General features: G+C 40.1%; 1 long non-coding RNA gene and 1 pseudogene across 5 annotated transcripts; one reads left to right on the top strand and one right to left on the bottom strand.

Moving 5' to 3' along the window:
• Nucleotides 1-74133: 74133 nt before the first annotated feature.
• LOC132253096 (uncharacterized) lies at nucleotides 74134-248774 on the bottom strand (annotated as a pseudogene).
• On the top strand, nucleotides 205663-212343 carry LOC104882633 (uncharacterized). 5 transcript variants are annotated; one of them, XR_009465082.1, is made up of 5 exons: nucleotides 205666-206058; nucleotides 206395-209276; nucleotides 209470-209521; nucleotides 209723-209823; nucleotides 212122-212343. It is a non-coding gene; the product is annotated as an uncharacterized LOC104882633 (long non-coding RNA). The 5 variants fall into 5 exon arrangements; XR_788341.3 differs by having other exon boundaries at nucleotides 205664-206058; nucleotides 206395-207228; nucleotides 207342-209823; XR_009465081.1 differs by having other exon boundaries at nucleotides 205664-206058; nucleotides 209470-209823.
• Nucleotides 248775-284515: the final 35741 nt, after the last annotated feature.

Raw genomic sequence — 284515 nt, 5'->3', positions numbered from 1 at the left:
TATTACTATTTAGTTTACTTTTTCTCTCCTTTATTGCTAAGGGACTAGCAATATGTCGGTTGGGGAGAGTGATTACTACTCAAAAAGTGTTATTTTGTAGCTTGTAATTAACTCTTTTAAACACTTTTGAGTAGTAGTTATTACCTTTTAACTCAATTAGCATATTAAGTACCTTTGCAATCGTTTCTAATCAAATTGTGTAAGTTTTGGTGCTTTTGATAGTAATTTGATCACCAAAGCAATCCAAGATTGAGGAGAGTTCTATGGAATCCATGGCAAAGCAATTGGAAGCTCACTAACATGAAGAACCAAAGCTTTGAAGCTTTATAATCCTTTGCCAAAAGCAAATCATGAATGCAAGGAGGGAAAGCAAAGAGAGAAATCTAACATGAAGAATTCAAGAGGACAGTAACTGTTGAACACTTTTGAAACACTTTCTAGAGCTCATTTCATGCATACTATATTTTGTTTCGAAGCTTGGGAAGTCAGTAATCCAATACTTCAAACGGTGAGCGATTCAGAGTTGAAATGAAGAAGTTAGAGCCATTGGAAGCCGATCACACCAAGCTGAAGCCCAATTTCACAGGCTGCGAAATCAGCCTTTGGCTGCGAAATGGGCTACGAAATGGTGTCCTTCAGCTTGCGAAATTTTGCAGCCATCTTACATGCCTGCGAAATTCTCCTGTGTGCTTCCAGATATTTGCAACCGACATTTTTAGATCTTTTTCTTCAGATATTTGATGTCTAAATCCCCATTTTCTCCTTGTAACCCACCAATCATAGGATTCCTTAGTTATTAAGCAAGAACAAAGGGTAAATAACCTTTTATATATTGTTTTATAATTTTCATTACACAGAGATATCTCAGGAGCTTGTTCTCGGAGACAACTTTTTATATAGTTTTGAAGGAAGTAAAAATACAGAGCTTTGCTCTGCCTTACCTACTCAATTTGATTGTATTGTATTTATTTTTTATTACTAGCCAAACAAGCTCTGAGGATGTTTCCTCAGAGAATGAGTGGCTAGGCTTTTAGTTCCTTGGAGCGAAGGTAGCTGGGTAAGGCCCCAAATGCAAGAATTGGTAGTTTTGTTGTTTCAGCTGTTAATGAAGAAAAAGTGTGACCTATTAATGATTTCTATGTTTTTAGTTAACTTAAAACGCCTTCAATTCACCTGGGCCAACACTTGGTAAGGCAAGTGATCTCCGTCCATTGAGATGCACTAGTTTACCTCTTGTGAGCTTTTGGGAGGTGACTTGAAGGTAGGATTTTCTAGAATTGCCAACACTTAGTAAGCTTTTAGACTCTAAGGAGACATCCATTAGTTATCTCTTGCGAGCTTGATAAGGGAAGTCCAAGGTTAATGATCACCTTGAATGGTAAATGCTAGGTGAGAGGCACGAGCCATTGCAAGTTGCATCAGTGAGAGGGAATTAGTGCTGAAATCCATTAAAGGGAAACATCTGTACAACACCGGTTAGAGAATTAACTATATGTTAATTCTCTAATGCGAGGAAAAGATTCAAGTGACCGGAGCTCTATTTTTGCATTAGGAGCCTGACCCCAGTGAACCTAAAACTCCAAGGAACGCTTTTCTTCATAAGTAATTCCCATTACTTTCTTTTTAGTTAGCTTAAAACAAATCAATTTTCAACCAAAGTTTATGTTTTCTTCTTAAGCTAACCTTGAAATGAAAAAACACCAATTCAGCTTTGAATTGGTATCAGTTGTAAGTTGAAAACCCTTCCCAGTGAACGATCCTAGAGCCACTATGCTATATTAGCTAAGGCTATCCTAGTGCATGGTGATATAGGTTATAAATTTTGTTGATTACTCCTGTCTGAGGACCAAACTCAAGGTACACCAATTGGGAACGAAATCAAGGATGGTAAAGGTAGTCTTGAAAGACTGGTAGCTTTCACCTTGTTAGACTACATACACTAGTTCATTGGGAGACTGAACACAATGGATACCAGGTCAGGGACCCGAGCACTTGGTGTGTATTTGTTATTTACATAGGATACTAAAGTTCAGTTGATTCTCTATAGTGGGATGTTGAATCAACTTTAGCATTGGATTCTAAAGGAGCCAGTATTCCTATAGGTCCTAGTGGTCCCTGCTTTGAGTTCATATACTTTGTTGGTGATTCATCCCCAATTGGTGATCTACTTGATTCAGTCCTCCAACGGGAGTTATCAACAAAATTTATAAACCTAATTCACCATACACTAGGGTAGCATAGCTAGCATAGTATAGTGTTTCTAGGATCATTCACAGGGATGGGTTTTCATATTACAAGTGATATTAGTTAAAGTACTGAAATGGTGTTTTTTCTTTTATGAGTTAGCTTTAAAAGAAAACATAATTTTTTGTTGAAAGGGGTTGGTTTTAAGTTAACCAAAAATAGTAACTCAGATTAATTACAAAGAAAAGGTTTCTTGGAGTTTTAGGTCATTAGGTTCAGGTTCCTTTCACAAAAGGGGGAGATTCCAGATCTTTTCCTCGCATTGGGGATAAAAACATAAAGAATGGTTATCTCCCGAACTGATGTGTATTTAGCAATCAAGTTTTGATCCCACTAGTCCATGAAAGATTGCATTTGCTTCCCATTAATGGTTTCAAACACTAAAGACCTCTCATTGTGAATCATCTTTCAATGGCTCATAAGAGATAACTAATAGACATCCACGGATTCCATGGAGCTCGAAAAGCTTACCAAGTATTGGCCATTCAAGGTGATCCTAACCTTGGATTACCCTTCAAAGGCTCATAAGAGATAACTAATGGATCTCCATATAGTCCGAAAAGCTTACCAAGTCTTGGCCATTCTAGGTAATCCTACCTTTAAACCACCTCCTAGAGGCTCGTAAGAGATAATTAATGGATGTCCAAGGATTCCGAAAAGCTTACCAAGTATTGGCCCAATTGATTTTAAGGGATTTTAAGTTAAACCTTAAAAATAAAAACCATTAACGGGTAACAACTCTCCTCTTTTAAATCAAGGAAAACTCCCACTTTTGTATTCGGATCCCTTACCTAGCTTCCTTCAATCCAAGAAACAAAAATCCTAGCCACTCATCCTCTGAGAAAACATCCTTAGAGGTTGTTTTGCTAGAAAAAAAATAAAAACAAAATGAGTAGGTAAGGCAGAGCAAAAGCTCTGTGTATTTCTTACTAAAAGAATTTACAAGTGTTCTCTGGAATTTCTTCCGTGATATTACAAAAGAGATATTTTAAGACATATATAGAGAGATATTTTTAACCCCTCATTTAGATATCCTAAATATCTAAAAATATCTTTAACTGATTACAAGGAGAAAATAGGTAATTATACAAAAATATCTCGAGATAAAAATCTAACGGAGTCGGTGCAAAAATATTTGAAAATTACACAAGAGGACTTTCGCAAAGCTTGCGAAATTTCGCACAGGGTGCGAAATTCATTTTCCTTAGTTTCGCAAGGCTTGCGAAGTTTCTCATAGGGTGTAAAATTCATTTTTCACAGTCTTGCTCTCTATCCTGCAGCTTGTCCTCCTTTTGGGCATTTTGCATTGCCATGCGAAATTGCTGGATGTTAGATTTCTTCTCTGATTCTCTTCCTTGCATACTTGATTGATTTGGAAAAGGCTACGAAGCTCTCTAAAACTTGGATTCTTCATGTGTTTGAGCTTCAACTTGATTTGCCATGGACTATACAAAATTCTCCCTCATTCTTGGCTCATTTTAATGATCAAAAAGCTATCAAAAACACTAAAACTTGCCAAAAACTGATTAGAAACATTTTCAATGGTCTTTAATGTGCCAATTGAGTTAAAAGGTAATAAAAACTAATCAAAAGTGTTTAAAAGAGTTTATAACAAGCTATAAAAGAGCACTTTTTGAGTAGTAATCAATTGGCATGGGTTATGAGAGTCGAATTAGCTTTAAGTTCACTTTTGTGCATAAAGGTGTTTTGGTAATTACATAAGGTTGCATAGGGGTAAGTGAACAAGGTCGCTGGATTGGATAAAGTGATTAATTAGTAGGCTCTATTGGGTTAATTAATCAATTATAACCCATTTTGGTTAGATTAAGTGACCCAAGCCCATATGGGCTCAATTAACTTAAGCCCACTAAGGAACCCTATAAATACCCCCTAAGGGTTAAGGTTTCCATAACTTTTGTCTTCCACCATCCAGAGAGGTAGAGAGCCATAGCCTCCACCCTCTTTTCCTCCCCACCGTAAGTTTGTCAAGATCAAGGCTCGACTCATCGAGTGGAAGCCTTCGGGTTTACCAGACTTTTACAATTTTGATCTTCATCTTCACATGTGGATTTGATTTAGGAACATTTGAATTCGAGGAATGATTTTTGCTAGCACTTTCTGAGTCCTTTTAAAGTATAAAAATTTTATTTTTCCACTATGCATAGAATTTAGAAAAAGCATAAGATAGTTATGCATATTCCTAACCTGATCCAAACTTTGGAAACAAAGAGATCTAGGTTTTTCCCATAAGTTAACTCAAGGCTTTGGATGTTATGAACAACTTAAGGTTGTGGATGATATGAACGACTTGGGATCTTGTAAGCTCAAGCCTCCAGATGACATTAACAACTCAAGAGTGTGGACGATATGAACGATTCTTGGTCGTGAGCCTAAGGCTTTAAATGTTATAAACAACTTAAGGTTATGGATTACATGAACGACTTAAGGTTGTGAGTTAAGGGCTCTAAATGCTATGAACAACTCAGAATTGTGGTTGACATGAATGACTCTGGGTTGTGATCTCAAGGCTCTGGATGTTATGAACAGTTCAAGGTTGTGGATGATATGTGCTACTGTGGGTCATGAACTCAAGGTTGTAGATGCTTTGAATAGCTCAACATTGTAGGTGATATGAATGAATCAGGATCCCATGAGCTTAGGCCTCTAGGTGATATGAATAGATCAGGGATGTATATGATATGAATGATTCTACATCACGAGCTTAAGGTTGTGCATGATATGAACGACTTCAAGTCATCAACTCACGAATCCAAATACTATGAACAACACATGGTTGTGGTTGACATGAACCACTTTGAGTCCTAAACTTTAGGTTCTAGAATTATGAAAAACTCAGAGTTGTGGATGATATGAATGACTTGAGATCCTGTGAGTTTAGGCCCCATGATGTTATGAACACCTCAAGGTTAAGGATGATATGAACAACTCAAGGTTGTAGTGAACATGAATGACTCTAGGTCATGAGCTCAAGGCTCTAGGTGTTATGAACAACTCAGGACTCTAGATGTTATTAACAACTTAGGGTTGTGGATGACATGAATGACTCTGGTTCGTGAGCTCCAGGCTCTAGATGCTATGAACAACTCAAGGTTCTAGATCATATGAGCAACTCTAGATCATGAGCTCAGACTATGGATTCTATGCAAAACTCAGCTTTGTTAATGATACGAACGACTTGGAATCCTGTGAGCTCAGGCCTATAAATGCTATAAATAGCTCAGGGTTGTGGATGATATGAATGATTCTTGGTTGTGAGCCTATTACTCTAAATGCTATGAACAACTTAGGTATGTGGATAACATGGAAGACTTCAAGTCATGAGCTCGGGGCTGTTGTTGACATGAATGGCTTTAGGTCGTGACCTCAGCACTCTAGATGCTATGAATGGCTCAAGGTTGTGGACGATATGAGCTACTCTAGGCCGTTAGCTCAGGGCTCTGGAAGCTATGACCAACTCAAGGTTGTGGATGATATGAACGACTTGGGATCCCTTGAGCTCAGGCCTCTAGATGGTATGAATAACTCAGAGGTGCAGATGATATAAATGATTCTTGGTCACGAGACAATGGCTCTAAAATGCTATGAATAGCAATGGCTTATCATTGACATGAACTACTCTAGGTCATGAGCTCAAGGCTCTAGATGCTATGAATAGCTCAAGGTTGTGGATAACATGAACGACTTCAAGTCAAGAGGATAGGGCTCAAGATGCTATGAACAACTCATGGTTATGGATGACATGAACAACTCCGGGTTGTGTGCCTAGGAATCTAGATACTATGAGCAACTCAGGGATGTGGTGGACATGAATATCTTCAAGTTGTGAGCTTAGGGCTGAAGATGCTATGAATAACTCATGACTTTGGATAACATGAACGACTTCGTGTCATGAGCTTAAGACTCTAGATGCTATGAATAGAACAAGACCGTGGATGACATGAATGGCTTTTCATCATGAGCTCAGGGCTCTAGATACTATGAATAACTAAGGGTTGTGGTTGACATGAATAACTCTCAGTCGTGAGCTTAGGGCTCTAGATGCAATAAACAAGTCAAGGCTTTGGATGATATGTGCTACTTTAAGTCGTGAGCTCAAGGTTGTGGATGCTTTGAACAACTCAACATTATGGATGATGTGAATGACTTGGGATCCGTGAGCTCAGGCCTCTAAATGCTATGAGTAGCTTGACGTTATGGATGATATGAATGATTTTGCATGATGAGCTGAGGGTCATGGATGGAATAAATGACTTTGGGCCATGAGCTAATGGTTGCAGATACTATGAACAACTCAAGGTTGTGGTTGACATGAATGACTCAAGGTTGTGAGCTCAAGACTCTAGATGCTATAAGCAGCTCAAAGCTGTGGATGATATGAACAACTCGGGATGTTGTGAGCTCAAGCCTCAAGATGCTCTGAACAACTCATGGCTGAGGATGGATGGCTTTAATTGCTATAAATAGCTCAGAGCTATAGATGACATGAACTACTCCAGGTCGTGAGCTTAAGGCTCAGGATGCTATGAACAACTCAGGGCTATGTATGACATGAACAACTTTGGGTCGTGGGCTTATGGCTCTAGATGCTATGAATATCTCAGACTTGTTGATGACATGAATGACTCAAGGTCATCTGGTCAGGGCTCTAAATGTTATGAACAGATCAAGGATGTGGTGGACATCAACGACTTCAGGTCATGAGATCAAGGCTCTAAATGGTATGAATAACTCAAGGTTGTGGATTACATGAACGACTTCGAGTTTTGAGCTTTGGGCACTAGATGCTATGAACAACTCAGGGTTGTGAATGACATGAACTACTTCGGGTTGGGATTTTAGGGTTCTAGATGCTATGAATAGCTCAGGGCTATGGATGACATGAACAACTCTAAGTGGTGTGCTCTAGGCTCTAGATGCTATAACAACTTAGGGTTATGGTGGACATGAATGACTCCAGGTCATGAGCTTAAGGCTTCAAATGCTATGAAAAGTCAAGGTTAGGGATGACATGAATGACTTCGAGTCATGATCTCAAGGCTTTAGATTTTATGAAAAGCTTAGGGCTATAGATGACATGAAATATTTCAAGTCTTAGGCTTAGGGGTCTAAATGCTATGAATAACTTAGGGCTATTGGTGACATGAACAACTCTAGGTCATGTGCTTAGGGCTCTAGATGCTATGAACAACTCAAGGCTATGGATGATATGTGCCACTCCGGGTCATGAGGTTAAGGCTATGGATGCTTTGAACAACTAAGCATTGTGAATGATATGAATGACTTGATATTTCGTGAGCTAAGGCCTCTAGATGTTACGAGCAACTTAGGGTTGTGGATGATATGAATGATTCTGCATCATGAGTTAAGGGTGGAGGACAATATGAATGACTCTAAGTTGTGAGCTCAAGACTTAAGATACTATGAACAGCTCAAGGTTGTGGTTGACATGAATGACTTCAGCTCGTGAGCTCAAGGCTCTGGATGCTATGAGCAACTCAAAGTTGTAGATGATATGAACGACTTAGAATCCCGTGAGCTCAGGCCACAAGATACTATGAACAACTTAGAGCTATGGATAATATGAATGATTCTTGGTCGTGAGCTTATGGCTCTAATTTCTATGAATAGCTCAGGGTTGTGGATAACGTAATGATTCCAGGTTGTGAGCTCACAACTCTAGATGCTATGAATAGCCCAAGGCTTATGATGACATGAACAACTTTGGGTCGTGGGCTTAGGGGTCTAAATGCTATGAATAGCTCAAGGCTATTGATGACATAAACAACTTTGAGTCGTGTTCTTAGGGCTCCAGACGCTATGAACAGCTCAAGCCTATGGATGATATATGCCACTCCAAGTCATGAGCTCAAGGGTATGGATGCTTTGAACAACTCAACCTTGTGGATGATATGAACGACTAGGGATCCCGTCAGCTTAAGCCTCTAGATGCTATAAGCAACTCAAGTGTTATGGATGATATGAATGACTTTGTGTCTTAAGCTCAAGGTTGTGGATAACATGAACAACTCCGGGTCATTATCTTAGGGCTCTAAATGCTATGAGCAGCTTTGAGTTGTGGATGATATGAACAACTCAAGATCCCATGAGCTTAAGGTTTAAGATACTATGAATAGCTCAGGGCTATGGATGACATCAAAAACTCTGGGTCGTGAGATTCGGGCTCTGAATTCTATGAACAACTATGGGCTATGGTTGACATGAATGACTCCGGGTCGTGAGCTCAGGGCTTATGATACTATGAACAACTTAGAGCTATGGTTGACATGAATGACTCTAGGTAGAGAGCTCAGGGTTCTAGATTCTATGAGGAGCTCAAGGTTGTGGATGACTTGAGCTACTCTAGGTCATCAACTCAAGCTCTAAATTCTATGAACAACTTTCTATTGTGGTTGACATGAATGACTCGGGATCGTGATCACAGGGCTCTAGATGCTATGAATAGATCAGGGCTTTAGATGCAATGAACAACCGTAGGCTATGGTGGATATGAATGACTCTGGGTCGTGAGCTTATGGCTTTAGATACTATGTACAGCTCAGGGTTGTTGATGACATCAAAGACTTCGGGTCTTGAGGTAAGGGTTTTAGATGCTATGAACAACTTAGGATTGTGGATGATGTGAAAAACCCAAACTCGTGAGCTCAAAGATCTAGATACTATGAATAGCTTAGGGCTATGGTTGACATGAATGACATCGGGTCGTGAGCTCAGGGCTTTAGATGCTTTGAATAACTTAGAGTCATGGATGACATGAGCTACTGACTTTGGGTCATGAGCTCAAGGCTCTAGATGTTATTAACAACTCACAATTGTGGATGACATAAGCAACTATAGGTCTTGAGCTCAAGACTCTAGATGCTATGAACAACTTTAGACTTTGGTAGGCGTGAACGACTATCGATCATGAGCTTTAGCCTCTTGATGCTATGAATAGTTTAGGGTTGTCGATGACATGAAATACTACACGTCGTGAGCTCAAGGCTCTTGATTTTATGAACAACTAAAGGTTGTGGATGACATGATCTACATTGGGTTGTGAGCTTAGGGCTCTAGATGCTATGAATAGCTCAGGTCTATTGATCACATTAGCTACAATGGATCGTGAGCTCAAGACTCTAGATGTTATGAATAGCTCTAGGTTGTGGTTGACTTGAACGACTTTAGGTCGTGAGCTTAGGTGTCTAGATGCTATGAACTACTCTATGATGTGGATAACATGGGCTACTCTAGGTTGTGAGCTTAGGCCTCTAGTTGCTATGAACAACTTTGGGTTGTGGTTGACATGAACAACTATGGGTCATGAGCTTATGGCTTTGGATGCTATTAAAAGCTCACGATTGTGGATGACATGAGCTACTATGGGTCATGAGCTCAAGCCTCTAGATGCTATGAACAACTATAGGATTTGGTATATATGAACCACTCCCGATTGTGAGCTTAGGCCTTTTGATGCTATGAACAACTCAGGGTTGTCAATGACATGAAAGACTACAGTTCGTGAGCTCAGAGCTCTTGACGTTGTGAACAAATTAAGGCCATAGATGACATGATCTACTATAGGTCATGAGCTCAGGGCTCTAGATGCTATGAATAGCTTAGGGTTATGGATCACATTAGCTATTTTTGGTCATGAGCTTAAGGCTCTATATGCTATGAACAACTCTAGGCTGTGGTTGACTTGAACGACTCCAGATTGTGAGGTCCAGACTTTAGATGATATGAACAACTTCGGGTTGTCGAGGGCATGAAAGACTTTGGGTCATGAGCTTAAGGTTCTAGATTTTATGAACAACTTAAGGTTCTGGTTGACATGAATGACTCAAGGTCGTGAACAAAGGATTATAGATACTATGAACATCTCAGGGTTGTGGTTGACATGAACGATCCTGGGTCATGAGCTCAAAGCTTTAGATATTATGAACAGTTCAGGGTTGTCAATGACATGAACCTATCCGAGTCGTGACTTTAAGGATCTAGATGCTATGAACACCTCAAGGTGGCCGAAGACATGAAAGACTCTAGGTCATGAGCTCAAGCCACTAGATTCTATGATTATCTTAGGGTTGTGGAAAACATGAACAACCCTAGGTCTTGAGCTCAAGGGTTTATATGCTATGAACAACTTAGGGCTTCCTATGACATGAGCCACTCTAGGTCCCAAGATTAGGGCTTTAAATGCTATGAACAGCTCTAGGCTATCGATGATATCAAAGACTCTAGGTTGTGAGCTTAGGGCTCATGATTCTATGAAGAGCTTAGGACTGTGGATGACATGAATGACTTTGATTTGTGAGCTTAGAGCTCTAGATGCTATGAACAACTCTATGCTATGCCTGACATGAACAACTCCCAGTCGGGAAATCAGAGCTATAGATGATATTAACAGCTCAGAGTTATCGATGATATAAAATACTACAGGTCGTCAGCTAACGACTCTTTATGTTATGAACAACACAAGATCGTGGATGACATCAACTACTCTAAGTCAAGAACTAAGGGCTCTAGATGTTATGAATAGCTCCGGGTTATGGATTACATCAGCTACTCACGGTCGTGATATCAGGGCTTTAGATTCTATGAACATGTTTAAGCTATGTTTGACATGAATAACTCTAGGTCATGAGCTTAGAGCACTAGATGCTATGAACCACTATGGGTTGCAGACAACATGGACTACTCTGGGTGATGAGCTAAGGGCTTTTGATGTTATGAATAACTGCTTTGGGCTGTGGTTGACATGAACAACTTTAGGTCGTGAGCTCAAGGATCTAGATACTATTAACAGCTTACAAATGTGGATGACATGAGCTACTATAGGTCATGAGCTCAAGGCTTTAGATACTATGAACAACTGTTAGCTTCGGTTGACGTGAATGACTCTCGATCGTGAGCTCAAGCCTCTTGATGATATAAACAACTAAAGGTTGTCGATGACATGAAAGACTATGAGTCATGAGCTCAGGGCTCTTAATGCTATGAACAACTCATGGTTGTGGATTACATGATCTACTCTGGGTTGTAAGCTCAAGGCTCTAGATGCTACGAACAACTCTAGGCTATGGTTGACTTGAACAACTCCAGGTCTTGATCTTTAGGATTTAAATTCTAAGAACAAATTAAGGTTGTTGATGACACAAAAGACTCCGGGTCACGAGCTTAGGGCTCTAAATGTTATGAACACCTCAGGGTTGTGCATGACATGAATGACTCGAGGTTGTGAGCTAAGGGCTATAGATACTATGAGCATCTCAGGGTTGTGGTTGACAAGTATGAAACGGGGTCGTGACCTCAAGGCTCTAGATACTATGAATATCTTAGGATTGTGGTTGACATGAGTGACTCTAGGTCATGAGCACAGGGCTTTAGGTGCTATGAAGAGCTCAAGGTTGTTAATGGCATGAGCCACTCTAGGTCATGAGCTCAGGGCTTTAAATGTTATGAACAACTCTGGGTTGTTGTTTACATGAATGACTCTGAGTTGTGAGGTCAAGCCTCTAGATTTTATCAACATCTCAAGGATGTGGATGACAAGAACAACTCTAAATCTTGATCTAAAGGCTCTAGATACTATGAATTCTAGGCTATGGTTGAGATGAACAACACCAGGTCATGAGCTCAAGGCTTTAGATGTTATAAACAACTCAGGGCTTTCGATGAGATGAGCCACTCTGGGTTGTGAGATCAAGGCTTTCAATGCTTTGAATAGCTCTGGGTAGTCGATTATATGAAAGACTCTATCAAGGCTAATGATTCTATGAACAACTCAAGGTTATGGATGACATGAACGAATCTAAGTTAAGAGCTCGGGGCCCTAGATGCAATGAAAAAATTTAGGTTGTGGTTGACATGAAAGACTCAGGGTTGTGAGTTTAGGGCTTTATATACTATGAACAACTCAGGCCTGTCGATGACATGAGCCACTCTAAGTATTATGCTCAAGCGTTTAGAGGCTATAAACAACTCAAGGATGTGGTCGACATGCATGACATTGGGTTGTGAGCTCAAGTCTCTAGATGCTATGAATAGTTCAGAGCTGTCGATGACATGAAATACTCTAGGTCATTAGCTCAACGCACTAGATTTTATGAATAGGTCAAGATTGTGCATGACATGTACAACTTTATGTCATGAGCTCATGGCCCTAGATGCAATGAAGAACTCTGGGTTGTGGTTGGCATGAAAGATTCTAGGTTGTGAGCTCTAGGCTTTAGATGCTATGAATAGCTCAAGGATGTGGAATACATAAGCCACTTTGGGTCTTAAGCTCAGAACTATAGATGCTATGAATAGCTTAGGCTTATGGTTGACATGAACAACTTTAGGTTCTTAGCTCATAGCTTTAGATGCTTTAAACAACTCAAGGTCGTCGATGACATGAGCCACTCTTGGGCATGAGCTTAGGGTTTTAGATGCTACAAACGACTCTGGGTTATGGTTGAGATTAACGACTTTAGGTCATCAGCTTAGGGCTCTAGATGTTATGTGCAGCTAAGGGCTATCGATGACAAGAAACACTCCGGGTCATGAACTCAGGGCATTAGATGCTATGAATAGCTTTGGGTTGTGGTAGACATGAACAACTCTAGTTTATGAGCTCTGGGCTCTTAATGCTATGAACAACTCAGGGCTGTCGATGATAGGAAAGACTTCGGGTCGTGAGGTCAGGGCTCTTAATGCTATGAATAGCTGAACATTGTGGATGACATGAGCTCCTCTAGGTCATGATGTCAAGGCTCTAGATGCTATGAACAATTTTGGGATGTGCTTGACATGAATGATTCCGGGACATGAGCTCAAAGGTTTAGATGCTATGAACATCTCAAGGCTATGGATGACATGAATGACTCTGGTTCATCAACTCAAGGCCCTAGATGTAATGAAAAGTTCTAGGTTGTGGTTGACATATAAGACTCTGAGTCATGAACTTAGGGCTTCAAATGATATGAATAACTCTAGGTTGTGGTTAGCATGAACGACTTCGATTCATGAGCGTAGGGCTTGAGATTCTAAAAATAGCTTAGAGCTATCAATGACATAAGCGAATTTGGGTCATGAGCTCAGAGATTTAGATGCTCTTAACAACTCTAGGTTGTGGTTGACATAAACGACTCTAGGTCATGAGCTCATGGCTTTAGATTTTATGAATAGCTCAAGGCGAATGATGACATGAAAGACTCTAGGTTGTTAGCTTAGGGCTCTAGATTCTATGAACAACTTATTGTTGTGAATGATATCATTGACTGGATTGTGAGCACATAGCCCTAGATGCAATGACCAGCTCTGGGTTGCGCTTGACATGAAAAACACTAGGTCATTGGCTCAAAGCACTAGATGCTATGAACAACTCATGGTTATGGATGACATGAATCACTTTGGGTCTTGAGATCAAGGCTCTAGATGCCATGAACAACTCTATAGGCTATGGTTGACATGAATGACCCTGGGTTATGAGTTGAGGGATTCAGATGCTATGAACAACTTAGAGTTATCAATGACATGAGCCTCTCTGGGTCATAAGCCGAGGGCTTTAGATGTTATGAACTCCTTTGTGTTGTGGTTGACATGAACAACTCTAGATTATGAGCTTAGGGCTCTAGATGCTATGAAAAGCTCAGGGCTATCGATAACATAAAAGACTCCAAGTCGTTAGCTCAAGGCTCCAAATGTTATGAATAGCTCAGGGTTATTGATGACATGAAAGACTCTAGGTCGTGAGATCAGGGGTCTAGATTCTACAAACAACTTAGTGTTGTGGATGGTATGAATGACACTGGGTCATGACCTCAGGGCCCTAAATGTAATGAACAATGTTGGGTTGTGGTTGACATGAAAGACTCTGGGTCGTGAGCTCATAGCTCTAGATGCTATGAACAACTCTTCGCTGTGGTTGATATGAACTACTCTAGGTCATGAGATCAAGGATTTAGATGCTATGAACAACTCAGGGCTGTCAATGACATGAAAGACTTTAGGTCATGAGATTAGGACTCTAGATTCTATGAGCAAGTTGTGGATAACTTGAACAACTCTAATTCATGAGCTCAGGTACCTCGATGCGATGAACAACTCTAGGCAGTGGTTCACATGAAAGACCTTGGGTCGTCAGCTCTGAACTTTAGATGTTATGAACAACTCAGTCTTGTGGATAACATGAACCACTATATGTCTTGAGATTAAAGCTCTAGATACTATGAGCAGCTCTAAGCTATGATTAACATGATCGACTTTGAGTCATCAGCTCAAGACTCTACATGCTATTAACAACTTAGGTTGTTGATGACATGAGGTACACTATGTCATGACCTGAGAGCTCTAGATGCTATGAACAACTTTAGGCTGTGGTTGACATTAATGACTCTAGGTTGTGTGCTCAAGTCTCTTGATGCTATGAACAACTTAGGCCTATCGATGATATGAAAGACTACGGGTCGTGAGCTTAGAGCACTTAATGCTATGAATAGCTCAGTGTTGTGGATGACATGAGCCACTCTATGTATGAACAACTCAAGGCTCTAGATGCTATGAATGGCTCTAGGTTGTGGTTAACCTAGACAACTCCGAGTCATGAGCTTAGGGCTCTAGATACTATTAACAACTAAGGATTATGGATAGCATGAGCTACTCAAGGTCATGAGCTCAGGATTTATAACAACTCTAGGTTGTGGTTGACATAAAGGACTATGGGTTGTGTACTCAATGCTATTTATACTATGAACAACTCAAGGTTATTAATGATATGAAAGACTATGGATTGTGAGCTTAGGGTTCTTGATCCTCTGAACTGCTCAGGGTCATGGATGACAAGAGCTATTCTATGTCATGAGCATTTGTTTCTAAATGCTATGAACATCTAAGGTTTGTGGATGACATGAGCACCTCTCAATGGTGAGCTTAGGGCTTTAAATGTTATGAACAGCTCTGGGTTGTGTTTGACGAGAACGACTATGGGTTGTCAGCTTAAGGTTATAGATGCTATGAAAAAATCAGGGTTACGGATGACATGAGCTACTTTGGCTTGTGAACTCAGGCCTCTAGATGTGATGAACAACTCTAGGCAGTGGTTAACATGAACAACTCCAGGTCATGAGCTGAAGGCATTTGATGCTATGAGCATCTCAGGGCTATAAATGACATCAACAAATCTAGGTCATCAACTAAAGGCCCTAGATGCAATGAACAACTCTGGGTTGTGGTTGATATGAAAGACTTCGGGTCATGAGCTCACGACTCTAGATGCCATGAATAGCTTAAGGCTATAGATGACATGCGCTACTTTGGGTCTTAAGCTTAGGGCTCTAGATGCTATGAATAGTTGGGTTATGGCTGGCATGAACGACTCTGGGTTGTATGCTTTGGGCTTTAGATGCTATGAATAGCTCAGGGCTGTCAATGACATTACTCACTTTGGGTCGTGAGCCTTCTTTAAATGTTATGAACAACTTTGGGCTATGGTTGACATAACTGACTCCGGGTCATGAGCTCAAGGCTCTAGATGCCATGAACAACTCAAGGTTGTTGATAACATTGAAGGCTCTAAGTCGTGACCTAAGGGCTAAAGATTCAATGAACAACTCAAGGTTGTCGATCACATGAAAGAATTTGGGTCATGAGCTTAAGGCTTTAGATTCATTGAACATCTCGGGGCTGTGGATGATACGAATGACTCTTGATCATGAGTTTAAGCCCTAGATGCAATGAACAACTCTAGTTTGTGCTTGAAAGGAAATACTCTACGTCATGAGCTTAGAGTTGTAGATGCTATGAACAACTCAAGGTTGTGGATGACATGAGCCACTCTAGGTCTTGAGCTCAGGGCTTTAGATGGTATTAACTCCTCCAGGTTGGGGTTGACACGAACGACTCTAAGTCACTACCTCAGGCCTTTAGATGCTATGAACAACTCAGGGTCGTTGATGACATGAGTCACTCTCAATTGTGAGTTCATGGCTTTAGATATTATGCACAACTCTGGGTTATGGTTAACATGAAAAACTCCAGGTCATGAGCTGAGGGATCTAGATGCTATGAAGCGCTCAAGGTTGTCGATGACAAGAAAGGCTCCAGGTCGTGAGCTCAGGACCCTAGATTCTATGAACTACTCAAGGTTATGGATAACATGAATGAATTTAAGTCATGAGCTTAGGGCCAGGGATGTAATGAACAACTCTAAGATGGGGTTGACACAAAAGACTTTGAGTTGTGAGCTCACAGCTCTAGATGCTATGAACAACTTAAGGTTATGGATGACATCAGCCACTTTAGGTCTTGAGCTCAAGGCTTTAGATGTTATGAACAACTCTACCTTATGGTTGACATGAATGACTTTGGTTTGTGAGCTCAGGGCTCTAGACGCTATTAACAGCTTAGGTTTGTGGATGACATGAGCTCAAGACTCTAGATGCTATGAGCAACTGTAAGTTGTGGTTGGCATGAACAATTCTCGGTCGTGGGCTTATGGCTCTTGATGCCATGAATAACTCAGGGTTGTCGATGACATGAAAGAAAATGGGTCATGAGTTAAGGGTTCGTGATACTATGAACAACTCAGAGTTGTGTTTGACATGAACGACTCTTAGTTGTGAGCTCAGAGCACTAGTTGCTATGAATAGTTGAGGGTTATAGATACCATGGGTTACTTTGGATCGTGAGCTCAAGGCTCTAAATGCTATGAATTGCATTGGGTAATGGTTGACATGAATAACTCTGGCTCATGAGCTCAAGGCTTTAGATGTTATGAACAACTTTTTGTTATGGTTGACATGAATGACTCTGCGTCGTGAGCTCAGAGCTCAAGATTCTATGAATAGCTCAGAGTTGTGGATGACATGAATGACTCTGTTTCATGAGCTTAGGGCCCTAGATGTAAGGAACAACTCTAGGTTATGGTTGGCATGAAAGACTCTGATTTGTGAGCTCATAGCTCTAGATTCTATGAACAACTTAAGGCTATGGATGACATTAGCCACTTTAGGCCTTGAGCTCAGGGCTTTAAATGCTATGAACAACTCTGGGTTGTGGTTGTCATCAATGACTCTAAGTTGTGAGCTCTAGGCTCTAGATGCTCTTAATAGCTTAGGGTTGTGGAGGACATGAGGTACTTTAGGTAGTGAGCACAAGGCTTTAGATGCTATGAACAAATTTGGGTTATGGTTGACATGAATGGCTCTGGGTTCTTTATGCTATGAACAACTTAGAGCTATCAATGACATGAAAGACTACGGGTCATGGGCTTAGCATTATAGATATTATGAATAACTCAAGCTTATGATTAACATGAACGACTCTCGATCATGAGCTCAAGGCTTTAGTTGCTATGAATAGCTAAGAGCTGCGGATAACATGGGATACTTTGGGTTGTGAGCTCAGGGCTCTAAATGCTATGAATAACATTGGGCTGTGGTTGACATGAATGACTCCGTGTCGTGAGCTCATGGCTCTAGATGCTATGAACAAGTTAGGGTTATGGATGACATGAATGACTCTAAGTTGTGAGATCAGGGCTCTAGATTCTATAAACAACTATACACTATGGTTGAAATGAATGACTATGGGTCATGAACTTAGGGCTCTAAATGCTATGAACAATGTTGGGTTATGGTTGAAATGAACAAATCCAGGTTGTGAGCTTAGGGATTTAGATGCTATTAACAACTCAAGAATGTGGATGACATGAGTTGCTCTAGTTCGTGAACTCAAGGCACTAGATTATATGAACAACTTTGGGCAATGGTTGACATAAACGACTCCTCGTCCTGAGCTCAAGGCTTTAAATGCTATGAACAACTCAAGGTTGTCCATGATATGACCTGATTTGGGTCGTGAACTTTAGGCTTTAAATGCTATGAACAACTTTAGGTTATGGTTGACATGAATGACTCTAGGTCGTGAGCTCAGAGCTTTAGATGTTGTGAACAACTTAGGGCTATCAATGACATGAAAGACTCTGGGTCATGAGCTTAGGGATCTAGATGCTATGAACACTTAGGGCTGTTGATGACATTAGTCGTTCTGGGTCTTGTGCTCAAGCCTTTAGATGCTATGAATTACTCTGGGTTGTGGTTGACATGAATGACTCTAGGTCGTGAGCTCAGGGCTCTAGATGCTATTAACAGCTCAAGTTGTGGATGAAACGAGCTTCTCTTGCTTGTAAGCTTAAGGCTCAAGATGCTATGAACAACTCAAGGTTTTCGATGACATGAAAGAATATGGGTCATGAGCTCAAGGCTCTAGATACTATGAACAACTCAGAGTTGTGGATTACATGAATGACTTTGTGTCCTGAGCTCAAGGCCCTAGACGCAATGAACAACTCTAGGCTATGGTTGGCATGAAAGACTCCAAGTTGTGAGCTCATGGCTCTACATGCTATGAATAACTCAAGGCTATGGATGACATTAGCCACTCTAGGTCTTTAGCTTAAGGCTTTAAATTCTATGAACAACTCTAAGTTGTGGTTGACATGAACAAGTCCGAGTCATGAGCTCCAGGCTTTAAATGTTATTAATAGCTCAGAGTTATGGAAGACAAGAGATACTCTAGGTCATAAGCTCGGGGCTCTAGATGTTATGAACAACTTCGGGCTATGGTTGAGATGAACGACTCGGGGTAGTGAGCTTAGGGCTCTTGGTGCTATGAACAACTTAAAGCTGTTAATGACATGAAAGACTATGGGTCATGAGCTTAGTGTTGTAGATACTATGAAGAACTCAAGGTTATGGTTAACATGAACAACTCTCGATCATGAGCTCAAGGCTTTAGTTTCTATGCACAACTAAGGGTTGTGGATAACATGGGATACTCTTGGTTGTGAGCTTAGGGCTCTAAATTGTATGAATAACGTTGGGTTGTGGTTGACATAAATGACTCTATGTCGTGAGATCATGGCTCTAGATTCTATGAATAGTTCAAAGTTAGGGATGACATGAATGACTCTAGGTCGTGGGCTCTGGGCCCTAGATACAATGAATAGGTCTAGGTTATGGTTGGCATGAAAGACTCTGAGTTGTGAGCTCATGACTCTAGATACTATGAACAACTCAGGGCTATGGATGACATTAGCTAGTCTAAGTCTTGAGCTCAGGGCTCTAAATGTTATGAATAGTTCTCAGTTGTGGTTGACATGAACGACTCCGAGTCGTGAGCTCCAAGCTCTAGATGCTATTAATAGCTCAGGGTTATGGAAGACATGAGGTACTTTAGATCTTGAGCTCAGGGCTCTAGATGCTATGAACACTCAAGGCTATTGATGACATCGGTCGTTCTAGGTCTTGTGCTAAAGGCTTTAGATGCTATGAACAACTCTGGGTTTTGGTTGACATGAATGACAATTGATTCGCGCCTAGCTAGTGTACCTTGATTTTGGTCCTTAGACAGGAGTAATCAACAAAATTTATAACCTATATCACCATATGCTAGGATAGCATAGTGGCTCTAAGATCGTTCACTGGGAAGGGTTTTCAACTTACTATTGACATTAATTCAAAGTTGAATTGATGCTTTTTCATTTCAAGGCTAGCTTCAAAAGAAAACATAAACTTTGGTTTAAAAAGGATTAGTTTTAAGCTAACTAAAATAAGGTAATGGGAATTACTTATAAAGAAAAGCGTTTCTTGGAGTTTTAGGATCACTAGGGTCAGGCTCCTCATAAAAAAACAGAGCTCCGGGCACTTGAGTCTTTTTGTCGCATTAGAGAATTAACATAGAGTTAATTCTCTAACCGATGTGGTACAGATGCTTCCCTTTTTTGGATTCCAACATTAAATCCCTCTCACTAATTCATTTTGCAATGGCTCGTGCCTCTCACCTAGCATTTGCCATTCAAGGTGATCATTAAACTTGGATTTCCCTTCTCAAGCTCGCAAGAGATAACTAGTGGATGTCTCCTTGGAGTCCAAAAGCTTACCAAATGTTGGCAATTCTAGAAAATCCTACCTTAAAATCACCTCCTAAAGGCTCGCAAGAGATAAACTAGTGCATCTCAATGGACAGAGATCACTTGCCTTATCAAGTGTTAGCCCAGGTGATTTAAAGGCGTTTTAAGTTAACTAAAAACATAGAAACCATTAACGGGTCACACTTTCTCTTCATTAATAGTTGAAACAACAAAACTCTCAATTCTAACACTCGGCACCTTACCCAGCTACCTTAGCTCCAAGAGATAAAATGTCTAGCCACTCATTCTCTTAGGAAACATCCTTAGAGCTTGTTTGGCTAGTAAGAAAAATACAATCAAAGTGAGTAAGTAAGGCAGAGCAAAACTTTGTATATTACTTCCTTCAAAACTATACAAAAATTTGTCTTTGAGAACAAGCTCCCGAAAAAACTCTATGTAATAAAATTTACAAACAATATATATGAGGTTATTCACCCTTTGTTCTTGCCTATTAACTAAGGAATCCTATGATTGGTGGATTACAAGAAGAAAATGGGGATTTAAACAACAAATATCTGAAGAAAAAAATCTAAAAGTGTCAGTCGTAAATATCTGGAAACACTCAGGAGAATTTCACAGGCATGCAAGATGGCTGCGAAATTTCGCAAGCTGAAGGTCTCCATTTCGCAGCCAAAGGCTGATTTTGCAGCTGCGAAATTGGCCTTCAGCTTGGTGTGATTGGCTTCCAATGGCTCTAACTTCTTCATTTCAACTCTGATTCATGCACCATTTGAATCATTGGATTTTTGACTTCCCGAGCTTAGAAATGACATATAGTATATATGAAATGGCCTCTAGGAAGTACTCCAAAAGTGTCCAACAGTTGCCATCCTCTTGAATTCTTCATGTTAGATTTTTCTCTTTGCTTTCCCTCCTTGCATTCATGATTTGCTTTTGGTAAAGGACTTATAAAGCTTCAAAGCTTAGGTTCTTTATGTAAATGAGCTTCCAATCGCTTTGCCATGGATTCCATAGAACTCTCCTCAATCTTGGATTGCTTTGGTGATCAAAATACTATCAAAAATAGCAAAACTTAATACAATTTGATTAGAAACGATTGCAGAGGTACTTAATATGCTAATTGAGTTAAAAGGTAATAACTACTACTCAAAAGTGTTTATAAGAGTTAACTACAAGCTATAAAATAGTACTTTTTGAGTAGTAATCAATTATAGGTCGTGAGCTTAGGGCTTTAGATGCTATTAACAACTTAAGGTTGTGGATGAAATGAGCTTCTCTAGCTTATGATCTCAAGGCAGAAGATGATATGAGCAGTTCTAAGTTGTGGTTGACATGAACTACTCTAGGTCATGAGCTCAGGGCTCTTAATGCTATGAACAACTAAGGGTTATTGATAACGTGAAAGACTATGGCTCATGAGCTCAAGGCTCTAGATAATGTAAACAACTTAAAGTTGTGGTTTACATGAATCACTCTTGGTCGTGAGTTCAAGGGACTAGTTGCTATAAACAATTGAGGACTATGGATAATAAGGGCTACTCTCGGTCATGAGCTTAAGGCTCTATATGCAATGAATAGTGTGGGGTTGTGGTTGACATGAATGACTTTATGTCATGAGATCAAGGGTCTAAATGCTATGAACAACTCAGGGTTATTGATGACACGAAAGACTTTAGGTCGTGAGGTCAAGGCTCTAAATGATATAAACAACTCTGAGTTCTTGTTGACATGAACGACTCCAGGTCAAGAGATGAGGACTCTATATGCAAAGAATGGAATGGGAATGTGGATAACATTATCTACTTGGGTCGTGAGCTCAAGACTCAAAATTTTATGAATGACGCTTGGTTGTGGTTAACTTAAGCGACTCTAGGTTGTGATCTTAGGGTTCTAAATGCAATTAACAACTCAGGGTTGTTAATAAAATAAAAGACTATAGGTTATGAGCTTAAGGCTCTAGATACTATGAACAACTCAAGGTTGTGTTTGACATGAACAACTTTAGGTCATGAGCTCAAGTCTTTAGATGCTATGAATAGCTTAGGGCTGTGCATAACATGGGTTACTCTAGGTCATGAGCTCATGGCTTTAGATGTTATGAACAACATTGGGTTGTGGTTGACGTGAACAACTTTGTTTCATGAGTTCAGGGCCCTAGATGCTATAAATAACTCTAAGTGGTGGTTTACATGAATGACTCTAAGTCGTCAGATGAGGGCTCCATATGCTATTAGCAACTCTGGGCAATGGTTGACATGAATGAGTTCGGGTCGTGAGCTCTTGACTTTAGATGTTATGAATAGCTCAAGGTTGTTAATGATATGAAAGACTCCGAACCATGAGCTTAGGGTTGTCAATGACATGAATGACTCGGGATTTTGAGCTAAGGGCTACAAATACTATAACATCTTCAAGCTATGGTTGATGATTCATGCCCAGTTGGGTATTTTAATCAAAAATATTTATGAATCCTATGACCTTATACTGGCGTAGCAAAGCTACTATAGTATAGCAGCTCTAGGGTCGAACTCAGGGATGGGTTTTCACTCTACCAGTGATAGACTCAAGATTAGAAATTGAGTCTAATGATTTCCTTTGTCAAGAACTTAAAGTTTAAAAGAAAATAAAATTTGTTTTGAAAGTGGTGTTTGGAACTAAACTAATATAGAACTAGGTAGAAATGAAAGAAAGAAAGTCTCCCGGAGCTAGAGGTTGCTAGGATCAAGTTCAGAATGCAAAGTAGGAAATTCCGGATTTTTCTCCTCGTATTGGGGACAACAACATAAAGGATGGTTGTTTCCCGAACCGGTATAGGTTTACCAATGAAGATTTAATCCATAAAAACTCAATAGAAGTGGTAGTGAAGTTCCATTAATGGCTTTAGACACTATGGGTTTTCACCTTGAACCACTTTCCAATGGCCCATACATGATAACTAATGGTCTGATGTGGATCTAACAATAAGTATCCATAGAGACCTAAAGCTTACCATGTATTGGCCATTCAAAGTGATTCTAAGGGATTTAAAGCAAAACTTTAGATTTAAAAGCCATTTATGAACTCCAACTACCTGTATTTAATGCACGAGAGTTTTCCATTTTAGCATCTGGACTTTTCACCTAGCTTCCTTCACTCCAAGAAACCAAAAGTTTAGCCTCTCATCCTCTGGGAAAACATCCTCAGAGGTTGTTTGGCTTCCAAGAAAAAGAAAATAGTAGAGAAAAAAATAAAGCAAAAGAGATCTCTGTATTTCACTAAGTATCAATTATACATAAGTTGGTCTCCAGGAGAAATCTCCCCGAGAGTCCCCTTTTTTTAGTGTTTACAAGAGAGTTTATATAGGAAGGTAATTTACCCTTCCTTGGATACTTCCTAGCTAAGGAATTACATGAGTGGCTGAATACAAGGAGAAAATGGAAATTTAGACACAAAAATATCAAAAGAAAAAGAGTCGGTACAAATATCCCAGTTTCGCACGTTGTATGGTGACTTGCGAAAATTTCGCAAGTTGATTTCGCAACTTAGAATCCACTTTCGCAAATTGAAATCCACTTTCGCACGTTGAGATCCAAGTTCGCAATTTTCAAAATCAACTTCGAATGTTGGGCTTCATTGCGACTACACAGCTGCCATCCACTTTAAATTTCGCACGTTGAAGTTCCAATTTCGCAAGGTGCGAAATTGTCCCTCAGCTTGATGCAGTTGTCTTTCGAAAGCCATATATTCCTCATGTCAGCTCCAAATCGTACACGGTTTAGAGCGTTGGATTCTTAACTTCCTGAGATTTGAAATGGTATGTAGCATGTAGAAAATGGACTTCGGAAAGTGCTCCAAAAGTTTGAAAGAAGACTGCAGCTGTTGTCCTCTGTTTTCCTTACTCTGTTTTCCTCTCTCCATTGCTTTTTCCTTGCATACTTTGAACGACTAAGGCAAAGGACTATGAGGCTCCACAACTTGGTTTCTTCATGAATTTGAGCTTCCTAAATCTTTGCCATGAACTATAGATAGCTCTCCCTCATTCTTGGATTGCTTTGGTGTAGCTAAAAGCTATCAAAAACACTAAAACTTAACACAATTTAATTAGAAAAGATTGCAAGGGTCCCTAACATGCCAATTGAGTTAAAAGGTAATAATTACTACTTAAGGGTGTTTAAAAGAGCTAATTACAAGCTACAAAATAACATGTTTTGAGTAGTAATCAGTTGACATGAATGATTATAGATCATGCATTTAGGTCTTTTGATGCTATGAACAGCTCAAGGCTGTCAATGACATGATCCTCTTTGGGTCTTTAGCTTAAGGCTCTAGATGTTATGAATAACACTAGGTTGTGGTTGATATAATCGACTTCAGGTCATGAGCTCATGACTTTAGATGCTATTAAAAGCTTAGGGCTAAGGATGGCATGAGCTACTCTTGTTCGTGAGCTCAAGGTAGTAGATGTTATATACAACTCTTGGTTGTGGCTAATATGAATGACTTCAGGTCCTAAGCAGAGGGCTCTTGATGTTATGAATAGCTCAGGGTTGTCGATGACATAAAAGACTATAGGTTGCGAGCTTAGGGTTCTTGGTGCTATGAACAACTTAGGTCTATGGATGACATAAGCTACTGTAGGTCGTGAACTCAAGGCTCTAAATGCTATGAGCAACTCAGGCCTATGGATGACATGAGCTCCTCTTAGTCATGAGTTGAGGTCTTTAATTGTTATGAACAGGTCAGGATTATGGATGACATGAATGACCTTGGGTCATGCATTTAGGGCTTTAGATGCTATGAACAGCTCAAGGCTGTGAATGACAAGAGCCACTTTGGGTCTTGAGCTTATGGCTCTATATGCTATGAATAGCACTAGGTTATGGTGGATATCAACGACTCCAGGTCGTGAGCTCAGGGCTATGGATAACATGAACTACTCTTGTTCATGAGCTCAACGCACTAGATGTTATGAACAACTGTTGGTTGTAGCTGACATGAGCGACTCTGGGTTGTGAGCTGAGAAATCTTGATGCTATGAATAGCTCAGGGTTGTCGATGACATAAAATACTATAGGTCGTGAGCTCAGGGATCTTGGTGCTATGAACAACTTAGGGCTATGGAAGACATAAGCTACTCTAGGTCATGAACTCAAGGCTCTAAATGCTATGAACAACTCAGGCCTGTGGATGACATGAGCTCCTCTTGGTCATGAGTTGAGGTCTTTAAATGCTATGAATAGGTCAAGACTATGGATGACATGAATGACCTAGGGTCGTGGACTAAAGGTTTTATATATACTACAAACATCTCGGGGTTGTGGTTGACATGAATGACTCTGGGTCATGAGCTTAGGGCTTTAGATGCTATGAAAAACTCAAGGTTGTCGATGACATGTGCCACTTTGGGTCATGAGCTCAAGGCTTTAGTTTCTATGAACTGCTTTGGGATGTGGTTCACATGAATGACTCCAGGGGGTGAGCTTAAGGTTTTAGGTGCTATGAACAACTCAAGGTTTCTCATGACTTGAAAAGCTCCAGGTCGTGAGCTTAAGGCTCTAGATTTTATTAGCAACATATGGTTTTGGATGACATGAATGAATCTAGGTCGGGAGCTTAAGGCCCTAGATGTTATGAACAACATTGGGCTATTATTGACATGAATGACTTTGTCTCGTGAGTTCAAGGCCCGAGATGCTATGAACAGCTCCGGGCGGTGGTTTACATGAATGACTCTAAGTCGTCAGGTCAGGGCTCTATATGCTATTAGCAGCTCTAGTCAATGGTTGATATGAATGACTCTGGGTCATGAGCTCTAGACTTTAGATGTTATGAACTACTCAGGATTGTTAATGAAATGAAAGACTCCGAATCATGAGCTTAGGGTTGTGCATGACATGAATGACTCGAGGTTTTGAGCTAAAGGCTACAAATACTATAATACTATAACATCTTCAGGTTGTGGTTGACATGAATGACTTTAAGTCATGCATTCAGGGCTTTAGATGCTATGAACAGCTCAAGGTTGTGAATGACATAAGCCACTCTAGGTCATCATCTTAGTGCTTTAGATGTTATGAATAGCACTAGGTTGTGGTTGATATAAATGACTCCAGGTCATGAGCTCTCGACTTTGGATGCTATTAAAAGCTCAGGGCTATGGATGACATAAGTTACTCTTGTTTGTGAGGTCAAGGCACTAGATGCTATCGAAAGCTCTTGGTTGTGGCTGACATGAATTACTCTAGGTTGTGAACTAAGGGCTCTGGATGCCATGAATAACTCAGGGTTGTCGATGACATAAAAGACTATAAGTTATGAACTTAGGGCTCTTAGTGCTATAAACAACTTAGGGCTATGGATGACATGAGCTACTCTAGGTCGTGAACTCGAGGCTCTAAATGCTATGAACAACTTAGGCCTGTGGATGACATGAGCTCCTCTTGGTCATGTGTTGAGGTCTCTAAATGCTATTAATAGGTCAGGATTATTGATGACATGAATGACTTGGGGTCATGAACTAATATATATATATATATATATATATATATATACTATGAACATCTCAGGGTTATGGTTGACATGAGTGACTCCGGGTCATTAGCTTAGGGCTTTAGATGCTATGAACAACTTAGGGTTGTTGATGACATGTGCCACATTGGTCATGAGCTTAGGGTTTTAGGTGCTATGGACTACTCTAGGATGTGGTTAACATGAACGACTCTAGGTGGTGAGCTCAAGCTTCTAGGTGCTATGAACAACACAAGGTTCCTGATGACATGAATAACTCCATGTCGTGAGCTCAAGGCTCTATATTCTATTAGCACCATAGGGTTGTGGATGATGTGAATGGCTCTAAGTCTGGAGCTTAGGGCCCTATATGCTATGAACAACGTTGGGCTATGGTTGACATGAACGACTCTTTTTTGTGAGTTCAGGGCCTAAGATGCTATGAACAGCTCTGGGCGGTGGTTTACATGAATGACTCTCAATCGTCAGGTCAAGGCTCTATATGCTATTAGCAGCTTTGGGCAATGGTTGACATGAATGAGTCTGGGTCATGAGCTTTAGACTTTAGATTTTATGAACAACTCAGGATTGTTAATGACATGAAAGACTCTAAATCATGAGTTTAGGGTGGTACATGACATGAATGACTTAAGGTTTTGAGTTAAGGGCTACATATACTATAACATCTTAAGGTTGTGGTTGACATGAACGACTTTACGTCATGCATTCAGGGCTTTAGATGTTATGAAAAGCTCATGGTATGAATGACAAGAGCCACTCTAGGTCTTCTGATTAAAGCTCTAGATCTATGAATAACACTAGATTGTGGTTGATATAAATGATTCTAGGTCATGAGTTCACGACTTCGAATGCTATTAAAAGCTCAGGGTTATAGATGACAAGAGCTACTCTTGTTTGTGAGCTCAAGGCACTAGATGCTATCAATAGCCGTTGGTTGTGGTTGACATAAACGACTTTGGGTCGTGAGCTTACGACTCTTGATGTTATGAATAACTTAAGGTTGTTGATGATATAAAAGACTACAGGTCGTGAGCTCAGGGCTCTTGGTGCTGTGAACAACTTAGGGCTATGGATGACATGAGCTCCTCTTGGTCATGAGTTGAGGTCTCTAAATGCTATGAACGGGTCTGAATTATGGATGACATGAATGACTTGAGGTCATGAACTAAAGGCTATATATATACTACGAACGACTCTAAGTTGTCAAGTCAGGGCTCTATATGCTATTAGCAGCTCCGGGCAATGGTTGACATGAATGAGTCTGGGTCGTGAGCTCTTGAATTTAGATGTTATGAATAGCTCAGGTAAAGACTCTGAATCATTAGCTTAGGGTTTTTCATGACATGAATAACTCAGGGTTTTGGGCTAAGGGCTATAGATACTATGACATCTTCAGGCTATGGTTGACATGAATGACTTTACGTCATGCATTCAGGGCTTTAGATGCTAGGAATAGCTCAAGGTTGTGAATGACATGATCCACTTTGGGTCTTGAGCTTAAGGCTCTAGATGCTATGAATAACACTAGGTTATGGTTGATATAAACGACTCCAGGGCATGAGCTCATGACTCTAGATGCTATTAAAATCTTAGGGTTATGGATGGCATGAGCTACTCTTGTTCGTGAGCTCAAGGTAGTAGATGTTATATACAACTCTTGGTTGTGGTTGATATGAATGACTCCTGGTCATAAGCTTAGGGCTCTAGATGTTATTAACAGCTCAGGGTTGTGGATGACATGAGGTACTTTAGGTTGTGAGCTCAAGGCTTTAAATGTTATGAACTTTGGGTAGTGGTTGACATGAAGTACTCTAGGTCGTGAGCTCAAGGCTCTAGTTGCTATAAACAACTAAGGGTTGTGGATAACATGGGCTACTCTAGGTCATGAGCTTAGGGCTCTAGATGCTATGAACGACGTCATGTCGTGAGCTCAAAGCTCTAGATGCTATGAACAAGTCAGGGCTATGGATGACATGAATGACTTTAGGTTATGAGGTAAGGGCTCTAGATTCAATGAATAGCTCTAGGTTGTGGTTGAGATGAACGACTCCAGGTTTTGAGCTCAGGGTTTTATATGCTAAGAATGGCTCAAGGCTCTAGATGTTATGAACAATGTTGGGCTGTGGTTAGCATGAATGAATTTGGGTTATGAGCTTAAAGCTCTAGATGATATGAACAACTTAGGGTTGTCGATGACATGAAAGACTTTGAGTTGTCAGCTTAGGCTTTAGATTCTACGAATAGCTCAAGGGTGTTGAGGATATGTATGAGACTGGTTCATAAGCTCAAGGCTCTAGATGCAATGAACAACTCTAGGTTGTGGTTGAATGAAAGACTCTAGGTTGAGAGCTCAAGACTCTAAATCCTATGAACAAATCAGGGTTGTGGATGACATCAACCACTTTAGGCCTTGAGCTTAGGGCTCTAGATGCTATGAATAACTCTAGGTTGTGGTTGACATGAACAACTCCAGGTTGTGAGCTTAGGGCTTTATATGCTATTAATAGCTCAGGGCTATTGCTAATATGAGCTACTCTAGGTCGTGAGCTCAAGGTTCCTAATTCTCAGGACAAATCAAGGTTGTCAATGACATGAAAAAATATGGGCATGAGCTCAAGGCTCTAGATACTATGAACAACTTAAAGTTATGGTTGACATGAATAAATCTAGGTCGCGAGATTAGGACACTAGTTGCTATGAACAATGTTAGGTTTTGGTTCACATGAATGACTCTGTGTCATGAGCTTCGAGCTCTAGATGCTATGAATAACTCAGGGATATGGAATACATGAAAGACTTTAGGTTGTTAGGTCAGGGCTCTAGATACCATGAACAGATCTGGGTTGTGGTTGACATGAATGACTCCAGGTCATGAGCTGAGGACTCTAGATGCAAATAATGGCTTGAAGATGTGGATAACATAGGCTACTCTGGGTCGTGAGCTTAAGGCTTTAAATGCTATGAACAACACTAGGTTGTGGTTGACATGAACAACTCCAGGTTGTAAGCTTAGGGCTTTAGATGTTGTTAAGAGCTTAGGGTTGTAGATAACATGAAAGACTATGGGTTGTGAGCTTAGGGCTCCAGATACTATGAACAACTTAGGGCTATGGTTGACATGAATAACTCTTGGTCATGAGCTCAAGGCTCTAGATTCTATGAATAGCTCAAGGCTATGGATAACATGGGCTACTTTGGGTCATGACCTCAAGGCTTTAGATGCTATGAGTAGCTTTGGGTTGTGGTTGAAATGAATGAGTCTATGTCATGAGCTCAAGGTCCTAGATGCTATGAATAACTTTGGGTTATGGTTGACATGAATTAGTCTATGTCGTGAGCTCAAGGCCTTAGATGCTATGAACGACTCTAGGTCATGAGGTCAAGGCTCTAGATTTTATGAACAACTTTGGATTGTGGTTAACATGAATGACTTTGAGCCGTTAGCTCTGTACATTATATGCTTTGAACATCTCAGGGTTGTTAAAGACATGAAATACTCTAGGTCATGAGCTTAGGGTTGTGGATGTCATGAATGGCTCAGGGTTTTGAGCTAAGGGCTGTAAATACTATGAACATCTTAGGGTTGTGGTTGTCATGAATGACTCTGGGTCATGCGCTCAAGGCTTTAGATTCTATGAATAACTCAAGGTTGTCAATGACATGAGCCACTCTTGGTCTTAAGCCTAGGGCTCTAAATGCTATGAATAGCACTAGGTCGTGGTTGATATGAATGACTCTAGGTCATGAGCTTATGACTCTAGATGCTATTAACACTTCAGGGTTGTGGATGACATGAGCTACTCTTGTTCATGAGCTCAGGACACCATATTCTATGAACAACACTTGGTCGTGCTTGACATCAATGATTTTGAGTCATGAGCTGAGGGATCTTGATGCTATGAATAACTTAGGGCTGTCAAGGACATAAAATACTACAGGTTGTGAGCTGAGCACTCTTGATGACATTATGAGCAACTTAGAGTTGTGAATGACATGAGCTACTCTAAGTCATGAGCTTAAGTCTCTAGATATAATGAATAACTTAGCATTGTGGATGACATAAGCTCCTCTAGGTCATGAGCATAGGGCTCTAAATGGTTTGAACATGTCAGGGTTTGGGATGACATGAATGACTTGACGTCGTGAGATAAGGGTTATAGATACTATGAACATCTTAGGGTTTTTGTTGACATGAATGACTCTAAGTCATGAGCTCAAGGCTTTAGATGCTATGAACAACTTAGGGTTGTCGATGACATGTGCCACTTTGAGGCTTCAGCTCTAGGCTCTAGGTGCTAAAAACATCTTAAGGGTATCGATGACATGAAAGACTCTAGGTCATGAGCTTGAGGCTCTATATTCTATGAGCAACTCAGGGTTGTGGATGACATGGATGACTTTAGGTCATGAGGTCAGGGCCTTAGATACAATGAACAACTCTAGGTTATAGTTCACATGAAAGACTCTAGGTCGTGAGCTCAGTGCTCTAAATGCTATGAACAACTCTAGGTTGTAGTTGATGTGAATGACTCTAGGTCATAAGCTCAAGGCTCTAGATGCTATTAATAGCTCTAGGATGTGGTTGACATGAATGACTCGAAGTCATGAGCTCAAGGCTCTAGATGCTATTAACAGCTCAAGATTGTGGATGATATGAGTTACTTTGGTTCGTTACCTTAGGGCACTAGTTACTATGAACAACTTTGGGTTGTGGTTTACATGAACAACTTCAGGTTGTGAACTTAGGGTTCTTAATGCTGTGAATAGTTGAGGGCTATCAATGACATGAAAGATTATGGGTTAGGAGCTCAAGGCTATTGATGCTATAAATGGCTTAGGGTTATGGATGACATGAGCTACTCTGGGTCAGGAGCTCATGACTCTAAATGCTATGAACAGCTCAGGGTTGTGGATTACTTGAGCTTCTCTAGGTCATGAGCTTAACCCTCTATATGCTATAAATAGATCTGGGTTATAGTTGACATCAACGACTCTGGGTCGTGAGCTTAAGGCTCTAGATGCTATGAACAGCTCAAGGTTGTCAATGACATGAAAGTCTCAAATTCATGAGCTTAGGGTTTTAGATGCTTTGAACAGTTGAAAGGTTATGGATGACATGAACAACTATCAGCTATGAGCTCAAGGCTCCAGATGTCATAAATAACTCTAGATTGTAGTTCACATGAACGAATCCTAGTCTTGAGCCCAGGGATCTAGATGTTATGAATAACTTTAGGTTGGGGTTGACATGAATGACTCCGGGTGGTGAGCGCAAGGCTTTAGATGCTATTAGTAACTCAAGGCTATGAATGACATGAGTTACTTTTGTTTGTGAGCTCAGGACACTAGATTTTATGAATAGCTCTAGGGTGTGATTGACATGAACAACTCCGGGTCATGAGGTCAGGGATCTTAATGGTATTAACAACTCAAGGTTGTGGGTGACATGAGCTATTCTGAGTCATGAGCACAAGGCTCTAGATGCTATGAACAGCTCAGAGTTGTGTATGACATGAGCTCCTCTAAGTTGTGAGCTCATGGCACTAGATGTTATGAACAACTTCTGGCTATGGTTGACATAAATGACTTTGAGTTGTGAGCTCAAGGCCTTGGATGCTATGAACAGGCCATGCTTGTCAATGATGTGAAAGTCTCTGGGTCTTGAACTTAGGGCTCTAGATGCGATGAACCAATTAGGATTATGGATGACATGAACGATTCTGTACCATAAGCTCAAGCCTCTAAATGTTATAAACCGCTTAAGTATGTGAATGAGTTGAACGACACCAGGTTATGAGCTCAGTTCTTTAGATACTATGAACAAGTCTAGGTTGTGGTTGACATGAAAGACTTTAGGCTGTGAGCTTAAGCCTCTAAATATTATGAACAACTCCTAGCTCTGGATGACATGAACGACACCGGGTCGTGAGCTTAGGCATCTAGATACCATGAACAGCTCAAGGCTATAGTTATCATGAACACCTCCAGGTCGTAAGCTCAAGGCTCTAAATGCTATCAACCGCTTAGGGGTGTGGATTGGATGAGCTACTCTAGGTCGTGAGCTTTAGGCACTGGATGCCACGAAAAACTCAGTGTTCTAGATTCTATGAACACCTCAGGGTTGTGGATGACATACGCTACTTCAGGTCAGCTGCTCGGGTGTTTGGATGCTATGAATAACGTAGAGCTCTGAATGATATGAATGACTCATGATCCCATGATCTTAGGGCTCTAGATGTTATGAACAACTAAGAGTTGTGGATGATAAGAACAACTCAGGATCTCGTGAGCTTGGGCCTTTAGATTTTATGAATCCCTCAGGAGGTAGATGATATTCATGATTTTACATCATGAGCTTAAGCCTTTGTATGCTATGAACAACTCAAGGTTGTGGATGACATAAATGACTTTGGGAAGTGAGCTTAGGCCTCTAGATACTTTGAACACCTCAGGGTTGTGGTTGACATGAAAGACTCCAGGTTGTGAGCTCAAGACTTTAGAAGCTATGAATAGCTCAGAGTTGTACATGATATGAACGACTTAGGATCTCGTGAGCTCGGGCCTCTAGATGCTATGAACAGCTCTGGGATATAGATAATATGAGTGATTCTACATCATAAGCTCAAGCCACTAGTGTTATGAATAGCTTAGGGTCGTGGATGACATGAACGACTCTAGGTCATGAAGTCAAGGCTCTAGATAACCATATGAATGACTTCAGGTCATAAGCTTAGGGCTCTAGATTCTATGAACTGCTTAAGGGTGTGGATGTGACTAGCTACTACAGGTTGTGAGCTTAGGGCTTTGGATACTATGAACTGCCCAGAGCTCTGAATGTTATAAAAAGCTTAGGGTTGTGGATGACATGAATGACTCTGATAAGTGAGCTCAGGGTTCTAAATGTTATGAACAACTCTAGGTTGTGGTTGGCATGAATGGCTCCAGGTCGTGAGCATAGGGCTCTAGATGCTGTGAAAAACTCTAGGCTCTAGATGACATCAACAACATCGGGTCATGAGCTCAGGCATCTAGATACTATGAACATCTCAAGGCTATGATTGACTTGAAAGACTCCTCGTCGTGAGTTTAGTGCTCTATAAGCTATGAACACCTCAGATTTGTAGATGATATGAACGACTTAGGATCCCATGAGCTGAAGCCTCAAAATGCAATAAACCGTTTTGGGATGTGGGTGATATGAATGATTCTGTATCATGAGCTCAAGCCTCTAGATGCTATGAATAGGTCAAGGTTGTGGATGACATGAATGGCTTCCAGTCATGAGCTTAGGGCTCCAATAAATCACATGAACAACTCTAAATCATAAGCTCAGGGCTCTAGATGCTATGACCAGGTCAGGGGTGTGGATGAGATGAGCTAATATAGGTTACGAGCTTAGGGCTCTCAATGTTATGAACAACTCGGGGCTCTAGATGGTATGAATAACTTATGGTTTTAGATGACATGAGCTACTCCGAGTCGGAAGCTCAAGGCTCTGGATGTTATGAACAACCTAGAATTGTGAATAATATGAAAAACTCGAGATCCTATGAGCTCAGGTCTCTAAATTCTATGAACGGATTGAGGATTTGGTTGACATGAATGTCTACGAGTCATGAGCACAAGGCTCTAGATACTCTTAAACACTTAGAGTTGCAAATGATAAGAACAATTGAGGATCCCACAAGCTCAGACCTCTAAATGCTATGAATCGCTTAGAGTGGTGGATGATATTAATGATTCTGCATCATGAGCTCAAGCCTTTAGATGCTATGAATAGCTCAGGGTTGTGGATGACATTAACGACTCCGGGTCGTGAGCTCAGGGATTTAGATGTTATGAATAGCTCCAGGTTATGGTCGACATGAATGACTCTAGGTCTTGAGCCCATAGCTCTAAATGCTATGAACAACTCAGAGTTGTGGATGACATCAACGACTCTAGGTCATGAGCTCAGGGCACTGGACATGAAAGACATTGGGTTGTGAGTGCTATGCATAACTAAGGGCTATCGAATACATGAAAGACTCTAGGTCGTGAGCTCAGGGTTTTAAATGCTATAAGCAGCTCTAGGCTATGGTTGACATGAATAACTACTGGTCATGAGCATAGAGCTCCAAATGCTATGAACAGCTCAAAGCTACAGTTGACATGAACAACTTTAGGTCATCAGTTGAGGGCTTTAGATGTTATGAACAACTTAAAGTTATAGATGACATGAACGACTCTGACTCATAAGCTCAGGCCTCTACATACAATGAATATATCAAGGTTGATGTTAACTTGAAAGACTCTAGGTCATGAGTTTAAGGCTCTAAATGTTATGAGTAGCTCATGGTTGTGGTTGACATGAAGGACTCTCGATTGTGAGCTCAAGGCTCTAGATCCTATGAATAATTAAGGGTTGTAGATGGCATGAACGACTTCGGGTCATGAGCTAAAGCCTCTACATACTATGAAAAACTCAGGGTTGTGGTTGACATGAAAATCTCCAACCTATGATCTTAAGGCTCTAAATGCTATGAACGACTATGGATGACATGAACGCCTCCGGCTCTGGAGCTCAGGCCTTTAGATAACATGACTAGCTTAAGGCTGTTGTTGATTTGAAAGACTCTGGGTCATCAGCTCAAGTCTCTAGATGCTATGAATAGCTTAGGGGTGGGGGATGAAATGAACAACTTCGGGTTATGAGCTAAAGACTCTAGATCCTATGAAAAAGTTAGAGTTGTGGATGACATGAACGACTTCGGGTCATGAGCACAAGCCTTTAGTGACTACGAATAGCTTAAGCTTATGGTTGACATGGAACACTCTGGTCATGAGCTTAAGCCTTTAGATGCTATGTAGAGCTCAGGGCTACGATTGATATGACCGACTCTAGATCATGAACTCAAAGTTCTAGATGCTATGAGTAACTTTGGGATGTAGCTAACATGAACAACTACACGTCGTGAGCTTAAGGCTTTAGATACTATGAAGAACTCAAGGCTATGGTTGGCATGAACAACTCAGGGCTATGATTGACATTAACAACTCCCGGTCGTAAGCTCAAGGCTCTAAATGCTACAAACAACTCAAGCCTATGGATGACATGAATGACTCTGGCTCAAGAGCTCAGGCCTCTAAATACTATGAACAGCTCAAGGTTCTTATTGACTTGAAAGACTCTGAGTTGTGAGCTAATGGATCTAGATGATATGAACAACTTAAGGTTGACATTGAAATGAATGACTCGGGATAGTCAACCCATGGCTCTAAATCCTATTGTTAATTTAGGGATGTGGATATCATGAACTACTGCAGGACATGAGCTTAGGCCTCTAGATACTATGAACAGATTAGGGTTGTGATTGACATGAATGACACCAGGTGATGAGCCCAAGGCTTTAGATTCTATGAACAACTCTAGGTTATGGATGACATGAATGACTTTGGCTCATGAGCTCAAGCCTCAAGATACTATGTATAGCTTAGGGCTATTATTTACTTGAAAAAATCTAGGTCGTAAGCTCAAGGCTCTAAATGCTTTGAATAGATCAAGGCTATTGTTGACATGAACAATTCCGGGTCGTGAGCTTAAGAATCTTGATGGTGTGAATAATTCAGGGTTACGAATGACATGAATAACTCCGTTACATGAGCTCAGGCCTCTAAATACTACGAAGGGCTTAGGGTTGTGGTTAACATGAACAAATCCAAGTTGTGAGCTTAGAGCCCTAGATCCTATGAACAACTCTAGGTTGTGGTTGACATGAATGACTACAAGTCGTGAGCTAAAGGTTCTAGATGCTATGAACAACTCAGAGTTGTGGTTGAATGAATGGCTCCAGGTCATGAACTCAGGTCCCTAAATGGTATTAATAGCTTTGGGGTGCGGTTGACATGAACGACTACGACTTATGAGCTTAAGGCACTAGATGTTATGAACAATTGAGGGTTATAATTGACATGAAAAACTCCAGCCCCTAATTTCAAGGGTCTAGATGTTGCAAACAACTCAGGATTATGGATGACATGAATGACTTCGGCTCATGAGCTCAGGCCTTTAGATACTGTGACCAACTCAGGGTTGTTATTGACTTAAATGACTTTGGGTCATGAGCTCAAGGCTCTAAATTCTATGAACAAGTTAGGGTTGTAGTTGACATGAATGACTCCATGTTCTGAGCTCAGGGTTCTAGATGCTATGAGCAACTTTAGGTTGTGGTTGACATGAATGACCATAGGTCATGAGCTCAAGGCTCTAGATTATATGACCAACTCAGAGCTATGGTTGAACAACTCTATGTCATGAGCTTAGGGCTCTAGATGCTATGAATAACTCAAGGCTATGGACGACATGAATGACACTGGCTCAAGAGCTCTAGCCTTTACATACTATGAAATGCTCAAGGCCTTTATTGACTTGAAAGACTCTAAGTCATGATCTAGTGGCTCTAAATGAAATGAACAACTCAGTGTTGTCATTGAAATGAATGACTCGAGGTTGTGAGCTTGGGGCTTTAGGTCCTAAGATTAATTCAGGGAAGTTGATAACATGAACTACTCTAGGTCACGAGCTCGGGCCTATAGATACTATGAGCACCTCAGGATTGTGGTTGACAAGAATGATACCAATTCATGAGCTTAAGGCTCTAGATTCTATGAATAGTTTTAGGTTGTGGATGACATGAATGACTCTAGCTCATGAGTTAAGGCCTCTAGATACTATGAACAACTTAGTGCTATGGTTGACTTGGAAGACTCTGGGTCGTGAGCTCAAGGCTCTAGAGGCTTTGAATAGCTCAAGGTTGTGGTTGACATGAGCAGCTTCGGGTCGTGATCTCAAGGATCTTAATCCTATGAAAAATTCAGGGTTACGGATGACATGAATGACTCTGGGTCATGAGCTTAGGGTTGTGGTTGACATGAACGAATCCAGGTCATTAGCTTAGAGTTCTAGATATTAAGAACAACTCTTGGTTGTGGTTGGCATGAATGATTATAGGTCGTGAGCTAAGGGATCTAGATTAGTATGAACAACTTAAGACTATGAATGACATGAATGACTCTTACTCATGAGCTCAGACCTCTACATACTATGAATAGATCGAGTCTATTATTGACTTGAAAGACTCTGGGTCGTGAGCTCAAAGCTCTAGATGTTATGAGTAGCTAAAGGTTGTGGTTGACATAAATGACTATGGGTTGTGAGCTAAAGGTTGTAGATCCTATGAATAATTTAGGGTTGTGGATGACATGAACAACTCTAGGTCACGAGCTAAAGCCTTAAGATACTATGAACAACTCAAGGTTGTGGTTAACATAAATGACTTCAGGTCGTGAGCTCAAAGATCTAGATGTGATGAACAGCTCTCAATTCTAAATGACATGAACGACTATGGCTCATAAGCTTAGGCCACTAGATACTATGAACAAATCAGGGTTGTTATTGACTTGAGAGACTTCGGGTCATAAGCTCAAGGCTTTAAATGTAATGAACAACTTGGGGCTGTGGTTGACATGAACGACTTCGAGTCGTGATCTCAAGGCTCTAGATCCTAGGAATAATTTAGGCTTGTAGATGACTTGAATGACTCCAAGTCATGAGCTTAGACTGCTAGATACCAGGAAGAGCTTAGGGTTATGGTTGACAAGACGACTCCAGGTCTTGAGCTCAAAGCTTTAGAAGCTATGAACAACTTTAGGTATGGTTGACATGAACGACTATGGGTCATGAGCTCAGGGCTTTTGATGTTATCAACCACTAAGGGTTGTGGTTGACATGAATGACTATAGGTCATGAGCTCAAGGCTCTGGATGCTACAAACAACTTTAGGTTGTGATTGACATGAGCAATTATAGGTCATGAGCTTAGGGCTTTAGATGCTATGAACAACTAAGGGTTGTGGTTCACATGAATGACTCTAGGTAATGAGCTTAGGGTTATAAATGCTATGAATAGATCTAGGTTGTGCTTGACATGAAATGCTACTAGTCTTGAGCTCTGGGCTTAAGATACTATGCATAGCTCAAGGCTATAGTTCACATGAACAACTCCAAGTCATGAGGATAAGTCTGTAGATGCTATGAATAACTCTGGGCTGTGGTTGACATGAATGACTACGGCTCATGAGCATAGGGATCTAGATACTATGAAAAGCTCAGGGTTACAGTTGACATGAACAACTCCAACTTGTGATCTCAAGGCTCTAGATGTTGTGAACAACTTAGGGTTTTAGATGACATGAACGACTCTTGCTCCTGAGCTCAAGCCTCTAGATACTATGATCAGCTCTAAGTTGTCGTTGATTTCAAAGACTCTGGGTCTTGAGGTCAAGGCTCTAGATGCTATGAACAACTCAAGGTTAGGGTTGAAATGAATGACTCGAGGTTGTGAGCTACGGGCTCTAGATCCTATGAACAATTTAGGGCTATGGATGACATGAACGACTTCAAGTCATGAGATGAGGCCACTAGATACTCTAAATAGCTCAAGGATATTGTTGACTTGAAAGGCTACAGATTGGAACCTCTAGGCTCTACATGCTATGAACAGCTCAGGGTTGTGGTTAATACGAATGACTCCAGGTAATGAGCTTAGGGTTCTAGATGCTATGAATAACTTAGGGCTATGAATGACATTAACAACTTCGGGTCATGAGCTAAGGACTCTAGATGCTATGAATAGGGTAGTGGTCGACATGAAAGACTTCAGGTCTTAAGCTCAGTGCTTTAAAAGCAATGAACAACTAAGAGTTGTGGATGATATGAATGACTTAGGATCCTATGAGCTCATGCTTTAAGATGCTATGAACTGCTAAAGGCTGTGGATGATATGAACGATTCTTCGTCATGAGTTCAAGCCTTTAGATGCTATGAACAACTTAGGGCTATGGATGACATGAATGATTCCTGGTTGTGAGCCAAAGGTTCGAAATACTAGGAACAACTCAAGGTTGTGGTTGACATAAACTACTTTGAGTCGCGAGCTTAGGGCTTTTGAAGCTATGAACTGCTCAAGGTTGTGGATGAGTTGAGATATTCTAGGTTATGAGCATAGGGATTTGGATGCTACGAGCCACTTAGGGCAGTGGATGACATGAGCTACTCCGGATCATGATGTAAAGGTTATGGATGTTATGAACAACCTAGAGTTGTGAATGATATGAATGACTCATAATCTTGTGAGCTCGAGCCTATAGATGCTATGAATTGCTCAAGGCTTTGGTTGACATGAACGACTCCTGGTTGTGAGCTCAAGGCTTTAGATGCTATGAATAGCTTAGAGTTATGGATGATATGAAGGACTTTGGATTCTGTCAGCTCAGGCCTCTAGATACTCTGAACCGCTTAGGGTTGTGGATGATATGAATGATTCTACATTATTAGCTCAAGCATCTAAGTGCTATGAATAGCTTAGGGTTATGGATGACATGAATAACTCTTGGTCATGAGCTTCGGGCACTAGATGCAATGAACAACTCTTTGCTCTGGTTGAGTTGAACAACTCTGAGTTATGAGCTTAAGGCTCTAGATGTAAGAATAGCTTAGGGTTGTCATTGATAGCGTAGGGTTGTGAGCTCAGGGCTTTAGATGTAATGAACAACTCAGGCCTATGGTTGACATGAATGACTCCGGTTCGTGACCTTAGTGCTTTAAATGCTATGAACAACTCAAGGTTGTGGAAGACAAGAATGACTCCAGGTGATGAGCTCTAGCCTTTAGATATTATGAATAGCTTAGGGTTGTGGTTGACATGAAAGACTCTAGGACATGAGCTCAGGTTTGTAGATGCTATGCACAACTTAGGGTTTTCGATGACATGAAAGACTTCGATTCATGAGCTTAGAGCTTTAAATGCTATGCATAGCTTAGGTCTGTCGATGTCATGAAAGACTCTAGGTCATGAGCTCAGGGATCTAGATGTTATGCACAACTCAGGGTTGTGGATGGCATGAACGACTCTGGATTGGAAGCTTAGGGCTCTAGATACTATGAACAACCGAGTGTTGTGGTTGACATGACCGACTCCTAGTCGTGAGCTAAGGGCTCTAGATGTTATGAACAACTTAGGACTATGGATGATAAGAGCTACTCCAGGTAGTGAGCTCAAGGCTCTGATGCTATAAACAACTCAAAATTATGGATGATATGAATGACTTGGGATCCCGTGAGCTTAAGCCTCTAGACATTATGAACCACTCAAGGTTGTGGATTCTATGAAAGATTCTGCATCATGAGCTGCTCAAGCATCTAAATGATATGAATGGGGTAGGGTTATGAATGACATGAAAGACTTTGGGTTGTGAGCTCTAGGCTTTAGAAGTAATGAACAACTAAGAGTTATGAATCATATGAATGATTGTAGATCTTGTCAATTTAGGCCTCCAAATGTTGTGAACCACTTAGGGTTGTGGATGACATTAACAACTCTGAGTCGTGAGCTTAACGTTCTAGATACTATGGACACCTCAGGGTTGTGGTTGACATCAATGACTCTATGTCGTAAGCTTAGGGCTCTAGATGCTATGAAAAACTCAAGGGTGTGGATGAGATGAACTACTCTGAGTCGTGAGCTTAAGGCTTGTATGTTATGAACAACTCAGGGCTATGGATGACATGAGCTACTCCGGGTCGTAAGCTCAAGGCTTTAGATATTATGAACAACTTAGAGTTATGAATGATATGAACGACTCAGGATCCCATGAGTGCAAGTCTCTAGATGATATGAACCGCTCAAGGCTTTGGTTGAGGTGAACAACTCTAGGTTGTGAGTGTAGGGATCTAGATGATATGAATAGGTAAGAGTTATGGATGATATGAATGACTCGGGATCCCGTGAGCTCAGACCTCTAAATGCTTTGAGCCACTCAGGGCAATGGATAATATGAATGATTATGCGTCATTAGCTCAAGCCTCTAAATGTTATGAATGGATAAGGGTTGTGGATGAAATGAATGACTCCAAGTCGTGAGCTTAGAGCTCTAAATGCGATGAATAGATTTAGGATTGTGGTTAACATGAACGACTATGGGTCATAAGCTTTGGCCTCTAGATGGTGTGAAAAACTCAGGGTTGTGGATAACATTAATGACACCGGGTTATGAGCTCAAGGCTCTAGATACTATGAACAACATAGGGTTGTGGTTTACCTAAAAAACCCTGGGTCATCAGATCAGGGCTTTAGATGTTATGAACATGTAAGAGTTATGGATGACATGAACAATGTAGGATCCTGTGAGCTCAGGCCCTAGATACTATGAACCACTAAATGCTATGGATGATATGAACAATTCTGCATCATAAACTCAAGCTTCTAGATGCTATGAATAGCTTAGGGTTGTGGATGACTCTGGGTCATAAACTCAGGGCTCTAAATGCTATGAACAACTCAAGGGTGTGGATAAGATGAGCTACTTTGAGTCATGAGCTTAGGGCTCTAGATGCTATGAACAACTTGGGGCTATGGATAACATGACCTACTTAGGGTCATGAGCTCGGGACTCTGGATGTTACGAACAATCTAGAGTTATGAATGATATGAATGACTTGGGATCTTATGAGCAAAGTCTTCTAGAAGCTATGAACTACTCAAACCTTTTCACATGAACGACTCTAGGTCATGGGGTCAAGGCTCCAGATGCTATGACCAACTCAGAGGTGTGGATGAAATGAATGAGTTGTGATCTCGTGTGCTTAGGCCTTTAAATTCTATGAACAACTCAAGGTTGTAGATGACATGAACAACTCTGGGTTGCGAGCTCAGGCCTCAAGATGCTATGAAAAGCTTAGGGTTGTTGTTGACATGAATGACTCAGGGTCATGAGCTCAAGGCTCTAAATTCTATGAACAACTCTAGGTCGTTGATTACATGAGCTACTATGGGTCGTGATCCCAAGGCTCTAGATGCTATGAAAAATTCAAATTTGCGGATGATATGAATAACTCGGGATCCAATGAGCTCAAGTCTTTAGATGCTATGAACCGCTAAGGGTTATTGATGATATGAGTGATGCTATGTCATGAGCTCAAGCCTCTAGATGCTATAAACTTCTTAGGGTTATGGATGACATGAACAAATCTGGGTCATGAGCTTAAGGCTCTAGATGTTACTAACAACTCAAGCTTATGGAGGACATGAACGACTCTAGGTCATGAGCTCAAACCTTTAGATTCTATGAACAACTAAGGGTTGTGGTTGATATGAAAGACTCCAATTTGTGAACTCAAAGCTCTAGATGTTATGCACAACTTAAAGATATCAATGATATGAAAGACTCCATCTCATGAGCTCAGGGTTCTCGATGCTATTAACAACTCAAGGCTATGGATACATGAACAACTCTAGGTTATGAGCTGATTCGACTCATGGTAGCTTAGCTTTAAAGGCGTATCAACAAAATTTATACCTTAAATACTATTACTAAAGTAGCCAAGCTACTATAGCATAGTGGTTCTAGGATCGTTCACTGGGAAGGGTTTTCGCAAACACAAGTGATATTCAAATTAGGAAAATAGGTGATTTTCTTATGGATGTTAGCTTTAAAAGAGGATGTAAATGTTTTAGAAAGATTTAAACTAATCTAAGCTAACATTAAAGACTAAAATGAAAGGGTGTAAAAACAAGTTTCTCAAAGATAGGATAGCTATGCTCTGGCTCTTATGCAAATTGGAAATCTCAGGATAGGCTCCTCGCGTTGGGGTTGCAACTATGGTGATGCTTGCTTCCCGAACCGGTATGGATTTAGCAAATCAAGTTTTAATCCTTTAAAATGGCAAAACAGATGGTAGTGAATTTCATCAATGGTTATTCACCTTAGACTTCCTTTGAATGGCTCGTAAGAGATAACTAATGGTCTAAAGCCAAAAGCTTACCAAATATTGGCAACTCAAAGTCATTCCAGGTGATAAACTCACCTTTCAATGGCCATTGAAATTGGTTCTAACGGATTAATGCAAAACTTGGAATTGAAAACCTCACCTTCCAATAGCTTGTAGGAGATAACTAATGGATAGAAATCCAAAAGCTTATCAAGTATTGGCCGTTGGAAGTTGTCTAAAGGAAATAAAAACCAAACTTTGCATTAATGAACCTTTAATGAAAAATGACTACCTTACCTTCTAGGTGCGAGAAATTTCCATGGGATTGCATCCAAGCCATCACATAACATCCATACTTTGAGAAACTAAAAGTTTTAGCCAATCATCCTCTGAGGAAAAGCCCTCAGAGGTTGTTTGGCTACTAAGAAAATAGAAAATAGTAAAGAGAAAAGGGAAACGAGAGAGCTCTCTATATTTCCTAAGTGTAAAACATAACATATCATATATCTTCCAAGAGGTGATTTCCACCCCTTATATAGTCTTTACAAAAGCAAAAGCTTGTGATTGGTTAGTTATAAGGATAAGAAAGGAAATTACATCAAAAAATACATAAGAAAATATCTAAAGTGGAGTCGGCAAAAACAGAGGAAAATTCTCACCATGCATGGGCTGTGCGAATTTTGAAGGTGTTGTGCAAATTTCGCACAACACTCGCACAACACAAGGTGTTGTGCGAAAATTTCGCACAAGCCCAGAGCAATTGTCTTCCGAAGGCCATATCTTCCTCATTGCAGCTCCAAATCGTACACGGTTTGAAGCGTTGGATTTTTGACTTCCTGAGCTTTGAAATGGTATATAGCATGTAGAAAATGGACTTCGGGAAGTGCTCCAAAAGTGTGAAAGAAGACTGCAGCTGTTGTCCTCTTTGCTTCTCTTCACTTTGCTTGCTTTTCCTCTTTGCTTCTCTTTGCTTCTCTCCTTTGCTTGGCTTGTCTTAATGATCCAAAAAGCTGTCAAAACACTAAAAATAGCCACAAATATGATTAGAAGACATTGCTAGGTCCTTAACATGCCAATTGGACTAAAGATGGAGAACTACTACACAAAAGTGCTTAAAACATAATGAATTAAAGGTGTAAAATAACACTTTTTGGGTAGTAATCATGAGCTCAGGTCTTTAGATTCTATGAACAACTCAAGGTTGTTGTTGACATCAAAGACTCTAGGACATGAGTGCAATGCTCTACGTGCAACAAATAGCTCAGGGTTGTGATTAACATGAACGACTATGGGTCGTGAGCTCAGGACTTAATATGCTATTAACAACTCAAGGTTGTGGATGACATGAACAACTTTTGGTCATGAACTTAGGCCTCTAGATTCTATTAATAGCTAAGGGATGTGGTTGACATGAATAACTTCAATTTGTGACTGATTCGACTCATGGTAGCTTAGCTTTAAAGGTGTATCAACAAAATTTATACCTTAAATACTATTACTAAAGTAGCCAAGCTACTATAGCATAGTGGTTCTAGGATCGTTCACTGGGAAGGGTTTTCGCAAACACTAGTGATATTCAAATTATGAAAAGAGGTGATTTTCTTATGGATGTTAGCTTTAAAAGAAGATGTAAATGTTTTAGAAAGATTTAAACTAATCTAAGCTAACATTAAAGACTAAAATGAAATGGTGTAAAAACAAGTTTCTCAAAGATAGGATAGCTATGCTCTGGCTCTTATGCAAATTGGAAATCTCAGGATAGGCTCCTCGCGTTGGGGTTGCAACTATGGTGATGCTTGCTTCTCGAACCGGTATGGATTTAGCAAATCAAGTTTTAATCCTTTAAAATGGCAAAACAGATGGTAGTGAATTTCATCAATGGTTATTCACCTTAGACTTCCTTTGAATGGCTCGTAAGAGATAACTAATGGTCTAAAGCCAAAAGCTTACCAAATATTGGCAACTCAAAGTCATTCCAGGTGATAAACTCACCTTTCAATGACCATTGAAATTGGTTCTAATGGATTAATGCAAAACTTGGAATTGAAAACCTCACCTTCCAATAGCTCGTAGGAGATAACTAATGGATAGAAATCCAAAAGCTTATCAAGTATTGGCCGTTGGAAGTTGTCGAAAGGAAATAAAAACCAAACTTTTCATTAATGAACCTTTAATGAAAAATGACTACATTACCTTCCAGGTGCGAGAAATTTCCATGGGATTGCATCCAAGTCATCACATAACATCCATACATTGAGAAACTAAAAGTTTTATCCAATCATCCTCTGAGGAAAAGCCCTCAGAGGCTGTTTGGCTACTAAGAAAATAGAAATGGGGAAGAATAGGAGAAGAGAGAAAAACATAGTAAAGCTCTGTATAGTCTATATATTTATATATTTATATCTCCATCCGTCTCTCTCTATATTTTACAATGGATGCATGGGAATATATATAGAGAAGTTTTTCCAACCTTCCTAGCTAAGAAATCTTATGATTGGTGGACTACAAGGAGAAGAATGGAAATTTATACAAAAATATCTAAAAGAAAAGATCTAAAGTGGAGTCGGCGGAACAGAGGAAAATTCGCACCACGCATGGGCTGTGCGAATTTGGAAGGTGTTGTGCGAGTTTCGCACAAGCTTCGCACAAGCTGAAGGTGTTGTGCGAGTTTCGCACAAGCTGAAGGTGTTGTACGAATTTCGCACAAGGCTGGAGCAGTTGTCTCCCGAAGGCCATATCTTCCTCATTTCAGCTCCAAATCGTACACGGTTTGAAGCGTTGGATTCTTGACTTCCTGAGCTTTGAAATGGTATATATCATGTGAAAATGGACTACGGGAAGTGCTCCAAAAGTGCGAAGGAAGACTACAGATGCTGTCCTCTATTTTCTTCACTTTGCTTGTTTTTCCTCTTTGCTTCACTCCTTTACTTGGCTTGTCTTAATGATCCAAAAAGCTGTCAAAACACTAAAACTAGCCACAAATATGATTAGAAACGATTGCAAGGGTCCCTAACATGCCAATTGAGTTAAAAGGTAATAATTACTACTCAAGGGTGTTTAAAAGAGCTAATTACAAGCTACAAAATAGCATGTTTTGAGTAGTAATCAGTGACCTTAGAGCTCTAAATGCTATACATAACTTAAGGTTGTCGATGACAAGAAAGACTATGGGTCGTGAGCTTAGGGATTTACATGCTATACAAGAGTCTGGGCTATCGATGAGATGAAAGAGTCCAGGTCGTTAGCTCAGGGCTTTTGATACTATGAACAACTTAGGGCTCTAGACGCTATGAATAGCTCAGGGTTGTAGATGACATGTACTACTCTGAGTCATGATCCTAAGGCTTTGGATGCCATGAATAGCTCAAAGTTGTGGATTATATGAATGACTCGGGATCTTGTGAGCTTAGTCATCTAGATGCTATAAACCGCTTAGGGTGTGGATGATATGAACGATTTTGTATTATGAGCTCAAGCCTCTAGATGTTATGAACTGCTCAGGGCTATGGAAGACATAAACAACTTTTAGTCGTGAGCTCAAGGTTCTAGAGGCTATGAACAACTCAAGGTTATAATTGACTCTGAGTCGTGAGCTTAGGGATGTAGATGCTATGAACAACATAAAGTTGTGGATGACATGATCGACTCTGGTTCACGTGCTTAAGCCTTTAGATTCTATTAACAATTGAGGATTCTAGTTGATATGAGAGACTTCGAGTCGTGAGCTCATCCCTTTAGATGTTATGCACAGCTTAAGGTTGTAGATTACATGAAAGACTCCTCGTCATGAGTTGAGGGCTCTAGATTCTATACACAAGTATGGGCTTTCGATGACATGAAAGACTCTAAGTTGAGAGCTTAGGGCTCTAGATGCTATGAATAGCTCAGGGTTGTGGTTAACAGAAACAACTCCAGGTTGTGAGCTCAAGGCTCTAGATACTATGTGATTACTACCCAAAAAGTGCTATTTTGTGCCTTTAATTCATTATGTTTTAAGCACTTTTGTGTAGTAGTTCTCCATTTTTATTCCAATTGGCATGTTAAGGACCTAGCAATGACTTCTAATCATATTTGTGGCTAGTTTTAGTGTTTTGACAATTTTTTGGATCATTAAGACAAGCCAAGTAAATGAGAGAAGCAAAGAGAAAAAACAGAGGAAAGAAGCAATTTTTGTAGCCGTGCACTGTCACTTTGGGAGGCTCTATTTTGTTCATTGTGCAAAATCACCTTTCAAGAATCCCATATTCGGAACCGGCTTGGAATTTCTGACAAATCAAGTACGTACAGTGGTATATTGCCATTCGTCTAAGGAGCTCAAAATGACAAATTTCGCACTTTGTACTGTTCATGCGAAAATGCCATGCAAGTGCGAATTTCGCACCTTGTATTGTTCATGCGACTTTGGTGCGAAATCTCCTCTGTTCTGCCGACTCCACATGAGATCTTTTCTTTTGTATTTTTTTATGTAAATTCCTTTCTTATCCTTGTAATTAGCCAATCACAGGCTTTGCTTTTTAAAGACTATAAGAGGGGTGGAAATCATCTCTCGAAATTATATTTGTATTTTTTAACACTTAGGAAAATTTTCCTCTCGGGGAGAAATACAGAGTCCTCTTTGCTTTCCTTTCCTCTTTTCTATTTTTCTTTTTCTTGGAAGCCAAACCACCTTTGAGGATGTTTTCCCAGAGGATGAGAGGCTAAACCTTTGGTTTCTTGGAGTGAAGGAAGCTAGGTGAAAAGTCCAGATGCAAAAGTGGGAAACTCTTATGCATTAAATACAGGTAGTTGGAGTTCATAAATGGCTTTTAAATCTAAAGTTTTGCTTTAAATCCCTTAGAATCACTTTGAATGGCCAATACATGATAAGCTTTTAGGTCTCTGTGGATACTTATTGCTAGATCCACATAAGACCATTAGTTATCATGTACGAGCCATTGGAAAGTGGCTCAAGGTGAAGACCCATAGTGTCTAAAGCCATTAATGGAACTTGACTACCATTTCTATTAACTTTTTATGGATTAAATCTTCATTGTTAAACCTATACCAGTTCGGGAAACAACCATCCTTTATGTTGTTGTCCTCAATACGAGGAGAAAAATCCGGAATTTCCCACTTTGCATCCTGAATTTGACCCTAGCAACCTTTAGCTCTGGGAGACTTCCTTTCTTCCATTTTTACCTAGTTCTATGTTAGTTTAGTTTCAAACACCACTTTCAAAACAAATTTTATTTTCTTTTAAACTTTAAGCTTTTGACAAAGGAAATCATCAGATTCAATTTCTAATCTTGAGTCTATCACTGGTAGAGTGAAAACCCATCCCAGAGTTCGACCCTAGAGCTGCTATACTATAGTAGCTTTGCTACGCTAGTATAAGGGCATAGGATTTATAAATATTTTTTATTAAAATACCTAACTGGCCACGAATCAAAATGGCGCCGTTGCCGGGGATGGTGCCACGATACAGTGATACAACTTTTTAAAGGCTACTTGTGATTTCCATCACAAGTTTGGTGAATTCCTTTTTCACTAACTTCATTTCCCTTCTTTTAATTGTAGAATTCCTTTTGTTAAGTTTACTTTCATTTTCTTTCTAATCTTAACTTTCTTCTAGTTTTCTTTTGTTTTTGTTGTCTTTGTTTTGTTTTAAGGGAAGTTGTAACTTGTGCATGCCCTATTGGATTTAGGACCAAGAGGGAAGACTAGTAAGGATAGAGAATCCTCAAGACACAGAGTTGGATATCTGTGTAAACATCATGGACCCTCCACAAGAGGATCATAATTCTTAACACGGTTAAGGGGATAATCCAAATGCATATCTATCCATGAGGGATAGAATGCACCCACCAAGGATGAGTGCACCCTCATGCATCATACTTCCTCTTGAGCAGCTGATTATAAGGCCCCATATTGTGCCCCTCCTACCAAATTTCCATGGAATGGAGAGTAAGAACCCATATGCCCACATCAAGGAGTTTGAGGAGGTGTGCAATACTTTTAGAGAGGGAGGAGCTTCAATAAACTTGATGAGACTCAAGCTATTCCCTTTTACTTTGAAGGACAAGGCAAAAATATGGCTTAACTCTTTAAGGCTAAGGAGCATAAAGAATTGGGTTGATCTTCAGGCCGAATTTTTGAAGAAATTTTTCCCCACCCATAGGACCAATGCGTTGAAGAGACAAATCTCAAACTTTTCTACAAAAGAAAATGAGAAGTTCTATGAATGTTGGGAAAGGTATATGGAGGCCGTCAATGCTTGTCCTCATCATGGCTTTGATACATGGCTCTTGGTGAGCTATTTTTATGATGGGATGTCCTCCTCCATGAAGCAAATTCTTGAAACCATGTGTGGGGGAGATTTTATAAGTAAGAATCCGGAAGAAGCCATGGACTTTTTAAGTTATGTATCCGAGGTATCAAGAGGATGGGATGAGCCCAACTCAAGAGAAATGGGAAGGATGAAAGCTCCTGTAAATCCAAATGGTGGAATGTACATGTTAAGTGAAGACATGGACATGAAAGCTAAGGTGGCAACAATGGCAAAGAGGTTGGAAGAACTTGAGTTGAAAAAAATGCATGAAGTCCAAGCCATTTCCGAGACACAAGCCCATGTCATGCCATGCACCATTTGCCAATCATGTGATCATGTGGTAGATGAGTGCCCAACCATCCCAGCTGTGAGGGAGATGTTAGGTGATCAAGCCAATGTTGTGGGGCAGTTTAGGCCCAACAACAATGCACCTTATGGAAACACCTATAATTCAAGCTGGAGAAACCATCCAAATTTTTCTTGGAAACCAAGGCCACCTCCATACCAACCACAAGCCCAAACCCAAGCACCTCAACAAACCTCTTCAGTGGAGCAAGCCATTGTGAACCTAAGTAAAGTCATGGGTGACTTTGTGGGTGAACAAAAGGCAATCAACTCCCAATTGCACCAAAAGATTGAAAATGTTGAGAGTTCTCAAATTAAGAGAATGGATGGGATGCAAAATGATCTATCTCAAAAGATAGATAATACTCAATACTCCATCTCTAGGCTTACCAACCTCAACACAGTGAATGAGAAAGGAAAGTTTCCCTCTCAACCAAGCCAAAATCCAAAGGGTGTTCATGAAGTTGAAACCCAAGATGGGGAGTCTTCAAAGTTAAGGGAGGTCAAAGTTGTGATCACCTTGAGGAGTGGGAAGGAGGTTGATCAACCCTTGCCTAAGGTGAGGCAAGATGAAGAACTCATGTCAAGGAGAACCTTGGTTAAAGAGAGCAATAACCAAGAAGAGAAGAGTAGGAAGAAAAATGCATCTAAATCAAGCATTGAAGAAGAGCCAAGGATAGTGATTAAAGAAGATATGATGAAGAAACATATGCCTCCCCCTTTTCCTCAAGCTTTACATGGAAAGAAGGGAATCAAGAATTCATCAGAAATTCTTGAAGTTTTGAGACAAGTGAAGGTGAATATACCCTTACTTGATATGATCAAGCAAGTCCCCACATATGCAAAAATTTTAAAGGACTTGTGCACGGTCAAGAGAGGGTTAATTGTCACAAAGAAGGCATTTCTCACTGAGCAAGTAAGTGCCATCATTCAGTGTAAGTCTCCAGTTAACTATAAAGATCCAGGATGTCCCACCATTTCAGTCAATATTGGAGGGACACATGTAGAGAAGGCTTTAGTAGACTTGGGGGCAAGTGTGAATTTGCTCCCATACTCTATGTATAAGCAACTGGGACTTGGAAAATTGAAGCCCACAGCCATCACTCTCTCCTTAGCTGATAGGTCGGTCAAAATCCCAAGGGGGGTGATAGAGGATGTTCTAGTTCAAGTGGACAAATTCTACTATCCTGTGGATTTTGTGGTGCTTGATACTGATCCCACTGTCAAGGAAGAAAATTATGTGCCAATCATCCTTGGGAGACCTTTCCTAGCTACCTCCAATGCCATCATCAATTGTAGGAATGGGGTGATGTAGCTCACATTTGGAAACATGACCTTGGAATTAAACATATTCCACCTATGCCTGAGGCATCTTCACACCGAAGAGGAGGACGGATTGGAGGAGGTGTGCTTGATTAACACTTTGGTTGAAGAGCATTGTGACAAGAATTTAGAAGAGAGCTTGAATGAAAGCCTTGGAGTGCTTCAAGAAGGGTTACCTGAACCCTCTTATGTGTTAGCCATCATGTCTCCTTGGAGGGGAAGGGAAGAGATCTTACCCTTGTTCAATGAGGAGGACTCAAAAGGAGCAACTAGGGAGGACCCTCCAAAGCTAGTTTTGAAGTCACTTCCTGTTGATTTGAAGTATGCATATTTGGAGGAAGATGAGAAATGTCCAGTGGTGGTTTCTTCAACTCTCGCAAGTGATCAAGAGGATAGTCTTTTGGGAGTCCTCAGAAAATTCAAAAAGGTCATTGGATGGCAAATTTCTGATATGAAAGGGATTAGCCCTTTGGTATGCACCCACCATATCTACATGGAAGAAGATGCAAAACCAGTGAGGCAGCCCCAGAGGAGGTTGAATCCTCACATGCAAGAGGTGATAAGGGGTGAAGTTCTGAAACTACTTCAAGCAGGGATCATATATCCCATTTCAGATAGCTTGTGGGTGAGCCCAACCCAAGTAGTCCCAAAGAAATCTGGAATTACTGTGATCCAGAATGAGAAAGGGGAGGAAGTCTCTACACGTCTTACCTCAGGATGGAGGGTGTGTATAGACTACAGGAGGTTGAATTCAGTGACTAGGAAGGACCATATCCCATTGCCTTTCATGGACCAAGTCCTTGAGAGAGTCTCAGGGCATCCTTTCTACTGTTTTTTGGATGGTTACTCGGGGTACTTCCAAATAGAGATTGATTTGGAATATCAAGAAAAGACAACCTTCACTTGCCCCTTTGGTACTTTTGCCTATAGGAGGATGCCCTTTGGTCTATGTAATGCACCTGCAACTTTCCAAAGATGTATGCTAAGCATCTTCAGTGATATGGTGGAGCGCATCATAGAAGTTTTCATGGATGACATCACTGTATATGGAGGTTCTTATAAGGAGTGTTTGTTGCATTTAGAAGTTGTTCTCCAAAGATGTATTGAGAAAGACCTAGTGCTAAATTGGGAGAAGTGCCATTTTATGGTACAACAAGGAATTTTCTTAGGACATATAATCTCCAAGAATGACATTAAGGTAGATAAGGCAAAGGTGGAGCTAATTGTTAAGTTGCCACCTCCCACAAATGTTAAAGGAATTAGGCAATTCCTAGGACATGTCGGGTTCTATAAGAGGTTCATTAAGGATTTCTCAAAAATCTCAAAACCCCTTTGTGAACTCTTGGTAAAGGATGCCATGTTTGTGTGGGATGAGAAATGTCAGAAGAGTTTTGAGGAACTGAAGCAATTCCTCACAACTGCACTAATAGTGAGAGCCCCAAATTGGAAATTACCTTTTGAGGTAATGTGTGATGCAAGCGATCTTGCTATGGGGGCTGTTTTGGGGCAAAGAGAAGATGGAAAGCCCTATGTGATTTATTATGCAAGCAAAACTCTGAATGAGGCTCAAAGGAACTACACAACTACTGAGAAGGAGTTGTTGGCAGTAGTTTTTGCCTTGGATAAGTTTCGTGCCTATTTGGTAGGGTCCTTTATAGTGGTGTTCACTGACCATTCTGCTTTGAAGTACTTGCTAACCAAGCAAGATGCCAAGGCAAGATTGATAAGATGGATCCTTTTGCTTCAAGAATTCAATCTCCAAATCTGGGATAAAAAGGGAGTAGAAAATATGGTAGCTAACCACTTGTCAAGACTTGTGATAGCACATGACTCACATGGTCTACTGATAACCCGACTCTTGGTAACTTGGCATGTAAGGGTATCAACAAAATTTATACCTAAGGTCCTTACACTAAAGTAGCAAAGCTACTATAGCATAGTGGCTCTAGGATCGAACATTGGGAAGGGTTTTTACTTTAACTGGTGAAGTTCGGAGGATGGAGTGAACTTTTCTTAATAAAAATTAGGTTAAGATGAAAACATAAAAAGATGAAGGTGTTGTAAACTAAACTAACATGAAAATAGGTTAAAAAATGGAAAAATAAGTTTCTCAAAGCTTTGGATAGCCATGCTTAACTCACTGTGTAAAAATGGAGATTTTGGGACTCTTCACCTCGAGTTGGGGAAGCAACTAAGGTGATGCTTACTTCCCGAACTGGTATGAGTTTAACAACTGAGTTTTAGTCTTTGAAAACTTACAAAAGGGTAGTTGAACCTCACAAATGCTCTTTTATTGGTATAGGTCATCTCCTCAACTTGCAATACAATGGCTCGTAGGAGATAACTAATGAACGTCAGTGGATCTAACAATAAGAATCCATTGAGACCAAAAGGTTATCAAGTATTGGCCATTCAAAGCAAGTCAGAGGGATTAAAAGCTTTACTTTGAATGAAAACATTTATGACGCTCAGCTACTTACATTTATGGCTTGGAAATCTCCATCCAGACACGGGACCTTCACATGGCATCCATTACTTCAAGAAACTAAAAGGTTTTAGCCTCTCATCCTTGGGGATTTCATCCTCCAAGGATGTTTGGCTACTAAGAAAATGAGAAAGAAAAGAGAAAAGAAGCTTCTGAACAAAAGTGCTCTTATAACTTATAAAGTTACAGGTTACAAGATTGATTTGTCTGAGGCTCTTCACCTCTATTTAAAGACAATAACAAGCTAAATTACAAGAGCTATTACAAAAGCAACCTATTCATTGGTTGATTACAAGGGTAAAATAGGTATTTACAAAGCTAAAAATCAAGCAAAATATCTTGGAGAACCGGCAGTGGAATGGAAAGATGAAGGGTCCAAATTTCGCAAGGTGAAAAGCCACCTTGCGAAATTTCGCAAGGTGGTTCTTCATGGTGCGAAATGGCCAAATTTCGCACCATGAAGAAAATCTCCTTGCGAAATGGTGTTCCCATGGCTTGATGCAGTTGTCTTCTGAAGGCCATATCTTCCTCATTTCAGCTCCAAATCATACACGGTTTGAAGCGTTAGATTTTTTACTTCCTGAGCTTTGAAATGGTATATAGAATGTAGAAAATGGAGTTCGGAAAGTGCTCCAAAAGTGCGAAATAAGACTACAGCTGCTGTCCTCTGTTTTCTTCACTCTGTTTTCCTCTTCTCCATTGTTCTTTCCTTGCAAAATGGTGTTCCCATGGCTTGTGCTCGTGTTTCCACTTGAAATTCAAGCCTGTAAATGTCCAAAATCCTTGCTTAACTCACCCAAGTAGCTCCTCCATCAATTGGCATGCTTGAATTGGTTCATAAGCTGATGAAAAACATGTAAACTTGCCACAAAATGGTTAAAACCAATTACTAATGACCTTAATGAATTAATTGGGTTAAATGAATATGATTACTACTCAAAGGTGCTTAAAACCATTATAATTAGGTCTAAAAAATAGCACTTTTTGGTAGTAATCATCTACCTATCAATGATGACTTCCCTGAGGAGTCTCTCATGTCAATAGAGGTAGCTCCATGGTATTCTCACATTGCAAATTACTTGGTTACTGGAGAAGTTCCAAGTGAGTGGAGTGCCCAAGACAAGAAGCATTTCTTTGCTAAAATCCATGCCTATTATTGGGAGGAGCCTTTTCTTTTCAAATATTGTGCGGATCAAATCATAAGGAAATGTGTTCCTAAACAAGAGCAATCAGGAATTCTATCCCATTGTCATGATAGTGCATGTGGAGGTCATTTTGCTTCCCAGAAAACAGCCATGAAAGTGGTCCAATAAGGTTTTTGGTGGCCCTATCTTTTCAAGGACGCCCACGCTATGTGCAAGGGATGTGATCGGTGTCAAAGCCTTGGGAAGCTAACACGGCGGAATATGATGCCCTTGAACCCCATCTTGATAGTGGATGTCTTTGATGTTTGGGGGATAGACTTCATGGGACCATTTCTAATGTCATTTGGACACTCCTACATTTTGGTGGGAGTGGATCATGTCTCTAAGTGGGTAGAAGCAATCCCATGTAGGAGCAATGATCATAAGCTAGTTCTCAAATTTCTCAAGGAGAATATCTTTTCAAGGTTTGGAGTGCCTAAGGCCATTATCAGTGATGGAGGAACCCACTTTTGCAACAAGCCTTTTGAGACTCTTCTAGCCAAATATGGGGTCAAGCACAAGGTAGCTACACCTTATCACCCTCAAACAAGTGGCCAAGTTGAGTTAGCCAACCGGGAAATCAAGAATATACTGATGAAGGTGGTGAATGTGAACATGAAGGATTGGTCTATTAACTCCTGGATTCATTATGGGCTTATAGGACCGCTTATAAGACCATTCTTGGAATGTCTCCTTATCGCCTTGTTTATGGCAAAGCGTGCCATCTCCCAGTGGAGGTTGAATATAAAGCATGGTGGGCAATCAAGAAGCTCAACATGGATTTGACAAGAGCCGGGTTAAAGAGATGTTTGGATTTAAACGAATTGGAGGAAATGAGGAATGATGCTTACCTCAATTCAAAAATTGCAAAAGAGAGGTTGAAGAAATGGCATGATCAGTTGGTAAATCAGAAGAATTTTACCAAGAGACAAAGAGTCTTGCTTTATGACTCTAAACTTCATTTTTTTCCGGGAAAATTGAAATCAAGGTGGACGGGTCCTTTCATAATTCATGACGTGCAATCAATTGGAGTAGTGGAACTACTCAACTTCAAGAGCACTCGAACTTTCAAAGTGAATGGGCATCGTCTCAAGCCCTATATGAAATCATTTTCCCGAGACAAGGAGGAATTCATCCTCTTTGATCCACCTCTAACATGAAAACAGTCAGTTCATGGTTGAACTTAGTCTCTTCAAAGACTAAAAAGTTCATCCTCTTTTTGTTTCCTTTTAAGTTGATTTTAGTTTAATCTAGTGTTTTTCTTGTGTTTATGCATGTTTTGATTTTTATTTTTGACTTTAATTCAATTCTAATGTGGTTTGAATTGGTTTTTGTGTTAACATGCAGGTAGGAAAGCTTGAAGAATGAAGTCGAGGGGAAAACAGGGGAGAAAAGCCAAGACACAGGGAAATTCGCACCACCCAATTCTCTAGTGTGAAATTCGCACCACCCTACCCCCTTTTTGTGAAATTGCCTTTGTGAGCATTTTCCAAAAAGCATGCTCTAGGTCCCTACTCAAAATCTCAGTGCGAAAATGCACAGGAATGCGAACCTTGTGCGAAATTGCCTTTATGACCATTTTCCAGAAAGCATGCTCTCGGTCTTGGAAAATCTCAGGAATGCGAAAATTTTCGCACTTCACTATTCACCTTGTGCGAAATTCGCACTTGTTCTTTAAAAGTCGATTTCTCTTCTTAAAGTCTAAACTTGTTCTTCTTCAATCCTCTCAACACCTCTTTTTCGATCACTCCTTTCCATCCACAAGGTCCTCTCCTTCATCATCCCCCATCCTCAATCCCACCATGGCCGAACATCTCAAGAGCTTCATCCCATAGCTGCGGCACCACACTATTCATAACAGTCCGTGACTTCCATTTTCAGCTCTTTCTCCTCCTTCCACCATCAAAAACCCTTTATTTCTTCACTCAACATTCCAAATCTATCCCTAAACAAAACCCAACCTTGATTTTTCAAAACCAAAACCTCAAGCTAAGGATTCAAAGCCACGATTTCTTCAAAAGAAACCCATTTCCGCGACTATAGGAGCTTAAAAATTCTTCATTCTCTTCTTGTAAAGCTCCCATTTCCAAGCTTTCCCACCATGAAAAACCCCTTTCCTACCTCAACCCGCATTTCCCACCCTCAAAAACCAAAAATTTTTGCCATTTGAAAGAACCACAAATTTCGCATCTTGCACAAGTGAATAGTGCATTATGCGAAATTCGCACCACCCTACCCCCTTGTACGAATTTTTGGGATTTTCACCCCTACCCTCCCCAATCCGAAGCCTCTGAGCCTCATTTCTTTGCTCCCTTATGGCTAAGACCTGAGGAGGCTCTACCTCAACTCCCCAGAGCAGTCATAGAGCTGCCCCTGTGCGGGCCCCGTTAGATGCACCCCCACATTTACCTGATTTTACCCCCCAGAGTAGATACTATACGAGGAGAGCAACTGCCATACCTGTGGCCCCTACTCAGATTCCAGCTAGGAGTCCTCCTACAAAGAAGGCCAAGACTTCAGAGCCAGGAGATCCTCCAGAGCAGCTCGAGATTCACAGTCTCAACCTCCCCCCACTAGACGCCCTATCCTCGCCAGCTCGCCCATTGAGGGCAACTCCGATTGCCGAGCGAGAGCATTCCATGATGAGGCATATTTTGATCACTATGTTTTGCGACAGTAGTCTGAGTTGGGGGATTCATACTACCTACTTGAGAGAGTCCCTAACTATCAAGAGGTATCACTTTCTCCCTTTTATTATCGCTTGCTTTTGGAAAATTGGGGAAAATGTTTATCCTAGTTGGGGGGAGAGTTGAGGAAGTAATTTATTGGATTTTTGGTTAGGTTATTTTGCTAACAAATTTTTGCAAACTCTCTTTGTTTCTCAAAGATAAATTCTCAAAAGTAAATGGGAGAAATTAAATTCTTATCTTATTGCCATAGTCTCAGAGTTTATATTATGCTTATTAAAGTTGATAAATTGTTGAAGCTCCTTTTGATTTCAATCTTAAGTCTTCCACTCTAATCTTTTCACACACTGAACACATTAAATTCCAGTTATAAGATGGAAAACTTTCTCACCCCCTAAACTTAGGAAATTTTCGACTTGGTGCATTTGACCTCGTTCTATTAGTGTTGGGACACCTTATAAAAGGCCAATGTGTCTTATAAAATTTGCTTCACTTGCTTTGAAACCCGAGCAAGGTCTGAGGGGTATATGGTGAAAATCTTTGAAGTCTGGTGCCCCAAGCCTTTATTGGTTGGGAGTCACCGACCTCACTACTCGTTACATGGGTGGATGGGTTAGTTTTGAAAAAAAAAAAAAAAGGTGCGTTCTTAGCCTTTTATATGGGGGTTAGTGTTGCTAAAGTTAGAGAAAAACCTTAGTTGGGGGGAGAATATAGTTTGACATACTATAACTGGAAACTAAGCACCTTAACACTTAGATTTTTGTGGAAGATTAAGAGTTGGTCCTTTGGAAGTGGAAATTATTGTGATACTCAAATTTGCATAATGCCCACTCTTTGTATGTTGTGATAGGTAAGTTATTTGATGACTCTTGTTGATGATTGAGTTTTATATCCTTGACTTGCCATGTGAGAGTTTGATCCAATCATGCCACTTGATTATTTTTTGGAGTGATCAGCATGATTTTGTAAATTATTATATTATCTATTTTTCTTTCTTTTTCTCCCTTTCATTGCTAAGGGACTAGCAATGTGTCAGTTGGGGGGAGTGATTACTACCTAAAAAGTGCTATTTTGCGCCTTTAATTCATTATGTTTTAAGCACTTTGTGTAGTAGTTCTCCATTTTTATTCCAATTGGCATGTTAAGGACCTAGCAATGACTTCTAATCATATTTGTGGCTAGTTTTAGTGTTTTGACAGTTTTTTGGATCATTAAGACAAGCCAAGTAAATGAGAGAAGCAAAGAGAAAAAACAGAGGAAAGAAGCAGTTTTTGTAGCCGTGCACTATCACTTTGGGAGGCTCTATTTTGTTCATCGTGCAAAATCACCTTTCAAGAATCCCATATTCGGAACTGGCTTGGAATTGCTGACAAATCAAGTACCTATAGTGGTATATTGCCATTCGTCTAAGGAGCTCAAAATTCCAAATTTCGTACTTTGTACTATTCATGCGAAAATGCCATGCAAGTGCGAATTTCGCACCAGCCCATGCAAGTGCGAATTTCGCACCTTGTATTGTTCATGCGACTTTGGTGCGAAATCTCCTCTGTTCTGCCGACTCCACATGAGATCTTTTCTTTTGTATTTTTTGATGTAAATTCCTTTCTTATCCTTGTAATTAGCCAATCACAGGCCTTGCTTTTTAAAGACTACAAGAGGGGTGGAAATCATCTCTCGAAATTATATTTGTATTTTTTTACACTTAGGAAAATTTTCCTCTCGGGGAGAAATACAGAGTTCTCTTTGCTTTCCTTTCCTCTCTTCTATTTTTCTTTTTCTTGGAAGCCAAACAACCTCTGAGGATGTTTTCCCAGAGGATGAGAGGCTAAACCTTTGGTTTCTTGGAGTGAAGAAAGTTAGGTGAAAAGTCCAAATGCAAAAGTGGGAAACTCTCGTGCATTAAATACAGGTAGTTGGAGTTCATAAATGGCTTTTAAATCTAAAGTTTTGCTTTAAATCCCTTAGAATCACTTTGAATGACCAATACATGATAAGCTTTTAGGTCTCTGTGGATACTTATTGCTTAATCCACATAAGACCGTTAGTTATCATGTACGAGCCATTGGAAAGTGGCTCAAGGTGAAGACCCATAGTGTCTAAAGCCATAATGGAACTTGACTACCATTTCTATTGACTTTTTATGGATTAAATCTTCATTGTTAAACCTATACCGGTTTGGGAAACAACCATCCTTTATGTTGTTGTCCCCAATACGAGGAGAAAAATCCGGAATTTCCCACTTTGCATCCTGAATTTGACCTTAGCAACCTTTAGCTCCGGGAGACTTTCTTTCTTCCATTTGTACCTAGTTCTATGTTAGTTTAGTTTCAAACACCACTTTCAAAACAAATTTTATTTTCTTTTAAACTTTAAGTTTTTGACAAAGGAAATCATCAGATTCAATTTCTAATCTTAAGTCTATCATTGGTAGAGTGAAAACCCATCACAGAGTTCGACCCTAGAGCTGCTATACTATAGTAGCTTTGCTACGCTAGTATAAGGGCATAGGATTTATAAATATTTTTTATTAAAATACCCAACTGGGCACGAATCACTATGAACAACTAAGAGTTGTGGATGATATGATTGAGTAGGGATCTCATGAGCTCAAGCCTCTATAGGCTATGAACCACTAAGGGTTATGGATGATTTGAATGATTCTGCATCATGATCTCAAGCTCTTTGATTTTATGAACTCATTAGTGTTATGGATGAAATGAACAACTATGGGTCATGTGCTCAGGGCTTTAGATGTTATTGATAACTCAGGGTTGTGGATAACATGAACAACTTTAGGTCATGAGCTCAAGCCTCTAAATTTTATGAATAGCTCAAGGTTATGGTTAACATGAATGACCCTAAGTCGTGAGCACAAGGCTCTAGATGTTATGCATAACTTAAGGTTGCCAATGACATGAAAGACTTTACGTCGTGAACTTAGAGCTCTAGATGCTATAAATAACTTAGGGTTGTGCATGACATAATCAACTCTAGGTCGTGAGCTCAAGGCTCTAGATACTATGAAGAACTCAAGATTAGGGTTGACGTGAACGATTTCGAGTCATGAGCTTAGGGCTCTAGATACTATGAATAGTTCAAGTTGTGGATGGCATGAGCTACTCTGGGTCACGAGCTTAGGGATTTGGATGCTATGAACAACTCAGAGTTGTGGATGATATGAATGACTTAGGATCCCATGAGCTCAATCCTCTAGATGCTATGAATTGCTAAGGGTTATGGATGATATGAACGATACTACTTCTTGAGCTCAAGCCTCTAGATGTTATGAACTGCTTAGGGCTATGAAAGACATGAACGACTTGAAGTAATAATCTCAGGGCTCTAGATGCAATGAAAAGCTCAAGGCTATGGTTGACATGAACGTCTCTCGATCATGAGCTCAAGGCACTAGATGCTCTCAACAAATCAAGGCTATGGATGACATGATCGACTCCATGTTATAAGCTTAGAGCTTTAAATATTATGAACAACTCAAGGTAGTGGTTGACATGAAAGACTCTGGGTCCTGAGCTCAAGGCTCTAAAAGGTATGAACAACTCAGGGTTGTGAATGATATGAACGACTTGGGATCCCTTGAGCTTAGGCCTGTAGATGTTGTGAACCGCTCTAGGCTATGGATGATTTGAACGATTTTATGTCATGAGCATAAGCCACTAGATGTTATGAACTGCTTAAGGTTGTGGAAGATATGAATGACTTTAGGTTGTGAGCTCAGGGCTCTAGATGCTATGAACAACTCAGGGTGGTAATTAATATGAAAGACTTCAGGTAGTGAGTTGAAGGCTCTAAATGCTATTAACAAGTTAGGGTTGTGGATGGCATGAACGACTCTGGCTCATGGGCTTAGACCTCTAGATCCTATGAACAACTCAAGCCTATGGTTGACATCAAATACTCTTAGTCATGAGGTTAGGGCTCTAGAAGTTATGTACAACCTAAGGTTATCGATGACAAGAAAGACTCTGGGTCATGAGTTGAGGGCTTTAGACGCTATACACAGGTTAGGGTTCTCGATGACATGAAAGACTCTAGGTTGAGAGCTCAAGATACTATGAACAACTCAATGCTATGGTTGACATGAACAACTCTAGATTGTGAGCTTAAGGCTCTAGATGCTATGAACAACTCTAGTCTATGGATGACATGAGCTACTCTAGGTCATGAGACCAAGGCTTTAGATGCTATAAAAAGCTTAGAGTTGTGGATTATATAAATGACTCAAGATCCCATGAGCTTAAGCCTATAGACACTATGAACTTCTCAGGGTTGTGGAGGATATAAATGATTCTGCGTCATGAGTTAAAGCTTCTAAATGATATTAACTGTAAAGGGCCATGGATGACATCAACAACTACGGGTTGTGAGCTCAAGGTTGTAGATGCTATTAAAAACTTAGGGTTATGGATAAGATAAATTACTCTAGTTCATCAGCTCAAGTCTCTAGATTCTATGAACAACACAGGGTTGTGGTTGACAAGAAAGACTTTGAGTCATGAGCTCATGGCTTTAAATGCTATGCACAACTTACGGCTGTCGATGACATGAAAGACTCCAGGTCATGAGTTCAAGGCTTTAGATATTATGGACATCTCAAGGTTGTGGTTGACATCAACGACTCCAGGTCGTGAGCTCAAGGCTCTAGATGCTATGAACAACTCAGGGTTATGGTTGACATGAATGACTCCAAGTCGTGAGCTCAGGGTTTTAGATACTATGAACAACTCAGGGTTGTAATTGTCATGGATGACTCTAGGTCATGAGCTTAAGGTTCTAGATGCTATAAACAACTCAGGGGTTGTAGATGACATGAATGACTCTGAGTCATGAGCTCAGGCCTCTAGATTCTATGAACAGCTCAAGGCTGTGGTTGACATGAAAGACTCTGAGTTGTGAGTTCAGGGCTCAAGATCCTATGCACAACTTAAGGTTATCGATGACATGAAAGACTCCAAGTCGTGAGCTTAGGGCTCTACATGCTATACACAGGTTTAGGTTGTTGATGACATGAAAGAGTCTAGGTCGTGAGCTCAGCGCTCTTGATACTATAAACAACTCAATTTTTTGGATGACATGAACGACTATAGGTCATGAGCTCAAAGCTCTAGATGCTATGAACAATTCAGAGTTGTGGAGGACATCCTCCACTCTAGGTCATGATCTTAGGGCTCTGGATGCTATGAACAACTCAAAGTTGTTGATTATATGTATGACTCAGGATCCCATGAGCTCAGACCTCTTAATGATATGAATTGTTTAGGTCCATGGATGATATGAATGATTCTATGTTATGAGCTCAAGCTTCTTGATGCTATGAACTGCTCAGGGCTATGGAAGATATGAATGACTCTGTGTTTTAATCTTAAGGCTTTAGATGCTATGAACAACTCAGGGTTGTAGTTGACATGAACGACTCTAGGTCATGAGCTCAAGGCGTTAGATGCTATGAAAAACTCAAAGTTGTGGCTGACATGAATGACTCCGGGTTATGAATAGCTTAGGGTGGTGGTTGAAATGAAAGAATCTAGGTGTTGAGCTTAGGGCTCTAAAAGCTATGAACAACTCATAATTGTGGATGATATGAATGACTTGGGATCCCGTGAGTTTAAGCTTGTAGATGTTATAAACCGCTCTAGGTTGTGGATAATATGAACGATTCTGTGTCATGAGCTCAAGCCTCTAGATGCTATGACCTACTCAAGATAGTGGAAGATAGGAACAAATCCAGGTCGTGAGTTTAGGGCTCTAAATACTACTAACAAACCAGGGTTATGGATGACATGAATGATTCTGGGTCATGGGATCAGGCCTCTAGATTTTATGTAAAGCTCAAGGTTGTGGTTGACATCAAATACTCATAGTTATGAGATTAGAGCTCAAGTTGTTATGCACAACTTAAGGCTATAGATTACATGAAAGACTCCGAGTTATGAGCTAAAGGCTCTATATGCTATACATAGGTCAGGGTTGTTAATGACATGAAATACTCCAATTTGAGAGTTAAGGGCTCTAGATTATATGAACAACTCAGGGTTGTGGTTGTCATCAACGACTCTGGGTCATGAGCTTAAGGCTCTAGATGACATGAACGACTCTCCGCTATGGATGACATGAACTACTCCTGGTCGTAAGCCTAGAGCTCTAGATGCTATGAAGAGCTCAAAGTTGTGTATGATATGAATGACTCGGGATCCTATGAGCTTTAGCCTCTAAATCTTATGAATTGCTTAGAGTTATGGATGACGTGAATAATTCTCCATCATGAGCTCAAGCCTCTAAATGCTATGAACTGCTCAAGCTATGGATGACATGAACGACTCTGGGTCGTGAGCACAGGGTTCTAGATGTTATCCATAATTCAGGGTTGCGATTAACATGAATGACTCTAGTTCATGAGATCAGGCCTCTAGATTCTATGAACAGCTCAAGGTTGTGATTGATAAGAAAGACTATGAGTTGTGAGCTTATGGCTCTAAATGCTATGCACAACTTAAGGTTATCGATGACAAGAAAGACTCCAAGTGAGTTTAGGGCTCTAGATGCTATGAACATCTCAGGGCTATGGTTGACATGAACGGGTTTGGGTCATGAGCTCAAGTCTCTTGATGCTATGAACGACTGAGGGTTGTGTTTGACATGAATGACTCTATGTCTTGAGCTCAAGGCTCTAGATGATATGAACTACTCAAGGTTGTGGTTAACATGAAGGACTCTAGGTCATGAGCTCAAGGCTATAGATCCTATGAACAATGTAGGTTTATGGTTGACATGAAGACTCCAGGTCGTGAGCTTAGGGCTCTAGATGCTCTTAACAACTCAATGTGGATGACATAAATAACATTGGTCATGAGATGAGGCCTCTAGATTCTTTAAACAACTCAGGGTTGTGGTTGACATGAAAAAGTCTAGGTCATGAGCTAAGGGTTGTAAATGTCATACACAGGTCTAGGCTGTCGATCACATGAAAAACTTTGGGTCGTGAGATAAGGGCTCTAGTTGATATGAAATACTTAGGGTTGTGGATGACATGAATGACTCTATGTTGTGAGCTTCAGGTTATATATACTATACACAACTTAGGTTTGTGGTTGACATGAACGACTTCATGTTGTGAACTCAGGGCTTTAGATGCTTTGAAGAGCTTAAAGCTATGAACTGCTCAAGGTTGTGGATTACATGAATGACATTGGGTCATTGATTCGTGCCCAGCTGGTGTATGTCCTGTTGATTGGTGTTCAATCAACTGGTGTGCTTTGATTTCAGTCCTCAGACGGGAGTAATCAACAAAATTTATAGTAGCTCTAGGATTGTCCACAGGGATGGGTTTTCAAATTACAACTGATATTAGTTTAAAAACTGAATTGGTGTTTTTTCTTTTCAAGGTTAACTTTAAAAGAAAACATAAGTATGTGTGAAAAGATTGGTTTTAAGTGAAACCAAAAATAAAGTAACTGAAATTACTTACAAAGAAAAGTGCTTCTTGGAGTTTTAGATCACTAGGATCAGGTTCCTTATACAAAAAAGGAGATTCCGGTCACTTGGATCTTTTCCTCGCATTGGGGATTTAACATATAGTTATTTCCCAAACCGGTGTGGTACAGATGCTTCCCCTTAATGGTTTCAAACACTAAATCCCTGTCACTGAATCATCTTGCAATGGTTCATACCTCTCACCTGGTATTGGCCATTAAAGGTGATCCTTAACCTTGGATTACCCATCAAAAGCTCGCAAGAGCTAACTAATGGATGTCTCCTGGGAGTCCAAAAGCTTACCAAGTGTTGGCTATTCTAGATAATCCTACCTTTAAACCACCTCCCAGAGACTCGCAAGAGATAAACTAGTGGATCTCAATGGACGGAGTCCACTTGCCTTACCAAGTGTTGGCCCAAGTGATTTTAAGGGATTTTAAGTTAACTTAAAAGATAAAAACCATTAATGGGTCACACTTTCTCTTCATTAAAAACTGAAACAACGAAACTTCCACTTTTGTATCCGGAACCTTACCTAGCTTCCTTCACTCCAAGAAACAAAAAGCCTAGCCACTCATCCTCTAAGAAAACATCCTCAAAGTTTGATTTGCTAGAAATAAAAATAAAAGAGAAAACAAAATGAGAAGGTAAGGCAGAGCAGAGCTCTGTGTATTACTTTCTGAAAAACTGTACAAAGTTCGTCTCTTAGAAAAACTCCCCCAAGATCTTTTTTCAAAAGAAAATTACAATAGATATTATATAAAGAGGCTATTCACCCCTCCTACTAACTTCCCAACCAAGAAAACTTGTCATTGGTGGGTTACAAGGAGAAAATAGGGATTTACACACAAATATCTTAAGATAAACATCAAATGGAGTCGGTGTGCAAATATCTCAGATTACAGGTGGATTTCGCAAGTTCAAACGCAACTTGTGAGAAAAAATTTTGCAAGTTGAAATTGTGGTTTCGCAAGTTGAAATTATGGTTTCGCAAGTTGCGAAATTGTCCTGCAACTAATCAACTCTCTGTCCTACAACAATTCCTTTCCTCTTCCTATTTCGCAAGTTGTGAAAATTTCGCAAGTTCAATTCCACAGCTTGCGAAATTGCTGGATGGTTGATTTCTTCTGTGATTTTCTTCCTTGCATCCTCGTTTGGCTTTGGCAAAGGGTTATGAAGCTCCAAATCTTAGTTTCTTCATGAATTTGAGCTTCAAATTGCTTTTCCATGAACTATAAAAAGATCTCTCTCATTCTTGGATTGCTTTGGTGATAAAAAAGCTATAAAAAACACCAAAACTTAACACAATTTGATTAGAAACGATTGCAAGGGTCCTTAACATGCCAATTAAGTTAAAAGGTAATAACTACTACTCAAAAGTGTTTAAAAGAGTTAATTACAAGCTATAAAATAGCACTTTTTGAGTAGTAATCACTCCCCCCAACCAACATATTGCTAGTCCCTTAGCAATGAAGGAGAGAAAAATAAAAATAAATAGTACTATAATTTACAACATCATGCTGATCACTCCAAAAAATTTCAAGTGGCATGATGATTATTCTCTCACAATGAACATTAAATATATAAAACTCAAACTTCAACAAGAGCTATCAAATAACTTGTCTAATTACAATTCATAAAGAGAAGGCATTATGCAAATTTAAGCTTTAAAAGAATTTCCACTCCCAAAGGGTCAATCCTTACTCTTCCACAAAAATCTAAGTGTTCCTTATTAGTTTCCAAATATAGTATGTTGAACTAATCTCTCCCCCCAACCTAGCTCTTTTTCAAATCTTAGCAAACTGACAACCTCCAATAGGCTAAGAACGCACCTCATTTATTTCACACTTTTTTTTTCTTGTAGGAGTACAAAACTTAAAGGTATTCTTTTCTAAATTGTCCATGTAATGGGGGTCCATCAATGACTCCCAACCAATTAAGGTTTAGGGCATCAAGCTTCAAGGATCTTTCGACCACTAACTCCTCGGATTTTACCCCGGACCTTTGAGATTCGAATTCAATACCCAAGCAACTATAGTATGTTAAACTCCACCTATTCACCCTTGTAACGAGCATTGAGGTCAGTGACTCCCAACCAATGAAGGCTTAGGGCACCAGGTTTTAAAGATTTTTACCATATACTCCTCAAACCTTGCTCAGGTTTCAAGGCAAGTAAAACATTTTTTTTTTCAAAGGCTCATTGGCCTTTTCTAAGGTGTCCCAATACTATTAATTCATTCCCAATTGGTGTCTCAACTGATTCATGTCCAGCTGGTGCTCTTTGATTGAGAGAGTAATCAACAAAATTTATAACCTATATCACCATGCATTAGGATAGTTTTAGCTAATATAGCATAGTGGCTCTAGGATCGTTCTCTGGGAAGGGTTTTCAACTCACAACTGATACCAGTTCAAAGTTAAATTGGTGCTTTTTCATTTCAAGGTTAGCTTAAGAAATAAAACATAAACTTTGGTTAAATGAAGTTTTGTTTCAAGCTAACTAAAAAGAAAGTAATGGAAATTACTTATGAAGAAAAACATTCCTTGGAGGTTTGGGTTCATAGGGGAGTTTCCTTATGCAAAAACAGAGCTCCGGTCATTTGGTTCATTTCCTCGCATTAGAGAATTAACATATAGTCAATTCTCTAACCGGTGTTGTACAAATGTATCCTTTAAATGGATTTCAGCTCTAATTCCCTCTCACTGATGCAACTTACAATGGCTCGTGCCTCTCACCTAGCATTTGCCATTTAAGGTGATCTTTAACTTTGGACTTCCCTTCTCAAGCTCGCAAGAGATAACTAATGGATGTCTCCTTGGATTCTAAAAGCTTACCAAGTGTTGGCAATTCTAGAAAATCCTACCTTCAAGTCACTTCCCAAAAGCTCGCAAGAGGTAAACTAGTGCATCTTCTTGGACGGAGATCAGTTGCCTTACCACGTGTTGGCTCAAGTGAATTGAAGGTGTTTTAAGTTAACTAAAAACATAGAAATCATTAAAGGAACACACTTTCTCTTCATTCATGGTTGAAACCACAAAGCGATAAATTCTTGCACTTGGAATCTTTCCCGGCAACCTTAGCTCCAAGGAACTAAAAGTCTAGCCACTCATTCTCTGAGGAAACTTCCTCAGAGCTTATTTGGCTAGTAAGAAAAAGAATGAGAAAACAAAAATATATATGAAAAACAGAGCAAGTGCTCTGTAAAATATATTTCTTGCAAAATTGTACAAAGGATGCGTCTCAGAACAAGCTCCGACTCTCTACATGATATATCGTGTAAAGGAAATTACAAACTATATATAAGAGGTTATTCACCCTTTGTTCTTACTTAAAGACTAAGGAATCCTATGATAGGTGGATTACAAGGAGAGTTTGGGGATTTAGACATCAAATATCTAAAGCAAAATATCTCAAAATGTCGGTCGCACATATGGGAAAGCTTCAGGAGAACACCGCGGCACTGTGCAAAATGGCTGCGAAACTCTCCGGATGAGTGCTATCAGAGGATCCGGACATGTTTGACCGGACAGAATTCCGGGAGTGAGATATCCGGAGAAGGTGGAATGTTGGCGTGTACAAGGTGTAGGGACCCCTCCCCCTGATGACACGGAGCGCGCATTGTTATCCGGCGCAACTCCATCCGGATTCCCCAAGAAGACACGCGCCGCAATGCTATCCGGACTCCCTCAGGGAGAAGCACAGGGCACTCGATCATCACACCCCGGACGATAGCATATCCTATCCGGATATGTTGTCCGGATCATTGACTAACGTGAGCAAGCCTTGCTATAGCCCATGTTCCGCAGCCCTCTGATGGTGTGTCCGGACACCCTGTCCGGACATCTTTTGCAAGGAAGATTGAAGGATCCTATACTCCTTGCATTCTGGATTTGCTTATAGCAAAGGACTTCAAAGCTTCGGTTCTTCATGTTTCTGAGCTTTCCATTGCTCTGCCATGGATTCCAAATAACTCTCCTCAATCTCTGATTGCTTTGGTGATCAAAAAGCTATCAAAACACGAAAACTTAACACAATTTGATTAGTATTGATTGCAAGGGTCCTTAATATGTTAATTGGGTTAAAAGGTGATAACTACTACTCAACAATGTTTAAAAGAGTTAATTACAAGCTATCAAATAGCACTTTTTGAGTAGTAATCACTCCCCCCAACCGATATATTGCTAGTCCCTTAGCAATGATGGAGAGAAAAATAAAAATAAAAATAAACAATACTATAATTTACAACATCATGCTGATCAAAAAACAATTTTCAAGTGGCATGATGATCTAACTCTCACATGGAACATTAAAGAAATAAAACTGAAACTTCAACAAGAGTGATCAAATAACTTGTCTAATCACAATTCTTAAAGAGAAGGCATTATGCAAATTTAAGCTTTTAAAAGAGTTTCCACTCCCAAAGGGTCAAACCTTACTCTTCCACAAAAATCTAAGTGTTATTTATTAGTTTCCGAATATAGTATGTTGAACTAATCTCTCCCCCCAACCTAGTTCTTTTTCAAAGCTTAGCAAACTGATCAACCTCAAATAGGCTAAGAACGCACCTCTTTTCTAAAAAAAAAAATTTTCGTTGTAGGAGTATAAGGCTAAAGGTATTCTTTTCTAACTTGTCCATGTAACGGGGGTCCATTGATGCGACTCATGGTAGCTTAGCTTTAAAGGCGTATCAACAAAATTTATACCTTAAATACTATTACTAAAGTAGCCAAACTACTATAGCATAGTGGTTCTAGGATCGTTCATTGGGAAGGGTTTTCGCAAACACAAGTGATGTTCAAATTAGGAAAATAGGTGATTTTCTTATGGATGTTAGCTTTAAAAGAAGATGTAAATGTTTTAGAAAGATTTAAACTAATCTAAGCTAACATTAAAGACTAAAATGAAAGGGTGTAAAAACAAGTTTCTCAAAGATAGGATAGCTATGCTCTGGCTCTTATGCAAATTGGAAATCTCAGGATAGGCTCCTCGCGTTGGGGTTGCAACTATGGTGATGCTTGCTTCCCGAACCAGTATGGATGTAGCAAATCAAGTTTTAATCCTTTAAAATGGCAAAACAGATGGTGGTGAATTTCATCAATGGTTATTCACCTTAGACTTCCTTTGAATGGCTCGTAAGAGATAACTAATGGTCTAAAGCTAAAAGCTTACCAAATTTTGGCAACTCAAAGTCATTCCAAGTGATAAACTCACCTTTCAATGGCCATTGAAATTGGTTCTAACGGATTAATACAAAACTTGGGATTGAAAACCTCACCTTCCAATAACTCGTAGGAGATAACTAATGGATAGAAATCCAAAAGCTTATCAAGTATTGGCCGTTGGAAGTTGTCCAAAGGAAATAAAAACGAAACTTTGCATTAATGAACCTTTAATGAAAAACGTCTACTTTACCTTCCAGGTGCGAGAAATTTCCATGGGATTGCATCCAAGCCATCACATAACATCCATACTTTGAGAAACTAAAAGTTTTAGCCAATCATCCTCTGAGGAAAAGCCCTCAGAGGCTGTTTGGCTACTAAGAAAATAGAAATGGGGAAGAACAGGAGAAGAGAGAAAAACAGAGCTTTATATATTTCTTAGTGTAAAACGTAACACCTCTTTTTTTCAAGAGGTGATTTCCACCCCTTATATAGTCTTTACAAAAGCAAAAGCTTGTGATTGGTTAGTTACAAGGATAAGAAAGGAAATTACATCAAAAAATACATAAAAAAATATCTAAAGTGGAGTCGGCAAAAACAGAGGAAAATTCGCACCATGCATGGGCTGTGCGAATTTTGAAGGTGTTGTGCGAATTTCGCACAACACTCGCACAACACCTTCGCGCAAGCCTGGAGCAGTTGTCTTCCGAAGGCCATATCTTCCTCATTTCAACTCCAAATCGTACACGGTTTGAAGCGTTGGATTCTTGACTTCCTAAGCTTTAAAATGGTATATAGCATGTAGAAAATGGACTTCGGGAAGTGCTCCAAAAATACGAAAGAAGACTGCAGCTGCTGTCCTCTTTGCTTCTCTTCACTTTGCTTGCTTTTCCTCTTTGCTTCTCTTTGCTTCTCTCCTTTGCTTGGCTTGTCTTAATGATCCAAAAGGCTGTCAAAACACTAAAACTAGCCACAAATATGATTAGAAGTCATTGCTAGGTCCTTAACATGCCAATTGGAATAAAGATGGAGAATTACTATACAAAAGTGCTTAAAACATAATGAATTAAAGGTGTAAAATAGCACTTTTTGGGTAGTAATCATCCATCGATGACTCCCAACCAATTAAGGTTTAGGGCATCAAGTTTTAAGGATCTTTCAACCACTAACTCCTCGGATTTTACCTCAGACTTTTGAGAATGAATTTTAATACCCAAGCACCTACAGTATGTTAAACTCCACCTATCCACCCTTGTAACGAGCATTGAGGTCGGTGACTCCCAACCAATGAAGGCTTAGGGCATCAGGTTTTAAAGATTTTCACCATATACCCCTCAGACCTTGCTCGGGTTTCAAGGCAAGCAAACATTTTTTTTTCTCTTTTTTTTTTTTTTTTTTTTTTCAAAAGCTCATTGGCCCTTTTACAAGGTGTCCCAACACTATTAAATGAGGTCAAAGGTACCAAGTCTAAAATTTTCCTAAGTCAAGAGGGAAATAGTTTTTCATCTTATAATCGGAACCTATTGTGCACAGTGTGTGAATAGCTTAAAGTGGAAGAACTAAGGTTGCATTCAATAGAAGTTTCAATAATTCATCAACTTTAGTAAGCATAATACAAACTCTAAGTCAAGTGAAAAGACAAAAATTCAATTTCTCCCTTTTCATTTTGAAAATTTTTCCTTAATAACCATGGAGAGTAGAATAAAAAACTTCAAAAATTTTTAAAATTAAGCAAAAAGCAACTAAATTACCAAAATAACTTAGCATTAATAACAAAAAACTTCCTTCCTCAACTCTCCCCCCAACCAAGCTGAACATTGTCCTCAATGTGATAAAAGTGATTGAAAAATAGGGAAGAAGTGGTACCTCCTAAGTGAGGTGGAGTGATGTTGTGGAAATGATGACTCAGCTGCCTTTCCTGTAGGAGGCTCCTGATGAGGCATAGACTGATCAACAAAATGAGGGGCCTGTGATGGCTCTAATGAGCTGGGAATGGCATCAACTCGGAGCAACTTCTTTCGATTTTCTTGCAATTCCTCCTGATTTTAATCATTCAAAAAGTTTAAGTTAGTTACAATTAACATAATTTCAAGACCAAAATTACAATCAAATAATTTACAAAACTTAAAAATGAACATATTTAACAAAATTATGGACTTTGGTGAAACCAAGTCCATCTAACCCTTCTCTGATCAGGCTTTTTGTGGCTCAAGGAGGTTGATTTCCTCCTTTTCTGGCTTGAACAGCTCAATGAATGGCTTGAGGCAATGACCATTGACTCTAAAGGTGTCCATGCCATTGGAATTTAGTAATTCCACCACTCCATTGAGATGTACTTGGTGAATAATGAAAGGACCTATCCACCTTGACTTGAGCTTCCCTGGAAAGATATGGAGCCTTGAGTCATAGAGTAGGACTCTTTGTCCTTTTCGCAATTCTTTGTTGGAGATTAGTTGATCATGCCACTTCTTCATCCTCTGTTTTGCAACTTTGGAATTGATGTAAGCATCATTTCTTAATTCCTCCATCTCATTAAGGTCTAAACACCTCTTTGCCCCAGCTTTGATCAAGTCCATGTTCAACCTCTTGATTGCCCACCAAGCCTTATATTCAACTTCCACAGGGAGGTGGAAGGCTTTGTCATAGACGAGACGATAGGGGGACATGCCAAGAATAGTCTTATAAGCTATTCTATATGCCCATAATGAATCATGTAGCTTAATAAACCAATCTTTTCTGCTTGTAATCACCACTTTCATCAGTATGTTCTTTATTTCCCTGTTTGCTAGCTCCACTTGCCCGGAAGTTTAAGGATGATAAGGTGTAGCTACCTTATGCTTCACTCCATACTTGGCTAATAGGGTTTCAAAAAGTTTGTTGCAAAAATGAGTACCTCCATCACTGATTATGGCCTTGGGCACCCCAAATCTTGAGAAGATGTTCTCCTTAAGAAATTTGAGTACCACCCTGTGATCATTATGTTTATAGGGGATTGCCTCCACCCATTTAGAAACATAGTCCACTCCCACCAATATATAAGAGTTACCAAAAGACATTGGGAAAGGTCCCATGAAGTCAATACCCCAAACATAAAAAAGATCAACTATAAGGATGGGGTTCATGGGTATTTGGTTTCTTTTTGTGAGCTTCCCGAGTCTTTGGCATTTATCACAACTCCTACACATGATGTGGGAATCTTTGAAAAATGATGGCCAAGTAAACCCTGATTGCAAGACCTTCATGGCTGTTTTCTGAGAGGCAAAGTGGCCTCCACAAGCGTTCTCATGGCAATGGCTGAGGATCCCTTGTTGCTCTTCTTCAGGGACACACTTCCTTATGATCTGATCTGCACAATATTTGAAAAGGAAGGGCTCTTCCCAATAATAAGCATGAATCTTTGCAAAGAAGTGCTTCCTGTCTTGCGCTTTCCACTCACTTGGAACTTCACCAGTAACCAAATAGTTAGCAATATGAGCATACTAAGGAGCTTTCTCTAGCAACATAAGTGATTCCTCAGGAAAGTCATCATTAATAGGTAATACATGGGAATTATGTGTTATAGCCAACCTTGAAAGGTGGTCAGCTACCACATTCTCCACCCCTTTCTTGTCTCTGATTTGGAGATTAAACTCTTGTAACAAAAGAATCCATCTAATCAACCTTGCTTTTGCATCTTGCTTTGTCAATAAATAGTTCAAGGCCGAATGGTCAGTGAAAACAATGATGAAAGACCCTACCAAATAAGCACGAAACTTGTCTAAAGCAAACACCACAGCTAACAATTCTTTCTCTGTAGTTGTGTAGTTTCTTTGAGCCTCGTTCAATGTTTTGCTTGCATAGTAGATCAGATAGGGCTTCCCATCTTCTCTTTGGCCAAGTACAGCTCCTATAGCAAAGTCACTGGCATCATACATTACTTCAAAGGGCAATTGCCAGTTAGGAGCCCTTACTATTGGAACGGTTGTCAAAAATTGCTTCATTTGATCAAAACTCTCTTGACATCTCTCATTCCAGACAAACTTAGCATCCTTAGCTAAAAGTTCACAAAGAAGCCTTGAAAGCTTAGAGAAGTCTTGTATAAATCTCCTGTAGAACCCTGCATGGCCAAGAAATTGCCTTACTCCTTTTACAGTGGTTGGGGATGGCAATTTGGCAATAAGTTCCACCTTTGCTTTATCAACTTCAATGCCTTTCTCGGAGATGATATGGCCAAGGACAATTCCTTGATGTACCATAAAATGGCATTTCTCCCAGTTGAGCACCAAGTCTTTTTCAATGCATCTTTTAAGAACCGCTTCCAAATTTACTAAGCATTCTTCAAATGTACCTCCATATATGGTGATATCATCCATGAAAACCTCCATAATTCGCTCCACCATATCACTGAAGATACTAAGCATACATCTTTGGAATGTTGCAGGTGCATTGCATAAACCAAAAGGCATTCTTCTGTAGGCGTATGTTCCAAATGGACATGTGAAAGTGGTCTTCTCCTGATCTTCAACATCAATTTCAATTTGGAAATACCCTGAGTACCCGTCCAAGAAACAATAGAAAGGATAGCCAGAGACTCTCTCCAGCACCTGATCAATAAACGGGAGTGGAAAATGATATTTCCTTGTAACAGCATTCAATTTCCTATAGTCAATACACACCCTCCAACCTGAAGTGAGGCGTGTAGCAATTTCTTCTCCTTTTTCATTTTGAACCACAGTAATCCCTGACTTCTTTGGTACCACTTGAGTAGGACTCACCCAAGGGCTGTCAGATATGGGATAAATAATACCCGCTTGGAGCAGCTTCAGTACCTCAGTTCGCACCACTTCTTGTAAATGAGGATTCAATCTTCTTTGAGGTTGACGAATTGGTTTAGCTTCTTCCTCCATATATATGTGATGTGTACAAACCAAAGGACTGATTCCTTTCAAGTCAGATAATTGCCATCCTATTGCTTTCTTCCACCTCTTAAGAACTTCAAGTAGAGAAATCTCCTGATGACCGGTAAGAGATGAAGATATAACAACAGGACATTGGTTATTTTCTTCCAGGTATGTATATTTTAACTCCATGGGCAGAGAGGTTTCAAATTGAGCTTCGGGAATTCTTCTGTTACATCATCTTGTCCCTCCTCTTTATTGAATAAACGTAGGATCTCTTTTTTCCTCCTCCAACCTTGTAAAGTAGCAAGGATATCAGCGGGTTCAGAAAACCCTTCTTCAAGATCCTCAAGACTTTCATTCAACTCGTCTTGCATATTCTAATCACAATGCTCCTGCACTAGAGTGTCAATAATGCATACCTCTTCTGGACCTTCTTCTTCTTCCGGAGTAATTAGCTTCTTTGACATATGAAAGATATTAAGCTCAAGTGTCATGTTGCCAAATGTGAGTTGCATAAGTCCATTCCTACAATTTATTATTGCTTTTGAAGTAGCGAGAAATGGCCTTCCAAGGATGATAAGAACATAATTAGCTTCCTTAACTAAAGGATCAGTATCAAGAACAACAAAATCTACCGGATAGTAGAAATTATCAACTTGAACTAAAACATCCTCAATTATCCCCCTTGGAATTTTCACTAACCTATCAGCTAAAGATAGAGTGATTGATGTTGGCTTTAATTCACCAAGTCCCAATTGCTTATAAACAGAGTATGGTAGCAAATTCACACTTGCTCCCAAATCTAACAAAGCTTTTTCCACTACCTTTCCTCCAGTCATAACTGAAATGGTAGGACATCCCGGATCTTTGTACTTCAAAGGAGATTTGCATTGTATGATGGCACTCACTTGCTCAATCAAGAAGGCTTTCTTATTCACATTCAACCCTCTTTTGATAGTACACAGGTCCTTTAGGAACTTTGCATATGATGGAACTTGCTTAATCATGTCCAGCAATGGAATGTTGACCTTCACTTGCCTCAATACTTCAAGGATTTCTGATGCATTTTTTATCCCCCTTTTCCCATGCAAAGCTTGAGGAAAAGGTGGAGATGTGCGTTTCTTCATCAATTCTTCCTTAATAAGCTCTTTCTCCGGATTTGCATTCACTGTTGAATCATGGTCCTCCTTCCCTTCATTGATATCTTTCTTCTTTTCTTTCATTTCCTCCCTCTTCTTTGTCTCTTCTTCATCCTTCTCTTCAACATATGGCTTGGGTGTTGGTGACTCAACCTTTTTACCACTCCTTAGAGTGATCAAGGCTTTAACATCTCTCACCTGTGAAGATTCTCCCTCATGAGTTTCCACTTCATGGATACCCTTGGGGTTTTGGTGAGGATGAGAAGGAAATCTACCCTTCTCTTGCATTGTGTTCAAATTAGTGAGCCTTGAGATTGAGTATTGGAGATTATCTATCTTCTAAGATAAGTCATTTTGCATCTCATCCATCATTTTATTCAAAGTATTCTCTACACTGTCAATTCTTTGACTGAGTTGAGAATTGATGGATTTTTGGTCTCCAACAAAATCTCCCACAACCTTGCTGAGATTCACTATTGCTTGTTCCAGACTTGAAGCTTGTTAGGATGCTTGAGATGGTTGAGCCGACTGTTGGTACTGAGGTGCTCTTGGCTTCCATGAAAAATTTGGATGATTCCTCCAACTTGAGTTCTAAGTATTGCCATACGAAGCATTGCTATTGGGCTTGAATTGTCCAATGACATTTGCTTGTTCTCCAAACATTTCTCTAGCAACTGGAATTGTAGGGCACTCCTCCACCAAGTGTTCATAAGATTGACAAATAGAACATGGCTTTACTTGCACTGGTGTTTCAGCAACAGCTTGCACTTCATGCATCTTTTTCAGTTCTAGCTCCTCCACTCTTCTTGTCATAGCTGCAAATTTTGCTTTCATATCAACATCTTCATTCAAGGTGTACATCCCAGCCTTAGCATGAAGAGCATTTGGTTGAGACTTCATCTTTCCCACTTCTCCTCTGTGCGGTTCATCCCATCCCCTTGAGACTTCGGCTACATAACTCAAGAAATCCATAGCTTCCTCAGGATTCTTACTCATGAAATCCCCTCCACACATTGTTTCAAGGAGTTGCTTCATTGAGGAAGACATCCCATCATAGAAATAGCTCACCAACAGCCATGTATCAAAGCCATGGTGAGGACAAGCATTAATGGCTTCCATGTATCTTTCCCAACACTCATAGAATTTCTCATTCTCTTTAGCTGAGAAGTTTGAAATTTGCCTTTTCAAGCTATTTGTTCTGTGAGTAGGAAAGAACTTCTTGAGGAATTCAGCTTGCAAATCAGTCCAAGTACGGATACTCCTTGGCCTTAAAGAATTAAGCCAAATCTTGGCCTTATACTTTAAAGTAAAAGGAAATAGTTTAAGCCTCATCAGGTCGATAGAAGCTCCTCCCTCTCGGAATGTATTACAAACATCTTCAAATTCCTTGATATGGGCATAGGGATTCTCACTTTCCATTCCATGGAAAATTGGTAAAAGTGGCACAATATGGGGTATGATCACTAGCTGCTCTGTAGGGGGCACTATACATGATGATGCACTCATACGAGGTGGATGCATACTGTCCCTCATTGATCTGAATTCATTGGGATTGTCCTGATGATCATAGTGACTATGCTGATCCTCAGGTGTAGTTTCCATGATGTTCAAGCTCAATTCCAACTCCTTGTTATGAGGTGTTTCAAGTTTAACAAGCCTTCCTCCACTATCTCATATCCACTTTGGCATACACAACTAGTATCAACTGTAACAAAAAAGAACGAAAACAGAGGAAAACAAAAAAAACAAAACTACCAAAAAGAGTTCACTTAACTAAAACTAAATTAAAAGCTATGCTGGAATATAAACGAGTAAAAGAAACAACTAGAAGAGTTAGTATAATGACAGAAAACTCACCAAACTTGTGATGAAAACCACAAGTACACTGAAATAATATCACTATGAAGTTGGCACCTTCCCCGGCAACGGTGCCATTTGATTCATTCCCAATTGGTGTCTCAACTGATTCATGTCCAGCTGGTGCTCTTTGATTGAGAGAGTAATCAACAAAATTTATAACCTATATCACCATGCATTAGGGTAGCTTTAGCTAATATAGCATAGTGGCTCTAGGATCTTTCTCTGGAAAGGGTTTTCAACTCACAACTGATACCAGTTCAAAGTTAAATTGGTGCTTTTTCATTTCAAGGTTAGCTTAAGAAATAAAACATAAACTTTGGTTAAATGAAGTTTTGTTTCAAGCTAACTAAAAAGAAAGTAATGGAAATTACTTATGAAGAAAAACATTCCTTGGAGGTTTGGGTTCACAAGGGAGTTTCCTTATGCAAAAACAAAGCTCCAGTCATTCGGTTCATTTCCTCGCATTAGAGAATTAACATATAGTCAATTCTCTAACCGGTGTTGTACAGATGTATCCTTTCAATGGATTTCAACTCTAATTCGCTCTCACTGATGCAACTTACAATGGCTCGTGCATTTCACCTAACATTTGTCATTCAAGGTGATCTTTAACTTTGCACTTCCCTTCTTAAGCTTGCAAGAGATGACTAATGGATGTCTCCTTGGAGTCCAAAAGCTTACCAAGTGTTGGCAATTCTAGAAAATCCTACCTTCAAGTCACTTCCCAAAAGCTCGCAAGAGGTAAACTACTGCATCTCCTTGGACGGAGATCACTTGCCTTACCACGTGTTGGCTCAAGTGAATTGAAGGTGTTTTAAGTTAACTAAAAACATAGAAATCATTAAAGGAACACACTTTCTCTTCATTAATGGCTAAAACCACAAAGCTATAAATTCTTGCACTTGGAATCTTTCCCGACAACCTTAGCTCCAAGGAACGAAAAGTCTAGCCTCTCATTCTCTGAGGAAACTTCCTCAGAGCTTGTTTGGCTAGTAAGAAAAAGAATGAGAAAACAAAAATATATATGAAAAACAGAGCAAGTGCTCTATAAAATATATTTCTTGCAAAATTGTACAAAGGATGCGTCTCAGAACAAGCTCCGACTCTCTACAAATTACAAACTATATATAAGAGGTTATTCACCCTTTGTTCTTACTTAAAGACTAAGGAATCCTATGATAGGTGGATTACAAGGAGAGTTTGGGGATTTAGACATCAAATATCTAAAGCAAAATAGCTCAAAATGTCGGTCGCACATAACGGGAAGCTTCAGGAAAACATCGCGGCACTGTGCAAAATGGCTGCGAAACTCTCCGAGTGAGTGTTATCAGAGGATCCGGACATGTCTGACCGGATAGAATTCCGGGAGCGAGATATCCGGAGAAAGTGGAATGTCGGCGTGTACAAATTGTAGGGACCCCTCCCCCTGATGACACGGAGCGCGCATTGCTATCCGGCGCAACTTCATCCGGATTCCCCAAGAGGACACGCGCCGCAATGCTATCCGGACTCCCTCAGGGAGAAGCACACGACACTCGATCATCACACCCCGGACGATAGCATATCCTATCTGGATATGTTGTCCGGATCATTAACTAACGTGAGCAAGCCTTGCTAGAGCCCACGTTCCGCCGCCCTTCGATGGTGTGTCCGGACGCCCTGTCCGGACATCTTTTGCAGGGAAGACTGAAGGATCCCATACTCCTTGCATTCCGGATTTGCTTATGGCAAAGGACTTCAAAGCTTCGGTTCTTCATGTTTCTGAGCTTTCCATTGCTCTGCCATGGATTCCAAAGAACTCTCCTCAATCTCGGATTGCTTTGGTGATCAAAAAGCTATCAAAACACCAAAACTTAACACAATTTGATTAGAATTGCTTGCAAGGGTCCTTAATATGTTAATTGGGTTAAAAGGTGATAACTACTACTCAACAGTGTTTAAAAGAGTTAATTACAAGCTATCAAATAACACCTTTTGAGTAGTAATCAACTATTAAAATGAGGTCAAAGGTACCAAGTCTAAAATTTCCTAAGTCAAGGGGTGAAATAGTTTTTCATCTTATAATCGAAACCTAGTGTGTACAGTGTGTGGTGAGCTTAAAGTGGAAGAAATAAGGTTGAATTCAATAGAAGTTTCAACATTTCATCAACTTTAATAAGCATAATACAAACTGTAAGTCAAGTAAAAAGACAAAAATTCAATTTCTCCCATTTTAAATTTAAACAAAAAGTAACTAAATTACCATTTATAACCTAGCATTATAAACAATACTTGATTGCGTGCCTAGCTGGTGTACCTTGAGTTTGGTCCTCAGACAGGAGTAATCAACAAAATTTATAACCTATATCACCATGCACTAGGATAGGCTTAGCTAATATAGCATAGTGACTCTAGGATCGTTCACTGGGAAGTGTTTTCAACTTACAACTGATACCAATTCAAAGCTGAATTGGTGCTTTTTCATTTCAAGGTTAGCTTAAGAAGAAAACATAAACTTTGGTTGAAAAAGGATTTGTTTTAAGCTAACTAAAAAGAAAGTAATGGGAATTACTTATGAAGAAAAGCGTTCCTTGGAGTTTTAGGTTCACTGGGGTCAGGCTCTTCATTCAAAAACAGAGTTCCGTTCACTTGAATCTTTTCCTCGCATTAGAGACTTAACATATAGTTAATTCTCTAACCGGTGTTGTACATATATCTCCCTTTAATGGATTTCAGCACTAATTCCCTCTCACTGATGCAACTTGCAATGGCTCGTGCCTCTCACCTAGCATTTGCCATTCAAGGTGATCATTAACCTTGGACTTCCCTTCTCAAGCTCGCAAAAGATAACTAATGGATGTCTCCTTAGAGTCCAAAAGCTTACCAAGTGTTGGCAATTCTAGAAAATCCTACCTTCAAGTCACCTCCCAAAGACTCGCAAGAGATAAACTAGTGCATCTCCATAGAAGGAGATTACTTGCCTTACCAAGTGTTGGCCCAGGTGAATTGAAGGCGTTTTAAGTTAACTAAAAACATATAAACCATAAACGGGTCACACTTTCTCTTCATTAACGGCTGAAACAACAAAACTTCCAATTCTTGCACTCGGGCCTTACTTGGCTACCTTAGCTCCAAGGAACTAAAAGCCTAGCCACCCATTCTCTGAGGAAACATCATCAGAGCTTGTTTGGCTAGTAAGAAAAAATAAATACAATACAATCAAATTGAGTAGGTAAGGCAGAACAAAGCTCTGTATTTTACTTCCTTCAAAACTATACAAAAGTTGTCTCTGAGAACAAGCTCCCGATATATATGTGATGCGACTCATGGTAGCTTAGCTTTAAAGGCGTATCAACAAAATTTATACCTTAAATACTATTACTAAAGTAGCCAAACTACTATAGCATAGTGGTTCTAGGATCGTTCACTGGGAAGGGTTGTCGCAAACACTAGTGATATTCAAATTAGGAAAATAGGTGATTTTCTTATGGATGTTAGCTTTAAAAGAAGATGTAAATGTTCTAGAAAGATTTAAACTAATCTAAGCTAACATTAAAGACTAAAATGAAAGGGTGTAAAAACAAGTTTCTCAAAGATAGGATAGCTATGCTCTGGCTCTTATGCAAATTGGAAATCTCAGGATAGGCTCCTCGCGTTGGGGTTTCAACTATGGTGATGCTTGCTTCCCGAACCGGTATGGATTTAGCAAATCAAGTTTTAATCCTTTAAAATGGCAAAACAGATGGTGGTGAATTTCATCAATGGTTATTCACCTTAGACTTCCTTTGAATGGCTCGTAAGAGATAACTAATGGTCTAAAGCCAAAAGCTTACCAAATTTTGGCAACTCAAAGTCATTCCAAGTGATAAACTCACCTTTCAATGGCCATTGAAATTGGTTCTAACGGATTAATACAAAACTTGGGATTGAAAACCTCACCTTCCAATAGCTCGTAGGAGATAACTAATGGATAGAAATCCAAAAGCTTATCAAGTATTGGCCGTTGGAAGTTGTCCAAAGGAAATAAAAACCAACTTTGCATTAATGAACCATTAATGAAAAACGACTACCTTACCTTCCAGGTGCGAGAAATTTCCATGGGATTGCATCCAAGCCATCACATAACATCCATACTTTGAGAAACTAAAAGTTTTAGCCAATCATCCTCTGAGGAAAAGCCCTCAGAGGCTATTTGGCTACTAAGAAAATAGAAATGGGGAAGAACAGGAGAAGAGAGAAAAACAGAGCTTTATATATTTCTAAGTTAATGTACAGAGGATCGATCCCCCAATATCTTTTGGAGGTGTTGTGCACCTCTATATATAGCAAAATTACAAGATAAAGCCTTATGTTGGCTGAATACAAGGTTACAAAAGGAATTTACAAGAGAAAATATCAAGCTAAAAATATCTGGGATGTCGGTAGTGCGTGTGTGGAGAAACAGAGGAAATTTGGCAAGGTAAAAGGCACCTTGCGAAATTTTCGCAAGGTGAATTACTCATGATGCGAAGTGCCATATTTTCGCATCATGAGTAAATTCACCTTGCCAAATTTGGCAACGTGCATTTTCACCTTGCCAAATTTGGCAACGTGCATTTTCACCTTGCGAAAATTGCATTTTGGCAAGGTACTTTGCCTTGCCTTGAGAAATGGCTATCCCTTTGTTTGTGCTCGTGTTTCCACTTGAAATTCAAGCCTGTAAACTTCCAAAATCCTTGCTTTAACTTGTCCAAGTAGCTCCTCCATCATTTGGCATGCTTGAATTGATTCATAAGCTGATAAAAACATGTAAAGTTGCCACAAAATGATTAAAACCAATTACTAAGGACCTTAATGAATTAATTGGGTTAAATGAATATGATTACTACTCAAAGGTGCTTAAAACTATTATAATTAGGTCTACAAAATAGCACTTTTTGGTAGTAATCAATATGTGTAATGGAAATTACAAACAATATATATGAGGCTATTTACCCTTTGTTCTTACTTAAAGACTAAGGAATCCTATAATTGGTGGATTACAATGAGAAAATGGGGATTTAGACATCAAATATCTGAAGGAAAAAATCTAAAAATGTCGGTCGCAAATATCTGGAAGTAATCAGGAGAATTTCGTAGGAGTGCAAGATGGCTGCGAAATTTCGCAACCTGAAGGACACCATTTCGCAGCCAAAGGCTGATTTCGCAGCCTACAAAATTGGCCTTCAGCTTGGTGTGATTGGCTTCCAATGGCTCTAACTTCTTCATTTCAACTCTGAATCATGCACCGTTTAAAGTATTCGATTGATAACTTCCCGAGCTTCGAAACGACATATGGTATGCATTAATTGAGCTTCAAGAAGTGCTCCAAAAGTGTCCAACAGTGGCTATCCTCTTGAATTCTTCATGTTAGATTTTTCTCTTTGCTTTCCCTCCTTGCATTCATGATTTGCATATAGCAAAGGACTATAAAGCTTCAAAGCTTTGGTTCTTCATGTTAATGAGCTTCCCATTGCTTTTCCATGGATTCCAAAGAACTCTCCTCAATCTTGGATTGCTTTGGTGATCAAATTACTATCAAAAGCACCAAAACTTACATAATTTGATTAGAAATGATTGCAAGGGTCCTTAACATGCCAATTGAGTTAAAAGGTAATAACTACTACTCAAAAGTGTTTAAAATAGTTAATTACAAGCTACAAAATAACACTTTTTGAGTAGTAATCAATACTTCCTTCCTCAACTTCCCCCAACCATGTTGAACATTGTCCTCAATGTTTGAAGAGAAATTGAAAATAAAGGGAGGAAGTGGTACCTCTTAGTGGAATAGAGTCTGAATTGTATAGGAGAAGCCACATGATTAAAAAAAACAACAAAAAAATGATGAGTAGAGGAAATAAATAAAAATTTGCCAAGTATACTAAAATATGATGGATATGTATTACTTTAAGAAAGTACAATATGAAATATGCACAAGTAATACATCCAATCCCAATATATAAAACATCAAAAACATGGGATTAACAGTTCTACTATAATAAGTAAATACAAAAAGTAGATAGATGATCATGTAGTGGTGGGAGGATTATGTGGAGACGATGGCTCTACTGTAGTCTCCTGAGTGCTCTGGATAGGAGTCTCGACCTCTGCTGTAGTAGTCTCCTCATGAGGCATAGTCTGCTCTACTGGAGTAGCCTCCTCAGATGGAATAGCTTGCTCAGCTGGAGTAGCCTTCTTAGATGGAATAACTTGCTCAACTGGACTAGCTTCCTCAGATGGAGCTGTAAGCTCTGATGGGCCAGGCATATCATGCTCAGGTGGTGGCAGAATACCCAAATGTTGTTGTATCTGACTAAGGATGGCAATATACTAGGTTTGCATGGCAATAAGCTGATCTTGATTTGCACGTATGACTGCCATCTATTGGAAGAGAGCACCTTGGGTGGTGCTCAATGTCTGCAATGTATGACATAGGCCTCTAAACTCTAAAGTGGATATGGTGATAGAGGACTCAGATGGAGGAGATGCTGATGTAGCTGGTACAACTGGTGGAGCTTCAAGAGTGGTAGGAGGAGCAGAAGATGTAGCCTCAGGCATGGGCACTGTAGAAGGTACTGCAGGGGCAGGTGGTATGATATTTGTAGGTATCTTAGCCTATTGTGCCTGCTATCCCTATGGTGACTGCTCATCCTGTGGTGGCTCTAAAGGTGCTGGCATATATGGGGCTCTTAGAGGTGCAACATAGGCCGTTAAATGATTCCATTTGTCGAGAGTGAATAGATCCCCACAAATGTGGCGGCGCTTAAGCTGAGGCTCAGAAGGATAGCCCAAATGCTCTAATATCTGATAGAGTACCCTGGGAAAAAGTAATGGAATGGCATCTACTCTCTGGAGCTTCTTCTTGTGGACCTTCTCTTCAAAGTGGAGAAGAGAGGTCATAATCAAATTATGAAGGCCAAAATAGAAACCCTCTAATATCCGGAATAAAGCCTCCAATATAGCTCATCTCCTCTGCACCATATGCTGAAGTGGAAATATGTTGGAGCGCAACACCACATCTACAAGGAGCATCCCAGGTGAAAGCTCCTTCCTAAGAACAAATGAGCGTGTAGAGGTCCCCCTGGACAATATACGGACCATGTCCCTCTGAGAAAAATAGGACCACTCTTTGAAATTTACTGGACTCACATGCTCATATGGAATATGCAGGGCCTCTACAATGTGTCTAGATCCAAGGATACCATGGCGTCCATCAATAGTGAAGTGGATGACATTGGGATTTTGGACGCGATGAGTAGTCATAGAGTGATAGAAGTCTAGTGGTACTTTGGGATAAAAGAAGTCCCTAGAAGTCATTAGGTGCTCCAAATGGTATCTCTGCAGTAGGCGGAATGAATCTCTAAGCTCCGGCTCTTGTCTAAAAGTCTCCATATCAAAACATAGCTCGGAGTGGAATGACCTGGCTCTGTAATCCAAATTTCCCTCAATAGGTGGCTGTGTAACCATAGGTCACCTGATAATTGCTTTTAGAGTCATCCTAAAAGGAATCTGAGACTCTGTAGCAGGCGCCAGAGGCTGTGGAGGTGCAGATGACTCTCCTAGGCCTGAAACTTTGGCTTTCTTTGCAGAAGGGCGACGAACTAATCTCTTGGGGCGCGAAGTGCTTACCCCAGGTATAGTGGGTGGTCTTCTCGTCTCATACCTGTGTTGAGGAGGGTTAGATGGCACTCCACCCGCAGAAGGTTGAATGGCAGGGGCCTATGGGGCCTTAGATGTGGAATCTCGCGCAGGTGAAGCTCTTGGCCTTGGATTATGAGTTGATGGAGACGCGACATGGGCTCCTATTGTCTTGGCCATGGCTGAAATGGAGAGGAATTACTTAGCTTGTGTTCCACAGGGTGTGTGTTGGGTGAGCGGAGGTGCTTCCTCTTCAGACGCACAACCTCAGGTCTTCCAATGGAGTAGATGCTCTGGAATTTGGGGCTTCGCAACTTGATAGGGCTTTTTTGCAACTTCGAATGGTTGTGCGAAATGAAAATGGAAGAAATTAGGGGTTTAAATATGGATTTAAAAGACGGTTGGAATTTTCGCAAGTTCCCAAGAATTCGCAAGTTGATTCGCAAGTTGCCTCATTTTGCAACTTGATTCACAGGCTGCGAAAATGGAAAATGAACTTGCAAAATAGCACACGTGTGCCTGGAGGTACTTTCGCAAGCTGCGAAAATTTTCGCAAGTTGAATAGTGGACTTGCGAATTTGAGCTTTGAGGATTTCGCAAGTTGGCCCTCATTTTTAAAAGTTGGAATTTCAACTTACGAAATTTTCGCAAGTTGAAATATTGCTCTATTTTTCAGGCTTTTTCTCCTTATTTGGTTCTATAAGACTTTCCTCCAATTCCTTTGAAGTTCCTCCTAATTTTGATCATCCAAAAAGTCTAAGTTAGATCAAAATAAAATAAATTAAAGCTAGAATTAAAATTAAAACAAATAATAAAGCTTTTAAATCAACAAAATTGAAACAAAAAACATGAACTTTGGTTGGTCTTCAGAAAGACTAAGTCCATCTACCCCTTTTTTGTTAAGATTGTTGTGGCTCAAGGAGGCTGACTTCCTCATTTTCTTGATTGAAAGGCTCCATGAATGGTTTGAGACTGTGGCCATTGACTTTGAAAGTGTCTGTGCTGTTGGAATTGAGTAGTTCCACTACTCCATTGGAATGCACTTGGTGAATAATGAAAGGGCCTATCCACCTTAATTTTAGCTTTCCTGGAAAGATGTGGAGCCTAGAGTCATAGAGTAAGTCTCTTTGTCCCTTTTGAAATTCTTTGTTGGAGATTAACTGATCATGCCACCTCTTCATCATCTGTTTTGCAATTTTGGAATTGATGTAGGCATCATTTCTCAATTCCTCCATCTCATTAAGGTCTAAGCACCTCTTCATCCCAACTCTGTTCAAGTCCATGTTTACCTTCTTAATTGCCCACCAAGCCTTGTATTCAACTTCCACAGGGAGATGGCATGCTTTGCCATAGACTAGGCGATAAGGAGACATGCCAAGAATAGTCTTGTAAGTTGTTCTGTATGTGATTACTACTCAAAAAGTGCTATTTGATAGCTTGTAATTAACTCTTTTAAACACTTTTGAGTAGTAGTTATCACCTTTTAACCCAATTAACATATTAAGGACCTTTGCAATCATTTCTAATCAAAGTGTGTAAGTTTTGGTGTTTTTGTTAGTAATTTGATCACCAAAGCAATCCAAGATTGAGGAGAGTTCTTTGGAATCCATGGCAAAGCAATGGAAAGCTCAGAAACATGAAGAACCGAAGCTTTAAAGTCCTTTGCCATAAGCAAATCCGGAATGCAAGGAGGGGAAGCAAAGAAGAACCAGCCATGAAGCATTCTTGATGACAGTCATTTCAGCCACTTTTGGAGCACTTACTGGAGTTCAATTTATGCATGCTATATGTCGTTTTGAAGCTCAAGAAGTCAACAATCCAATGCTTTAAACAGTGTGCAATTCAGAGTTGAAATGAAGGAGTTACAACCATTGCAAGCAGATAACTCCAAGTTGAAGGAAGATTTTTGCACGGCTGCGAAATCAGCCTTGGGCTGCGAAAATGTTGTCCTTTTGCTGTGAAAATTTCGCAGCCATTTTGCACAGTGCAACGGAATTTCTCCTGAAGCTTCCTGATATTTGCGACCGACATTTTGAGATTTTTTGCTTTAGATATTTGATGTCTAAATCCCCAAACTTTCCTTGTAACCCACCTATCATAGGATTCCTTAGTCTTTAAGCAAGAACAAAGGGTAAATAAACCCATATTTAATGGTTGTAAGTTTCCTCAGAGAGGGGACGGACAAAAAACAAGGCTTGTACACAGACGCTTTATATAGTTTTTGGAAAGAAGTAAAATTGAGAGTTTTTGCTCTGCCTTACCTACTTGTTTTGATTGTTTTTTTATTCATCTAATTTTTCTTACTAGCTAAACAAGCTCTGAGGAAGTTTCCTCAGAGAATGAGTGGCTAGACTTTTAGTTCCTTGGAGCTAAGGTTGTCGGGAAAGGTTCCAAGTGCAAGAATTAGTAGCTTTGTGGTTTCAGCCATTAATGAAGAGAAAGTGTTATCCTTTAATGATTTCTATGTTTTTAGTTAACTTAAAACACCTTCAATTCACTTGAGCCAACACTTGGTAAGGCAAGTGATCTCCGTCCATGGAGATGCACTAGTTTACCTCTTGCGAGCTTTTGGGAAGTGACTTGAAGGTAGGATTTTCTAGAATTGCCAACACTTGGTAAGCTTTTGGACTCCAAGGAGACATCCATTAGTTATCTCTTGCGAGCTTGAGAAGAGAAGTCCAAAGTTAATGATTACCTTGCATGGCAAATGCTAGCTGAGAAGCACGAGCCATTGCAAGTTGCATCGGTGAGAGGGAATTAGAGTTGAAATCCATTTAAAGTATACATCTGTACAACACCGGTTAGAGAATTGACTATATGTTAATTCTCTAATGCGAGGAAATGAATCAAATGACCGGAGCTCTATTTTTGCATGAGGAACCTCCCCTGTGAACCTAAACCTCCAAGGAATGTTTTTCTTCATAAGTAATTTCCATTACTTTCTTTTTAGTTAGCTTGAAACAAAACCTTGTTCAACCAAAGTTTGTGTTTTCTTTCTTAAGCTAACCTTGAAATGAAAAAGCACAAATTTAACATTGAATTGGTATCAATTGTGAGTTGAAAGCCCTTCCCAGTGAACGATCCTAGAGCCATTATGCTATACTAGCTAAAGCTATCCTAATGCATGGTGATATAGGTTATAAATTTTGTTGATTACTCTCTCAATCAAGGAGCACCACCTGGACATGAATCAGCTGGGACACCAATTGGACACGAATCAAATGGCGTCGTTGCCGGGGAAGGTGCCAACTTCATAGTGATATTATTTCAGCGTACTTGTGGTTTTCATCACAAGTTTGTGAATTTTCTTTCATTTTACTAACTCTTTTAGTTGTTTCTTTTACTCGTTCATATTCTAGCATAGCTTTTAATTTAGTTTTAGTTAATCGAACTCTTTTTGGTAGTTTTGTTTTTTTTTTTGTTTTCCTCTGTTTTTTTGTTTTTTTTAGTTACAGTTGATACTAGTTGTGTATGCCAAATTGGATACGAGATAGTGGAGGAAGGCTTGTTAAACTTGAAACACCTCATAACAAGGAATTGGAATTGAGCTTGAACATCATGGAAACTACACCTGCGGATCAGCATAGTCACCATGGTCAGCAGGACAATCCCAATGAATTTAGATCAATGAGGGACCGCATGCATCCACCTCGTATGAGTGCACCATCATGTATAGTGCTCCCTACAGAGCAGCTAGTGATCAGACCCCATATAGTGCCACTTCTACCAACTTTCCATGGAATGGAAAGTGAGAATCCCTATGCCCATTTCAAGGAATTTGAAGATATTTGTAATACATTCCGAGAGGGAGGAGCTTCAATCGACGTGATGAGGCTTAAACTATTTCCTTTTACTTTAAAGGATAAGGCCAAGATTTGGCTTAATTCTTTAAGACCAAGGAGTATCCGTACTTGGATTGATTTACAAGCTGAATTCCTCAAGAAGTTCTTTCCTACTCATAGAATGAATGGCTTGAAAAGGCAAATTTCAAACTTCTCAGTTAAAGAGAATGAAAAATTCTATGAGTGTTAGGAAAGATACATGGAAGCTATTAATGCTTGCCCTCACCATGGCTTTGATACATGGCTGTTGGTGAGTTATTTCTATGATGGGATGTCTTCCTCAATGAAGCAACTCCTCAAAACAATGTGTGGGGGGGATTTCATGAGTAAGAATCCTACGGAAGCTATGGATTTCTTGAGTTATGTAGCTGAAGTCTCAAAGGGATGGGATGAACCGCACAGAGGAGAAGTGGGAAAGATGAAGTCTCAACCAAATGCTTTTCATGCTAAGGCTGGGATGTACACCTTGAATGAAGATGTTGATATGAAAGCAAAATTTGCAGCTATGACAAGAAGATTGGAGGAGCTAGAACTGAAAAAGATGCATGAAGTGCAAGTTGTTGCTGAAACACCAGTGCAAGTAAAGCCATGTTCTATTTGTCAATCTTATGAACACTTGGTGGAGGAGTGCCCTACAATTCCAGTTGCTAGAGAAATGTTTGGAGAACAAGCAAATGTCATTGGACAATTCAAGCCTAGCAATGCTTCGTATGGCAATACTTACAACTCAACTTGGAGGAATCATCCAAATTTTTCATAGAAGCCAAGAGCACCTCAGTACCAACAGCCGGCTCAACCATCTTAACCATCCCAACAAGCTTCAAGTCTTGAACAAGCAATAGTGAATCTCAGCAAGGTTGTGGGAGATTTCGTTGGAGATCAAAAATCCATCAATTCTCAACTCAGTCAAAGAATTGACAGTGTAGAGAATACTTTGAATAAAAGGATGGATGGGATGCAAAATGACTTATCTCAGAAGATAGATAATCTCCAATACTCAATCTCAAGGCTCACTAATTTGAACACATTGCAAGAGAAGGGTAGATTTCCTTCTCAACCTCACCAAAACCCCAAGGGTATCCATGAAGTGGAAACTCATGAGGGAGAATCTTCACAGGTGAGAGATGTTAAAGCCTTGATCACTCTAAGGAGTGGTAAAAAGGTTGAGTCACCAACACCCAAGCCATATGTTGAAGAGAAGGATGAAGAAGAGACAAAGAAGAGGGAGGAAATGAAAGGAAAGAAGAAAGATATCAATGAAGGGAAGGAGGACCATGATTCAACAGTGAATGCAAATCCAGAGAAAGAGCTTATTAAGGATGAATTGATGAAGAAACGCACATCTCCACCTTTTCCTCAAGTTTTGCATGGGAAAAAGGGGATAAAAAATGCATCAGAAATCCTTGAAGTATTGAGGCAAGTGAATGTCAACATTCCATTGCTGGACATGATTAAGCAAGTTCTATCATATGCAAAGTTCCTAAAGGACCCGTGTACTATCAAAAGAGGGTTGAATGTGAATAAGAAAGTCTTCTTGACTGAGCAAGTGAGTGCCATCATACAATGCAAATCTCCTTTGAAGTACAAAGATCTGGGATGTCCTACCATTTCAGTCATGATTGGAGGAAAGGTAGTGGAAAAAGCTTTGTTAGATTTGGGAGCAAGTGTGAATTTGCTACCATACTCTGTTTATAAGCAATTGGGACTTGGTGAATTAAAGCCAACATCAATCACTCTATCTTTAGTTGATAGATCAATGAAAATTCCAAGGGGGATAATTGAGGATGTTTTAGTTCAAGTTGATAATTTCTACTATCCAGTAGATTTTGTTGTTCTTGATACTGATCCTTTTGTGAAGGAAGCTAATTATGTTCCTATCATCCTTGGAAGGTCATTTCTTGCTACTTCAAATGCAATCATAAATTGTAGGAATGGACTTATGCAACTCACTTTTGGCAACATGACACTTGAGCTTAATATCTTTCATATGTCTAAGAAGCTAATTACTCCGTAAGAAGAAGAACGTCTAGAAGAGGTATGCATTATTGACACTCTAGTGGAGGAGCATTGTGATCAGAATATGCAAGACAAGTTGAATGAAAGTCTTGAGGATCTTGAAGAAGGGTTGACTGAACCCACTGATGTGCTTGCTACTCTACAAGGATGGAGGAGGAAAGAAGAGATCCTACCTTTATTCAATAAAGAGGAGGCACAAGATGATGTAAAAGAAGAGTTCCCAAAGCTAAATTTGAAACCTCTGCCCTTGGAGTTAAAATATATGTACCTGGAAGAAAATAACCAATGTCCTGTTGTTATATCTTCATCTCTTACCGGTCATCAGGAGATTTCTCTACTTGAAGTTCTTAAGAGGTGCAAGAAAACAATAGGATGACAAATATCTGACTTGAAAGGAATCAGTCCTTTGGTTTGTACACATCACATATATATGGAGGAGGAAGCTAAACCAATTCGTCAACCTCAAAGAAGATTGAATCCTCATTTACAAGAAGTGGTGCGGACTGAGGTTCTGAAGCTACTTCAAGCGGGTATTATTTATCCCATATCTGACAGCCCTTGGGTGAGTCCTACTCAAGTGGTACAAAAGAAGTCAGGGATTACTGTGGGTCAGAATGAAAAAGGAGAAGAAATTGTTACACGCCTCACTTCAGGTTGGAGGGTGTGTATTGATTATAGGAAATTGAATGTTGTGACAAGGAAAGATCATTTTCCACTCCCGTTTATTGATCAGGTGCTGGAGAGAGTCTCTGGCCATCCTTTCTATTGTTTCTTGTATGGGTACTCAGGGTATTTCCAAATTGAAATTGATGTTGAAAATCAAGAGAATACCACTTTCACATGTCTGTTTTGAACATACGCCTATAAAAGAATGCCTTTTGGTTTATGCAATGCACCTACAACATTCCAAAGATGTATGCTTAGTATCTTCAGTGATATGGTGGAGTGAATTATGAAGGTTTTCATGGATGATATCACCATATACGGAGGTACATTTGAAGAATGCTTAGTAAATTTGGAAGCGGTTCTTAAAAGATGCATTGAAAAAGACTTGGTGCTCAACTGGGAGAAATGTCATTTTATGGTACATCAAGGAATTATCCTTGGCCATATCATCTCTGAGAAAGGCATTGAAGTTGATAAAGCAAAGGTGGAACTTATTGCCAAATTGCCATCCCCAACCACTGTAAAAGGAGTAAGGCAATTTCTTGGCCACGCAGGGTTCTACAGGATATTTATACAAGACTTCTCTAAGCTTTCAAGACCTCTTTGTGAACTTTTAGCTAAGGATGCTAAGTTTGTCTAGGATGAAAGATGTCACAAGAGTTTTGATCAATTGAAGCAATTTTTGACAACCGCTCCAATAGTGAGGGCTCCTAACTGGCAACTACCCTTTGAAGTAATGTGTGATGCCAGTGACTTTGCTATAGGAGCTGTACTTGGCCAAAGAGAAGATGGGAAGCCCTATGTGATCTACTATGCAACCAAAACATTGAACGAAGCTCAAAGAAACTACACAACTATAGAGAAAGAATTGTTAGCTGTGGTGTTTGCCTTAAACAAGTTTTGTGCTTATTTCGTAGGGTCTTTCATCATTGTTTTCACTGACCATTCGGCCTTGAAGTATTTATTGACAAAGCAAGATGCAAAAGCAAGGTTGATTAGATGGATTCTTTTGTTACAAGAGTTTGATCTCCAAATCAGAGACAAGAAAGGCGTGGAGAATGTGGTAGCTGACCACCTTTCAAGGTTGGCTATAGCACACAATTCCCATGTATTACCTATTAATGATGACTTTCCTGAGGAATCACTTATGTTGCTAGAAAAAGCTCCTTGGTATGCTATATTGCTAACTATTTGGTTACTGGTGAAGTTCCAAGTGAGTGGAAAGCGCAAGACATGAAGCACTTCTTTGCAAAGATTCATGCTTATTATTGGGAAGAGCCCTTCCTTTTCAAGTATTGTGCAGATCAGATCATAAGGAAGTGTGTCCCTGAAGAAGAGCAACAAGGGATCTTTAACCATTGCCATGAGAATGCATGTGGAGGCCACTTTGCCTCTTAGAAAACAGCCATGAAGGTCTTGCAATCAGGGTTTACTTGGCCATCGCTTTTCAAAGATTCCCACATCATGTGTAGGAGTTGTGATAGATGCCAAAGACTCAGGAAGCTTACAAAAAGAAACCAATTGCCCATGAACCCCATCCTTATAGTTGATCTTTTTGATGTTTGGGGTATTGACTTCATGGGACCATTCCCAATGTCTTTTGGTAACTCTTATATATTGGTAGGGGTGGACTATGTTTCCAAATGGGTGGAGGCAATCCCCTATAAACATAATGATCATAGGGTGGTTCTCAAATTTCTTAAGGAGAACATCTTCTCAAGATTTGGGGTGCCCAAGGCTATAATCAGTGATGGAGGTACTCATTTTTGCAACAAACCTTTTGAAACCCTATTAGCCAAGTATGGAGTGAAGCATAAGGTAGCTACACCTTATCACCCTCAAACTTCCGGGCAAGTGGAGCTAGCAAACAGGGAAATCAAGAACATACTGATGAAAGTGGTGATTACAAGCAGAAAGGATTGGTCTATTAAGCTTCATGATTCATTATGGGCATATAGAACAGCTTATAAGACTATTCTTGGCATGTCTCCCTATCGTCTCGTCTATGGCAAAGCATGCCATCTCCCTCTGGAAGTTGAATATAAGGCTTGGTGGGCAATCAAGAGGTTGAACATGGACTTGATCAGAGCTGGGACAAAGAGGTGCTTAGACCTTAATGAGATGGAGGAATTAAGAAATGATGCTTACATCAATTCCAAAGTTGCAAAACAGAGGATGAAGAAGTGGCATGATCAACTAATCTCCAACAAATAATTTCGGAAAGGACAAAGAGTCTTACTCTATGACTCAAGGCTCCATATCTTTCTTGGGAAGCTCAAGTCAAGGTGGATAGGTCCTTTCATTATTCACCAAGTACATCTCAATAGAGTGGTGGAATTACTGAATTCCAATGGCACAGACACCTTTAGAGTCAATGGTCATCGCCTTAAGCCATTCATTGAGCCGTTCAAGCCACAAAAGGAGGAAATCAACCTCCTTGAGCCACAAAAAGCCTGATCAGAGAAGGGTTAGATGGACTTGGTTTCACCAAAGTCCATAAATTTTGTTTAAATATGTTAATTTTTAAGCTTTGTAAATTATTTGATTGTAATTTTGGTCTTGAATTATGTTAATTGTAACTAACTAAATCTTTTTGAATGATTAAAATCAGGAGGAATTGCAAGAAAATCGAAAGAAGGAAGCTAGGAATCAAAAGAAGCTCAAAAGCAAGGAGAAAACTTGGGCTGCGAGATTTCGCAGCCAAAAGGGGGTCGCTGCGAAAATCACATTCCGTTGCAAAAAAATTTCGCAGCCCTCAGGAGCCGCTCCGAAAATCCCTCTTCTCGCTGCGAAAATCAATTTCCGCTGCGAAACCATTTCGCAGCTGCTTTGCGCCCGCTGCGAAAACCCTCCTTGGCACACGAGTGTCATTTCGCAGCCGGGTACCACCGTTTCGCAGCTGGGAATTGGTTGCGATTTTTTCCACGCCTGGAGAGCCACTGTTTCGCAGCCAAGGCATCATTTCGAAGGGTGTTTCGCAGCTGCGAAACCCTTATTTGGCACACGAGCGCCAGTTCACAGAGCCATACGCCCGTTTCGCAGCTGCAAAATGGGCTACGAAATCGATGTCGAATTTCCCCTTTACTGCAAAAAGGAACAGTGACCTTTGGTGTTCTTTTTAAACGGTATAAATTCCATTTTTCCTATTTTTAAACCGTCATTTGAACTTTAAAAAGGTGCTAAGAGGAGCCAAGCCAGAGCACCCTCTCGTCTACCTCCTTCACCTGAGCAAGTCGCGCCCATTTCCGGCTGTTTCCGCTAACATCGCCATGGCCAGAACATGAGGAGCAAGTCTTCGTCTCCATCGACTCGCCTGAGAATCCTAAGAGGTGCGCCTGTTCAAGACTCCACCTCTGAGCCGTCACGGCCTCGCCTCGTTCCACTGCCAGTCAAGAGCGCACCTACCAGTCCTCCGGCCAGGCGCTATAATACCAGGAGATCACTTACCATTGCCGGTGCGAGCTCTTCTAGAGGCCAAAAATCAGGTACCGGACCCCCAAAGAAGAAAGCAAAGGTCTCAGAGCCAATCGATCTGATCAAGTCATCTTCAGAGCCTGAATCAGAGCCTACGCCATCTCCTCCGCCCACTGAAAAATCTCCACCGCCTACTAAAAGATCTCCACGGCTTGCTAAAAAGTCTCCACCGCCTGCCAAGAAGCCTCAACCATCTCAGACGCCAGCAAGAGAATCTCAAATTCCCTCGGATATGACTCCTGAGGAAGCCATCAGACTCCCCATGGTGACACAGCCGCCAATTGTAGGAAATCTGGATTGCAGAGCAAGGCCATTTCATTCTGAGCTTTGTTTCGACATAGCCATCTTTAGAATTTAGCCTGGGCTTAGGGAGTCCTTTCGTCTGCTACAGAGGTATCGTATGGAGCATTTGCTGACTCCTAGGGATTTTTTCTATCCCCGAGTGGCATTGGACTTCTATCAGTCCATGACCACAAACCAGGTCCGCGATCCTACAGTCATCCATTTTACCATAGATGGACGACATGGTATTTTGGGAGCTCGACATATAGCAGAGGCACTCCATATCCCCTGTGAGCCAGCACGTCCAGAGGATTTTCGAGCCTGGACTCACCTTTCATAGAGTGACATTGTTCAGACTCTGTCTAGAGGGGCATCCTCATGCCATTACATCCTGAGGAAGGAGCTTCCCCCCAGCATGTTCTTCATTGATGCACTCCTGCGCCATAACATTTTTCCACTTCAGCATTGGGTGCAGAGGAGATGAGTGTTGCTGGAGGCCTTGTTTAGGATCTCTGAGGGATACTTCTTTGGCCCTCATCATCTCATCATGGCTGCTCTTCTATACTTTGAAGAGAAGGTGCATCGAAATAAGCTGCTCCGAGCAGATGCCATTCCACTCCTCTTCCCCAGACTATTATGCTAGATATTGGAGCACCTGGGAGACCCAGTAGAGCCTCAGCATGAGCGTAAACGTTTTTGTCGAGAGATTTTCACTCTCGACAAATGGACCAGTATGACAGCTTATGGTGGTGCAAACCAGGGAGCACCAGCTGGACCAGAGCAGCCAGAGGAGCCAGTCGAAATACCTTCTGACACTCAGCCACCTGCCCCTGCAGTGACCCCTAGTGAGCCTCCACTAGAGGTTCCATCCTCTGCTCCTCAGGCCACACCACAGCCTCCCCCTGTCATTCCACCTCCATCAGCACCATCTCCTTCAGCTGAGCCAAGGGTAGCTATTCCCATCATCGAGTATAGAGGCCTATCCCACACTTACCAGGCATTGGCCACTTCTCAGAGCATTCTCACTCAACAGATTACAGCCCTTCGTTCTCAGCAGGAGCAGATTCTTGCCACTCAGGCCCAGCACACTGCCATCCTGAGGCAGATCCAGCATCATCTCGGCATTACATTAGCTCCTGAGCATGCCATTCCCAGCCCACTAGAGCCATCACAAGCCCCTCATTTTCTTGATCAGCCTATGTCTCATGAGGAGCCTCCTACAGGAGAGGCAGTTGAGCCATCATTTCCACAGCATCATCCACCCACCATCTAATCATTTACACATTTCCCTTATATTTCTTTTATGTATTTCGTTTATGTTGGTCTTTTATGAAATCCCATCATTTTGATATTATATATTGGGATTACTTGTATTGCTTATTTTCCAATTGTACTCACATGAATTAAAGTAATACAAATCTATCACTTTTTGATCACTCTTAGCATTATTTTATTCTTATTTCCTCTACTCACATCTTTTATTTTTTTGAAACATGTGGTTTCTCTAATCAATATTCGAAATTGATATCCCTCAGGAGGTACCACTTCCTCCCTATAATCTCAATCACTCATGCCACATTGAGTACAATGCTCAGCTCGGTTGGGGGGAGAATTGAGGAAGGAAGTTTTTTGTTACTTATGCTAAGTTATTTTGGTAATTTAGTTGATTTTTGCTTAATTTTAAAAATTTTTTAAAAAGTTTTTATTCTAATCTCCATAATTTCTAAGGAAAAATTTTCAAATTAAAATGGGAGAAACTGAACTTTTGCTTTTCACTTGACTTAGAGTTTGGATTATGCTTACTAAAGTTGTTCAATTGTTGAAGCTTCTATTGAATTCAAGTTTAGTTCTTCCACTTTAAGCTATTCACACACTGTGCACAATAGATTCCGATTATAAGATGAAAAACTATTTCCCTCTTGACTTAGGAAAATTTTAGACTTGGTACATTTGACCACATTTAATAGTGTTAGGACACCTTATAAAAGGCCAATGTGCCCTTGAAAAAGAAAGAAAAAATGTTTGCTTGCCTTGAAACCCGAGCAAGGTCTGAGGGGTATATGGTGAAAATCTTTAAAACCTGGTGCCCTAAGCCTTCATTGGTTGGGAGTCATCGACCTCAATGCTCGTTACAAGGATGAATAGGTGGAGTTTAACATACTGTAGGTGCTTGGGTATTAAAATTCATTCTCAAAAGTCCGGGGTAAAATCCGAGGAGTTAGTGGTCGAAAGATCCTTAAAGCTTGATGCCCTAAACCTTAATTGGTTGGGAGTCATTGATGGACCCTCGTTACATGGACAAGTTAGAAAAGAATACCTTTAAGCCATGCACTCCTACAATGAAAAAAAAATGGTGAAACAAAAGGGTGTGTTCTTAGCCTATTGAATTTGGTCAATTTGCTAAGTGTTGAAAAGAGTTAGGTTGGGGGGAGAGATTAGTTTAGCATACTATATTCGGAAACTATCATCTCACATTTAGACTTTTGTGGAAGAGTAAAGTCTGGTCCTTTGGAAGTGGAAATGATTTTAAAGCTTCAATTTGCATAATGCCTTCTCTTTATCAATGGTGTTTAGCAAAGTTTTTGATAACTCTTGTTGAAATTTGATTTTATATTTCTTTAATGTTCCTTGTGGGAGTATGATCATCATGCTACTTAAAATTTTTTGGAAGTGATAAGCATGATCTTGTAAAGTTTATTACTTTTTAGTACTTTTTATTTTTATTTTTCTTTCCTTCATTGCTAAGGGACTAGCAATATGTCGGTTGGGGGGAGTGATTACTACTCAAAAAGTGCTATTTGATAGCTTGTAATTAACTCTTTTAAACACTTTTCAGTAGTAGTTATCACCTTTTAACCTAATTAACATATTAAGGACCTTTGCAATCATTTCTAATCAAAATGTGTAAGTTTTGGTGTTTTTGTTAGTAATTTGATCACCAAAGCAATCCGAGATTGAGGAGAGTTCTTTGGAATCCATGGCAAAGCAATGGAAAGCTCAGAAACATGAAGAATTGAAGCTTTAAAGTCCTTTGCCATAAGCAAAACTGGAATGCAAGGAGGGGAAGCAAAGAAGAACCAGCCATGAAGCATTCTTGATGATAGTCATTTTAGCCACTTTTGGAGCACTTCCTGGAGTTCACTGATTACTACTCAAAAAGTGCTATTTGATAGCTTATAATTAATCCTTTTAAACACTTTTGAGTAGTAGTTTTGGCCTTTTAACTCAATTGGCATGTTAAGAGCCCTTGAAAGCAATTTTAATCACTTTGTGTAAGTTTTGGTGTCTTTGTTAGTAATTTGATCACCAAAGCAATTCAAGTTTGAGGTGAGTTTTGAGAAATCTTGGGTAAAGCTTTGAAGTCCTTTGCCATAAGCAAATCCGGAATGCAAGGAGAAAAAGTAAAGAGAATCTGTCATGAAGCATATTCTTGATGACAGTCGTAGCAGCCACTTTTGGAGCACTTTCTGAAGTCCAATGGATACATGCTATATACCATTTCAAAGCTCAGGAAGTCAACAATCCAATGCTTCAAACGGTGTGCAATTCGGAGTTGAAACAAAGAAGTTGTAGTCATTGCAAGCCAATCACTCCGAGCTGAAGGAAGCATTTTCCAAAGTGTTGTGAAATCACCCTTTTGTTGCGAAGTGATTTCGCAGCCTTTTTGTACAATAAGGTGTATTTCCTTCTGAAGTTTCCCAATATATGCCGCAAGCTGGGAGCTAAGAACCTCAAGGTGGAAGCCAACTTCGCAGCCCTACGAAGATAGTATGTTGTTGCGAAATGATTTCGCAGCCCTTCTTGAGTGTCTGCGAAATCTCGCAGACACCATTTTCTCTTGCGAAATGGTTCCTGGAGCATCCCGATATTTTCTACCAAAATTTGGAGATATTTTCTATTAGATTTTTGTTGTCTAAATCCCAAAATACTCCTTGTAAGCCACCAATTACAAGATTCCTTAGCTTTTAAGTTAGTAAAAAAAAGAGTAAATATCTATGTAATAATTAGTTTTATATTATGTTCATATAAATACCTCTCGGGAGCCTGTTCTCAGAGAGGGGATCCTTTTGTAAAGTTTTGGGTAAGCAAGTAAAGTTCAGTTCTTTGTATCGCCTTACCTTCTCACTTTGTATTTTCATTTTCTTACTAAGTTATGAACTGTCTGAGGAGTTTTCCTAGAGAATGAGTAACTAAACCTCTAATTCCTTAGAGCTAAGGTTGCCGGGGAAGGTCCAAGTGCAAGAATGCAAAGCTTTGTGGTTTTAGCTAGTAATGAAGAGGAAGTGAAATCCTTTAGTGATTTCTATGTTTTTAGTTAACTTAAAACACCTTAGAGTCACCTGGGCCAACACTTGGTAAGGCAAGTGATTTCCAACCATGGAAATGCACTAGTTTACCCCTTGCGAGCCTCTGGAAGGTGACTTTAGGGTAGGATTTTCTAGAATTACCAACACTTGGTAAGCTTTTGGACTCCAAGGAGACATCCATTAGTTATCTCTTGCGAGCTTTTGAAGGGAAGTCCAAGGTTAAAGATCATCTTGAATGGTAAGTGCTCGTGAGAGGCATGAACCATTGCAAGTTGCATCAGTGAAAGAATTAAAGCTGAAATCCAATTAAAGGATGTATCTGTACAACACCGGTTAGAGAATTGACTATATGTTGAATCTCTAATGCGAGGAAAGGAACCATCTGACCGGAGCTATGTCTTTTGCATGAGGAACCACCCCAGTGAACCTAACTCTCCAAGGAATGTTTTTCTTCCTAAGTTATTCCGAGTACTTGTTATGTTAGTTAGTTTAAATCTTTACCAATCAAAGTTTGTGTTTTATTTCTTAAGCTAACCTTGAAATGAAACAAGACCAATTCACTTGGAATTGGTATCATTGATAGCTTGCTAATCTTTCCCAATGAACGATCCTAGAGCCGCTATACTATAGTAGCTTTTTCTTTGCTACCCTAGTATATGGTGTTATAGGTTATAAATTTTGTTGATTACTCCCTCAATCAAGGAGCACCAGCTGGACACGAATCAGCTGAGACACCAATTGGGCACGAATCAAATGGCGCCGTTGCCGGGGATGGTGTCAAGTTTCTAGAGATACCATTTTTGAGCACTTGTGATTTTCATCACAAGTTGGTAACGTTTCTTTCATTTTACTAATTCTCATTCTTTCTTTACTAATTCATAATCCAAGTTTATCTTTTAAATTCAGCTTAGTTTAATTTTGTTGTTGTTGTAGCCCTGTTTCTATTGTTGTCCTTTATTTTCATTTTAGTAGCAGATAGATACTAGTTGTGTATGCCAAAGTGGATACGAGACAGTGGAGGAAGGCTTGTTAAGTGTGATACACCTCAGAGAAAAGACTTTGAATTGAGCTTGAATATCATGGAAACTACACCTGAAGATCAGCATAGTCACCAAGGTCGTCAAGACAATCTCAATGAATTCAGATCAATGAGGGACCGCATGCATCCACCTCGTATGAGTGCACCATCATGTATAGTGCCCCCTACAGAGCAGCTAGTGATCAGACCGTATCTTGTTCCACTTCTACCAACTTTCCATGGGATGGAAAGTGAGAATCCGTATGCACACATTAAGGAATTTGAAGATGTTTATAATACATTCCAAGAGGGAGGAGCTTCAATTGATTTGATGAGGCTTAAGTTATTTCCTTTTACTTTAAAGGATAAGGCCAAAATTTGGCTTAATTCTTTAAGGCCAAGGAGTATCCGTTCTTGGACTGACTTACAAGCTGAATTCCTCAAGAAATTTTTTCCCACTCATAGAACAAATGGCTTGAAAAGGTAAATTTCAAACTTCTCAGCTAAAGAGAATGAGAAATTCTATGAGTGTTGGGAAAGATACATGGAAGCTATAAATGCTTGCCCTCACCATGGCTTTGATACTTGGCTATTGGTGAGCTATTTTTATGATGGTATGTCCTCTTCAATGAAGCAACTCCTAGAGACAATGTGTGGAGGAGATTTCATGAGCAAAAATCCAGAGGAAGCTATGGATTTCTTAAGCTATGTAGCTGATGTTTCAAGGGGATGGGATGAACCAACCAAAGGAGAAGTGGGTAAGACGAAGTCTCAACTGAATGCTTTCAATGTAAAGGCTGGGATGTATACCTTGAAATAAGATGATGATATGAAAGCAAAGATGGCAGCTATGACAAGAAGATTGGAGGAGCTAGAGCTGAAAAGAATTCATGAAGTGCAAGCTGTTGCTGAAGCACCAGTGCAAGTGAAGCTGTGTCCTAATTGTCAATCATATGAACATTTGGTGGAGGAATGCCCTGCAATTTCAGCTGAAAGGGAAATGTATAGAGATCAAGCAAATGTTGTTAGACAATTCAGGCCCAATAACAATGCACCTTATGGAAATACCTACAACTCAAGTTGGAGGAATCATCCAAATTTCTCATGGAAGGCTAGAGGAACTCAGTACCAGCAGCCGGATCCACCATCTCAACAAACTTCAAGTCTTGAACAAGCAATGGCTAATCTCAGCAAGGTAGTGGGAGATTTTGTTGGAAAGCAAGAAGCCACCAATGCTCAAATCTATCAAAGAATTGATAGAGTAGAGAGTATGTTGAATAAAAGGATGGATGGAATGCAAAATGATATGAACCAAAAGTTTGATAACATCCAATATTCAATTTCAAGGCTTACAAATTTGAATACACTGCAAGAAAAGGGAAGATTTCCTTCTCAACCCCACCAAAACCCCAAAGGTGTCCATGAAGTGGAAAGCCAAGAGGGAGAATCATCACATATGAAAGATGTCAAAGCCTTGATCACTCTAAGGAGTGGTAAAAAAATTGAGCAACCAACACCCAAGCCACATGTTGAGAAAGAAGAAGAGATAAAGAAAGGGAAGGAAATGGAAGATAAAGAGAGTGAGATCAGTGAAGAAAAGAAGGACTCTGATTCAACAATGAATGCAATTCCAGAGAAGGAACTTATGAAGGAAGAAATGCTGAAGAAATCAACTTCTCCACCTTTTCCTCAAGCATTACATGGGAAAAAGGGGATTAGAAATGCAGCTGAAATCCTTGAAGTATTGAGGCAAGTGAAAGTAAATATCCCATTGCTGGATATGATTAAACAAGTTCCAACGTATGCAAAATTCCTAAAGGACTTATGTACTATCAAAAGAGGGTTGACTGTAAACAAGAAAGCCTTCTTGACTGAGCAAGTAAGTGCAATCTTACAATGTAAGTCTCCTTTGAAGTACAAAGACCCGGGAAGTCCTACCATTTCAGTCATGATTGGAGGAAAGGTAGTGGAGAAAGCCTTGCTAGATTTGGGAGCAAGTGTGAATTTGCTTCCTTATTCCGTCTACAAGCAATTGGGACTTGGTGAGTTGAAGCCAACAGCAATCACTCTATCTCTAGCAGATAGATCAGTGAAAATTCCAAGGGGGGTAATTGAGGATGTATTGGTTCAAGTGGATAATTTCTACTATCCAGTAGATTTTATTGTTCTTGATACAGATCCTACTGTAAAGGAAGCTAATTTAGTTCCTATCATCCTTGGAAGGCCATTCCTTGCTACCTCAAATGCAATCATCAACTGTAGAAATGGGCTCATGCAACTCACTTTTGGCAACATGACACTTGATCTCAATATCTTCTATATGTCTAAAAAGAAAACCACTCTAGAAGAAGAAGAGGGTCCAGAAGAGGTGTGCATTATTGACACTTTGGTAGAGGAGCACTGTAATCAGAATATGCAGGACAAGTTGAATGAAAGTCTTGTGGATTTTGAGGAAGGTTTGTCTGAATCTCCTATTGGGCTTGCTACTCTACAAAGTTGGAGAAAGATAGAAGAGATTCTACCTTTGTTCAATAAAGAAGAGGAGGCAGCTGCTGAAAAAGAAATTCCAAAACTCAATCTGAAGCCTTTACCTGTGGAGCTGAAATATACATATCTTGAAGAAAATAATCAATGTCCTGTTGTGATATCTTCATCTTTGACCAGTCATCAAGAGAATTGTTTAATGGAAGTTCTCAAGAGGTGTAAGAAGGCAATAGGATGGCAAATATCTGACTTGAAAGGCATTAGTCCTTTAGTTTGTACTCATCATATATATATATGGAGGAGGAAGCAAAGCCAATTCGTCAATTTCAAAGAAGATTGAATCCTCATCTACAAGAGGTGGTGCGAGCTGAGGTGCTGAAGCTACTTCAAGCAAGAATCATTTACCCTATATCTGATAGCCCTTGGGTGAGTCCTACTCAAGTGGTACCCAAGAAGTCAGGAATCACAGTGGTTCAGAATGAAAAAGGAGAAGAAGTTACTACACGCCTCACTTCAGGTTGGAGGGTGTGTATTGATTATAGAAAGCTGAATGATGTAACCAGGAAAGACCATTTTCCATTGCCATTTATTGACCAAGTGCTGGAGAGAGTCTCTGGACATCCATTCTATTGTTTCTTGGATGGGTATTCAGGGTATTTTCGGATTGAAATTGATTTGGCAGATCAGGAAAAAACCACTTTTACATGTCCATTTGGAACATATGCTTATAGGAGAATGCCTTTTGGTTTATGCAATGCACCTGCTACATTTCAAAGATGTATGTTGAGTATTTTCAGTGATATGGTGGAGCGAATTATGGAGGTTTTCATGGATGACATCACCGTATATGGAGGTACATTTGAGGAATGATTAGTTAATTTGGAAGCAGTTCTTCACAGATGCATTGAAAAAGACCTGGTGCTCAACTGGGAAAAATGCCATTTTATGGTACGTCAAGGAATTGTCCTTGGCCATATCATCTCTGAAAAAGGCATTGAAGTTGATAAAGCAAAGGTGGAGCTTATTGTCAAATTGCCATCCCCAACAACTGTAAAAGGAGTAAGGCAGTTCCTTGGCCATGCAGGGTTCTATAGGAGGTTTATAAAAGGGTTTTCAAGTCTTTCAAAACCTCTTTGTGAGCTGTTAGCTAAGGATGCTAAATTTATATGGGATGAAAGGTGTCAAAATAGCTTTGATCAACTGAAGAAATTTTTAACAACAACTCCAATAGTGAAAGCCCCTAACTGGCAATTACCTTTTGAACTGATGTGTGATGCCAGTGACTTTGCTATAGGAGCTGTGCTTGGCCAAAGAGAAGATGGGAAGCCCTATGTGATTTACTATGCAAGCAAAACACTAAATGAAGCTCAAAGAAACTACACAACTACAGAGAAAGAATTGTTAGCTGTGGTATTTGCTTTGGACAAATTTCATGCTTATTTAGTGGGGTCTTTCATCATTGTCTTTACTGACCATTCAGCCTTGAAGTATTTATTGACAAAGCAAGATGCAAAAGCAAGGTTGATTAGATGGATTCTTTTGTTACAGGAATTCGATCTCCAAATCAAAGATAAGAAATGAGTGGAGAATGTAGTAGCTGACCACCTTTCAAGGTTAGTTATAGCACATAATTCCCATCCCTTGCCTATTAATGATGATTTTCCTGAAGAATCACTCATGTTCCTAGTGAAAACTCCTTGGTATGCTCATATTGCTAATTATTTAGTAACTGGTGAAATTCCAAGTGAGTGGAATGCACAGGACTGGAAGCACTTCTTTGCCAAAATTCATGCTTATTATTGGGAAGAGCCCTTTCTTTTTAAGTATTGTGCAGATCAGATCATAAGGAAGTGTGTTCCTGAAGATGAGTAGCAAGGGATTTTATCTCATTGTCATGAAAATGCATGTGGAGGCCACTTTGCCTCTCAGAAAACAGCCATGAAGGTATTGCAATCAGGGTTTACTTGGCCATCTCTTTTCAAAGATGCCCACATCATGTGTAGAAATTGTGACAGATGCCAAAGGCTTGGAAAGCTAACAAAAAGAAATCAAATGCCTATGAACCCCATTCTAATAGTTGAGCTATTTGATGTATGGGGCATTGACTTCATGGGACCTTTTCCAATGTCTTTTGGTAATTCTTACATCTTGGTGGGGGTGGATTATGTTTCCAAATGGGTTGAGGCAATCCCCTGTAAACAAAATGATCACAGGGTGGTTCTCAAGTTTCTTAAAGAGAACATTTTCTCAAGATTTGGGGTGCCCAAAGCCATAATCAGTGATGGAGGTGCTCATTTTTGCAACAAACCTTTTGAAGCTCTGTTATCCAAGTATGGAGTGAAGCATAAGGTGGCTACACCTTATCATCCTCAAACTTCCGGGCAAGTTGAGCTAGCTAACAGGGAAATAAAGAACATATTGATGAAAATGGTGAATTCCAGCAGAAAGGATTGGTCTATTAGGCTTCATGATTCATTGTGGGCATATAGAACAGCTTATAAGACTATTCTTGGCATGTCTCCCTATCGTCTTGTCTATGGCAAAGCATGCCATCTCCCTATGGAAGTTGAATACAAGGCTTGGTGGGCAATAAAGAAGCTGAACATGGACTTGATCAGAGCCGGAGAAAAGAGATATCTAGACCTTAATGAGATGGAGGAATTAAGAAATAATGCTTATATCAATTCCAAAGTTGCAAAACAGAGGATGAAGAAGTGGCATGATCAACTCATCTCCAACAAGGAATTTCAGGAAGGGCAAAGAGTTTTACTGTATGACACAAGACTCCATATCTTTCCTGGGAAGCTTAAGTCAAGGTGGATAGGTCCGTTCATTATTCACCGAGTATGTTCCAATGGAGTGGTGGAATTATTGAATTCAAATGGCAAGGATAGCTTCAAAGTCAATGGATATCGACTCAAGCCATTCATGGAGCCATTCAAACCAGAAAAGGAGGAAATCAACCTCCTTGAGCCTCAAAAAGCCTAAGCAAAGAAGGGTTTGCTGGACGTGGTTTACCACAGTCCAAAATTTTTGTAAATTTTGTAAATTTTCAAGTTTTTTTTTTTCCATACATTTGATCTTAAATCATGTTTTTAGGTGTGTTTTAATCTTTTTGAATGATCTCAAGTGGAAGAAATTTCAAGGAAATTGAAAGGAAAAAAAATCGGATCGAAATCGGAGCAAAAACAGAGTGAAAACAGAGCAAAAACAAAGCTCTGCGAGATTTCGCAGCCTAAAGAAAACTTCTGCGAAATGAGCATTTTGTTGCCAAATCATTCCGCAACACTTTGGGATTCTCTGCGAGAATTTTCGCAGCTGCGAAGGTGAGTTTGGCACACGAGTGCCACTTCGCAGCACAAGAGTCCCCATTTCGCAGCTGCGAAACGCCTTGCGAAGTGGTAAAGCCCAGATTTCGCACCAAAAGTCCCATTCTGCAGGGTATTTCGCAATTGCGAAAGCGATTTTGGCACACGTGTGCCACTTCGCAGCACAGTAACATTAATTTTGCAGCTGCGAAACGCATTGCGAAGTGGCTGCGAAAATGGCATTTTGCTGCGAAACTCAAACTAACCCTTAGTCTTCCGTTATTCCTATTTATACCGGTCATTTGAGCTGCGAAAAGGGTTTCAAAATCAGAGCGCGCCATTCTCGCAGACCGTCCATCTCCTTCCTCGAGCCTCACCGCGCAAGCCTCCGGTCATCTTCTCCGACCATCAGTTCCAGCCAACTTTTGCCAACCCGAAATGGCGCGAACCAGAGGGGCCAAGTCTTCCTCCCCTTCAAACCGTAAGAGAAGCCTGTGAAAGGAGCCAGTTCCGGATCCCGTTTCTGAGCCTTCACAGCCGAAAGCAATTCCTCCTCCGGTGAAGCCCGTGCCACCAAAGCCTCCGGCGAGGCGTTACCTTACCAGGTCAGGGGGTCGGCCACTGCAAAAGAGGCCAAGGGTTGAAAGCTCAGAACCCATTGACCTAACTGAGCAATCTCCAGAGCCTTCACCAATTCCATCACCGGTTCCAACTCCAGTTCCCTCGCCGATTCCCATCCCACTTCCGTCGCCGGTGCCATCTCCGGCACCGCAAGAAAAATCTCAGGAGCCTCAAGCGCCACTTCCAGAGCCCCAAATTCAATCTGAAATAGCTCCGGAAGAAGTAATCAGGAGGCCAATGCTAACTTAGCCCCCAATTGAGGGAAATTTGGATTGTAGAGCTCGACCATTCCATTCCGAGCTATGCTTTGACATAGCGGCATTCAGAGTGAGGCTGGAGCTTGCACATACATTCAACCTGCTGAGAAGGTACTACATGGAGCACCTGCTGACTCCGAGAGATTTTTTCTACCCAAGGGTGGCCATGGATTTCTATCAATCCATGACAACCAACCAGGTCAGGGATCCATCTTTCATTCATTTCACTATTGATGGGAGGCATGACATATTGGGAGCACGCCATATTGCTGAAGCCCTGCAAATTCCCTATGAGCCAACCCAATTCGATGATTTTAGAGCTTGGACCAATCCTACTGAGCTGGAGATGGTGCGCACCCTATCCAGAGGAGCTACCAATCGATCACATCTGTTGAGGGGGGAGCTTCCTCCAGTCATGTTTTTGATTGATGCATTTTTGAGTCATAATCTCTACCCATTGTAGCATTGGACTCAAAGAAAGCGAGTCCTCTTAGAAGCCCTTTACAAGATGTCAGAAAGATTTTTCTTTGGGCCTCATCATCTGATCCTGGCAGCCATTCTCTATTTCGAAGAGAAGGTGCACAAAAAGAAGCTTCAGAGAGCTGATTGCATTCCCCTCCTCTTTCCAAGGCTGCTATGCCAAATTCTGGAGCACTTGGGATATCCTTCTGAGCCTCAGCTGGAGAGAAAGCGCATTTGCCGTGAGCCATTCACTCTTGATAAATGGAACAACATGACGGCCTATAAAGTTGATCAGCAAGAGCCACCTCAGCCAGCTGCAAGGAGAGCATCCCCACGACACATACCTGAGGGTATAACAGTTGCTGCCCCTGCCATTCCTAGAGCTCCACTAGCTGCTCCAGCTTCATCTCAGCCATCCACATTAGCTGAACCGAGGATGGCCATTCCTATATCTGAATATCGAGAGTTGTGTCGTGCATTGGAGACTCTCACAGCATCTCAGAGCAGTCTTGCTCAAGAGATGGCAGCCATTAGAGCATGCCAAGAGCAGATGTTGGCCATTCAGGCTCAACACATTGCCATCTTAAGGCAGCTCCAGCTTCATTTCGACCTGCCACCAGCTGTTGAACCCTCCACTTCTACTCCAGCAAAGCCACACTCTCATCCCTCAGAGCCTCGAGCCCCAGCTGAAGCACCAACTGAAGAGGCAGACCCATCTGCCTAGCCCCAGCACCACCCACTCATCAGATCATTATATATATATCTACTATCTTTGTTTTATGTATTTCATTTTTAGTTGGAAAGAAATCCCATTATTTTGGTACTATATTTGGGATTGCTTGTATTGTTTTTCTTTTACATTGTACTCAAATGGATTCGAAGTAATACAAGTTTAATATTTCTTGTTAACAGTTAGCATTAAGTTATCCTTATTTCCTTTTCTCACATATTCTATTCTTTTTGAAACATGTGGTTTCCCCAATCAATATTCGAATTTGATATCAGCCAGGAGGTACCACTTCCTCCCTTTAATTACAGTCACTCATATCACATTGAGGACAATGCTCAGTTCGGTTGGGGGGGGGGGGGGGGGATGAGGAAGGAAGTATGCTAATTTTTTTTTTTTTTTTTGGTAATGTAATTATTTTGGTAAATTAGTTGTAGTTTTTGCTTTTTACTCTTTTTATTCTATTCTCCATGAATCTTGAGGAAAAATTTTCAAATTAAAACAGGAGAAATTGAATTGTTGTTTTTCACTTGACTTAGAGTATGGATTATGCTTACTAAAGTGGTTCAATTGTTGAAACTTCTATTGAAATCAAATTTAGTTCTTCCACTTTAAGCTATTCACACACTGTGCACATTAGATTCCGATTATAAGATGAAAAACTATTTCCCTCTTAACTTAGGATAATTTTGGGACTTGGTATATTTGACCTCATTTGATAAAAATTGAAACACCCTGCAAAAGGCCAATGAGCCTTTGAAATAAAGAAAGTTGTTTGCTTGCCTTAAAACCCGAGCAAGGTCTGAGGGGTATATGGTGAAAATCTTTGAAGCCTGGTGCCCTAAGCCTTAATTGGTTGGGAGTCACCGACCTCAATGCTCGTTACAAGGGTGGATAGGTGGAGTTAGCATGTGGTAGATGCTTGGGTATTAAAAATTCATTCTCAAAAGTCCGGGGAAAAATCCGAGGAGTTAGTGGTTGAAAGATCCTTAAAGCTTGGTGCCCTAAACCTTAATTGGTTGGGAGTCATCGATGGACCCCCATTACATGGACAATTCAGAAAGAGTACCCCATAAAGCCTCTCTAAAAAAAAAAAAAAAAAAAAAGAAAAAGTGTGTTCTTTCTTTTTTGATTTTGGTCAGTTTGCTAAGTGTTGAAAAGAGATAGGTTGGGGGGAGAGATTAGTTTAGCATATTATATTCTGAAGCTAAGGAACCAATACACATAGATTTTTGAGGAAGAATAAAGTTTGGTTCTTTGAAAGTGGAAATGATTTTAAAACTTCATTTTGCATAATGCATTCCCTTGTTTGACAGTGTTTAGCATAGTTTGTTATAACTCTTGTTGAAATTTGGGTTTGTATTTCTTTAATGTTTTCATGTGAGAATTAGATCATCATGCCACTTGAGAATTGTTTTTGATCAGCATGATGTTGTAAATTATAGTTTAATTTGTTGTTTATTTTCATTTTTCTCTCCTATATTGCTAAGGGACTAGCAATATGTCGGTTGGGGGGAGTGATTACTACTCAAAAAGTGTTATTTGATAGCTTATAATTAATCCTTTTAAACACTTTTGAGTAGTAGTTTTGGCCTTTTAACTCAATTGGCATGTTAAGAGCCCTTGAAAGCAATTTTAATCACTTTGTGTAAGTTTTGGTGTTTTTGTTAGTAATTTGATCACCAAATCAATTCAAGTTTGAGGAGAGTTTTGAGGAATCTTGGGTAAAGCTTTGAAGTCCTTTGCCATAAGCAAATCCGGAATGAAGGAGAAAAAGTAAAGAGAATCTGCCATGAAGCATATTCTTGATGACAGTCGTAGCAGCCACTTTTGGAGCACTTTCTGAAGTCTAATTGATGCATGCTATATACCATTTCAAAGCTCAGGAAGTCAACAATCCAATTCTTCAAACGGCGTGCAATTCAGAGTTGAAACGAAGAAGTTGTAGCCATTGCAAGCCAATCACTCCGAGCTGAAGGAAGCATTTTCCAAAGTGTTGCGAAATCACCCTTTTGTTGCGAAGTGATTTCGCAGCCTTTTTGTACAGTAAGGTGTATTTCCTTCTGAAGTTGCCCGATATATGCCGCAAGTTGGGAGCTAAGAACCTCAAGGTGGAAGCCAACTTCGCAGCCCTACGAAGATAGTATGTTGTTGCGAAATGATTTCGCAGCCCTTCTTGAGTGTCTGCGAAATCTCACAGACACCATTTTCTCTTGCGAAATGGTTACTGGAGCATCCCGATATTTGCTACCGACATTTGGAGATATTTTCTATTAGATTTTTGTTGTCTAAATCCCAAAATACTCCTTGTAAGCCACCAATTACAAGATTCCTTAGCTTTTAAGTTAGTAAAAAAAAGAGTAAATATCTATGTAATAATTAGTTTTATATTATGTTCATATAAATACCTCTCGGGAGCCTGTTCTTAGAGAGGGGATCCTTTTGTAAAGTTTTGGGTAAGCAAGTAAAGTTCAGTTCTTTGTATCGCCTTACCTTCTCACTTTGTATTTTCATTTTCTTACTATGTTATGAACTCTTTAAGGAGTTTTCCCAGAGAATGAGTAACTAAACCTCTAATTCCTTGGAGCTAAGGTTGCCGGGGAAGGTTCCAAGTGCAAGAATACAAAGCTTTGTGGTTTTAGCTAGTAATGAAGAGGAAGTGAAATCCTTTAGTGATTTCTATGTTTTTAGTTAACTTAAAACACCTTAGAGTCACCTGGGCCAACACTTGGTAAGGCAAGTGATTTCCAACCATGGAAATGCACTAGTTTACCCCTTGCAAGGCTCTGGAAGGTGACTTTAGGGTAGGATTTTCTAGAATTGCCAATACTTGGTAAGCTTTTGGACTCCAAGGAGACATCCATTAGTTATCTCTTGCGAGCTTTTGAAGGGAAGTCCAAGGTTAAAGATCATCTTGAATGGTAAGTGCTCGTGAGAGGCATGAACCATTGCAAGTTGCATCAGTGAGAGAATTAAAGCTGAAATCCAATTAAAGGATGTATCTGTACAACACCGGTTAAAGAATTGACTATATGTTGAATCTCTAATGCGAGGAAAGGAACCATCTGACCGGAGCTATGTCTTTTGCATGAGGAACCACCCCAGTGAACCTAACTCTCCAAGGAATGTTTTTCTTCCTAAGTTATTCCGAGTACTTGTTATGTTAGTTAGTTTAAATCTTTACCAATCAAAGTTTGTGTTTTATTTCTTAAGCTAACCTTGAAATGAAACAAGACCAATTCACTTGGAATTGGTATCATTGATAGCTTACTAATCCTTTCCAGTGAACGATCCTAGAGCCGCTATACTATAGTAGCTTTTTCTTTGCTACCCTAGTATATGGTGTTATAGGTTATAAATTTTGTTGATTACTCCCTCAATCAAGGAGCACCAGCTGGACACGAATCAGCTGAGACACCAATTGGGCACGACTCATTCACTTTATGCATGCTATATATCATTTCGAAGCTCAGGAAGTCAACAATCCAATGCTTCAACCGGTGCATGATTCAGAGTTGAAATGAAGGAGTTACAGCCATTGCAAGCAGATCACTCCAAGTTGAAGGAAGATTTTTGCAAGGCTGCGAAATCAACCTTGGGCTGCGAAAATATTGTCCTTTTGCTGCGAAAATTTCGCAACCATTTTGCACAGTGCAACGGAATTTCTCCTGAGCTTCTAGATATTTGCGACCGACATTTTGAGATTTTTTGCTTTAGATATTTGATGTCTAAATCCCCAAACTCTCCTTGTAACCCACCTATCATAAGATTCCTTAGTCTTTAAGCAAGAACAAAGGGTAAATAAACCCATATTTAATGGTTGTAAGTTTCCTCAGAGAGGGGACGGATGAAAAACAAGGCTTGTACACAGACGCTTTGTATAGTTTTTGGAAAGAAGTAAAATTAAGAGTTTTTGCTCTGCCTTACCTACTTGTTTTGATTGTTTTTTTTATTCATCTAATTTTTCTTACTAGCCAAACAAGCTCTGAGGAAGTTTCCTTAGAGAATGAGTGGCTAGACTTTTAGTTCCTTGGAGCTAAGGTTGCCGAGAAAGGTTCCAAGTGCAAGAATTAGTAGCTTTGTGGTTTCAGCCATTAATGAAGAGAAAGTGTTATCCTTTAATGATTTCATGTTTTTAGTTAACTTAAAACACCTTCAATTCACTTGAGCCAACACTTGGTAAGGCAAGTGATCTCCGTCCATGGAGATGCACTAGTTTACCTCTTGCGAGCTTTTGGGAAGTGACTTGAAGGTAGGATTTTCTAGAATTGCCAACACTTGGTAAGCTTTTGGACTCCAAGGAGACATCCATTAGTTATCTCTTGCAAGCTTGAGAAGGGAAGTCCAAAGTTAATGATTACCTTGCATGGCAAATGCTAGGTGAGAAGCACGAGCCATTGCAAGTTGCATCAGTGAGAGGGAATTAGAGCTGAAATCCATTTAAAGGATACATCTGTACAACACCGGTTAGAGAATTGACTATATGTTAATTCTCTAATGCGAGGAAATGAACCAAATGATCGGAGCTCTGTTTTTGCATGAGGAACCTCCCCTGTGAACCTAAACCTCCAAGGAATGTTTTTCTTCATAAGTAATTTTCATTACTTTCTTTTTAGTTAGCTTGAAACAAAACCTTGTTCAACCAAAGTTTGTGTTTTCTTTCTTAAGCTAACCTTGAAATGAAAAAGCACCAATTTAACATTGAATTGGTATCAATTGTGAGTTGAAAACCCTTCCCAGTGAACGATCCTAGAGCCACTATGCTATTGCCTAAGGTGAGGCAAGATGAAGAACTCATGTCAAAGAGAACCTTGGTTAAAGAGGGCAATAACCAAGAAGAGAACAGTGGGAAGAAAAATGCATCTAAATCAAGCATTGAAGATGAGCCAAGGATAGTGATTAAAGAGGATATGATGAAGAAACATATGCCTCCCCCTTTTCCTCGAGCTTTACATGGAAAGAAGGAAATCAAGAATTCATCAGAAATTCTTGAAGTTTTGAGACAAGTGAAGGTGAATATACCCTTACTTGATATGATCAAGCAAGTCCCCACATATGCAAAATTTTTAAAGGACTTGTGCACGGTCAAGAGAGGTTAAATGTGACAAAGAAGGCATTCCTCACTGAGCAAGTAAGTGCCATCATTCAGTGTAAGTTTCCAGTTAAGTACAAAGATCCGGGATGTCCCACCATTTCAGTCAACATTGGAGGGACACATGTGGAGAAGGCTTTACTAGACTTGGGGGCAAGTGTGAATTTGCTTCCATACTCTGTGTATAAGCAACTGGGACTTGGAGAATTGAAGCCCACAACCATAACTCTCTCCTTAGTTGATAGGTCAGTCAAAATCCCAAGGGGGGTGATAGAGGATGTTCTAGTTCAAGTGGACAAATTCTACTATCCTGTGGATTTTGTGGTGCTTGATACTGATTCCACTGTTAAGGAAGAAAATTATGTGCCAATCATCCTTGGGAGGCCTTTCTTAGCTACCTCCAATGCCATCATTAATTGTAGGAATGGGGTGATGCAGCTCACATTTGGAAACATGACCTTGGAATTAAACATATTCCACCTATGCAAGAGGCATCTTCACCCAAAAGAGGAGGAAGGATTTGAGGAGGTGTGCTTGATCAACACTTTGGTTGAAGAGCATTGTGACAAGAATTTAGAAGAGAGCTTGAACGAAAGCCTTAGAGTGCTTGAAGAAGGGTTACCTGAACCCTCTGATGTGCTAGCCATCATGTCTCCTTGGAGGAGACGGGAAGAGGTCTTACCACTGTTCAATAAGGAGGACTCACAAGGAGCAGCTACGGAGGACCCTCCAAAGCTTGTTTTGAAGCCACTTCCTGTTAATTTGAAGTATGCATATTTGGAGGAAGATGAGAAATGTCCAATGGTGATTTCTTCAACTCTCACAAGTGATCAAGAGGATAGTCTTTTGGGAGTCCTCAGAAAATGCAAAAAAGCCATTGGATGGACAATTTCTGATCTGAAAGGGATTAGTCCTTTGGTATGCACCCACCATATCTATATGGAGGAAGATGAAAAACTAGTGAGGCATCCCTAGAGGAGGTTGAATCCTCACATGCAAGAAGTGGTAAGGGGTGAAGTTCTGAAGCTACTTCAAGCAGGGATCATATATCCCATTTCAGATAGCTTGTGGGTGAGCCCAACCCAAGTAGTCCCAAAGAAATCTGGAATTACTGTGATTCAAAATGAGAAAGGGGAGGAAGTCTCTACACGTCTTACCTCAGGATGGAGGGTGTGTATAGACTATAGGAGGTTGAATTCAGTGACTAGGAAGGACCATTTCCCATTGCCTTTCATGGACCAAGTCCTTGAGAGAGTCTTAGGGCATCCTTTCTACTGTTTTTTGGATGGTTACTCGGGGTACTTCCAAATAGAGATTGATTTGGAAGATCAAGAAAAGATAACCTTCACTTGCCCCTTTGGTACTTTTGCTTATAGGAGGATGCCCTTTAGTCTATGTAATGCTCCTGCAACTTTCCAAAGATATATGCTAAGCATCTTTAGTGATATGGTGGAGCGCATCATGGAAGTCTTCATGGATGACATCACTGTATATGGAGATTCTTATGAGGAGTGTTTGTTGCATTTAGAAGCTGTTCTCCAAAGATGTATTGAGAAAGACCTAGTGCTAAATTGGGAGAAGTGCCATTTTATGGTACAACAAGGAATTGTCCTAGGACATATAATCTCCAAGAATGGCATTGAGGTAGATAAGGCAAAGGTGGAGCTAATTGTTAAGTTGCCACCTCCCATAAATGTTAAAGGAATTAGGAAGTTCCTAGGACATGCCGGGTTCTATAGGAGGTTCATTAAGGATTTCTTAAAAATCTCAAAACCTCTTTGTGAACTCTTGGTAAAGGATGCCAAGTTTGTGTGGGATGAGAAATGCCAGAAGAGTTTTGAGGAACTGAAGCAATTCCTCACAACTGCACCAATAGTGAGAGCCCCAAATTGGAAATTACCTTTTGAGGTAATGTGTGATGCAAGTGATCTTGCTATGGGGGCTGTTTTAGGGCAAAGAGAAGATGGAAAGCCCTATGTGATTTATTATGCAAGCAAAACTTTGAATGAGGCTCAAAGGAGCTACACAACTACTGAGAAGAAGTTGTTGGCAGTAGTTTTTGCCTTGGACAAGTTTCGTGCCTATTTGGTAGGGTCCATTATAGTGGTTTTCACTGACCATTCTGCTTTGAACTACTTGCTAACCAAGCAAGATGCCAAGGCAAGATTGATAAGATGGATCCTTTTTCTTCAAGAATTCAATCTCCAAATCCGGGATAAAAAGGGAGTTGAAAATGTGGTAGCTGACCACTTGTCAAGACTTGTGATAGCACATGACTCACGTGGTCTACCTATCAATGATGACTTCCCCAAGGAGTCTCTCATGTTAATAGAGGTAGCTCCATAGTATTCTCATATTGCAAATTACTTGGTTACTGGAGAAGATCGAAGTGAGTGGCATTCCCAAGACAAGAAGCATTTCTTTGCTAAGATCGATGCCTATTATTGGGAGGAGCCTTTTCTCTTCAAATATTGTGCGGATCAAATCATAAGGAAATGTGTTCCTGAACAAGAGCAATCAGGGATTCTATCCCATTGTCATGATAGTGCATGTGGAGGTCATTTTGTTTCTCATAAAACAGCCATGAGAGTGGTCCAATCAGGTTTTTGGTGGCCCTCTCTTTTCAAGGATGCCCACCCTATGTGCAAGGGATGTGATCGGTGTCAAAGGCTAGGGAAGCTAACACGCCAGAATATGATGCCCTTGAACCCCATCTTGATAGTGGATGCCTTTGATGTTTGGGAGATAGACTTCATGGGACCATTTCCAATGTCATTTGGACACTCCTACATTTTGGTGGGAGTGGATTATGTCTCTAAGTGGGTAGAGGCAATCCCATGTAGGAGCAATGATCATAAGGTGGTTCTCAAATTTCTCAAGGAGAACATCTTTTCAAGATTTGGAGTGCCTAAGGCCATTATCAGCGATGGATGAACCAACTTTTGCAACAAGCCTTTTGAGACTCTTCTAGCCAAATATGGGGTTAAGCACAAGGTAGCTACACCTTATCACCCTCAAACAAGTGGCCAAGTTGAGTTAGCCAACCGGGAAATCAAGAATATACTGATGAAGGTGGTGAATGTGAATAGGAAGGATTGGTCTATTAAGCTCCTGGATTCATTATGGGCTTATAGGGCCGCTTATAAGACCATTCTTGGAATGTCTCCTTATCGCCTTGTTTATGGCAAAGCGTGCCATCTCCCAATGGAGATTGAATATAAAGCATGGTGGGCAATCAAGAAGCTCAACATGGATTTAACAAGAGCTGGGTTAAAGAGATGTTTAGATTTGAACGAATTGGAGGAAATGAGGAATGATGCTTACCTCAATTCAAAAATTGCAAAAGAGAGGTTGAAGAAATGGCATGATCAGTTGGTAAATCAGAAGAATTTTACCAAGGGACAAAGAGTCTTGCTTTATGACTCTAAACTTCATCTTTTTTCTGGAAAATTGAAATCAAGGTGGACGGGTCCTTTCATAATTCATGAAGTGCATCCCAATGGAGTGGTGGAAGTATTAAATCACAAAGGCAATCAAACCTTCAAAGTCAATGGCCATCGTCTCAAGCCATTCATAGAGCCTTACAATGCAGACAAGGAGGAGATCAACCTCCTTGAACCACAGCAACTTTGAGGGAAAGCAGGGTTTCATGGACTATATAAGTCCATGAGTTTTTATAGTTTTATAGTTGTATTGTTATTTTTATTTCTTTTGATTTTAATTCTTGCTCAAACTTGGTTTATTTTGTCTTAATTCAAGTCAATTTTGATGTTAAATTTCAGGAAAAAATCATGAAAAATGTGGAGAAGCCTTGAAAAGCAAGACAGGGGAGCAAAGCAAAGGGAACAGAGTACTGCATTTCAAGGTGCGAAAATTTCGCACGGTGGAATCCAACATGCGAAAATGCATTCCAAGGTGCGAATTTCCAAAAGCAAAATTTCGCACACCACTATTCAAGGTGCGAAAATTTTTGCACCGTGCGAAACACCCTCCTGGCACACGAGTGGCATTTCGCACAGCTCAAGCCAATTTTCGCACAGTGCGAATCAAGGTGCAAAAATTTCGCACACCTCAATCCAAGGTGCGAAATTCATTCCAACATGCGAAAATCACAGTCCAAGGTGCGAATTCTCTAAACGTCAGTTTCGCACACCACTATTCAAGGTGCGAAAATTTTCGCACCGTGCGAAAAACCCTCCTGGCACAAGAGTGGCATTTCGCACACCCCAAGCCAATTTTCGCACAGTGCGAAATTGAGTGCGAAACTCCATTTAAGGTGCGAAATTCTCAGTTTAAAGTGCAAAAATTTCGCACGATGAAATTTTAAGCTGCGAAAACTCCTAACTGACCTTTAAACTCATTTTTTACCCCCGAGACTTTGCCTAACTTTCGAAAACGACTTTTCGGTTGCCATGGAATTTTTTTTTTTAAAACATCAAACCACTCCAAGCCCCCATTTCTATTTAAAACCTTGAAGTAGAAAAGCCAAAGAGACGCACGCGCCATCTCCACCTCTTCAGAATCTGATCAGTCCACTTCCAAGAATTTCGGCCATGGTAAAGACTAGAGGAGGCCTTTCTGCATCCCCATCCTCACCGATGCCTCGACCAGCACAGTCCGCTGTCAAAGGCACCACTTCGCCACCTGCTCAGGACTCCACCGTTCCCCCATCTGAGGGTGGAATGTCTTCTCAGCACCGGTATCCCACCAGGAGGCCGCCCACTAACCCTGTGCCGCCCACTACCAAAGCCAAGAGGCCTGCTTCTCGGCCACCCCTGAAGAGGGCCAAGTTCTCGGGTCTTGGAGAGCCATCCCAGACGCCTCAGGCAGAGCCACCTACTGAGGACTCTCAGGTTCCTGTGGAGGTTCCTCTCGAGACCATCATCAGGCGTCCTATGATAGCAGGGCCACCTATAGAGGGCAAACTAGATTGCAGAGATCGATCATTCCACTCAAAGACCTGGTTCGACATCGAGGCTCTCAGACAGCAGCCAGAACTCAGGGATTCATTCTGTTTGCTACAGAGGTATCACATGGAACATCTTCTCACCCCTAGGCAGTTCTATTATCCCAGAGTAGTTCTAGAATTTTATCAGTCTATGACTACTCGAGGCGTCCGGAATCCTACTCTCATCTATTTTACCATAGATGGACACCAGGGTATTATTGGAGCTCACCGCATTGCTGAGGCCCTCTGTATACCTTATGAGCCTGTGACTCGGGCAGACTTCAGGGAGTGGTCCTCATTCTCTTCGAGAGACATGGTTCGTATCTTGTCCAGGGGGATTTCCATAGCCTCAGTGTTGACTAGGAAAGAGCTTCCATCTGGGATGCTCCTTATTGATGTGCTCCTGCGTGCCAACATCTTCCCACTTCAGCATAAAGTTCAGAGAAGATGAGCTATACTTGAGGCCTTATTTAGGATTTCTGAGGAATATTACTTTGGCCCTCATCACTTGATTATGACTTCTCTTCTTCACTTTAAAGAGAAAGTCCATCAGAGGAAGCTTCAGAGGGCAGATGTCATTCCGTTATTGTTTTCGAGGCTCCTCTGCCTGATTTTAGAGCACCTAGGCTATCCTGGAGAGCCCCACTTTAAGAGGCACCGCCATTTCCGATAGGACTTCTCTCTCGACAAATGGCATCACTTGGCAGCCTACTTTGCACCTCAGGGAGCCCCAGATGTGCCCCCACCTCCACAGCTACCCCAAGATGAGCAGCTACCTCAGGCCCAGCAGGATGAGATTCTCACTGACATAGCACCTCCTGCCCCTGTAGCACACACCTCAGTGCACATGCCTGAGGCTACACTTCCTACTTCTCCTATCACTCAGGGCGCTCCACCAGTCATGCCAGCTACCTCAGTACCTCCCCCTTCATCTGAGCCCACTGTCACCGTTTCTCTTACGGAATTCAGAGGCTTAGTGCACTCATTGCGAACACTGAGTACCGCTCAGATTTCTCTTTTCCAGCAGATGGCCACTATTCGTGCACACCAGGATCAGATCATTGCTACTCAGACCCAGCATACCACGATCCTTCATCAGATCCAGCAGCATTTGAGTATGCAGACACTTCTTGAGCATGATAGGTCTGGACCATCCGAGCCTCCAGTACCAAATGAGGGGACCATACCAGCTGAGTAGCCCATATCAAATGAGGAGATCAGAGCAAAGCCATCACATGATCCCACTGCTATCTAATCTCTTTATGTTTTTTTTTACTTACTTTTTATATTAGACTTGTGAATCCCATTTTTTTGATGTATTATATATTGGGATTGGATGTATTACTTGAACATCATGCATATTGTATTTCTTTTCCAAGTAATACATATATATATCATTTTTTATTATATTCCCTTTTCTCATTACTCTTTTATCTTTGAAACATGTGGTTTCTCCTATACGACTCAGACTCTATATCACTCAGGAGGTACCACTTCCTCCCGTTATTTTTTTTTAATTTTTTAATCGTTCTTGAAACATTGAGGACAATGTTCAGCTTGGTTGGGGGGAGAGTTGAGAAAGGAAGTTTTGTTATTATGCTAAGTTATTTTGGTAATTTAGTTGCTTTTTGCTTATTTTTTTTTTATTTTATTTTTTTTTTTAAATTAAAATTTTTTTGAATACTCTCCATGGTTATTAAGGAAAAAATTTCAAAATGAAATGGGAGAAATTAAATTTTTGTCTTTTTACTTGAAACTTAGAGTTTGTATTATGTTTATTAAAGTTGATGAATTATTGAATTCCTATTGATTTCAACCTTATTTCTTCCACTTTAAGCTTATCACACATCGTGCACACTAGGTTCCATTTATAAGATGAAAAACTATTATCCCCCTTGACTTAGGAAAATTTAGACTTGGTACCTTTGACCTCATTTTAATAGTGTTGAGACACCTTATAAAAGGCCAATGAGCCTTTGGAAAAAGAAAGAAAAAAAAATGTTTTACTTGCCTTGAAACCCGAGCAAGGTCTGAGGGGTATATGGTGAAAATCTTTAAAACCTGGTGCCCTAAGCCTTCAATGGTTGGGAGTCATCGACCTCAATGCTCGTTACATGGGTGAATAGGTGCAGTTTAACATTTTGTAGGTGCTTGGGTATTTAAAAATTCATTCTCAAAAGTCTGGGGTGAAATCCGAGGAGTTAGTGGTTGAAAAATCCTTAAAGCTTGATGCCCTAAACCTTGATTGGTTGGGAGTCATCGATGGACCCCCGTTACATGGACAATTTAGAAAAGAATACCTTTAAGCTTTGCACTCCTACAAGAAAAAATTGTGAAAGAAAAGAGGTGCGTTGTTAGCCTATTAGAGGTTGATTAGTTTGCTAAGCTTTGAAAAGAACTAGGTTGAGGGGAGAGATTAGTTTGACATACTATATCCGGAAACTAATAAATAACACATAGATTTTTATGGAAGAGTAAGGATTGGACCTGGGAGTGGAAATTATTTTGAAGCTTAAATTTGCATAATGCCTACTCTTTATGAATTGTGACTAGGCAAATTATTTGATAGCTCCTATTGAAGTTTGAGTTTTATTTCTTTCATGTTCCATGTGAGAGTTTGATCAGTCATGCCACTTAAACATTTTTTGGAGTGATCAACATGATTTTGTAAATTTATTACTTTTATTTTTTTTTCTCTCCTTCATTGCTAAGGGACTAGCAATATGTCGGTTGGGGGGAGTGATTACTACTCAAAACATGTTATTTTGTAGCTTGTAATTATCTCTTTTAAACACCCTTGAGTAGTAATTATGACCTTTTAACTCAATTGGCATGTTAGGGACCCTTGCAATCGTTTCTAATCAAATTGTGTTAAGTTTTGGTGTTTTTGATAGCTTTTTGCTCACCAAAGCAATTTAAGAATGAGGGAGAGCTGTATATAGTTCATGGCAAAGCTTCTGGAAGCTCAAATTCATGAAGAAACCAAGCTGTGGAGCCTCATAGTCCTTTGCCTTAGTCATTCAATGTTTGCAAGGAAAAAGCAATGGAGAGAGGAAAACAGAGTAAGGAAAATAGAGGACAGCAGCTACAGTCTTCCTTCGCACTTTTGGTGCAATTTCTGAAGTCCATTTTCTACATGCTATATACCATTTCAAAGCTCAGGAAGTCAAGAATCCAACGCTTCAAACCGTGTACGATTTGGAGCTGAAATGAGGAATCTATGGCCTTCAAAAGTCAACTGCATCAAGCTGAGGGACAATTTCGCACCTTGCGAAATTGGAACTTCAACGTGCGAAATTTAAAGTGGATGGCAGCTGTGTAGTCGCGGTGAAGCCCAGCATTCGAAGTTGATTTTTCAACTTGCGAAATTGGGTTCTCAACGTGCGAAAGTGGATTCTAAGTTGCGAAATCAACTTGCGAAATTTTCGCAAATCACCATGCAACGTGTGAAACTGGGATATTTGTGCCGACTCTTTTTCTTCTGATATTTTTGTGTCTAAATGTCCATTTTCTCCTTGTATTCAGCCACTCATGTAATTCCTTAGCTAGGAAGTATCCAAGGAAGGGTAAATTACCTTCCTATATAAACTCTCTTGTAAACACTAAAAAAGGGACTCTCGAGGGAGCTTTTTCCAGGAGACCAACTTATGTATATTTTATACTTAGTGAAATACAGAGAACTCTTTTGCTTTCTTTTTCTCTCTACTATTTTCTTTTTCTTGGAAGCCAAACAACCTCTAAGGATGTTTTCCCAGAGGATGAGAGGCTAAACTTTTGGTTTCTTGGAGTGAAAGAAGCTAGGTGAAAAGTCCAGATGCTAAAATGGAAAACTCTCATGCATTAAATACAGGTAGTTGGAGTTCATAAATGGCTTTTAAATCTAAAGTTTTGCTTTAAATCCCTTACAATCACTTTGAATGGCCAATACATGGTAAGCTTTAGGTCTCTGTGGATACTTATTGCTAGATCCACATCAGACCATTAGTTATCATGTACGAGCCATTGGAAAGTGGTTCAAGGTGAAGACCCATAGTGTCTAAAGCCATTAATGGAACTTAACTACCGCTTCTATTGACTTTTTATGGATTAAATCTTCATTGTTAAACCTATACCGGTTCGGGAAACAACCATCCTTTATGTTGTTGTCCCCAATACGAGGAGAAAAATCCAGAATTTCCCACTTTGCATTCTGAACTTGATCCTAGCAACCTCTAGCTCCGGGAGACTTTCTTTCTTTCATTTCTACCTAGTTTTATATTAGTTTAGTTCCAAACACCACTTTCAAAACAAATTTTATTTTCTTTTAAACTTTAAGTTTTTGACAAAGGAAATCATCAGACTCAATTTCTAATCTTGAGTCTATCACTAGTAGAGTGAAAACCCATCCCTGAGTTCAACTCTAGAGCTGCTATACTATAGTAACTTTGCTACGCCAGTATAAGATCATAGGATTTATAAATATTTTTGATTAAAATACTCAACTGGGCATGAATCAAGCCCTGAGCTCATAACCTAGAGTAAATCATGTCATCCATAGCCTTGACTTGTTCGTAACATGAAGAACCTTGAGCTCATGACCTATAGTCTTTCATGTCATCGACAACCCTGAACTATTCATAGCATCAAGAGGCTAAAGCTCACGATCGGGAGTCATTCACGTCTACCAAAGTTTAGAGTTGTTCATAGCATCTAGAGCCCTGAGCTCATGACCCATAGTAGCTCATGTCATTTATAATTGTAAGGTGTAAGTAGCATCTAGAGCCTTGAGCTCCCGACCTAGAGTTGTTCATGTAAGCCACAACCTAGAGCTATTCATATCAGCTAGAGCCTTGAGCTCACAACCAAGAGTAGCCCATGTTATCCATAGTCTGGAGTAGTTCATAGCATCTAGAGACCTAAGCTCATGACCCAGAATCATTTATTTCAACCACAGCTTAGAGCTAATCATAGCATCTAGATCCCGACCTATAGTAGCTCTTGTCATCTAAATCCTAGAGTTGTTCATAGCATCTAAAGCCTTGAGCTCACAACTAAGAGTAGTTTATGTCATCCATAGCCCTAAGCTCTTCATATCAACTTAAGCCTTGAGCTCATGATCCGAATTCTTTCATGTCATCGACAACCCTAAGTTGTTCATAGCAACAAAAGCCCTGAGCACATGACCTGAAGTTGTTCAAGTCATCTTTTGCCCAAACCTGTTCAGAACATCTAAAACCCTGAGCTCATGACCTAGAGTAGCTTATGTCTTCGACTACCCTAAGTTGTTCATAGCATTTAAAGCCCTAAGATCACAACCTAAAGTCATTCATGTCAACCACAACCTTGAGATGTTCTTAGTATCCACAACCTTAAGTTGTTCTTAGTATCCACAACCTTAAGTTGTTCATATCATTTAGAGCCCTAAGCTTATGAGCTGGGTTCTTTCATGTCATGAACAGCCCCGACCTGTTCATAGCATCTAGAGTTCTGAGCTCATGACCCGAAGTCATTAAAGTCAACCACAGCCAAGAGTTGTTTGATTACTACTCTATTTGATACCTTGTAATTAACTCTTTTAAACACTTTTGAGTAGTAGTTATTACCTTTTAACCCAATTAACATATTAAGGACCTTTTCAATCATTTCTAATCAAATTGTGTAAGTTTTGGTGTTTTTGTTAGTAATTTGATCACCAAAGCAATCCAAGATTGAGGAGAGTTCTATGGAATCCATGGCAAAGCAATGGGAAGCTCAGAAACATAAAGAACCAAAGCTTTGAAGCTTTAGAGCCCTTTGCCATAAGCAAATCATGAATGAAAGGAGGGAAAGCAAAGAGAGAAATCCACCATGAAGCATCCAAAAGGACAGCCACTGTCAGCCACTTTTGGAGCACTTCCTGGAGCTCAAATTATGCATAATATATGTCATTTTGAAGATCGGGAAGTCATCAATCCAACGCTTCAAACAGTGTTCAATTCAGAGTTGACATGAAGGAGTTAGAGCCATTGGAAGCCGATCACACAAAGCTGAAGGCCAATTTCGCGGGCTGCGAAATCAGCCTTTGGCTGCAAAATGGTGTCCTTCATGCTGTGAAATTTCACAGCCATCTTGTACGGTTGTGAAATTCTCCTGAAGCTTCCCGATATTTGCGACCGACATTTTTTAGATTTTTTGCTTTAGATATTTGATGTCTATATCCCTAAACTCTCCTTGTAATCCACTTATCAAGGATTCCTTAGTCTTTAAGCAAGAACAAAGGGTAAATAGCCTCTTATATATTGTTTTGTAATTTCCATTACACAGAGATCTCAGGAGCTTGTTCTCAGAGACGCATCCTTTATATAGTTTTGAAAGGAAGTAAAATACAGAGCTTTTGCTCTGCTTTACCTACTCAATTTGATTGTATTGTGTTATATATTTTTTCTTACTAGCCAAACAAGCTCTGAGGATGTTTCCTCAGAGAATGGTTGGCTAGACTTTTAGTTCTTTGGAGCTAAGGTTGCCAGGTAAGGCCCCAAATGCAAGAATTGGTAGTTTTGTTGTTTCAGCCATTAATGAATAGAAAGTGTGACCCATTAATGATTTCTATGTTTTTAGTTAACTTAAAACACCTTCAATTCACCTGAGCCAACACTTGGTAAGGCAAGTGATCTCCGTCCATGGAGATGCACTAGTTTATCTCTTGCAAGCTTTTGGGAGGTGACTTGAAGGTAGAATTTTTTAGAATTGCCAACACTTGGTAAGCTTTTGGACTCTAAGGAGACATCCATTAGTTATCTATTGCGAGCTTGAGAAGGGAAGTCCAAGGTTAATGATCACCTTGAATGGCAAATGCTAGGTGAGAGGCACGAGCCATTGCAAGTTGCATCAGTGAGAGAGAATTAGTGCTGAAATCCATTAAAGGGAAGCATCTGTACAACATCGGTTAGAGAATTAACTATATGTTAATTCTCTAATGTGAGGAAAAGAACCAAGTGACCGAAGCTCTATTTTTGCATGAGGAGCCTCCCCTGTGAACCTAAAACTCGAAGGAATGTTTTTCTTTATAAGTAATTTCCACTACTTTCTTTTTAGTTAGCTTAAAACAAAACCTTTTCAACCAAAGTTTATGTTTTTTTCTTAAGCTAACCTTGAAATGAAAAAGCACCAATTTAACTTTGAATTGGTATCAGTTATAAGTTGAAAACCCTTCCCAGTGAATGATCCTAGAGCCACTATGCTATATTAGCTAAAGCTATCCTAATGCATGGTGATATAGGTTATAAATTTTGTTGATTACTCCCTTCTGAGGACCACAATCAAGGAACACCAGCTGGACATGAATCAGTTGAGACACCAATTGGGAATGAATCAAATGACGCTGTTGCCAGGGAAGGTGCCAACTTTACAGTGATATGATTTCAGCGTACTTGTGATTTTCATCACAAGTTTGGTGATTTTTCTTTCATTTTACTAACTCTTTTAATTGTTTCTTTTACTAGTTTATATTCTAACATATCTTTTAAGTTAGTTTTAGTTAATCTAAGTCTTTGTGTAGTTTTGTTTTCTTTTGTTTTCCTCTGTTTTTGTTTTTGTTACAATTGATATTAGTTGTGTATGCCAAATTGGATACGAAATAGTGGAGGAAGGCTTGTTAAACGTGAAACACCTCATAACAAGGAATTGGAATTGAGCTTGAACATCATGGAAACTACACCTGAAGATCGGCATAGTCACCATGGTCATCAGGACAATCCCAATGAATTCAGATCAATGAGGGACTGCATGCATCCACCTCGTATGAGTGCACCATCATGTATAGTGCCCCCTACAGAGCAGCTAGTGATCAGACCACATATTGTTCCACTTCTACCAACTTTCCATGCAATGGAAAGTGAGAATCCCTATGAACATATCAAGGAATTTGAAGATGTTTGTAATACATTCCAAGAAGGAGGAGCTTCAATCGACTTGATGAGGCTTAAGATATTTCCTTTTGCTTTAAAGGATAAGTCCAAGATTTGGCTTAATTCTTTAAGGCTAAGGAGTATCCGTACTTGGACTGATTTACAAGCTGAATGCCTCAAAAAGTTTTTTCCTACTCATAGAACAAATGGCTTGAAAAGGCAAATTTCAAACTTCTCAGCTAAAGAGAATGAGAAATTCTATGAGTGTTGGGAAAGATACATGGAAGCCATTAATGCTTGTCCTCACCATGGTTTTGATACATGGCTGTTGGTGAGTTATTTCTATGATGGGATGTCTTCCTCAATGAAGCAACTCCTCGAGACAATGTGTGGAGGGGATTTCATGAGTAAGAATCCGGAGGAAGCTATGGATTTGTTGAGTTATGTGGCTAAAGTCTCAAGGGGATGGGATGAACCGAACAAAGGAGAAGTGGAAAAGATGAAGTCTCAACTAAATGCTTTTCATGCTAAGGCTGAGATGTACACCTTGAATGAAGATGTTGATATGAAAGCAAAATTTGCCGCTATGACAAGAAGATCGGAGAAGCTAGAACTAAAAAAGTGCATGAAGTGCAAGCTGTTGCTGAAATACCAGTGCAAGTAAAACCATGTTCTATTTGTCAATCTTATGAACACTTGGTGGAGGAGTGCCCTACAATTCCAGTTGCTAGAGAAATGTTTGGAGATGAAGCAAATGTCATTGGACAATTCAAGCCCAATGGCAATGCTTCGTATGGAAACACTTAATGAGCTTCAAGTCTTGAACAAGCAATAGTGAATCTCAGCAAGGTTGTGGGAGATTTTGTTGGAGACCAAAAATCCATCAATGCTCAACTCAGTCAAAGAATTGACAGTGTAGAGAATACTTTGAATAAAAGGATGGATGGGATGCAAAATGATTTATCTCGGAAGATAGATAATCTCCAATACTCAATCTCAAGGCTCACTAATTTGAACACAGTGCAAGAAAAGGGTAGATTTCCTTCTCAACCTCATCAAACCCCCAAGGGTATCCATGAATTGGAAACTCATGAGGGAGAATCTTCACAGGTGAGAGATGTCAAAGCCTTGATCACTCTAAGGAGTGGCAAAAAGGTTGAGTTGCCAACACCCAAGCCACATGTCGAAGAGAAAGAAGAAGAAGAGACAAAGAAGAGGGAGGAAATGAAAGGAAAGAAGAAAGATATCAGTGAAAGGAAATAAGACCATGATTTAATAGTGAATGCAAATCCAGAGAAAGAGCTTATTAAGGAAGAAATGATGAAGAAACACACATCTCCACCTTTTCCTCAAGCTTTGCATGGGAAAAATGGGATAAAAAATGCATCAGAAATCCTTGAAGTATTGAGACAAGTGAAAGTCAATATTCCATTGCTGGATATGATTAAGCAAGTTCCAACATATGCAAAATTCCTAAAGGACTTATGTACTATCAAAAGAGGGTTGAATGTGAATAAGAAAGCCTTCTTGACTGAGCAAGTAAGTGCCATCATACAATGCAAGTCTCCTTTGAAGTACAAAGATCCGGGATGTCCTACCATTTCAGTCATGATATGGAGGAAAGGTAGTGGTAAAATCTTTGTTAGACTTGGGAGCAAGTGTGAATTCGCTACCATACTCTATCTACAAGCAATTGGGACTTGGTGAATTGAAGCCAACATCAATCACTCTATCTTTAGCTAATAGATTAGTGAAAATTCCAAGGGGGATATTTGAAGATGTCTTAGTTCAAGTTGATAATTTCTACTATCCAGTAGATTTTGTTGTTCTTAATACGGACCCCTTTGTTAAGGAAGCTAATTATGTTCCAATCATCCTTGGAAGACCATTCCTTGCTACCTCAAATGCAATCATCAATTGTAGGAATGGACTTATGCAACTCACTTTTGGCAACATGACACTTGAGCTTAATATCTTTTATATGTCCAAAAAGCTAATCACTCCGAAAGAAGAAGAAGGTCCAGAAGAGGTATGCATTATTGACACTCTAGTGGAGGAGCACTGTAATCAGAATATGCAAGACAAGTTGAATGAAAGTTTTGGGGATCTTGAAGAAGGGTTGCCTGAACCCTCTTATGTGCTTGCTACTTTACAAGGTTGGAGGAGGAGAGAAGAGATTCTACCTTTGTTCAGTAAAGAGAAGGCACAAGAAGCTGTTAAGGAAGAGATCCTAAAGCTCAATTTGAAACCTCTGCCCATGGAGTTGAAATACACGTACCTGGAAGAAAATAACCAATGCTCCGTTTATATCTTCATCTCTTACTACTCATCAGGAGATTTCTCTACTTGAAGTTCTCAAGAGGTGTAAGAAAGCAATAGGATGGCAAATATCTGACTTGAAAGGCATCAGTCATTTGGTTTGTACACATCATATATATATGGAGGATGAAGCTAAACTAATTCGTCAACCTCAAAGAAGATTGAATCCTCATTTACAAGAGGTGGTGCGAGCTGAGGTGCTGAAGCTACTTCAAGTGGGCATTATTTATCCCATAGCTGACAACCCTTGGGTGAGTCCTACTCAAGTGGTACCAAAAAAGTCAGGGATTATTGTGGTTCAAAATGAAAATGGAGAAGAAATTGCTACACACCTCACTTCAGGTTGGAGGGTGTGTATTGATTATAGGAAATTGAATGTCGTGACAAGGAAAGATCATTTTCCACTGCCATTTATTGATCAAGTGTTGGAGAGAGTCTCTGGCCATCATTTCTATTGTTTCTCGGACGGGTACTCAGGGTATTTCCAAATTGAAATTGATGTTGAAGATTAGGAGAAGACCACTTTCACATGTCCATTTGGAACATACGCCTACAGAAGAATGCCTTTTGGTTTATGCAATGCACCTGCAACATTCCAAAGATGTATGCTTAGTATCTTCAGTTATACGGTGAGCGAATTATGGAGGTTTTCATGGATGATATCACCATATATGGAGGTACATTTGAAGAATGCTTAGTCAATTTGGAAGCGGTTCTTAACAGATGCATTGAAAATGACTTGGTGCTCAACTGGGAGAGATGCCACTTTATGATACGTCAAGGAATTGTCCTTGGTCATATCATCTCCGAGAAAGGCATTGAAGTTGATAAAGCAAAGGTGGAACTAATTGTCAAATTGCCATCCCCAACAACTGTAAAAGGAGTAAGGCAATTCCTTGGCCATGCAGGGTTCTACAGGAGATTTATAAAAGACTTCTCTAAGATTTCAAAGCCTCTTTGTGAACTTTTAGCTAAGGATGCTAAGTTTATATGGGATGAAAGATGTCAAAAGAGTTTTGATCAATTGAAGCAATTTTTGACAACCACTCCAATAGTGAGGGCTCCCAACTGGCAACTACCCTTTGAAGTAATGTGTGATGCCAGTGACTTTGCTATAGGAGTTGTACTTGGTCAAAGAGAAGATGGGAAGCCCTGTGTGATCTACCATGCAAGCAAGACATTGAACGAAGCTCAAAGGAACTACACAACTATAGAGAAATAATTGTTAGTTGTGGTGTTTGCCTTAGAAAAGTTTCGTGCTTATGTGGTAGGGTCTTTCATCATTGTTTTCACTGACCATTCAGCCTTGAAGTATTTATTGACAAAACAAGATGTAAAAGCAAGGTTGATTAGATGGATTCTTTTATTACAAGAGTTCGATCTCCAAATCCGAGACAAGAAAAGAGTGGAGAATGTGGTAGCTGACCACCTTTCAAGGTTGGCTATAGCACACAATTCCCATGTCTTACCTATTAATGATGAATTTCCTGAGGAATCACTCATGTTGCTAGAGAAAACTCCTTGGTATGCTCATATTGCTAACTATTTGGTTACTGGTGAAGTTCCAAGTGAGTGGAAAGCACAAGACAAGAAGCACTTCTTTGCAAAGATTCAGGCTTATTATTGGGAAGAGCCTTTTCTTTTCAAGTATTGTGTAGATCAGATCATAAGGAAGTGTGTCCCTGAAGAAGAGCAATAAGGAATCCTCATCCATTGCCATGAGAATGCATGTGGAGGCCACTTTGCCTCTCAGAAAATAGCCATAAAGGTGTTGCAATCAGGGTTTACTTGGCCATCCCTTTTCAAAGATGCCCACACCATGTGTAGGAGTTGTGATAGATGCCAAAGGCTTGGGAAGCTAACAAGAAGAAATCAAATGCCCATGAACCCCATCCTAATAGTTGATCTCTTTGACGTTTCAGGTATTGACTTCATGGGACCTTTCCCAATGTCTTTTGGTAACTCTTATATTTTGGTGGGGTTGGACTATGTTTCTAAATGGGTTAAGGCAATCCCCTGTAAACACAATGATCACAGGGTGGTTCTCAAATTTCTTAAGGAGAACATCTTCTCAAGATTTTGGGTGCCCAAGGCCATAATCAGTGATGGAAGTACTCATTTTTGCAACAAACTTTTTGAAACCCTATTAGCCAAGTATGGAGTGAAGCATAAGGTAGCTACACCTTATCACCCTCAAACTTCCGGGCAAGTGGAGCTAGCAAACAGGGAAATCAAGAACATATAGATGAAAGCGGTGATCACGAGCAGAAAAGATTAGCTTCATGATTCATTGTGGGCATATAGAATAACTTACAAGACTATTCTTGGCATGTCTCCTTATCGCCTAGTCTATGGCAAAGCATGTCATCTCCCTGTGGAAGTTGAATATAAGGCTTGCTGGGCAATCAAGAGGTTAAACATGGACTTGATTAGAGCCGGGGCAAAGAGGTGCTTAGACCTTAATGAGATGGAGGAATTAAGAAATGATGCTTACATCAATTCCAAAGTTACAAAACAGAGGATGAAGAGGTGGCATGATCAATTAATCTCCAACAAAGAATTCCGAAAAGGACAAAGAGTCTTACTCTATGACTCAAGGCTCCATATCTTTCCTGGGAAGCTCAAGTCAAGGTGGATAGGTCCTTTCATTATTCACCAAGTGCATCCCAATGGAGTGGTAGAATTGTTGCATTCCAACAGGACTGACACCTTTAAGGTCAATGGCCATCGTCTCAAGCCATTCATTGAGCCATTAAAGCAACAAAAGGAGGAAATCAACCTCCTTGAGCCACAGAGAGCCTAACCAGAAAAGGGTTAGATGGACTTGGTTTCACCAAAGTCCATATTTTTGTTTAATTATGTTAATTTATAAGCTTTGTAAATTGTTTTGATTTTAATTTTGGTCTTAAATTGTGTTATTTATATGTAACTTAATCTTTTTGAATGATCAAAATTAGGAGGAATTGCAAAGAAATTGAAAGAAGGAAGCTAGGAATCAAAAGGAGCTCAAAAGCAAGGAGAAAGCATGGTCTGCGAAATTTCGCAGCTTAAAAAGGGTCCCTGCGAAAATGGCCCTTGGCTGCGAAATAATTTCACAGCTCCCAAGCCTCACTACGAAAATCGCCTCCCTCTGCAAAATGGTTTCATAGCCTTCTATCCCCATCTGCAAAAATTTTCGCAGCTGCGAAGTGACCCCTTGGCACACGAGTGCCATTTCGCAGCCCCTTACACCCATTTCGCAGCTGCGAAATGGTTGCGAAACCTCCACACCTTAAAATCCTTCATTTCGCAGCCGAGAGTCTATTTCGCAGGTGGTTTCACAGCTGCGAAACCACCCCTTGGCACACGAGTGCCATTTTGCAGCGCCATAACCCCATTTCGCAGTTGCGAAATGGGCTGCGAAAATGTTGCAACAATGCCCCCCTCTGCGAAAACGACCACTTGCTAGGAAATCCGCTCCCCCCTACTGTGAAAATTCCCATCTGCTGCGAAAATGAATAGTATCCCTTGGCATCCCTTTTAAACGGTATAAATTCCATTTTTCCTATTCTAACCGGTCATTTGAACTTCAAAAAGGTACCAAGAAAAGCCAAGCCAGAGCACCCTCCTGTCTGCCTCTCCCCTCCGCCTCAGCAAGCCGCACGCACCTCCGGCCATTTCTCTGCCCAGCCATGGCTAGAACTCGATGAGCTGAGTCCTCATCCCCATCGACTTGCCTGAAAATCCCAAGAGACGCACCTGTCCAAGGGTCCATATCCAAGCCTCCGCAGCCACGAGTTGTCCCACCTCCAGTTGAGGATGCACCCATCAGTCCTCCGCCCAGGCATTATAACACGCGAAGGTCACTTACCATAGCCGGTGCAAGCTCTTCCAGAGGCCAAAAATTAGGTACCGATCCCCCAAAGAAGAAAACCAAGGTCTCTGAGCCAATTGATCTAACAGAGTCGTCTTCAGAGCCTGAATCAGAGCCTACGCCATCTTCACCACCTGCCAAAAAGCCTCAGCCATCTCAGACGCCAACCAAAGAGTCCGAGATTCCCTCAGGCATGACCCCTGAGGTCGTTATCAGACGACCCATGGTTACACAACCACCAATTGAAGGAAATTTGGATTGCAGGGCAAGGTCATTCCACTCCGAGCTCTATTTCGACATGGCCTCTTTCAGACTTCAGCCTGAGCTCAAGGATTCCTTCTGTCTGCTATAAAGGTATCATATGGAGCACTTGCTGACTCCCAGGGATTTTTTCTATCCCCGCGTGGCATTGGACTTCTATCAGTCCATGACCACAAACTAGGTCTGGGATCCTACAGTCATCCACTTCACCATAGGCAGACACCATGGTATTCTGGGAGCTCGACATATAGTAGAGGCACTTCGTATCTCCTATGAGCTAGCGCGTCAAGAGGATTTTTGAGCCTGGACTCATCCTTCACAGAGCGACATAGTTCATACTCTGTCCAGATGGGCATCCTCACGCCACTATATTTTGAGGAAGGAGCTCATTCCTAGCATGTTCTTCATTGATGCACTCCTGCGTCATAACATCTTCCCACTTCAGCATTGGGTGCAGAGGAGAGGAGTTTACTGAAGGCATTGTTTAAGATTTCTGAGGGATACTTCTTTGGCCCTCACCATCTCATCATGGTCGTTCTTCTGTACTTTGAAGAGAAGGTCCATAGGAAGAAGCTACTCCGAGCGGATGTTATTCCACTTCTTTTCCCCAGATTGTTATGCCAGATATTGGAGCACTTGGGATATCCATCAGACCCTCAGCATGAGCGTAGACGTATTTGTCGAGAGATATTCACTCTCGACAAATGGACCAGTATGACAGCTTATGGTGGTGCATACCAGGGAGCCCCAACTGGACTAGAGCATCCAGAGCAGCCAGAGGAGCTAGTTGACATACCAGCTGACATGAGAGCACCAGCCCATGCAGCCCTTTCAGTGGCCTCTCCAGAGCATATACCTGAGGTTCCACCATCTGCTCCTTAGGCCACACCACAGACTCTCCCTGTTATTCCACCCACATCAGAGTCATCTCCTTCAACTGAGCCAAGGATTGCTATACCCATTATCGAGTATAGAGGCCTATGCCACACTTTCCAGGCATTGGCCACTTCTCAGAGCATCCTCACTCAGCAGATCACAGCTCTCAGTGCTCATCAGGAGCAGATTATCGCCACTCAGACCCAGCACACTACCATCCTGAGGCAGATTCAGCACCATTTGGGTATTATATCAACTCCTGAGCATGCCACTCCTATCCCACTAGAGCCATCACAGGCCTCTCCTTTCGTCGATCAGCCTATACCTCTTGAGGAGCCCACTACAGGAGAGGCATAGGCAGCCGAGCCATCATCTCCACATCATCCTCCAGCCATCATCTGATCATTTTGATGTTTCCTTTATATTTCCTTTATATATTTCGATTATGTATTTCCTTTATGTATTTCCTTATCATAGTAGCACTTGAAATCCCATCCTTTTGCTATTTTATATATTGGGATTACTTGTATTACTTGTTCTCCATTTTGTACTTACATGACTCGAAGTAATACAAATCTATCACTTTTTGATGACTCTTAGCATTGTTTTATTTTATTTCCTCTACTCATATCTTTTATTGTTTTTGAAACATGTGGTTTCTCCAATCAATATTCAAAATTGATATCACTCAAGAGGTACCACTTCCTCCCTATAATCTCAATCGCTCATGCCACATTGAGGACAATGTTCAGCTTGGTTGGGGGGAGAGTTGAAGAAGGAAGTTTTGCTATTAATGCTAAGTCATTTTTGTAATTTAGTTGATTTTTGTTTAATTTTAAAATTTTTTAAAGTTTTTTATTCTACTCTCCATGGTTATTAAGGGAAAAATTTCAAATTAAAATGGGAGAAATTGAATTTTTGTTTTTCACCTGACCTAGAGTTTGTATTATGCTTACTAAAGTTGATGAATTGTTGAAACTTCTATTGAATTCAAGCTTAGTTCTTCCACTTTAACCTATTCACACACTGTGCACAATAGATTCCGATTATAAGATGAAAAGCTATTTCCCTCTTGACTTAGGAAAATTTAGACTTGGTACCTTTGACCTTATTTTAATAGTGTTGGGACACCTTATAAAAGGCCAATGAGCCTTTGAAAAAGAAAATAAAAGAACAAGAGAAAAATGTTTGCTTGCCTTGAAACCCGAGCAAGGTCTAAGGGGTATATGGTGAAAATCTTTAAAGCCTGGTGCCCTAAGCCTTCATTGGTTGGGAGTCACCAACCTCAATGCTCGTTACAAGGGTGAATAGGTAGAGTTTAACATACTGTAGATGCTTGGGTATTAAAATTCATTCTCAAAAGTTCGGGGTAAAATCCGAGGAGTTAGTGGTTGAAAGATCCTTAAAGCTTGATGCCCTAAACCTTCATTGGTTGGGAGTCATCGATGGACCCCCATTACATGGACAATTTAGAAAAGAATACCTTTAAGCCTTGTACTCCTACATGAAAAAAAATTGTGAAACAAAAGGGTGCGTTCTTAGCCTATTGAATTTGGTCAGTTTGCTAAGTGTTGAAAAAGAACTAGGTTGGGGGGAGAGATTAGTTCAGCATACTATATTCGGAAACTATCAACTAACACTTAGATTTTTTTGGAAGAGTAAGGTTTGGTCCTTTGGAAATGGAAATGATTTTAAAGCTTCAATTTGCATAATGCCTTCTCTTTATGAATTGTGTTTAGCAAAGTATTTGATAACTCTTGTTGAAATTTGAGTTTATATTTCTTTAATGTTCCATGTGAAAGTTTGATCATCATGCCACTTAATATTTTTTGAAGTGATAAGCATGATCTAAGTATATTACTTTTTAATACTTTTTCTCTCCTTTATTGCTAAGGGACTAGAAATATGTCGGTTGGGGGGAGTGATTACTACTCAAAAAGTGCTATTTGATAGCTTGTAATTAACTCTTTTAAACACTTTTGAGTAGTAGTTATTACCTTTTAACCCAATTAACATATTAAGGACCTTTGCAATCATTTCTAATCAAATTGTGTAAGTTTTGGTGTTTTTGTTAATAATTTGATCACCAAAGCAATCCGAGATTGAGGAGAGTTCTATGGAATCCATGGCAAAGAAATGGGCAGCTCAGAAACATAAAGAACCAAAGCTTTGAAGCTTTAGAGCCCTTTGCCATAAGCAAATCATGAATGAAAGGAAGGAAAGCAAAGAGAGAAATCCACCATGAAGCATCCAAAAGGACAGCCACTGTCAGTCACTTTTGGAGCACTTCCTGGAGCTCAAATTATGCATAATATATGTTGTTTCGAATCTCGGGAAGTCAGTAATCCAACGCTTTAAACAGTGTGCAATTCGAAGTTGAAATGAAGGAGTTAGAGCTATTGGAAGCCGATCACACAAAGCTGAAGGCCAATTTCGCGGGCTGCGAAATCAGCCTTTGGCTGCGAAATGGTGTCCTTCATGCTGCGAAATTTCGCAGCCATCTTTTACAGCTGCAAAATTCTCTTGAAGCTTCCAGATATTTGCGACCGACATTTTTTAGATTTTTTGCTTTAGATATTTGATGTCTAAATCCCCAAACTCTCCTTATAATCCACCTATCATATGTTTTTAGTTAACTTAAAACACCTTCAATTCACCTGAGCCAACACTTGGTAAGGCAAGTGATCTCCATCCATGGAGATGCACTAGTTTATCTCTTGCGAGCTTTTGGGAGGTGACTTGAAGGTAGGATTTTCTAGAATTGCCAACACTTGGTAAGCTTTTGGACTCTAAGGAAACATCCATTAGTTATCTCTTGCGAGCTTGAGAAGGGAAGTCCAAGGTTAATGATCACCTTGAATGGAAAATGCTAGGTGAGAGGCACGAGCCATTGCAAGTTGCATCAGTGAGAGGAAATTAGTGCTAAAATCCATTAAAGGGAAGCATCTGTACAACACCAGTTAGAGAATTAACTATATGTTAATTCTCTAATGTGAGAAAAAGAACCAAGTGACCGAAGCTTTGTTTTTGCATGAGGAGCCTCCCCTGTGAACCTAAAACTCGAAGCAATGTTTTTCTTCATAAGTAATTTCCCTTACTTTCTTTTTAGTTACCTTAAAACAAAACCTTTTCAACCAAAGTTTATGTTTTCTTCTTAAGCTAACCTTGAAATGAAAAAACACCAATTTAACTTTGAAGTGGTATCAGTTATAAGTTGAAAACCCTTCCCAGTGAACGATCCTAGAGCCACTATGCTATAATAGCTAAAGCTATCCTAATGCATGGTGATATAGGTTATAAATTTTGTTGATTACTCCCTTATGAGGACCACAATCAAGGAACACCAGCTGGACATGAATCAGTTGAGACACCAATTGGGAATGAATCATTGTTCATAGCATCTAGAGCCCCGAGCTTACGAGCTTATGTTGCTCAAGTCATAAACAACCCTATGTTTTTTCATAGCATCTTAGGCTTTAAGCTCACGAACCAGAGTCGTTCATGTCAACCACAGCCTTAAGCTATTCATGGTATCTAGAGCCTTGAGCTGATGACCTAGAGTAGCACATGTCATCCATAGCCCTGAGTTGTTCATAAGATCTAAAGCCTTGAGATGACGAATCAAAGTTGTTCATGTCAACCACATCCCTAAGTTGTTCATAGTATATAGAGCTCCAAGCTCATGACCTTGAGTCATTCATGTTGTCCACAACCCTAAGTTGTCCATAGCATTTAGAGCCCTAAGCTCATGACCCAGAGTATTTCATGTCATCGACAACCTTGAGTTGTACGTAGTGTCTAGAACCCTAAGCTCACAAACCAGAGTTGTTCATGTGAACCACAACCTAGAGATATTGATTGCATTCAGAGCCTTGAGCTCATGACATAGAGTGCCTCGTATCTTTGATAGCCCTTAGTTGTTCTTAGCGTTTAAAGCCTTAAGCTCAAGACCTAGAGTCTTTCATGTCATTCATAGCTTAAAGCAGTTCATAGCGTCTAAAGCCCTGAGCTCAAGACCTAGAGTCTTTCAAGTCATTCATAGTCTAAAGTAGTTCATAGCATCTAGAGGCTTTAGCTGATGACTCAGAGTCATTCATGTCATCCATAACCTTGAGTTGTTCATAACATCTAGAGTCTTGAGCTCACGACCTAAAGTCATTCATGTCAACCACAACCCTAAGTTGTTAATAGCATCTTAAGCCCTGAGTTTATGACCCATAGTCATTCATGTCAACCACAACCCAACGTTGTTCACAAGATTTAGAGCCATGAGCTCATGACCTAGAGTAGCCCATGTTATCCACAACCCTGAGTTATTCTTAGCATATAAAGCCTTGAGCTCACAACCCAGGGTTGCTCATGTCAACTATAACCTAAACTTGTTCATAGCATCTAGAGCCCTGTCTTGATGCACCAGAGTGGTTCATGTGATTAACAACCCTGAGTTGTTCCTGACATATAAAGCCCTGAGCTCACGACCTATAGAAGCTCATCTCTTTGATCTCCCTGAGTTGTTCATAGTATCTAAAGCCCTGAGCTAACGACCCAGAGTCGTTCATGTCAACCACATCCTTGTGATGTTCATAATAATTATAGCTTAAAGCTTAGGACCTTGAGTAGTACATGTAATCCACAACCTTGAGCTGTTCATAGCATCTAAACCTTTAAGCTCATGACTCGATGTTTTCCATGGCATCGAAAACCCTTAGCTATTCATAGCATCTAAGGTCCTTGACTCATGACCTGGAGTCATTCATGTGAACCACAACCTTAAGTTGTACATAGTATCTAGAACCCTGACCTCATGACCTAAAGTCGTTCATGTTAACCATACCTCAGAGTTGTTTATAGCACCTAAAGCCTTCAGCTAACGACCTAGAGTAGCACATGTCATCCATGACCTTGAGCTATTCATAGCATCTAAAGCCTAAGCTCATGACCTGAAGTTGTTCATGTCAATCATAGCCCTGAGATGTTCATAGTATCTAGAGCTCTGAGCTCACGATTGTAAGTCGTTCATGTCATCCACAACCTTGAGTTGCTCATAGCATCTAGAACCCTTAGCTTAAGACTCGGAATCTTTGCTGTCATCAATAACCCTGAGTTATACATAGTATCTATAGCCCTAAGCTCATGACTTGGAGTAATTCATGTCCACTATAGCCCAGGGTTGTTCATTGAATCTAGAGCCCTGAGCTCATGACCTAGAATAGAATAACTCATGTCATCTACAACCCTAAGCTATTCATAGCATCTAGAGCCTTATGACCACGACCCCGAGTCGTTCATGTCAACCACAACAGAGAGTTGTTCATAGCATCTAAAGCATGAGTTCACGACTCAGAGTAGCTCAAGTCATCCATAACCTTGAGTTGCTCATAGCTTCTAGAGCCCTGAGCTCTCAACCCGGAGTCATTCATGTCAACCATAACTCTACGTTATTCATAGTATCATGAGCCCTAACCTCATGACTCAGAGTCATTCATGTCAACCATAACCCATAGCTGTTTATAGGATTTAAAGCCTTGATCTCATGACCCAGAGTTTCTGATGTCATCCATTGCCCTGAGCTTTTCATAGTATCTTAAACCTTGATCTCATGGGATCCTAAATTGTTCATATCATCCACAACTTAGAGTTGCTCATGGTATTTAGAGCCCTAAGATCATGACCCAAAGTTGTTGATGTCAACCACAACCTTGAGGTGTTCATAGTATCTTGAGCCATGAGCTCATCACCCAGAGTCGTTCATGTTATCCACAACCCTAAGCTTATGACATAGAGTCATTCATATCATCTATAGCCCTAATTTGCTCATAGCATGTATAGGATTGAGCTCGCGAGATCCCTGGTCGTTCATATCATCCATAATCTTGAGTTGTTTAGAGCATCCATACCCTTGAGCTCACAATCTAGAGTGACACATCTCATCCATAGGCTTGAGGTGTTCATAGCATCTAGAGCCCTAAGCACACGTCTCAGAGTTGTTCATGTCATCAATAGCTCTGAGTTATTCATAGCATTTAGACCCCTAAGCCCACGACCCAAATTCATTCATGTCATCATAAGCCTTGGGCTCGTCATAGCATATAGAGTTGTGAGCTCATGACCCAGAATCATTATGTTATCCACAAACCTAAGCTATTCATAGAAATTAGAGCCATAAGCTCACAACCAAGAATCATTCATATTATCCATATCTCTAAGTTGTTCATAGTATCTTATGGCCTGAGCTCACAGGATCCTGAGTCACTCATATCATCTATAACTTTGAGCTGTTCATAGCATCTAAAGCCTTAAGCTCACGACCCAAAGTCATTCATGTCAACCACAGCCTTGAGCTGTTCATAGTATCATGAGTCGTAAGCTCATAACTCATATTCATTCATGTCATCTACCACCCTTATCTCGTGACACAGAATCATTCATATCATCCACAACTCTAAGCTGCTCATAGCGTCTAGAGACCTTAGCTCACGAGATATCAAGTCATTCATATCATTCACAATTCTTAGTTGTTCAAAGCATCCATAGCCTTAAGCTCATGACAAGGAGTGGCACATATTGATTACTACTCAAAAAGTGCTATTTGATAGCTTGTAATTAACTCTTCTAAACACTTTTGAGTATTAGTTATCACCTTTTAACCCAATTAACATGTTAAAGACCCTTGCAATCAATTCTAATCAAATTATGTTAAGTTTTGGTGTTTTGATAGCTTTTTTATCACCAAAGCAATCCGAGATTGAGGAGAGTTCTTTGGAATCCATGGCAAAGCAATGGAAAGCTCAGAAACATGAAGAATTGAAGCTTTGAAGTCCTTTGCCATAAGCAAATCTGGAATGCAAGGAGTATGGGATCCTCCCTAAAAAAAGCCACGTGGCTCTCTCTCCCTTGCACACGCAGACCGTCCCCCTTGCGACGCCCGGCATAGCTCATTCCACCCGGGGAAGAATTCTGTCCGGCCGACGTTCCACCTTCTCTGGATATCTTACATTCGGAATTCTATCCAGCCGACTTTCCACCTTCTTCGGAAATTTCACATCCGGCGCCTGACGCCGGATGGGAGAGGAGGACGTTTCGACTTCCCTGTTCAGACATGTCCGGATCCTCTGATAGTGCTTACCCGGAGAGTTTTTCTCTCAGTATACAGTGCTGTGGTGTTCTCCTGAAGCTTCCCGATATGTGCGACCGAAATTTTGAGATTTTTTGTTTTAGATATTTGTTGTCTAAATCCCCAAAGTCTCCTTGTAACCCACCTATCATAGGATTCCTTAGTCTTTAAGTTAGGACAAAGGGTAAATAAACCCATATTAAAAAGGTTGTAAGTTTCCTCCGAGAAAGGAGGGGGGGACGGAATACAAGGCTTGCACACAGATGCTTTGTATAGTTTTTGAAAAGAAGTAAAATTGAGAGTTTTTGCTCTACCTTACCTACTTGTTTTGATTGTATATATTCTTCTAATTTTTCTTACTAGCCAAACAAGCTCTGAGGAAGTTTCCTTAGAGAATGAGTGGCTAGACTTTTAGTTCCTTGGAGCTAAGGTTGCCGGGAAAGGTTCCAAGTGAAAGAATTTATAGCTTTGTGGTTTCAGCCATTAATGAAGAGAAAGTGTGATCCTTTAATGATTTTTATGTTTTTTTAGTTAACTTAAAACACCTTCAATTCACTTGAGCCAACACTTGGTAAGGCAAGTGATCTCCGTCCATGGAGATACACTAGTTTACCTATTGCGAGCTTTTGGGAAGTGACATGAAGGTAGGATTTTCTAGAATTGCCAACACTTGGTAAGCTTTTGGACTCCAAGGAGACATCCATTAGTTATCTCTTGCGAGCTTGAGAAGGGAAGTCCAAAGTTAAAGATCACCTTGAAGGGCAAATGCTATGTGAGAGGCACGAGCCATTGCAAGTTGCATCAGTGAGAGGGAATTAGAGTTGAAATCCATTTAAAGGATACATCTGTACAACACCGGTTAGAGAATTGACTATATGTTAATTCTCTAATGCGAGGAAATGAACCAAATGACCGGAGCTCTGTTTTTGCATAAGGAACCTCCCCTGTGAACCCAAACCTCCAAGGAATGTTTTTCTTCATAAGTAATTTCCATTACTTTCTTTTTAGTTAGCTTGAAACAAAACCTCGTTTAACCAAAGTTTGTGTTTTATTTCTTAAGCTCACCTTGAAATGAAAAAGCACCAATTTAACTTTGAATTGGTATCAGTTGTGAGTTGAAAACCCTTCCCAGAGAATGATTGATTACTACCCAAAAAGTGTTATTTTGCGCATTTAATTCATTATGTTTTAAGCACTTTTGTGTAGTAGTTCTCCATTTTTATTCCAATTGGCATGTTAAGGACCTAGCAATGACTTCTAATCATATTTGTGGCTAGTTTTAGTGTTTTGACAGTTTTTTGGATCATTAAGACAAGCCAAGTAAAGGAGAGAAGCAAAGAGAAAAAACAGAGGAAAGAAGCAATTTTTGTAGCTGTGCACTGTCACTTTGGGATGCTCTATTTTGTTCATCGTGCAAAATCACCTTTCAAGAATCCCATATTCAGAACCGACTTGGAATTGCTGACAAATCAAGTACATATAGTGGTATATTGCCATTTGTCTAAGGAGCTCAAAATGGCAAATTTCGCACTTTGTACTGTTCATGCGAAAATGCCATGCAAGTGCGAATTTCGCACCTTGTATTGTTCATGCGACTTTGGTGTGAAATCTCCTCTGTTATGCCGACTCCACATGAGATCTTTTCTTTTGTATTTTTTGATGTAAATTCCTTTCTTATCCTTGTAATTAGCCAATCACAGGCTTTGCTTTTTAAAGACTATATGAGGGGTGGAAATCATCTCTCGAAAAAATATATTTGTATTTTTTTACACTTAGTGAAATTTTCCTATCGGGGAGAAATACAGAGTTCTCTTTGCTTTCCTTTCCTCTCTTCTATTTTTCTTTTTCTTGGAAGCCAAACAACCTCCGAGGATGTTTTCCCAGAGGATGAGAGGCTAAACCTTTGGTTTCTTGGAGTGAAGGAAGCTAGGTGAAAAGTCCAGATGCAAAAGTGGGAAACTCTCGTGCATTAAATACAGGTAGTTGGAGTTCATAAATGGCTTTTAAATCTAAAGTTTTGCTTTAAATCCCTTAGAATCACTTTGAATGGCCAATACATGATAAGCTTTTAGGTCTCTGTGGATACTTATTGCTAGATCCACATAAGACCATTAGTTATCATGTACAGGCCATTGGAAAGTGGCTCAAGATGAAGACCCATAGTGTCTAAAGCCATTAATGGGACTTGACTACCATTTCTATTAACTTTTTATGGATTAAATCTTCATTGTTAAACTATACCGGTTTGAGAAACAACTATCCTTTATGTTGTTGTCCCCAATACGAGGAGAAAAATCTGGAATTTCCCACTTTGCATTCTGAATTTGACCCTAGCAACCTTTAGCTCCGGAAGACTTTCTTTCTTCCATTTTTACCTAGTTCTATGTTAGTTTAGTTTCAAACACCACTTTCAAAACAAATTTTATTCTCTTTTAAACTTTAAGTTTTTGACAAAGGAAATCATCAGATTCAATTTCTAATCTTGAGTCTATCACTGGTAGAGTGAAAACCCATCCCAGAGTTCGACCCTAAAGCTGTTATACTATAGTAGCTTTGCTACGCTAGTATAAGGGCATAGGATTTATAAATATTTTTGATTAAAATACCCAACTGGGCACGAATCAAAATGGCACCGTTGCCGGGGATGGTGCCACGATACAGTGATATAACTTTTTAGAGGCTACTTGTGATTTCCATCACAAGTTTGGTGAATTCCTTTTTCACTAACTTCATTCCTTTCTTTTAATTGTAGAATTCCTTTTGTTAAGTTTACTTTCATTTTCTTTCTAACCTTAACTTTCTTCTAGTTTTCTTTTGTTTTTGTTGTCTTTGTTTTGTTTTCAGGGAAGTTGTAACTTGTGCATGCCCTATTGGATTCGGGACCAAGAGGGAAGACTAGTAAGGATAGAGAATCCTCAAGACACAGAGTTGGATATCTGTGTAAACATCATGGACCCTCCACAAGAGGATCAGAATTCTCAACACGGTCAAGGGGATAATCCAAATGCATATCTATCCATGAGGGATAGAATGCACCCACCAAGGATGAGTGCACCCTCATGCATCGTACCTCCTCTTGAGCAGCTCATTATAAGTCCCCATATTGTGCCCCTCCTACCAAATTTCCATGGAATGGAGAGTGAGAACCCATATGCCCACATCAAGGAGTTTGAGGAGGTGTACAATACTTTTAGAGAGGGAGGAGCTTCAATAGACTTGATGAGACTCAAGCTATTCCCTTTTACTTTGAAGGACAAGGCAAAAATATGGCTTAACTCTTTAAGGCCAAGGAGCATAAGGAATTAGGTTGATCTTTCGGACAAATTTTTGAAGAAATTTTTCCCCACCCATAGGACCAATGGGTTGAAGAGACAAATCTCAAACTTTTCTGCAAAAGAAAATGAAAAGTTCTATGAATGTTAGGAAAGGTATATGGAGGCCATCAATGCTTGTCCGCATCATGGCTTTGATACATGGCTCTTGGTGAGCTATTTTTATGATGGGATGTCTTCCTCCATGAAGCAAATTCTTGAAACCATGTGTGGGGGAGATTTTATGAGTAAGAATCCGGAAGAAGCCATGGACTTTTTAAGTTATGTATCTGAGGTATCAAGAAGATGGGATGAGCCCAACTCAAGAGAAACACAAAGGATGAAAGCTCCTGTAAATCCAAAGGGTGGAATGTACATGTTAAGTGAAGACATGGACATGAAAGCTAAGGTGGCAACAATGGCAAGGAGGTTGGAAGAACTTGAGTTGAAAAAAATGCATGAAGTCCAAGCCATTTCCGAGATACAAACCCATGTCATGCCATGCACCATTTGCCAATCATGTGATCATGTGGTAGATGAGTGCCCAACCATCCCAGTTGTGAGGGAGATGTTAGGTGATCAAGCCAATGTTGTGGGGCAATTTAGGCCCAACCACAATGCACCTTATGGAAACACCTATAATTCAAGCTGGAGAAACCATCCAAAATTTTCTTGGAAACCAAGGCCACCTCCATACCAACCACAAGCCCAAACCCAAGCACCTCAACAAACTTCTTCAGTGGAGCAAGCCATTGTGAACCTAAGTAAAGTCATGGGTGACTTTGTGGGTGAACAAAAGGCAATCAACTCCCAATTGCACCAAAAGATTGAAAATGTTGAGAGTTCTCAAATTAAGAGAATGGATGGGATGCAAAATGATCTATCTCAGAAGATAGATAATATTCAATACTCCATCTCTAGGCTTACCAACCTTAACACAGTGAATGAGAAAGGAAAGTTTCCCTCTCAACCAAGCCAAAATCCAAAGGGTGTTCATGAAGTTGAAACCCAAGATGGGGAGTCTTCAAAGTTGAGGGAGGTCAAAGCTGTGATCACCTTGAGAAGTGGGAAGGAGGTTGATCAACCCTTGCCTAAGGTGAGGCAAGATGAAGAACTCATGTCAAGGAGAACCTTGGTTAAAGAGAGCAATAACCAATAAGAGAAGAGTGGGAAGAAAAATGCATATAAATCAAGCATTGAAGAAGAGCCAAGGATAGTGATTAAAGAGGATATGATGAAGAAACATATGCCTCCCCCTTTTCCTCAAGCTTTACATGGAAAGAAGGGAATCAAGAATTCATCAGAAATTCTTGAAGTTTTGAGACAAGTGAAGGTGAATATACCCTTACTTGATATGATCAAGCAAGTCCCCACATATGCAAAAAATTTAAAGGACTTGTGCACGGTCAAGAGAGGGTTAATTGTGACAAAGAAGGCATTCCTTACTGAGCAAGTAAGTGCCATCATTCAGTGTAAGTCTCCAATTAAGTACAAAGATCAGGGATGTCCCACCATTTCAGTCAACATTGGAGGGACACATGTGGAGAAGCCTTTACTAGACTTGGGGGCAAGTGTGAATTTGCTCCCATACTCTGTGTATAAGCAACTGGGACTTGGAGAATTGAAGCCCACAACCATCACTCTCTCCTTAGCTGATAGGTTGGTCAAAATCCCAAGGGGGGTGATAGAGGATGTTCTAGTTCAAGTGGACAAATTCTACTGTCCTGTGGATTTTGTGGTGCTTGATACTGATCCCACTATTAAGGAAGCAAATTATGTGCCAATCATCCTTGGGAGACCTTTCCTAGCTACCTCCAATGCCATCATCAATTGTAGGAATGGGGTGATGCAGCTCACATTTGGAAACATGACCTTGGAATTAAACATATTCCACCTATGCCTGAGGCATCTTCACCCCGAAGAGGAGGACGGATTGGAGGAGGTGTGCTTGATCAACACTTTGGTTGAAGAGCATTGTGACAAGAATTTAGAAGAGAGCTTGAATGAAAGCCTTGGAGTGCTTGAAGAAGGGTTACCTGAACCCTCTTATGTGTTAGCCATCATGTCTCCTTGGAGGAGAAGGAAAGAGATCTTACCCTTGTTCAATGAGGAGGACTCAAAAGGAGCAGCTAGGGAGGACCCTCCAAAGCTAGTTGTGAAGTCACTTCCTGTTGATTTGAAGTATGCATATTTAGAGGAAGATGAGAAATATCCAGTGGTGGTTTCTTCAACTCTCACAAGTGATCAAGAGGATAGTCTTTTGAGAGTCCTCAGAAAATGTAAAAAGGCCATTGGATGGCAAATTTCTGATCTGAAAGGGATTAGCCCTTTGGTATGCACCCACCATATCTACATGGAAGAAGATGCAAAACCAGTGAGGCAGCCCCAGAGGAGGTTGAATCCTCACATGCAAGAGGTGGTAAGGGGTGAAGTTCTGAAGCTACTTCAAGCAGGGATCATATATCCCAATTCAGATAGCTTATGGGTGAGCCCAACCCAAGTAGTGAAATCTGGAATTACTGTGATCCAGAATGAAAAAGGGGAGGAAGTCTCTACACGTCTTACCTCAGGATGGAGGGTGTGTATAGACTATGGGAAGTTGAATTCAGTGACTAGGAAGGACCATTTCCCATTGCCTTTCATGGACCAAGTCCTTGAGAGAGTCTCAAGGCATCCTTTCTACTATTTTTTGGATGGTTACTCGGGGTACTTCCAAATAGAGATTGATTTGGAAGATCAAGAAAAGACAACCTTCACTTGCCCCTTTGGTACTTTTGCCTATAGGAGGATGCCCTTTGGTCTATGTAATGCACCTGCAACTTTCCAAAGATGTATGTTAACCATCTTCAGTGATATGGTGGAGCGCATCATGAAAGTCTTCATGGATGACATCATTGTATATGGAGGTTCTTATAAGGAGTGTTTGTTGCATTTAGAAGCTGTTCTCCAAAGATGTATTGAGAAAGACCTAGTGCTAAATTGGGAGAAATGCCATTTTATGGTACAACAAGGAATTGTCTTAGGACATATAATCTCCAAGAATGGCATTGAGGTAGATAAGGCAAAGGTGGAGCTAATTGTTAAGTTGCCACCTCCCACAAATGTTAAAGGAATTAGGCAATTCCTAGGACATGTCGGGTTCTATAGGAGGTTCATTAAGGATTTCTCAAAAATCTCAAACCTCTTTGTGAACTCTTGGTAAAGGATGCCAAGTTTGTGTGGGATGAGAAATGTCAGAAGAGTTTTGAGGAACTGAAGCAATTCCTCAAAACTGCACCAATAGTGAGAGCCCCAAATTGGAAATTACCTTTTGAGGTAATGTGTGATGCAAGTGATCTTGCTATAGGGGCTGTTTTGGGGCAAAGAGAAGTTGGAAAGCCCTATGTGATTTATTATGCAAGCAAAACTTTGAATGAGGCTCAAAGGAACTACACAACTACTGAGAAGGAGTTGTTGGCAGTAGTTTTTGCCTTGGATAAGTTTCGTGCCTATTTGGTAGGGTCCTTCATAGTGGTGTTCACTGACCATTCTGCTTTGAAGTACTTGCTAACCAAGCAAGATGCCAAGGCAAGATTGATAAGATGGATCCTTTTGCTTCAAGAATTCAATCTCCAAATCTGGGATAAAAAGGGAGTAGAAAATGTGGTAGCTGACCACTTGTCAAGACTTATGATAGCACATGACTCACATGGTCTACCTATCAATGATGACTTCCCTAAGGAGTCTCTCATGTCAATTGAGGTAGCTCCATGGTATTCTCACATTGCAAATTACTTGGTTACTGGAGAAGTTCCAAGTGAGTGGACTGCCATTTCTTTGCTAAAATCCATGCCTATTATTGGGAGGAGCCTTTTCTCTTCAAATATTGTGCGGATCAAATCATAAGGAAATGTGTTCCTGAACAAGAGCAATCAGGAATTCTATCCCATTGTCATGATAGTGCATGTGGAGGCCATTTTGCTTCCCAAAAAACAACCATGAAAGTGGTCCAATCAAGTTTTTGGTGGCCCTCTCTTTTCAAGGACGCCCACGCTATGTGCAAGGGATGTGATCGGTGTCAAAGGCTTGGGAAGCTAACGCGCCGGAATATGATGCCCTTAAACCCCATCTTAATAGTGGATGTCTTTGATGTTTGGGGGATAGACTTCATGGGACCATTTCCAATGTCATTTGGACACTCCTACATTTTGGTGGGAGTGGATTATGTCTCTAAGTGGGTAGAAGCAATCCCATGTAGGAGCAATGATCATAAGGTTGTTCTCAAATTTCTCAAGGAGAACATCTTTTCAAGGTTTGGAGTGCCTAAGGCCATTATCAGTGATGGAGGAACCCACTTTTGCAACAAGCCTTTTGAGACTCTTCTAGCCACATATGGGGTCAAGCACAAGGTAGCTACACCTTATCACCCTCAAACAAGTGGCCAAGTTGAGTTAGCCAATCGGGAAATCAAGAATATACTGATGAAGGTGGTGAATGTGAACAGGAAGGATTGGTCTATTAAGCTCCTGGATTCATTATGGGCTTATAGGACCGCTTATAAGACCATTCTTGGAATGTCTCCTTATCGCCTTGTTTATGGCAAAGCGTGTCATCTCCCAGTGGAGGTTGAATATAAAGCATGGTGGGCAATCAAGAAGCTCAACATGGATTTGAAATGAGGAATGATGCTTACCTCAATTCAAAAATTGCAAAAGAGAGGTTGAAGAAATGACATGATCAGTTGGTAAATCAGAAGAATTTTACCAAGAGACAAAGAGTCTTGCTTTATGACTCTAAACTTCATCTTTTTCTGGGAAAATTGAAATCAAGGTGGATGGATCCTTTCATAATTCACGACGTGCAATCAAATGGAGTAGTGGAACTACTCAACTTCAAGAGCACTCGAACTTTCAAAGTGAATGGGCATCGTCTCAAGCCCTATATGGAATCATTTTCCCGAGACAAGGAGGAATTCATCCTCTTTGATCCACCTCTAACATGAAAACACTCAGTTCATGGTTGAACTTAGTCTCTTCAAAGACTAAAAAGTTCATCCTCTTTTTGTTTCCTTTTAAGTTGATTTTAGTTTAATCTAGTGTTTTTCTTGTGTTTATGCATGTTTTGATTTTTATTTTTGACTTTAATTTCATTCTAATGTGGTTTGAATTGGTTTTTGTGTTAACATGCAGGTAGGAAAGCTTGAAAAATGAAGTCAAAGGGAAAACAAGGGAAAACAGGGGAGAAAAGCCAAGACACAGGGAAATTCGCACCACCCAATTATCTGGTGCGAAATTCGCACCACCCTACCCCCTTTTTGCGAAATTGCCTTTGTGAGCATTTTCCAAAAAGCATGCTCTCGGTCCCTACCCAAAATCTCAGTGTGAAAATGCATAGGAATGCGAACCTTGTGCAAAATTGCCTTTATGACCATTTTCCAGAAAGCATGCTCTCGGTCTTGGAAAATCTCAGGAATGCGAAAATTTTCGCACTTCACTATTCACCTTGTGCGAAATTCGCACTTGTTATTTAAAAGTCGATTTCTCTTCTTAAAGTCTAAACTTGTTCTTCTTCAATCCTCTCAACACCTCTTTTCCGATCACTCCTTTCCATCCACAAGGTCCTCTCCTTCATCATCCCCCATCCTCAATCCCACCATGGCCGGACATCTCAAGAGCTTCATCCCATAGCTGCGGCACCACACTATTCATAACAGTCCGTGACTTCCATTTTCAGCTCTTTCTCCTCCTTCCACCATCAAAAACCCTTCATTTCTTCACTCAACATTTCAAATCTATCCCTAAACAAAACCTCAAGCTAAGGATTCAAAGCCACGATTTCTTCAAAAGAAACCCATTTCCGCAGCTATGGGAGCTTAAAAATTCTTCATTCTCTTCTTGTAAAGCTCCCATTTCCAAGCTTTCCCACCATGAAAAACCCCTTTCCTACCTCAACCCGCATTTCCCACCCTCAAAAACCAAAATTTTTTGCCATTTGAAAGAACCACAAATTTCGCATCTTGCACAAGTGAATAGTGCATTGTGCAAAATTCGCACAACACTTGTGCGAAATTCGCACCACTCAATTCTCTGGTGCGAAATTCGCACCACCCTACCCCCTTGTGCGAATTTTTAGGATTTTCACCCCTACCCTCCCCAATCCCAAGCCTCTGAGCCTCATTTCTTTGCTTCCTTATGGCTAAGACTCGAGAAGGCTCTACCTCAGCTCCCCAGAGCAGTCATAGAGCTGCCCCTGTGCGGGCCCTGCTAGATGCACCCCCACATTTACCTGATTCTGCCCCCCAGAGCAGATACTATACGAGGAGAGCAGCTGCCACACCTGTGGCCCCTACTCAGATTCCAATTAGGAGTCCTCCTACAAAGAAGGCCAAGACTTCAAAGCTAGGAGAGTCCTCTAGAGCAGCTCGAGATTCACAGTCTCAGCCTCCCCCCACCAGACTCCCTATCCTCGCCAGCTCGCCCATTGAGGGCAACTCCGATTGCCGAGCGAGAGCATTCCATGATGAGGCATATTTTGATCACTATGTTTTGCGACAACAGTCTGAGTTGGGGGGTTCATACCGCCTACTTGAGAGGTACCATCTTGTACCCTTCATGACTCCACCACAGTTCTTTTATCCGCGAGTAGCTTTAGACTTTTACCAGTCTATGACCACTCGTGGCGTCCCGACACCCGCCTCAATCCTTTTTACCATTGATGGACGCCAGGGTATTTTGGAGGCTAGACAGATTGCTGAGGCTTTCCATATCCCTTATGCACTAGCAGATCCAACTGCATTTAGACGGTGGGCCCCACTTTCTGAGTGGGACATGGTTAGTATACTATCTCGAGGGACATCTTCAGATAGGATTATTATGAGGAAGGAGCTTCGCCCAGGGATGCTCCTAGTTGATGTGGTGCTTCGCACCAATCTTTTTCCTCTTCAGCATAGAGTGCAGAGGCGAGGGGCCATTCTAGAGGCGTTATTTCATATCTCTGAGGGTTACTACTTTGGCCCCCATCATTTGATTATGACTTCCCTCCTCCATTTTGAGGAGAAGGTGCATAAGAGGCGTCTTACGAGGGCAGACACCATTCTTTTACTTTTCCCTCGGATGCTATGCCATGTTCTGTCACATATGGGTTTCCCTGTAGACCCTCATTCTGAGACCCGCCGCCATTGTCGAGAGAGCTTCTCTCTTGACCAATGGAATCAGGTATTGCACCATCAGCATTCCCCAGAACTTCTCGAGCCAAGGTAAGTTCCTCCACAACCCTTACCATCTATATTTGCTCCATCCACTTCAACTCCCTTGGAGCCTGTACCAGAGGCAGCATCGTCTGATGCCCCACTTGCTGTTCCTCCTACCCCAGAGCCGCCCATTACTATCCCTGGTGTAGAGTATCGTGACTTGCTCACTTCTTTCCAGACTCTGACCACTACTCAGACGGCCATTATGGAGCGGATGAACCACTTCCAGCTTCGGCAGGACCAGCAGACTCTCATTCTCCGTGAGATTTAGCAGTACCTCGGTCTTTTGCCACCAGCTCCACCTGTTTCTCCTGTGCCCTCAAAGCCTTTTGCTTCAGCTAATGATTTTGATCTAGTTGATGATGCTACACCTGTAGCAGTACCTTCCACAGTTGCAACTGAGGACCCCTCCTATCCACCAGAGGAGCCTACTACTTGATCATATGATCACTTATCTCCCTTTTTTTTGTATCTATATTCTAAATTTTTGGATGTGATATATATTTTAGACCACATTTATACTGGGATTGGATGTATTCCATGTTTATCTTGTATATTGTACTCTCTCAGTTTATATAGACATCTTCCTTTTTGTGTATATTAGCTATTCCTTTTTATTTCCTCTACTCATCACTCTTATGATTTTTTGTCTTTTGCAACATGTGGTTTCTCCTGTCCATTCAGAGTCCCTAACTATCAGGAGGTATCACTTCCTCCATTTTATTATTGCTTGCTTTTGGAACATTGGGGACAATGTTCATCCTAGTTGGGGGGAGAGTTGAGGAAGTAATTTGTTGGATTTTTGGTTAGGTTATTTTTCTAACAAATTTTTGCAAACTCTCTTTGTTTTTCAAAGATAAATTCTCAAAAGTAAATTGGAGAAATTAAATTCTTATCTTATTGCCATAGTTTTAGAGTTTGCATTATGCTTATTAAAGTTGATAAATTGTTGAAGCTCCTTTTGATTTCAATCTTAAGTCTTCCACTCTAATATTTTCACACACTGAACACATTAGATTCCAGTTATAAGATGGAAAACTTTCTCACCCCCCCCCCTAAACTTAGGAAATTTTCGACTTGGTGCCTTTGACCTTATTCTATTAGTGTTGGGACACCTTATAAAAGGCCAATGTGTCTTATGAAAAAAAATAAAATAAAATAAAATTTTGCTTCACTTGCTTTGAAACCCGAGCAAGGTCCGAGGGGTATATGGTGAAAATCTTTGAAGCCTGATGCCCTAAGCCTTTATTGGTTGGAAGTCACCGACCTCACTGCTCATTACATGGGTGGATGGGTGGATTTTTGAAGAGGTGCGTTCTTAGCCTTTTATATAGGGGTTAGTGTTGCTAAAGTTAGAGAAAAACCTTAGTTGGGGGGAGAATATAGTTTGACATACTATAACTGGAAACTAAGCACCTTAACACTTAGATTTTTGTGGAAGATTAAGAGTTGGTCCTTTGAAAGTGGAAATTATTTTGATACTCAAATTTGCATAATGCCCACTCTTTGTATGTTGTGATAGGTAAGTTATTTGATGACTCTTGTTGATGATTGAGTTTTATATCCTTGACTTGCCATGTGAGAGTTTGATCCAATCATGCCACTTGATTATTTTCTGGAGTGATTAGCATGATTTTGTAAATTATTATATTATCTATTTTTCTTTCTTTTTCTCCCTTTCATTGCTAAGGGACTAGCAATGTGTCAGTTGGGGGGAGTGATTACTACCCAAAAAGTGCTATTTTACGCCTTTAATTCATTATGTTTTAAGCACTTTTGTGTAGTAGTTCTCCATTTTTATTCCAATTGGCATGTTAAGGACCTAGCAATGACTTCTAATCATATTTGTGGCTAGTTTTAGTGTTTTGACAGTTTTTTGGATCATTAAGACAAGCCAAGTAAAGGAGAGAAGCAAAGAGAAAAAACAGAGGAAAGAAGCAATTTTTGTAGCTGTGCATTGTCACTTTGGGAGGCTCTATTTTGTTCATCGTGCAAAATCACCTTTCAAGAATCCCATATTCGGAACTGGCTTGGAATTGCTGACAAATCAAGTACCTATAGTGGTATATTGTCATTCGTCTGAGGAGCTCAAAATGACAAATTTCGCACTTTGTACTGTTCATGCGAAAATGCCATGCAAGTGCGAATTTTGCACCTTGTATTGTTCATGCGACTTTGGTGCGAAATCTCCTCTGTTCTGCCGACTCCACATGAGATCTTTTCTTTTGTATTTTTTGATTTAAATTCCTTTCTTATCCTTGTAATTAGCCAATCACAGGCTTTGCTTTTTAAAGACTATAAGAGGGGTGGAAATCATCTCTCGAAAAAATATATTTGTATTTTTTTACACTTAGTGAAATTTTCCTCTCGGGGAGAAATACAGAGTTCTCTTTGCTTTCCTTTCCTCTCTTCTATTTTTCTTTTTCTTGGAAGCCAAACAACCTCTGAGGATGTTTTCCCAGAGGATGAGAGGCTAAACCTTTGGTTTCTTGGAGTGAAGGAAGCTAGGTGAAAAGTCCAGATGCAAAAGTGGGAAACTCTTGTGCATTAAATACATGTAGTTGGAGTACATAAATGGCTTTTAAATCTAAAGTTTTGCTTTAAATCCCTTAAAATCACTTTCAATGGCCAATACATGATAAGCTTTTAGGTCTCTATGGATACTTATTGCTAGATCCACATAAGACCATTAGTTATCATGTACGAGCCATTGGAAAGTGGCTCAAGGTGAAGACCCATAGTGTCTAAAGCCATTAATGAAACTTGACTATCATTTCTATTGACTTTTTATCGATTAAATCTTCATTGTTAAACCCATACTGGTTCAGGAAACAAGCATCCTTTATGTTGTTGTCCCCAATAAGAGGAGAAAAATCCGGAATTTCCCACTTTGCATTCTGAATTTGACCTTAGCAACCTTTAGCTCCGGGAGACTATCTTTCTTCCATTTTTACTTAGTTCTATGTTAGTTTAGTTTCAAACACCACTTTCAAAACAAATTTTATTTTCTTTTAAACTTTAAGTTTTTGACAAAGGAAATCATCAGATTCAATTTCTAATCTTGAGTCTATCACTGGTAGAGTGAAAACCCATCCCAGAGTTTGACCCTAGAGCTGCTATACTATAGTAGCTTTGCTACGCTAGTATAAGGGCATAGGATTTATCAATATTTTTTATTAAAATACCCAACTGGGCACGAATCAACGATCTTAGAGCCACTATGCTATATTAGCTAAAGCTATCCTAATGCATGGTGATATAGGTTATAAATTTTGTTGATTACTCCCTCAATCAAAGAGCACCAGCTGGACATGAATCAGCTGAGACACCAATTGGGAACGAATCAAATGGCACCGTTGCCGGGAAAGGTGCCAACTTCATAGTGATATTATTTCAGCGTACTTGTGGTTTTCATCACAAGTTTGGTGAATTTTTCTTCATTTTACTAACTCTTTTAGTGTTTTCTTTACTCGTTCATATTCTAGCATAGCTTTTAATTTAGTTTTAGTTAATCGAACTCTTTTTGGTAGTTTTGTTTTTTTTTCCTCTGTTTTTGTTTTTTTTTTCTTTGTTACAGTTGATACTAGTTGTGTATGCCAAAGTGGATACGAGATAGTGGAGGAAGGCTTGTTAAACTTGAAACACCTCATAACAAGGAGTTGGAATTGAGCTTGAACATCATGGAAACTACACCTGAGGATCAGCATAGTCACCATGGTCATCAGGACAATCCCAATGAATTCAGATCAATGAGGAACTGCATGCATCCACCTCGTATGAGTGCACCATCATGTATAGTGCCCCCTACAGAGCAGCTAGTGATCAGACCCCATACTGTGCCACTTCTACCAACTTTCCATGGAATGGAAAGTGAGAATCCCTATGCCCATATCAAGGAATTTGAAGATGTTTGTAATACATTCCGAGATGGAGGAGCTTCTATCGACCTGATGAGGCTTAAACTATTTCCTTTTACTTTAAAGGATAAGGCCAAGATTTGGCTTAATTCTTTAAGGCCAAGGAGTATCCGTACTTGGACTGATTTGCAAGCTGAATTCCTCAAGAAGTTCTTTCCTACTCACAAAACAAATGGCTTGAAAAGGCAAATTTCAAACTTCTCAGCTAAAGAGAATGAGAAATTCTATGAGTGTTGGGAAAGATACATGGAAGCCATTAATGCTTGTCCTCACCATGGCTTTGATACATGGCTGTTGGTGAGTTATTTCTATGATGGGATGTCTTCCTCAATGAAGCAACTCCTCGAAACAATGTGTGGAGGGGATTTCATGAGTAAGAATCCTGAGGAAGCTATGGATTTCTTGAGTTATGTAGCCGAAGTCTCAAGGGGATGGGATGAACCGCACAGAGGAGAAGTGGGAAAGATGAAGTCTCAACCAAATGCTCTTCATGCTAAGGCTGGGATGTACACCTTGAATGAATATGTTGATATGAAAGCAAAATTTGCAGTTGTGACAAGAAGAGTGGAGGAGCTAGAACTGAAAAAGATGCATGAAGTGCAAGCTGTTGCTGAAACACCAGTGCAAGTAAAGCCATGTTCGATTTGTCAATCTTATGAACACTTGGTGGAGGAGTGCCCTACAATTCCAGTAGCTAGAGAAATGTTTGGAGAACAAGCAAATGTCATTGGACAATTCAAGCCCAATAACAATGCTTCGTATGGCAATACTTACAACTCAAGTTGGAGGAATCATCCAAATTTTTCATGGAAGCCAAGAGCACCTCAGTACCAACAGCCGGCTCAACCATCTCAACCATCCCAACAAGCTTCAAGTCTTGAACAAGCAATAGTGAATCTCAGCAAGGTTGTGGGAGATTTTGTTGGAGACCAAAAATCCATCAACTCAACTCAATCAAAGAATTGACAGTGTAGAGAATACTTTGAATAAAATGATGGATGGGATGCAAAATGACTTATCTCAGAAGATAGATAATCTTCAATACTCAATCTCAAGGCTCACTAATTTGAACACAGTGCAAGAGAAGGGTAGATTTCCTTCTCAACCTCACCAAAACCCCAAGGGTATCCACGAAGTGGAAACTCATGAGGGAGAAGCTTCACAGGTGAGAGATGTTAAAGCCTTGATCACTCTAAGGAGTGGTAAAAAGGTTGAGTCACCAACACCCAAGCTATATGTTGAAGCGAAGGAAGAAGAAGAGACAAAGAAGAGGGAGGAAATGAGAGGAAAGAAGAAAGATATCAGTGAAGGGAAGGAGGACCGTGATTCAACAGTGAATGCAAATCCGGATAAAGAACTTATTAAGGAAGAATTGATGAAGAAAGGCACATCTCCACCTTTTCCTCAAGCTTTGCATGGGAAAAAGGGGATAAAAAATGCATCAGAAATCCTTGAAGTATTGAGGCAAGTGAAGGTCAACATTCCATTGCTGGACATGATTAAGTAAGTTCCAACAAATGCAAAGTTCCTAAAGGACATGTGTACTATCAAAAGAGGGTTGAATGTGAATAAGAAAGCCTTCTTGACTGAGCAAGTGAGTGACATCATACAATGCAAATCTCCTTTGAAGTACAAAGATCCGGGATGTCCTACCATTTCAGTTATGATTGGATGAAAGGTAGTGGAAAAAGCTTTGTTAGATTTGGGAGCAAGTGTGAATTTGTTACCATACTCTGTTTATAAGCAATTGGGACTTGGTGAATTAAAGCCAACATCAATCACTCTATCTTTAGCTGATAGGTCAGTGAAAATTCCAAGGGGGATAATTGAGGATGTTTTAGTTCAAGTTGATAATTTCTACTATCCAGTAGATTTTGTTGTTCTTGATACCGATCCTTTAGTTAAGGAAGCTAATTATGTTCCTATCATCCTTGGAAGGTCATGTTGTTATATCTTCATCTCTTACCGGTCATCAGGAGTTTTTTCTACTTGAAGTTCTTAAAAGGTGTAAGAAAGCAATAGGATGGCAAATATCTGACTTGAAAGGAATCAGTCCTTTGGTTTGTACACATCACATATATATGGAGGAAGAAGCTAAACCAATTCGTCAACCTCAAAGAAGATTGAATCCTCATTTACAAGAAGTGGTGCGAACTGAGGTACTGAAGCTACTCCAAGCGGGTATTATTTATCTCATATCTGACAGCCCTTGGGTGAGTCCTACTCAAGTGGTACCAAAGAAGTCAGGGATTACTGTGGTTCAAAATGAAAAAGGAGAAGAAATTGCAACACGCCTCACTTCAGGTTGGAGGGTGTGTATTGACTATAGGAAATTGAATGCTGTGACAAGGAAATATCATTTTCCACTCCCGTTTATTGATTAGGTGCTGGAGAGAGTCTCTGGCCATTCTTTCTATTGTTTCTTGGATGGGTACTCAGGGTATTTCCAAATTGAAATTGATGTTGAAGATCAGGAGAAGACCACTTTCACATGTCCGTTTGGAACATACGCCTACAGAAGAATGCCTTGTGGTTTATGCAATGCACCTGCAACATTCCAAAGATGTATGCTTAGTATCTTCAGTGATATGGTGGAGCAAATTATGGAGGTCTTCATGGATGATATCACCATATATGGAGGTACATTTGAAGAATGCTTAGTAAATTTGGAAGCAGTTCTTAAAAGATGCATTGAAAAAAACTTGGTGCTCAATTGGGAAAAATGTCATTTTATGGTACGTCAAGGAATTGTCCTTGGCCATATCATATCCGAGAAAGGCATTGAAGTTGATAAAGCAAAGGTGGAACTTATTGCCAAATTGCCATCCCCAACCACTATAAAAGGAGTTAGGCAATTTCTTGGCCATGCAGGGTTCTACAGGAGATTTATACAAGACTTCTCTAAGCTTTCAAGGCCTCTTTGTGAACTTTTAGCTAAGGATGCTAAGTTTGTCTGGGATGAGAGATGTCAAAAGAGTTTTGATCAATTGAATCAATTTTTGACAACTGCTCCAATAGTAAGGGCTCCTAACTGGCAATTACCCTTTGAAGTAATGTGTGATGCCAGTGACTTTGCTATAGGAGCTGTACTTGGCCAAAGAGAACATGGGAAGCCCTATGTGATCTACTATGCAAGAAAAACATTGAACGAGGCTCAAAGAAACTACACAACTACAGAGAAAGAATTGTTAGTTGTGGTGTTTGCTTTAGACAAGTTTCGTGCTTATTTGGTAGGGTCTTTCATCATTGTTTTCACTGACCATTCGGCCTTGAAGTATTTATTGACGAAGCAAGATGCAAAAGCAAGGTTGATTAGATGGATTCTTTTGTTACAAGAATTTGATCTCCAAATCAGAGACAAGAAAGGGGTGGAGAATGTGGTAGCTGACCACCTTTCAAGGTTGGCTATAGCACATAATTCCCATGTATTACCTATTAATGATGACTTTCCCGAGGAATCACTTATGTTGCTAGAGAAAGCTCCTTGGTATGCTCATATTGCTAACTATTTGGTTACTGGTGAAGTTCCAGGTGAGTGGAAAACGCAAGACAGGAAGCATTTCTTTGCAAAGATTCATGCTTATTATTGGGAAGAGCCCTTCCTTTTCAAGTATTGTGCAGATAAGATCATAAGGAAGTGTGTCCCTGAAGAAGAGCAACAAGGAATCCTCATCCATTGCCATGAGAATGCCTGTGGAGGCCACTTTGCCTCTCAGAAAACATCCATGAAGGTCTTGCAATCAGGGTTTACATGGCCATCGCTTTTCAAAGATTCCCACATCATGTATAGGAGTTGTGATAAATGCCAAAGACTCGGGAAGCTGACAAAAAGAGGCCACTTTGCCTCTCAGAAAACATCCATGAAGGTCTTACAATCAGGGTTTACATGGCCATCGCTTTTCAAAGATTCCCACATCATGTATAGGAGTTGTGATAAATGCCAAAGACTCGGGAAGCCCATGAAGCCCATCCTTATAGTTGATCTTTTTTATGTTTGGGGTATTGACTTCATGGGCCCTTTCCTAATGTCTTTTGGTAACTCTTATATATTGGTGGGGGTGGACTATGTTTCCAAATGGGTGGAGCCAATCCCCTGTAAACATAATGATCACAGGGTGGTTCTCAAATTTCTTAAGGAGAACATCTTCTCAAGATTTGGGGTGCCCAAGGCCATAATCAGTGATGGAGGTACTCATTTTTGCAACAAACCTTTTGAAACCCTATTAGCCAAGTATGGAGTGAAGCATAAGGTAGCTACACCTTATCATCCTCAAACTTCGGGGCAAGTGGAGCTAGCAAACAGGGAAATAAAAAACATACTGATGAAAGTGGTGATTACAAGCAGAAAAGATTGGTCTATTAAGCTACATGATTCATTATGGGCATATAGAACAACTTATAAGACTATTCTTGGCATGTCCCTGATAACCCGACTCTTGGTAGCTTAGCATGTAAGGGTATCAACAAAATTTATACCTAAGGTCCTTACACTAAAGTAGCAAAGCTACTATAGCATAGTGGCTCTAGGATCGAACACTGAGAAGGGTTTTTACTTTAACTGGTGAAGTTCGGAGGATGGAGTGAACTTTTCTTAATAAAAATTAGGTTAAGATGAAAACATAAAAAGATGAAGGTGTTGTAAACTAAACTAACATGAAAATAGGTTAAAAGATGGAAAAAGAAGTTTCTCAAAGCTTTGGATAGCCATGCTTAACTCACTGTGTAAAAATGGAGATTTTGGGACTCTTCACCTCGAGTTGGGGAAGCAACTAAGGTGATGCTTACTTCCCGAACCGGTATGAGTTTAACAACTGAGTTTTAGTCCTTGAAAACTTACAAAAAGGGTAGTTGAACCTCATAAATGCTCTTTTATTGGTATAGGTCATCTCCTCGACTTGCAATACAATGGCTCGTAGGAGATAACTAATGAACGTCAGTGGATCTAACAATAAGAATCCACTGAGACCAAAAGGTTATCAGGTATTGGCCATTCAAAGCAAGTCAGAGGGATTAAAAGCTTTACTTTGAATGAAAACATTTATGACGCTCAGCTACTTACATTTATGGCTTGGAAATCTCCATCCTGACACGGGAGCTTCACATGGCATCCATTACTTCAAGAAACTAAAAGGTTTTAGCCTCTCATCCTTGGGGATTTCATCCACCAAGGATGTTTGGCTACTAAGAAAATGAGAAAGAAAAGAGAAAAGAAGCATATGAACAAAAGTGGTCTTATAACTTATAAAGTTACAGGTTACAAGATGATCGTGTCTGAGGCTCTTCACCTCTATTTAAAGACAATAAAAAGCTAAATTACAAGAGCTATTACAAAAGCAACCTTTTCATTGGTTGATTACAAGGGTAAAATAGGTATTTACAAAGCTAAAAGTCAAACAAAATATCTTGGAGAACCGGCAGTGGAATATCATCAACAGCGTCTCAAAACAGGGGATTTCAAAGGCATTTCGCAAGGGGGGAAGATGAAGGTCCAAATTTCGCAAGGTGAAAAGCCACCTTGCGAAATTTCGCAAGGTGGTTTCTTCATGGTGCGAAATGGCCAAATTTCGCACCATGAGGAAAATCCCCTTGTGAAATTTTGGCAAGGTGAAATTCACCTTGCGAAATTGGTCATTTGGCAAGGTGAATTGCCTCCCCTTGCAAAATGGTGTTCCCATTGCTTGTGCTCGTGTTTCCACTTGAAATTCAAGCCTGTAAACATCCAAAATCCTTGCTTAACTCGCCCAAGTAGCTCCTCCATCAATTGGCATGCTTGAATTGGTTCATAAGCTGATGAAAAACATGTAAACTTGCCACTAAAAATGGTTAGAACTAATTACTAAGGAGCTTAATGAATTAATTGGGTTAAATGAATATGATTACTACTCAAAGGTGCTTAAAACCCTTATAATTAGGTCTACAAAATAGCACTTTTCGGTAGTAATCACACCCCCCAACCGACTCATTGCTAGTCCCTTAGCAATGGAGGAGATAAAAACTAAGCAAACATAATAATATACATAAAAGAGGTCATGCAAATCACTCCAAAAAATAATTGAGTGGCATGACTGATATCAAAACACATCTCACATGGTGAACTAAAGATATGAAGATTCAAAATGCAATAGGAGTTGTCAAAGCTAAAACTTAAACAAAAAGTACAAAGAGTGGAGATTATGCAATTAAGTATCAAAAGAATCTCTACTCTCAAGGTTCCGAATCAAACTCTTCCATAATGAGCTAAGTGTTAATGAGATTAGCTTCCGGATATAGTATGTACAACTATCCTCTCCCCCCAACCTAAGCTTTTCTCGAACTTTGGCAAAATTAACCAACTCTTAATAGGTTAGGAACGCACCTTTTTATTCACAATTCTTTTTACTCGCTAAACTTAACCAATTCACCTATGTAGCAAGCAGAGGATCGATGACTCCCAACCAATCAAGGTTTAGGGCATCGGGTTTTAAAGGCTTTCGCCACCCCTTCGGATCATGCTTAGGTTTCAAGGAAAGAATAGAAGCTTATTTTTTTTTTTTTTAAAGACTCATTGGTCTTTTTGAGGTATCCCAACACTATTAAAAAGAGGTTAAGTAATGAACCTAGTCAAAATTTTCCTAAGCTTAGAGGGTGAGAAAGTTTTACATCATATATCTGGGATCTAATGTGCATGGTGTGTGTAAAGCTTGAAATGGAAGAAATAAGTTTGAAATCAAAGAGGGCTTCAATAGATTATCAACTTTGAAAGCATAAAACAAACTCTAAGACTTAAGTAATTAAGTTAAAACTCGACTTATCCTATTTTATTTTGAGAAATTATCTTTAACAACCATAGAGAATGAAACAAAAAATTTTGAAAAAGGGCAAAAACTACTAAATCAACAAAATAACTAACTAAACTAGGAAATACTTACTTCCTCAACTCTCCCCCCAACCGAGATGAACATTGTCCCCAATGTTTCTATCGAAAAAGACGAGGAAGGAATGATATACCTTATGGTGATGTGGTATTCAAGGCGTGTGAGTGCATCCACATGATTCAAAAACCATAAGAAACGTGAGAGAGGAAATAAGATACAAAAAATGATGCTTATATAAACTGAGAGAGTTGAGTACAAGATATAAGCATGAGGTACATACAATCTCAGAATATAAAACATGTATCATATACAAAAAACATATACAAAATGGAGATAGAAATATCCAATCATGGATGTGGCTCCTGAGGTGGAGGAGGTGATATGCCCAGGTGATGGTGGATCTGAGAGAGCATGGCGGAGTGCTGGTCTAGGATAGCTGTATACTGAGCCTGAATAGTTGTATGCTGAGCCTGAATAGTTGTATGCTGAGCCTGATGTGTCTGTATGGTATCCATCTGTCGTCTGATGGCCTGCATCTCACGGACTAAGGTGGCCTGAGAGGCGCTCAATGAGTGAAAGGACGACATGAGAGCTCTAAACTCTGTAGCGGAGACAGTGATGGATGGCCTGGCTGAAGACTCAGTATAGGCTGGAGCAAGAGTGATTGGTGGTGTGGGAGTATCAGTAGTGCAAGTCACTAGAGCAAGTACTGAAGAAGAAGGCTCTGTGGTATGTGGGTTCTGCTATGGTTATGTCTGTACTGTAGGTGCTGAGGCTGCTGGAGAATCAGGAGGCGCTGGAGAAGCTGGAGGCGCGGGAGCTAATGGTCTAGGGATACCCTGGTCCATGGGTGAGCGGTCTAAGAAATGGGTCCAACTCTCACTGGTAAAGAGCTCTCGACAATGATGACGACACTCTAGGTGGGGCTGAGAAGGATATCCCATATCCTCTAAGACCTGAGAGATCAGCCTCGAAAATAAGAGTGGAATAATACCAGCTCTGCGTAGGCGCTTCCTATGCACCTTCTCCTCAAAATAGGTAAGAGCAGCCATGACTAGATGGTGGGGTCCAAAGTAGAATCCCTCAGAGATGCGGTAAAGCGCATCTAGGATAGCACCTCTCCTCTTGACAACATGCTGGAGGGGAAAAAGATTGGTGCGGAGCACCAAATCGATAAGTAACATCCGTGGAGGAAGCTCCCTCCTCAAATGGTCCTACTAGTGACTCTACCTCCTGATAAGGTAGACACCATGTCGGGCTCTGAATACTGAGACCAATGCCGGAAGGAACCAAGGTTCCCGAGAGGTTGCATTTTGATATTTGCTTTGAAAAAAATTTCGCAAGGTGAAAAATGACTTGCGAAAATTTTCGCACTGGTTACTCCTTGCGAAAGTGCAATCCTGAGAGGTTGTAAATTGCATCTTGCCAAAATGTGCATTTCGCAAGGTGAAATTCACCTTGCCAAATTTTCGCAACTCACTTTTTGAGTTGCAAAATGGGCTTTTAAGCTTGGACTTAGATATATTTCTCCCCTATTTCACCTTTCTCTCCACATTTGTGAGCTTGTGAGCTTTCGTACCTGCTATTGGACATCAAAGCTCCATTAAAAACATAAAAAATCAAAATCAAAACTAAGAAACCTAAACAAAATATGTGCAAAAGTATTAAAAATGCAAAGTAAACAAGAATGTAATACTAAAATTAAAACAAAAAGAGATGAGCACTTAGCTTTTCATGCTAAGCTCATCAACTTACCACACTTTCTCAAGGATGTGATGGGTCATGGAGGATGAGTACCTCCTTGTCACAGGAAAATGGCTCGATGTAGGGCTTGAGTCTTTGCCCATTTACCTTGAAGGTCTTTGCACTTTTTGAGTTGAGTAACTCAATTACTCCATGTGAGTGTACTTGGTGGATGACAAAAGGCCCTACCCACCTTGATTTGAGCTTTCTCGGAAATAGGTGAAGCTTAGAGTCATATAACAAGACTCTTTGTCCCTTGAAAAATTCTTTCTTGGTCACCAACTGATCATGCCATCTCTTTAGCTTTTCCTTAGCTATTTTTGAGTTGAGATAGGCATCATTTCTCAATTCCTCAAGCTCATTCAAATCTAAACTCCTCTTTAGCCCAGCCTTAGTTAAATCCATGTTGAGCTTTTTAATGGCCCACCATGCCTTGAACTCAATCTCAACGGGAAGATGGCAAGCTTTGCCATAAACAAGACGGTACGGTGACATCCCAAGGATAGTCTTATAAGCCATCCTATACGCCCATAGGGAATCAAGGAACTTAACTGACCAATCTTTCCTATTGGTGTTCACCACCTTCATCAAGATGTTCTTAATTTCCCAGTTGGCTAGCTCTACTTGGCCACTCGGCTGAGGATGATAAGGTGTAGCTACCTTATGCTTAATTCCGTACTTGGCCAAAAGAGCTTCAAAGGGCTTATTGCAAAAGTGAGTGCCTCCATCACTGATGATTACTTTAGGCACTCCAAACCTCGAGAAGATGTTTTCTTTTAGGAACTTGAGAACCACTTTGTGATCATTGGTTCTACAGGGTATAGCTTCAACCCACTTTGAAACATAATCAACTCCTACCGAGATGTAGGAGTGGCCAAAAGACATAGGGAAAGGTCCCATGAAGTCTATGCCCCAAACATAAAAAAGATCCACTATCAAGATGGGGTTCAAAGGCATCATGTTTCTCCTTGAAAGCTTGCCTAGTCTTTGGCACTTATCACATCCTTTACTTATCTCATGGGCATCCTTAAAAAGTGAGGGCCACCAGAAGCCCGATTGAAGAACTCTCATTGCCGTCTTTTGAGAGGCAAAGTGGCCTCCACATGCATTCCCATGGCAATGAGATAGGATCCCATGCTTCTCTTGTTCAGGCACACACTTCCTTATAATTTGGTCCGCACAATACTTGAAGAGAAAAGACTCCTCCCAATAATATGCATGGACCTTGGCAAAGAAATTCTTCTTGTCCTGAGAGCTCCATTCACTTGGTATTTCTCCCGTGACCAAGTAATTGGCAATGTGTGCAAACCATGACACTTCCTCCACAAGCATCAAGGATTCCTCAGGGAAATCATCATTTATGGGAAGTCCATGGGTGTTATGAGCGATGTTGAGCCTTGACAAGTGGTCAGCTACCACATTCTCAACACCTTTCTTATATCTGATCTAGAGGTTGAACTCTTGAGGCAAAAGTATCCACCTAATCAACCTAGCCTTGGCACCTTGCTTGGTTAGCAAATACTTCAAAGTTGAATGATCCGTGAATACCACAATGGAAGACCCTATCAAATAAGCTCTGAACTTATCCAAAGCATACACCACAGCAAGTAATTCCTTCTCAGTGGTGGTGTAATTCCTTTGAGTATCATTCAAAGACTTGCTTGCAGAGTAGATCACATAAGGTTTACCATCTTCTCTTTGTCCCAAAACAGCCCCAATGGCATAATCACTTGAGTTACACATCACTTCAAATGGCAACTCCCAATTTGGTGCTCTCATAATGGGCGCTGATGTCAAGAATTGCTTACGAAGCTCAAAACTCCTTTGACATTTATCATCCCACTCAAACTTGGCATCCTTCACCAATAATTCACAAAGAGGTTTGGCAATCTTGGAAAAATCCTTTATAAACCTCCTATAGAACCCGGCATGCCCAAGGAATTGCCTTATTCCTTTTACATTGGTGGGAGGTGGCAACTTCACAATTAGTTCCACCTTAGGTCTATCTACCTCTATACCCTTCTTTGAGATTACGTGCCCAAGAACAATACCTTGATTTACCATAAAATGACACTTCTCCCAATTGAGTACGAGGTCTTTCTCTATGCATCTTTTCAAAACATCTTCAAGATGTGACAAACAATCCTCAAAAGAAGTCCCATACACAGTTATGTCATCCATGAAGACTTCCATGATTCGTTCAACCACATCACTGAAGATGCTAAGCATGCATCTTTGGAAGGTAGCAGGAGCGTTGCATAATCTAAAAGGCATCCGCCTATAAGCATAGGTGCCGAATGGACAAGTGAAGGTAGTCTTCTCCTGGTCCTCCACATCAATCTCTGTTTGAAAATACCCAGAATACCATCCAAGAAGCAATAAAAAGGATGCCCAGATACTCTCTCAAGGACTTGATCCATGAAAGGTAAAGGGAAGTGATCCTTTCTCGTTACTGTGTTCAGCTTCCTATAGTCAATGCACACCCTCCAACCAGTTGTGAGGCGTGTGGACACTTCATCTCCATTTTCCCCCTTGACTACGGTTATCCCGGACTTCTTTGGAACAACTTGGGTTGGACTCACCCAAGTGCTATCTGAAATGGGGTAAATGATGCCCGCTTGAAGAAGCTTCAACACTTCAGCCCTTACTACCTCTTGCATATGAGGATTCAATCTCCTCTGTGGCTGACGAGTTGGCTTAGCTCCCTCCTCCATATAAATATGGTGCGTGCAAATCAATGGGCTTATCCCCTTCAAATCAGAAATTTGTCATCTGATGGCCTTCTTGTGCTTTCTAAGAATTCTTAGAAGATTGTCCTCTTGTGAAATGATTAAAGAAGAAGAAATTACCACCGGGGCTTTATTGCCTTCCTCCAAGTAAGCATACTTCAACTCGGCAGGAAGGGTCTTCAATTCAAGCTTAAGGATTGCATCCTTAGCTTCTTTCATCTCTTTCTCATCCTTGAACAAAGGGAGGATCACTGGCTTTTGTCTCCAGTTTGACATAACGGCTTTCATCTGGATTCTCTTCAAACTGATCAAGCATACTCTGATTACAATGCTCCTCCACCAAGGTATCTATCATACACACTTCTTCTAGGCCCTCATCTTCTTCAAGATGGATGTGCTTTTGACATAGATGGAAAATGTTGAGTTCCAATGTCATATTCCCAAAAGTGAGTTGCATGACCCCATCCCTACAATTGATGATTGCATTGGATGTTGTAAGGAATGGTCTTCCAAGGATGATTGGAACATAGTTGATCCCTTTGACAATGGGATCCGTATCAAGCACCACAAAATCTACTGGATAGTAGAATTTGTCAACTTGAACCAATACATCCTCTATTACCCCCCTGGGGATTTTCACTGATCGGTCAGCTAAGGATAGGGTGATCGATGTTGGCTTGAGTTCTCCCAACCCCAGCTCCTTGTATACAGAGTATGGAAGCAAGTTAACACTTGCCCCCAAATCAAGCAATGTTTTCTCCACTTGTGTTCCTCCAATATTGACTGAGATTGTAGGACACCCCGGATCTTTGTATTTGATTGGAGACTTGCATTGGATTATAGCACTCACTTGCTCGGTTAGGAAGGCTTGCTTTGTAACATTGAGTCCTCTTTTCACAGTGCACAAGTCCTTTAAAAACTTTGCATATGTGGGTACTTGCTTGATCATATCAAGTAAAGGAATATTCACCTTCACTTGTCTTAGCACATCAAGAATCTCAAAAGCATTCTTGATCGGTTTCTTCCCACGCAAGGCTTGAGGAAATGGAGGAGGCATGTGCTTCTTCATCATGCCTTCCTTTAAAAGAATTTGAGGTTCCTCATCCATGCTAGGAATGATGCTTTCTTTCATCTGAACTTCCTTTCCCTTTTGTTCTTTCTTCTTTTCTTCTTTTCTATCAGCCTTGTCTTCTTTGGCTTTCCTCTGATCATGCTCCGGCTGATGCACTTCCTTACCACTTCTCAAAGTGATAATAGCTTGCACGTCCCTCACCTTTGAAGAATCCTCATCTTTGGATTCCACTTCATGTATCCCCTTAGGATTTTGGTGAGGCTGAGAGGGAAACTTCCCTTTCTCATTGACAGTGTTCAAATTTGTGAGCCTTGAGATGGAATATTGGATGTTGTCATTTTTCTGAGACAACTCATTATGCATCCCATCTATCTTCTTGTTCAATGTACTCTCTACGTTGTCAATCTTCTGATTTAGTTGAGAGTTGATGGATTTTTGCTCACTCACAAAGTCACCCATAACCTTGCTAAGGCTTATGAGTGCTTGCTCAACTGAGGATTGACCTTGACTCTGTTGGCTTGATTGGGCTGGTGACTTATATGGGTTTGGCCTTGGCTTCCATGCAAAGTTTGGGTGGTTCCTCCAGCTAGAGTTGTACGTGTTGCCATAGGGAGCATTTGAATTTGGCTTCCATTGGCCAATCGAGTTAGCTTGTTCCTCGAACATTTCTCTTGCTGTTGGAATGGTGGGACATTCTTCCACCATATGTTCAAATGACTAACAGATGGAGCAAGGATTGGCTTGTTGTTGAGGTTCTGAAATAGCTTGGACTTCGTGAACTTTTCTCAATTCCATTTCCTCTATTTTTCTAGCCATGGCAACTACCTTGGCTTTCATCTCCATGTCTTCACTCAGATTGTACATCCCCCCTCTTGACATTTGCTGAATTGGCCTCTTCCTCATTTCTCTGTTATTAGGCTCATCCCATCCACGGGAAACCTCTGAGACATAACTTAGGAAATCCATAGCCTCTTCAGGGTTCTTGCTCATGAAATCACCCCCACACATTGTCTCCAATATCTGCTTCATTGAAGATGACATGCCATCATAAAAAATAGCTCACCAACAGCCATGTATCAAAGCCGTGGTGAGGACATGCATTGATGGCCTCCATATACCTCTCCCAGCATTCATAAAATTTTTCATTCTCACGTGCTGAGAAGTGGGAGATTTGTCTCTTCAATCCATTTGTTCTGTGAGTAGGGAAAAACTTCTTCAAAAAATCAGCTTGAAGTTCTATCCATGTTCTTATGCTTCTCGGCCTCAAGGAATTGAGCCATATCTTGGCTTTGTCCTTTAATGTGAATGGAAAGAGCTTCAACCTCATAAGCTCAATAGTTGTTCCCCCTTCTTGAAAAGTATTGCACACATCTTCGAATTCCTTTATGTGCGCATATGGATTTTCACTTTCCATCCCATGGAAAGTAGGAAGCAGAGGCACGATGTGCGGCCTGATAATCAATTGCTCTGTAGGAGGAATGATGCAAGATGGTGCACTCATCCTCGGAGGGTGCATCCTGTCCCTCATGGACCTATACAAGTTCGGATCATTCTCTTGCTCGTGTTGTGAATGTTGATCATCTAGCTGATTCTCCATGACTTCCAAAATAATCTCTAATTCAGTAGCTCGTGGAGTCTCTATCCGCACTAACCTTCCCTCTTGGTCTCTAATCCAATAGGGCATGCACGGATTCAGCTGGAACAAAACAAAGAAAAAGAAAAAAAAAAACAGAGCATGCGGAAGGAAAAACAGAGTATGAAAAATAAACTAAAAATGAAAGTTAAAATCTAAAAGAAACTTATCTAAACTAAGTTAAAAATGTTCTAAAACTAAAATAAAAAGTTAGTAAATGAAAAATGAGATAGAATTCACCTCACTCATGAGAAGTCTCACAAGTTACCTCCGGCTGATCTATTCACAGTGAAGTAGCACCTTCCCCGGCAACGACGCCATTTGATAACCCGACTCTTGGTAGCTTGGCATGTAAGGGTATCAACAAAATTTATACCTAAGGCACTTACACTAAAGTAGCAAAGCTACTATAGCATAGTGGCTCTAGGATCGAACACTGGGAAGGGTTTTTACTTTAACTGGTGAAGTTCAGAGGATGGAGTGAACTTTTCTTAATAAAAATTAGGTTAAGATGAAAATATAAAAAGATGAAGGTGTTGTAAACTAAAAAAAAAACATGAAAATAGGTTAAAAGATGGAAAAAGAAGTTTCTCAAAGCTTTGGATAGCCATGCTTAACTCACTGTGTAAAACTGGAGATTTTGGGACTCTTCACCTCGAGTTGGGGAAGCAACTAAGGTGATGCTTACTTCCCGAACCGGTATGAGTTTAACAACTGAGTTTTAGTCCTTGAAAACTTACAAAAAGGGTAGTTGAACCTCATAAATGCTCTTTTATTGGTATAGGTCATCTCCTCGACTTGCAATACAATGGCTCATAGGAGATAACTAATGAACGTCAGTGGATCTAACAATAAGAATCCACTGAGACCAAAAGGTTATCAAGTATTGGCCATTCAAAGCAAGTCAGAGGGATTAAAAGCTTTACTTTGAATGAAAACATTTATGACGCTCAGCTACTTACATTTATGGCTTGGAAATCTCCATCCTGGCACGGGAGCTTCACATGGCATCCATTACTTCAAGAAACTAAAAGGTTTTAGCTTCTCATCCTTGGGGATTTCATCCACCAAGGATGTTTGGCTACTAAGAAAATGAGAAAGAAAAGAGAAAAGAAGCGTATGAACAAAAGTGGTCTTATAACTTATAAAGTTACAGGTTACAAGATGATCGTGTCTGAGGCTCTTCACCTCTATTTAAAGACAATAAAAAACTAAATTACAAGAGCTATTACAAAAGCAACCTTTTCATTGGTTAATTACAAGGGTAAAATAGGTATTTACAAAGCTAAAAGTCAAGCAAAATATCTTGGAGAATCGCTAGTGGAATATCATCAACAGCGTCTCAAAACAGGGGATTTCAAAGGCATTTCGCAAGGGGGGAAGATGAAAGGTCCAAATTTCGCAAGGTGAAAAGCCACCTTGCGAAATTTGGCATTTCTCAAGGTGGTTTCTTCATGGTGCGAAATGGCCAAATTTCGCACCATGAGGAAAATCCCCTTGCGAAATTTTGGCAAGGTGAATTGCCTCCCCTTGCAAAATGGTGTTCCCATTGCTTGTGCTCGTGTTTCCACTTGAAATTCAAGCTGTAAACGTCCAAAATCCTTGCTTAACTCTCCCAAGTAGCTCCTCCATCAATTGGCATGCTTGAATTGGTTCATAAGCTGATGAAAAACATGTAAACTTGCCACTAAAAATGGTTAGAACTAATTACTAAGGAGCTTAATGAATTAATTGGGTTAAATGAATATGATTACTACTCAAAGATGCTTAAAACCCTTATAATTAGGTCTACAAAATAGCACTTTTTGGTACTAATCAGTCCCCCTATCGTCTTGTCTATGGCAAAGCATGCCACCTCCCTGTGGAAGTTGAATATAAGGCTTGGTGGGCAATCAAGAGGTTGAACATGGACTTGATCAGAGCTGGGGCAAAGAGGTGCTTAGACCTTAATGAGATGGAGGAATTAAGAAATGATGCTTACATCAATTCCAAAGTTGCACAACAGAGGATGAAGAAGTGGCATGATCAACTAATCTCCAACAAAGAATTGTGGAAAGGACAAAGAGTCCTACTCTATGACTCAAGGCTCCATATCTTTCCAGGGAAGCTCAAGTCAAGGTGGATAGGTCCTTTCATTATTCACCAAGTACATCTCAATGGAGTGGTGGAATTACTAAATTCCAATGGCATAGACACCTTTAGAGTTAATGGTCATTGCCTCAAGCCATTCATTGAGCCGTTCAAGCTAGAAAAGGAGGAAATCAACCTCCTTGAGCCACAAAAAGCTTGATCAGAGAAGGGTTAGCTAGACTTGGTTTCATCAAAGTCCATAATTTTGTTAAATATGTTAATTTTTAAGTTTTGTAATTTATTTGATTGTAATTTTGGTCTTAAATTATGTTAATTGTAACTAACTTAATTTTTTTTTTTAATGATTAAAATCAGGAGGAATTGCAAGAAAATGGAAAGAAGCTGCTCCGAGCTCATGCCATTCCCAGCTCATCAGAGCCATCACAGGCCCTTCCTTTTGTTGATCAGCCTATGCCTCATCAGGAGCCTCCTACAGGAGAGGCAGCTAAGCCATCATTTCCACAGCATCACTCCACGTCACTCAGAAGGTACCACTTCCTCCCTATTTTTCAATCGTTTTTATCACATTGAGGACAATGTTCAGCTTGGTTGGGGGGAGAGTTGAGGAAGGAAGTTTTTATTATTAATGCTAAGTTATTTTGGTAATTTAGTTGCTTTTTGCTTAATTTTAAAAAATTTTCTACTCTCCATGGTTATTAAGGAAGAATTTTCAAAATGAAAAGGGAGAAATTGAATTTTTGTCTTTTCACTTGACTTAGAGTTTGTATTATGCTTACTAAAGTTGATGAATTATTGAAACTTCTATTGAATTCAACCTTAGTTCTTCCACTTTAAGCTATTCACACACTGTGCAGAATAGCTTTCGATTATAAGATAAAAAACTATTTCCCTCTTGACTTACGAAAATTTTAGACTTGGTACCTTTGACCTCATTTAATAGTGTTGGGACACCTTATAAAAGGGCAATGAGCCTTTGAAAAAAAGAATAAAGAAAGAAAGAAAAAAATGTTTGCTTGCCTTGAAACCCGAGCAAGGTCTGAGGGGTATATGGTGAAAATCTTTAAAACATGGTGCCCTAAGCCTTCATTGGTTGGGAGTCACCGACCTCAATGCTCGTTACAAGGGTGAATAGGTGGAGTATAACATACTGTAGGTGCTTGGGTATTAAAATTCATTCTTAAAAGTCCGGGGTAAAATCCGAGGAGTTAGTGGTTGAAAGATCCTTAAAGCTTGATGCCCTAAACCTTAATTGGTTGGGAGTCATCGATGGACCCCCGTTACATGGACCGTGATTCAACATCTCCACCTTTTCCTCAAGCTTTGCATGGGAAAAAGGGGATAAAAAATGCATAAGAAATCCTTGAAGTATTGAGGCAAGTGAAGGTCAACATTCCATTGCTGGACATGATTAAGCAAGTTCCAACATATGCAAAGTTCCTAAAGGACTTGTGTACTATCAAAAGAGGGTTGAATGTGAATAAGAAAGCCTTCTTGACTGAGCAAGTGAGTGCCATCATACAATGCAAATCTCCTTTGAAATACAAAGATCCGGGATGTCCTACCATTTCAGTTATGATTGGAGGAAGGTAGTGGAAAAAGCTTTGTTAGATTTGGGAGCAAGTGTGAATTTGTTACCATACTCTGTTTATAAGCAATTGGGACTTGGTGAATTAAAGCCAACATCAATCACTCTATCTTTAGCTGATAGGTCAGTGAAAATTCCAAGGGGGATAATTGAGGATGTTTTAGTTCAAGTTGATAATTTCTACTATCCAGTAGATTTTGTTGTTCTTGATACCGATCCTTTAGTTAAGGAAGCTAATTATGTTCCTATCATCCTTGGAAGGCCATTTCTTGCTACTTCAAATGCAATAATAAATTGTAGGAATGGACTTATGCAACTCACTTTTGGCAACATGACACTTGAGCTTAATATCTTTCATATGTCAAAGAAGTTAATTACTCCAGAAGAAGAAGAAGGTCCAGAAGAGGTATGCATTATTGACACTCTAGTGGAGGAGCATTGTGATCAGAATATGCAAGACGAGTTGAATGAAAGTCTTGAGGATCTTGAAGAAGGGTTGTCTGAACCCGCTGATGTCCTTGCTCCTCTACAAGGTTGGACGAGGAAAGAAGAGATCCTACCTTTATTCAATAAAGAGGAGGGACAAGATGATGTAACAGAAGAATTCCCGAAGCTCAATTTGAAACCTCTGTCCATGGAGTTAAAATATACATACCTGGAAGAAAATAACCAATGTCCTGTTGTTATATTTTCATCTCTTACCGGTCATCAGGAGATTTCTCTACTTGAAGTTCTTAAGAGGTGCAAGAAAGCAATAGGATAGCAAATATCTGACTTGAAAGGAATCAGTCCTTTGGTTTGTACACATCACATATATATGGAGGAAGAAGCTAAACCAATTCGTCAACCTCAAAGAAGATTGAATCCTCATTTACAAGAAGTGGTGTGAACTGAGGTACTGAAGCTACTCCAAGCGGGTATTATTTATCCCATATCTGACAGCCCTTGGGTGAGTCCTACTCAAGTGGTACCAAAGAAGTCAGGGATTACTGTGGTTCAAAATGAAAAAGAAGAAGAAATTGCAACACGCCTCACTTCATGTTGGAGGGTGTGTATTGACTATAGGAAATTGAATGTTGTGACAAGGAATTATCATTTTCCACTCCCGTTTATTGATCAGGTGTTGGAGAGAGTCTCTGGCCATCCTTTCTATTGTTTCTTGGACGGGTACTTAGGGTATTTCCAAATTGAAATTGATGTTGAAGATCAGGAGAAGACCACTTTCACATGTCCGTTTGGAACATACGCCTACAGAAGAATGCCTTTTGGTTTATGCAATGCACCTGCACATTCCAAAGATGTATGCTTAGTATCTTCAGTGATATGGTGGAGCGAATTATGAAGGTCTTCATGGATGATCACCATATATGGAGGTACATTTGAAGAATGCTTAGTAAATTTGGAAGTGGTTCTTAAAAGATGCATTGAAAAAGACTTGGTGCTCAACTGGGAGAAATGGCATTTTATGGTACGTCAAGGAATTGTCCTTGGCCATATCATCTTCGAGAAAGGCATTGAAGTTGATAAAGCAAAGGTGGAACTTATTGCCAAATTGCCATCCCCAACCACTATAAAAGGAGTTAGGCAATTTCTTGGCCATGCAAGGTTCTACAGGAGATTTATACAAGACTTCTCTAAGCTTTCAAGGCCTCTTTGTGAACTTTGAGCTAAGGATGCTAAGTTTGTCTGGGATGAGAGATTTCAAAAGAGTTTTGATCAATTGAAGCAATTTTTGACAACTGCTCCAATAGTAAGGGCTCCTAACTGGCAATTACCCTTTGAAGTAATGTGTGATGCCAGTGACTTTGCTATAGGAGCTGTACTTGGCCAAAGAGAACATGGGAAGCCCTATGTGATCTACTATGCAAGCAAAACATTGGACGAGGCTCAAAGAAACTACACAACTACAAAGAAAGAATTGTTAGCTGTGGTGTTTGCTTTAGACAAGTTTCGTGCTTATTTGGTAGGGTCTTTCATCATTGTTTTCACTGACCATTCGACCTTGAAGTATTTATTGACGAAGCAAGATGCAAAAGCAAGGTTGATTAGATGGATTCTTTTGTTACAAGAATTTGATCTCCAAATCAGAGACAAGAAAGGGGTGGAGAATGTGGTAGCTGACCACCTTTCAAGGTTGGCTATAGCACATAATTCCCATGTATTACCTATTAATGATGACTTTCCCGAGGAATCACTTATGTTGCTAGAGAAAGCTCCTTGGTATGCTCATATTGCTAACTATTTGGTTACTGGTGAAGTTCCAAGTGAGTGGAAAGCGCAAGACAGGAAGCACTTCTTTGCAAAGATTCATGCTTATTATTGGGAAGAGCCCTTCCTTTTCAAGTATTGTGCATATTAGATCATAAGGAAGTGTGTCCCTGAAGAAGAGCAACAAGGGATCCTCAGCCATTGCCACGAGAATGCCTGTGGAGGCCACTTTGCCTATCAGAAAACAGCCATGAAGGTCTTGCAATCAGGGTTTACTTGGCCATCGCTTTTCAAAGATTCCCACATCATGTATAGGAGTTGTGATAAATGCCAAAGACTTAGGAAGCTTACAAAAAGAAACCAAATGCCCATGAACCCCATCCTTATAGTTGAGTTTTTTGATGTTTGGGGTATTGACTTCATGGGCCCTTTCCTAATGTCTTTTGGTAACTCTTATATATTGGTGGGGGTGGACTATGTTTCCAAATGGGTGGAGGCAATCCCATGTAAACATAATGATCACAGGGTGGTTCTCAAATTTCTTAAGGAGAACAGCTTCTCAAGATTTGGGGTGCCTAAGGCCATAATCAGTGATGGAGGTACTCATTTTTGCAACAAACCTTTTGAAACCCTATTAGCCAAGTATGGAGTGAAGCATAAGGTAGCTACACCTTATCATCCTTAAACATCCGGGCAAGTGGAGCTAGCAAATAAGGAAATAAAAAACATACTGCTGAAAGTGGTGATTACAAGCAGAAAAGATTGGTCTATTAGGCTACATGATTCATTATGGGCATATAGAATAGCTTATAAGACTATTCTTGGCATGTCCTCCTATCGTCTCGTCTATGGCAAAGCATGCCACCTCCCTGTGGAAGTTGAATATAAGGCTTGGTGGGCAATCAAGAGGTTGAACATGGACTTGATCAGAGGTGGGGCAAAGAGGTGCTTAGACCTTAATGAGATGGAGGAATTAAGAAATGATGCTTACATCAATTCCAAAGTTGCAAAACAGAGGATGAAGAAGTGGTATGATCAACTAATCTCCAACAAAGAATTGCGGAAAGGACAAAGAGTCCTACTCTATGACTTAAGGCTCCATATCTTTCCAGGGAAGCTCAAGTCAAGGTGGATAGGTCCTTTCATTATTCACCAAGTACATCTCAATGGAGTGGTGGAATTACTAAATTCCAATGGCATAGACACATTTAGAGTCAATGGTCATCGCCTCAAGCCATTTATTGAGCCATTCAAGCCAGAAAAGGAGGAAATAAACCTCCTTGAGCCACAAAAAGCCTGATCAGAGAAGGGTTAGCTGGACTTGGTTTCACCAAAGTTCATAATTTTGTTAAATATGTTAATTTTTAAGTTTTGTAATTTATTTGATTGTAATTTTGGTCTTAAATTATATTAATTATAACTAACTTAATTTTTTTTTTAATGATTAAAATCTGGAGGAATTGCAAGAAAATCGAAAGAAGCTGCTCCGAGCTCATGCCATTCCCAGCTCATCAGAGCCATCACAGGCCCCTCCTTTTGTTGATCAGCCTATGCCTCATCAGGAGCCTCCTACAGGAGAGGCATCTGAGCCATCATTTCCACAGCATCACTCCACATCACTCAGGAGGTACCACTTTCTCCCTATTTTTCAATCGTTTTTATCACATTGAGGACAATGTTCAGCTTGGTTGGGGGGAGAGTTGAGGAAGGAAGTTTTTGTTATTAATGCTAAGTTATTTTGGTAATTTAGTTGCTTTTTGCTTAATTTTAAAATTTTTTCTACTCTCCATGGTTATTAAGGAAAAATTTTCAAAATGAAAAGGGAGAAATTGAATTTTTGTCTTTTCACTTGACTTAGAGTTTGTATTATGCTTACTAAAGTTGATGAATTATTGAAACTTCTATTGAATTCAACCTTAGTTCTTCCACTTTAAGCTATTCACACACTGTGTAGAATAGCTTCCGATTATAAGATGAAAAACTATTTCCCTCTTGACTTAGGAAAATTTTAGACTTGGTACCTTTGACCTCATTTAATAGTGCTGGGACACCTTATAAAAGGGCAATGAGCCTTTGAAAAAAAGAATAAAGAAAGAAAGAAAAAAATGTTGGCTTGCCTTGAAACCTGAGCAAGGTCTGAGGGGTATATGGTGAAAATCTTTAAAACTTGGTGCCCTAAGCCTTCATTGGTTGGGAGTCATCGACCTCAATGCTCGTTACAAGGGTGAATAGATGGAGTTTAACATACTATAGGTGCTTGGGTATTAAAATTCATTCTTAAAAGTCCGGGGTAAAATCCGAGGAGTTAGTGGTTGAAAGATCCTTAAAGCTTGATGCCCTAAACCTTAATTGGTTGGGAGTCATCGATGGACCCTCGTTACATGGACAAGTTAGAAAAGAATACCTTTAGCCTTATACTCCTACAATGAAAATTTTTTTTTTGAGAAAAGAGGTGTGTTCTTAGCCTATTGGAGGTTGATTAGTTTGCTAAGCTTTTAAAAGGAACTAGGTTCGGGGAAGAATTCTGTCCGGCTGACGTTCCACCTTCTCCGGATATCTTACATCCGGAATTCTGTCTGGCCGACGTTCCACTTTCTCCGAATATTTCACATCCGGCGCCTGATGCCGGATGGGAGAGGAGGACGTTTCAACTTCTTCGTGCCCGCATGGTGTATCAGCTGATCTCAATCCTCAGACGGGAGTAATCAACAAAATTTATAAACCTATTTCACCATATACCGGGGTAGCATTTAGCTAGCATAATATAGTGGCTCTAGGATCGTTCACATAGATGAGTTTTCACTTCGCAATTGATATTAGTTCAAAAACTGAATTGGTGCTTTTTCTTTTCTTTGTTAGCTTTAAAAGAAGACATAAGTTTGAATGAAAACGGATGGTATTAAGCTAACCTAACATAAAGTAACTAAAATTAACTAAAAAGAAATTAGAAAGAAAGATGTTTCTTAGGATTTCAGGTTACTAGGATCAAGTGCCAACTGTAAAGTGGGAAATTCCGGATTTTTCTCCTCGCATTGGGGATTTAACATATAGTTATTTCCCGAATCGGTATAGGTTTAACAATGAAGATTTAATCTATAAAAAGTCAATAGAAATGGTAGTCAAGTTCCATTAATGGCTTTAGACACTATGGGTCTTCACCTTGAACCACTTTCCAATGGCTCGTATATGATAACTAATGATCTGATGTGGATCTGGCAATAAGTATCCACAGAGACCTAAAAGCTTACCATGTATTGGCCATTCAAAGTGATTCTAAGGGATTTAAAGCAAAATGATTCGTGCCCAATTGGTGTCTCAGCTGATTTGTGTCCAGCTGCTGCTCCTTGGATGAGGGAGTAATCAACAAAATTTATAACCTATTACACCATATACTAGGGTAGCAAAGAAAAAGCTACTATAGTATAGCGGCTCTAGGATCGTTCACTGGGAAGGGTTTCCAACTTACAAATGATATCAATTCAAAGTGAATTGGTAGTGTTTCATTTCAAGGTTAGCTTAAGAAATAAAACTCAAACCTTGATTGGTAAAGATTTAGATTCAAACTAACTAACAAAACAAGTAATGGGAATAACTTAGGAAGAAAAAAATTCCTTGGAGAGTCAGGTTCACTGGGGAGGTTCCTCATGCAAAAGACATAGCTCAGGTCAGTTGGTTCATTTCCTCGCGTGAGAGAATCAACATATAGTCAATTCTCTAACCGGTGTTGTACAGATACATCCTTTAATTGAATTTCAACTTTAATTCTCTCACTGATACAACTTGCAATGGTTCATGCCTCTCACGAGTACTTACCATTCAAGATGATCTTTAACCTTGGACTTCCCTTCTCAAGCTCGCAAGAGATAACTAATGGATGTCTCCTTGGAGTCCAAAAGCTTACCAAGTGTTGGCAATTCCAGAAAATCCTACCTTAAAGTCACTTCCCAGAGGCTCGCAAGGGGTAAACTAGTGCATCTCCATGGTTGGAAATCACTTGCCTTACCAAGTGTTGGCCCAGGTGACTCTAAGGCGTTTTAAGTTAACTAAAAACATAGAAATCACTAAAGAATTTCACTTCCTCTTCATTACTGGCTGAAACCACAAAGCTTTGCATTCTTGCACTTGGAACCTTCCCCGGCAACCTTAGCTCCAAGGAATTAGAGGTTTAGTTACTCATTCTCTGGGGAAAATTCCTCAGAGAGTTCATAACTTAGTAAGAAAATAAAATTACAAAGTGAGAAGGTAAAGCAATACAAAGAACTGAACTTTACTTGCTTACCCAAAGCTTTTCAAAAGGATCTCTCTCCCTGAGAACAGGCTCCCGAGAGGTACTTATATGAACATAATATAAAACTAATTATTACATAGATATTTTCTCTTTTTACTAACTTAAAAGCTAAAGAATCTTGTAATTGGTGGCTTACAAGGAGTATTTTGGGATTTAGACAACAAAAAATCTAATAGAAAATATCTCCAAATGTCGGTAGCAAATATCGGGATGCTCTAGGAACCATTTCGCAAGAGAAAATGGTGTCTGCGAGATTTCGCAGACACTCAAGAAGGGCTGCGAAATCACTTCGCAGCAAAAGGCTATTCTCGCAGGGCTGCGAAGTTGGCTTCCATCTTGAGGTTCCCAGCTTCCAGCTTGCGGCATATATCGGGCAACTTCAGAAGGAAATACACCCTACTGTACAAAAAGGCTGCGAAATCACTTCGCAACAAAAGGGTGATTTCGCAACACTTTGCAAAATGCTTCCTTCAGCTTGGAGTGATTAACTTGCAATGGCTGTAACTTCTTCGTTTAAACTCCGAATTACGCACTGTTTAAAGCATTGGATTGTTGACTTCCTGAGCTTTGAAATGGTATATAGCATACATCAATTGGACTTCAGAAAGTGCTCCAAAAGTGGCTGCTACGACTGTCATCAAGAATATGCTTCATGGCAGATTCTCTTTACTTTTTCTCCTTGCATTCCGGATTTACTCTTGGCAAATGACTTCTAAGCTTTGCCCAAGATTCCTCAAAATTCTCCTCAAACTTGAATTGCTTTGGTGATCAAAATACTAACAAAAACACCAAAACTTACACAAAGTGATTAAAATTGCTTTCAAGGGTCCTTAACATGCCAATTGAGTTAAAAGGCCAAAACTACTACTCAAAAGTGTTTAAAAGGATTAATTATAAGCTATCAAATAGCACTTTTTGAGTAGTAATCACTCCCCCCAACCGACATATTGCTAGTCCCTTAGCAATATAGGAGAGAAAAATTGAAAATAAAAAGCAAACTAACCTATAATTTACAACATCATGCTGAAAAACAATTTTCAAATGGCATGATGATCTAATTCTCTCATATGGAACATTGAAGAAATACAAACCCAAATTTCAACAAGATTTATAACAAACTATGCTAAACACTGTCAATCAAGGGAATGCATTATACAAACTGAAGTTTTAAAATCATTTCCACTTTCAAAGAACCAATTTTAATCTTCCACAAAAATCTATGTGTATTGGTTCCTTAGCTTCCGAGAATAATATGCTAAACTAATCTCTCCCCCCAACCTATCTCTTTTCAACACTTAGCAAACTGACCAAAATCAATAAAGAAAGAACACACTTTTTTTTTTTTTTAGAAGGCTTTATGGGGTATTCTCTCTGAATTGTCCATGTAATGGGGGTCCATCGATGACTCCCAACCAATTAAGGTTTAGGGCATCAAGTTTTAAGGATCTTTCAACCACTAACTCCTCGGATTTTTCCCTGGACTTTTGAGAATGAATTTTTAATACCCAAGCACCTACCATATGCTAACTCCACCTATCCACCCTTGTAACGAGCATTGAGGTCGGTGACTCCCAACCAATTAAGGCTTAGGGTACCAGGCTTCAAAGATTTTCACCATATACCCCTCAGACCTTGCTCGGGTTTTAAGGCAAGCAAACAACTTTCTTTATTTCAAAGGCTCATTGGCCTTTTGCAGGGTGTTTCAATTTTATCAAATGAGGTCAAATGTACCAAGTCCCAAAATTATCCTAAGTCAAGAGGGAAATAGCTTTTCATCTTATAAACGGAATCTAATGTGCACAGTGTGTGAATAGCTTAAAGTGGAAGAACTAAATTCAATTTCAATAGAAGCTTCAACAATTGAACCACTTTAGTGAGCATAATCCATACTCTAAGTCAAGTGAAAAACAACAGTTCAATTTCTCCTGTTTTAATTTGAAATTTTTTCCTCAAGATTCATGGAGAATAGAGTAACAAGAGTAAAAAACAAAAACTACAACTAATTTACCAAAATAATTGCATTACCAAAAAGGCTTAGCATACTTCCTTTAACTTAGCATACTTCCTTCCTCATCCCCCCCCCCCCCCCCCCTAACTGAACTGAGCATTGTCCTCAATGTGATATGAGTGATTGTAATTAAAGGGAGGAAGTGGTACCACCTGAGTGATATCAATTTCGCATACTGATTGGAGAAACCACATGTTTAAAAAAGAATAAAATATGTGAGAAAAGGAAATAAGAATAAATTAATGCTAACTGTTAACAAGAAATATTAGACTTGTATTACTTTGAATCCATTTGAGTACAATGTAAAAGAAAAGCAATATAAGCAATCCCAAATATGGTACCAAAATAATGGGATTTCTTTAAAACTAAAAAAAACGAAAAACATAAAAAACATAGGCAGTAGATATAGATATAATAATCTGATGAGTGGTTGGTGGTGGGACTAGGCAGATGGGTCTGCCTCTTGAGTTGGTGCTCCAGATGGAGCCTGAGGCTCTGCTGGATGAGAGTGTGGCACTGCTGTGGTAGAAGTGGAGGGCTCAACAGCTGGTGGCAGGTCGAAATGAAGCTGGAGCTGCCTTAAGATGGCAGTGTGTTGAGCCTGAGTGCCAACATCTACTCTTGGCATGCTCGAATGGCTACCATCTCTTGAACAAGACTGCTCTGAGATGCTGTGAGGGTCTCCAATGAACGGCACAACTCTCTGTATTCAGAAATGGGAATGGCCATCCTCGGTTCATCTGAAGTGGATGGCTGAGATGAAGCTGGAGCAACTGGTGGAGCTCTGGGAATGGCAGGAGCAGCAATAGGTATACCCTCAGGTATGTGTCGTGGGGATGCTCTCCTAGCAGCTGGCTGTGGGTGCTCTGGATGGTCAACTCTATAAGCTGTCATGTTGTTCCATTTGTCGAGAGTAAACATCTCTCGGCAAAAGCGCTTACGCTCCAACTAAGGCTCAGAAGGATACCCCAAGTGCTCCAGAATTTGGCATAGCAGCCTTGGAAAGAGAAGGAGAATGATATCAGCTCTCTGAAGCTTCTTTTTGTGTACCTTCTCTTCGAAATAGAGAAGGGCTGCCAAAATTAGATGATGAGGGCTGAAGAAAATTCCCTCAGACATCTTGAACAGGGCTTCTAACAGGACTCCCCTCCTTTGAGTCCAATGCTGCAGTGGGTAGAGGTTATGACGCAAAAATGCATCAATCAGAAACATGATTGGAGGAAGCTCTCCTCTCAACAGATGCGGACGTGTGGAAGCTCCTCTAGATAGGATATGCACCATTTCCAGCTCAGTAGGACTGGTCCACGCTCTAAAATCATCCAAATGGCTCGGCTCGTAGGGAATTTGCAAGGCCTCAGCTATATGGCGAGCTCCCAGTATGCTATGCCTCCCATCAATGGTAAAATGAATTAAAGTTGGATCCCTGACCTGTTTGGTTGTCATGGATTGATAGAAATCCATGGCTACCCTGGGGTAGAAAAAATCTCTCGGAGTCAGCAGGTGCTCCATGCGGTATCTTCGCAGCAGTTGGAATGATTGGGCAAGCTCCGACCGTAATTGGAATGTAGCTATGTCAAAGCACAGCTTGGAGTGGAATAGCCTGGCTCTACAGTCCAAATTCCCTTCAATTGGAGGCTGCGTCAGCATCGGCCGCCTGATTACTGCTTCAGGGCTATTTCAGATGGAATTTGGGGCTCGGGAAGTGGTGGCTGAGGCTCTTTAGGCTCTGCTGGCGGCGCCGGATATGGAATCGGAGAGGGTTCTAGGGACTGCTCCGTTAAATCAATGGGTTCTGAGCTTTCAACCCTTGCTTTCTTTTGCAGTGGCCGACCCCCTGACCTGGTGAGATAACGTCTCGCCGGAGGCTTCTGCGGCGCGGGCTTTGCCTGAGGAGAAATTGCTTTCGGCTGCGGAGGCTCAGATATGGGTTCTGAGATGGGCTCCTCTCGTGGGACTCTCTTGCGGCTTGAAGGAGAGGAAGACTTGGCCCCTCTGGTTCGCGCCATTTCGGGTTGCCGAAATTTGGCCGGAATGGATGACCGGAGGCTTGCGCGGTGTCGGGCTCGAGGAAGGAGATGAACAGTCTGCGAGAATGGCGCGCTCTCTTTTGAAACCCTTTCGCAGCTCAAATGACCGGTATATATAAAAATAACGGAATGTTAAGGGTCATTTTGAGTTTCGCAGAAAAAGGCCAATTTCGCAACAAAAAGCAATTTTCGCAGCCACTTCGTAATGCGTTTCGCAGCTGCGAAATGAATGTCACTGTGCTGCGAAGTGGCACACGTGTGCCAAAATCGCTTTCGCAATTGCGAAATACCCTGCGGAATGGAACTTTGGTTGCGAAATCAGGGATTTTCACGCTTTATCGCTTCACAGCCGTTTCGCAGCTGCGAAATGGGGGCTCCTGTGCTGCGAAGTGGCACTCATGTGCCAAACTCGCCTTCGCAACTACGAAAATTCTCAAAGAGAATCCCAAAGTGTTGCGGAATGGTTTGGCAACGAAGTGCTCTTTTCGCAGAAGTTTTCCTCAGGCTGCGAAGTCTCGTAGAGCTCTGTTTTTACTCTGTTTTTGCTCTGTTTTTGCTCCGATTTCTTCCCGATTTGTTTTTCTTTCAATTTCTTTGCATTTTCTTTCACCTGAGATCATTCAAAAAGATTAAAACACACATAAAAACATGATTTAAGATCAAAAACTAAGATCAAAAGTATGGAAAAAACTTTGAAATTTACAAAATTTACAAAAATGTCGGACTATGGTAAAACCACGTCCACCAAACCCTTATTTGCTTAGGCTTTTTGTGGTTCAAGGAGGTTGATTTCCTCCTTTTCTGGTTTGAATGGCTCCATGAATGGCGTGAGACGATATCCATTGACTTTAAAGCTGTCCTTGCCATTGGAATTCAATAATTCCACCACTCCATTAGAAAATACTCGGTGAGTAATGAACGGGCCTATCCACCTTGACTTGAGCTTCCCAGGAAAGATATGAAGTCTTGAGTCATATAGTAAAACTCTTTGTCCTTTCTGAAATTCTTTGTTGGAGATTAGTTGATCATGCCACTTCTTCATCCTCTGTTTTGCAACTTTGGAATTGATATAAGCATTATTTCTTAATTCCTCCATCTCATTAAGGTCTAGATATCTCTTTTCTCCGGCTCTGATCAAGTCCATGTTCAGCTTCTTTATTGCCCACCAAGCTTTGTATTCAACTTCCACAGGGAGATGACATGCTTTGCCATAGACAAGACGATAGGGAGACATGCCAAGAATAGTCTTATAAGCTGTTCTATATGCCCACAATGAATCATGAAGCCTAATAGACCAATCTTTTCTGCTGGAATTCACCACTTTCATCAATATGTTCTTTATTTCCCTATTAGCTAGTTCAACTTGCTCGGAAGTCTGAGGATGATAAGGTGTAGCTACCTTATGCTTCACTCCATACTTGGATAATAGAGCTTCAAAAGGTTTGTTGCAAAAATGAGCACCTCCATCACTGATTATGGCTTTGGGCACCCCAAATCTCGAGAAAATGTTCTCTTTAAGGAATTTGAGAACCACCCTGTGATCATTTTGTCTACAGGGGATTGCCTCAACCCATTTAGAAACATAATCCACCCCCACCAAGATGTAAGAATTACCAAAAGACATTGGGAAAGGTCCCATGAAGTCAATACCCCATACATCAAATAACTCAACTATTAGAATGGGGTTCATAGGCATTTGATTTCTTTTTGTTAACTTTCCAAGCCTTTGGCATCTATCACAACTCCTACACATGATGTGGGCATCTTTGAAAAGAGATGGCCAAGTAAACCCTGATTGCAATACCTTCATGGCTGTTTTCTGAGAGGCAAAGTGGCCTCCACATGCATTCTCATGACAATGAGATAGAATCCCTTGCTGCTCCTCTTCAGGGACACACTTCCTTATGATCTGATCTGCACAATACTTAAAAAGAAAGGGCTCTTCCTAATAATAAGCATGAATTTTTGAAAAGAAATGCTTCCTGTCCTGTGCATTCCATTCACTTGGAATTTCACCAATTACTAGATAATTAGCAATATGAGCATACCAAGGAGTTTTCACTAGGAACATGAGTGATTCCTCAGGAAAGTCATCATTAATAGGCAAGGAATAGGAATTATGTGCTATAACTAACCTTGAAAGGTGGTCAGCTACCACATTCTCCACTCCTTTCTTATTTTTGATTTGGAGATCGAATTCTTGTAACAAAAGAATCCATCTAATCAACCTTGCTTTTGCATCTTGCTTTGTCAATAAATACTTCAAGGCTGAATGGTCAGTGAAGACAATGATGAAAGACCCCACTAAATAAGCACGAAATTTGTCCAAAGCAAATACCACAGCTAACAATTCTTTCTCTATAGTTGTGTAGTTCCTTTGAGCTTCATTCAGTGTTTTGCTTGCATAGTAAATCACATAGGGCTTCCCATCTTCCCTTTGGCCAAGCACAGCTCCTATAGCAAAGTCACTGGCATCACACATCAGTTCAAAAGGTAATTGCCAGTTAGGGGCTCTCACTATTGGAGTTGTTGTTAAAAATTTCTTCAGCTGATCAAAGCTGTTTTGACATCTTTCATCCCATATAAACTTAGCATCCTTAGCTAACAGCTCACAAAGAGGTTTTGAAAGACTTGAAAAACCTTTTATAAACCTCCTATAGAACCCTGCATGGTGATTACTACTCAAAAAGTGCTATTTGATAGCTTATAATTAATCCTTTTAAACACTTTTGAGTAGTAGTTTTGGCCTTTTAACTCAATTGGCATGTTAAGGACCCTTGAAAGCAATTTTAATCACTTTGTGTAAGTTTTGGTGTTTTTGTTAGTATTTTGATCACCAAAGCAATTCAAGTTTGAGGAGAATTTTGAGGAATGTTGGGCAAAGCTTGGAAGTCATTTGCCAAGAGTAAATCCGGAATGCAAGGAGAAAAAGTAAAGAGAATCTGCCATGAAGCATATTCTTGATGACAGTCGTGGCAGCCACTTTTGGAGCACTTTCTGAAGTCCAATTGATGCATGCTATATACCATTTCAAAGCTCAGGAAGTTAAAAATCCAATGCTTTAAATGGTGCGCAATTCGGAGTTGAAACGAAGAAGTTGCAGCCATTGCAAGCCAATCACTCCAAGCTGAAGGAAGCATTTTCCAAAGTGTTGCGAAATCACCCTTTTGCTGCAAAGTGATTCCGCAGCCTTTTTGTATAGTAGGGTGTATTTCCTTCTGAAGTTGCCCGATATATTCCGCGAGAGGGAAGCTGGGAACCTCAAGGTGGAAGCCATCTTCGCAACCCTGCAAAGATAGCATGTTGTTGCGAAATGATTTCGCAGCCCTTCTTGAGTGTCTGCGAAATCTCGCAGACACCATTTTCTCTTGCGAAATGGTTCCTGGAGCATCCCGATATTTGCTACCGACATTGGGAGATATTTTACATCAGATTTTTTGTTGTCTAAATCCCAAAATACTCCTTGTAAGCCACCAATTACAAGATTCCTTAGCTTTTAAGTTAGTAAAAAGAGAAAATATCTATGTAATAATTAGTTTTATATTATGTTCATATAAATACCTCTCGAGAGCCTGTTCTCAGAGAGGAGACCCTTTATAAAGTTTTGGGAAAGCAAGTAAAGTTCAGTTCTTTGTATTGCCTTACCTTCTCACTTTGTATTTTTATTTTCTTACTAAGTTATGAACTCTCTGAGGAGTTTTCCCCAGAGAATGAGTAACTAAACCTCTAATTCCTTGGAGCTAAGGTTGCCGGGAAGGTTCCAAGTGCAAGAATGCAAAGCTTTGTGGTTTTAGCCATTAATGAAGAGGAAGTGAAATCCTTTAGTGATTTCTATGTTTTTAGTTAACTTAAAACACCTTAGAGTCACCTGGGCCAACACTTGGTAAGGCAAGTGATTTCCAACCATGGAAATGCACTAGTTTACCCCTTGCGAGCCTCTGGGAGGTGACTTTAGGGTAGGATTTTCTAGAATAGCCAACACTTGGTAAGCTTTTGGACTCCAAGGAGACATCCATTAGTTATCTCTTGCGAGCTTTTGATGGGTAATCCAAGGTTAAAGATCACCTTGAATGGTTACGGCTCAGTGAGAGACTTAAACCATTGCAAGTTGCATCAGTGAGAGAATTAAAGTGAAATCTAATTGAAGGATGTATCTGTACAACACCGGTTAGAGAATTGACTATATGTTGAATCTCTAACGCGAGGAAAGGAACCATCTGACCGAAGCTATGTCTTTTACATGAGGAACCACCCCAGTGAACCTAACTCTCCAAGGAATGTTTTTCTTCCTAAGTTATTCCCATTACTTGTTTTGTTAGTTAGTTTGAATCTAAATCTTTACCAATCAAGGTTTGAGTTTTATTTCTTAAGCTAACCTTGAAATGAAACACTACCAATTCACTTTGAATTGATATCATTTGTAACTTGGAAACCCTTCCCAGTGAACGATCCTAGAGCCGCTATACTATAGTAGCTTTGTCTTTGCTACCCTAGTATATGGTGTAATAGGTTATAAATTTTGTTGATTACTCCCTCAATCAAGGAGCACCAGCTGGACACGAATCAGCTGAGACACCGACTGGGCATGAATCAAAATGGCGCCGTTGCCGGGGAAGGTGTCAAGTTTATAGTGATACTATTTCAGAGCACTTGTGATTTTCATCACAAGTTGGTAACGTTTCTTTCACTTTGCTAATTCTCATTCTTTCTTTATTTATTCATAATCCAAGTTTATCTTTTAAATTCAGCTTAGTTTAATTTTGTTGTTGTAGCCCTGTTTTCTTTTGTTGTCCTTTATTTTCATTTTAGTTACAGATAGATACTAGTTGTGTATGCCAAAGTGGATACGAGACAGTGGAGGAATACTTGTTAAGTGTGATACACCTCATAACAAAGAATTTGAATTGAGCTTGAATATCATGGAGGCTCCACCTGAAGATCAGCATAGTCACCAAGGTCGTCAAGACAATCTCAATGAATTCAGATCAATGAGGGACCGCATGCATCCACCTCGTATGAGTGCACCATCATGTATAGTGCCCCCTATAGAGCAGCTAGTGATCAGACTGTATCTTGTTCCACTTCTACCAACTTTCCATGGGATGGAAAGTGAGAATCCGTACGCACACATCAAGGAATTTGAAGATGTTTGTAATACATTCCAAGAGGGAGGAGCTTCAATCGATATGATGAGGCTTAAGTTATTTCCTTTCACTTTAAAGGATAAGGCCAAAATTTGGCTTAATTCTTTAAGGCCAAGGAGTATCCGTTCTTGGACTGACTTACAAGCTGAATTCCTCAAGAAATTTTTTCCCACTCATAGAACAAATGGCTTGAAAAGGCAAATTTCAAACTTCTCAGCTAAAGAGAATGAGAAATTCTATGAGTGTTGGGAAAGATATATGGAAGCTATAAATGCTTGCCCTCACCATGGCTTTGATACTTGGCTATTGGTGAGTTATTTTTATGATGGTATGTCCTCCTCAATAAAGCAACTCCTCGAGACAATGTGTGGAGGAGATTTCATGAGCAAAAATCCAAAGGAAGCTATGGATTTCTTGAGTTATGTAGCTGATGTTTCAAGGGGATGGGATGAACCAACCAAAGGAGAAGTGGGTAAGATGAAGTCTCAACTGAGTGCTTTTAATGCTAAGGCTGGGATGTATACCTTGAAAGAAGATGATGATATGAAAGCAAAGTTGGCAGCTATGACAAGAAGATTGGAGGAGCTGGAGCTGAAAAGAATACATGAAGTGCAAGCTGTTGCTGAAGCACCAGTGCAAGTGAAGCTGTGTCCTAATTGTCAATCATATGAACATTTGGTGGAGGAATGCCCTGCAATTTCAGCTGAAAGGGAAATGTTTAGAGATCAACCAAATGTTGTTGGACAATTCAGGCCCAATAACAATGCGCCTTATGGAAATACTTACAACTCAAGTTGGAGGAATCATCCAAATTTCTCATGGAAGGCCAGAGCAACTCAATACCAACAGCCGGATCCACCATCTCAGCAATCTTCAAGTCTTGAACAAGCAATGGCTAATCTCAGCAAGGTAGTGGGAGATTTTGTTGGAAACCAAGAAGCCACCAATGCTCAAATCAATCAAAGAATTGACAGAGTGGAGAGTACTTTGAATAAAAGGATGGATGGAATGCAAAATGATATGAACCAAAAGTTTGATAACATCCAATATTCAATTTCAAGGCTTACAAATTTGAACACACTGCAAGAAAAGGGAAGATTTCCTTCTCAACCTCACCAAAACCCCAAAGGTGTCCATGAAGTGGAAAGCCAAGAGGGAGAATCATCACAGGTGAAAGATGTCAAAGCCTTGATCACTCTAAGGAGTGGTAAAAAAATTGAGAAGCCAACACCCGAGCCACATGTTGAGAATGAAGAAGAGATAAATAAAGGGAAGGAAGTGGAAGATAAAGAGAGTGAGATCAATGAAGAAAAGAAGGACTCTGATTCAACAATGAATGCAATTCCAGAGAAGGAACTTCTGAAGGAAGAAATGCTGAAGAAATCAACTTCTCCACCTTTTCCTCAAGCATTACATGGGAAAAAGGGGATTAGAAATGCAGTTGAAATCCTTGAAGTATTGAGACAAGTGAAAGTCAATATTCCACTGCTGGATATGATTAAACAAGTTCCAACGTATGCAAAATTCCTTAAGGACTTATGTACTATCAAAAGAGGGTTGACTGTAAACAAGAAAGCCTTCTTAACTGAGCAAGTAAGTGCAATCTTACAATGTAAGTCTCTTTTGAAGTATAAAGACCCAGGAAGTCCTACCATTTCAGTCATGATTGGAGGAAAGGTAGTGGAGAAAGCCTTGTTAGACTTGGGAGCAAGTGTGAATTTGCTTCCATATTCCGTCTACAAGCAATTGGGACTTGGAGAGTCGAAGCCAACAGCAATCACTCTATCTCTAGCAGATAGATCAGTAAAAATTCCAAGGGGGGTAATTGAGGATGTCTTGGTTCAAGTGGATAATTTCTACTATCCAGTAGATTTTATTGTTCTTGATACAGATCCTACTGTAAAGGAAGCTAATTTAGTTCCTATCATCCTTGGAAGGTCGTTTCTTGCTACCTCAAATGCAATCATCAACTGTAGGAATGGGCTTATGCAACTCACTTTTGGAAACATGACACTTGATCTCAATATCTTCTATATGTCTAAAAAGCAAACCACTCCGGAAGAAGAAGATGGTCTAGAAAAGCTGTGCATTATTGACACTTTGGTGGAGGAGCATTGTAATCAAAACATGTAAGACAAGTTGAATAAAAGTCTTGTGGATTTTGAGGAAGGTTTGTCTAAATCTCCTACTGTGCTTGCTACTCTACAAAGTTGGAGAAAGATAGAAGAAATTCTACCTTTGTTCAATAAAGAAGAAGAGGCAGCTGCTGAAAAAGAAATTCCAAAACTCAATCTAAAGCCTTTACCTGTGGAACTGAAATATACATATCTTGAAGAAAATAATCAATGTCCTGTTGTGATATCTTCATATCTGACCAATCATCAAGAGAATTTTTTAATGAAAGTTCTCAAGAGGTGTAAGAAGGCAATAGGATGGCAAATATCCGACTTGAAAGGCATTAGTCCTTTAGTTTGTACTCATCATATATATATGGAGGAGGAGGCAAAGCCAATTCGTCAACTTCAAAGAAGATTGAATCCTCATTTACAAGAGGTGGTGCGAGCTGAGGTGCTGAAGCTACTTCAAGTAGGAATCATTTACCCTATATCTGATAGCCCTTGGGTGAGTCCTACTCAAGTGGTACCGAAGAAGTCAGGGATCACAGTGGTTCAGAATGAAAAAGGAGAAGAAATTACTACACGCCTCACTTCAGGGTGGAAGGTGTGTATTGATTATAGAAAGTTGAATGCTGTAACCAGGAAGGATCATTTTCCATTGCCATTTATTGACCAAGTGCTGGAGAGAGTCTCTGGACATCCATTCTATTGCTTCTTGGATGGGTATTCAGGGTATTTTCAGATTGAAATTGATGTGGCAGATCAGGAAAATACCACTTTTACATGTCCATTTGGAACATATGCTTACAGGAGAATGCCTTTTGGTTTATGCAATGCACCTGCTACATTTCAAAGATGTATGTTGAGTATTTTCAGTGATATGGTGGAGCGAATTATGGAGGTTTTCATGGATGACATCACCGTATATGGAGGTACATTTGAGGAATGCTTAGTCAATTTGGAAGCAGTTCTTCACAGATGCATTGAAAAAGACTTGGTGCTCAACTAGGAAAAATGCCATTTTATGGTACGTCAAGGAATTGTCCTTGGCCATATCATCTCTGAAAAAGGCATTGAAGTTGATAAAGCAAAGGTGGAGCTTATTGTCAAATTGTCATCCCCAACAACTGTAAAAGGTGTAAGGCAGTTCCTTGGCCATGCAGGGTTCTACAGGAGATTTATAAAAGGTTTTTCAAGTCTTTCAAAACCTCTTTGTGAGCTGTTAGCTAAGGATGCTAAGTTTATATGGGATGAAAGGTGTCAAAATAGCTTTGATCAACTGAAGAAATTTTTAACAACAACTCCAATAGTGAGAGCCCCTAACTGGCAATTACCTTTTGAACTGATGTGTGATGCCAGTGACTTTGCTATAGGAGCTGTGCTTGGCCAAAGAGAAGATGGGAAGCCCTATGTGATTTACTATGCAAGCAAAACACTGAATGAAGCTCAAAGGAACTACACAACTACAGAGAAAGAATTGTTAGTTGTGGTATTTGCTTTGGACAAATTTCGTGCTTATTTAGTGGGGTCTTTCATCATTGTCTTCACTGACCATTCAGCCTTGAAGTATTTATTGACAAAGCAAGATGCAAAAGCAAGGTTGATTAGATGGATTCTTTTGTTACAAGAATTCGATCTCCAAATCAAAGATAAGAAAGGAGTGGAGAATGTAGTAGCTGACCACCTTTCGAGGTTAGTTATAGCACATAATTCCCATCCCTTGCCTATTAATGATGATTTTCCTGAAGAATCACTCATGTTCTTAGTGAAAACTCCTTGGCATGCTCATATTGCTAATTATTTAGTAACTGGTGAAATTCCAAGTGAGTGGAATGCACAGGACCAGAAGCACTTCTTTGCCAAAATTCAAGCTTATTATTGGGAAGAGCCCTTTCTTTTTAAGTATTGTGCAGATCAGATCATAAGGAAATGTGTCCCTGAAGATGAGCAGCAAGAGATTCTATCTCATTGTCATGAGAATGCATGTGGAGGCCACTTTGCCTCTCAGAAGACAGCCATGAAGGTATTGCAATCAGGGTTTACCTGGCCATCTCTTTTCAAAGATGCCCACATCATGTGTAGGAGTTGTGATAGATGCCAAAGGCTTGGAAAGCTAACAAAAAGAAATCAAATGCCTATGAACCCCATTCTAATAGTTGAGCTATTTGATGTATGGGGCATTGACTTCATGGGACCTTTTCCAATGTCTTTTGGTAATTCTTACATCTTGGTGGGGGTGGATTATGTTTCTAAGTGGGTTGAGGCAATCCCCTGTAAACAAAATGATCACAGGGTGGTTCTCAAGTTTCTTAAAGAGAACATTTTCTCAAGATTTGGGGTGCCCAAAGCCATAATCAGTGATGGAGGTGCTCATTTTTGCAACAAACCTTTTGAAGCTCTGTTATCCAAGTATGGAGTGAAGCATAAGGTGGCTACACCTTATCATCCTCAAACTTCCGGGCAAGTTGACCTAGCTAACAGGGAAATAAAGAACATATTGATGAAAGTGGTGAATTCCAGCAGAAAGGATTGGTCTATTAAGCTTCATGATTCATTGTGGGCATATAGAACAACTTATAAGACTATTCTTGGCATGTCTCCCTATCGTCTTGTCTATGGCAAAGCATGCCATCTCCCTGTGGAAGTTGAATACAAAGCTTGGTGGGCAATAAAGAAGTTGAACATGGACTTGATCAGAGTTGGAGAAAAGAGATATCTAGACCTTAATGAGATGGAGGAATTAAGAAATAATGCTTATATCAATTCCAAAGTTGCAAAACAGAGGATGAAGAAGTGGCATGATCAACTCATCTCCAACAAGGAATTTCAGGAAGGACAAAGAGTTTTATTGTATGACACAAGACTCCATATCTTTCCTGGGAAGCTCAAGTCAAGGTGGATAGGTCCGTTCATTATTCACCGAGTATGTTCCAATGGAGTGGTGGAATTATTGAATTCAAATGGCAAGGATAGCTTTAGAGTCAATGGATATCGTCTCAAGCCATTCATGGAGCCATTCAAACCAGAAAAGGAGGAAATCAACCTTCTTGAGCCTCAAAAAGCCTAAGCAAAGAAGGGTTTGCTGGACGTGGTTTACCACAGTCCAAAATTTTTGTAAATTTTGTAAATTTTCAAGTTTTTTCCATACATTTGATCTTAGTTTTTGATCTTAAATCATGTTTTTAGGTGTGTTTTAATCTTTTTGAATGATCCCAGGTGGAAGAAATTTCAAGGAAATTGAAAGAAAAAAAAAATCGGATCGAAATCGGAGCAAAAACAGAGTGAAAACAAAACAAAAACAGAGCTCTGCGAGATTTCGCAGCCTAAAGAGAACTTCTGCGAAATGAGCATTTTGTTGCCAAACCATTCCGCAACACTTTGGAATTCTCTACAGAAATTTTCGCAGCTGCAAAGGCGAGTTTGGCACACGAGTGCCACTTCGCAGCACAGGAGCATCCATTTCGCAGTTGTGAAATGGCTGCGAAGCGGTAAAGCCCAGATTTCGCAATAAAAGTCCCATTCCGCAGGGTATTTCGCAATTGCGAAAGCGATTTTGGCACACGAGTGCCACTTCGCAGCACAGTTACATTAATTTCGCAGCTGCGAAACGCATTGCGAAGTGGCTATGAAAATGGCGTTTTGCTGCGAAATTGGCATTATACTGCGAAACTCAAACTGACCCTTAGTCTTCCATTATTCCTATTTATACCGGTCATTTCAGCTGCGAAAAGGGTTTCAAAATCAGAACGCGTCATTCTCGCAGGCTGTTCATCTTCTTCCTCGAGCCTCACCGCGCAAGTCTCCGGTCATCTTCTCCGATCAGCAGCTCCGGCCAAATTTCGGTAACCCGAAATGGCGCAAACAAGAAGGGCTAAGTCTTCCTCTCCTTCAAGCCGCAAGAAAAGCCTGCGAAAGGAACCAGTTCCAGATCCCGCTTCTGAGCCTTCGCAGCCAAGAGCAGTTCCTCCTCCGGTGAAGCCTGCGCCGCCAAAGCCGCCGACGAGACGTTACCTTACCAGGTCAGGGGGTCGGCCACCGCAAAAGAGACACAGGGTTGAAAGCTCAGAACCCATTGACTTGACTGAGCAATCTCCAGAGCCCTCGCCGTTTCCAACTCCAGTTCCCTCGCCGATTCCCTCACCAATTCAGCCTCCGGTGCCATCTCCGGCGCCGCAAGCAGAACCACAGGAGCCTCAGCCGCCACTTCCCGAGCCCCAAATTCCATCTGAAATAGCTCCGGAAGAAGTAATCAGGCGGCCAATGCTAACTCAGCCCCCAATTGAGGGAAATTTGGATTGTAGAGCTCGACCATTCCACTCCGAGCTATGCTTTGACATAGCCACATTCCGATTGCAGCCGGAGCTTGCACAGTCATTCAACCTGCTGAGGAGATACCACATGGACCACCTACTGACTCCGAGAGACTTTTTATACACCAGGGTAGCCATGGATTTCTATCAATCCATGACAACCAAACAGGTCAGGGATCCAACTTTAATTCATTTCACTATTGATGGGAGACATGGCATATTGGGAGCACGCCATATAGCTGAAGCCTTGCGGATTCCCTATGAGCCAAGCCATTTCGATGATTTTAGAGCTTGGACCAGTCATACTGAGCTGGAGATGGTGCACACCCTGTCCAGAGGAGCTGCTACGCGATCACATCTGTTGAGGGGGGAGCTTCCTCCAATCATGTTTCTGATTGATGCATTTTTGCGTCATAATCTCTACCCACTGCAGCATTGGACTCAAAGAAGAGGAGTCCTCTTAGAAGCCCTGTACAAGATGTCTGAGGGATTTTTCTTTGGGCCTCATCATCTAATTCTGGCAGCCCTTCTCTATTTCGAAGAGAAGGTACACAAAAAGAAGCTTCAGAGGGCTGATGCCATTCCCCTCCTCTTTCCAAGGTTGCTTTGCCAAATTCTGGAGCACTTGGGGTATCCTTCTGAGCCTCAATTGGAGCGCAAGCGCATTTGCCGTGAGCTATTCACTCTTGACAAATGGAACAACATGACAGCTTGTAGAGTTGATCAGCCTGAGCGCCCACAACCAGCTGCAAGGAGAGCATCCCCACGACACATACCTGAGGGTATAACAGTTGCTGCTCCTGCCATTCCCAGAGCTCCACCAGCTGCTCCAGCTTCATCTCAGCCATCCACTTCAGCTGAGCCGAGGATGACCATACCCATTTCTGAATATCGAGAGTTGTGTCGTGCATTGGAGACCCTCACAGCATCTCAGAGCAGTCTTGCTCAAGAGATGGCATCCATTAGAGCATGCCAAGAGCAGATGTTGGCCACTCAGGCTCAACACACTACCATCTTAAGGCAGCTCCAGCTTCATTTCGACCTGCCACCAGCTGTTGAGCCCTCCACTTCTACTCCAGCAGAGCCACACTCTCATCCTCCAGAGCCTTAAGCCCCAGCTGAAGCACCAACTGAAGGGGTAGACCCATCTGCCTAGCCCCAGCACCACCCACTCATCAGATCATTATATCTATATCTACTATTTTTGTTTTATGTATTTTGTTTTTAGTTGGAAAGAAATCCCATTATTTTGGTACCATATTTGGGATTGCTTGTATTGCTTTTCCTTTGCATTGTACTCAAATAGATTCAAAGTAATACAAGTTTAATATTTCTTGTTAACCATTAGCATTAATTTATTCTTATTTCTTTTTCTCACATATTCTATTCTTTTTGAAACATGTGGTTTCTCCAATCAATATTCGAATTTGATATCACTCAGGAGGTACCACTTCCTCCCTTTAATTACAATCACTCATATCACATTGAGGACAATGCTCAGTTCAGTTGGGGGGGAATGAGGAAGGAAGTATGCTAAGTCTTTTTGGTAATGCAATTATTTTGGTAAATTAGTTGTAGTTTTTATTTTTTTACTCTTGTCACTCTATTCTTCATGAATCTTGAGGAAAAATTTTCAAATTAAAACAGGAGAAATTGAACTGTTGCTTTTCACTTGACTTAAGAGTTTGGATTATGCTCACTAAAGTGGTTCAATTGTTGAAGCTTCTATTGAAATCAAATTTAGTTCTTCCACTTTAAGCTATCCACACACTGTGCACATTAGATTCCGATTATAACATGAAAAGCTATTTCCCTCTTGACTTAGGATAATTTTGGGACTTGGTACATTTGACCTCATTTGATAAAATTGAAACACCCTGCAAAAGGCCAATGAGCCTTTGAAATAAAGAAAGTTGTTTGCTTGCCTTAAAACCCGAGCAAGGTCTGAGGGGTATATGGTGAAAATCTTTGAAGCCTGGTGCCCTAAGCCTTAATTGGTTGGGAGTCACCGACCTCAATGCTTGTTACAAGGGTGAATAGGTAGAGTAGCATATGGTAGGTGCTTGGGTATTAGAAGCTCATTCTCAAAAGTCCGGGGAAAAATCCGAGGAGTTAGTGGTTGAAAGATCCTTAAAACTTGATGCCCTAAACCTTAATTGGTTGGGAGTCATCGATGGACCCCCATTACATGGACAATTCAGAAAGAGTACCCCATAAAGCCTCCTTAAAAAAAAAAAAAAAAAAAAAAAGTGTGTTATTTCTTTATTGATTTTGGTCAGTTTGCTAAGTGTTGAAAAGAGATAGGTTGGGGGGAGAGATTAGTTTAGCATATTATTCTCGGAAGCTAAGGAACCAATACACATAGATTTTTGAGGAAGAATAAAGTTTGGTTCTTTGAAAGTGGAAATGATTTTAAAACTTCAATTTGCATAATGCATTCCCTTGTTTGACAGTGTTTAGCATAGTTTGTTATAACTCTTGTTGAAATTTGGGTTTGTATTTCTTTAATGTTTTCATGTGAGAATTAGATCATCATGCCACTTGAGAATTGTTTTTTATCAGCATGATGTTGTAAATTATAGTTTAATTTGTTGTTTATTCTCATTTTTCTCTCCTATATTACTAAGGGACTAGCAATATGTCGGTTGGGGGGAGTGATTACTACTCAAAAAGTGCTATTTGATAGCTTATAATTAATCCTTTTAAACACTTTTGAGTAGTAGTTTTGGCCTTTTAACTCAATTAGCATGTTAAGGACCCTTGAAAGCAATTTTAATCACTTTGTGTAAGTTTTGGTGTTTTTGTTAGTATTTTGATCACCAAAGCAATTCAAGTTTGAGGAGAATTTTGAGGAATCTTGGGCAAAGCTTAGAAGTCATTTGCCAAGAGTAAATCCAGATTGCAAGGAGAAAAAGTAAAGAGAATCTGACATGAAGCATATTCTTGATGACAGTCGTGGCAGCCACTTTTGCAGCACTTTCTGAAGTCCAATTGATGCATGCTATATACCATTTCAAAGCTCAGGAAGTCAACAATTCAATGCTTTAAATGGTGTGCAATTCGGAGTTGAAACGAAGAAGTTGCAACCATTGCAAGCCAATCACTCCAAGCTGAAGGAAGCATTTTCCAAAGTGTTGCGAAATCACCCTTTTGCTGCAAAGTGATTCCGCAGCCTTTTTGTATAGTAGGGTGTATTTCCTTCTGAAGTTGCCCGATATATTCCGCGAGAGGGAAGCTGGGAACCTCAAGGTGGAAGCCATCTTCGCAACCCAGCGAAGATAGCATGTTGTTGCGAAATGATTTCGCAGCCCTTCTTGAGTGTCTGCGAAATCTCGCAGACACCATTTTCTCTTGCGAAATGGTTCCTGGAGCATCCCGATATTTGCTACCGACATTGGGAGATATTTTACATCAGATTTTTTGTTGTCTAAATCCCAAAATACTCCTTGTAAGCCACCAATTACAAGATTCCTTAGCTTTTAAGTTAGTAAAAAGAGAAAATATCTATGTAATAATTAGTTTTATATTATGTTCATATAAATACCTCTCGAGAGCCTGTTCTCAGAGAGGAGACCCTTTATAAAGTTTTGGGAAAGCAAGTAAAGTTCAGTTCTTTGTATTGCCTTACCTTCTCACTTTGTATTTTTATTTTCTTACTAAGTTATGAACTCTCTGAGGAGTTTTCCCCAGAGAATGAGTAACTAAACCTCTAATTCCTTGGAGCTAAGGTTGCCGGGGAAGGTTCCAAGTGCAAGAATGCAAAGCTTTGTGGTTTTAGCCATTAATGAAGAGGAAGTGAAATCCTTTAGTGATTTCTATGTTTTTAGTTAACTTAAAACACCTTAGAGTCACCTGGGCCAACACTTGGTAAGGCAAGTGATTTCCAACCATGGAAATGCACTAGTTTACCCCTTGCGAGCCTCTGGGAGGTGACTTTAGGGTAGGATTTTCTAGAATAGCCAACACTTGGTAAGCTTTTGGACTCCAAGGAGACATCCATTAGTTATCTCTTGCGAGCTTTTGACGGGTAATCCAAGGTTAAAGATCACCTTGAATGGTTACGGCTTAGTGAGAGGCTTAAACCATTGCAAGTTGCATCAGTGAGAGAATTAAAGTGAAATCTAATTGAAGGATGTATCTGTACAACACCGGTTAGAGAATTGACTATATGTTGAATCTCTAACGCGAGGAAAGGAACCATCTGACCGGAGCTATGTCTTTTACATGAGGAACCACCCCAGTGAACCTAACTATCCAAGGAATGTTTTTCTTCCTAAGTTATTCCCATTACTTGTTTTGTTAGTTAGTTTGAATCTAAATCTTTACCAATCAAGGTTTGAGTTTTATTTCTTAAGCTAACCTTGAAATGAAACACTACCAATTCACTTTGAATTGATATCATTTGTAACTTGGAAACCCTTCCCAGTGAACGATCCTAGAGCCGCTATACTATAGTAGCTTTGTCTTTGCTACCCTAGTATATGGTGTAATAGGTTATAAATTTTGTTGATTACTCCCTCAATCAAGGAGCACCAGCTGGACACGAATCAGCTGAGACACCGACTGGGCATGAATCACATGGCCAAGGAACTGCCTTACTCCTTTTACAGTTGTTGGAGATGGTAATTTGACAATAAGCTCCACCTTTGCTTTATCAACTTCAATGCCTTTTTCAGAGATGATATGGCCAAGGACAATTCCTTGACGTACCATAAAATGGCATTTCTCCCAGTTGAGCACCAGGTCTTTTTCAATGCATCTGTGAGGAACCGCTTCCAAATTGACTAAGCATTCCTCAAATGTACCTCCATATACGGTGATGTCATCCATGAAAACCTCCATAATTCGCTCCACCATATCACTGAAAATACTCAACATACATCTTTGAAATGTAGCAGGTGCATTGCATAAACCAAAAGGCATTCTCCTGTAAGCATATGTTCCAAATGGACATGTAAAAGTCGTCTTTTCCTGATCTGCCACATCAATTTCGATCTGAAAATACCCTGAATACCCATCCAAGAAGCAATAGAACGGATGTCCAGAGACTCTCTCCAACACTTGGTCAATAAATGGCAATGGAAAATGATCTTTCCTGGTTACAGCATTCAACTTTCTATAATCAATACACACCCTCCAACCTGAAGTGAGGCGTGTAGTAATTTCTTCTCCTTTTTCATTTTGAACCACAGTGATCCCTGACTTCTTTGGTACCACTTGAGTAGGACTCACCCAAGGGCTATCAGATATAGGGTAAATGATTCCTGCTTGAAATAGCTTCAGCACCTCAGCTCGCACCACCTTTTGTAAATGAGGATTCAATCTTCTTTGAAGTTGACGAATTGGCTTTGCTTCCTCCTCCATATATATATGATGAGTACAAACTAAAGGACTAATGCCTTTCAAGTCGGATATTTGCCATCCTATTGCCTTCTTACACCTCTTGAGAACTTCTATTAAACAATTCTCTTGATGACTGGTCAGAGATGAAGATATCACAACAGGACATTGATTATTTTCTTCAAGATATGTATATTTCAACTCCACAGGTAAAGGCTTCAGATTGAGTTTTGGAGTCTCTTTTTCAGCAATTGCCTCTTCTTCTTTATTGAACAAAGGTAGAATCTCTTCTATCTTTCTCCAACTTTGTAGAGTAGCAAGCACAGTAGGAGATTTAGACAAACCTTCCTCAAAATCCACAAGACTTTCATTCAACTTGTCTTGCATATTTTGATTACAGTGCTCCTCCACCAAAGTATTAATAATGCACAGCTCTTCTGGACCTTCTTCTTCTTCCGGAGTGATTTTCTTTTTAGACATATAGAAAATATTGAGATCCAGTGTCATGTTGCCAAAAGTGAGTTGCATCAGCCCATTCCTGCAATTGATGATTGCATTTGAGGTAGCAAGAAATGGCCCTCCAAGGATGATAGGAACTAAATTAGCTTCCTTTACAGTAGGATCTGTATCAAGAACAATAAAATCTACTGGATAGTAGAAATTATCCACTTGAACCAAGACATCCTCAATTACCCCCCTTGGAATTTTTACTGATCTATCTGCTAGAGATAGAGTGATTGCTGTTGGCTTCAATTCCCCAAGTCCCAATTGCTTGTAGACGGAATATGGAAGCAAATTCACACTTGCTCCCAAATCTAACAAGGCTTTTTCCACTATCTTTCCTCCAATCATGATTGAAATGGTAGGACTTCCCGGGTCTTTGTACTTCAATGGAGACTTACATTGTAAGATTGCACTTACTTGCTCAGTCAAGAAGGCTTTCTTGTTTACAGTCAACCCTCTTTTGATAGTACATAAGTCCTTTAGGAATTTCGCATACGTTGGAACTTGTTTAATCATATCCAGCAGTGGAATATTGACTTTCACTTGCCTCAATACTTCAAGGATTTCAGCTGCATTTCTAATCCCCTTTTTCCCATGTAATGCTTGAGGAAAAGGTGGAGAAGTTGATTTCTTCAGCATTTCTTCCTTCATAAGTTCCTTATCTAGAATTGCATTCATTGTTGAATCAGAGTCCTTCTTTTCTTCACTGATCTCACTCTCTTTATCTTCCATTTCTTTCCCTTTCTTTATCTCTTCTTCTTTCTCCACATATGGCTCGGGTGTTGGCTTCTCAATTTTTTTACCACTCCTTAGAGTATTCAAGGCTTTGACATCTTTCGTCTGCGATGATTCTCCCTCTTGGCTTTCCACTTCATGGACACCTTTGGGGTTCTGGTGGGGTTGAGAAGGAAATCTTCCCTTTTCTTGCAGTGTATTCAAATTTGTAAGCCTTGAAATTGAATATTGGATGTTATCAAACTTTTGGTTCATATTATTTTGCATTCCATCCATCCTTTTATTCAAAATACTCTCCACTCTGTCAATTCTTTGATTGATTTGAGCATTGGTGGCTTCTTGGTTTCCAACAAAATCTCCCACTACCTTGCTGAGATTAGCCATTGCTTGTTCAAGACTTGAAGATTGTTGAGATGGTGGATCCGGCTGTTGGTATTGAGTTGCTCTGGCCTTCCATGAGAAATTTGGATGATTCCTCCAACTTGAGTTGTAGGTAGTTCCATAAGGCGCATTGTTATTGGGCCTGAATTGTCCAACAACATTTGCTTGATCTCTAAACATTTCCCTTTCAGCTGAAATTGCAAGGCATTCCTCCACCAAATGTTCATATGATTGACAATTAGGACAAAGCTTCACTTGCACTGGTGCTTCAGCAACAGCTTGCACTTCATGTATTCTTTTCAGCTCCAACTCCTCCAATCTTCTTGTCATAGCTGCCAACTTTGCTTTCATATCATCATCTTCTTTCAAGGTATACATCCCAGCCTTAGCATTGAAAGCACTCAATTGAGACTTCATCTTCCCCACTTCTTCTTTGGTTGGTTCATCCCATCCCCTTGAAATATCAGCTACATAGCTCAAGAAATCCATAGCTTCCTCTGGATTTTTACTCATGAAATCTCCTCCACACATTGTCTCGAGGAGTTGCTTCATTGAGGAGGACATACCATCATAAAAATAGCTCACCAATAGCCAAGTATCAAAGCCATGATGAGGGCAAGCATTTATAGCTTCCATGTATCTTTCCCAACACTCATAGAATTTCTCATTCTCTTTAGCTGAGAAATTTGAAATTTGCCTTTTCAAGCCATTTGTTCTATGAGTGGGAAAAATTTTCTTGAGGAATTCAGCTTATAAGTCAGTCCAAGTGCGGATACTCCTTGGCCTTAAAGAATTAAACCAAATTTTGGCCTTATCCTTTAAAGTGAAAGGAAATAACTTAAGCCTCATCATATCGATTGAAGCTCCTCCATCTTGGAATGTATTACAAACATCTTCAAATTCCTTGATGTGTGCATAGGGATTCTCACTTTCCATCCCATGGAAAGTTGGTAGAAGTGGAACAAGATACGGTCTGATCACTAGCTGCTCTGTAGGGGGCACTATACATGATGGTGCACTCATACGAGGTGGATGCATACGGTCCCTCATTGATCTGAATTCATTAAGATTTTCTTGACGACCTTGGTGACTATGCTGATCTTTAGGTGTAGTTTCCATGATATTCAAGCTCAACTCAAATTCTTTGTTATGAGGTGTATCACACTTAACAAGTCTTCCTCCACTGTCTCGTATCCACTTTGGCATACACAACTAGTATCTATCTGCAACTAAAATGAAAATAAAGGACAACAAAAGAAAACAGGACTACAACAACAAAATTAAACTAAGCTGAATTTAAAAGATAAATTTGGATTATGGATTAGTAAAGAAAGAATGAGAATTAGTAAAATGAAAGAAACGTTACCAAACTTGTGATGAAAATCACAAGTGCTCTGAAATAGTATCACTATAAACTTGACACCTTCCCCGGCAACGATGCCATTTGATTTGTGCCCAATTGGTGTCTCAGCTGATTTGTGTCCAATTGCCGCTCCTTGGATGAGGGAGTAATCAACAAAATTTATAACCTATTACACTATATACTAGGGTAGCAAAGAAAAAGCTACTATAGTATAGCGGCTCTAGGATCGTTCACTGGGAAGGGTTTCCAACTTACAAATGATATCAATTCAAAGTGAATTGGTAGTGTTTCATTTCAAGGTTAGCTTAAGAATTAAAACTCAAACCTTGATTGGTAAAGATTTAGATTCAAACTAACTAACAAAATAAGTAATGGGAATAACTTAGGAAGAAAAACATTCCTTGGAGAGTCAGGTTCACTAGGGAGGTTCCTCATGCAAAAGACATAGCTCAGGTCAGTTGGTTCATTTCCTCGCGTGAGAGAATCAACATATAGTCAATTCTCTAATCGGTGTTGTACAGATACATCCTTTAATTGGATTTCAACTTTAATTCTCTCACTGATACAACTTGCAATGGTTCATGCCTCTCACGAGCACTTACCATTCAAGATGATCTTTAACCTTGGACTTCCCTTCTCAAGCTCGCAAGAGATAACTAATGGATGTCTCCTTGGAGTCCAAAAGCTTACCAAGTGTTGGCAATTCCAGAAAATCCTACCTTAAAGTCACCTCCCAGAGGCTCGCAAGGGGTAAACTAGTGCATCTCCATGGTTGGAGATCACTTGCCTCACCAAGTGTTGGCCCAGGTGACTCTAAGGCGTTTTAAGTTAACTAAAAACATAGAAATCACTAAAGGATTTCACTTCCTCTTCATTACTGGCTGAAACCACAAAGCTTTGCATTCTTGCACTTGGAACCTTCCCCGGCAACCTTAGCTCCAAGGAATTAGAGGTTTAGTTACTCATTCTCTGGGGAAAATTCCTCAGAGAGTTCATAACTTAGTAAGAAAATAAAATTACAAAGTGAGAAGGTAAGACAATACAAAGAACTGAACTTTACACTACTACAAAAATCAAAATTAATGACGCTTGATTCCTTGACACTTCTAAAAAACGTCATTATTTAGATTATAATATGAGATTCAATGGCGCTTATTAGAAGCGTCATTGTTTACTATAGTATTTTTCAATCCATGGCGCTTATTAGAAGTATCATAGTTTGACAAGGCTTATTTGAATATTATTTGGTACATAATGGCGCTTATTCAAAGCGTGATAACATTAATCCCATAACTTGGCGCTTTAGAGAAGTGTCATTGAATTATAGGTATAAATATACCTCCCTAAAATATTCCCCCTTCCACGATCTCTCATCCACCAAACATTCTCTCTGCCATTTCAAACCCTCCCAAATGCTCATACTAAATAAACTTGTGTACAAAACCGAATAGGATCTCTCATCCACCAAACCCATCCTTCTGAATACTTTCCTAAAATCCCCTTTGTCATTGTTATCGTTACCATCATAGAGAGAAAACTTCAATCTTGATATCGATGATGGAACCCTAGATTCTCTTGATGTTTTCCCAACTTGGTCCTTCTGGTGGAAGAAGTTGTGGCTATTCACGGATGAGTACTTCTTGATCCTCGAATCCTTTCACTTTTTTTTTAGATCCAAACAGCACTATGTCAAGTAAGTACCACTGATTTTTCTTTTCCATTTCTTTCTTTGTGATTTTCTTTATTCTGGTTTCCTTGTTTTTGATCTTTGTGTCAGAAATTTTTTTTCTAAGTTCCTGTTTGTTTATCTGGAAATGAGTTTTTTCTATTCTTATGATTGATTTTTTGTTCTCCCTTTTATTTTATTTTGGGCTTGGGACTTTGATGGGCATTGGGGTTGGGTTTTAGGGCTTGAAAATTGCTTGTGGTTATGCCATGTGGATGTTGGATGTGAAAGATTTGTACTTTTTGATCCTCAGTGACGTTTTTTGTTGAATGCTCTGTTGACGTTTTGGTTTCATTTGAACAGGGGAGGATTGAAAATGGATTGATGGGTTTGATTCATTTGTTGGGTTTTTGGGGTTTGTGGATTGGTGGTTGAGGTGGGATCTTTTGGCACATTCTAAGGTTTGTGTTGTTCTTGCTGTTCATATATAGGGATTTTAGGGTTTTGAGATTGGGATTTTGGAAGTTGAATTGATGAATTAGGTGGAGGTTGTTGAATGGGGGTTCAGACTATGAGGTCTCAAGGTGGTGGTGGTGGTATTGATTCTCATGATGCACGGATGGTTGAAGATGGTGATAATGGGCATGAAAATGGGGATATTTCTAATGTTGCAAAATCTCATGATTCCTTTGACAGTATCTCTACTGGAACTAAGGATGGGAATATTGTGGAAGAGGTTGATGAATCATCCTCTGTATCATCTTCTTTGAAAAGTCAAAATTCCAGACATGTAAGTGTTGTTGATGGCTGGTCTACAAGAAAGTTCAGTTCTAAAAAGAGGCCAGAGAAAAAAAAAGACGCACAAATTTTCTGGTTCCTCATGTGAGATGAAGCTTTTAAACTCTATTGCACAGCTTGTAGAGCCTTTAGAAAGTTGCAAATTTGCAAGATTTTCTTTGCAGTATACAGCAGTAGAAGAGAAGAGGTTGAAGATGAGTGATGCAATGTTGTTTGCTTATGATAGAGAGCTTTACCAATGTAAGCTATTGCGCCAATGGAGAAGAGGGCCCTTGATATTACTAGATGTGGAGTCATTGGATAGGAATTGCGGCACATCTTGTACCGTATATGGAATGCATTATGATGGGATTGTTTATGAAGCTGTTGTCACATGGAATACGCTCATAGATTCTCACTGTAAGTCTGGGCACCACAATAAAGCAGAGGAGTTGTTTGAGGCAATGCAGAATAGTGGTTGCTCTCCTTTCACTACAACATATAATATTATGATTAATTCTTTTGGGGAGCAGGAGAGATGGGATGATGTGAAGACTTTGTTGGGGAAGATGCAGATTTCTTGGGACGGCTGCCACTCACGCACATGGGGACTCCACTCTCACGCACAGCCATGGACAACCTCACCTAGGAGATCTCCATGCTGCAACACGGCTCCGGAAAAAGACCCACTTTCCATGAGCTGCAACTTCAAAGAAGTCATACATAGCCCAGATTCTTATATAAATCTCCGACAACATGCAGCATATAAAGCATCAGATTGGAAGGATTAAAAGTGGTCTAACAGCAACCCCTCTTACACTATGAAAGGTAAGTTCTCTTTTTAAATTCTAGGTGATGCAGTTTTTATTTTGAAATTTGTCTTGATTTATCTCAATTTGTTTTAGTTAGTTAATTTATAATTTTTTCATTATAACTCACTATACTTCTACATCTATAAATTGAAATCTGACAACTTAAAAACCCTTTTAAATTTTTCTAACTATTCTATGACATTTTAGACTCCTTGAACTTGATTTTTGAATCTTTCTTGGGTCAAATATGGTTTTCCAATTAGGATATTTAAATCAATTTTTCAGAAGGTTCAATTTTCACTCTGTTTTTGACATTCAGTATTGTTTTACAAAATTAAATTACTAAACGGTCTCTTTAATTTATTTTAACATTTTATTTTAATCTAGACTCCTTAAATTTAATTTTTGATACATAAAATATCAATAAATAATTTCTGAAATGAGAGATATAATTTTTTCTTCTTGCACACACTGCACAAGTGCTCTTCTGAATCTGAGAGATGTTTATTTATTTTTAAATATGTTTTGAATGTGATATTTCTCTGAGATTATTTTTCATATAAAATAGACATATTAATATAGTTGTGTGATTTTTTTTATGATTTTAAGACATTTCTAAGTTAATTATAAAAATCAATTTTTGAATGCCTTAAAAGATGCTCTGTTTTGGACCTATTATCATCGTTATGTAATCTGGTACTAAATGAGGGCTGGTTAATTAATTTGGTCACTTAGATGATAAGCTAGACATATAGGAGATGCTCTCTAAAAATAGTCTTGATAAAACTTAACTTCTAGGTATTTGTTTTAGATTTATTTTTTACAGTCTTCTATTCTAATCATTTGCTGACTTTTTTCTGTGAGGTAACCCCTTTGTGAATAAATTTGTTATTGATTGGAATATAATCGAATAATTTGGCCTATTGGATGTTTATCTAGACATGTTAAAGATGTTACCTAATTTTTATTTTGGTGAGATAACATTTCTTGATATTTATTTGGAGTTTATTTTGTGAACTGATTTTCTACCCTTTTAATAATATTTCCTTGGCTTTTGGTAATTTAGTCACTTTTGATCATACTTGTGAACTTTCCTTGACTTTAGACATTCTAAGTGTATATATGTAGGTTTAGTTTATTTATTTATTTATTATTATTTAATCTTATCATTATTATTGGTGAATTAACCTCATTTTTATAGAATCACTGACGCTTGCTACACAGGTACGCTCTCTATCTTCCCATTCTAAGTGTATATATATATATATAGGTTTAGTTTTATTTATTTATTATTATTTAATCTTACCATTATTATTGGTGAATTAACCTCATTTTTATAGAATCACTAGTGCTTGCTACACAGGTACGCTCTCTATCTTCTCATTTTAAAGTTCCATGAATATGTTTGTCATTAAGAACTCACTACTACAAAAAATTAAATTAATAACACTTTATTTCTTGAAGCTTGTAAAAAATATCATTATTTATCTCTAAAATTAATAATTATTGATGCTCACACATTCTTGGCGCTTTACAAGGAGAAGCAATGGCGTTTTTAAATAATGGCTCTTTTGTATGGATGTTGTATTGAAGAAGACAGACGGATTTTGGTTTATGAATGTATAAAAAATAAGAGCCTTGATCAAGCTCTTTTTGGTGAGAATGCTTAAAATATTTTGCATCTTGCACTTTATGTTTTTATTTTTTATTTTATTTTATTTACCACACCTATACTATGTTCTAATAAAGAATTCAAATTATATTTCCATTAACTTTAAAATTTTGATGTTTCTCTCTATTTCTTAATTTGGGGGTTGCAACAATTATTTGGCTTGTTTTAATGATGTAGGAGATGAATGGACCTTAAAAGATTCAAAATACTAACTTAAACTGTACCAACGGTAATTTTGGCTTGGGAATTTGATAGTGTCAATGATTGATTTTCCATGTTTTCTTTCTAACTATCTAGAATTTTAATTTTAGTTGAATGTTAATAGAAATATTAGACACTATCACATCTTATCTCTCTTCTTCATGTTTTCATTTATTAATTATAATTTATAATTTTTCTTTTTTTAATATATTTATCTATCTATTTATAGATCACTCTTCTCTTCCCAACTTTGAAGAGAGAGAGAGAGAAATAGTAAAGGATAGCAAGGGATAGAGTGTTCTACTCCACCATCTAAGTATGTGATGAAAAGTGAGTACAATTAAACTCTCATTACTATTTTTATTATTTTTTAAATTTCTATGGCTATTCTCTTGTGTTTGATCTAATTCCACTACTCCTAATTTACCATTCCTCAAGGCTGAATCACAAAGGCTAAATCACATTTTTTTTTTTATTTCTCCTTAGATCTAGCATAAATTTATTAAAATTGCATAATTGTTCTATCATTTATTTCAAAAAAACATTCAACTACTTCTTGAACTTTTAGGTTGAATATATATTTGGTTAATATTTAGTTTTGTGATTGGGTTACTTAATTATTTTCATTCTGCAAGTTGTATTTTCCTTATTGATTATTATATTACATAGTGTAGTTGGCTTATTAAAATTTAAATGAGTCTAAATCTCCTAAGTTGTAATAACATCATAACAGTAGTTGTTAGCAAATTATTGAAGCTCCTACTTGTAGTACATATGTTCAGGTTCTCGAGTCGATTGATAAGTGTTACTTGGTCAGCCCTCAACATTAGCAGAACTTGCAACAAATTTCTTCCTAGTTTCATAATGTTGTAATATTAAGTCCTCTTGAACATAATAGTGAGAAGGTTTGTCATTATCAATTATTTTGTTTATTTTGGGACATGCTAAAATCTAATCGTTTAATTGGTTGATACTATGAGTTGAACCTGTGAATTTTTTTAAATTAGATATAAAATGCAATAGAAATTAAATTGTATAGATAGTAAGGTTGGTGTGGCCCGGATCCTCAATGGACAAAGCTTTTGCTCCTCCATTGCCTATTAGTAGCCTCTATATAGAAGAGGTGCATGTTAAGGTTTGACTTCTTACTATCCCTTGTTCTTGTTTTGTTTTAAGTATTAAATATTAATCAAATTATTGCCAAAAGTTACTCTAGATGGCTTATTGACCACAACTAATACTAGTAGGGAAATACAAAAGTTTAACTATTCTATATATGGGTTCATAAATTTGTGTTCTCGACATGTTTGGATTTTTCTATCTTTTCTAAAATATTTGTTTGTAATATTAATAAACAAGAGATCCAACTTTCAATATTTGTCAATAATATATCTTCATATTGTTCAGTGCAATGAGTTGCGCTAATTAGACAAAGTGGTCTTCTATTACGGATATAGGAAAAAAAAAAAACAAGGCTATCATTCTATATGAGAACAAGGAGTAGGAGGAAATGATTGTGATAACTAGGAGTAAGGGGTTAAGTGCTAATAAGATATAATTCTATTTGTACTATAACTTTATAATTTAATTATTTACTTTTATAATTACATAAGATTTTTATGATATCTTAAATCAACTATTGTCACGTTTCTTGGTTTTGTTAAAATAAAATATAAAAATAAGTCTATACTTCAATTCTTAGGATTTTTATCATACCTCATCTAGTAAATTACAAGCTCCTCTTATTATCAAAATAAACAAAAATCAAAGGAACTAGTAAAAAATAAAAACTAGTCAAATAAATAAAAATATAAGAAAATAAAAATAAAATTTAATAATAACATAGTGATAACGTGATGGTTTTCATCATGTTTGGACCTTGGTATTTTTTTTTATTGTGCATTATAGGACTTATTCTTGTATTCAATAATGCTTTAAGAGTTCACCATTAAATGTCCAAACGGAGCAACCCTAACTCATATATACACTTTATAATAAGCGTTTGATGCATATTTATTCACTTAGAGTCTATGAGTTTATTAAAGATTTAATTTAACTATTAACTTGTACTAAAAATACAATATTTTATCCCATAAAAACAGAATTTATTTCTTCTATGTTGTTGAATAAAAAATCAAATTTTTTTTTTAAATTTTAAGTACATTTTTTTCCTTATTTTGGGGAAAGCATAATATATTAGTTGAAATTGTAGTTCGGGGTATTTTGTTGATAGAGTACAAATTTATTTATTTAGTTTCAACTCATTGGTCTCCTTAATGAAATGTTTTGTATGTCTAGTTTTACTTTGATGAATTCTTTTATGAGGTCTTTTTTGAAGTAATGCTCTAAAGGTGCAAATAGAGATGGCAATGGAGACCTTTTTATCTACATTAGAATAATCTATTATATTTTATTTCGAAAACACTTCATAATATAATTTTTTTTTTCGTATAATGAATTGAAAGAAGCACAATCCATATATGTAAGAGGCTAAGGGGATTCATGTAAGCAAACTTGATAACCTAAATTAATTTTGTGAAGGTTATAATTTCATTTATGCTTAATTATTACTTATTGTATGTATATATAATTTAGATGTTTTCTACTCTTCCTTATTTTTATTTATAGGTTGCAAAGGAAATTTATTTGCTAAAAGAAGAGAAATCATTGTGTTAAAGAAGACGAAGTCAAAAACCATGAAGATTACATCAGTGAACTCATTAGGAGGTTGAACTATGCTTTTAAAGATTATGGTTTATTTTAGTAGTCTTGGTACCAATGTTTGTTCTTATGTTAGAATTAGAAATTCTTATTGAAATATTTTGATATAATTAACAAGTTTATGTGTAATTAATATATATAGGTGGTTACATTAATTGTTTAAACTAGGTTCATGTATATCAACATTTGGATATATTTTAATTAATAAAATTTGATTTTATTTTATTGGTTGTAATTGTTTTTTAATTTAATTATATAAGAAATCAATTATTTTAATAACGGAATCAAAATATTATTTTTTAATAGAAATTGTTCAAAGATGACGCTTTTATAAGCGTCATTGTTAACATGAAACAAAGAAGACATTTTTAAAAGTATCATTAATAAGATTAAATCAAAGATGACGCTTTCATAAGTGTCAAGAGTGGTAATTTTATAAAAATTATTTCAATAAAAATGTTCAAAGATGACGCCTTCATAAGTGTCATTGTTGACATTATTCAAGGATGACACTTCTTAAAGCGCCATTAAAAGCATTAATAAAAGATGACGCTTCTTGGGAGTGTCATTGTTAATTGTAACATTTAATGACAGGGGCGGAGATGACACTTCGAGGAAGCGTCATCTTTTACCTTTCTTGACGCTTAAAAAGCGTCATTATTTCACTTTTTTCTTGTAGTGTTACTTGCTTACCCAAAGCTTTTCAAAAGGATCTCTCTCCCTGAGAACAGGCTCCCGAGAGGTACTTATATGAACATAATATAAAACTAATTATTACATAGATATTTTCTCTTTTTACTAACTTAAAAGCTAAGGAATCTTGTAATTGGTGGCTTACAAGGAGTATTTTGGGATTTAGACAACAAAAAATCTAATAGAAAATATCTCCAAATGTCGGTAGCAAATATCGGGATGCTCCAGGAACCATTTCGCAAGAGAAAATGGTGTCTGCGAGATTTCGCAGACACTCAAGAAGGGCTGCGAAATCACTTCGCAGCAAAAGGCTATTCTCGCAGGGCTGCGAAGTTGGCTTCCATCTTGAGGTTCCCAGCTTCCAGCTTGCAGCATATATCGGGCAACTTCAGAAGGAAATACACCCTACTGTACAAAAAGGCTGCGAAATCACTTCGCAACAAAAGGGTGATTTCGCAACACTTTGCAAAATGCTTCCTTCAGCTTGGAGTGATTGACTTGCAATGGCTGTAACTTCTTCGTTTCAACTTCAAATTGCGCACCGTTTGAAGCATTGGATTGTTGACTTCCTGAGCTTTGAAATGGTATATAGCATACATCAATTGAACTTCAGAAAGTGCTCCAAAAGTGGCTACTACGACTGTCATCAAGAATATGCTTCATGGCAGATTCTCTTTACTTTTTCTCCTTGCATTCCGGATTTACTCTTGGCAAATGACTTCCAAGATTTGCCCAAGATTCCTCAAAATTCTCCTCAAACTTGAATTGCTTTGGTGATCAAAATACTAACAAAAACACCAAAACTTACACAAAGTGATTAAAATTGCTTTCAAGGGTCCTTAACATGCCAATTGAGTTAAAAGGCCAAAACTACTACTCAAAAGTGTTTAAAAGGATTAATTATAAGCTATCAAATAGCACTTTTTGAGTAGTAATCACAAAACTTTAGATTTTAAAAGCCATTTATGAACTCCAACTACCTGTATTTAAAGCACGGGAGTTTTCCACTTTTGCATCTAGACTTTTCACCTAGCTTCCTTCACCCAAGAAACAAAAAGCCTAGCCACTCATCTTCTAAGAAAACATCTCAGAGAATGTTTGGCTAGCAAGAAAATGAAAATGAAAGAGAAGGAAAAACAGAGCAAGGCTCTGTATATTCTATATATTTATATATCTATATATATATATATATATATCTATTATCTATATCTTTTACAATGGATGCAAGGGAATATATATAGAGAAGTTTTTCCAACCTTCCTAGCTAAGAAACCTTATGGTTGGTGGATTACAAGGAGAAGAATGGATATTTATACAAAAATATCTGAAGAAAAGATCTAAAAGAGTCGATGCACAAATATCCCAGTTCGCATGTAGATTTCGCACGTTGCATGGTGACTTGTGAAAATCTCGCAAGTTGATTTCGCAACTTGGAATCCATTTTCTCATGTTGAGCTCCAAGTTCACAAGTTGTAAAATCACTTTCGCAAGTTGGGCTTTAATTTCGCACGTTGGAGTTCCAAATTCGCAAGATGCGAATTTGTCCCTCAACTTGATGCAGTTGTCTTCCGAAGGCCATATCTTCCTCATTTCAGCTTCAAATCGTACACAGTTTGAAGCGTTGGATTCTTGACTTCATGAGATTTGAAATGGTATATAGTATGTAGAAAATGGACTTTGGGAAGTGCTCCAAAAGTGTGAAAGAAGACTGCAGCTGCTGTCCTCTGTTTTCTTCACTCTGTTTTTCCTCTCTCCGTTGTTCTTTCCTTGCATACTTTGAACCACTTTGGCAAAGGGCTATGGAGCTCCAAAGCTTGGTTCTTCATGAATTTGAGCTTCCAAATGCTTTGCCATGAACTATATACAGCTCTCCCTCATTCTTGGATTGCTTTGGTGTAGCTAAAAGCTATCAAAAACACCAAAACTTAACACAATTTGATTAGAAACGATTGCAAGGGTCCTTAACATGTCAATTGAGTTAAAAGGTAATAATTAATACTCAAGAGTGTTTAAAAGAGTTAATTACAAGCTACAAAATAGCACTTTTTGAGTAGTAATCACCGACGTTCCACCTTCTCCGGATATTTCACATCCGGCGCCTGACACCGGATGGGAGAGGAGGATGTTTCAACTTCCCTCGTCAGACATGTGTGGATCCTCTGATAGCGCTTACCCGGAGAGTTTTTCTCTCAGTATATAGTGCCGCGATATTCTCCTGAAGCTTCCCGATATGTGCGACCAACATTTTGAGATTTTTTGTTTTAGATATTTGTTGTCTAAATCCCCAAAGTCTCCTTGTAACCCACCTATCATAGGATTCCTTAGTCTTTAAGTAAGGACAAAGGGTAAATAAACCCATATTAAAAAGGTTGTAAGTTTCCTCAGAGAAAGGGGGGAGGACGGAAGACAAGGCTTGTACACAGACGCTTTGTATAGTTTTTGAAAAGAAGTAAAATTGAGAGTTTTTGCTCTACCTTACCTACTTGTTTTGATTGTATATATTCTTCTAATTTTTCTTACTAGCCAAACAAGCTCTGAGGAAGTTTCCTGAGAGAATGAGTGGCTAGAATTTTAGTTCCTTGGAGCTAAGGTTGCCGGGAAAGGTTCCAAGTGCAAGAATTTATAGCTTTGTGGTTTCAGCCATTAATGAAGAGAAAGTGTGATCCTTTACTGATTTCTATGTTTTTTTAGTTAACTTAAAACACCTTCAATTCACTTGAGCCAACACTTGGTAAGGCAAGTGATCTCCGTCCATGGAGATACACTAGTTTACCTCTTGCGAGCTTTTGGGAAGTGACGTGAAGGTAGGATTTTCTAGAATTGCCAACACTTGGTAAGCTTTTGGACTCCAAGGAGACATCCATTAATTATCTCTTGCGAGCTTGAGAAGGGAAGTCCAAAGTTAAAGATCACCTTAAATGGAAAATGCTAGGTGAGAGGCACGAGCCATTGCAAGTTGCATCAGTGAGAGAGAATTAGAGCTGAAATCCATTTAAATGATACATCTGTACAACACCAGTTAGAGAATTGGCTATATGTTAATTCTCTAATGCGAGGAAATGAACCAAATGACCGGAGCTCTGTTTTTGCATAAGGAACCTTCCCTGTGAACCCAAACCTCCAAGGAATGTTTTTCTTCATAAGTAATTGCCATTACTTTCTTTTTAGTTAGCTTGAAACAAAACCTCATTTAACCAAAGTTTGTGTTTTATTTCTTAAGCTTACCTTGAAATGAAAAAACACCAATTTAACTTTGAATTGGTATCAGTTGTGAGTTGAAAACCCTTCCCAGAGAACGATCCTAGAGCCACTATGCTATATTAGCTAAAGCTATCCTAATGCATGGTGATATAGGTTATAAATTTTGTTGATTACTCCTTCAATCAAAGAGCACCAGCTGGACATGAATCAGCTGAGACACCAATTGGGAATGAATCACATATCATCCATAGCCTTAAGTTGTTCATAGCATCTAGAGCCATAAGCACACGACCCAAAGTTGTTCATGTCATCAACACCCCTAAGCTATTCATAGCATTTAGACCCCTAAGCCCATGACCCAAAATCTTTCATGTCATCTATAGCCTTAAGCTTTTCATAAAATCTAGAGCCCTAAGATCATGACCCAAAGTCGTTCATGTCATCCCTATCCTTGACTTTTCATAGCATTTGAAGCCTTGAGCTCAAGACCTGGAGTCATTCATATCCATCACAACCCTAAGTTGTTATAACATCTAGATCCTATAGCACACCACTCAGAGTTGTTCATGTCATCCATAGCCTTGAGATATCCATAGCATTTAAAGCCCTAAACTCCAAACCCGAAGTAGTTCATGTCATCCAGAACCCTGAGTTGTTCATAGCATCTAGTGCCCTAAGCTCACAACTCGAAGTCATTCATGTAATCCATAACCTTGAGTTGTTCATAGCATCTATAGCATTGAGCTCATGACTCAAAGTCATTGATGTCCACCATAGCCTTGATCTGTTCATAACATTTAGAGCCTTGAGCAAACGACCTTGAGTCATTCATGACATCAACAAACCTAAGCTATTCATGGAATCTAGAGCCCTAAGCCTACTACCCATAATTGTTCATGTCATACATAGCCCTGAGTTGTTCATAGCATCTTAGCCCTTGATCTCATGACCTGCAGTCAGTCATGTCATCCATAGCTTTGAGCTATTTATAGCAATTAGACCCATAGACTCACGACCAAGAATCATTAATATCATCCTCAGCTATGAGTTGTTCATATCATCTTGAGGCTTGAGCTCACAACATCCCGAGTTGTTCATATCATCCATGACTTTGAGCTGCTCATAACATCTAGAGCCTTGAGCTCTCAACCTTGAGTTGTTCATGTCAACCACAACCCCGAGTTGTTCATAGTATCTGGAACTGTGAACTCATGACCTAAAGTTATTCATGTCATCCATGATCCTCAGCTTAGGATGTAGAATCATTCATATCATCCACAACCCCGAGCTGCTCATAGCATTTAGAGGCCTGAGCTCACGGGATCCTAAGTCGTTCATATCATCCATAATGTTGAATTGTTCAAAGCATCCACGGCCTTGAGCTCACGACTCTGAGTAGAACATATCATCTAAAGCCTTGACTTGTTTATAGCATCTAAAGCCCTAAGCTCATGACCTATAGTCGTTCATTTCAACCAAAACCCTTAGCTATTCATAGTATCTAGAGTCGTAAGCTCACGATGAAGAGTCATTCATGTCATCCACAACCTTGTTCTATTCATAGCATCTAGAGCCTTGAGATCATTACACAAAGTCGTTCATGTCATCCAAAGTCATGAGTTAGTCATAGCATCTCAAGCCCTAAGCTCATAACCTGGAGACAGTCATGTCCACCACAACCTTGAGTTGTTCATAGTATCTAGATTCCTAAGCACACGACCCAGAGTTGTTCATGTCATCCACAACTATGAACTATAGCATCTCGAGCCCTTAGCTCATGACCTGAAGTCATTCATGTCATCCACAACCTTGAGTTGTTCATAGCATCTAGAGCCTTGACCTCACGACCTGGAGTCGTTCATGTCAACAATAACTCTGTGTTGTTCATAGCATTTTATATTCATGGTCTCATGACCAAGAATCGTTCATATCATCCACACCCCTAAGTTATTCATACCATCTAGAGGCTTGAGCTCAAGAGATCCCGAGTCATTCATATCATCCACAACCTTGAGTTGTTCATAACATCCAGAGCCCTTAGCTAATGACCTAAAGTAGCTCATGTCGTCCACAACCTTGAGTTGTTCATAGAATCTAGAGTGCTAAGGACATGACCTAAAGTCATTCATGTCAACGATAACCCTGAGTTGTTCATTGCGTTTAAATCCCTGAGCTCACAACTTGAAGTCATTCATGTTATCCACATACCTTAGTTGTTCATAGCATTTAGAGTCATAGGCTCATAACCAAGAATCGTTCATATCATCCACAAAGCTGAGTTGTTCATAGCATCCATAGCCTGAGCTCACGATCTAGAGTAGACATATGATCTATAACCTTGAGTTTTTCATAGAATCTAGAGCCTAGAGCTCACGAATTGGAATCTTTCATGTCAACCATAGCCTTGAGTTGTGAGTGGAATTTATAATCCTAAGCTCATGATCCAAAGTTGTTCATGTCATCCACAGCCCTGAGTTGTTAATAACATCTAAAGTCCAAAGTTGTTCATCACATTTAAAGCCTTGAGCTCACGACCCAGAGTCGTTCATGTTCACCATAGCCTTGAGTTGTTCATATCATCCTTGACCTGGAGATGTTCATAGCATCTTGAGGTATGAACTCATGGGATCTTGAGTCATTCATATCATCCACAACTCTGAGCTTTTCATAGCATCTAGAACCCTAAGCTCATGACTCGAAGTGGTTCATGTCAACCACAACCTTGAGTTTTTCATAGTATCTAGAGTCGTGAGCTCATGACTTGTAGTTGTTCATGTCATGCAAAACCTTAAGCTCATGACGTGGAATCATTCATATCATCTACGTCCATGAGTTATTCATATCATCTAAAGGGCTAAGCTCATGGGATCCTGAGTCATTCATAGAACCCACAATGTTGAGCTATTCAAAGCATCTACAACCTTGAGCTCACGACGCAGAGTAGCACATATCATCCACAGCCTTGAGCTATTCATAACTAGAGCCTTGAGATCACAACCTGAATTTGTTCATGTTAACCATAACCTTGAGCTATTCATAGCATTTAGAGCCCTTAGCTCATGTCCTTGAGTCGTTCATGTAATCCATAATCCTGAGTTGTTTATAACATTTAAAGCCTTAGGCTCACGACCTAGAATCGTTCATATCATCTACACCCTTGAGTTGTTCATGTCATTTGGAGGCTTGAGCTTACAGGATCCCAAGTCGTTCATATCATCCACAACCCTAAGTTGTTCATAACATCCAGAACCTTGAGTTAACTGATTGGAAAATCCCAAATCTCTCAATTTCCCAAGTATGGATTAGGTTAGGAATATGCATAACTATCATAGGCTCTTTCTAAATTCTATGCATAGTGAAAAAAAATAACATTTTTATACTTTAAAATGATTTAAAAAGTGCTAATAAAAACCATTCCTCAAATTTAGATGTTCCCGAATCAAATCCACATGGTGAAGATGAAGATCTAAATCGTAGAAGTCTCATAAACCCAAAGTCTTCCACTCGATGACTCAAACCTTGATCTTCGCATACTTTCAGTGGGGAGGAAAAAAGGGTGGAGGCTATGGCTCTCTACCTCTTTGGATGGTGGAAGACAAAAGCTATGGAAACCCTAATCCTTAGGAGGTATTTATAGGGTTCCTAAGTGGGCTTAAGTTACTTGAGCCTACATGCGCTTGGTTCACTTAATCTAACCCAAAATGGGTTATAATTGATTAATTAACCCAATAGGGCCAACAAATTAATCACTTAATCCAATCCAAAGACCTTGTTCACTTACCCTTATGCAACCTTACATAATTACTAAAACACCCTTATGCACAAAAGTGAACTTAAAGCCAATTCAACCCTCATAATCCATGGCAACAAGGTATCTAAGCTCAGAGCAGGGACCACTGGGACCTATAGGAATGCTGGCTCCCTTAGAATCCAATTCCAAAGTTGATTCAACATCCAACTATAGAGAATCAACTGAACTATAGTATCTTATGTAAATAACAACAAGACACAAAGTGATCGAGTCCTTGACTTTGTATCAATTGTGTTCAGTCTCCCCATGAACTAGTGTCCATAGTCTAACAAGGTGAAAGCTATCAGTCTTTCAAGACTACCTCTACCATCCTTGAGTTACAGATCCTCCTATTATGTGTTCAATTGACATATCTTAGCTCTTAAAGAGTCTATGTCAAGTTCCATTTAACTATGGTCATAGTTTCCATGAATACACCTCCTTAGAATCACTCAATGGGACACTCTATCACAATCCCAAGAGATATCATGGTGCCTTTATTAAGAATTCCCATTGCTACCGGCTTCCATTAACAGTGTCCCAATCCATAAGGAATATATGATTAGCTTACGATCTCACCCATAGGTCAAAGCCACTACTAACTTCAGCACAAACTCAATATTTTATGAAGGTTGAGAAATAATACAATGAAGCAACTTGGTGGAAATGCACCTAAGTCATGTACAATGCAAAAGGTTGAGGCAAGAATGCTCATAGAATATAATACATAGAATAAGAATAGATAACGGTGAAACTAGAACATCATTAAATAAATAATGAATTCAAAATTTATTACATCATGTCATGCTTTTAAGGGCTCTATCCTAACACTGGAGCCCTTAGCTCGCGACCCAGAGTAGTTCATGTCAACCATAGACCTGAGTTGTTCATATCATCTACAGCCTTGAGCTTAAGACCATGAGTCATTCCTATCATCCATAGCCTTGAGGTGTTCACAATGTTTAGAGCCTAGTGATCATGACCAAGAATCATTCATATTTTCCAAAGCCTTGAGCTATTCATAGCATCTAGAGGTCTGAGCTCACAAGATCACGAGTTATTCATATCATCCATAACTTTAAGTTACTCATAACATCTAGAGCCTTGAGCTCACAACACGAAGTGTTCATGTCATTCACATCCCTAAACTATTCATAGCATCTAGAGCCCTTAGCTCACAACCCAAAGTAGTTCATGTCAACCATAGCCCTGAGTTTTTCATAGCATCTAAAGTCTTAAACTCATGACTCAAAGTTGTTCATTTCATCCATAACCCTGAACTATTCCTAACATCTAGAGCTCTGACCTTACGACCTTGAGTCGTTCATGTCATCCATAGCCTAGAGTGATTCATAACATCTAGAGCCCTGACCTCACAACCTGGAGTTGTTCATGTCATCCACAACCCTTAGCTATTCATAGCATCTAGAGGCCTAAGCTCATGGGATCATGAGTCATTCATATTATCCACAACTCTGAGTTGTTCATAGAATCTAAAGCTCTAAGCTATTCACAGCAACTAAAGCCCTGAGCTCACGACCATTAGTCATTCATGTCATATAATGGCCTGAGTTGCTCACGACCAAGAATCATTTATATCATCCACAACCTTAAGTGATTGATAGCACCTAGAGGTTTGAATTCATAGGATGCCGAGTCATTCATACCATTCACAACCTCAAGCAGTTCATGGCATCCAAAGCTATGAGCTCACGGCGTGGAACAACTCATGTCATTCATAGGTCTACGTTGTTCATAGCATCTAGAGCCTTAAGCTCACAACCCAGAGTCGCTCATGCCAACCATATACCAGATCTGTTTATATCATCTAGAGCCTTGAGATCACAACCTTGAGTAGTTCATTACCTCTACAGCCCTGAGTTCTTCATAACATTTAGTGTCTTGTGCTCAAAACCAAGAATCGTTCATATAATCTAAAGCCTTGAGTTGTTCATAGCATCTAGAGGCCTAAGCTCATGGGATCCTAAGTTGTTCAAATCATCCACAAATTTGACTTAGTTATAGAATCTAGAGCCTTGAGCTCATAACACGATGTCGTTTATGTCATCCACATCCTTGAACTATTTATAGCATCTAGATCCTTGAACTCATGACTTGAAGTCGTTCAAGTCATCCATAGCTTTGAGCTACTCCTAAAATCTAGAGCCCTGAGCTCACGACCTTGAGACATTCATGTCATCCATAGTCAAGAGTTGTTCATAGCATCTAGTACTCTAAGCTCACGACCTTTAGTCATTCATGTCATCCACAACCCTGAGTTGTTCATAACATTTGGAGCCTTCTCCTCATGACCAAGAATCGTTCATATCACCCAAAACCCTAAGTTGTTCATAGCATCTAAAGGCCTCAGCTCACGGGATCTTGAGTCATTCATATCATCCACAACTTTGAGTTGTTTAGAGCATCTAGAGCTCTAAGTTCACCACACAAAGTCATTCATGTCATCCATATCCTTGAATTGTTCATAGAATCTAGAGCCCTTAACTGGTTTTAACATCGAGATGCCAGAGCTCACAATCTTAAGTCGTTCATGTCATCCATAGCCTTAAGTTGTTCATAGAGCTCATGACTTGGAGTCGTTCATGTTTCCACAACCCTGAGATATTCATAACATCTAGAGGTTTAAGCTCACAAGATCCCGAGTCGTTCATATCATCCAGAACTTTGACTTGTTCAAAGCATCTAAAGCCCTAAGCTCACAACACGACATCGTTTATATATCTTCCACATCACTGAATTGTTCATAGCATCTAGAGCCTTGAACTCATGACTCAGAGTCATTCAGGTCATCCATAACCTTGAGTTGTTCCTAACATCTAGAGCCTTGAGCTCATAACCTTGAGACATTCATGTCATCCATAGGCGAGAGTTGTTCATAGCATCTAAAGCCCTAAGCTGACGACCTTGAGTTGTTCATGTCATCCACATCCCTAAGTTGTTCATAACATTTAGAGCCTTCTCCTCATGACTAAGAATCACTCATATCACCTGAATCCCTAATTTGTTCATAGCATTTATAGGCCTAAGCTCATGGGATCCTGAGTTGTTCAAATCATCCATAACTTTGATGTATTTATAGCATCTAGAGCACTGAGCTCATAACATGACGTCGTTTATGTCATCCACATCCTTGAACTGTTTATAGCATCTAGATCCTTGAACTCATGACTTGGAGTTGTTCCTAACATCTAGAGCCCTGAGCTCACAACCTTGAGACGTTCATGTCATCCATAGTCAAGAGTTGTTAATAGTATCTAGAGCTCTAAGCTCATGACCTTGAGTTGTTCATGTCATCCACAACCCTAAGTTGTTCATAACATTTATAGCCTTCTCTTCATGACCAAGAATCGTTCATATCACCCAAAGCCCTAATTTCTTCATAGCATCTAAAGGCCTAAGCTCATGGGATCCCGAGTCATTCATATCATCCACAACTTTGAGTTGTTCATAGCATCTAAAGCCCTGAGCTCACCACACAAAGTCATTAATGTCATCAACATCCCTGAACTATTCATAACGTCTAGAACCCTTAACTCACGATCCATAGTCGTTCATGTCAACCATAGCACTAAGTTATTCATAACAACTAGAGTGTTGAGCTCAAGACCCAAAGTTGTTGATGTCATCCAGAGCCCTGAGCTGTTCTTAACATCTAGAGCCCAGAGCTCATGATCTTGAGTCATTCATGTCATCCATAACCTTAAGATGATCATAGAGCTCGTGACTTGGAGTTGTTCATGTTTCCACGGCCCTAAGCTATTCATTACATCTAGAATACTTAGCTCATGGGATCTCAACTCATTCATATCATCCATAACTCTGACCTATTCATAACATCTAGAGCCTTGAGTGGTTAATAGCATCCAAAGCCTTAAGCTCATGATCTTCAGTCGTTCATGTCATCCACAACCCTTAGTTGTTCATAACATTTAGAGTCTTTCACGCATGACCAAGAATCGTTCATATCATCCACACCATGAGCTATTCATAGCACCTAAAGGCTTGAGCTTATAGGATCTCAAGTTATTCATATCATCCACAACCCCAAGCAGTTCATAGCATCTAAAGCCATGAGCTCACAACGTGCATATTAACCACAACCTTGAGTTATTTATAGCATCTAGAGCCCTAAGCTCATGACCTTAAATCGTTCCTTTCATCCATAAGCCTGAGTTGTTTATAACATCTAGAGCCTTGAGCTCACATCTTTGAGTTGTTCATGTCATCCACAACCCTCAGTCATTCATAACATTTAGCGTCATAGGCTTACGACCAAAAATCGTTCATATCATCCTAAGCCTTGAGTTGTTTAAAGCATTTAGAGATCATACCTCATGGGATCCCAAGTCATTCATATCATCCAGAACTCTAAGTTTTTCATAGCATCTAGAGCACTGATCTTACAACATAGAGTCATTCATGTCAATCATAACCCTAAGTTGTTCATAGGATGAAGAGCCCTGACCTGACGACCTTAAGTCAGTCATGTCATTCATAACCCTAACCAATTCATAACATTTATAGCCTTAAGCTCATGACCAAGAATCATTCATATCATCTACAACCTTAATCTATTCATAGCTCCTAGAGGCTTGAGCTTATAGGATTCTGAGTCATTCATTTTGTCCATAACCTTAAGCTATTCATAGATTTTAAAGCCATGAGCTCAAGACACAGAGCAACTCATATCATCCACAAGCTTGAGATGTTGATAGCATCTAGAGCCTTGAGCTAAAGATTTGGAGTTGTTCATATCGACCATAAACATGAGTTGTTCATAACATTAAGTGCCCTAAGCTCATGACCTTAAGTCGTTAACGTCATCTGCAGTCCTGAGTTGTTCATAAGATTTAAAGCCTTGGGCTCATAACCAAGAATCATTCAAATCATCTACAACCCTGACTTATTCATAGCATCCAAAGCCCTTAGCTCATGACTCAGAGTAGCTCATGTCATCCACAAGCCTGAGTTGTTCATAACATTTAGATTTGTAAGCTCACGACCTAGAGTAGTTCATGTCATTCACAATCCTAAGTTGTTCATAGAATTTAAAGCACTGAGCTCATAACCCAGAGTCATTCATGTCAACCACTACCTTGAGCTATTCATAGCATTTAGAGCCCAAAGCTCATGACCCGAAGTTGTTCATGTCATCCACAACCCTGAGCTATTCATAATATCTAGAGCATTAGGCTCATGACCAATAATCATTCCTATCATCCACATCCCTGAGCTATTCATAGAACCTAGAGCTTAGAACTCAAGACCTAGTGTCGTTCATGTCAACCACAACCCTTAGTTGTTCATAGCATCAAGAGCTCTTAGCTCATAGGATCCCGACTCATTCATATCATACACAAAGTAGAGTTGTTCATAGCATGCAGTGCCTTGAGCTCACGACTCAAAGTAGCTCATGTAGTCCAATGCCTTCATTTATTCATAGCATGTTGAGCCTTGAGATCACAACCCGGAGTCGTTCATGTCAACCACATATCTGAGTTGTTCGTAGTATCTATGACACTGAGCTCACGAACCAGACTCATTTATTTCATCCATAGCTCCAAGCTCATGATACAGAATCATTCATATCATATACAACCTTGAGCTTTTCATAGCATGTAGAGGCTTGAGCTCATGACCTAGAGTTGTTTATGTCAACCATAACCTTGAGTTGTTCATAGTTTGTAGAGCCCTAAACTATACATGGTATCTAGAACCCTGAGCTCACAACCCATATTTATTCATGTTATCCACAACCCTGAGCTATACATAGTATCTAGAACCTTGAGCTCATAACCCAGAGTCATTTATGTCAACCAAAGCCCTAAGTTGCTTATAGCATCTAAAGCCTTGAGCTCACAACCTAGAGTCATTCTTGTCATCTACAACCTTGAGTTGTTCATATAATTTAGAGCCATGGATACATAACCAAGAATCTTTCATATCATCCACACCACTAAGTTGTTCATAGCATCTAGAGGCCTAAGCTCACATGATCCAGAATCTTTCATATCATCCACTAACCTGAGCTATTTCAAGCATCCAGGGCCTTAAGCTAATGACCTAGAGTAGCTCATGTCATCCACAGTCCTGAGCTCTTCATAACATCTAGAGCCTTAGGCTCACAACCCAAATTCTTCATGCCAACCATAGTCTTGACCTTGAGCTCATGACCTGGAGTCATTAATGTTAGCCATAACTTTGAGCTATTCATAGCATTTAGAGTCATTGGCTTAACACTAAGAATCATTAATGTCATCCTCAACCCTGAGTTGTTCATAGCATCTAGAGTTATGAGCTCATGGGATCCCAAGTCATTGATACCATCCACAACATTCAACTATTCATATCATCCAAACCTTGTGCTTTTCATAGCATCTAGAGCCCTGATCTCACGAATCAAAGTCATTGATGTCAATCACAACCTTGAGTCGTTCATAGTATCCAAAGCCCTAAGCTCATAACGTAGAGTCATTCATGTCATCCACAACCCTAAGCTCATGACATAGAACCGATCATATCATAGATAGTCCTGAAATGTTCTTAGCATCTAGAACATATCATCAACAACACTGAGTTGTTTCTAGCATCAACAAACCTAAGCTCACAACCTGCAGTAGCTCATGTCATCCACAGTCCTGAGTTGTTCATAGCATCTAGAACTTTGAGCTAATGACCCAAAATCATTCATGTGAATCACAACCTTGAGTTATTCATAGTATCGAAAGACCTAAGCTCACGACCTAGAGTCATTCATGTCATCCATAACCCTGAGTTGTCCATAGCGTCCAAAACGGTAGGCTCATGACCTAGAGTTCACATCAACAACAACCCTAAGCTATTCATAGCATTCAGAGCCTTAAGCTCACGACCTAAATTAATTCATGTCATCCACAACGCTAAGTTGTTCATAGCATTTAAATCCATGGGCACATGACCAAAAATCATTCATATCATCCACAACCCTGAGCTTTTCATAACATCGAGAGGCCTGAACTCACGGGATTCGTAGTCATTCATATCATCCATAACCTTGAGTTGTTCATCACATCCAAAGTCCTAAGCTCATGACCAAAAGTCATTTATTTCATGCCAAACCCTATGTTATTCATAGCATTTAGAGTCATTAGCTCACAACCAAGAATCATTAATGTCATTCTCAGCCTTGAGTTGTTCATAGCATCTAAAGGCCTTAGATCACAGGATCTTGAGTGGTTCATATTATCTAGAACTCTGAGTTGTTCATAACATCTAGAGCCCTGAGCACATGACTCGAAGTCCTTCACATCAACCACAACCTTGAGCTATTCATAGCATCTAGAGCCTTGAGCTCATGACCTAGAGTCATTCAAATCATCAACAACCCTGAGTTGTTCATTGCATTTAGGATCATAGGCTCATGACCAAGAATAATTTGTATCATCCTTAGCCCTATGTTGTTCATAGAATCTAGAGGCCTCAATTCATAGGATCCAAAGTTGTTCATATAATCCATAAGTCTGAGTTGTTCATAGCATCTAGAACCTTGAGCTCACGAACCAAAGTCGTTCATGTCAACCATAGCCCTGAGCTATTCATAGTATCTAGAGCCCTAAGCTTATGGCCTAGAGTCATTCATGTCAACCATTGCCTAGAGTAGTAGCTTATCTAATCCACACCTCTGAGTTGTTCATAGCTTCTTGAGCCTTGAGATTACGACTTGGAGTTGTTCATGTGATTTTTCAGAGCCCTAAGCTCATGACCCAAATTTGTTCATGTCATCCACAACCCTTACCTATTCATAGCATCAAGAGGCTTGAGCTCATGAAACAGAATCATTCATATTATCCACATCCTAAAATGGTTTATTGCATTTACACGCTTAAGCTCACGGGTCTGAGTTATTCATAGCTTATAGAGCGTTGAGCTCACAATGAGGAGTCTTTCATGTCAACTATAGCCTTCAAATGTTCATAGTATCTAGAGGCCTGAGCTCATGACCCGGTGTTGTTAATGTCATACAGAGCCTTGAGTTTTTTCACAACATCTCGAGCCCTAAACTCATGACCCGAAGTCATTCATCCCATAATCTAGAGTTGTTCATAATATTTAGAGCCCGAGCTCACTTCCTACAATCATTCATGTCATCCACAACCCTATGTTTTTCATAGCGTTCAGGGCTCTGAGCAGCTCGTAGCATCCAAAGCCCTAAGCTCATAACCCAGAGTAGCTGATCCATACCCCTAAGTAGTTCATACAATCTAAAGCCCTAAGCTTATGAGCTAAAGCCATTCATATGGTTATCTAGAGCCCTAATTCATGACTTAGAGTTGTTCATGTCATCCACGACCCTAAGTTGTTCATAGGATTAGTGGTTTGAGCTCATGACGTAGAATCATTCACATCATCTTGTAGACCCTCAATTTTGTCATTTGACACTTGCATTTATCTTAGGGGCGTCACATGCACCCAATTTTTTCCGTATGGCAACACCATGGCCCCCTTTTGGGCTTGATCGGTTTTCGAGGGTTCATCTGTGGTCCAATGTAGTGCGAGTTTGTAGTTCATTTTGGAGTGCCCTCATGACCAATTCCCTAGTTTTTCACATCATGCTAAAGGAAGGAAGTGAGGTCTTCCCAAAACTTTAGTTCAGTTGGAGTTCATAGGAGCAGGTTCAAATACGAAGCACTTGGGCTTTCTTCATTCATATCTCCCTCATCCGAACTCAGAATCATGCACCATTTTTTTATGGACTCCTTTTTATTCAAGGAATATTCTGTCAAAATTTCAAATTTTTTCTCAACCGGTCCCTAAAGTTTCAGTTTAGCCAGAGTTCATTGGAGCATGTCTGAATTTGGAGCACTTGGGCTTCTTTCGATCATATCTCCCTCATCTGAAATTGGAAATGTGCACCAGTTTTTTTTATGGACTCCTTATTCTTCAAGGAATATTCTGTCAAAATTTCAATTTTTTTCTCAATCAGCTTGATTGGTTGGCAACCGATTCAACGGTTTGTTGGGCCAGCTTGTATAGAGCACTAATTTTGGTGATTTTGAAGCCCAAATCCTACATGGCTCGGGCCCATAAGCTCCAGATCAATCTTGGGCAATATCGTGGGCCCATTTTGAGCCTTGGTTTGGGTTCCTTGCAGCCCACCATGAATCCATATGGATTCTTGGTGGTGAAGCAAGGGAGTAAATGTGGAGAGAGCATCTCACCTTGTGGACTGTGAGAAGTGTTTATGGAGCTGGTTTCCGAGGTTGATGGGGCCAATTTCTAGAGCTAAAGGAGGGAAAAATGAAGGTGGAAGTGGAAAGAGTAGGGGTTCTGGTATAAAAATCCAGAATGGAAAGAGATAAGGACCTTTCCTTTGCATTTTTTTTCTGGGGGGAAAAACTCTATCCAAGTTTGGTGAGGGAAAAGAATAGAGTGTGGAGAAGGTTTTGAGCATCTGAGAAAGTTCTGGGTGCACGTGAAGTGAGCAAAGAGAGAAGGGAGTAAGAAGCTCTTGATTGATGAGGACTTGAAGGAAAGGCAGCCTTGAAGCTAAGCAGATTTCTGCTTGAGGGAAGAACAATCTGGTAAGCTTTATGGATGCTCTTGATATGTAACTGTTGCATGGTTTCATTTTTTATGTTTTCTATGGATGTCTCATTTTGGGTTGGTTCTGATCAGGAATGGGGGCGAGTGACCTACTTTTGATGTGTGAGCAATAGGGTCACTACCTTCATTAGTTTTGGTTTTGGTTGAGGGTTGTTATAACCTCCTGATTGTTAAGGGAAGGATTCTTGTGGCCTTGTAGCTTTTGATTGAGGAACTTCTTAGATGCTAGATTCAGGTGGCTATGTTGGTATGGGCATTTCTACCACTTGGTTTTTCTTGAAACCTCCTTTACTTGGTATTGAGAAAGGGTCTCCATGACCTTCTCTGTTTTTTTTTTTTTTTTTTAATTTGCCATCAATAATATGGACTTAAACCCCAGGTCTTGTGGCTAGATGTAGAGGTTCCTTATGGCTGAAATTTCAGTTTGCTGCATTAGGGGGGCTTTAGGCGGCTGAATTTCAGTTAAATTCATAGGCTATAGGAGGCTGAAATTTCAGTTTGTTCCATGGAATTCGAGTAGCTATAGGTGGGAGGCTTCAGGTGAATGAAATTTCAGTTTGGGGATTTAGGTTGCCACATGTGGATGTCCGTGTGGCCAAATTTCCAGCTGGGTTTCTTGAGTTTAAGGGGGTTGCGTTGTTGGTTGATTATTGAGCTCTGTGGCCTTAGTTTTAATAAGGTTGGGTGGCTCGGGTTTCGCCTTCTATAAGGAACACATTGCATTGTTTTGGCTGGTACTCCCTCATCCAAGCTCAGAATTGAGCGCCATTTTCTTTTTTGGATTCCTTGTTCTTCAATAAATCTTTTGGTAAAGTTTTAGAATTTTTCTCAATCAGTTGAACTGGTTGGGAACCAGTTCAACAGGTAATGCTAGGCAACCCTATTTTATAAACACATTGCATTGTTTCAGCCGGTTCTCCCTCATCCGGGCTTGGAATTGAGCACCGTTTTTTTTTTTGGATTCCTTATTATTTGAGGAATCTGATGGTAAAGTTTCAGAATTTTTCTCAATCAGTTAAACTAGTTGGGAACCGGTTCAACAGGTTCTACTAGGCAGCCCCAGTTTTAGCATATTTTGACCCCCATTTTTGTTGTGGCTTGAGCCCTTAGGCTCCAAGGCACTTGTGGGCCACCTTTAGGGTTAGTGTTCAGTTTGGTTAGATTTCATGTGAGCCCACTTCATGGATGGGAATAATGTGGGTTAAGTGAGCATGGTTTGGTTTGATGGAATTTAGAGGAATGTGTGCAAAACAAAGCAAACCATTTATTTAATTTCGATTTGCTTTCCTCCCTTTTGGGTATGAGATTTGATGTTTGATTGAGAGTGCATGTTGTATGCTTGTATTAACTGTCTCACCTTTTCCTTGCAGTGCATGGCTGGGGACTGATTACTACCCAAAAAGTGCTATTTTACACCTTTAATTCATTATGTTTTAAGCACTTTTGTGTAGTAATTCTCCATCTTTATTCCAATTGGCATGTTAAGGACCTAGAAATGACTTCTAATCATATTTGTGGCTAGTTTTAGTGTTTTGACAGCCTTTTGGATCATTAAGACAAGCCAAGTAAAGGAGAGAAGCAAAGAGAAGCAAAGAGGAAAAGCAAGCAAAGTGAAGAGAAGCAAAGAGGACAGCAGCTGCAGTCTTCTTTCGCACTTTTGAAGCACTTCCCGAAGTCCATTTTCTACATGGTATATACCATTTCAAAGCTCAGGAAGTCAAGAATCTAACGCTTTAAACTGTGTATGATTTGGAGCTGCAATGAGGAAGATATGGCCTTCGGAAGACAACTGCTCCAGGCTTGTGCGAAATTTCCGCACAACACCTTGTGTTGTGCGAGTGTTGTGCGAAATTCGCACAACACCTTCAAAATTCGCACAGCCCATGCGTGGTGCGAATTTTCCTCTGTTTTTGCTGACTCCACTTTAGATATTTTCTTATGTATTTTTTGATGTAATTTCCTTTCTTATCCTTATAACTAACCAATCACAAGCTTTTGCTTTTGTAAAGACTATATAAGGGGTGGAAATCACCTCTTGGAAGATATAATATATGTTACGTTTTACACTTAGGTAATATACAGAGCTCTCTCATTTCTCTTTTCTCTTTACTATTTTATTTTCTTGGAAGCCAAACAACCTCTGAGGATGTTTTCCCGGAGGATGATTGGCTAAAACTTTTAGTTTCTCAAAGTATGGATGTTATGTGATGACTTGGATGCAATCCCATGGAAATTTCTCGCACCTGGAAGGTAAGGTAGTCGTTTTTCATTAAAAGTTCATTAATGCAAAGTTTGGTTTTTATTTCCTTTGGACAACTTCCAACGACCAATACTTGATAAGCTTTTGGATTTCTATCCATTAGTTATCTCCTACGAGCTATTGGAAGGTGAGGTTTTCAATTCCAAGTTTTTCATTAATCCGTTAGAACCAATTTCAATGGCCATTGAAAGGTGAGTTTATCACCTGGAATGACTTTGAGTTGCCAATATTTGGTAAGCTTTTGGCTTTAGACCATTAGTTATCTCTTACGAGCCATTCAAAGGAAGTCTAAGGTGAATAACCATTGATGAAATTCACTACCATCTGTTTTGCCATTTTAAAGGATTAAAACTTGATTTGCTAAATCCATACCGGTTCGGGAAGCAAGCATCACCATAGTTGCAACCCCAACGCGAGGAGCCTATCCTGAGATTTCCAATTTGCATAAGAGCCAGAGCATAGCTATCCTATCTTTGAGAAACTTGTTTTTACACCCTTTCATTTTAGTGTTTAATGTTAGCTTAGATTAGTTTAAATCTTTCTAAAACATTTACATCTTCTTTTAAAGCTAACATCCATAAGAAAATCACCTATTTTCCTAATTTGAATATCACTAGTGTTTGCGAAAACCCTTCCCAGTGAACGATCCTAGAACCACTATGCTATAGTAGCTTAGCTACTTTAGTAATAGTATTTAAGGTATAAATTTTGTTGATACGCCTTTAAAGCTAAGCTACCATGAGTCGCATCAGGGACCACAGGTATGCACTTCGGCTTTGGATAATGAAATTCACATGAATGCTTGGCGCATGATTGCTATGTATACTTGTTGTGCATTTGAGCTTATTGACTAACCTCTTATGCAACACTTGGCTGGGGATCTTAGGTATGCACTATGATTTTGACTTGTTGAGGGTATGTGCATGCTAAATACTAGGCGAGTCTATGTGATTCATGTCATTTGTTTAGCTCAAGGTTTGTTTGATCTTTGACCCATATGCTCCCATATACCCAGTTCATTAGTAGAGACTGAGTTCTGGGCCTAGAGGGGTGCTACCTTGCATGAGGTACCTTCCCGATAAGTAAACTAATCCCATGCACACCTCACCCTCACACGCTCACCCACATGCATCTTGCACACGTCATAGCTCACCCATGGCCTCCACAGCTCATCCAAAGCCACCTCATGCAGCCCGCATCTTACCACAACTCACCCATGGCCTCCTCACTACCACTAGGCACCCACGACCACCCTTAAGGCCAACATATAATTTATCTTTGGTAGCTGAATTCTTTTATGGAGAGTTATGAAATTTGTGGTTGTTAGTAGATGAAATTCAAATGGAAAAGATGTTAATTCCCAACTGAAAATCAATGGAATTGGAATAGCTAAGTTTTAGCCACGTAATGAAGTTTCATGGCTGCACTTTGGTGGCCGTTTGCTAGAGATTAGAGGTTACATATATAGGGTTGGTTCATGGCTAAAAATTCTCTTAATTCAAGTAGAAATACGATTAAATTTTAGTAGATTTGGTGGTTGCATATGTTGTGTGCTTGTGCTTATTGACTCATCCTTTTTCGTAGCACATGGGTAGGGACCTTAGGTATGCATCATTGTTCTGATTGTCGATCTCTTATGCGTGTCGAATACCAACTAGGATTGTATGAGTCTTGTCATCCATGTAGCCTGGGGGGATTGACTGATCTTTGACCCATATGCTCCAATGTACCCAATTCACTAGTAGAGACCGAACTACGGGCTTAGAGGGGTGTTACTTCGCATGAGGTACCTTCCTAATAGGTAACCTAATCCCTAGACCCATAAATTAAGTTTCGCATACTGTTTTTTTTTTTTAACTGGAGTCATTGAAGGGTTTTTGTTCTTACTTAATTTTCCTTATTTCAAAAATAAAAATAAAAAGTAAATGACGACTCCAAACAAAATCATTCCTCATCGGGGACAGATTTTCCATAACTCGAAAACCATACTTTTTCTCCACTTATTTTTTTTAATCACGAGTCACATCGGTCAGTGGATTGGACAGGGTCCACAAATTGGCAACTCCATTAGGGATAGAACCTAGAATCTCTGGTTTGATAAGAGGATCAAACTTGAACTTGAGTTTGATATATTAGAGCACATGGTTCATTGACCAGTGGACTTTTGGGCTATTTGGATGACTGATGATCACTTACTTGGTTGGCATTTGGCTTACACATGTGGTTTGTTGTTGCCTATGCGTTCAGCTGATTGGTTGTAGCATGTTCACTTATTGTTGGTAGTGCTTGGTCTTATGGTTCATGATAGACATAGGATGATTAGTTTGTGTGTACATTTTGTGGTAGGCCAGCTCTTTATGCATGACTGTTTACTGCATGACTCATTATCTCTTACATGACTGCTTGCTGCTTGTCTTTGTGGAGCGCACATGTATCTTTTTACATCAGGGTTTCTAGTCTTAGTCAATTGTCTCTCACTGGTTTCTTAAGTTGTATGGGAATCATTCCTAATTGTTTTCCTTTATCCAAGACAGAGGCTTGGAGTAGGGTCTAGCGTAGGCGTTATATCAATGTTTGGGAGCACTATGGAGATGACGAATATCCGAGCAATGAAGACTTGTATAACCTTGAGCTGGATTTCATGGATACATGCATAGCCAGTGTGCCACTTTGTTTGTTGGTTATGATCCTAGGTTGTGTATCCCATGTGGGTGCGGTCGTCTAGTCTTTAGGTTGTGTTTTCACCTGTCATTAGTTATAAAGCTACTTTACCATTAGGATATTGTCATGTTAGAGTTCTGTCCCCGCACATGGGGCCATGTATTAGTTTAGCTTTTGGCATCACATGACATTTCATTCTCTCAGAGGATTTAGTTGTGGGATTACATTAGTGGTTTGATTTCAAGTTTGATAGTCATGAGGGCTGATACCCTTCCTTTCATTTCCAGGATTGTTAATTAAGGATACGACTTGGGTTCTGGATCTTGGATCAAGATCGGAGGTAAACTTGTGACAAGGTCAAATCAATACAGCCAGATAGGATAGCCATCATTTCATAGGGATATAAACCCCCAGTATGCTACTGTTGACCAGCTAGCCTAGATCACAGACATTATAGCGTCGCTCAGAGACGCTTTCTTAGGATTAGGACAAAGGATTAATGGGCACTAGGCCTAGCCAGTGCCAATTCAAGGGAACACCCCACATGATTCTACTATACCACCATTGCCACTATTTGGTCATACCATACAACAAGACCACATGGTTCCTTCGTCTCCACCACCACCAGTTTAGTCAGCTCCATAGGCTAGGGCATTTGTTCTACATGGGTAGACTGAGACTACGCCACATTCTGTTGTAGCACTTGTGTAGGTTACAAATGATACTCAGACCCGCATTGATAGGATTGAGCAGATGATGAGGTTGTTGCATGTTTCAAATGGAGTTATGAGTTGGGATGGGTATGATGATTTTCCAATTGTAGCATTGCCTGTTGAGTTCCATATGTCGGATATTGAGATACACGGGGATAGTGTGCTCCTGTATCCATTTGTAATTGTACAATGCTATTATGCATGAGCATAGACTAGATGAGGCATAGATGATTATGTCGTTTCCCCTATCACTGAGTGGTGCCGCATAACGTTGGTTTGCTTCATTAGACCCCTCACAGCGTAGGACCTAGAGTGATTTAGCATAGGAACTCCTTAGATAGTACTCCTTTAACACAGTAGTGGATGTATCATGAAAAGAATTGGAGGCCCTTAGATAGAGGTCAGATGAGTCAGTTACCTCATTCATATCCCGATAGAGGGAGAAGATATCGCAAATTATTGACAGACCTTTAGAGCGAGATCAGATCAGTATGATTATGTGTGCAGCCTTTAGCCCTGGCTTGCCATACATCTCATGGGTTTTCCTAAGACAGATTTTGGCTCATTGGTACAAGCTCTCTATGGCATCGAGGACGGTATACCCAAGGGATTATGGGCATACTCTTCCTCTTCAGACTCAAACGGGAAGAAACTCGAGTGAGGCCCCAGACCATCAAATGTTGGTATTATTGGCATGATGGGCCATAGGTCTTCACGAAGCCCTCACACTCAGAGATAGTTTTTAGATAATCTTTATCCTACAGTACAACATAATCAGTATAGGCCAATTGTCCCCACCAAGCCAGTAAGGCCTGCTTATCTACACCTACCACCGTAGCCATTATACGCCACTTAAGCAACTCAAAGGCCACCTATGCAGTTCCATCATCAGTATAGAGCATCGCCTCCATCGAGGTTTGTTAGACAATTCTCACAGCTTGGGATACCATTGAGCCGAGCCTTTCAAAGGTTAATTGAAGGAAGACTGATTGCTCCATTACAGCCTAGACCACCGTTACAGTTGGCCCCATCGGGATATTGAGCAGATCTTCATTGTGCCTACCACCGGAAGGTAGGTTATGACACAGACAATTGTGTAACTTTGAGACATGCTATTGAAGATCTGATTGATTAGGGCCTAGTTGATTTGGGATGACTTGGTGTGACCACAGACCTGCTCCCCACTCACGATACTAGAGTCGTACCTCAACCTCCATAAGGGGTACATTTGATTAAGTCCGTAGGAGATAAGATATTTATGATGGGATGAGATGGAGAGGCTCCTCAGTCAATTAGTTTGTATGGGGATTCAGACTTCATTGGACATAGCTCTGACTAGCACATCCCCAGGCCATTCAGATTGACCCTAGACGGGATTCCTAGAAAGCCTTCAGTATCACTAGTGTATTTGCAGCATATGCGACCCATGACGCCTTTCATTCTATTCCCTAAGGGGTACGGGCTCACTCATAGAGATGTTCAGATAGTTACACGGAGTGAGAGAGTAGCCCAACCTCTACCCGTTGGCAGGCCATTTGTTGGTACAACCACCAGAGAGGAGCTTCAGATAGAGGATGACGAGATTTTGCACCAGTTGTGCACTATGCAGCCCTCGCCTATCCATTTGGAGCCTTTTGGTCTCATCTAGTACGCACAGAGCCCTCAACTAGATTTGGATTGACATCTCTACTATCTAAATGAGCTCATACACATTTTGACAACTGATAGAGCCACATGTATTGTGTTCTCTAATGATGACTTGCTCCTAGAAGGATCAGATCACGTTTGTCCCTTGTAAATCAGTGTTGCATGTTTAGGCCATTGAGTGTCGTCAGTCCTGCTGGACAACGACTCTGCCTTGAATGTTTATCCATTGGTTACAATCATTGCTCTTGGTTTTTCCCCATCTGATTTTGGACCTTCTACACAGACTGTTAAAGCTTATGATGGGACTCAGAGGAGTGTTATGGGTACACTTACTGCACACATTATGATTGGGTCAGTCAGATACTCCGTGCTGTTCCAGCCAGTCATCCTTCAATCTATTTCTTGACTGTCCTTGGATTCATGAGGCTGGCACCATACCATCTTCCCTTCACCAGAAGGTAAAGTTCATACATGAGGGACGAGTCATCTTGACATAGTCTGACAAACATGTCATCCCTTCCTCTGAGCCCGTATTGAAGATTAGCCACAGTAATGATGAATTGCATTTGACTAGGTTCACATTTGATGAGGTTCAGGTAGTCAGCTTAGAGGATGACAGTAGAGACATGGTGCCTGTGTCATTTCATCAGTACAGCAGCACCTTAGTGCTTAGCATGATGAGAGGCATGTCCTACTTACCTGGCTTGGGATTGGGTCATCGCTAAGAGGGGCCACTTGATTTTGCATTCACAATTAATCATGACATGCCCTACAGTTTGGGTTACACTCCTATAGAGGAAGATGCATGTCACATGGCGCGACTGCGCATGGACAGGGTAAGGGCTCATTTGTTTAGCATTCCATTTGATTATCCCCTTCAGCCGTATACTTTCCGCTTGGCTGACTACTTTATTAGAGGTTCAGAGCATGTCCCCCATGAAGGGGATTGACCATAATTCATAGACAGTGGAGACTCAGGATATCCAATAGGCATAGGGTCAGATGCATTTTTGTTCTGGGATCACCGAGGAATCCGATGCTGTGATAGTTGCACCCTAGTCAATGAGTCAGGCCAACATGTTCTCTATGTGTTTCCTGGATGAGATATTTGATTATGGATTGCTCGTGGATTCCGGAGGTGTAACCGGTGGAGGGAACCTTGATGATGCCTACACTGACGAGATGGACATGATAGGCATAGGTCATATTCTTGACATAGCTCCCCACGGGCCTCATTCTGCTTTTGATCTGTTTGGAGTTTCTATGCTTGAGATGGATGGAGATGACTTTATTACTGATGTTATTACCCCAGATTTTACTTCTATTGAGAAAGCATTTGATCCTATGGATCCACCTCTTTCTTTTGACTCTATGTCCAGGTTTGTCACTTGCTATGATGTTATGTCTGAAGGAAATAGTAATGATATGAGCATTTTCGAGTACTTACCTGTGTCACAACAATTCCCTTTTATTGCACCTCAGGCACCCACAACACAGATACATGATATTGATGATGTGAGAAACCCAGATGGCCCACTGAGTGGTCAGTCAGATTGTGATTCAGACTTAGAAGAAAGAAAAGTTACACCCGTTTCTGGTAGCACCGAGTCAATGGATTTCGGAACCTTTGATCAGCTTAGGGAGCTTAAGATTGGTTCTTCCTTATCTCTTGATGAGAGGAGAAGACTGATTAACCTAATTAGGTCATACCTAGATGTATTTGTGTGGTCATATGAGGACATGCTAGGGCTTGACCCTTCTATAGTTCAACATCACTTGCCCATTCTACCACATGCTAAACTAGTTAAGTAGAAATTGAGAAGACTGCACCCTCGATGGAGTTTATAAGTTAAGGAGGAGACTCAGAAACAACTTAGTGTTAGTTTCTTATCTGTAGTCGAGTATCCTAAGTGGCTGGCTAATGTCATTCTCGTTCTTAAGAAGGACGACAAGGTTAGGTTTGTGTCAATTTTAGGGATCTTAACAAGGCCAGTCCTAAGGATGATTTTTCCATTCCACACATCAATATGTTAGTTGATAGCTCTACAGGGCATTCTATGTTATCATTTATGGATGGGTTTTTTAGGTATGATCAGATTTTGATGGCTCCAAAGGATATGGAGAAGACATCTTTCATCACTAAGTGGGATACTTATTTTTATAGGGTAATGCTATTTGGGTTGAAGAATGTAGGAGCCACGTATCAGAGAGCTACTACTACTCTGTTCCATGACATGATGTAAAAGATGTTGAGGTATGCGTGGACGACATGATTGTGAAATCCTGAGACAAGGTAGATCACCTAGTAGCCTTATAGAGATTGTTTGAGAGGATCAGACTGTTCAGATTGCGATTAAATCCTAAGAAGTGCATCTTTGGGGTAACTTTTAGGAAGTTGCTGGGGCATATCATTAGCGAGCGTGGTATAGAGGTTGATTCGGAGAAGATCAAAGCCATACTTGACATGCCTGGTCCGAGGACTGAGAGAGAGAGAGATATATAAAAGGCTTTCTAGGCAAATTACAATACATCAGTCATTTCATTGCTAGATTAACAAACATATACACTCCCTATCTTTCGTCTTCTGATGAAGAACCGGCCTATAGTTTGGAATGATGATTGCCAGCACGCTTTTGAGAAGATTAAGGAGTGTCTCCTTTCTCCTCCAGTTTTAGTGCCTCCCACACTGAGGCACCCTCCGCTCCTATATTTTTCAGTTTCAGACATGACCTTAGGGTGCATGTTAGCTGAGCTCGATGATTTAGGGAAAGAGCGAGCCATTTACTACATGCGTAAGAGAATGCTTTAGTATGAGTGCAAATACATTATGATTGAGCATCTTTGCTTGGCACTAGTTTAGGGCACCAGGAGACTGAGGCACTACATGACAGAGTACTCCATATGCTTGGTTTTGCGATTGGATCCATTAAGATATTTGTTCAACAGACCTGTTCTGACTAGTATGCTCATGAGATGGTTGGTACTATTGACATAGTTTGATATTTAGTATGTTAGGAAGAAATTAGTAAAGGGTAGCATTATTGTAGATCACTTACCTTCGTTACCGGTATTCGATTATAGATCGATTGATGACGATTTCCCTGATGAGCAGTTTGTTTCTATTGCTAGTATTGTAGGATGGTGCTTGTACTTTGATGGTGCCGCCAATTAGTTAGGATTTGGAATTGGCATCTTGTTGATATCACCCTAGGGTACTTTGAATTGGTATCATTTGTAATTTGGAAACCCTTCCCAGTGAACGATCCCAGAGCCGCTATACTATAGTAGCTTTTTCTTTGCTACCCTAGTATATGGTGTAATAGGTTATAAATTTTATTGATTACTCCCTCAATCAAGGAGCACCAGCTGGACACGAATCAGCTGGCACACCGACTGGGCATGAATCAAAATGGCGCCGTTGCCGGGGAAGGTGTCAAGTTTATAGTGATACTATTTCAGAGCACTTGTGATTTTCATCACAAGTTTGGTAACGTTTCTTTCACTTTACTAATTCTCATTCTTTCTTTACTAATTCATAATTCAAAGTTATCTTTTAAATTCAGCTTAGTTTAATTTTGTTTTTTTTTTGTAGCCCTGTTTTCTTTTGTTGTCCTTTATTTTCATTTTAGTTACAGATAGATACTAGTTGTGTATGCTAAATTGGATACGAGACAGTGGAGGAAGGCTGGTTAAGTGTGATACACCTCATAACAAAGAATTTGAATTGAGCTTGAATATCATGGAAACTACACTTGAAGATCAGCATAGTCACCAAGGTCGTTAAGACAATCTCAATGAATTCAGATCAATGAGGGACCGCATGCATCCACCTCGTATGAGTGCACCATCATGTATAGTGCCCCCTACAGAGCAGCTAGTGATCAGACCGTATCTTGTTCCACTTCTACCAACTTTCCATGGGATGGAAAGTGAGAATCCCTACGCACATATCAAGGAATTTGAAGATGTTTGTAATACATTCCAAGAGGGAGGAGCTTCAATTGATTTGATGAGGCTTAAGTTATTTCCTTTTACTTTAAAGGATAAGGCCAAAATTTGGCTTAATTCTTTAAGACCAAGGAGTATCCGCACTTGGACTGACTTACAAGCTGAATTCCTCAAGAAATTTTTTCCCACTCATAGAACAAATGGCTTGAAAAGGCAAATTTCAAATTTCTCAGCTAAAGAGAATGAGAAATTCTATGAGTGTTGGGAAAGATATATGGAAGCTATAAATGCTTGCCCTCACCATGGCTTTGATACTTGGCTATTGGTGAGCTATTTTTATGATGGGATGTCTTCCTCAATGAAGCAACTCCTCGAGACAATGTGTGGAGGAGATTTCATGAGCAAAAATCCGGAGGAAGCTATGGATTTCTTGAACTATGTAGCTGAAGTTTCAAGGGGATGGGATGAACCAACCAAAGGAGAAGTGGGGAAGATGAAGTCTCAACTGAGTGCTTTTAATGCTAAGGCTGGGATGTATACCTTGAAAGAATATGATGATATGAAAGCAAGATTGGCAGCTGTGACAAGAAGATTGGAGGAGCTGGAACTGAAAAAAATGCATGAAGTGCAAGCTGTTGCTGAAGCACCAGTGCAAGTGAAGCTTTGTCCCAATTGTCAATCATATGAACATTTGGTGGAGGAATGCCCTGCAATTTCAGCTGAAAGGGAAATGTTTAGAGATCAAGCAAATGTTGTTGGACAATTCAAGCCCAATAACAATGCGCCTTATGGAAATACTTACAACTCAAGTTGGAGGAATCATCCAAATTTCTCATGGAAGGCCAGAGCAACTCAGTACCAACAGCCGGATCAACCATCTCAACAATCTTCAAGTCTTGAACAAGCAATAGCAAATCTCAGCAAGGTAGTGGGAGATTTTGTTGGAAACCAAGAAGCCATCAATGCTCAAATCAATCAAAGAATTGACAGAGTGGAGAGTACTTTGAATAAAAGGATGGATGGAATGCAAAATGATATGTCCCAAAAGTTTGATAATATCCAATACTCAATTTCAAGGCTCACAAATTTGAATACAGTGCAAGAAAAGGGAAGATTTCCTTCTCAACCACACCAAAACCCCAAGGGTGTCCATGAAGTGGAGGTTCAAGAGGGAGAATCATCACAGATGAAAGATGTCAAAGCCTTGATCACTCTAAGGAGTGGTAAAAAAATTGAGAAGCCAACACCCAAGCCACATGTTGAGAAAGAAGAAGAGATAAAGAAAGGGGATGAGATGGAAGATAAAGAGAAGGAGATCAGTGAAGAAAAGAAGGACTCTGATTCAACAATGAATGCAATTCCAGAGAAGGAACTTCTGAAAGAAGAAATGCTGAAGAAGTCAACTTCTCCACCTTTTCCTCAAGCATTACGTGGGAAAAAGGGGATTAGAAATGCAGCTGAAATCCTTGAAGTATTGAGACAAGTGAAATTCAATATCCCATTGCTGGATATGATTAAACAAGTTCCAACATATGCAAAATTCCTAAAGGACTTATGTACTATCAAAAGAGGGTTGACTGTAAACAAGAAAGCCTTCTTGACTGAGCAAGTAAGTGCAATCTTACAATGTAAGTCTCCATTGAAGTACAAAGATCCGGGAAGTGCTACCATTTCAGTCATGATTGGAGGAAAGGTAGTGGAGAAAGCTTTGTTAGACTTGGGAGCAAGTGTGAATTTGCTTCCATACTCTGTCTACAAGCAATTGGGACTTGGTGAGTTGAAGCCAACGACAATCACTCTATCTCTAGCAGATAGATCAGTAAAAATTCCAAGGGGGGTAATTGAGGATGTCTTGGTTAAAGTTGATAATTTCTACTATCCGGTAGATTTTATTGTTCTTGATACAGATCCTACTGTAAAGGAAGCTAATTTAGTTCCTATCATCCTTGGAAGGCCATTCCTTGCTACCTCAAATGCAATCATCAACTGTAGGAATGGGCTCATGCAACTCACTTTTGGCAACATGACACTTGATTTCAATATCTTCTATATGTCTAAAAAGCAAACCACTCCGGAAGAAGAAGAGGGTCCAGAAGAGGTGTGCATCATTGACACTTTGGTAGAGGAGCACTGTAATCAGAATATGCAGGACAAGCTGAACTCAAGTCTTGTGGATTTTGAGGAAGGTTTGTCTGAACCCCTTAATGTGCTTGCTACTCTACAAAGTTGGAGAAAGATAGAAGAGATTCTACCTTTGTTCAATAAAGAAGAAGAGGCAGATGCTGAAAAAGAAACTCCAAAACTCAATCTGAAGCCTCTAGCTGTGGAGCTGAAATATACGTACCTTGAGGAAGATAATCAATGTCCTGTCGTAATATCTTCATCTCTGACCAGTCATCAAGAGAAGTCTTTCCTGGAAGTTCTCAAAAGGTGTAAGAAGGCAATAGGATGGCAAATATCTGACTTGAAAGGCATTAGTCCTTTAGTTTGCACGCATCATATATATATGGAGGAGGAAGCAAAGCCAATTTGTCAACTTCAAAGAAGATTGAATCCTCATTTACAAGAGGTGGTGCAAGCTGAGATGCTGAAGCTACTTCAAGCAGGCATTATTTACCCTATATCTCATAACCCTTGGGTGAGTCCTACTCAAGTGGTACCAAAGAAGTCAGGGATTACTGTGGTTCAGAAAGAAAAGAGGGAGGAAATCAAAGGAAAGAAAAATGGGAAAAGCATAGAGAAAGATGGCTATGATGTTAATGTACAAAGAGAACTACAGAGGATAGTCATCAAGGAAGAATTGATGAAGAAACACATACCTCCACCTTTTCTCCAAGCTTTGTATGGGAAAATCATACAAACCAAGTCTCAAGTGAGGAATGCAAGCTTCATATGGGATCCGGGCAAGCTAAATCAGGATCAAATTTTTTGATGAACTTAGTCTTTTTAAAGACTAGCTAGTCCATATCTTTTTGTTTTGTTTTTTTTACTTGTTTTTAATTTTGATTTCAATGCTTTAATTTTGATTTCAATGTTTTAATTTTGATTTCAATACTTTAATTCTAATTTGTTTTGATGTAATATAGGTTTTTGGATGATCAAAATCAGGAAGAATTGCAAAAGAAATGAAGGAAAGTCGTTTGGAGCAAAAACGGAGCAAAAACAGAGCAAAAACAGGGCTTTGCGAGACTTCGCAGCCTAAGGAAATAAGCACTTTGCTGCCAAACCATTCCGCAACTCATTAGAATTCTCTGTGGAAATTTTCGCAGCTACGAAGTCGAGTTTGGCACACGAGTGCCACTTCGCAGCACAGGAGCCCCCATTTTGGTAGCTGCGAAACGGCTGCGAAGCTCCAAAGAGTGAAAATTTCCAATTTCGCAGCCAAAGCTCCATTCCGCAGGGTGTTTCGCAGTTGCGAAACCAACTTTTGGCACATGAGTGCCATTTCGCAGCACAGTGAACCTCATTTCGCAGCTGCGAAATGGCTGCGAAATAAAAAAAAAAAAAAATGCAGCCAAAGCCCCATTTTGCAGGGAGTTTCGCGACTGCGAAATCACTTTTTGGCACACGAGTGCCATTTGGAAGCCCCATACACTCATTTCGCAGCTGCGAAATGGCTGCGAAACCTCCACACCTTAAAATCCTTCAGCGCGCACACCATGAACAGACATGTCACTGCCGCACCCCCATTTCAGCAACTGTTGGACACAATTCGATCACTTTCCGAAGTTTAAATTATGCATGCAATATCTCTTTCAAAGCTTGGGAAGTCAGGAGTCCATATCTTCAAACGGTGCTCAATTTGGATTTGAAAAGGAAAAGTTATGGCCGTTTGAAGATGACTGTGCAAACCATGAGCGGAAATATCGCACCTCCATTTTGCTACCGTTGGACACATTTTTGAAGCAATTCCTGGAGCTCAAATTATGTATACCATATCTCGTTTCAAATCTTGGGAAGTTAGGAGTCCAGCGCTTCAAACGGTATGCGATTTGGAGGTGAAATGAAGAAGTTATGGTCGTTTGAAGACGAGCATGCAAAGCTGAGCGGGAATTTCGCAGCCGAGACGCCATTTGGAAGGGTGTTTCGTAGCTGCGAAACCACTTTTTGGCACACGAGTGCCATTTTGCAGCACAGTTCCCCTCATTTCGAAGCTGCGATACAGCTGCGAAATCACCTTTGAGTTGCGAAATCACTTTTAAGCTACGAAATGGGCTGCGAGAATTCCCTTCCTCTGCGAAATCCACCCCCCACTGCGAAATGATCTCCAAGCTTCAAAATGAATGCGAAATCACCTCCAAGCTTCGAAATGGCTACGAAATCATCTCCAAGCTTCAAAATGACCTTCAAATTGCGAAATTGACTTGCGAAATGGAGGAAGGTTTGCAAAAACACTTTGCAAAGCCAAGGGAAGTTGCTAAAATGCCAATAGAGCTCTGCGACCATGCATCTGAAGAGGAGAGCCCCGCGCACCCTGGGATCACACACACTAAGCCTCTCACTCCATTTCTGACCTCCTTAAACCATCAGAGCCCATAGCTGAACATTATTAACAATACTTACTTCCTCAACTCTCCCCCCAACCAAGCTGAACATTGTCCTCAATGTGACAATGGAGTGAGAGGCTTAGTGTGTGTGATCCTAGGGTACGTGGGGCTCTCCTCTTCAGATGCATGGTCGTAGAGCTCTGTTGGCATTTTAGCAACTTCCCTTGGCTTTGCAAAGTGTTTTTGCAAACCTTCCTCCATTTCGCAACTCAATTTCACAATTTGAAGGCCATTTTGAAGCTTGGAGATGATTTCGTAGCCATTTCGAAGCTTGGAGGTGATTTCGCATTCATTTTGAAGCTTGGAGATCATTTCGCAGTGGGGGGTGGATTTCGCAGAGGAGGGGAATTCTCCCAGCCCATTTCGCAGCTTAAAAGTGATTTCGCAACTCAAAGGTGATTTCGCAGTTGTATCGTAGCTTCGAAATGAGGGGAACTGTGCTGCAAAATGGCACTCGTGTGCCAAAAAATGGTTTCACAGCTGCGAAACACCCTTCCAAATGGCGTCTCGGCTGCGAAATTCCCGCTCAGCTTTGCATGCTCGTCTTCAAACGGCCATAACTTCTTCATTTCACCTCCAAATCGCATACCGTTTAAAGCGCTGGACTCCTGACTTCCCAAGCTTTGAAACAAGATATGGTATGCATAATTTGAACTCCAGGAATTGCTTCAAAAATGTGTCCAACAGTAGCAAAATGGAGGTGCGATATTTCCGCTCATGGTTTGCACAGTCATCTTCAAACGGCCATAACTTTTCCTTTTCAAATCCAAATCGAGCACCGTTTGAAGCTATGGACTCCTGACTTCCCAAGCTTTGAAATGAGATATTGCATACATAATTTGAACTTCGTTAAGTGATCGAATTGTGTCCAACAGTTGCCGAAATGGGGGTGCGGCTGTGACATGTCTGTTCATGGTGTGCGCGCTGAAGGATTTTAAGGTGTGGAGGTTTCGCAGCCATTTTGCAGCTGCAAAATGAGTGTACGGGGCTTCCAAATGGCACTCGTGTGCCAAAAAGTGATTTCGCAATCGCGAAACTCCCTGCGAAATGGGGCTTTGGCTGCGTTTTTTTTTTTAATTTTGTAGCCATTTCGCAGCTGCGAAATGAGGTTCAGTGTGCTGCGAAATGGCACTCGTGTGCCAAAAGTTGGTTTCGCAACTGCGAAACACCCTGCTGAATGGAGCTTTGGCTGCGAAATTGGAAATTTTCACTCTTTGGAGCTTCGTAGCCGTTTCGCAGCTACGAAATGGGGGCTCCTGTGCTGCGAAGTGGCACTCGTGTGCCAAACTCGACTTCGTAGCTGCGAAAATTTCCGCAGAGAATTCCAATGAGTTGCAGAATGGTTTGCCAGCAAAGTGCTTATTTCCTTAGGCTGCGAAGTCTCGCAGAGCCCTGTTTTTGCTCTGTTTTTGCTCCGTTTTTGCTCCAAACGACTTTCCTTCATTTCTTTTGCAATTCCTCCTGATTTTGATCATCCAAAAACCTATATTACATCAAAACAAATTAGAATTAAAGTATTGAAATCAAAATTAAAACATTGAAATCAAAATTAAAGCATTGAAATCAAAATTAAAAACAAGTAAAAAAAACAAAACAAAAAGATATGGACTAGCTAGTCTTTAAAAAGACTAAGTTCATCAAAAAATTTGATCCTGATTTAGCTTGGCCGGATCCCATATGAAGCTTGCATCCCTCACTTGAGACTTGGTTTGTATGATTTTCCCATACAAAGCTTGGAGAAAAGGTGGAGGCATGTGTTTCTTCATCAATTCTTCCTTGATGACTATCCTCTGTAGTTCTCTTTGTACATTAACATCATAGCCATCTTTCTCTATGCTTTTCCCCTTTTTCTTTCCTTTGATTTCCTCCCTCTTTTCTTTCTGAACCACAGTAATCCCTGACTTATTTGGTACCACTTGAGTAGGACTCACCCAAGGGCTACGAGATATAGGGTAAATAATGCCTGCTTGAAGTAGCTTCAGCACCTCAGCTCGCACCACCTCTTGTAAATGAGGATTCAATCTTCTTTGAAGTTGACGAATTGGCTTTGCTTCCTCCTCCATATATATATGATGCGTGCAAACTAAAGGACTAATGCCTTTCAAGTTAGATATTTGCCATCCTATTGCCTTCTTACACCTTTTGAGAACTTCCAGGAAAGACTTCTCTTGATGACTGGTCAGAGATGAAGATATTACGACAGGACATTGATTATCTTCCTCAAGGTATGTATATTTCAGCTCCACAGCTAGAGGCTTCAGATTGAGTTTTGGAGTTTCTTTTTCAGCATCTGCCTCTTCTTCTTTATTGAACAAAGGTAGAATCTCTTCTATGTTTCTCCAACTTTGTAGAGTAGCAAGCACATTAGGGGGTTCAGACAAACCTTCCTCAAAATCCACAAGACTTGAGTTCAGCTTGTCCTGCATATTCTGATTACAGTGCTCCTCTACCAAAGTGTCAATGATGCACACCTCTTCTGGACCCTCTTCTTCTTCCGGAGTGGTTTGCTTTTTAGACATATAGAAGATATTGAGATCAAGTGTCATGTTGGCAAAAGTGATTTGCATGAGCCCATTCCTACAGTTGATGATTGCATTTGAGGTAGCAAGGAATGGCCTTCCAAGGATGATAGGAACTAAATTAGCTTCCTTTACAGTAGGATCTGTATCAAGAACAATAAAATCTACCGGATAGTAGAAATTATCAACTTTAACCAAGACATCCTCAATTACCCCCCTTGGAATTTTTACTGATCTATCTGCTAGAGATAGAGTGATTGCCGTTGGCTTCAACTCACCAAGTCCCAATTGCTTGTAGACAGAGTATGGAAGCAAATTCACACTTGCTCCCAAGTCTAACAAAGCTTTCTCCACTACCTTTCCTCCAATCATGACTGAAATGGTAGGACTTCCCGGATCTTTGTACTTCAATGGAGACTTACATTGTAAGATTGCACTTACTTGCTCAGTCAAGAAGGCTTTCTTGTTTACAGTCAACCCTCTTTTGATAGTACATAAGTCCTTTAGGAATTTTGCATATGTTGGAACTTGTTTAATCATATCCAGCAATGGGATATTGACTTTCACTTGTCTCAATACTTCAAGGATTTCAACTGCATTTCTAATCCCTTTTTTCCCACGTAATGCTTGAGGAAAAGGTGGAGAAGTTGACTTCTTCAGCATTTCTTCTTTCAGAAGTTCCTTCTCTAGAATTGCATTCATTGTTGAATCAGAGTCCTTCTTTTCTTCACTGATCTCCTTCTCTTTATCTTCCATCTCATTTCCTTTCTTTATCTCTTCTTCTTTCTCAACATGTGGCTTGGGTGTTGGCTTCTCAATTTTTTTACCACTCCTTAGAGTGATCAAGGCTTTGACATCTTTCATCTGTGATGATTCTCCCTCTTGAACCTCCACTTCATGGACACCCTTGGGGTTTTGGTGGGGTTGAGAAGGAAATCTTTCCTTTTCTTGCACTGTATTCAAATTTGTGAGCCTTGAAATTGAGTATTGGATATTATCAAACTTTTGGGACATATCATTTTGCATTCCATCCATCCTTTTATTCAAAGTACTCTCCACTCTGTCAATTCTTTGATTGATTTGAGCATTGATGGCTTCTTGGTTTCCAACAAAATCTCCCACTACCTTGCTGAGATTTGCTATTGCTTGTTCAAGACTTGAAGATTGTTGAGATGGTTGATCCGGCTGTTGGTATTGAGTTGCTCTGGCCTTCCATGAGAAATTTGGATGATTCCTCCAACTTGAGTTGTAAGTATTTCCATAAGGCGCATTGTTATTGGGCTTGAATTGTCCAACAACAGTTGCTTGATCTCTAAACATTTCCCTTTCAGCTGAAATTGCAGGGCATTCCTCCACCAAATGTTCATATGATTGACAATTGGGACAAAGCTTCACTTGCACTGGTGCTTCAGCAACAGCTTGCACTTCATGCATTTTTTTCAGTTCCAGCTCCTCTAATCTTCTTGTCACAGCTGCCAATTTTGCTTTCATATCATCATATTCTTTCAAGGTATACATCCCAGCCTTAGCATTAAAAGCACTCAGTTGAGACTTCATCTTCCCCACTTCTCCTTTGGTTGGTTCATCCCATCCCCTTGAAACTTCAGCTACATAGTTCAAGAAATCCATAGCTTCCTCCGGATTTTTGCTCATGAAATCTCCTCCACACATTGTCTCGAGGAGTTGCTTCATTGAGGAAGACATCCCATCATAAAAATAGCTCACCAATAGCCAAGTATCAAAGCCATGGTGAGGGCAAGCATTTATAGCTTCCATATATCTTTCCCAACACTCATAGAATTTCTCATTCTCTTTAGCTGAGAAATTTGAAATTTGCCTTTTCAAGCCATTTGTTCTATGAGTGGGAAAAAATTTCTTGAGGAATTCAGCTTGTAAGTCAGTCCAAGTGTGGATACTCCTTGGCCTTAAAGAATTAAGCCAAATTTTGGCCTTATCCTTTAAAGTAAAAGGAAATAACTTAAGCCTCATCAAATCAATTGAAGTTCCTCCCTCTTGGAATGTATTACAAACATCTTCAAATTCCTTGATATGTGCATAGGGATTCTCACTTTCCATCCCATGGAAAGTTGGTAGAAGTGGAACAAGATACGGTCTAATCACTAGCTGCTCTGTAGGGGGCACTATACATGATGGTGCACTCATACGAGGTGGATGCATGTGGTCCCTCATTGATCTGAACTCATTGAGATTGTCTTGACGACCTTGGTGACTATGCTGATCTTCAGGTGTAGTTTCCATTATATTCAAGCTCAATTCAAATTCTTTGTTATGAGGTGTATCACACTTAACCAGCCTTCCTCCACTGTCTCGTATTCAATTTGGCATACACAACTAGTATCTATCTGTAACTAAAATGAAAATAAAGGACAACAAAAGAAAACAGGGCTACAAAAAAAAAACAAAATTAAACTAAGCTGAATTTAAAAGATAACTTTGAATTATGAATTAGTAAAGAAAGAATGAGAATTAGTAAAGTGAAAGAAACGTTACCAAACTTGTGATGAAAATCACAAGTGCTCTGAAATAGTATCACTATAAACTTGACACCTTCCCCGGCAACGGCGCCATTTTGATTCATGCTCAGTCGGTGTGCCAGCTGATTCGTGTCCAGCTGGTGCTCTTTGATTGAGGGAGTAATCAACAAAATTTATAACCTATTACACCATATACTAGGGTAGTAAAGAAAAAGCTACTATAGTATAGCGGCTCTAGGATCGTTCACTGGGAAGGGTTTCCAAATTACAAATGATACCAATTCAAAGTGAATTGGTGCTTTTTCATTTCAAGGTTAGCTCAAGAAATAAAACACAAACTTTGGTTTAGAAAGATTTAGATTTAAGCTAACGGAAAAACAAGTAATGGAAATTACTTAGGAAGAAAAACATTCCTTGGAGAGTCAGGTTCACTGGGGAGGTTCCTCATGCAAAAGACATAGCTCAAGTCAGTTGGTTCATTTCCTCACGTGAGAGAATCAACATATAGTCAATTCTCTAACCGGTGTTGTACATATACATCCTTTAATTGGATTTCAGCTTTAATTCCCTCTCACTGATGCAACTTGCAATGGTTCATGCCTCTCACGAGCACTTACCATTCAAGATGATCTTTAACCTTGGACTTCCCTTCAAAAGCTCGCAAGAGATAACTAATGGATGTCTCCTTGGAGTCCAAAAGCTTACCAAGTGTTGGCAATTCTAGAAAATCCTACCTTCAAGTCACCTCCCAGAGGCTCGCAAGGGGTAAACTAGTGCATCTCCATGGACGGAGATCACTTGCCTTACCAAGTGTTGGCCCAGGTGACTCTAAGGTGTTTTAAGTTAACTAAAAACATATAAATCACTAAAGGATTTCACTTCCTCTTCATTAATGGCTGAAACCACAAAGCTTTGCATTCTTGCACTTGGAACCTTTCCCGGCAACCTTAGCTCCAAGGAACTAAAGGTTTATGATGCGACTCATGGTAGCTTAGCTTTAAAGGCGTATCAACAAAATTTATACCTTAAATACTATTACTAAAGTAGCCAAGCTACTATAGCATAGTGGTTTTAGGATCGTTCACTGGGAAGGGTTTTTAGCAAACACTAGTGATATTCAAATTAGGAAAATAGGTGATTTTCTTATGGATGTTAGCTTTAAAAGAAGATGTAAATGTTTTAGAAAGATTTAAACTAATCTAAGCTAACATTAAACACTAAACTGAAAGGGTGTAAAAACAAGTTTCTCAAAGATAGGATAGCTATGCTCTGGCTCTTATGCAAATTGGAAATCTCAGGATAGGCTCCTCGCGTTGGGGTTGCAACTATGGTGATGCTTGCTTCCCGAACCGGTATGGATTTAGCAAATCAAGTTTTAATCCTTTAAAATGGCAAAACAGATGGTAGTGAATTTCATCAATGGTTATTCACCTTAGACTTCCTTTGAATGGCTCGTAAGAGATAACTAATGGTCTAAAGCCAAAAGCTTACCAAATATTGGCAACTCAAAGTCATTCCAAGTGATAAACTCACCTTTCAATGGCCATTGAAATTGGTTCTAACGGATTAATACAAAACTTGGAATTGAAAACCTCACCTTCCAATAGCTCGTAGGAGATAACTAATGGATAGAAATCCAAAAGCTTATCAAGTATTGGCCGTTGGAAGTTGTCCAAAGGAAATAAAAACCAAACTTTGCATTAATGAACCTTTAATGAAAAACGTCTACCTTACCTTCCAGGTGCGAGAAATTTCCATGGGATTGCATCCAAGTCATCACATAACATCCATACTTTGAGAAACTAAAAGTTTTAGCCAATCATCCTCTGAGGAAAAGTCCTCAGAGGCTGTTTGGCTTCCAAGAAAATAAAATAGTAAAGAGAAAAGAGAGACGAGAGAGCTCTGTATATCACTCAGTGTAAAACGTAACACGCATGTTCTATATTTCCCAAGAGGTGATTTCCACCCCTTATATAGTCTTTACAAAAGCAAAAGCTTGTGATTGGTTAGTTACAATGATAAGAAAGGAAATTACATCAAAAAATACATAGGAAAATATCTAAAGTGGAGTCGTCAAAAACAGATCAAAATTCGCAACACGCATGGGTTGTGCGAATTTTGAAGGTGTTGTGCGAAATTTTTGCACAAGCCTGGAGCAGTTGGATTCCGAACGCCATATCTTCCTCATTTCAGCTCCAAATTGTACACGGTTTAAAGCCTTGGATTCTTGACTTCTTGAGCTTTGAAATGGTATATAGCATGTAGAAAATGGACTTCGGGAAGTGCTCCAAAAGTGTAAAAGAAGACTGCAGCTGCTGTCCTCTTTTTTCTTCACTCTGTTTTCCTATTCTCCATTGTTCTTTCCTTGCATACTTTGAACGACTTTGGCAAAGGGCTATGGAGCTCCAAAGCTTGGTTCTTCATGAATTTGAGCTTCCAAAAGCTTTTCCATAACTTGTCCAAGTAGCTCCTCCATCATTTGGCATGCTTGAATTGATTCATAAGCTGATAAAAACATGTAAACTTGCCACAAAATGGTTAAAACCAATTACTAAGGACCTTAATGAATTAATTGGGTTAAATGAATATGATTACTACTCAAAGGTGCTTAAAACCATTATAATTAGGTCTACAAAATAGCACTTTTTGGTAGTAATCACACCCCCCAACCGACTCATTGCTAGTCCCTTAGCAATGGAGGAGATAAAAACTAAGTAAACTATAATAATATACATAAAAGTGATCATGCAAATCACTCCAAAAAATGATATGAGTGGCATGATGGACATCCATGGATCAATAAAGATGTGAAACTCAACCTATAATAAGAGTTGTCAAAGCATTCACTTGATCATAGAGTACAAAGAATGGATATTATGCAAGTTTAAGCATCAAAAGAATTTCCACTCTCAAAAGATCCAAATCAAATTGCTCCACTAAAAGCTAAGTGTTAATGTGATTAGCTTCCGAGTATAGTATGGATAACTATCATCTCCCCCCAACCTAAGTCTTTCTTTAAGCTTAGCAAAATTAACCATCTCTTGATAGGCTAGGAACGCACCTCTTATTCACAATTTTTTCTTGTAGGAGTGCAAAGCTTAAAGGCATTCTTTTCTAAATTGTCCATGTAACGGGGGTCCATCGATGACTCCCAACCAATTAAGGTTTAGGGCATCAAGCTTTAAGGATCTTTCAACCACTAACTCCTTGGATTTTACCCCGGACTTTTGAGAATGATTTTTAATACCCAAGCACCTACAACATGTTAAACTCCACCTATTCACCCTTGTAACGAGCATTGAGGTCGGTGACTCCCAACCAATTAAGGCTTAGGGCACCAGGTTTTAAAGATTTTCACCATATACCCCTTAGACCTTGCTCGGGTTTCAAGGCAAACAAACATTTTTCTTTCTTTCTTTATTTTCTTCAAAGACTCATTGGCCTTTTACAAGGTGTCCCAACACTATTAAATAAGGTCAAAGGTACCAAGTCTAAAATTTTCCTAAGTCAAGAGGGAAATAGTTTTTCATCTTATAAACGGAACCTAGTGTGCACGGTGTGTGATAAGCTTAAAGTGGAAGAGATAAGTTTGCATGCAATGGGAGTTTCAACAATTCATCAACTTTTAGAAGAGCATAATACAAACTCTAAGACTCATATAATCAAGTTGAAACTCAACTTCTCTCATTTAATTTTGAGAGTTAATCCTTAATATCCATGGAGTTTAAAGCAAAAATTTTAAAATTTAAACAAAAAGTAGCTAATTTAACTAAGTATGATAAAAATTTAAACTAATACTTACTTCCTCATCTCTCCCCCCAACCGAGATGAACATTGTCCTCAATGTTTTAATCGAAAATAAGGAGGAAGGAAGTGGTACCTCATGTGATGTGGACTTGGAGTTGAGAAGGTAAACCACCTGTTTCAAAATTCAAAAATTGAATGAGAGAGGAATTTATACTAAATATTTACAAAAATGATGAGTGGGCCGCACTTTGAGCAGCTGAGGACAAGGCTCAAAGGCTTGGGATTGGGGAGGGTAGGGATGAAGAAACTGAAAAATTCGCACAAGGTAGGTGTTGTGCGAAAATTTCGCACAAGGGGGGGTGTTGTGCGAAAATTTCGCACAAGCACTATTCACCCGCCCTTTTGCAAATTTGAAGCTCGTTCAAATGGTGAAAATTTTTGGCTTTTGAGGGTGGGAAATGCTGGCTAAGGTAGGAAAAGGATTTTTCATGGTGGTTAGGCTTGGAAATTGGAGCTTTTTCACGAAGAGAATTTGAAATTTGGAGCTCCTCTACCCGGCGGCAATGGGTTTCCTTTGAAGAAAACGTGGCTTGAATCCTTAGCTTGAGGTTTTGGTTTGGTAAATGCAAGGCTGGGATTGGTTGAGGGATGGATTTAGAGTGTTGAGTGAAGAATTGGGAGGTTTTTGATGGTGGAAGGAGCTGAAAATTGAAGGAATGGGCGGTGATGAATAGTGAATGCTGCGTCTATGGAGTGTAAAGAGGAAGTGCAAATTTCGCATGACACCTTGTGTTGTGCGAAAATTTCGCATTCCTGTGGAGTACCAAGACAGAGAGCATGGTTTTGAAAATTTGTCCCAAAAACGAATTCGCACAAGGTTCGCACAAGGTTCGCATTCCTGTGAAATTCGCACAAGGGATTTTGAGAAGGGACCGAGAGCATGCTTTTTGGAAATTGGCACAAAAGCATTTTCGCACAAGGGTTGTGTCGTGCGAAAATTTCGTACAACAGGAAGTGTTGTGCGAAAATGGCTGAGTCTTGGTTTTTTCTCCCCTGTTTTGCCTTGTTTTCACCATAACTGAGATTTTTGCAAGCACCATACCAGCATGAACACTTCAAAACTCATCTTAGAAACATATTAAAACTAAATTAAAGCTAAAAATTCAAACTAAAACATGCATAAATTTAAAGAAAGCATAGAATTTAAATGAAGCTGATAGCATGTACCCCAAAAAGAAGATGAATTATTTAGCTCATCCTCACTCACACACCCACTTCATGCTGAATTCCCCCTGGATCCCAAACAAAATTGGCATCCTTCCCATTTGGTCCAAGGGAATTCGTTTCTCTTCTCTTCCCCGGAGAAGTGGATGCTTTAAAGGATTCAGGTAACCCTTTATCATCTTGAACCTTATGATTTTCAATGGAAGGTTGGTCCATAGAGTTGTCATAGCAATCCCCCATCAAAGTGTCGATCTTCAACACTTTCCTTGATCTTTTTGCATTGGTTCCTTGAAGGTTATGGTGGGGTTGAGGAGGAAGCTTCCTTTTCCCCCTTGCTATGTCGAGATTGGTGAGCTTCTCAATGGAGTCTTGAACTTTTTCTATCCTTAGTGATAGATCATTATAAACCCCCTCCATTCTTACATTTATTGAACTCTCCAAATTATCAATCTTTTCATTAAGATGAGAGTTGATCTTTTGTTGCTCACCAAAGTCCTCCATGACTTTGCTTATCTTCAAAATGGCTTGCTCCAATGAAGATGTACTCATTGATGGTTGAGGTTGAGGTTGGGTTGTAAGGTTGGGATGGTTATTCCAACTTGAGGTATAGGAGCTTTGGTAACCGTACATGTCTCTCACAGTTGGAATGGTAGGGCACTCCCCTACCGTATGCTCATATGAATCATCTCCATTCAAAGCATACTCACTACCCCATTGGCTTTGTTGAACTTGCCTTTTCCCTAATTCAATCCAATCCCTCATGGATAAGTATGCAAATTTGTCCTTCTCATGATCATAATGAGAGCTTTGATCTTCATATGGAATTTTCATTTCTAAAAAAAAATGATATTCAACTAAGGATCTTTTCTTCAACTTGTACCAGGGTTCCCTCTTGGTCTCGAATCCAACAAGGAATGCACAAATTGAAATTAAAACAAAAATAAGAGAAAAGAGAATAAAAAAAAAAATTTAACTAAATAAAAACTAAACTAAAAAAAATTATAAGAAAACTCACCAAACTTGTGATGAAGATCACAAGTTACCCTTAATGGTTGCTTCACTGTGCTTGTGGCACCTTCCCCGGCAACGGCGCCATTTGATGCGACTCATGGTAGCTTAGCGTTAAAGGCGTATCAACAAAATTTATACCTTAAATACTATTACTAAAGTAGCCAAGCTACTATAGCATAGTGGTTTTAGGATCGTTCACTGGGAAGGGTTTTCGTAAACACTAGTGATATTCAAATTAGGAAAATAGGTGATTTTCTTATGGATGTTAGCTTTAAAAGAAGATGTAAATGTTTTAAAAAGACTTAAACTAATCTAAGCTAACATTAAACACTAAAATGAAAGGGTGTAAAAACAAGTTTCTCAAAGATAGGATAGCTATGCTCTGGCTCTTATGCAAATTGGAAATCTCAGGATAGGTTCCTCGCGTTGGGGTTGCAACTATGGTGATGCTTGCTTCCCGAACCGGTATGGATTTAACAAATCAAGTTTTAATCCTTTAAAATGGAAAAACAGATGGTAGTGAATTTCATCAATGGTTATTCACCTTAGACTTCCTTTGAATGGCTCGTAAGGGATAACTAATGGTCTAAATCCAAAAGCTTACCAAATATTGGCAACTCAAAGTCATTCCAAGTGATAAACTCACCTTTCAATGGCCATTGAAATTGGTTCTAACGGATTAATACAAAACTTGGAATTGAAAACCTCACCTTCCAATAGCTCGTAGGAGATAACTAATGGATAGAAATCCAAAAGCTTATCAAGTATTGGCCGTTGGAAGTTGTCCAAAGGAAATAAAAACCAAACTTTGCATTAATGAACCTTTAATGAAAAACGTCTACCTTACCTTCCAGGTGCGAGAAATTTCCATGGGATTGCATCCAAGTCATCACATAACATCCATACTCTGAGAAACTAAAAGTTTTAGCCAATCATCCTCTGAGGAAAAGTCCTCAGAGGCTGTTTGGCTTCCAAGAAAATAAAATAGTAAAGAGAAAAGAGAGATGAGAGAGCTCTGTATATCACTCAGTGTAAAACGTAACACGCATGTTCTATATTTCCCAAGAGGTGATTTCCACCCCTTATATAGTCTTTACAAAAGCAAAAGCTTGTGATTGGTTAGTTACAAGGATAAGAAAGGAAATTACATCAAAAAATACATAGAAAAATATCTAAAGTGGAGTCGGCAAAAACAGAGCAAAATTCGCAACACGCATGGGTTGTGCGAATTTTGAAGGTGTTGTGCAAATTTCGCACTACACAAGGTGTCGTGCGAAATTTTCGTACAAGCCTGGAGCAGTTAGCTTCAGAAGGCCATATCTTCCTCATTTTAGCTCCAAATCATACACAGTTTGAAGCCTTGGATTTTTTACTTCCTGAGCTTTGAAATGGTATATAGCATGTAGAAAATGGACTTCGGGAAGTGCTCTAAAAGTGTAAAAGAAGACTGCAGCTGCTGTCCTCTTTTTTCTTCACTCTGTTTTCCTCTTCTCCATTGTTCTTTCCTTGCATACTTTGAACGACTTTGGCAAAGGGCTATGGAGCTCCAAAGCTTGGTTCTTCATGAATTTGAGCTTCCAAAAGCTTTGCCATAACTTGTCCAAGTAGCTCCTCCATCATTTGGCATGCTTGAATTGATTCATAAGCTGATAAAAACATGTAAACTTGCCACAAAATGGTTAAAACCAATTACTAAGGACCTTAATGAATTAATTGGGTTAAATGAATATGATTACTACTCAAAGGTGCTTAAAACCATTATAATTAGGTCTACAAAATAGCACTTTTTGGTAGTAATCAGTTTAGTTACTCATTCTCTGGGGAAAATTCCTCAGAGAGTTCATAACTTAGAAAAAATAAATAATACAAAGTGAGAAGTTACGACAAATCAAAGGGCCTAAACTTTACTTGCTTTCAAACTTTACAAAAGGTCTCCTCTCTGAGAACAGGCTCTCGAGAGCTATTTATATCAACAAAAACAAAAACTAATTATTACATGGATATTTACTCTTTTTACTAACTTAAAAACTAAGGAATCTTATACTTGGTGGCTTTCAAGGAGAATTTTGGGATTTAGACAACAAAAATCTAATGAAAAATATCTCCCAATGTCGGTAGCAAATATTGGGAAGCACTAGGGACCATTTCGCAGGTGCAAACGAGGTCTGCGAGATTTCGCAGATGCACAAAAAGGGCTGCGAAATTACTTCGCAGCAAACTGCTATTCTCGCAGGGCTGCGAAGTTGGCTTTCATCTTGAGGTTCTCAGCTTCCAACTTGTCGCATATATCGGGCAACTTCAGGAGGAAATCCACCACACTGTACAAAAAGGTTGCGAAATCACTTCGCAACAAAAGGGTGATTTCGCAACACTTTTGCAAAATGCTTTCTTCAGCTTAGAGTGATTGGCTTGCAATGGCTGTAACTCCTTCATTTCAACTCTGAATTGCGCACCGTTTGAAGCATTGGATTATTAACTTCCTGAGCTTCGAAACTACATATAGCATACATGAATTGGACTTCAGGAAGTTCTCCAAAAGTGGCTGACATGACTGTCATCAAGAATATGCTTCATGACAGATTTCTCTTTGCTTCTTCTCCTTACATTCCGGATTTACTCATGGTAGAAAAGGACTTCGAAGCTTTAGTTCTTCAAGTTTCTGAGCTTCAAATTTCTTTTCCAAAGATTCCACATAACTATCCTCAATCTCGGATTGCTTTGGTGATAAAAAAGGCTATCAAAACACCAAAACTTAACACATATTGATTAGAAGTGCTTGCAAAGGTCCTTAATATGTTAATTGGGTTAAAAGGCAATAACTACTACTCAAAAGTGTTTAAAAGAGTTAATTACAAGCTATGAAATAGCACATTTTGAGTAGTAATTAGTGATCATATCCCCAAGTCTATTCGATTAGCATTTTTTTATCATCACCGATTGACGAACAATGTTGTGAAGTATGAGGCATGCATCACAGGTCTATAGACTGCACTTCATCTTAGGATCAGACAGTTGGAGATCCATAAGGATTCCAACTTGGTTATACAACAAACTCAGGGTATTTGAAGGACTCAGATTAGAAGATGAAATCCTACCATGCTTACTTGGACTTGTTGATTGATGGATTTGATGAGTTAAGGTATATACATCTGCTTAGGGCAAAAAATCAGTTCACTGATGCGTTAGCCACCTTGGCTTCTATGATTGAGATTCTTGTAGGGATGACTATGTGACCATTGTTGATTGAGACCAAATCTACACCAGCTTACTATTGTTTGATTGAAAATATTGAGGACCAGGTTGAGCTACCATGGTATCATGATATTCATCAGTTTCTAGCATATGGTGCTTAACCTGAGTCAACCATGGCCAAGAATAGGAAAGCATTGAGATAGTTAACCACCAGATTTGTTATTTGTTGGGATGCCCTTTATAGGAGGTCGTCAAATGGCATGTTGTTGTTATGTATAAACTGAGCCACAGTAGATACGGTGATGAGAGAGGTCCATGCAGGAGTCTGCGGACCAGACATGGGAGGTCACATGCTAGCACTTTAAATCATGAGGACTAGATACTTTTGGTTGACTATGGAGACATGTTGCTACCAGTTTGTACATAGATGTCCAGAATGTCAAATGCACGGAGACTTGATACACATACCTCCATTTGAGCTACATTCACTTATATTCCCTTAGTTATTTTCAGTGTGGGGTGTTGATATGATCAGAAAGGTCTCTCCAAAATCCTCCAGTGGTCATGAGTACATCTTGGTAGCTATTGATTTTTGTACCAAATGGGTGGAGGCTTCTTCTTATGCCATCTTGACAGTGGCTAAGGTGGCCAAGTTCATCAGATCACACATTATCTGTCGATACAGGATTCCTCATGAGTTTATCTTAGATAGAGGGGTACATTTCAGAAGTGAGGTGGATACACTAGTTCAGGAATATGGTATTCAGCACCATCATTTGTCTATGCACAGGCCATAGACTAATGAGGCAGTTGAGGCCGCAAACAAGAATATCAAGATGATTCTATGAAAGATGGTCAAGACACCTCGAAATTGGTCAAAGAAGCTTTCTTTTGCATGATCGGCATATCATACATCATTTACACATCCACAAGGGTACTCCCTTTTTGTTGGTGTATGGCATGGAAGTTGTCCCGCCTATTGACATAGAGGTGGGTTCATTGAGAATAGTTGATTGCTGAGACGGATTGGTTGTGAGCCAGATACGACCAATTGAATTTACTTGATGAAAAGTGATTGAGGGCCACATATCACATGCATGCTTATTAGAGGAAAATGGTTCATGCATTTAGGAAGATGATTAAGCCTAGAAAATTTCATAAAGATCAGTGACCCTAGGGGTATGTTTAGACCAAGTTGGAGCAGGCCTTATGTTATTCCAGAGTTAACTTGAGAGAGACCGGCCTAGTTGACAGATTTATACAGAAATTAGTTTTCGGAGCCAGTCAACATGGATGAGCTAAAGAAGTTTTACGCGTGAGATCATGGTCGAAGAATGGGTGGCCATTGTTTCGAGTAGCCATATCCCTTTTGCATATCCATACATTCATATATCCAATTGCTAGCTCATTAAGCCTCACATGGTACATTACAATCCTTTCATTCACTTAGCCTTGCATTACTTTTCTCGCCTGGGTTGGGGGCCTCTTATTGTGCACTTTGTAGTTATTTTCTTGATCAAAGAGTATTGTGAGCACATTGTGTCATTGTTCGTTTGTTCATTTTGTAAGTCGTTCATGGTTTTTCTTTCCTCCATTTGGCATCATCGCTCCGTCTGTCTTTGAGTTTTGTTTTTATCGTGTCGTGTCGTCCTTCTTTGGTTTTCCCTTGTGTGATGTGATGTGCTCTCATCCTAGTATTTCAAATCAAGTACGTCACACCATTCATTCCACCCATAGGTTTTGATCCAAGAGTCGTAGTTTGGGGAAACCATTTGGGTTTGGGGTTGGAGTGTCACTTGTTAGATTGTGCTAGTGTAGCCTTCACCTTACTTGGATTGTGGCTTCATTAAAATAAAAAAAAATAAAAACAGTAAACTCGTTCAATTTTCATTCCATTGATATTTGGGATAGCCTTGTTAGCCGTCAGTATCATAACTCAGTCATCAAATGTCATTTTCCGTATAAGGGATTTTTTTTTCTTCTGAGAGTGGGTAAGAGCATTGTATGATCCATTTCTACATGGATCTGGGAGACACATCGGGAGTGAGGATTGGGTTTCCTTAGCGCTGGGTCCCATGGATCATTATTTACATCACCATTCCCATCCTACAATGGCTTGCTTCGACTTGTCATTATTGGGGTGAGTTGTTCGTCGTTATCATACATTGCCATGCTTTCTATCTCGGTTGTTTTCACTATTTTATTATATACTTCTTCATCATTTGTCTCATCCCTTTTCGTTTTCTTCTACCCTTGTGGATCATCATTTGCTTATTGAACGGTGTGCCCTCTACTATTTATAACCTGTCATTTGGCATTGTTCATTTGTATATAGGTTGATTCACTAGGTTCACACGATTCTTCGATATTTGACATTGCGCACTCAGAGGCTTGGTATTATCTTTTGGGTATTTGGGCCTTGTTTCCCATCATTTCATTCACCTTTTATCCCTAGCCTTCATTATGGTCGGAGTCATAAGACCACCCTGAGGCCATGAGATCTTGTGTTTGCTTCAACATATTTCATGTGGACAAGCTCTGTCCACTAGTTGAAGTATGGGATGTCGGCCGACCTTTGTTTTTTGAGGATATTGAGGAATCGCATAATGCTTTCTCCATTCAATCTCCTCGCCTCTCGTCCACAATCAGAGAAAGATGATGCAGAGAGTTAGGACTATCGAGGACACCTTTGCTTGATGCATTGACATGTTCATACTGGGGCATACCCCCTACCCTTGCATGATGAAATTAGTTCTTACATGTATACATGCAGTCCATTTCACTCAAAGATGTTTGGCAACGATGTTTGGACATACTCCACATTCAACTTGGATTCTTCATATAGTAGAGTGCTTTTGGGGCTTGCCCAAGATCATATTCATCCATGTTCATTGACTGAGTAGGAGTGTGCATTGGGGCATATCCCATGCATTGTCATGTTCACATGTTCAGACTGATGATGGTCTTCGGGGATGCGTTTTCGTAGGTTGTTTGCCAGGGCATACATATGTCAAATCTACATACAGGGGCATTCCCCTTAACAACTTTGTGGACACTAGATGTTGAGAAAAATAGTGCATGATTTGTTATGGATGATTATGTGTGATGCTTTCAACTTTTTGATTTTAACCGCATGTGTAGTTACGAGATTCTGATGTGGTATTGATATCTTAGACTAGGGCATACCTCTTTTTGACATGGTACTGATATCTTAGACTTGGGCATACCCCCTTTTTCTAACGTGGTACTCATATCCTAGACTGGGGCATACCCTCTTTCTTTCTGCCTCCCCCCGATCCTTGATGTTTGAGTATCGTCCTACAGAGGCATACACCCTTCTCTCATATTGATTTAGGTGTTTGATTTCTTGCTTATTCGAGTCATTTATTAGCATTTCCTAGACACCATACTAGGGCATACCCCTTCTCCCTTTGAGTTGTTTGAACCCCAAGTCCGTCAAGGGCTCTTCAACATCATGTCCGGATCCCCTATCATTTCGGCGAATATCCGACATCGTGTCCAAATCCCCTATCTTTTCGACAACTATCCCGCATCGTCCTCGGATCCCCTATCTTTTCGGTGGCTCTCCAGCATCATGTCTGAATCCACTATTTTTTCGACAGTTCTCCGACATCGTGTCTGGATCCCCTATCATTTCGATAGCTCTCCGGCATCGTGTCCAGATCCTCTAACTTTTCGGGACTCTTCGACATCGTGTCTGGATCCCCTATCTTTTCGGTGGTTCTTTGGCATCGTCTTCAGATCCCATATCTTTTCAGCGATTCTCTAGCATCGTTTTCGAAATCCCTAAAAGATATGGGATCCATTAGCAGCTCTTCGACATCATGTCTGGATCACCTATCTTTTCGGCAGCTCTCCCGCATCGTGCTTGGATTTCCAATCTCTTCAATGCTCTTTTGCATCGTGTTCAGGTCCCCTGTCTTTTCGGCGGCTCTCCAGCATCATGTCCAGATCCCCTATCGTTTCGGCGACTCTCCGGTATCGTGTCTAGATTCCCTATCTTTCGGGGCTCTCCTGCATCGTGTCTCGATCCCTTATCTTTTCGATGGCTCTCCGACATCGTGTTTGGATCCCCTATCTATTGGCGGCTCTCTAACATCATGTTCGAATCCCCTATCTTTTCAATGGATCTCCAGCCTCATGCCTGGATCCCTTATCTTTTTGGTGGCTCTCTGGCATCATGTCTGGATCTCCTATCTTTTCGATGGCTCTCTAGTAATGTGCTTGGATCCCGTATCTTTTCGACGGCTCTCTAGCAATGTGCTTAGATCCTGTATCTTTTCGACGGCTCTCCGGCAATGTGCTTGGATCCCGTATATTTTCGGCGGCTCTTTGACAACGTGCCGAGATCCTGTATCATTTCGATGGCTCTCTGGCATTGTGTCCGGATCCCCTATCTTTTCGGCTACTCTCTGACATTGTGTCTAGATCCCCTATCTTTTCGGTGACTCTCCGACATCGTGTAAGGATGCCTTATCTTTTTGGTATCTCTCCGGCATCCTGTCCGGATGACTTATCTTTTTGGCGGCTCTCCAACATTGTGTCTGGATCCCCTATCTTTTCGACGTCTCTCCGACATCATGCCCGGATCCCCTATCTTTTTTATGACTCTTCTGCATCATGTTTGGATCCCCTGTCTTTTGGGTGGGTCTCTGGTATCGTGTTTAAATCCCCTTTCTTTTCAACAACTCTCCTTCATAGTGTTCGGATTCCTTTTCTTTTCAGCGAATCTCCGACATCATGTCCGGATTGGTTATCCTTTCAATGACTCTTTGGCATTGTGTCTGGATCCCCTTTCTTTTCAGCGACTCTTCGGCATCGTGTCTGGATCCCCTATCTTTTCGGTGGCTCTCAAGCATCGTGTTTGGATTCCCAATCATTTCGACGGCTCTTCAACATCGTGTCCGGATTCCCTATCTTTTCGGCTACTCTCTGGCATCGTATCCGGATCCCCTATCTTTTTTGTGGCTCTCAAGAATCATGTCCAGATCCTCAATCATTTCGGTGGCTCTCCAACATCGTGTCCGGATCCCGTATCTTTTCGGTGACTCTCCGCCATCGTGCCGGGATTCCCTATCTTTTTCGGCTGCTTTCTGGAATCATGTCTGGATCCCTTATCTTTTTGGTGGCTCTCCGGCTTCGTGTCCGAATCCACTATCTTTTTTACAACTCTCCGGTAGCATTAAGAGGTTAAGGCACATGATCGAGAGTCATTCATGTTTACCAAGGTCTAGAGTTTTATCATAGCACCTAGAGCCTTGAGCTCATAACCCATAGTAGCTTATGTTATCCACAACCATGAGGTGTTAATAGCACCTAGAGCCTTGAGCTCCCCACTTAGAGTTGTTCATGTAAGCCACAACCTAGAGTTATTTATAGTAGCTAGAGCCCTAAGCTCATGACCAGGAGTAGCCTATGTTATCCATAGGCTAAAGTGGTTCATAACATATATAGAACTAAGCTCACGACCTGGAGCCGTTCATTTCCACCACATCTCAGAGTTGTTCGTAGCATCTACAACCCTAAGATCCCGACCTAGTGCAACTCATGTCATTCACAGCGCAAAGTTGTTCATAGCATATAGAGCCTTTAGCTCAACACTCAAAGTAGTCGATACCATCCACAGCCCTGAGCTCTTCATAGCATCTTGAGCCTTAAGCTCACTACCTGAATTCTTTCATGTCATCAACAACTATGAGTTGTTCATAGCATCAATAGCCCTAAGCACATGACCTGAAGTTGTTCATGTCAACCTTTGCCCAAACCTTTTTATAACATCTAAAGCCTTAAGCTCACGACCTAGAGTAGCTTATGTCTTTAACTACCCTGAGCTATTCATTGCATCTAAAGCCCTGAGATCACAACCTAAAGTCATTCATGTCAACCATAACCTTGAGATGTTCTTGGAATCCATAACCTTAAGTTGTTCATATCATTTAGAGCCCTAAGCTCATGACCTGGATTCTTTCATGTCATCAACAACCCTGAGTTGTTCATAGCATCTAGAGTCTTGAGCTCATGACCTAAATTCGTTCAAGTCAGCCATAACCAAGAGTTGTTCGTAGCATCTAGAGCCCCAAGCTTATGACCCAATGTTGCTCAAGTCATCAATAGCCTTGAGCTTTTCATAGCATCTTAAGCTTTAAGCTCACGAACCAGAGTCATTCATGTCAACCATAGCCTTCAGCTATGCATAGTATCTAGAGCCTTAAGCTGATGACCCAAAGTAGCTCATGTCATCCATAGCCCTAAGTTGTTCATAGGATCTAAAGCCTTGAGATGATGACTCGAAGTCATTCATGTCAACCACAACCTTGAGTTGTTCATAGTATATAGAGCCCTAAGCTCACGACCTTGAGTCCTTCATGTTATCCATAACCCTAAGCTATTCATAGCATCTAGAGCCCTAAGCTCATGACCCAGAGTCTTTCATGTCATTGACATCCTTGAGTTGTACATAGTATCTAGACACCTAAGCTCATGAACCAGAGTTGTTCATGTGAACCATAACCTAGAACTGTTGATTGCATCCAAATCCCTAAGCTCATGACGTAGAGTGCCTCATGTCTTCGATAGCCCTTAGTTATTCATAGCGTCCAAAGCTCTAAGCTCAAGACCTGAAGTCTTTCATGTCATTCACAACCTAGAGCAGTTCATAGCATCTAGAGGTTTGAGCTCATGACTTGGAGTTGTTCATGTCATCCACAACATTGAGTTCTTCATAGCATCTAAAGGCTCCAACTCATGACTTGGAGATTTTCATGTCATCCACAGCCTTGAGTTACTCATAGAATCTAGATCCTTGAGCTCACAACCTAGAGTCATTCATGTCAACTACAACCCTAAGTTGTTAATAGCATCTTTAACCCTAACCTCATGAACCATGGTCATTCATGTCAACCACAACCCAACATTTTTCTCAGGATTTAAAGCCATGAGCTCATGACCTAGAGTAACCCATGTTATCCACACCCCAGAGTTGTTCTTAGCATCTAAAGCCCTAAGCTCACAATTTGGAGTCATTCATGTCAACCATAGGTCTAATTTGTTCATAGTATCATGAGCCTTAAGATCACGACCCAAAGTCATTCATGTCAACCATAACCCATAGTTGTTCATAGAATTTAGAGCCTTGAGCTCACGACCCAAAGTTGCTCATGTCATCCATAGCCCTGAGCTATTCATAGTATCTTAAACCTTGAGCTCATGGGATCCTGATTCGTTCATATCATCCATAACTCAGAGTTGCTCATAGCATCTAGAGTTATGAGCTCAAGACCTGGAATCGTTATGTTATCCATAGCCCTAGGCTATTTATAGAAATTAGAGCCAAAAGCTCATGGCCAAGAATTGTTCATATTATCCATAGCTCTAAGTTGTTCATAGTATCTTATAGCTTGAGCTCATGGGATCCTGAGTCATTCATATCATCTCCAACTCTCAATTGCTCATAGCATCCAGAGCCTTGAGCTCAATCCCCAAATTCGTTCATGTCAACCACAACCTTGACTTGTTCATAGTATCTTGAGTCATGAGCTCACAACTCAGAGTCATTCATGTCATCCACCACCCTTATCTCATGACGCAGAATCATTGATATCATCCACACCCTTAAGCTCCTCATATCATTCACAATGCCTAGTTTTTCAAAGCATCCATATCCTCGAACTTATAACCTAGAGTGGAACATATTATCCATACCTTTGAGTTGTTCATAGTATCTAGACCCCTAAGCACACAACCTAGAGTCGTTCATGTCATCAATAACCCTAAGTTGGGCATAGCATTTAGACCCCTAAGCCCATGACCCGAAATCTTTCATGTCATCTATAACCCTGAACTTTTCATAAAATCTAAAGCCTTGAGATCACGACCTGGAGTTGTTCATGTCATCCCTAACCCTAACTTTTCATAGCATCTAAAGCCTTGAGCTCATGACCCGGAGTCATTCATGTCCACCACAACCTTGAGCCATTATAGCATATAGAGCCAAAGCACACTACTAAGAGTTGTTCATGACATTCATAGCCCTGAGCTCCCAACCTGAAGTAGTTCATGTAATCCATAACCCTGAGTTGTTTATAACATTTAAAGCCTTAAGCTCAAAACTTGAAGTTGTTCATGAAATCCACAACATTGAGCTGTTCATAGCATCTAGAGTCCTGAGCTGATGACCTGAAGTCGTTGATGTCCACCACAACCTTAATATGTTCATAGCATTTAGAGCCCTTAGCAAATGACCTTGAGTCATTCATTTCATCAACAGGCCTAAGCTGTTCATAGCATCTAGAGCGTTAAGCCCATGACCTAAAGTTGTTCATTTCATACATAGCCCTGAGTTGTTCATAGTATCTTGAGTCTTGAGCTCATGACCTGGAGTCGTTCTTGTCATCCATAGCTCTGATCTATTTATAACAATTAAAGCCTTAAGCTCACGACCAAGAATCATTAATATGATCCTTAGCCATGAGTTGTTCATAAAATCTTGAAGCTTGAGCTCACAACATCCCAAGTTGTTCATATCATCCACAGCTTTGAGCTACTCATAGCATCTAGAGCCTTGAGCTCACAACCCTGAGTCATGTTAGCCACAACCATGAGCTATTCATAGTATCTAGAACTGTAGAGTAGTTCATGCCATCCACAACCATCATGTCATGATGCAAAATCATTCATATCATCTACAACCCTGAGCTGCTCATAGCATCTAGAGGCTTGAGCTCATGGGATCCCAAGTCGTTCATATCATCCATAATGTTGAGTTGTTCAAAGCATCCACAGCCTTGAACTCACAACTAAGAGTAGCACATATCATCAAAAGCCTTAACTTGTTCATAACATTAAGAGCCCTAAGCTCACGACCTAGAGTCGTTTATGTCAACCACAACCCATAGCTATTCGTAGTATCTGGAGCCTTGAGCTCATGATGAAGATTCATTCATGTGAACCACAACCTTGTTCTATTCATAGCATTTAGAGCCCTGAACTCACGCCGAAGAGCCATTCATGTCAACAAAAACCTTGTTCTATTCATAGCATCTAAAGCCTTAAGCTCACGACACATAGTTGTTCATGTCATCCAAAGTCGTGAGCTATTCATAGAAACTATAGCCCTAAGCTCATAACCCAGAGACATTCATGTCCACCACAACTTTGAGTTGTTCATAGTATCTAGATTCCTAAGCACATGACCTCAATTTGTTCATATAATCCCCGACCATAAGTTTTTCATAGCATCTCGAGCCCTAAGCTCATGACCTGAAGTCGTTCATGATATCCACAACCCTGAGTTGATCATAGCATTTAGAGCCTTGAGCTCATGACCCGGAGTCATTCATGTCAACGATAAGCCTGTGTTGTTTATAGCATTTTAGAGACACGGTCTCATGACCAAAAATCGTTCATATCATCCACACCCCTGAGTTATTTATACCATCTAGAGGCTTTAGCTCACGGGATTCCGAGTTGTTCATATCATCCATAACCTTAAGTTGTTCATAGCATCTAGATCCCTAAGCAAACGACCCAAAGTAGCTCATGTCATCTACAGCCTTGAGCTGTTCATATCATCTAGAGTACTGAGGTCACGACGCAAATTTATTCATGTCAATGACATCCTTGAGCTATTCATTGCATCTAAAGCTCTAAGCTCATGACTTGAAGTCATTCATGTTATACACATACCTGAGATGTTCATAGCATTTAAATCCATAGGTTCATGACCAAGAATCATTCATATCATCCACAACCCTAAGTTGTTTATAGCATTTAAGGCCTGAGCTCATAGGATTCCAAGTCATTCATATCATCCACAAAGTTGAGTTTTTCATAGCATCCATAGCTTGAGCTCATGATCTAGATTAGCTCATATGATCCATAACCTTGAGTTATTCATAGCATTTAGAGCCTAGAGCTCACGAACCGAAGTCATTCATGTCAACCATAGCCCTGAGCTATGCGTGGCATCTATAGCCCTGAGATCATGACCCAAAGTTGTTCATGTCATCCACAGCCCTAAGTTTTTAATAACATCTTGAGTCCTGAGTTGTTCATAACATTTAGAGCCTTGAGCTCACGACCCAGAGTCGTTTATGTTCACCATAGCCTTGAGTTGTTCATATCATCCTTAACCATAAGGCGTTCATATCATTCTTAACCATGTGGCATTTGTAACATCTTAAATCATGTACTCATGGGATCTTGAGTCATTCATATCATCAACAACTCTAAGCTTTTCATAGAATCTAGAGCCCTAAGCTCACGACTCGAAGTGGTTCATGTCAACCATAACCTTGAGTTAATCATAGTATCTGGGGTCATGATCTCACGACTTTGAGTCATTCATGTCATGCACAACCTTGAGCTCATGGCGCAGAATCGTTCATATCATCTACATCGCTAAGTTGTTCATATCATCTAAAGGCTTGAGCTCATGGGATCCTGAGTCATTAATATCACCCATAATGTTGAGCTATTCAAAGCATCCATAACCTTGAGCTCATGACCCAGAATAGCACATATCATCCACAACCTTGAACTGTTCATAACATTTATAGCCCTAAGATCACAACTTAGAGTCATCCATGTCAACCACAACCCTGAGCTGTTCATAGCATTTAGAGCCCTGAGCTCACGACCTTAAGTCATTCATGTAATCCATAACCCTGAGTTGTTTGTAACATTTAAAGCCTTGGGCTAACGACCAAGAATTATTCATATCATCCACACACCTAAGTTGTTCATGTCATCTGGAGGCTTGAGCTTATAGAATCCCAAGTCATTCATATCATCCATAACCCTGAGCTATTCATAACATCCAAAGCCTTGAGTTAACTAATGGGAAAAACCTAGATATCTTAGTTCACCAAGTCTGGATCAGGTTAGGAATATGCATAATTATCCTAGGCTTTTTCTAAATTCTATGCACAGTGAAAAAAAATAACATTTTTATACTTTATAAGGGTTCAAAAAGTGCTAACAAAAACCATTCCTCGAATTCTGATATTCTTGAATCAAATCCACATGGTGAATATGAAGATCGAAATCGTAGAAGTCTCATAAACCCGAAGTCTTCCATTTTATGATTCAAACCTTGATCCTGGCACACTTTCAATGGGGAGGAAAAGGGGGTGGAGGCTATGGATCCCTATCTCTCAGGATGGTGGAAGACAAAATCTAAGGAAACCCTCACCCTTAGGGGGTATTATTTATAGGGTTCCTAAGTGGGCTTAAGTGACTTGAGCCCACATAGGTTTAAGTCACTTAATCTAACCCAAAATGGGTTATAATTGATTAATTAACCTAATAAGGCTACTAATTAATCACTTAATCCAATCCAGAGACCTTGTTCACTTACTCCTACGCAACCTTATAAAATTACCAAAATGCCCTTATGCACAAAAGTGAACTTAGAGCCAATTCGACCCTCATAACCCATGTAAACAAGGTATATGAGTTTAGAGCGGGAACCACTAGGACTTATAGGAATACTAGCTCCCTTAGAATCCAATTGTAAAGTTGATTCAACATCCTACTATAGAGAATCAACTGAACTCTAGTATCCTATGTAAATAACAACGAGACACGAAGTGCTTGGGTCTATGACCTGGTATCCATTGTGTTAAGTCTCCCTATGAACTAGTGTCTGTAGTCTAACAAGGTGAAAACTATCAGTCTTTCAAGACTACCTCTACCATTCTTGAGTTACAAATCCTTTTATTATGTGTTCAATTGTCATATCTTAGCTCTTAAAGAGCCTATGTGAAGTTTCACTTAAGGAACTACTATGGCCATAGTTTACATGAATACACCTCCTTAGGATCCCTCAATGGGACACTCTATCTCAATCCCAAAAGATATCATGGTGCCTTTATTGAGAATACCTATTGCTACCAGCTTCCAATAACAGTGACCCAATCCATAGGGAATATATAATCAACTTACGATCTCACCCATAGGTCAAAGCCACTACTAACTTCAGCACAAGCTCAGTATCCTCTCAAGGTTGAAAAACAATACAATGAAATGGCTTGGTAGAAATACACATAATTCATGTACAATGCAAAAGGTTGAGGCAAGAATGCTCATAGAGTACAATACATGGAATAAGGATGGATAACGGTGAAACTGGAACATCATTAAATAAATAATGAATTTTAAATTTATTACATCATGTCATGCTTTTGATGTCAACCACAACCTTGAGCATTATATAAAATCTAGAGGCGTTATCCCATGACCCGAAATTGTTCATGTCATCCACATCTTTGGTTCGTTAGTAGCATCTAGAGCCCTGAGCTCACGACCTAGAGTCCTGAGCTCACGACCTAGAGTCGTTCATGTCTTCCACTGCCCAGAGCAGTTCACAACATCTAGAGGGTTGAGCTCATGACACAGAATCATTCATATCAACCACAACCTAGAGCGGTTCATAACATCTACAAGCCTAAGCTCATAGGATCCCAAGTCATCTATATCATCCATAACTATGAGTTGTTCATAGCTTCTAAAGCCCTTAGCTCAACACCTAAAGTCTTTCTTGTCAACCACCACTCGGAGTTGTTCATAGTATCTAGAGCCCTTAACTCGTAACCCGGAGTCGTTCATGTCATCTACAACCTTGAATTTTTCATAGCATCTAGTGCCTTGAGCTCATGACCTAGAGTCGTTCATGTCAACCACAACCCTGAGTTGTTCATAGCATCTAGAGCCTTGAGATCAAAATGCAGAGTTGTTCATATCTTCCATAGCCTTGAGCAGTTCATAACATCTAAAAGCTTGAGCTCATGACATAGAAGCGTTCATATCATTTGTGACCCTAAGCTATTCATAGCATCTTGAGGTTTAAGCTCATGGGATCTGGAGTTGTACATATAATCAACAACTCTAAGTTGTTCATAGCATCCAGAGTTCAAAGCTCACGACCCAGAGTAGAGTATGTCATCCCTAACTTTGAGTTGTTCATAGCATCTACAACCTTGAGCTCACGACCTAGAGTCATTCATGTCATCCACAACCCTAAGTTGTTTATAGTATCAAGAGACCTAAGCTCATGACCTAGACTCTTTCATGTCATCAACAACCCAGACCTGTGTATAACGTGTAGAGCCATAAGCTCACAACCTGGAGTCTTTCTTTTCATCGATAACCTTAAGTTGTGCATAGCATCTAGAGCCTTGAACTCACGACTTTGAGTCTTTTATGTCAACCACAACCTTGAGCTATTCATAGAATATAGAGGCATGAGCTCATGACCCGGAGTCATTCATGTCATCCACAACCCTAAGTTGTTAATAGCATCTAGAACCTTAAGCTCATGATCTAGAGTCATTCATGACAATTACAACCTTGAGTTGTTTATAGTATCTAAAGCCCTGAGCTCACAACTCGGATTCGTTCATGTCAACCACAACCCTTAGTTGTTCATAGCATCTAGAGCCTTGAGCTCATGACTAAGAGTCGTTCATGTCAACCACAGCCCTGAGATGTTCATAACATCTAGAGCCTTGAAATCACGACTTGGAGTCTTTTATATCATCGATAGTCGTAAGTTGTCCATAGCATTTAGAGCCCTGAGCTCATGATGCAGAGTCTTTCTTGTTAATCACAAACCTATGTTGTTCATAAAATCTAGAGGTTTGAGCTAATGAACTACAGTCATTCATCTTATCCACAACCCTAAGTTGTTAATAGCATCTACAACCCTAAGCTCACAACTTGGAGTCATTCATGTCATACATGGCTTTTAACAGTTCATATCATCTAGAGGCTTGAGCTCATGATGCAGAATCATTCATATCATCCACAACCATGAGCAACTCATAGTGTCTAGAGGCTTAAGCTCCTGAGTCGTTCACATCATCCATAACTCTAAGCTCTTTATAACATTTAGAGCTTTGGTTTCATGACCTAGAGTAGCTCATTTCATCCATAGCCTAGAGAAATTCATAGCATCTAGAGCCTTAAGCTCACAATTCGAAGTCGTTCATGTCAACCACAACCTTGAGTTGTTCATAGTATCTAGAGCCCTAAGCTATCGACCTAAAGTCTTTCATGTCATCGATAACCCTAACCTTTGTATAGCATCTAGAGCCCTCAGCTCATGACCTAAAGTCTTTCTTCTCATCGATAACCTTAAGTTATGCACAACTTTTGGAGCCCCAAGCTCACAACTAGGAGTCTTTCATGTCAACCATAGGCTTGAGCTCTTCATAGAATCTAGAGGCCTGAGCTCATGACCCAAAGTCATTCATGCCATCCACAACCCTAACTTGTTAGTAGCATCTAGAGCCTTTAGCTCACTACTCGAATTCATTCATGTTAATTGCCATCTTGAGTTGTTCATAGTGTCTAGAGCCCTAAGCTCACGACCTATAATCATTCATATCTTCCACAACCAGAGCAGTTCATAGCATCTAGTGGCTTGAGCTCATGACATAGAATCATTCAAATCATCCATAGCCTTGAGCGGTTCAGAACATCTATAGGCCTAAGATCACGAGATCCTAAGTTGTTCATATCATTCACAACCCTGAGTTGTTCATACTTTCTAGAGCCTTGAGCTCAGGACCCAAACTCTTTCATGTCGGCCATTACCTTCAGCTGTTCATAATATCTAAAGCTTTGGGCTCATAACTCAGAGTTGGTCATGTCATCCATAGCCTTGAGTTGTTGAGAGCATTTAGTGCCTTGAGTTCATGACCCAAAAACATTCATGTCAGCCACAGCCTTGATCTTTTCATAGCATCTAAAGCTCTAAGATCACAACTCTGAGTCTTTCATGTCTTTTTATAGCCCGTTCATCAAGAGGATTGAGCTCGTGGGATCTAGAGAATTGAACTCATGGGATTCATAAGCGATTCGTAACATTTAGAGGATTAAGCTCATGGGATCCTAACCCGTTCATATCATCCATAACTCAAAGCTATTCATAGCATCCAAAGCCTTAAGCTCACGACCTGGAGTAGCTCATGTCATCCACAACCCTAAGCTATTCATAGAATCTAGAGCCCTAAGTTCACGAATTGGAATCATTCAAGTCAACCACAATCCTAAGTTATTCATAGTATCCAGAGCCTTAAGTTTGCGACCCAGAGTTATTCATGTCATGCACAACCCAGAGTTATTCATAGCATGTAGAGCTCTAAGCCCACGATGCACAGTCTTTCATGTCATTGACCACCTTAAGTTGTGCATAACATCTAGAGTCTTGTGCTCATGACTCGGAGTTGTTCATGTCAACCATAGCCCTGAGTAGTTCACAAAATGTAGAGGCCTTAGCTCATGACGTGAAGTCATTCATCTTATCCACAACCCTGAGTTGTTAATAGCATCTAAATCCTTAAGCACACAACTCGTAGTCATTCATATCATCCATAACACTGTGGAGTTCATAGAATCTAATGGCTTGAGCTCATGATGCAGAATCATTCAAATCATCCATAACCCTTAGCGGTTCATAGCATCTAGAGGCTTAAGCTTATGGGATCCTGACTTGATCATATGATCCACAACTCTTAGTTGGTCATAGTATGTGGAGCCTCGAGCTCAGAACCTAGAGTTGTCATGTTAACAAAAACCCTGAGCTCTCAAACTAAAATCTTTCATGTCATCGAAAGCTCATACCTGTGTATAGAATCTAGAGCCCTCAAATCATGATCAAGAATCTTTCATGTAATCGACAGCCTTAAGTTATGCATAACATCTAAAGCCCATAGCTCACGACTTAGAGTCTTTCATGTCAACCAGAATCCTCAGTTGTGCATTGAATCTAGAAGCCTGAGCTTATGACACGAAGTCGATCATATCATCCATAAGTTTGTGTTATTAATAGCATCTACATCCCTAAGCTCACAACCCAGAGTCGTTCATGTCAATTACAAGCCTGAGTTGTTCATAGCATCTAGAACCTTGAGCTCATGACTGAAAGTTATTCATGCCGTCAATGGCCCTAAGTAGGTCATAGCATCTAGAGGCTTGAGCTCATGACACAGAATCGCTCATATCGTCCATAGCCTAAGTGGTTTATAACATCTAGATGACTAAGCTCATGGGTTCCCGAGTCATTCATATAATCCACAACTCTAAGCTATTTATAGCATCCAAAGCCCTAAGATCATGACTCAGAGTAGTGCATGTCATCTACAGGCCTAAGTTATTTATAGCGTCTAGAGCCTTAAGGTCACGAACTAGAGTCATTCATGTCATCTACAACCCTGAGTAGTTCATAGTATCAAGAACCTTAAGCTCATGACCTAGACTCTTTCATGTCATCAACAACCATAAGTTATTTATAGCATATAGAGCCTTAAGCTCACAAATCAAAGTCATTCATGTTAACCACATCCCTTAGTTGTTAATAGAATCTAGAGGCCTAAGCTCATGACCCAAAGTCGTTCATGTCATCCATAACATTGAGTTGTTAATAGCATCTAGAGCCTTGAGCTCATGACCCAGAGTTGTTCATGTCATTCACAACCCTGAATTTTTCATAGCATCTTGAGCCTTGAGCTCACAACCCATAGTCGTTCATGTCAATCACAACCTTGAATTGTTTGTTGCATGTAGAGCATTGCACTCACGTCCCAAAGTCTTCCATGTCAACAACAACCTTGAGTTCTTCATACAATCTAGAGACTTGAGCTCATAACCCAGAGTTGTTCATGTATCCATAGACTTGAGTTGTTAATAGCATCGAGAGACCTTAGCTCATGACCCAGAGTCATTCATGTCAATGATAACCCTGAGTTGTTCATAGCATCTAAAGCCTTGAGCTCACGAGTCGGAGTCTTTCATTTCATCGACAGCCTTAAGTTGTGCATAACATCTAGAGCCTTGAGCTCACAAATTAGAGTCTTTCATGTCAACCACAACCATTAGTTTTTCATAGAATCTAAAGGCCTGAGGTCATGACCCTGAGTAATTCATGTCATCCACTTGCCTAAGTTGTTAATAACATTTAGAGCAATTTGTTCATGTCATCCACAGCCCTAAGAAGTTCATAGCATCTAGAGCCCTGGGATCATGACCCATAGCAGTTCATGTAATCAACAGCCTAAAGTTGTTCATAGAATTTAGAGCCTTAAGCTGACGACCCTGAGTCATTCATGTCAACCACAACCCTAAGCTTTTCATAGCATCTTGAGCCTTGAGCTCATGACCCAAAGTCATTCATGTCATCCATAATCCTGAGTTGTTCATAGAATCTAGAGGCCTCAGCACACGAGATCACAACTCATTCATTTCATCCACAACTCTTAAGTTATTCATAGCATTTAGAGCCCTGAGCTCATGACCTGGAGTCATTTATGTGAACCAAAGACCTGAGCAGTTCATAGCTTCTAGAAGACTTTGCTCACTAGATCCCAAATTGTTCATATAATTTACAACTCTAAATTGTTTGTAGCATCCAGAGTCCTGAGCTCATAACCTTGAGTAGCTCATGTCATCCATAGCCCTAAGTTGTTCATAGCATCCAGAGCCTTGAGCTAATGACTCAAAGCAGCTCATTTCATCTACACCCCTGAGTTGTTCATAGCATTAGAGCCCTAAGTTTATGACCCAGAATCATCCATGTCATCCACAACCTTGAGCTGTTCATAGCATCTAAAGGCTTGAGTTCATTATACAGAATCATTCATATCATCCATAGCCTTGAGCGGTTCATAGTATCTAGGAGCCTAAGCTCACGAGATCCTAAGTTGTTCATATCATCCATGACTCTTACATTTTCATAGCATCTAAGGCCCTTAACTGACGACCCAAGGTTTTTCAGGTCAACCACAACCTTGTGTTGTTCATAGTATTTAGAGCCCTGAGCTCATGACCCGATGTCATTAATGTCATCCACAACCCTGAGTTGTTCACATCGTCTAGAGCCCAGAGCTTATGACTCATAGTCGTTCATGTCAACCATAGCCTCCAAACTATTCATCGCATCTAAAGCCCTAAGCTCACAACCCAGAGTTGTTCATTTCATCCACAACCCATATCCATTCATAGCATTTAGAGGCTTGAGGTAATGACATAGAATCGTTCATATCATCCATTGCCCTGAACAGTTCAAACCATCTAAAAGCCTGAGCTCACGTGATCCCGATTTGTTCATATCATCCATAACTCTGACCTGTTCATGGAGTCTAGATCCCTTAGCTCACGACCTAGAGTTGTTCACCTTAACCAAAGCCTTTAGCGGTTCATATCATCTAGAGTCCTACGCTCATAGGATCCTGAGTCGTTCATATCATTCATAACTTTAAGTTGATCATTACATCCAAAGCCTTGAGGTCACGACTTAGAGTAGCTCATTTCATCCACAACCCTGAGCTGTTCATAGCATCCTAGACTTGATCTCACAACCCAGAGTAGTTCATCTCATCCACACCCTTGAGTCTTTCATAGTGTCTAAAGCCTTGAGCTTACGACCTAGGGTCATTCATGCCAACCACAGCCCTAAGGTGTTCATAATATCTAGAGCACTAAGCTCACAACCCGGAGTCGTTGATGTCATTCACAACCCTAAGGCCTTAATTGACAGGATCCTTATTCATTCATATCATCCATAAATCTGAGTTGTTCATTGCATTTATGGGCTCACAATCCAAACTCTTTCATGTCATGCATAGCCCTGACCTGTTCATAGCATTCATGGCCTTAAGCTCATGATGAAAAATCTTTCATAGAATCCATAACCTTAAGTGGTTCACAAGATCTAGAGGCCTAAGCTCATGGAATCTCGAGTTGTTCATTCATCCACAATTTTGAGTTGTTTATAGCATCCAGAGCCTTGAGCTCACCACCCCAAGTAGCTCTTATCATCCACAACCCTAAGTTGTTCATAACATCTAGAGCCCTAAGCTCATGACCATGAGTCAGTCATGTCAACCACAATACTCAGTTGTTCATAGTATCTAGAGCCCCAAGCTTCTGATCTAGAGTCGTTCATGTTATCCACAACCTTGACTTGTGCATAGCATTTAGATCCCTGATGTCACAAGCTGATCCAAATGAGCCTCCCCATGGCCTTATATAGAGCCAGGAAGCTTCTGGAGACTCCTAGAGTGGGAAGAGTGTGGAAGGTTCTAGAGAAGTCTGGAAGAATCCACACAATTCTACACCATGGTAGAAGGCACGAGAGGAGTCCGGGGCTTTCTAGAGAAATCTAGAAGACTCTTGTATATACTTGTATATAGGCTTGTACCTAGAATGATGTAGGACATTCTAGAATAGTCTTGAGTTGTAAGGAACCCTCCAAGGTTCTAGAGAGTTCCATTGGTGCCTATAAATAGGTGAGGGCCTCATTTGGCCAAGGCACCAAGCAAGTGAGCTTCCAAGCACCTGTAAAAGCTTCTTTGAGTAATAAAGAGCTTCCATTCTTTAAGGAGTTGCCTACTAAGCCTCTTAAGCTTTCGAGTCGCGAGAGTCTTAGCCGAGCAATCTAAGCATTGGGGATCAAGGCTGACTTAGCAAGATCAAGTGTCTTGACTTGCCTAAGTGCCACACGAGCTTAGTGAATGACTAAGTCCGTGACAAGTGGTATCAGAGCGCGGTTACGAGGTGGGCATACCAAAGGAAGCATGTCAGGCTCTAACGTGGAGGAGACTAGCGAGCAAACCCGTGGACGGGAGATGGAGCATACTACATGGGGCTGAGGCAGGAAGGATAAGTCTCGTGATGCCTTAGCCAACATGGAGGCAAGGCTAGCCAAGGTGGAGCTAGCCATGGCGGACACCCGGGAAGGGGTGGACTTGATCGAGCAAGGCATGGAGAAGGGTTTAGAGGATCTAAGGGAACAGATCCAAGACCTTCGCGAGGGAGTGCTAGGCTCACAAGTTCAGCCGGTGTCACACGAAGAGTTCATGTCCTTCCAAGACAAGGTCACGACCATGTTCGCTAGTGTGAAGTCAAGGATGGAGGCCTTGGCTGCACGCATGGATGCCTGAGACCAAGAGATCCGACAAGAGCTGGCCATCTACAAGACTACGGTGTCAGCACGAGTCATGGCCACTCATGAGGCACCAAGGGTGGAGGTGCCCAAGCCACACACGTTCAGTGGCAAGAGGGATGCCAAGGAGCTGGATAACTTCTTGTGGCACATGGAGCGTTACTTTGAGGCCATTGCATTAATGGATGAAGGCACTCAGGTACGCACCACGAACCTTTACCTCACTGATAATGCTACTCTATGGTGGCGTCAACGGTTTGCCGACATAGAGAGAAGGACGTCTACCATAGACACATGGGATGCCTTCAAGAGAGAAATCAAGAGGCAATTCTATCCCGAAGACATGGCTTACCTAGCAAGGAAAAGTTTGAAGCGTCTCAAGCACACAGGCTCGATCCATGAGTATGTCAAAGAATTCTCTACTCTTATGCTTGAGATACCTAACATGGTTGAGGACGCGTGATTCGACTCATGGTAGCTTAGCTTTAAAGGCGTATCAACAAAATTTATACCTTAAATAATATTACTAAAGTAGCCAAGCTACTATAGCATAGTGGTTCTAGGATCGTTCACTGGGAAGGGTTTTCGCAAACACAAGTGATATTCAAATTAGGAAAATAGGTGATTTTCTTATGGATGTTAGCTTTAAAAGAAGATGTAAATGTTTTAGAAAGATTTAAACTAATCTAAGCTAACATTAAAGACTAAAATGAAAGGGTGTAAAAACAAGTTTCCCAAAGATAGGATAGCTATGCTCTGGCTCTTATGCAAATTGGAAATCTCAGGATAGGCTCCTCGCGTTGGGGTTGCAATTATGGTGATGCTTGCTTCCCGAACCGGTATGGATTTAGCAAATCAAGTTTTAATCCTTTAAAATGGCAAAACAGATGGTAGTGAATTTCATCAATGGTTATTCACCTTAGACTTCCTTTGAATGGCTCGTAAGAGATAACTAATAGTCTAAAGCCAAAAGCTTACCAAATATTGGCAACTCAAAGTCATTCCAGGTGATAAACTCACCTTTCAATGGCCATTGAAATTGGTTCTAATGGATTAATGCAAAACTTGGAATTGAAAACCTCACCTTCCAATAGTTCGTAGGAGATAACTAATGGATAGAAATCCAAAAGCTTATCAAGTATTGGCCGTTGGAAGTTGTCCAAAGGAAATAAAAACCAAACTTTGCATTAATGAACCATTAATGAAAAACGACTACCTTACCTTCCGGGTGCGAGAAATTTCCATGGGATTGCATCCAAGCCATCACATAACATCCATACTTTGAGAAACTAAAAGTTTTAGCCAATCATCCTCTGAGGAAAATCCCTCAGAGGCTGTTTGGCTACTAAGAAAATAGAAATGCGGAAGAACAGGAGAAGAGAGAAAAATAGAGCTTTATATATTTGTAAGTTAATGTACAGAGGATCGATCCGCCAATCATCCCATCTTTTGGAGGCGTTGTGCACCTCTATATATAGAAAAATTACAAGATAAAGCCTTATGTCAGCTGAATACAAGGTTACAAAAGGAATTTACACGAGAAAATATCAAGTTAAAAATATCTGGGAAGTCGGTGGTGCGTGCGTGGAGAAACAGAGGAAAATTCGCACCACGCATGGGCTGTGCGAATTTTGAAGGTGTTGTGCGAGTTTCACACAAGCTTTGCACAACCAAGGTGTTGTGTGAGTGTTGTGCAAGTTTCGCACAAGGTTCGCACAATTGAAGGTGTTGTGCGAGTTTCGCACAAGGTTCGCACAACCTGAAGGTGTTGTGCGAATTTCGCACAAGCCTAGAGCAGTTGTCTTCTGAAGGCCATATCTTCCTCATTTCAGCTCCAAATCGTACACGGTTTGAAGCGTGGGATTCTTAACTTCCTGAGCTTTGAAATGGTATATAGTATGTAGAAAATGGACTTCGGTAAGATCTCCAAAAGTGTGAAGGAAGACTGTAGCTGCTGTCCTCTGTTTTCTTCATTTTCTCTTTGCTTCTCTTTGCTTCTCCCCTTTGCTTGGCTTGTCTTAATGATCCAAAAAGCTGTCAAAATACTAAAACTAGACACAAATATGATTAGAAGTCATTGCTAGGTCCTTAACATGCCAATTGGAATAAAGATGGAGAATTACTACACAAGAGTGCTTAAAACATAATGAATTAAAGGTGTAAAATAGCACTTTTTGGGTAGTAATCAAGGAGTTACTATTTAACTTCATGGACAACCTGCAAAGTTGGGCCGAGCAAGAGTTGAGGAGACGTGGTGTCCATGACTTCGCCACAGCCATGGCAGTAGCCGAGTCCTTGGTGGATTATAGAAGGGGAGACTCTTCTAAGCCCAAGCCACCATCCAAGGGTAACCAGGCCAAAGGTGGGGGAGACAAGAGATCGCAAGGCCACACTCCTAAAGAAAGATCAAGCAAAGGGCCTAGTGGCAAGGATGGCAAAGGCAAGGACAAGCGGAAGGAGTTCAAGGCCAGGACCAATTGCTTCTTGTGCGATGGTCCGCACTGGGCACAGGACTGCCCTAAGAGGAAGGCTTTAAATGCTATGATCGAGGAGAAGGAGCAGGAAGACGATGCTAAGATGGGATCGTTGCAGCTCCTAAATGCCCTTAAGGCCAAGCCGATGCCTAAGATGCCTCAAAGCAAAGGACTGATGTATGTGGAGGCCCTTGTGAATGGGAAGGCCACCAAGGCCCTAGTGGACACAGGTGCCACTCACAACTTTGTCTCGGAGGATGAGGCAAGAAGGCTGAAGCTCCAAGCATCCAAGGAAGGAGGATGGCTCAAGGCCGTTAACTCAGCTGCCAAGCCATCCCATGGAGTAGCTCGCGGGGTGACTATGCACATCGGCTCGTGGGAATGAAGGGTCGACTTCACAGTGGCACCCATGGACGACTTCAAGATGGTGCTAGGAATGGACTTCCTACAGAAGGTTAAGGCCGTGCCACTACCTTTCCTACGCTCAATGGCTATCCTAGAGGAGGAGAAGTCGTGCATGGTCCCTACGATCAATGAAGGTACACTCAAGACCCCTATGCTATCAGCTATGCAAGTAAAGAAGGGGTTAAAGAGGGAAGAGGTGACCTACCTCGCCACCCTTAAGGAAGAAAGGGATGAGGGGTCGGGTGAACCCATGCCTAAGGAAATCGAGGGGGTCCTTGATGAGTTCGAGGACGTTATGCCGCCCGAGTTGCCCAAAAGACTTCCTCCTAGGAGAGAGGAAGATCACAAGATTGAGCTGGAGCCGGGAGCCAAGCCCCCTGCTATGGGGCCATATAGGATGGCACCACCCGAGTTGGAGGAGCTAAGGAGACAACTCAAGGAGTTGCTAGAAGCGGGGTTCATCCAACCATCCATGGCTCCTTATGGCGCGCCGGTTCTATTTCAGAAGAAGCATGATGGGTCCCTACGAATGTGCATAGATTACCAGGCACTTAACAAGGTGACGGTGAAGAACAAGTATCCCATCCCGCTCATTGCTGACTTGTTCGATCAACTTGGAAGGGCAAGGTACTTCACGAAGCTGGACTTAAGGTCAGGCTACTACCAAGTCAAGATTGCGAAGGGAGATGAGCCGAAGACTACATGTGTGACCAGGTATGGCTCATATGAGTTCTTAGTGATGCCTTTCGGACTCACCAATGCCCCAGCAACGTTTTGCACCCTCATGAACAAGATCTTCCACCCATACTTGGACAAGTTCGTGGTGGTGTACTTGGATGACATAGTCATCTATAGTAACACTCTAAAGGAGCACGAAGAGCACTTGAGGAAGGTCTTTAAGATCTTGAGGCAGAACAAGCTATACGTGAAGAAGGAGAAGTGCTCGTTTGCTAAGGAGGAAGTGAGCTTCCTAGGGCATCGCATCAGAGATGGCAAGCTAATGATGGATGATAGCAAGGTGAAAGCCATCCAGGAGTGGGATCCACCAACCAAGGTACCTCAACTCAGATCTTTCCTTGGTTTAGTTAATTATTACCGGCGGTTCATAAAGGGTTATTTGGGAAGGGCTGCTCCACTCACTAATCTTCTTAAGAAGAATAAGGCATGAGAATGGGATGAAAGGTGCCAACAAGCCTTTGAGGACCTAAAGAAGGCTGTGACTGAGGAGCCAGTGTTGGCACTACCCGACCACACCAAGGTCTTTGAGGTACACATAGATGCCTCAGACTTCGCTATTGGGGGAGTCCTTATGCAAGAAAGGCACCCAATCGCATTTGAGAGTAGCAAGCTAAACGACGCAGAGAGACATTACACGGTGCAAGAAAAGGAGATGACCGCTATCGTCCACTGCTTGCGCACTTGGAGGCACTATCTGCTAGGGTCTCACTTCATAGTGAAGATCGACAATGTGGCCACTAGCTACTTCCAGACACAGAAGAAGCTGAGTCCTAAACAAGCTAGGTGGCAAGACTTCCTGGCCGAGTTCGACTATACGCTGGAGTATAAGCCGGGAAGTGCTAATCATATGGCCGACGCCCTAAGCCGCAAAGCCGAGCAAGCATCTATGACGAGTTAGCCCCAAGGAGACATAATAGATCTTCTAAAGGAAGGATTGCAACATGATCCAGTGGCTAAGAGCCTCATCGCCCTGGCTCATGAAGGGAAGACCAAGCGGTTTTGGGTGGAGGACGGCTTACTCTACACAAAAGGGAGACGACTCTACGTGCCTAAGTGGGGGAACATAAGGCGGAACCTGATTAAGGAGTGCCATGACACCAAGTGGGTAGGGCACCCTGGGCAACGACGCACTAGGGCACTACTCGAGTCGGCTTACTATTGGCCTCAGATACGGGACGAGGTTGAGGCCTATGTGAGGACTTGTCTTGTGTGCCAACAAGACAAGGTGGAACAACGATAACCTAGAGGCCTGTTAGAGCCACTACCTATAGCAGAACGCCCATGGGACAGCGTCACCATGGACTTCATCATCGGGCTACCTAAGTCGGAGGACAGCAGCTCTATCATAGTGGTGGTGGACAGGTTCTCTAAGTATGCAACCTTCATAGCAGCCCCGATCGACTGCACTGCAGAAGAGACGGCGAGGCTATTCCTAAAGCACGTAGTCAAGTATTGGGGGTTGCCTAAGTT

This window comes from Vitis vinifera, chromosome 18 (assembly GCF_030704535.1).
Source record: "Vitis vinifera cultivar Pinot Noir 40024 chromosome 18, ASM3070453v1".
Classification (NCBI taxonomy): domain Eukaryota; kingdom Viridiplantae; phylum Streptophyta; class Magnoliopsida; order Vitales; family Vitaceae; genus Vitis; species Vitis vinifera.
Note: the sequence above shows the minus strand (reverse complement) of the source record. Positions and strands in the feature narration are given on the sequence as shown.